Raw genomic sequence first — 288,358 nt, 5'->3', positions numbered from 1 at the left:
CTCCTATTAGTAATTTAACAAATGCAGAAATTAATACATTATGGTAACATAGCAGCGACAAACATCAGAAAACACGAAGTTAATGAAGGAAATAAACATATACAAAACGGTGCTTACAATAATTGAAGTTCAAAACACAAGCAAGTGAAACCGACACAGCGTATGAATAAATAAATATGTAGTAACCGACACGTTATGGAAACATAGGAAGGACACATATCAAAGAGCACAGGGTTATCTAACAGATAACTAGAAACAAATATATGCTTACAATAAGCAAAGTGCAAAGGTTACATAGACTATGCGACAAAACTTTAATACGCCTAAAAAAGGAGAAAAAAAGAAGACAAAAGGAGATATAGATTAAAATATAAATAAAAGCTATCGATACATTAGGCAAATGCAGAATCATTGAAAACTGGAAGATAAATTTGCACACAATATATACTTATAGTAATGAATCAGTAGCCAGTAGTGTCGTTAGTAAATATTTCTTCGTATCTCTCCTGAATGTTAATGTTGTGCGGCAGCCTTTAGTATTGGTTGGTAGTTTGTTCCAGTATTTAATGGCCGTAAAAAGCGAAGTAAACATTCCATAATTAGTGTTCATTCGAGGGAGCAAAACATTGTTGTTAGAGGAAAATCTCGTATTGTTAGTGTTGGCTAGTCTGTTAGTGATGGTCCTATGTAACACTCGCTTAACGTACTTTAGCGTTGTGTTACCCTCTCGAAACTACCGCATCTCATGGCAGCCGTTTTACAGCGAAGCTGTATTTATGTCTCTATATGGGAAGGGACACGTAGGTGGACCGGGTTAAAACAATATCATGAGAACATAATTATCTCGCAGCAAAGGTGTGGCGCGACAGTGGCTGCGCCGATAGTGACGTCCTTTCTCTCTCGCAGCAGAGCGCACGCACAGCAGTCTCTCTCCGACTTCGCAATAGGTTCAAAAATGTGTTCCTTTTGTTAAGTAAATGAAATGTTCGGGCCCGGTGTGTCAGTTGGTGACTACAGTGCATAAATGAGTCGTAAACACTATGATTAAGGCATTATAATGCAGAAATTCGTAACATAATTAACAAAGACTTTGATGAACCCGCTGAATTAACAGAATGAAGCGCTCTTCGCACTTCTCTATGATGGTGTTTATATGAAGCACAATGCGTAGAATTTCAAGTAAACAATGTGATAAACCCAAGCCAAACGTGCGTAACCTCATTAAGAAACATAAAGACGTAACCAATAATTGAGAAAGAGTTCAATAAACCGTCGTAATTAACCCAGCGATAAACACCGGGGCCGCACATTCCAGCTTCGCTCGTTTACCATCTGTACGGGGTGCATGGGCGGTAATTGTTTTGTTCCACGTGCCTGGTAAAGAATAGTTCACCCCTTACCGTCGACAATAGGCGGCCCTTAATAAGACAGAGTTTTTTTCGCTTTGTTTGTGCGTGAAATATAGAAAAGTTCCGCTTGTCAGGTGTGCGATCTGAGAAAACAAACGGTAATAAGTCTTCCGCAGGTGGACAATGGGCGGCAGGCCAGCGACAATGTTGGGTGGGCGTCTGGCTTTCTTGTTGTTGTTTTTTTCTCGTCATTTCTTTTTTTCTTTCGTACTATTGCCAAAAAAATATAACAAGGTGAGTTAGGTAAGTGAAAGAGAATTCTGTTGGATGCTGTGCACCTGCGAAGGAACACAGAGTGAAACTCGAGTGAAAGAAACGGAATAAGAAAAAAAGGAACAAGGTTGCGGTAGAAGGCCCGCATCGACGTTCAAAGACAGAAAGAAAAGCTCTGCGCTGTCGCCATCTGCGTCGCAGTCGTGTCACCGAGAGCCCGGAAACAAGAGCAAGCGTTGTTTTTCTCCTGTTAAAGCGGTGCTAGACGATGGCTAACGTCCAGGCTACGTTTCTCTTTCAATCTTTCTTTCTTTCTTTCTTTCTTTCTTTCTTTCTTTCTTTCTTTCTTTCTTTCTTTCTTTCTTTCTTTCTTTCTTTCTTTCTTACTTTCTTTCTTTCTTTCTTTCTTTCTTTCTTTCTTTCGTGGAAGGAGCCGTCAAAGAAATATGTCTCCGCTGCCGAGTTTGAAGGCCAGTCAGCGCATTGTCGTCCAACAAAATTGACGCAGCAGAGTCCCGGCTACGTGACAAGCTGGCCGTCGGATGGCCGAAATGTGCCCACCGATGTCGTGGTCACTGACTGCACTCTCGATCGACCCTCTTTCGATGGCGAAGAGACAGGCGTTAGTGACAGCCAATTCCGGTGGTGCGGCATCGGAGCCTTTGTTTTCCTCTTTTCTTTTTTTCATGCACGGAGCATAGATGATATGCCCACTGGCTGCGTCAAATGCTTCAGCGCGTGCCCGAAGCGTAGCTGGAGGTCAATGCACCGCATCAGCCGGTCATCACCTTTGACAGGCGCGCACACCCTTTTGTATGGACAAGATTACTCTTACGTGTATTGCGTGTATATAGTATCTCATTGTACCATAACATAATCACCCGCCACCTACCTTTCCCTGTATTTCCCACTTCCCCTTTCCCCAGTGAGGAGTAGCAGGCTAAAGACACGCTCTCCTGGCCGACCTCTCCCCCTTTCTCTTCATTAAAATCTACTCCTTCTCCTCCTCCTGTCTGGCCGCGCTGCGAGATGACGCTCCCCTTGTACTGCGATATTTTGGTTTCTGTTTTGGTTCTCTTCTATTTGAAAGTGCGAATACAGAGGGTAAAATACTGCACTTATAGCGCGCGCCCATCATCGCATCACGCCGAACCCGGATGTGCGCGCCTGTCAGTAGCGCGCACTGTACCTTCAGTTATGTTTCCGACACGCGCATGCGCTGTTCGCGCTTCGTTTGACGCCGATGTTTAGTTGTCGCGTTCAATGAAGCCCAACAGGGATCTGTGGAGCGGACGTAACTGTTATGCTCTACAAAACATGGTTTAAAATATGAGCCTGTTTACAGCAGTTATTCAACTGCTTCACGAGAGCTTCGCTTCACGCAGATTCCAACATGTCCGTTGGATCTGCATAATTTTAATTATCGAGTGTGCGTAAACGTACGTAGGCGCTTGTCAGAGGTTCCTGTTACTCTTGGCCGCGAAGTATGACGGGAGAGAGAGAAGCGCGCGGAGTCTGAAACTATACAATACAGAGAAATATTGGTAAGCAAGAAAAAAAAAAGAGAGACGACAAAGAAGCGATAACAAAAGACGGTGGCGACGCCTTCTTGACGTTCCCACGCAAACTCGCCGTGGTAACGTGTCTTTAGTTTTCTTTGGTTTCCTTTTTGTCTTTCTTTCATAATTAACAATATTCAAAGTGTGTTTTCTTTCGCAGATTACTCAAGTGTGATCTTCCGCTTTCGTGTGCTTTGGGCTTTGACGATGTGTCACGTGTTTCGTGTGTTACAATTCGAAAGTATGTGAGGACTCAATTTTTTGCAGGCTCTTGTAATTATCAGGAAATTAGACCAGTAGATGTAGACTACGTCACGTGGCGTGGTCTACGTCTTTATCGCGCCTGCCGGCGGCACGATGTACGAATGTGTGTGGCAGAAAATAAAAGAAACGAAAATGGAAACCAGGAAAAGAAATAACATTTAAAAAAAGAAAATACGAAAATCACACAAAAGTGAAAAGTAAGTAAAAGTATTCAGGACGTGAGACGCCGAAGTGACTAAACGCACTCGGTAAACCAAAAACATCAACGTTCTGTCATTGAACCGTTCGCACGGAACTGGAGAAACGCAATTGTCTTCACAAAAGGTGGGCAGCCTATATATACACGAAAGATAAGCACAAGGATCCTCGGTAATTGCTATACTAGACAAGCTACGGTGGCCGTGAAGCGTGCTGCACGCTCAGAGAGCAGATTTATCGGCGAGAAAGAGAGCGACGAAGACGTGCCAACGACGCCCATGTTTGCATACGTTTGCGCGCCGCTGACCAGGCGTGGCCCCTCACATTCGCATAGGACGGGCCACGCGGAAATGCGAATGAATAATGGACACGTACGCCGGAGAATGTAGTTCTATGCGTATAGACACGACACACGCTACGTATGCCTACTATATACGACTCCGTGCCGACATATGTTGACGCAGCTCTGCAAATACACGCGCAACGCAAGGTCAACAGTGCCGCAAGATATGTTCCGAAGGCTCAGCGCGCCGGCGTCTTCCTACAGGAAGCCGCCGTAAATTCGTATATGCTTTTTTTTTTGTCGCGTCCGTTTTGCGCTTTGTAAGATGCCTTTACAGACGCTAAACTTTGTGACTGTTTGGCGATCTGCGAGGCTGTCCTTTTTTCGCGTGTTATGGCTAAGCTGACCCACCGCGGTGACTTATAGCGGCTTTGGTGTGCTGCGCTGCGAAGCACGAGGTTGCGGGATCGAATCCGGGCCGCGGCCGCCGTATTTCGATGGTTGGCGAAATGCAAAAACAACCGTGTCTCGTGCATCGGGCGGCCCGTCAAAGGTCCCCTGGCGGTCAAAATTAACCCGGTGTCCCTCACTATACGGCATGCCCCATAATCAAAACGTGAGTTTGGCACGTAAGAACACCCCATAATTCATAGCCAAGGTGTTCAGGGGCGACGGCCGTTTTCGTGCTGCAGAGAAGACCGGTTTACGGCGACGTGCTCAGTATGTTAATCAAAGAACGTTCAGAATCCCTAATTTTCGCTTTGAAAGGTAATTGTAAAAATTACAGGAAAACGAAAGTGGCCTTACACGTGAAGTTCATTTGAATCCGCAGCAACTTATTTGCGCAGCTCTTTTTAACGAGTCATCCGTAAAACGAGTCATCGGTAATGTCTAAGTTGTTTCAAAAGTATGGACACCTCACAAGTTGGTATGGTTGCATTCTTGAAAAACAGTGCCATTAAAGAGGGCAGGGTTCTGCGACAGCGTCGGTGCATTCTTAAAAACTGAGTAGTTAAACAAATGGCGAGCGCCACAAACTCGACAAAAACGAGCGTCGTTGTAAAATTTCTTACGCTCGTCCCAAGTTTACCTGCGCACTTTTCAGGAATGCACCTGTACGGTAACTAACGATGTGTGTGCTCTGCTATGTGCTCTCTCTCTCATCTCCATCTTTCATGCCCCCGCATCCCGCTCCGCTGAGTAGGGCAGCAAATCGGTGGAGCTAAACTGGTTAACATCCCTGCCTTTCCTTCTCCACTTTTTCTTTCCTTCCTGTACAGTGCTGCAGTGCCATAAGTGTTACATGCGATTTCGTCGCACTCGCGGGGAGAGAGAAAGACAGAGCAGGGATAGCAAAGGAGAGGAAAAGCAACCAGACGAGCGTGCTGTTTGCTACCCTTCCCGCGGTGCAAGCGAAATGGCGACAATAGCAAGACGAAAAAAGGGTTCAGTGCCGATGTACTAGTAAATGGCAGGGAAGAGAATTACGCATTACGACGCACATCGTTCAAATTCCGGATCCGTGAGATACACCACATTCTACATTGCAAAGTGGTTTTTGCAATGTAGAATGTGGTGTATCTCACGGATCCGGAATTTGAACGATGTGCGTCGTAATGCGTAATTCTCTTCTCTGCCATTTACTAGTACATCGGCACTGATTAACTCGGCACTGGTTAACCTCCCTGCCTTCCTTTCATTTGCATCTCTCTCTCTCTCTCTCTCTCTCATGAGCTCACTCGACTGACGCCCTGCCTATTTAACTCGAGAATTATATATATATATATATATATATATATATATATATATATATATATATATATATATATATATATATATATATATATATATATATATATATATAATGAATGAGAAGAAAGGGGGTTAACCGAGGGGCCCGATTTTATTAGTCATATCATGAAAAGCCAACAAACACTGACACCAAGGACAACATAGGGTAAAATACTAGTGCTTAAATAAATGAAATAAGGAAACGATAAATTAACGGACATTAAAGTGGATGAGAAAACAACTTGCCGCAGGTGGGAACCGAACCCACAACCTTCGCATTTCGCGTGCGATGCTCTACCAATTGAGCTACCGCGGCGCTGTCGTCTGTTGCTTAGGCGCTATTGCTCAGTGGCTATGGTGTTGGGCTGCGAAGCACGAGGTCGCGGGATCGAATCGCGGCCACGGAGGCCACATTTCCATGAGGGCGAAATACGAAAACACCCGTGCACTTAGATTTAGGTGCCCGTTAAAGAACCCCAGGTGGCCAAAATTTTCGAAGTCCACAACTACAGCATGCCTCATAATCAGAAAGTGGTTTCCGCACGTAAAACTCCATAATTTAATTTATAAGTGGCTACAATGTGCCCAAGAAGCTTACAAGAAGAAGATGTAAATGATATTGAATGAAAATTTGTGACAGATGATGCGGTACTTTTCTTAAGTATTGGCACAATCCGCGCAACTCTCCAATCCGAAGGATCCCTGTTGGTTGATAGATTCGCACGGAAAATTACGACAAGAAATTTGGGTATTATTTCACTATGACGCCGCAAGAACATATTTGGAAGCCCGTCAGGACCAGGAGACACTTTTGTTTTAAGAGAGAGAGGGAGAGAGAAAAGAAAAACTTGAAAGACAGGGAGGTCAACCAGAAGAGCATCCGCTTTGCTTCCCTACACTGGGAGGGGGGAAAGGGAAATAAAAAGAGGAAAAAAGGGAGAGAATAAGCAACAACATGGATAACACGCCAGCAGAAGATAGAATGCTTGCTTCGGGACGACATGATGGAGCTGTTTGCCGTATTTGGGAGTTGGATTTCGAAAGAAACACTGTAGAAATATGTATTAAAAATGTTCAGCAATGCTTGCTTTATCGGTGACAAGAACTTCATTGTGCTTAATTTGATCGATAGGCTTGTTTTTCCGGGACAAGTTCTCCAAAGCTTCTGCGGAGCGTTTTGAATAAAGCTCGGCACGTGTGTTCAAAGTAATGACGTTTTGATTGGCTCACAGCTTGACGCAGTGCAAGTTGTGCAGCTGCGACAGCGTGTCGGCAGACACGTGATCGTTTTAATCGCTTTAGTTTTCCTTTTAGATGCAAGACCTTACGCGTGATCCAGGGATTTCCTTTGTGCATTTTCTTTATTCTATGGGGAATAAAATGTTTTTTTGCGGTACGTGCACATTCCTTTAGACTTATTCCATAGTATGTACACATCATTTCCTTTAAAATCGCTCACGCATAGGTCAAAGTAATCAAGCACACTTTCGTCCCTGGCATGCGAAAAGTCTTTTACGCAGACAGGCTTTGTAGGTGGATGTTGGGATTTTGGATACTGCATGAAAAATACACCATATTGTGATCGGAGAGCCCGTCTTCCAACGAGACACGAAAATGTTTAATAGATTGGGTGATAAACACCAGGTCAAGTATGGAAGCACAAGTACCCTGGACACGCGTGGGTTTTGTAACTACCTGTTGTAGGTTATGTTGTAACATAACATCAAAAAATGTAATGCGTGCCAGTGGCAGAACCAGAAACAAGACAATTGCAATTCAATCCAATCCAGGCAGGTTGAAATCACCAGCAAGAATTATTTTATGGTTAACCTACTTAGACATGTGATCAGCCAAGTCGAGCAAAAAACATTCGTGCTGAATCAGGTGGTCGGTAAACCGCAAATAAAAGCAAAGACCGGCCCCAGCAGGTCAGTTTTAAAGACACGCTCTCGTGATCATTTAGACGCGGTAAAACAAAAGCTTGGATTCCCTGCTTCACCAACACAGCTACACCGCCATCTCTTGATAGTCTGTCCATAAGGTCTGTCGCAGCGAAACACGTTATACGGTGGAAGAAAAACATCTTCATTTATTTAATCTTTGAGCCAAGTTTCGGTGATTACCACAATATGCGGGTTATAATCCAAGATTAGAGCTTCAAGTTGGTCGCTTTTATTTGCTGTACTACGGGCATTGAGGTTCAGTAGGCGTAGCTTCTTATCGCTGGAAGCCTGACATCACTCACTGCCTAGACTCGACTGACGTCGGCACAGTTGGACCCTGGTACACGTGGCTTCATCCCAAGCATAAATTTCACTGTCCACTTTCAGCTTATAGTTCATCAGCATTATTTTCTTTCCATATTTTTTCCCGCGTTCGGCACTAGCCCATAGAAACTTTCTCTTGCGGAGTGTCTCGCGTGAATAATCATTTTGAACCGATAAGTCAGTTCCTTTAAGTTTGTAAGCGTTTTTCATAATTTCCTGTTTTTCATTGTAGTTTTGGAAGAATATTATAACTGGTCTTTGCTTTCGAGGTTTTCCAATCCGGTGAGTTCTTCCAATCGATTCGCACGTGCTGCTAAGCTTTTCAGTAAATGTATCGAGCCGCTCATTGTTTTATTCCCAACACAGTTTATATATATATATATATATATATATATATATATATAAACTCGCAACTCACGGACAGGTTTAATATACCAGTGGAACGACGTGAGCTTCGCGTTTCTAGGTCCTCTTGTGTGTTTCTTCATTTTTTCGTGCTAGCGTGTTTGATTCGTCCAGAAGGCTGGGATCCAGATGGCACCAGAAGAAAAAGAAAAAGAGACTGCAGCCGCAACCCTAAGTCTCGAACATAGAAGTGGCGTCTGAACTACTGCCACACTACACATATTAACTTCCGCGTGTATACACAGGTTACTTCGCACTTGTTTCGTTCGGGCCACTATTAATCATATTTATCTTTCTCAGTGCGCATTCAAGAGCGCAATCATATTTCTCAGTGCGCATTCTTTTTTTATTCGTCTGTTCCGTCTGCTACTGCACTGGGCTTTAAGATTAAAATTGGACTCATAACGTCTAGAAAGTGCACAGTGGCTTATGAGGGCCGCGGAATGGTGGAGGGCTTCGCCGAATGATTTATACCGCGCAGTCTTAATTTTATGCGCCTCCACGGCACGCTACACGTCCGTTTCTGCATTCCGTCCCCGTCCGGAAGCGAGTGGGCATCGCACCCGATACCTCGCGCGCCGCAGTGTAACGCCACACCCATTGATCCAGCGCGGCGGGTGTTTGCTTTGCTCGGTTAGCGTTTTTTTTTTTTTTTGTCTAACGTGTTCGCCGGTATACTTAGCCTCCATCCTCCTTTATTTATTCATATACTCTTTACTTTGTCTTCTGCTTATCTGTATTTTATCTAACATCTGATAACCTCCCTGCTTCCATCTACTTCGGCAAACACTTCGGCAAATCGAGGCAAGCCGCGAGTCGTGATCAGCTCGATACTGAAACGCAATATGAACGAACTGTAGCTGCCACGTTTTTTTTTTTTCTTTCTTTTCCTGGTCTCCGCGGCAAAGTTCGAGTTTGAGCGGTATCGCCGCTGGGTGCAACCACTGGAAACCGATCGACGAAGTCCGCGGTAAACAGCGGCTGCGGCGGGAAAAAGTCCACGCGGATGGGACGGCGGCGAGTCCTTGTGTTGACAGTGAACGCCTCCATGCGCAGTTTCGTGGGAGAAGCAAGAACGGACAGCGCGTGGATGTGCGTGAAAACGAGAAGAAAAAGAAAAGAAGATGTGCGTGCAGAAAGATACGTCAGGAACATCTTCGTGGAAGAGTCAACAAGAGGCCACTGTTGTGCAGGGGCTTGCATGCGCCGTATTTCTTCTCTCTCTTTGCTGAGGCGTCTCATTCCGGACATACCATCGTGCTGCAGTGGATTCCCGGCCATTGTGGAATAGCAGGAAACGAACAGGCTGACGCAGAAGCAAAACAGGCGCACACTGACGGAACTATTGTAAAAATTCATTTTTCCCGGTATGACATTAACGCCTTGCTCCATACCTCCCTTAAAACTTCTACGGCACAACATTGGGACAACCCCGAGTATCGACAAGAGCGCCTCCATAGACTTGACGCTGGATTACAATTCCGGCATCCACTTCGGTTGCGGAGAAGCCAGGAAACGCTCATTCATCGATTACGGCTGGGTGTGGCATACACCAACCGATACCTTCACAAGATTGGACAAACACGGGACCCTGAATGTAGCGTCTGTCACACTCTCGAGACAATAGCTCACGTACTTTGCGTGTGCCCTCAATATGCGGCCGAACGAAGAAAACTCAAATCTACAGTTGACAGCTTGGACTCCCGCACCTTTTCAGAAGAAAAGCTTTTGGGCGCGTGGAGGATTGTTGACTGTGCCCAACGTGCCATAAAAGCACTTTTGAACTTTTTAAGTGAGACTGGTTTAGACGATCGCCTCTAGAAGCTGTGAGACGTGTAGTCAGTGCGAAATGTGTTTGCGCAAAAACTTTTTGTGGCAAGATTACTTTTTGTATGGACAAGATTAGTCTTAGTGTATTGCGTCTCCAGTGCGCATCCGCATATTGGACAACGTGTATATAGTATCTCATTGTACCATATCATAATCATCCGCCACCTACCTTTCCCTGTATTTCCCACTTCCTCATTCCCCAGTGAGGAGTAGCAGGCTAGAGACACGCTCTCCAGGCCGACCTCTCCTCCTTTCTCTCCATTAAAATTTACTCCTCCTTCTCTCTCTCTCTTTATATTCATGGAGTGCGATAATCCTTCGGTCGCCATCGTAATATAAGGAGGCCCTGCGGGGGATTCTCGTCTTGTACCGAGGAAAACCAATAACATCCTTGATAAGCGCTAAACGGACGCAACTGTGATCACTAGTGCCGTATAACGTTTCCATTGGTGCCCTCTACAATGTGTCCCAGCTAACATCAGCCAAGATCTTAAAAACAAAATGTAGTATATACGATGATGCACGTACTGGTATTCTGCCAGAAGTGATGTCCCCCACTAGGAGGTTTGTTTTTCGCAATTGAACTGTGTATAATTAGATCAGAGTATTTAACTAGGGGTGTGCGAATATTCGAAATTTCGAATACGAATCGAATATTTTCTTTATTCAAAGCGTATTCGATTCGAGAAATGCATATTCGTAAATTCCCGAATATTCGAGGACGGCCGAATAATGCTCGAAACGGCGAATATTCGGACAGACAGTGAATAATTTAGCAATTAACGAATTATATGCTTGCTGCACATCCTCCTAAAAACATGTTTATTCACTGAGAGCTTCACATGATCTGCTCATTATCTGTATGCTCTGCATCAAGATGTCAAGTTGGGCCAGTTTGTTGGGATTCATAGTAAGGTTCGTTACAGCGCAACACAAAACAAGGACAAAAGAAGGTACAAAACGACGACACAGCGTTGCAGCACTGTGATCTTAAGTGCTGTAACGAACCTTACTATGAATGTGTACGCTCTGTTCCAGTCTATCTGCATCAGGCCCGTGAGACATGATCAGTTTCGATTTTTTTTACCAAGCTTTATTCCAGGGCTCTTTCATAACAATATATGATGTACTTTCGGGCTTTGTAAGTATGCGCAATAAAATATGCACCTAGAAAATGTTACCTGGACAAATGTTGTCACAGTGCATAGAGAGCCCTTACTTTCTGAACATGTTGAGCAGTCAATTTTCCTTCGCGATAATCTGTAACAAGCGCGTTTACCTGACAGAGCATTACCTGACATTACCTGAGTGCATTACCTATAATGAGTGCCTTTAACCTGAAGCAGCCTCGCAAAGTGCAATATTATTTTAAAAGGGTAATAAAGCTATTGTTACCTCGTTTTGCAATTTTTTAATACTACACTTATATTCGATATTCGATTCGATATTCGAAGACAGTTTTTCGCCTTATTCGTATTCGATTCGTATTCGAAAATTTCGATATTCACACACCCCTATATTTAACGAACTTCTTAATTACTAATCGAGGACGCAAATTTTGATGGAAAAGTATTGTGTTTTAAAACGCCCGACTCAGTTGTTCTCAGCGGGCTATGTCTGGCTTAATTAATCTCTTTTTTTTTCACGTTATAAAGAAAACGCGCTAAATATCCAAATAGCCGCGTCCGCGCGCTGCGACACCAGCGATCCGAAGCGCTACTCGAAAGAATTAACACTGCTCGACGCATTTGTATTTTTCCGCAATGCTGCTGAGCACTGCATTATGGTACGCCCACACTAGCGACAAAAACGCGCGCGACACGCCGCACGCGGCAAGCGACCGCGCGGCAGACGCGTGCTGGCAAGTCCACAGTCGCGTTTTGCGGCACGCGGCAGCGTCCCGTGGAGTCCCGCGTTGTCTCGTTCCATTCGATACTTCTCGCGACAACGCGCTCTCCGTTCTGCCCATTTCGCCATTTCGTCTTCCATCGGAAGTGTCTGTGTTTTTTTGCGCCACTGCCGGCCACGCTCAGGCATGTCGGATACGGACGAGGAGCTACTGGTGACTGTGAACACTATAATACTTGTTTGTTCTTGTGCGACGCCGACGTGCCAGACAGCGGACGAGAAAGTTTTGAGTGCGGTACAGGGACACTGAGGGCAAGGCGCGCACTCTGCTTCCCCACCTTCACAAATTACTCACCTGTCATGCCAAACTGCTGTCCATAATGTGCCAGCGGTTGGCGCGCAGCTCCTTGTCCGACGCTCGATTTATCATAGAGGTACGCATATCCGCGAACGGTTTCCAAAAACGCCTCCATTGCGAGGCGAATTCTTCGTCGACGCCTCAGTGGCGGTGTGGTAAGGCTTAACAAAAACAGCCCCCTTGACTGGAAATGGCCTCTGAGATTTTACGGCGCGCGTGTCACTGTTCAGTCTCAGAGCCCATAGATTATGATTCTTTGCTTATGCGACAGGTGGCGCCACAACAGCGCGGCTCGTAAAGCGGCTCGCTTCTGATTGGTGGACGTTTCGCGTCTGCCGCGAAAAATGGGTCTCGCACCCATTCGCGCGTTTGCCGCGCGTTGCTGCCGCTTTTCGTGAATCTTGCCGCGCGCGACAGCACCGCTCGCCGCGCGCGTTGTGTCGCGCACGTTTTTGTCGCTAGTGTGGACGTACCATTAGCTTCGCGCTTCACGCGACGCCAACGGCACGCTTTTTTTTTTTTTTGGTACGCCTCCGTATAGAATGCAGGTGTTGTCACGTTCAGACCCACTCGCCGTGGTGGTTCTGACGTGGCTATATGGCTTTGCGCTGCGAAGTCCAAGGGCGCGGGATGAAATGCCGGCCGCATTTCGATGGGGGCGAAATGCAAAAAGCGCCTGTGTCCCGTGCATTGGGCGCACGTCAAGGAACCCCGCGTGGTCAAAATTATACCGGAGCCCCCCGTCCCCCTTACGGCGTGCCTCATTATCGTGTCGTCGTTTTGGCACGTAAAACCTCCGAACGATTACTTTTTTATGTACGTTCCGGTGCCGCAGGGAGAGCCCACGATCTCGTGCTCTGCAGCGTGGGTCCGCAGTTATGTGATTATGTTAATAGTCATTATGTATACAGTCCTCGTCTGTCGCTATCAAGAGACCAGACTTGCGTTGACTTCTTCCTATTTTTTCGCAAGTTGGTTTCGTGCTCGGTCGTCATTTTAACGCGCAGTAGTTACACGAGTTTCTGCGTCCTTGCCTTAATTTCTAACAAACAACATTCGCGCTGACGTAAAAAAAGAAAACAATCGATTCAAATCGCCGCTCTACGCTGAGGACGTGGCAGCGTTAGAAGTTTCCAAACATTTCCATTCACGCACGTTGGTCCTCGGTTCGCCTAGTTTAGTCTCAAACGAAGGCGTCAATGCGTTTTAGGTTTCATTACAATCAGTGTCTAAAGCAAGAACACGCTGCGTTCGTCTGCAGGAGAACGTGCGAGCAGCTTCGTAGCGTGTGCTTGCTTGTGCGCGTGGTGCGTTCGCTGCCGGACGTCTTTCAGTGCCGGACGTTCGCAACCGGACGCATTTCTGGCTGTCTTTTTCTCGCGGTTCCTTCACAGAGTTGACTCGTAACGCCTTTATTTGTCAGTACGCGAACCTGAGGTAATGGATCCCTTTACTTGCACCGAATATACTACAGACGGAGCTAATTCGACCTTCTTCCGCGCAGCTAGCTCGCTCGTATTGCACTTAGTCTCCCTTCGTCTACATTACCACCGGCGGTTTCTTTTATTCCTTCTCCCTCCCGTGCCACGCGCCCTCTGTTGACGTCACCGAGTGAAATTCTACGGAATCGGGAATGAAGTAAGATCGCGTCGCAACCCTCTCGCCGACCACGCACCGTGGTCGACGTCTTCGTCCGTCAGGCGGTGCGCCGTTCGAAAAATACCGACGCACGTGAGGCGCTCGTCACGTTTTGCGCCGTGGCCCAGAGATTCCCACCTAGATCCCCATCGCCCTCCCCCATTCCCTCTTTCCACATTCTCCTTTCCCCTTAGCAACACCGAAAAAGAAAAAAAAAGAAAGACAGCGCGTGGGCAGTAAGGAAAGGGGTGGCAACGACGAAGGCGCCAACATATTACGTGTTCCCAACAAAAAAAGAAGAACAAAGAAAGGATAAGTAGGGAGCTCGTCTATGAATGGCGGCTTGCCTGCCAGTCGTCTAAGGGAAAGCAGTCGCGTTCCTGGCCCAAGTTGCGCAAGCCTCGCTGTCACCATTGCGCCAAAGAAAGGAGTCCGGCAAAGGAAAGCCCGTGAATGAGCAGCGCATAAAGAAACGCGATTTGTTCGCATGCATGTCTCGCGGCAGGTCGGCAATGCGTTTCCTCGCGGAGAAAATGAAAGCAAGCGTGACGCGATCACCTCCAGTTGCGCAACCGACGGGGTTGCGTTACAAAGGCGTCCGAAACTCTAATTCTTATACGAGGCCGTAATAACGTAATCTCGCAACTGCGAATATTTTAAGTGGATTACTCAGGTAGACCAGCACGGCAAACGCGGCTGGTTACGCGTGTTTTATAAGAACTTCTCATCGACTTTAACAAACGAAAGAAATTTTGCAGGCCGTGGTGGTTCAGTGGTTGTGACGTTGTTCTGCTCACCACGAGGTCACGGGTCACCACGAGGTCACGGGTCATACGAATGCGCTCGCGCACTCAGTATGTTTAGGTGCAAGTTAAAGAAACCCTGGTGGCCGAAGATATTTCGAGGCCCGTCAATACAGCCAGTGTATAAAAGCTAGTGCTTTAGGATCTCTAGGAAAGCTAAGACATCTTAATTTGATAGTGAAGTTGTCTAGAAAGGCCGGACCTGCCGTCACTGACACTGGTTACGAGGCCTAGCAAAATTTTTTCTGACGTTGTATGACGTAACATAGGTCTGAGCAACGAGTGACAGCATAGCGGACGATCGAGCGAGCCGAAGCCAGTGCCAGAATGTCGTTATGCCCTGCTATCATGTGATAGCCCTCTGTGTCATGACGTCACGGCACATACACCTTCTGAGCAATGAAATATATTGGAATAAATTATTCAGGGTGTTCTGTGGCTTGACAATTTTTAGGCTTGCCTTTCTTTAGGGTTTCGGGGTCCAAAGTATTTATTAAAAACACAAAATAAGAAGTCGAAAATATCGTGTAATCACTTCTTTAATATCCTTGGGAGGAACATTGTTTGGATTTGTGCCTGCTTGCGAACCAAGCTGATATTTGCGACTGAACATTCCCGGCCGAAAGCTATACTGTCTCATTAATTAAAGTTAAATTGAATTGAATTGAGTTTATTTCCATATTGAACTTTTTCAATATTTCTTCCATTTCACTAAAAAGTGAAAGTTAATTCACTTGACAGAGGTTCGGACCCCCTTTACAAGGCATACAGTAGGATAAACCAGTAATACTCCTAACATTTCAACCATAATGTGAGCACAAGAAGCGTTGTTAGCAGTGGAATTCTTTATATTAATTGTTTTTTTTTCTATGGGGAACAACTAGCAACCTTATTGAACTGAACAACAAGTTTAGGTGAAGTTCTTCAGAATAGCATACGTTGAACGCTTGTTAGCTGCGAACTGCAAACATTGCTTCGAAGAGCTAGCTTACATGGCCTTGTAAACAAAAATAATTTGGAGGAACCACTTTAAAGCGTATACGACTTTCTTTTGTATTGAGCAACAAAATAACGCAAATTTGAGTCGCCGCCGGAGTCACATTCTCTGCGTTTTCACGCCACTGCGCCAATCTTACGCGCATCCATCTCCTGCCCATCGTTCTCATCGGAGAAGCCCTGCCGCTGGCAGCGTTCGATCATCCACCAAGCATAAAGGGAAAGCTTTCTTCCCGGAAAAGTGCCGAGACCGATCAGCTGAATCTCACGGCGCCATGAAACGAGTTTCCTTAGCATCAAACGTGCTTTCAAACGCGTGACTGGCTAGACGAAGCACGTATTCCATTAGTTTTTGACCGTATCACTGTGCCTGTTCTGGGCTACATCTGTTGCCCCAGTCACGATCAAGCACCAGCGAGTCGGCATTAAAGCTCACGCGCATGTGAGCAGTAAACAGAGGGATCCAGGAGCACAAATTATGGACATAGGAACAAGCACTTGTACAGGCTTGAAAAGAAAAAAAAAGAAAACCCAGCTCTGAAATGCTGTCCTCTTTAGCGTGTCTCATCAAAATGTAATGATCTAAATTTTGGGGTTATAACTGCAAGCACCACAGTCTTTTCAAGAGGGACGCCTTAGTGGAGGGGCTTCGGATTTACTTTGACCATCTGGGGTTCTTTAAGGTGCACCTACATCTGAATGCACAGGCGCTTTCGCATTCCACCCCCATCGAAATGCGGCCGTCATTGTCTGGATCGAAACGACGATTTCGGAGTCAGCAGCGCAACTCCGTGTATCTGCTGGACTACCGAGGCGGATCGAGGTGTCTAATCACGCTAAACGCTAGGCGTATATTACAGGGGGACAGATTACGAGTGCCCATTTTAGATAATGTGAGCAGCGGCCCTTCCTCGTGCTCTTACTTTAAGTTCAGAAATTTGCAAAGACAGCCTGCTAAGACAGCCTGTTAAAATAATTAAATTGAGCATAGTAACGGCTTTAAGAATGTAAATATAAATATAAAGTTTGTAAAGTTGCCTTTCAGCAAAAGCAAAATGATACCTCTCACCGAGAATGGAATTTAAAAGTACATTCAATACTGCGGCTTTACGTGCACCAAAACTACGATCTGATTATGAGGCACGTCGTAGGGGGGACTCCGAATGAATTTAAGACACCTGGGGTTCTCTAATGTGCACCCACAGCAAGGTACCCATGGGCGTTTCTGCATTTCGCCCCCAATCGAAATGCAGCCGCCGCGGTCTGAATTTCTTCTCACGCGCACGAGCGGGAATGGAATCTACACTCGCGGACAATGTTCTGGGACAATGAAGGTACGGGGGCGGAGCTTCTGCACAAGTGTTACTGCGCCAAGTAGTCCGCCAGCGTTTGTCAGTGCATTTGGTTGCTCGGGACAAACGCTGGATCGACGCAGCTACCACGTGTGATGGTTTCGCGTTTGCCCAGACGCGGAAGGGAAAAGCCGCAAAATAAGCAAACGCTTACATTCAGAGGCGTGTTTTATCTTACTTAACTGTTGCTAATGGGGTGTTTATGTTTTCTCTTCCCCAGCTTAAAAAAAAACGTGCATGAAAACACGGGACTCTTTTCAGAAGCGCTCTCACTTGTGCGCACTTTGCCTCCGTAGCTTTCCCTTCATTGCCACAGAAAGTTGTCGCGAGACAACGCGCGCAAGAAACGTGGGTTGAGGGGCGGCGTCGCTTTGAAATTCCCGCACCGCCTAACTAAGACGACATACAGTATGGTTACGTTTCCGGTATGGTTACGTCTACAAATAACAGTGAAAACACATTTCATTGAATTCTACGAACCAGAGAATCAACGTAGAAAGTTTTAGCACTTCTCCTCCAGGGAACCTGCCAAATGCAAGAAAGTGTACTAAAATCTGTGACGTCACACTAGTACGTAGGCGATGCTGTTTCGGTGCGAAATTCTACAAAGCAAAGTTCTGACTTCCCTCTCCTTGCTATGGAAGTCAAACTTTTTTACTGCAAAAACATGAAAGCCCAAAAGTAAGAACTTACAAATGTAAATTGATTCAGTGTTTGGTGTTCATTTTTCATGTATGCAAGCAATGTCATTTTCCCCACACTATTTTCTCGATTCTGCAAATTGCAAAACCGAAACCCTCTGACTTGTCCTTTCTTTTTTTTTAATCTTACGAGCGCGACCTCAAGCGGGACAGAAAACGGAGACAGGCACCATATGCGAGCTCGCTGAGTTACATTCCAAATTTACAAAGTACAGGGCTATATACTAGACAAGAATGGTAGCACTCAGCGTTATTACACCACGTCACTCACATTCCGACTAAGAAACTCCATTTCCTTTCTTGTGATACGAACAGAAGCGGTGCCAGGGCATTTACCTCTTTTGTTGATGCTCAATACCTCGAAGACCAATCTGTTGGGTTCTGATATAAACTGTCAACGTAGACAACGTATATTACCAAAAAAGAAAAGTGGACTACACTTGCGTAATTGACAGTGATCGTCACATAGATTTCATGACTCTGCTGTAGCTTCCATTTCTTTTTTTTCTTACAGATGTGCGTGTTCTTTTGTGTTCCGTTTGATTTGTTACTGACAGCACGAATCAAGAACCCAGCAACGAAGTAGCATTGTGCTCCCAACCACGATCCACATAACATCCAATAAGTGAGTGGAACATATTTGGGTATATGCTTCCCTCGTTAAAAGTGAAACATGTGAGCAACGAATGCCCATGAGCGTTAATTGGCTCTTTCTTCGGTGGAACGTGTTGCTACTGCTGATATATAACACTCGATTTTGTTCCAGATAAGTGGCGCTAAGCAAGTGGAACTCCTGAATCTCGCCCAGGCGTTCCACTGGAGTGGTCTAAATTTCTGGGAACTTCCTTTAATCAGCCGTTATCAGTCGCGGTGTATCTCTCGAGAAAGGCGAGCAGGCGCCCAAACAACACGTCCGGGTTGTTCAATGCAACCAAGAAGTGCGCATGCGTGTAGTAGGGATCGTCGATGAAGTGGTCCATCGCGACGTGCGGCCCCAGTTCCCGGATGAGCTCCTGGACGTTCGGCGGGGTGATCACGTGGTCACCTCGGCTCCAGAAAATGCCCACGTCCGTTCGAACGTTGCCGAGGCGGTACTCGGCCGGTACCCGCTGCAAAGCAAGTGCCTGTCAATACCGGCTGGTGCTGGTACGTAAGGATGTATTAAACAGAAGAAAGTCATCAGTTTAGTGAGCTGCCCTTTAAATGCTACAGCGATGAGCGGGGCGTAGTCAATAAAAGCCACTATCTTCGACTCCCCCTCGTACGCTTTCGCTCGCACCTACGTCATATAGCGCGCGGCCACGATGTTATCGCACTTAGGATCTATACGGAACATCTCGCCTACGCCGACACCGGCGACGGTGGTGGAGATGCTCCTGGAGTGTCCATATAATTGAATAAATATATACGAGTACGAACGCCTGTCCACGTAACCTATCTTCTGTTAGACCAGGTTCACTTTGTAACGTTAAAGATGCAACACTCGACACCTTAAAGGCCACCTAGCTGCAACATAATTTGACTTAGGTGTTTTGGGTATTATTGAGTAGCATATAATATTAAAGAAGTTTTCGCAGTGCTGTAGCGCTTTTACTTGTGCAGTTATCTTAATAACAGTATTTCAAAACACACTTAAGCCGAAAATCCGTGCCCCAGGTGGTTAGTGAATATGACGCGTATTCAAAAGCATGGCTTCCGGGACTATCGGCGCACCGCAGGCACTTCCCAAACTTGGAGGCGAAAAGCTGGGCTTGTTCTCGACACTCTGGGATCGGTTACTGTCGGCGAGTGATAGTGATAGCGTATTGTTTTTTTCTTTTTAGTTCCGGTATCAAAAACGCACATTTGTGCTCTCTCTGCGCGAAGTAGTCACTCTTATTTCAAATCGGGAAATGTTGCACGAAGACCACTTCTTCCATTCTTATATTATCTGAAATTAGCCTTCTTACGAAGTCCAAAATTTCATGGCGGAGTGTCTTTAATCCACGAGCCTACCAAGTTGTATCACAACGTTTAGTGAAACTTAGGAGTTTGTGCATGCAGTGGTGTTCATTAGCCGCGTAGATTTTTCTTTTTAAATCTTTTTTTTTTCTTTTTTTTAGGGTACGCACCTGCGGCCAAGCGAACGTTTCCTCCGTGGTGTTTGAGCCGTCCACAAGTACATCTAATGATTCCAGGAGTACAGAAGAAGACAGATCTACCGGCCCCTGTTCTAAAACAGCTCAGCTTACTTCTTTTGCATGAAAAGTACAGGAACCATGTGCACATCTATACCGATGGATCGACTACGTCGTGCAGTTCTGGTGGTGCCGTGGTTATACCAACGCGAGGAATGACACTACGCTTCAAGACATCGCATGTCACGACCTCAACGGCGGCAGAACTAACGGCCCTGCGTCGAGCACTGGAATTCATCGAATGTGAAAGAGCTAGAAAATGGGCTGTGTTCTGTGATTCAAAACCGGCATTACAGTGCACGCAGTCAGCTCTCCGACACGGATGCCATGACCAATTGACATATGACATCGCGAAACTTTACCATCATGTCCAACAAAAGGGTCACGAGGTCGTTTTTCAATGGGTACCTGGCCATTGTGGAATCAGTGGCAATGATTGCGCCGATAACGCTGCTCGCACAGCACATCATGACGAGCACAGCGTTCCAATTCCGCTTTCGAGGACAGACGCCGCAATGCAGCTTCGACACCTGGCATGCAGTCTCACACTGACCGAGTGGAACTCGCCAAACTTGCGACTTACACGACTGCATCGACTAAACCCCTCCCTGCAACTCCGACCTCCACTCAGACTTCCTCGACGTGAAGCTACGCTTCTCTGTCGCCTTTGGCTAGGAGTTGCCTTCACAAAGGCATACTCTGCATTAATTGGAATGAGTGACAGCGCAGCATGCGAGGTCTGTGGCACCGAAGAAAACATCGACCACCTGCTGTGCCACTGTCCACGATACACCCCTGAGAGACAAGAACTTGCCAAAGCCTTTCAAAAACTGGACAATCGGCCGCTTTCTGTGCAGGTGCTGTTGGAACAGCGCCCCCATCGCCCGTCGGCCCATAAAGCGGTGAAGGCACTTTTGTGCTACTTAAGGACGACGGGCTTGTGCGACCATCTGTGACTATTAATGAAATTTCTGTAAGCCCACACACGTCAGCGAACTCACCGCAGTTTCCTTCTTTCCTTCCCTCCTCTCTTTCCCTGTTATCTTTGTTATCCCCTTTCCCATTCCCCCGGTGTAGGGTAGCAAACCGGACGTTATTCTGGTTAACCTCCCTGCCTTCTCCTTATCTCTTTCCTCCTCCTCCCTCTTTTTAAATCTCTATGTGAAAAGGAGTAGCCGGCGCCAGCTAAAGGCGACAACATTCCTAAGTACGACACAATAAAGAAAAATTTTAAAATCCTGTTAGAACACTGGCAAGCGTATTTCATCTGCTGCATATTTTAGCAATAAGTTTCACAACACTGAAGCATGCCGTCCCCTCCTCCTTTTGCCCCGCAAAGACAAACAAACGCGCATGAAATCACTGTGACAAGAATAAACCGAATGATTTTAGGAACGGTGCCTGTTTCGTAGAAAAGAGGGTATTTAGGGATTGCGACGAATGACGCGAATTATGACGAGGTTAGTAAAGCGGTAAAAAGACGCAGCGGGAGCTTCTTTGTTTGTTTTTCTAGTGGTGAATGCCCGTGTTCATTTCCCTTAATACACACGCAGACAGCAGACATGTGAGCCCCCCTCCCAACCCCTAGCTCAGAGAAAGACAAACATAGCACAGACACCCACAATCGGATTTCAATGTACCTCGGATATGTTCGAGGGAAGCCATATAATCTCGGCGGAGTGGCGAAATTTAGTAATGCATTATGAGAACATCACTCTGGTGCCGGCTCCGCGTTTTATACTTTTGTTTTGTTTTCAGAACCGAACGCAGCTTCAAGCGACAGGCGAGTTGCTTCATTTTACTTCGAAATGAAAACCATGAAGAAACTACAAAAAATATCGCGTCGTGCTCAATGGCGGGTCTTGAGCATTGCTCTTTGCTTCATATTTACATAGCGATGAAGAATGTGATAAAAAGTCGCTATGCTTTTAACACGCAAGAACTTTCTTTGACGTCAGGAGCTACTCCCGGTGTCAGGTATGGCAGGTGGCCGGCTAGGGGTCTTATTGAAGGCACGCAAACAAAAGGAGGAGTATGGAGGGAAGTGGAGTAAGTAACTGGCTAGTCATTCCATTACGGAGTAATCTGTATAGCACGTTCCTTTATGAAGCAGCTGGTATGGTATATTCCGAGAAAACGTTGTAATTCTGAGAATGGACCCGTGCATACTTTCTATATATTTCTTTCCGTTTTTATCCCCAAATTTCGGTCAGCGTTTCAATGAGTGCCTGTAGGAGTATAAAAAGGTCCATCATTTTGATTTATTCGTAGTGTTGCTTCAAAATCGTTGTGAGACCTGTGCATTTGCTTACTTCATGACATTAAATTGTACTGCGTTGCAACACCATGTAGCGTCCCTGTTGAAGACATCGCAATAAGGCGAACAGCCAGCCAGCAGCCAAATAAAAGAAGAGTGATGAAGGGAGGCGGGGGAGGGTGAAGGGGGGGAGCACGTAAACAATAGCACCGCATTATAAAGCTACCACTACATGGCTATAACTTTGAGCGTGGAGAAGAGAGAGGAAGTAAGAAACCACAAGCAGATGAGATAATGTATGTGATGACTCAATGAACCCGTTTTCATGAAAGATTTCGTTTTAATACACAGTGGAGATAAAGCAAAGGACCATTCACCAGTTTCACTCAGGAATGTAGTTCTAGGTTATATTTTGATGCCACTTTTGTCATACTTTATGCAAAGCAATTACAACACATGATTGATTGTCGAAGTGGCTTATATTCAGCGCGAGGACATCAAAACCGCCGCCTCGACATCGATTTTCTCGATAAAAAACAATCACTTTCCTCGAAGGTGGCTGCCGAGAAGAATGCGTTTCTGAACTCATATGGAATGAGCCATCTTGTCAAATGGCCACTTTTCTTGTATTTGTTGCTACCCGTCGTATTTGTTTTGACCCGAGACAGAGGGCCCGTCTTCGATCTAGCTTGGCTGCAGTGGCCGCATTTTGATGGGCGCGAAATGCAAAAACACTCGTGCACAGTTTGCACGTTAAAGAACTCCAGGTGGTCAAAACTAATCCGGTGTGCCCCACTACGGCGTTCTCGTAATCACATCATGGTTTCGACCCGTAAAACTTCGGAAGTTAACTTTTAGTTAATTTCTAAGGATAGTGTGCGTGCTAGAATGCGGAGTTGTCTCGCAGCGTCGGTCCTTGAGAGTGCAAAGGGGACGCAGTGGTCTTTTTTGTTTGACGTCCGAGCTGCCTTATCTGAGTCATCATTTCCAATGATAGCGCAATGACCTAGTGTTCATTGAAAGGAGATTTCATGGCCCTCGTCATACAAGCACTCGGTAAGCACTCGGGGAAGTTAAAGATATAAAGCTTTACTCATCTCTCTTGATCTCAAAGGTGCCTTCGACAGCGTTTGGCTATCCAAAAGTTTTACAGTTCCTCACAACTGGTCCCAAAACATTTGGCAGTTGTTAAAAAATTTCCTTAAACACTGTCATTTAGCGCTGTAGCGCTTGCGACGTGTAAGCCACACCCTCATTTGGAAGTCCTGAGGGCCCACTAATGAAGCCCCAACAGTGATATGCTATAATTAATAACACTTAAGTCTCCCTTTACCACCCGGTGAGTCAATACAGGTATTTACCGACCATAGTTCGCTGTCATTTTCGCGACCAACCGCTCGGATCAAGAAGCAAACACCCGCTAGGCACTCGTGTTATCTCCGGCTAAAACAAAATCGCTGCCGCGATATTTGAAAGCGACCGGATTGAGTCAGCGTCTGTGATCCGGACTGAGTGACCAACTGATATCTCCAGTGGACTTTCTCTTCTTTTAATCTTTCCGTCCCCCTGTCCCTTTCCCCTGTGTAGGGTAGCCAACCGGGCTCAGTCCTGGTTAACCTCCCTACCTTTCATTTATCATTTTCTCTCTCTCTCTCTCTCCGGCTGGGTGCGTCGTACAAAGGCATGATCAGCACAAAAAAATGCTTAATTCCTATACATCCCAGATAGTCATGTCAACAGTTCCACCCGAATTCGCAACCGCACTGTTGGTTTAAACGGCGTCACCCTGAAATGCAAACAAAAAATAAAAATCCTCGGCGTAATTTTTTTTATTGGTACCTTTACTCAACATCTGACTCCAAGGCCGCTCTCCAGTGCATCATGTCGCCATTTCGTCATGCACCGAATGAGCAATTAGTCACTGACATAAGACTTCTTCACCACCACGCAATAGAGCAAATAACACACCATACATAGTATGTTAGTGGATACCAGGCCATTCCGGTACCTATATACGGCAACAACCGTGTATATGAGGCCGCCCGATCTGCTCATGATAATAGTATAGCTACGAAGTGGGGACCACTGCGTAGCGTCCCCACTGCGTAGCTACAACATCATCGAGAACAGACGCAGCTACAGGGCTTCGTTAGCTCGCAAGTGAACTTGCACAGCGGAAATCGACGGAATTTACCAACGCTTGTCTCCATAACTAGGATCCGAGTGAACGGCTCCACCTTCCGTTTTTGCGCAAACCCTTACCTGGCCATACCCAGTCTATAAGCAATCACGGAGACTTGTCGACTTAATAAACTAATGCTATTTTAAATGCGTAAGCATTTCTGTGTTTACCAAACAAGAAAACTGTCCGTCCCTTCGTCCCGTAATTGGGTCGCTTTCGATATAGCGCCCTCAGCAGCAAGTGCATTCACCTCGGTGCTGCCTCTCCCTTCAACGCCAACGAAGCGGCGAGAACACAACGTTCACGGAGCCCTCAGCTCCCGCCTCACTCTGCCACTTTCGCAGATCGCTTTCGAGATACGGGCCCGCGCGTCTCTTTTCAACGCTAAGTAAGCGGCGAGAACACAGCGCGCGCAGCTATCAGCCCTCGGCACTCTTTTTCGGCATCGCATATCGCTTTCAAGGTACGGTCCGCGCGCTGGTGCCGTACGAAGCCGCCGCCAGGGTACGTTTGGTCAATGGTACGACGCGGATGGACAAGGCGCTAAACAGCGATAACGGCTTATAAATGATCGGAACGTCATCACCGCACCTAGCGCCGCCACCTGCAGTACTTTGCTTGCGTCATCAACGCTCCTCACGCCACCGTCTTCACCAGTTTGCGTCACCGCATCGCTGTCGTTTGTACTGGCCAGATCCAGTTTCGTAACATTGATAATGACACCGGGATGCGTGGAGATGAAGTGACACAATGCTTACGCATAATTAGACCACTCCTAGAGGAGTTTCTGTGTCATGTCCTGTTCCCTGTCACCTTTTTTTTTTCATATGTGTATTCCCCTCCCGGTGTAGGGTAGCAAACCGGACGTGAGTATGGTTCACTTCCCTGCAATTATCCTCTTTGACTCTTACCTGACCGTAGATGAGCATGTTCCTTCGAGGCCCATAGTCGAACTTCTGAGGTCTCGCAGAAGCCACCAGCTGGGTGAAAGAACTAAGAAAGTCACACGTCGTATGGCTTCATCCGCTCTCTGCTTCAAATGCGTTAACTGAGCTGTGACGCACTGTTGGCATTCACGCTTTCTTTGAATTTTCCCACATTTCTGCCTCTTACGCGTACCTGAGCAAAGTGAACGATGTTCTTGGTGGACGTACCTCCAGGCATGAAATGCAGGTAGACGGGAAGCCTTGTCTGCAAGGTGCAACATCATAATGATTATTAGGATGCGAAATGAAGCAGACACTACCAGCGGTGTGTGACAGACAGGCAGAGGCGAGGTCAGATGTTCCTGCTAGAGCTACAAGAAAGTCTGCTACGTCGCTTCACCGCACCCATTGCTTACGCATGGTTTCACTGTAATGTAGTGCGATGAAAAAAGCTGACAGACACTTGGCTGCAGGTGCGCTGCCTCCATTTATCGAGAAACTCTAAGCTCACATGTTCGAGGTTAGCAATGAAGTATTCAGCCAACAGTTCGCGAGTTCTGCCAACAAAACTCGCATTCTGATAAATACACAAAGTAATACAGCTACCTCTGTCTTCTACAACACTGCTGCGATCGAGGCTACCGTATTTATTCGAATATAGATTGAACTCTCTTATTATATATTTTTTAATTGTTACGCTAAATGAACTACCGACCTATATTCATGACCAAATCATTTCGACTTATATTCGTGATATCCTAGCTAACGAAGTTCCTCCATCGCGCCCGCCCAAAGGTCAGTCTAAAGATTATCCTGACTGGCTTAAAAAAGGCTGCATAACCTATGCACTCGATGGCATCGAGGACGACGTCGCTTGGCGTGCCAAGAACGCCTGCGAGGCATTCGAAGAAGACGGCTTATTCTCTGGCAGTTCCGACAAGGATGTAGCTTGGGGCGTCGACTAGCGAGCTTATGGTAAATAAGGATATGCCATGTTCCAAAGTTTGCCGTTTTTCTAATAAGATATCATCGACCTACATTCGAAATGCATTTCTTTTTTTCTCAGCGACTTCAATATATAAGGGTCGACCTATATTCGTGACCGATCTCTTTTCGAGTAAACGTTGTAGTTAGCGCTACAGTTGTGGTCGCTATTCAAGTTTTGTGTTTCAAAACATGGCGGTTGAGGCGTCTGGAAGCTCTGTCTCATCTCAACCAATTCGTTAGAACTCTAGTTGCTTTATGACCTTCCACCAGAGCAAGAATATAAGTTGTCAAGCCCCATCGACTCCACTGAAAAAGAGGGGCTTCTGGAACGAAATAATCAAAATAGAGCTCCTTTATTTGTTTCACATTATAATGGCGGAGACTCACGAGCGGTTATATACCCTGAGACCCGCAGCTAGAAATCTCGCTTAAACAATTTAAACGGATGCGGAACCTAGCAGTTTAGCTTATACTAATGAAATCTCTTTGCACTACTTGGGCGTCTTCTGCTAAACGTTGACTGCGGAAAACTTTGTTAGGTTAGGTTAGGTAAGGTTAGGAATACGCAGAATGCTTTGCCGGCTTTCTTTTAGCCTGCGTGGGGCAAACAGTCGAGCACGTCTTCATCACTTTGAAACTGATGTCACGCTTTTCCTAAATTCGGTTTAAGGAGGGCACAAGAGCTAAAAGCACAACACGCCTAACAAAGCCTAATTTCTTCAAAATCTGCTTATAAAAATACGACAGCTGTGTTAGTTGCTACTAGGCGGCTTGAAGTGAAAAAAAAAAGTTAAGCGATGGCATAGTCCACATTTCGATGCACCCTAAAAATAAATAGGTTGCACCGTCAAGAAAAAGAACACTTTTCTCGAAACCATGTTTTCAAAAGCAGCCATTTTTCTATCTTTTATTTTTGCTCTCCCAATCTCTTGTACGAGGACGAAAAACAAACATGCGACAGGCACTACACGCAACTAAAGAGCAAGTTCAATCAGAGCAGGCGCACTCAAAGTGTTGTGCACTTGTTTAAAGCTGCAAACCGTTGATATCCTCTTCTTGTATACGGGCATTCTGATTCGCACCGGGGTTTTTTTTTGTTGTTGTTGTAACATTCTCTTCCCTGCTGCTTCATTTTCTTGGCCATGTTTTGTTCTGCGCGCATGAGTACAGTAGGACGGGTTATTACGCCTTACAGGCTTTACAAACAGCATGAGGGAATCAAATTTAGGATACAAGGGGGTAGGGTGATCAAGGGCCAGGGGGGGGGGGGGTTGAGGCAGGAGTTTGCATGCTGAGCGAAGGGCAGTGGAAAGAGTAGGAATTGAGCGGACTGGTATTCCGGTATTAAATAAAGTTTGAGAAATTAAGACGGGGACCAGCAGGAGGGACACGTAGAAATGCTAACTTACAATTAAATGACATTGTTCCCAATAAGCACAATTACGCACTCATACACACAGCACTGCCCAAATTAACTTTAAAAGAAAAGACAGGGGACCATCACACTATGGTCCTTTGCAAATACAGGTGGCAGACACCAGGCTAGCAGCTACTTCAAAAGCCCTCCGGCGTTTGGCGTCTCATTCCTGCTCCATATCATATTGACCGCAAATAAAGACGGGGACATATGGAGAGAACACATAAACATCATTTTGCGGTCAATATGATATGCAGTAAATACCAACTAGGCCAAAGTGAAGTTCTTCATTCCTGCTCGTACCATGAAGGAGTGCGAGGTTGCGGATGCTGTGATGGTCGCCCCCCCCCTCTTTCTCTCTCGCTCAAGATTTTAGGCCGTCCCCCCGTTCGTGATCTTGTCGCATCGCCCAGTGACATTTAGTAGGAGGTTAGCGCTTCTACGCGTGCCTGTCCAGGGTCATGCCCGTCTTTTTTTGGCGGTTCACCTGCACGGCGTAAAAACACGCCCTCGCTCCTCGCACCTCGTTCATGTACTTGCTCCCGAGGTCGCCGGCTATGTCGCCGATCAGCGAGCAGACCGCTCGCGTGGGGAGCGCGCAGAACTTGCTGGCCCACGGCATGTAGAAGGCGCCCCGCGGCAGCACTTCCGCCAGGAACGCCTCGTGGCCGCTCGTCTGCGCAACGGGTCGCAGCGTTGGCCTTATTCGTCCACTGAAACAACATCAAGGCCTACGCGGCACTGCAGAGAGGACGGGGCACCTCTCATGCCTATCGTTTCGTACAAGCCAACAAAAATGAATGAATGAATGAATGAATGAATGAATGAATGAATGAATGAATGAATGAATGAATGAATGAATGAATGAATGAATGAATGAATGAATGAATGAGGTAATTATTCCATCAAACAAATCTTTGTTGTAAAATGTCAAACTAAGTTGACAGTGACGAAGAACGTTCGCGCGATGCTGAACGAAAACGACATTCGCGAGCCCAGGCACCACCGAACGAGCAACGGCGCCAGACTCGCAACGCAATACGGCGGCAGAGGTACCGGATGGGCCGAGTGAATGACTTCAAAAGTACGGCCGGATGCCCAGTTACGACATTTATGGATAAACATTTCGGATTCAGTTGCAGACTGTGCTACCATCTGTGGTTCGAGAATGACCTGACGAGGATCGGAAATGTGCGAGACCTGACTAACCGGGACCGTGCGCTACAGGTACTGTCCCGTTCGTTTCCAGATGTTCCGGGTGACGTAGCAGACTTCAAGGTGTGCGGGACGTGCATGGAACTTCCGCTCAAAGGTGTGGTGCTCCAGTACTCAATCACGAACGGATACGTGTACCCTCGGATTCCGGGGCATCTGCTGAAACTGAACGCTGTAGAGGAACGCTTGATTGCGCTGCGGATCCCGTCCATGTGCACCTGGCGTCTGCTCGTCACGACCGGTGACAGTAGGGAACCAAGGCGCAAGCCGGGAACGTGCCCATCGACGTTCAGCAGACCATGCAGAGTCTTCCGAGGCACATCGACGACGACATAGCCATCGAAGTGCATCTGAAGACGCGACTGCTCGCCAAGCCGACTTACAGAAAGGGTCTCGTGAAGAAGACGAACATCAAGATGTGACTCGGCTACCTGATGAAGAGTCCGCTATACAAGTACCATAAGATTCAGTCAATTAAAGAAATGACAACCATTCAACACTGTGAAGATGGAATGGCAGCGTAAGCACTTTGCTTTTCATTTGAGAGCTTTGAATGTCGTCGCCTTTCGCTGCCATTCCATCTTCACGGAGTGGAGTGGTTGTCACGGGGAATGGCCGAAAAAAAGTTTTTTCGGCACGTGTCCTCCTCGCAGCACATTCTGTTCGTGAGACAAGCTGACTTCGTGGCGTGGTGTGTAAGCTTGAAAGCTGTGTTATGGGTCTGTGAGTGCGAGTGTCAGTCAGCAACAGACACACTCAAGTAATCACGGCGTAGCTCTTCTTCGTCAACTTCTTCAATGTGCAACGGAAAAGTACAGGAACGCGTCTGCTTCACTAAAGCTGCTACAGAAGTTTCGTAGGCTTTGTTCTGACGCGCGTCAGCAGCACACACTTCCGGCAGCTCGTAGCAATGCAAGTTCAAAGTTCGCGCCTAACTGCTCCGGCGAGCTGATTGGAGGGGCAACAAGAGATGGCACACCAACATGGCTGCATTTCCGGCTTCAAAAACGTGACGTCAAGACCTCTCCTATTTTGTTCCTTTCCTCCATGGTGGAAGGGCACTGAGTTTTTTGTTATGTGCGTGTGTGTGTGTGTGTTTGAAATGTGTTTTATACCAGTCAATTAGACCGATCTTACTTTCACTATATGACTCGCGCATTCGGCAAGGACCACTTCGATTGGCACTACACTTGGTGTTTGTTTGCTCTGTACCCGGTGCCGGTCAATCGTCTCAGATTGAGTCTAGGAGCCAGCATACAGGGATGGCAATGGTACGACCATGATGGCGTGGTGAAGACATTACTTTCCGTACCACCCAGCTATCTGCCAAAAACTAATCGCCAAGGCGGCAGCCAGCTGCCAGCAGGCAGCAGCTATAGCAGCAGCAACAGTCAGAAAGTCGAGGGAAGAGGCAAAGGAGCGTTCTCTTTTAAACAGTTTCAAGCGCAAGCAGGCGCGTTTTTAATCTGATCTGCCTTGTTTTGTCAGAAGACAAGGAGTAAGCAGGGACCGGTTTCGGGGAGCCCAAAAAATCTGAGGATGAAAAAAAAAAAGCTTGTTGCATCGGCAATTTGGAATCCCCATCAAGCGTACCTTGTTGAGCTACTGGAAGCCGTCCAAAATCACGCTGCCCGGTTTATTGCATCCCAGTACGACTATCGGCTAACTGTTAGAAACATCTAATCATCCCTCCACATTCAATCATCAACACATCGCCGAAAAATCTCACGCTTATGCTTCTTTCAAAAGCTCTATTACAATTTCACGCATTTACGCGACACTCTTCTTTTGCCACCCAACCGTACTTCACATTTTCTCTCAAACACCCTCAGTACTCAACGTCTTCACGGCTCTACTAAATCCTTCAACAGCTCTTTCTTGCCGGTAGCTATTGCAGAATGGAATAGTTTACCGGACCGCGTAGTAATCGAACGTAACCCTACCAAGTTTCGAAACATACTAACGAACTTTGAGTATTGATGCTTAATGGATTTTACTTATTATTACTACATCACACTTTTTTGAGTGCATTGGTTATTACTTTTTGTGTCTGACATTTATTTGATTACACCTTCTTAACCCCTTCTGAATGTTATTGTTATTGTTTCTTACTTCAGTCATGAGTGTTTGTACGTTTATTTTTCTTATGTATGCTCCCCCCTTATGTATTACTCCAACAGTGGCCTTTAAGGGTCACGAAATGATGATGATGATGATGATGACGATGCTGCTGCTGCTGCTGCTGATGATGATGAATTATCTAGCTAAGAGTAAAAGAGCTAGTAGGAAAAAGGTAGGCATGCAAAAACACAAATTTACCGCACTAATATACTAAGATATAATAAAAGCACAAATATGCAATGAAAAAGAGGCTAAAGTTCAATAAGAGATTGATGGAAAATTGTTATTTATTATTCTTCCTTCATTTAGTTTTAGTGTATCACGCAGAAATATGAGACCTTGGCTTACCAAGTATTTCTCGGCGTACGGCGTGAACGCTGTCAATGCGACGATTTCCACGTGCGTCAGCTTGTTGAACGGCGCCAACCCGGCGAATGCCTTCACCTGCGCAACGGTCGATGTGACTGAGTTCAGATGCCACCTGGTCAGCGCATTCTTAAATTTCGCGCATCGATATTCTTATTATCGTAACTCGATCCTACATTCCTTTGATACATACCATTATAACAAGGCACTCGCCGGCTTTCATTCTTGCTGGCTGTGCGAAATAAGGCGGGTACATCTCGGAGGCAATGGATTCAAAGGCATAGGTGAGTAGATCCTGACACCAATGCACGATATGTGTTCTCTCAAGGGTTTTAAAGCGATAACATTGTAAGATGAAAAGAGATGGTGTCAAAATCTATCAACCAGCGACCGCTTACTCTGAGTAACAGAAAGAGATCTCGAAAGTGAACTTTTTGTGAACTGTTTGCGCCGGAAGCAATTGCGGAACCAGAAACACGTTGTACACCACCACCCATTTGACCTTCGGCGATGTAAGAAGGTATGTCCTCCACAGAGCACTCGCAGGGCTCAGAGTGGAGGAGCGGGGAAGACGGAGGAGGCGGGGGGCCTTCGAAGCGATGTGACATACAAAGGCACGTGACAGGCACATCGGCGGTAGTTGCATGGGTGTGCGTCAGGTGTGCTGGGCTATACTACTCTCCACCCAACTTTTCACTGCGTGGAGGTGGCTCTAACAGAAAGTGATGTCGATAAATAATCATCGAAATATAGGATAAGCCATAATGCTATCGCCTTAACGACGCAAGGTGTAGAACGAGGACATCCGAGTTTCTTTGTTACGCTTCTTGACATGCTATGACTAAATAAAAGTAACTAATTAAATTTAGGCGTTTTAGATGCAAGAACCGTGTTCTGATCATGAGGCACGCCGTAGTGGGAAGCTCCGAATTAGTTGACAGCCTGGTGTTCTTTTAACGCGCGCTCAATGCATGTTACACGGCCGTTTATGCATAGCTCCCCCTGCCGGAATCGAACCCGCGTCCTCAAGCTCAGTAGCGCAACGTCATGGCCAATGGGATACCGCAGCGGGCTTATGCGCTGCGAAGGTACGCGTTTGGCATAGAAGTGGAAGAACACTTTTAGGCTGATATTGGTGCGGGCCTCGGTTATACGGACTGCATTTGAGCACTTCCCCGCGACACAGAAAGGAGGCACGCAAGACTGCATTTTCACTCGCCTTTCGGTTGTACTCGGGCCTCTCGGAGAGCATGGTGAAGAGTACGAGCGTACCCTGCGAGACGCCCACGTAAGGAACATCCTGCCACCCCGTGGCGCGAAGCACGTAGTCAATCTGCGCCGGAAGGTCCAACACGGCGTGTTCGTGAAAGCTGCGCGCGAATTCACGTGAGAGCGTAAGGGAGCGAGCCGTTGAAATCCCTTAAAGGGAGTAAACGCATAATGGAGCGACCAGCTCCAGTTCTAACTGATATAATTGGGAAAAGGGCGTGTAATGAGTGAACGCACCCGATGAATACTCAAAGCGATACTAACTGCAGTTCGTTTAGCCGTCGCTTAAGGTTAAATAAATCTTAAGGCTGGCATTTTTTCATGTACTATAGCCAGTGCACCTGTGTGCCGCCAGTCTTTCTTCGTCTCTTGGATGGCGAGTTGCTCTCCCTTTTTTTATTGAAATAAAAAAGAGAGACGCAGTGACCTAATAATGGTGATGGCTACTCCTTTTGAATAGCGGAAACAACAATATGAAGATATATGTAAGAAAATGAAAAAGAGAAAACCACGTCATAGGGTCAAAAATCCACATCACACAGTCGTATACACCCATGAACATATAAATATAACAGGCAAATGTAGGTTGCACCACGCTTCATAGCGATCTTTTCGTTTTCTGTCTTATCAGATGAAGTTGTCGTATCTGCTTACCGAAAACAGGCAGATTGATGCTACCAAGGCAAGTGGGCCTCACGTCAGCTTTGTCGAACCAACGTTCGCTATTATTTGCGTCGTCCCCCCATTTACGCCGTTAGAAAAAGCTCACCCGGGTGACTTTGTTTCTTATCCGAAGATTTGTCCGTTACGCGCGGCGACACCACGCAATGCGTTCATAGCGTCATCAATTCTCTGACATTAGCATTCTTGGGCAAGTCTTTGCTGAGGCGTCCATGTCTCAGTCGAGAAGCATCAGCAATATTCGCAGCATATATTTTCGCCATAGCATCTTACTTTAATACAGTAATATTTTTGCTTTTGTTATACAAATATATATAAATACCTAATATTACGCAGGACGTGTTCTTGTCCCAATAACTGCAATTTCCTTTTTTTTCGCAACGCAAGATGATAAGCAAACACACCAACTGTCTGTGGGCGTAGTCTTGTTGTTTTGTCTGCTGCAATAATATGGGCGTTACTGACAGTGATATTGCACGCAACCTTGTTTCTGGCTATTTCCACATGTTCGCATACACAAGGGCTGCCTGTCATCAAGGCGCATTACGTCAAGCTCTTGCTAGACGGGAAAAAAAATATAAGGAAAAGTACGATTGCCAGGTTGCGACGACATTATGCAATCAGAGTGACTCACGAGAAGTTCCAGAACGCCTTCGAGCGGACCTTGAGGTTTACGTGCCCCTTGCCGTACGAGTTACCGCGGACGTTGCCGATCCAAACGTCGTACTGCTGGTCCGCGAGCACGAACCCTGCGTCGTAACGAGTTAGGGATGTGGTGCGCCAAGGTGAACTTTGAATGCAAGAGCATTTATTTGCCTAACTCAATTTGCTTTATTGAATCCGAGTTTCTGGCCTCTGCACGATGCTAGGGCCTGACGACAGCAGCCAGTGTTGCGACGCCATCTATCGATGGCGTCGCAACACTGGCTGTTGTCGAGTTATCGCGTGTCTCGCAGCACCGTCATTTCATAACGATGCTCCTTTAAGGTATCGGTGACAATGACGATTATGCTATGACGGTCACGGTAATGACTATGATGACAGTGTAGTTATGATTCTTCAGACTAGTACATATTCAAATTCTGTCGCATTGACACCGTCAGTCCTGGATATATGAATTCTACTGAAGAGAAGGAAAACAGCTCCGTAACTAATTCTGGATATAGAACAGGGCACTGTCCCATTGTTCTTTGCATCTGTAAATTCTAACGGCATTATTTAATGAGTGCCGTAGCTAAGGTGATTTCCAAATTTTGAGACGTCCCCGCAGCCCCTCTTGCTGCAGCTATTGGACAAAACCTTCCGTAGAACAAACAGCGCACAAGACACGACAACGGGAAGGTCGGAGTTCAACTGTTTGTCGTCCTTCGTTTCGCCCGCTTCCTAACGCTGTTCGGTCAAGCTTCAGAACGTTGTCACTTATGCACGAGGCATGTACATTGTATGCTGGGAATAACCCAGCTTCTTCTTTGACAGCGCCACACACAAAAGAGTCGTTGACAAATATATTTTTATCTCTTCGATTATTACATGGGCCTTTGAACGCTTCTCCGTCTCACTGACCCATGCACTCTTGAACGTACCTCCATTCGTCACTGTCCCTTGACTCGATAGTTATGACGATTAATTGTAGCTATGTAGCTATGCCATGTGCACCTGGCAGGCATGTGAAAATACCCTAGGGAATGAAACTACAAAAAAGCACAAGAAAGCGATCTATCCACCGCCTGTCTACAGATAGATAGATAGATAGATAGATAGATAGATAGATAGATAGATAGATAGATAGATAGATAGATAGATAGATAGATAGATAGATAGATAGATAGATAGATAGATAGATAGATAGATAGATAGATAGATAGATAGATAGATAGATAGATAGATAGATAGATGGAAAGTGAGAGAGAGAGAGGAGTAGTCAGGGGAAATCAAAGAGGTTAACCAGGCTGAGCGCAGTTGGCGACCCTGCACAAGGGAGGGGGGAAAGGGCCGGCAGGGACTGCACTGCGCCACTCATGCTAGCCGATAAATAGGGGGGAAACTCTGTCTCTCGACCGAAGTGGTAACCGTGCTGAAATAACACCCTAAGATGATTCCTGGGCTAATTTTTTGTAACCCCTGGGCTAAATTTTTGTAACGAAGACCTCAAGACCTCGCCAACAAAGAGCGTCTCTACAGTCATTGTATATATGGGAACGACTGCAGCGTGCGACCTTGTGCATTGAAGTTAATGGGTGTTTCTCAAGCAACTCCTGGTCGCAGGTATTGCCAAGGAGTATTTGCCAGGAATTGCCAAGGAGCTCAGTATTTTCTTTAGTCGAGGGCTGGTGTTGTGCTCTGCTCGTCTATGAAGAGCTTTGAGGCGAGGTACATTTGTGAACACAGGGTACAGATTAGAACCAGTAATATCGCTCCAGGCAGTTCCCAGGCCCTCCGTCGCCACAATAACGAGCCGTGATGCCTAAAACTGCAGTGTAACCGACTAACCTAGCCTTGTTGCTGAATTGTAAGGTTTGTTACAGCTCAACACAAGACAGGGACAAAAGGAAGGTATAAAATGACGACACGGCGCTGTGTCGTCGTTTATACCTTCCTTTTGTTCGTGTCTTGTGTTGTGCTGTAACGAACCTTACAATGAATCCTAACCAACTGGCCCAACTTGTCGTCTTGATGCAGTATATTTGTTGCTTAACTTGGGCGCATGTTATTCCTGAAGTGGAAGCAATAAGCGCATCAGCTTTGAAACCGACCTAACCATTGCTATACCGCAGGGAAATAACGAAGTGTGATATCTCTAGTGCATAAAATAGAAATGAACTGCCGCGGATATCTGCTTGTTTTGTTTGTCAAATATTTGTTGAATGCTCGTCTGTCCATTCGCCTCTGTCTGTCTGTCTGTCTGTCTGTCTGTCTGTCTGTCTGTCTGTCTGTCTGTCTGTCTGTCTGTCTGTCTGTCTGTCTGTCTGTCTGTCTGTCTGTCTGTCTGTCTGTCTGTCTGTCTGTCCGTCTGTCTGTCTGTCCGTCTGTCTGTCCGTCTGTCCGTCTGTCCGTCCGTCCGTCCGTCCGTCCGTCCGTCCGTCCGTCCGTCCGTCTGTCTGTCTGTCTGTCTGTCTGTCTGTCTGTCTGTCTGTCTGTCTGTCTGTCTGTCTGTCTGTCCCTCTGTCCGTCTGTCCGTCTGTCCGTCTGTCCGTCCGTCCGTCCGTCCGTCCGTCCGTCCGTCCGTCCGTCCGTCTGTCTGTCTGTCTGTCTGTCTGTCTGTCTGTCTGTCTGTCTGTCTGTCTGTCTGTCTGTCTGTCCCTCTGTCCGTCTGTCCGTCTGTCCGTCCGTCCGTCCGTCCGTCCGTCTGTCTGTCTGTCTGTCTGTCTGTCTGTCTGTCTGTCTGTCTGTCTGTCTGTCTGTCTGTCTGTCTGTCTGTCTGTCTGTCTGTCTGTCTGTCTGTCTGTCTGTCTGTCTGTCTGTCTGTCTGTCTGTCTGTCTGTCTGTCTGTCTGTCTGTCTGTCTGTCTGTCTGTCTGTCTGTCTGTCTGTCTGTCTGTCTGTCTGTCTGTCTGTCTGTCCGTCCGTCCGTCCGTCCGTCCGTCCGTCCGTCCGTCCGTCCGTCCGTCCGTCCGTCTGTCTGTCTGTCTGTCTGTCTGTCTGTCTGTCTGTCTGTCTGTCTGTCTGTCTGTCTGTCTGTCTGTCTGTCTGTCTGTCTGTCTGTCTGTCTGTCTGTCTGTCTGTCTGTCTGTCTGTCTGTCCGTCCGTCCGTCCGTCCGTCCGTCCGTCCGTCCGTCCGTCCGTCCGTCCGTCCGTCCGTCCGTCCGTCCGTCCGTCCGTCCGTCCGTCCGTCCGTCCGTCCGTCCGTCCGTCCGTCCGTCCGTCCGTCCGTCCGTCCGTCCGTCCGTCCGTCCGTCCGTCCGTCCGTCCGTCCGTCCGTCCGTCCGTCCGTCCGTCCGTCCGTCCGTCCGTCCGTCCGTCCGTCCGTCCGTCCGTCCGTCCGTCCGTCTGTCTGTCTGTCTGTCTGTCTGTCTGTCTGTCTGTCTGTCTGTCTGTCTGTCTGTCTGTCTGTCTGTCTGTCTGTCTGTCCGTCCGTCCGTCCGTCCGTCCGTCCGTCCGTCCGTCCGTCCGTCCGTCCGTCCGTCCGTCCGTCCGTCCGTCCGTCCGTCCGTCCGTCCGTCCGTCCGTCCGTCCGTCCGTCCGTCCGTCCGTCCGTCCGTCCGTCCGTCCGTCCGTCCGTCTGTCTGTCTGTCTGTCTGTCTGTCTGTCTGTCTGTCTGTCTGTCTGTCTGTCTGTCTGTCTGTCTGTCTGTCTGTCTGTCTGTCTGTCCGTCCGTCCGTCCGTCCGTCCGTCCGTCCGTCCGTCCGTCCGTCCGTCCGTCCGTCCGTCCGTCCGTCCGTCCGTCCGTCCGTCCGTCCGTCCGTCCGTCTGTCTGTCTGTCTGTCTGTCTGTCTGTCTGTCTGTCTGTCTGTCTGTCTGTCTGTCTGTCTGTCTGTCTGTCTGTCTGTCTGTCTGTCTGTCTGTCTGTCTGTCCGTCCGTCCGTCCGTCCGTCCGTCCGTCCGTCCGTCCGTCCGTCCGTCCGTCCGTCCGTCCGTCCGTCCGTCCGTCTGTCTGTCTGTCTGTCTGTCTGTCTGTCTGTCTGTCTGTCTGTCTGTCTGTCTGTCTGTCTGTCTGTCTGTCTGTCTGTCTGTCCGTCCGTCCGTCCGTCCGTCCGTCCGTCCGTCCGTCCGTCCGTCCGTCTGTCTGTCTGTCTGTCTGTCTGTCTGTCTGTCTGTCTGTCTGTCTGTCTGTCTGTCCGTCCGTCCGTCCGTCCGTCCGTCCGTCCGTCCGTCTGTCTGTCTGTCTGTCTGTCTGTCTGTCTGTCTGTCTGTCTGTCTGTCTGTCTGTCTGTCTGTCTCAGGAAAATAAAATTAACGAGCCAATTAAGTGTTATTGAGCTTACCGAGCGACTGGTGCGGAAAATCGAGCACGTAGTTCGAGGAATCTCCGAGCAGTCCGCTCATGAGCAGGATGGGCTGTCTCTTCGGTGGCCAACCGGTGGGCCTACCCATCCTCCCCCAGGGTATTCGGTGCATCTCGATAATGTAACCGTCCTCGGTGACCACACGGTGACGTTCAAATGGGTAGCCCTTGCGCGTCACGAGGGTCTCCTGCAGAAGGTGTTTACCGGCTTCCGCGTTACGGCATTTACATCGGGTTCAGGTTAACAGAGTTGTTTCGGCACCAGCAAAGAGCGCCTCTACAGTCATAGTATATAAAGAAGCGACTGCAGCGTGCGACCTAAAAGCCCGAACCTTTGGCAAGTGTTTGATCACACAGGAAAACAACTGGAAGCTACAGGATAAAACTGATTATGTGCGCCCAGCCTCACATACGTATGTTAATGAAATGTTCTTTTGCAGGCGATATTTCTTATACCATATCCACAGGGGGCGAGTAAGTATCACGAGCATCTACAAAATTAATAGCAGCGATTTGCCAAGAATGTGCCGCCCTGCTGGAACTTGGAAGTGCCTGTACGTAGTTCGTGAATTTCGCACGGAACAATTGAAACCTTTTAGTTATTGCAGTTACTTTTGAATCCGCTTTAATGTTTGCCATAATGTGTACTTCCATATGCCTGCTTTGTTTTAGGCTAGTATAATCCTTTGTGGCTGACCGCACAATTCTAATCTTTGAGCTGGGTTGCTTGAAGATCCAGATGAGAAGTGGAAATGAATGTTTGACTAATTAAGAAAAGTTCACTAAACAATCTTAACCGTACCTCTTGTAATTTACGAGTTGTAACCGGTATTTTCTCAAGGCGTATCCACTTGGAAGGAATTCTCAGATGGCGTCAATTTAAACATAAACACAGCAGAACTGTGCAATGAAATGTCTTGGCATTCCATTTCGTTTTGTGATCCAATGAATCAAACGGCCTTTTCTTTAATAAAGTAAGTGTAAAAACAATGCACTTCTGCCGCAAGTTCAATGGTGCATGTCTCGAAACCGGTACCATTCTCAGGATTCCTTCCAACTCGACATGCCCTGCAATGTCACCAGCAAGAATATGCAAATTGCAATATGTCGTAATGTAATTGCAATCGAACGCCTTTATAGCAAAGTGGCTGAGGCCTCCGAAATCAGCCCGTGTCCCACGCATTGGGTGCACGTTAGAGATCCCCTGGTGGTCAAAATTAACCCGGAATCCCTCACTACGGTCTGCCTCATAACGAAATCGTGGTTTTGGCACGTAAAGTCCCAGAATTCATTCATTCCTCCGAAATGATTCGCTATACATGTAACTTCATTGCAAACGTAACGTACCACACAGCTCACAATAAGACAGGGATAGGATTGTTCCTTCCTTACACAGGTTATTTCGTTGTAGAGACCTTAGTTATAGAGATGCTCGACTGCGCCTAAATTTTGTTTAGTGACCCTTTGTTAGTTATTCTGATAGGCAGTTTGATTTATTGTGAAAGTAATGCCTACCTCTTTAAGCAATTCAGTTCGAGGATTATAATTGTGCTCTCTGGCATGAATTATATTTAAAAGGTCTGTAGAGCATAAAACAAGCACCTGGTGTTGCATAGTTATTCCAGAATTACAATATTGTAAACATATTCACAAGATCTATTGAACTATGCCAGCAGGCTTTTGTTTGTTTATTTGCTTGTTTGTCTGTTTATTAAATTATGAGATCCTGGGAAATTGCTACCAGCGAATGGCTAACGTTGCCATGGTGTGTTACTTTATCGCCATGCAGCTGATTGAATAAACTGCAAGTTGCTTACAGATATGTGTGACGTAATTTTCATGAAACTGCCACGTCATGATGATTTTCTCGTGGCGATGACATTTAAGCTTTGTTGTGATGGTTGAGGAAACCAAGACGAGGTTCGCATAACTAGGCCCGACTAATCGGCAGACGCAAAGGCGACAACACTGATAACACTGATAACATTGCAAGGTTGCGACGCTGAACAGGAGAACAAAAAAAAACCTCAAACAGCGCAATGATTCAGCCCATTTAGCCTACACCAGTAAGAAAGCAAAAAAATACAATCTCTAAAAACAATAGTAATATGAAAATTTCATCTTCCTAATGACTGCAACACATTAACACAGGCTACGTCTTGTGCTTGCAGAAAAAAAAATCGGAGCTCATTAAGAGTTCCTGGGATACAGACGCGTCTAATAGCTTTACGAAATCTCGTTCTTCAATATGGCACAACATAGCGATAAGTACTTTTGGGTGAAGCCATAATAATAATGATGATAAAATGACGTTAGATGAAAGTTAGGTCCGCCAATCGATGTTTTACGAACGTGAGTGCGTCGTTCTTGGTGGTACAGTTATGCTTATCATCCTGTTACGAAGAAACAAAGCGGAAGGCAAATTAATAAAAGTATAACGAAAAAATAATATCAGAAAACTGGAAACACAGATCTTCATTACATGAGTGAAATTGGACTCAGTGTCCAAGTGCGCGTTGTCGCTTTTTTTTTTAAATAAATGATTACCACTTCATTCCTGCCGTTCCTTGAGTGCGTTCCGTTCTGTCGACGCAAGTCGGATTAGTATTTGAGTGTGAACAGCTGCACACGTGCCCACCTGGGTACAGCTGATTTATGGTGCGCTTTATGCGCAATCATTGTACTTTATTGAATAGCAGAAAGTTTTTTTTTTCTGAGGTGACGACGACGATTTGCTCAATCCTCATACGCGCATACTGTTTTCTGCTTAGTCTCCTTCCTTGTTCTGGGTTTGGTAAATACTAATATCTTACCATCACCATCACGACTAACCATCCACCACCCACCATCACAACTAACTACTACTACTAGTAACGCGTAAATTTAGGGGTTTCAAGCACAATAGAATACACAGACAAACATGCGTCGAAAGCAAGTCGACCAGTTCTGTATATTACTTTTAACACTGAAATCATCGCCACCAAGACTGCTACTAACTGCTGCGTAAAGCTTCTACGGCTGCTAATGCTGCTATGACTACTGCTACTACTGCTACAAGCACTACTACCAATGGTATTTAAAGCTGTCGAAGTATTACTGATACTAAGTCTTACACTCTCACTTTATTTTTTTAAGGGTCCTCCACGGAGTTATTGTCTTCTTTTGAAACCAGTACTACTATGTATTTATTATATATTTATTTATATATTTTTGTTGTCCATTCGATTACCCCCTTCAGGGGCTTAAATGGGGGGGGGGGGACATTTTCAGTGGGAATGTTTTCGATTAATATCTTGAATAATGCACGACTAAAGTTAGGAACGGGTTCGGCAGGAAGATGATGAAGAGTAGCAGCACTACCAATACTATTGCTGCATTTGCTAGAATAATTGTACAAGTAGTACTGTGATACTGCTACCGCTATTTTACTATTATTATTATTATTATTATTATTATTATTATTATTATTATTATTATTATTTTTATTATTATTACCGGCACCAACAGTAGTATTGTTAGAATAATGCTATCAAGTAATACTGATGCCAGTCACGCTAACTTGCAGCTACTTCTTACTGCTAGTTGTGCTACTACTGCTACCGGCAATAAATGCAACCGTCGCTGTGTCGCGGTGATATGTCCGAACGCGTTACCGCGACACTTACAATGTCCGTAATGTCGGGATCCCGACCGGTGTAGACCCGCGAGGTCTTCGGCGCCAGCCGGTCGACGCCTTCTCGGCCCTCGCCAAGGGCCAGAACCGAGGCCACGACTGCGGGGACGACGAACCGCGAAAGCCGGCTCGGCGCCATGACCCCCCGCGCGCACGCTCGCGGTTCCCGGACGACTCACGCCAGCCGGAGTGTCGGGGATGCGACGCCCCCGAGAAACCCGCGAGAACTTTCGCGCCGTTTCCAGCAGAGAGCACGTGGACGCTCAATTACACCCCGTCGCCGTCTCATGTGGTCACAGCCAGCGGCCCAGGGCCGGTGGTACGCCCGCCGTCGATGCCCCAAACAGGAGGGGGGGGGGGGGGGGGTTGCAAGCACAGCTGGAACGCGCGCGCGACGTGAAGCGCACTTCAAGGTTATCTGTCTTCCTGTATACGAAGCGGCGCGCCGATGGAACATGGGGTGAATGATTACTGGCCGCGGCTGCGCTGACATCGTTTCAGCCTGCTATAGGTTACACCGAGTGCCCCAGCTATAGAGCCTCTTCCAAAAGATTAAGTTGTTTTTCAGTAATAAAGCATATTTCATTATTTTTTTTCTTTAATCGACGGTGTTACAAATGGTGGCAACTTCGGTCGCCAGCTCTTGTACAACATTTAATTGGGTAACGGGTATACAAAAATAACATGAGGAATAGATCAAAGCAGGACACTACACAAACATATGCACGTACACGGGCACCTACACTACAGTCTAAATATCTATCCCAAATATTACGAGAGGGAACTGTGGCGTTATAGATACACTGGCTGCAAGCATGACGCTTCACTGCGGAAGTGAAGGGTACGTAATACTACATGGATTTCGGGCGGCTCTGCATTTCTTCCATTCCGCTTTCGACTGATTTCACTTTACGTTTAATGAACGTTCGAGAGTAACAAAGAAAAACGTAAATCAATGAAAAACTCTTTCACTGGGTGAATTATTACTATTACTAATTATCGAACCGACAGTACGTTGTTTCTTTCGTCCCTTTTCATTTGACTTTCCTTTATCATTTATAAACATTTCAACTAAATCACCAAACGATTTTCCTTATTCTTGGCTTCATATTCGTTCACTTCATATGACTCTGACCAGCAAAAATCGGGCCCCTCGGTTTTCGCCCGTTTTTCTCGTTGTTACTGTGCCATTTACGGGATTAACACGCATTCATATGCACCACAGAAGTGCTCTTGCGTTGGCTGCGCATCGGATTGAGGGCGCTGCGACCAGGACTCGAATCCGCGACCTCGTACAACATAAGGCTGCAGTTGTTAATCACTGGCACAGATTGTCGACAAAATGATTGGTATGTACGACCACTAGCTCCGAATCCTGCTTTCTTCTTATGCCGAGCGCCCGTAATGGCCCACGCAGTACAGCCTTATAATTTCGCCGCATATTATCCTGCGCAAGGCGACCAAATTCCATTCACTGATTGATCTACGCATTAGATCCAACTCCTCACTCGGCTGTAATTGGGTGCATTATATCGATGAGATTTGCGCCCTTCGTTCCTCGACTCAAGCTATGAGTCATGATGAACCCGTGCGGGCTCACGCGCATATTTGGGCTCTGAGATGAGTTTCCCGCAAAAAAAAGCCCTTAAAATAAATAACATCAGCATTGATCCAGTCGCACGAGACTGCTGGCCTTTGTTTAAAAATAAAGCAGCCATCTCAAGTGTGAATAAAGGGAAAATCAGACATCCACCCAGTATTTCATTCATTAATTTATTCATTACTTCTCTCCACTTTGCGGGTTTCCGCAGAACTACTACGTCAAATCTCAAGTGTGTGTAATTCACCGCTTAATGACACTCCATTGCGAAGAGACTGCACAGAGGCAATTCGCCGCTCTATCGTTGTAAACCTTCTAATATTAATCGGCACGGTCTTCAAATGCGACAGAAAATTATAACTGCTAGATTTCAGCATCGTATCAATTTTTCAATACGATAAACGCAGCGGTCGAGACGGCGATGGAGGAGGCTCGTCCGGGGCCTAGCGGATTGCGCGGTTGGCTTCGGAACTATGCACTACGGCCTCGGAGACTCGCACAGTGAGAAAAGAGGGCCGACGTGCGAAGCTGCGGAAGCAGGGGGTCTGACGGCGAGTGCTGCCTTCGCCTGCTGAGAGGATGCAACGTAATCGTGTTGGGCTTGTGTTGCACATTTATTTCCGCCGCCAAGGATTATGAGTGGCGGCGCTGGCTAACACTCCCAGGGTTTTGCTAGAAAACATGAATACGCAAGAAAATGGATGGGCAAACGGCGCCGCGGTGGCTCAATTTGTACAGCATCGCACGCGAAATGCGAGGGTTAGACGGTCGTTCCCCACCTGCGGCAAGTTGTTTGTTCATTCATTTGAATTTCCATTAATTTATCGTTTCTTTATTTCATTTATTAAGCACAAGTAATTTCCCCTATGTGGTCCTTGGTGTGTTTGTTTGTTGGCTTCTTATGATTAAGCTGGAAGTGAAAGTCGCTGCAAAATATTTGATAGTTTGCATTCTTCATTGGTATAGGTGAAATTAAAAGGCCTGTTTTTGATAGTAAAGCTCATGACGACATTGCTCAGGACGACTTTGCTACAGCGCTTTGTGGCGTCTACTCCGTCGGTCCCTGTCAGTTATTGTGCGCTGTGATCGAACACTCAGAACGACAGTCGTAAGTCGCATTAAGTCAATTAAGTCACAGTCAATTAAGTCACATTTTCCGAGTTTCGCTACCCCCCGCCCCTCTCCATTTCCAGAACCTAAAAAAGTACTCTTTAGGTTCCCCTTGGCCACGATAACCAGCGATGTTCGAATAAAGGACGCGATCGTCAACAGCGCAGCATATTACCACATCTTTTTTTTTTATTTGAATATACTGCAGGCCCTTCACGGCCCGTGCAGGAGTGGTACAGAGATGCAATGAAAAAAAAAATCACGATGACAAGTCAATACATTGAATGCAGTTAATAAAAGAGTCGATGTTATTGCAACACACAATATCGTTAGTTAACTTGTTCCACTGGGAAATGGCTGACGGAAAAAGGGAATGCTTGTGAACATTAACGTGACTTGGGGGAAGATAGATTGTTTTGGAGTGATTAAGTCTGGTTGAACGTTTTGGAGGATCTTGGAGGTAATGAGCACGTGCTATTTGGAAATGACCATGGTATAATTGATAGATGAATTTTAGTCGCGAAATTACTCTTCTCTGCGAGAGGGGTTTTAGGTTAGCCCTTGCTAGCAGACCCGAGACGCTGGATTGCCTTTTGTAGTCCGAATATACAAACCTAACTGCTAATTTTTGTATGCGTTCTATTTTGCTTATAAGGAATTTTTGATGAGGGCTCCAGATTAGATCAGCGTATTCTAGGCATGGTCTTATTAGTGTTTTGTACGCGTTTAGTTTGAGGTGTGGTGGTGCTGCGCGCAGTCTCCTTTTTAAAAAGGTCAGTTTGCCTATGGCTTTTTGACACATGGTCGAAATATGAGGCTCCCAGTTAAGGTTAGGCGTGAGTTTAATGCCTAGGTATTTTACCTGGTTGCTTTTGTTGATTGTTGACCTTCCGATCGAATATGAAAAGTTAAGCGGGAGTTTCTTATTTGTGAAAGACATGTAATGTGTTTTTGATGTGTTTAGTTTCATGCCCCAAGTGTTGCACCAAGAGTAAATTGTTTGAAGTGAATTATGAAGTTCTATTTGGTCTTCTTGGTTGTGTACGACTGTGTACACGACACAGTCATCAGCAAACAGGCGCATCTGAATTGAGTTTTTAACGCAGAACTGGATGTCGTTTATGTACATCAAGAACAAAAGTGGTGCCAGAACTGATCCTTGAGGTACTCCGGAGTAGACTTCGAGTGGTTGTGAAAGATTATTATCGATTGAAACGCTCTGTTTACGATTGGTTAGAAAACTGTTGATCCAGGATATTATTTTATTACTAATACCGAAAGCAGATAATTTTGTGATTAAATCATGGTGCGGAACTACGTCAAACGCTTTAGAAAAGTCTAAAAAAACTGCATCTAATTGGCCATTATTATTAAGTACGTTAGCTATGTCATGAGTTAACTCTGCTAGTTGGGTTATGGTTGACAGGCTTGTTCTGAAACCATGTTGTTGTTTATATAGGAGTTCGTTTGTTTCTAGGTGAGTTATTATGGCCTTAAATATTACGTGTTCCATTATTTTGCAGCATGAGCTTGTTAATGACACTGGGCGGTAGTTATTTAAATCTAAGTTCGAGCCCGATTTATGTATTGGAATTATTGCAGCCTTGCGCCAATCGTCTGGTAGCACTGATGTTTGAAGAGAAAGAGTGAATATTTTAAATAGATACTTTGATGTCCAACTTGCGTATCGACTTAAGAATGAGTTAGAAATTTGATCGGGGCCGGTAGATTTTTTAGGATCGAGTTTATGCAATAGAGACAGTATACCCTCTTCACTTAGTTATTTCTTCCATTGGTATTTTGACATCGTAAGGTGTTAAAGCTGCATTTGTAGCATGTTTCGTAAACACTGTCTGAAAGAAGTTATTCATCTCTTTAGCAATCTGTTCAGGGTCCTGAATAACATGATCCGAGATTTTGATTTGCGTTATTTTTTCTCGTTCATCTGACAAATATCGCCAGAATTTGTGAGGGTTATGCACCATAAACGAAGGTAATGTAGTGTTGAAGAAACGGGCTTTTGCTTCCGATATTTTTTGTTTGAATTTACCGATAAAATCGTCTGACGTGCACGTGATTCCCTTTTTCCGCCGTCGTTTTATTTTTCTTTTTAGTTGGATGATTTCACGTGTTATCCACGGGTATTCTCGGTTAACGCGTTTCTTTTTATTAGGAATGAAGGTGTTTTCGGAATAATTAACTATATTTTTAAAACGTGTCCAGAGTTCTTGTACATTTGTTAGTTCATTGAATGAATGAAACTGGAATTCTAGGAAACCTAGTACATCAGGATCATTTGCGCGTGTGTAATCCTTAAAGTATATAGGTTGTGGTTTTTTGTGTTTTCGCGTCGTTGAAATGGGACAGGTTAGAATGAGCGCTTTGTGGTCTGAAATGCCATTCTCGATGGACACGGAAGATCCTTCTAATGTATCACTTATAAGAATTAGGTCAAGTAAAGATGATGATGTTGAAGTGATACGGGTCTTATCAGTTACCAGTTGGCTCAGTGAAAATGTAAATGCCAAGTCTAGTAGTGATTCTGAACTTGAGACATCACGGCCGTCATGCGAGCGGTTGTTCCAGTCTATTCCGGGAAGGTTAAAATCCCCGGCAATAATAAGTTTTGATTTAGAATTAGCATGATTTGAGAGGTAATCATGAATCTGATCGATGAAGTCCGGAGCTGCATTTGGGGGCCGATAAACGCCCCCTATAGTTATGTTTTTGTTACAATATGTTATTTTGCACCATAAACTTTCATGGTCCGGAATACCATCAAGTTCTAAGGACTTTATATTATTTTTAATTGCTATCGCGACACCGCCGCCTCTTGATCCTCTGTTCTTACGGAACAGTTTGTACGAAGGAGGAATAACTTCAGAATCACGTACACCAGGGTTAAGCCACGTTTCTGTTATTACTAAAATGTGAGGTTGATGAGACAGGATTAGGTTTTCTAATTGATCAAATTTATTTACCACACTTCGGGCATTTAGGGAAACGATTCGTAGAGTTTTGGTACTGGGCTGTCATTTGGAAACTTTCTTGTTTTTAGAGGATTTCAGCGAAGTCGAAGTGGGAAGGGACTGTTTTGAAACACTTGCTTTCTGCGGTAATTCAGTCCTAATATTCTTCACTGGGTCCCAAGTGTACACTTTTTCATCGATTCTCAGTTTGTCGAATGTTAGCCTAACTTTTGCTCCGTTTGCCCTTTCATTTACCGCTGAATGCCACAAGTGCGTGCGCATTTCCCTTACTCTCTTAGAAAAATCTTCGGAAATGGCTAATGGTGTGCCTTTCAGTTTGTAGCAGCAAGATAAGATTTTGGTTTTTTCGGCGTAATCAAACAATCTAAGGATGATCGGGCGGTCTCGGTTACTTGTGCGGGTACCTATCCTGTGAGTCCTTTCAAGGGTTTTCACTTCAACGCCTAGCGTTTCTTTTAAAATGTTTTCTCTCACTATCTTTTCGAGTGAAGCTATATCTTCGTTAGGTTTTTCCGTTACGCCGTAAATAATCAAGTTGTTCCGTCGACTTCTATTTTCTAAATCGTCTAATTTCAATGCCAGATCTTGGATTTGATTTTTCGTGGTGTCATAATTATTTTCACATTCGGCCAACTTCTCTTCGAAATACTTCAGTCGTTCCATGTCGTTTTCAATCGCGGCAAGCCTAGTTTCCATGTTATCAACTGTTCGCTCAACCTTTTTCAAGTTAGTTACTAGTTCTTTTAACGTTTTGTTGGTTTTAGATTGTTCTTTCAGAATTTGTTTCAGAAGGTCGTTATTAGGACGAGTATCCGATTCTGAGTCTGACGTCGGACCGGGGTTAAGCTCGACATCGCCCGATGTTAGTAGCAATAGCTTAAATACATCATAGCACTCAACAATCAGTACAGCAAGGTAGTGTGGACTTGGAAGCACCGTCAGCGTTACATCATTGTCTCGTAAAGAGGGTACAGAGTAGTTACTGACCTGCACAACGAAAAGAGCAGGAATAAGCATGGTCGTCTGGTCGGTGCCACCAAGTCCACTGAAGCGGATGGGGTCATGGGTCGGGTTTATATGCTGCCGAGTGCCTGATAAGGTTGTTGTGACCGCATCCGTGACGTGGTCGCTGCGTAGTTGAAGGGCGTCGATCGTGATCGGAGTCTGCGCAGATTTGTTGTCCCGTGCTCTGTCACCCGAAGCCACTGGCATTGTTCCATTTGCGTGCATATGTGTGGCCTGCCCGGTGGTGAGGCCGCTTGGCCACAGCGCAATCTGCACAACGAAAAGAGCAGGAATAAGCATGGTCGTCTGGTCGGTGCCACCAAGTCCACCAAGTCGAGTAATGAATGATTGAAAGAAAGAAAGAATCAATGAAAAGTAGGAAGACAAAAATGCTTTTGAGTAAAATACATAACGTATCTTTGAAAGTGTGCTCACTCCAAACTTCACATTTTGTTTGATTCCGCTATTCATTGACAAAATTTGATATAATCAAGTTCTACACCAAAGTGACGGCAGGGAGTACTAACCTGGATATGACTATTACCCAGGGAGTGGCGTTGGTAGGACGTGAACATAAGAATGTTGTTTTTTATGGATTTATGTACAGTTGCATAAAATGGCCCAAGCGGTGCATGGTGTTTAATCACGAAAATATCCAGCTCCTAAAGATATGTGAATAGCGTAAGGCATGCAGTAACGAGCGCTTATGTATATTCGTGAGCAATATGAGAGAGAACACCAACTTGGATTTCAAGCAACGACGCCTTGTGATATGTGTACTCGCATCTGTCAGGTTAATATGTAACAACCGGCTTTCGCGTTGAACAGCTGCTCTCATAGAACACATTTATGAGACGGTTATGTAGTGTACTAGGGCCTCTAGAAGACAGTCCGAGTGTTCCGTTTCACGCTGTTTAAGGTTCGTTCACACACGCAAAATCACACGCCAAACCCACGCGCATGTCATAGACTCCAAACGTGCCTGGAATTCCAAACGTGTCTATAGACTACCTCGTTCTAACCTGAAAAAGTGGCATTAACACGAATTACGTGTCGTATTGTTCCTGCAGTTTTACTTTTTCTTGTCCGGCTAATTCGTTTTTACACATCTTGCAATATTCCTTAAGCGCTCGACTTTTTATTTTTTTATGCTCGTGCACTGAAACCGCTTTTTGGTCGCCCGTTTTTCCATGTTTAAGTATGATTTAATCAACAAGCAGCACACACAAGCAGGAGCTCACGCGCGCATGCTAAGATGACGTTCACATCTGCCACAGGCCAGCCTTGCTTGTATTTTGAAAGAATCGTTACCAGGCCGACGCTCGTTCTCCCAGCGTAATAACGATTTCGGCCCGTAGGCAAATAACGCGAAATTTCTTTTTTTCCCACGGAACCGTCCGCGAGAGGGAAATGTGCCTGTCCAACAAAATTTATCCTCGTGCATATGGAAACGTCGCGTGCGTGAATAAACGACTGTAGGGGCCGTAAAACTGTGCCTCAGACGCAACGGGCACACATTACTTCACCGAATATATATATATATATATATATATATATATATATATATATATATATATATATATATATATATATATATATATATATATATATATATTTTCTGAAGGCCTCGCTACACGGGTGGTGTGTCGGGAGGGAATAACGGGCGGGGAGGGAATGGTACGGCGAAGATCGTTAGGCGATTGAGCAACTCGTCTTCCGAACATTACGCCGCAGTTTGCTGAAAGTAGGGACGTATTGAACAAGACGCACAAAACGGGCGGTTGCGAAGAAAGAGAAAAACGGGAGAGAACGCGCTTCTCGTCTCGTGACGTCCATATAAATGGCCGGTTATTTGTTCCAGAGTATTACGAGCGCAGCTCGCCTTGCGCCTTCTGTGCGCTGCACTCCAGCCGGTCTTTGTTGCTACACTGTCTGAGCTACACTCCCCTTCACGCTGTTAAGTGTGCCAGCGAAGCTTCGCTGCTAACAAACACCTGCGTCTTTCTGTTACATACATAATTTAGCTGATTGTTCGTTCTTTCTTTATTCGTTCGTCCTTTATACGTTCGTCCTTTGGTACTCCACTTATTCATCATTTCCGTTCTTATTTTTCTCATCGACGTTCATTTGCACGTTCCTCTCCTTGCTTCATTCCCTCCATCTTATTTTGTTGGGGTGCAAGCTGAACGACAACGGAAAGGCACATCTCACGCACACAGCACTACATATGCCGTAGCAACAAGCCCCTGTAGCTATTCTCATCCATCTTTGAGCTCACTCGTATTTCTTGCACTTCTTGCAGTCGTCAATTTGCATACTGTCTAAAGTTTTCCCTCAACGAAAACCAGTCCGCCATCGTCGCGCGAAAGCAATCAAGTGGCAAAAACGAGCTGCACGTTTTTAACGGTAGCGAAGAAGAGGCGTGATAAATGACTGGTACATCCCCGGCGAGAATAAAAGTTCTCTAGAAGTGCGCGAAAACATATCGGGCTGAACAAAATTTGCGATGACGTTAATTCCAGCAACACCAACCAGAGAGCAAAACATTGCTCGAACAGCACTTTACTACGCGCGCGGATTCGTTTTTAATGTAGCTGTTCATCATTTTTCACCGTGAATCCTGGTACTCTCAAAGATTTCTGCGCTGAGTGCGAAACACTACACCGTGCACTAGCAATCTCGTTCCACGTGGGATCGGCCACCGTAGGTGGAAAACTTTAAAAAAATGTTCCACGTACAAAGGGAACTTGTGTGGAACAAACCTCCTTGCATGTTGGCTCTTCCCTCAGTAGAGCTATAGCGTCTTGTCTCTGCGGCTATGAATCGCTGTCAATCTCGTCACACGCCGTTCCGACGTAGGACGCTTTGGCCTTGCTCTATTAATCCCGAGGGAACGGGATCGAATCCCGGCCACAGCAGCCGCATGGCGTCATCTGGTGGTTTCACCACGTAAAGCCCCGCAAGACTATATATATATATATATATATATATATATATATATATATATATATATATATATATATATATATATATATATATATATATATATATATATATATATATATATATATATAAATGGCTCTCAATCAAGAGATTGCGTATGTCGGGAGTGAATACAGGAGTCTGAGGAGGAACAATACATCGACAGAGAGAGGAGGAGGAACTAAAGAGAAAAAAGAGAAAAGATGGCAACCATAAATGCGTCTGGTTGGCTAACCTACTCAGGGGGATGGGGGTAACAGGGAATATAAATATGAGATAGAGAGAAGAAGGGGAAAGGGATCGCGCACGCATGCGGAGGGCCTGAGCAAGTCAGAGGCATTCACGTAGGCCAGTAGCCCTCAAGAACGATAAAAGTGCCTTCACAGCTTCGTGGAGCGAAGGGGACGGTCTTCAAGTAGCACCTGCACGGACAACGGCCAATCGTCCAGTCGTCACAATGCGATAATGTTTGTCTTTCCGACTGACGCCGATGAAAGTGGCACAATAAATGTTCCATTTTCTTATCCACGCCGCAGACGTCGCATGCAGCACTGTCGGTCCTTCTAATTCAAGTAGTGTGCGCTTACGTCAAAGCGACTCCCAATCACAGGTGGTATAGAAGCGACGCCTCATGTGAGGGACGCCCGGGTTGAGGTCGGAGTTGGAGCGAAGGGTTCAGTCCGTGCAAGCAGGTGTGCCTTATGTTTGGGTTGTTCCACTTTTCTTAAAGAGAGCTTGTGTCCCAGGTGATGAAGCTGCTTGCAGCGTCTGTCCTGGTAAGAACGGGAACTCTGTGTTGTTCTTGATGTGACTCTCTAGTAGCTTTATCTGGTTGATCATTTCCATTGATCCCGCAATAGCCGGGTAGCCACTGGAAAATAATTTCGTGGCCTTTCTGTTTGATCCTGTGATGAAGTTTGACGGTTTCGTACGTTAGCTGTTCGTGAGCTCCACGTTTGAGAACTGACTGCATGCTGTGTAAAGCTGGTCTAGAGTCGGAAAACACGGCCCATGTACCAGGACACTCTGTGTCAATAAATTGAAGCGCACTGCGCAGAGCCGTGAGTTCTGCAGCCGTGGAAGTCGTGACATGCGAAGTCTTGGATCTCAGTGTTACTGCTCTTGTCGGTATTAGCACAGTAACCGCAGAACTGGTTGATGTGGTCGATCCGCCAATACAGATGTGTACTGGCGGATGTGTACTGGCGGATGTGTACTGGCTACTGTATTTCTCGTACAACATGAGTAAGCTCAATTGTTTTAGTACAGACGGTGGTAGATCTGACTTTTTCTGAAATGCTGGAATTTTCATGTGTGCTTGAGGGTGTCACAAACACCATGGAGAAGACACCGACCTGGCCACAGGTGTGTACCCCGATGTGCACGAGGCACGATATGCACTGACAGTTGTGCTAAATGACGTGCGGTGTCTTTCCTATGTGAGTTTGGCGAGGTGGTGGCAAGGGGTCCGGGCAGTGTGCCTGACATGTGCACGCATTGTCTCGACGACGATGTGCGTCGTGATTGAATAATCTTGAAACAACTGCAATAGCTTCAGTTGTACTGCGTGGTAATCCAAGACATATCGTCAGAGCTCGGGCCTGAATGCTCTGAAGTGTACGCAAATAATTTTTTAAGGTGTGAGAGAAAGTCGAGGAGGTTATCCAGAAGCAAATTTACCTTCTGCCACCCTGCACGTGGGGTTAGAAGGAAAATAGGAAAGGTTAGAAAATGGGGTTAGAAGGAAAGTAAAAGGAGAAGGAAGCGAAGACACAGACAGAAAGAAAAAGGAGTACTAAATGGTTCACTGAGTCACAACGCTTGAACAGCCTTCTGGCAAGATATAGAGTCATGTCTTCGTTGTAGGATTTTCTTTTCGGACAGAGTTCGGTCGTCGAACTTGTCCAGCACGAAAGTAAGTGAACATATCAGCGCACAGTACTGTGAATATTGGCACAAAATATAGATTTCACCACAGTGGCCAAAAGCTTTGGTGTCGGCCATCCTTATGAGGAAAGCGTAGGCATCGATGAACGCCCCATTGAACCATAGCCTGCATAAGAGGATCGCCTCGCTTCGGGTCTTTCCTTATCGTGCCTGGAGACTTAATTCGGGGTCCAGGGATTGCAGTCACGTAATCTTGAAGTTGGGCCCGTTCCAACCAGATAGTGTCTGTCGGCATGAAAATATGTGTTCTTGCAGCGTGCGTCATTGAAAGCGTCATTGATTAAAAGTGGGCTTCTCCTTGAGCTTCACACGAACAATACTTGACGATAATCTAGCGCTAGTGTTTGAGCAAGCCACCAGTGCAATGCTCCAGCCAGTATGGAAATGATGAGTTTCAGCTTGATGTTGCTTATATACCAAGTGTACGTGTCTTTGAGCAGTGAATGGTTTGAATTTCGCAAGTGCAGCGTGTTCCTAAAGCACCATGTATTAGTTCATTTTAGTTACTCAAATATCAATCAACGATCCTCTCCGACGAGTCGTCACAATCAACGAGTCTCCACAATTGTCAACCAAAAATTTACATTCTAATCACTACATGATTATTTCCTAAGGATTATTTAAATTACTAGCAGAAGAAGTTCTATTTTGAGCGTTAATTTTTCTAAGGTGCGCGTTATTTATTGCTTGCTTTTTCAGACATAACGCGGTGCGAGAAAAAGCAATATAAAGTTAGAGCTTTGCTGTCTGAACGTTTGGAAAAGATCTGCGCTTTCATTAGTTACGCTTCGTTTTCTGCTAAATAAGAAAAAAATAACTGATTATCTCTTTTATACACTTCTTTTTGGGAACAGTGCGAACTCAATATCTATCTCCTATCGTTAGAGTAACGCCTTAAGCTGAAGGGCCAAGTTTGTAATACATTACTTTCCATTTCGGAGATTGAACTGCAGCCTCAAAAGTTAGCCGTGCTTAATAATGACGCTTTCCCGGCTTCAGTCTTCTCAGTAGAATGTACAGTCAAGTTTGGAAATATTACTGAAAGCTTGGGAATTGGGAATGCGCGCAGCGTGAGATAATTCGTTGTCGCTTCCTGTTTCTATAATTTTTCGTTAATGAATGTTTATAATTTCACGTTATTCTTCTCTTCTCATATCGCAGAAAAGTTGTTGTTTTTTTCACGAGCTTTTGCTGGGCTGCCAAGAGAGAGAGAGAGAAAGGCAAAGGAAAGACAGGGAGGTTAACCAGAGATTATCTCCGGTTGGCTACCCTGTACCAATATTCTTTCGTACCTATATGCCGTAAGCTTTTGGCTTAGGGGGGATGCTTACCTTGTAAGTATGTAGTTTAATCTGTAAGATTATTTTCTCGCTAAACCTCTGTAAATGTTTCAAATCCTCGCTCACAAACTCTCCCTGTAAAAGTTAACATGCTTAATCTGGCAGACGTTGCATTAGTTAGACAGTTTTGACAGTGAGCTCAAATGTTTTCCGATGCCTGTCGCTTAACAGAGCCGCTTCTTTAAAGGTCGTTATCGGGGGGCCCAATATCGTTACGTCGTGTTTCACCGCCTCGTTATTATTTCCTGCGCTAATTATTCAGGTGCAAAAGCTTTTGTTTGGCGGTATTTTCATCCTGTCAAATTGGGAACAGACTGTGGCGATGATGGTGCAGGCCAGACATCATGTTGTTATTATCGATTTTAATATTGCTCGAAAAATTCTGTCAGGCGTTGAGGTTGTGTGCTTTTAACTGCTTCCTGTAATCTAGCAGTGACGCAGCTGTCCCTCATACTTATCCTGCAAGTATGTTCTTCAACCTGCCTCGCAAGCGTTTCATTGCTCGCAAAAGACATTCCACATGGGGGCACTTTTTATTCTTGTTACGTGTGTTTCGCTTGATAATTTTGTTGTTGTATATCATTTCTTCCTTTAATACAAGCGTCATTTTTTTTGAACAGGACTATCGCTAAAGAAAGGTACGTATAAAAATGGAAACGAACGCGCTAAAAAGACGTCAACACATACTCACTTATGAAAGAAAAACTAGCCCAGGAGTTAGACCTCGCTATATTGTTCACCTCCATATTCCCTCATTTCAGGGCTAGAAAGACCAGCCGCGACCACGGTGAGGTGACTAAATTTCGTTCTTTTATTGTGATTTAAACGAAACAAGAATTGGTGGCACATTCGCCGTTTAGAGATGATTGACGACTTTAATGCTATTAGACATATATTTCATGATCCCTGCGTAATTATTGATGATATGTTTTATGTAGGGATTATTATGAAGAGGCGGCACATATCCATTGACACGCAATGACTGAAACTGGCATCGAAGAGGTTCATTGAAGAGCACCACATAGCTAGAGTTACATGCCCAGTGACCTAAGTTGGTCCGATGCTTCCTTTGGAACCATGTTTCTCCAGCGTGGCAGCCCGTTGCTCTACCGACTTGACAGGGACTACCCACGGACCCAAGTTGGTGGGAGATAGATTAGATGCGGACATGCATAGATAAATAGAAAGCAACACGCAGCATTTTGGGTGAAGTTCCCAAGCACCGCTACTAGCATTAACAAAGGATAGGAGAGGGGGCGAGGTGTGGGGCACTGACACCTGCGGTAATTGGCATGGTTTCATGCTTCCAAGTGCAAAGTGTGAGCAAACGACATAAACGAACAAGCGAGGTAGAGAGGTGCCGTCTTTAATGATATGCTGAATATCTATACCATGTCGATGACGTTACATGCTGCTTCAGGCGTTGCGTGGAAGTTACGATAAGCACAGTTATCAGACAAACATACAAACGGCAGCACATACACCTACAGAAACGCACCCACCCGAACTGAGAAGAAAGTCCTCGTAAGATCCGCATTTTTCAGAGAGACCAGAAGTGCTTTCGTTGCACGCCGTTCGCAAGCAGTTTTTCGTCATGGGCCACGTATGTCCCCCCACTATTAATCTACAGAGTCAAGGCGCATATACAACGCATCCTTCAGAGATTGTCTGTCCAGTGAATATCGACGTAATCAAACAAAACACGCTGCAAGTCCTCAGCAACATTGCCCACTGAACACACGGACGACTTCCATAACTGAAGTTTGCAACACAGTAGCTGCTTGGGCTGGTTGGTGAAATCTTCCTTCCCCGAGGATAAGCCTTACACAGCGCACAATTCACACGGAAGGAACAAATACGTGCACATTTGCCTGTTTCCCCCTTTCGCCTCTTACTTTAAATTGCTGTGCTAGAAATAAATTTGAATTGTTGTTAGCAGCGCTCTGTCCTGTCGCCTTTTTTTTCTTCCTTACGAAGGAAGTTTGTATTTGAAGTAGTTGGTGCAACGCCACGTTGAGCGTGATGCTGTTAGAGCAATGCTTGCTCTTGTGTACTCAGGTCTGGAAAGATCAGCACGAAGACAGTGTTGGCAACTGAACACAGCAGCATTGTCGAGGCGCACTGAAAGGTGTGCACACGGCAGCGACGGAGAATACATCGATCAGGCACGACGCCGCGGAGTGTTGCTTCGGTAAACGAGCGAGTTCGGAGTGTCAAAGCGGACTGGCCGACGAGGTGTGCAGCAGACGACAAATTGAGACAAACCGTGCGGCAAATGTCTGCGGCCATTTCGCAATGACGCCTTGCTCTACCGCGCCGCGCGGGGCCCAGTGAAAAATTCCGCTGGTTAAAGTCGTAGGGCGTCGACATCCCCAGTGTTTTCTTTTCCCTTTTTTTTCTTTTTCTTTTAACACGCCTGCTGAGATAAAGCAGCCCGTTATTCGGTTCGCGCAGGGACTTGTGTCTCCTTACATGAGGCTCATTTACACTGAAATGGCATTTTATATTTCACTTCTCTCAAAAGTTCAGCGAAATATTTGTCCTAGATTAATGAAATTGTTACTGAAACTCATACTAAGTTTAGTGCTCGGTATTTGTTTTTTTTTACATGCGTCAATATGTACTAATTACGGCAGATCAGTTCTGCGGAATCTCGCAAGGTGGAGGAAGTATCATGAAAGGGAAAAATTGTCATCCACCTGAATGTAGCACGTAGCTAGAAAGGGAACCCATACGGGTTTTTCAGAAGGAACACTTCGCAATCGAGGAAAAATTCGTCCCGGTAATAGGGATAGTACGTCATACTTAGACGGGTGAAACTAAAGAAATATTGTTTGTATAAACCTCGTGCATAAAAGTAATGCTGCGATAAACATTAAAGGTTTCAGAAACTCCGTTTATATAAAGGTAAAGCGACGTCATGCTCATTTTGACAACCTTCGCTTGTTTGTCATAGGCAAACGGCAAGAGGTACGGAGGTAATATTCGCCATGAAAGGTTTTTAAGGTATGAATATATGAGCTGCATATTTTCGATGACTAGAAACATTTTTGGTTGGCGTATTTATGCGACAAAGTTTACAATATTGAACATCACACTCATTTTTGTCCCTCTGAGTGGTCATCGTGTGCGAGTCAGAACAGATAGGAAGATAAGGTTTGAAATTAAGATAATAAAACATTTAAAGATTTTATTAGCAAATTTTAACAACATGAAACAATCCTAACTGGCGTAATTAGGCCGCGGTTATGTATTGATTGAATGCCGCATGAGGACGAAGCCCAATCAGAAACAAAGGCACTGAGCGAACGAAAACAACTTCAACAAGTCAATTACTTATTGCAGTGAGCGCCTCAGGGCTGAAAAAGGTGAGTACTTCCGTAATTATTATTAATATTTACTGTGCGTGGCGTAGTTAGCGAATTAGTTATGAATTAAAATTCGACGGGGATAGCTTATTCAATTGTCACTTGCAAAATCTTTGTGGACGCTGAAGCATTCACGTTTAAGAGCGGTACACATCATCATCATCATCATCATCATCATCATCATCATCCTGGCTACGCCCACTGCAGGGCAAAGGCCTCTCCCATACAATCCAACAACCCCGGTCATGTACTAATTGTGGCCATGCCGTGCCTGCAAACGTCTTAATGTCATCCGCCCACCTAACTTTCTGCCGCCCCCTGCTACGCTTCCCTTGCCTTGGGATCCAGTCCGTAACCCTTAATTACGATAGCGGAACACAATAGCATTCAAAGATCCCTGACAGCTTCTCACGCTTCTCGGCAACTTCAGCTTACGTAACCGTAATGTTTAGCGGAAAACGCTGGCGGCAAATCCTATGCACGAAGGCGAGTTTTCTGGTAGAAAAGCGACCATATGGACATCGAGGCGATGGGACGACACTCTGGAGGGCCGTTGGTTTGCAATATTCTCGGGCCTGTAATGGGTGTCGCATCTTTTGCATTGTGCAGAATAATATTCAGGAATACCGCAAAAAGAAGGGAAACTAGCGTATTACAAGCCGACGTATGTATGTATGTATGTATGTATGTATGTATGTATGTATGTATGTATGTATGTATGTATGTATGTATGTATGTATGTATGTATGTATGTATGTATGTATGTATGTATGTATGTATGTATGTATGTATGTATGTATGTATGTATGTATGTATGTATGTATGTATGTATGTATGTATGTATGTATGTATGTATGTATGTATGTATGTATGTATGTATGTATGTATGTATGTATGTATGTATGTATGTGCGTGTGTGTGTGTGTGTGTGTGTGTGTGTGTTTGTGTGTGTGTGTGTTATGAAATTGCCAATGTGATTCACCAAGAGCCAACAGTGTCTTTCCAAAACCAGTGCGGTAACTTCGCGTAGAAAATTCCCTTTCATCTCTTTTATGCCTAAGTCAATATTACGACGATCCCTTTGTAAACGCTGAACAAAGATTATATAAAAACCTGTTTGACCACTGCCATCTTGTACAACTCATCGTTGACTTCCTGTAAATACTGTCTGTTAATGCCGTATGGTCCGACGTTGCGGTCAAATAAAATATGATTAGCGATTCCTGCATTCGAGCGGCTTGGGTATATTTCACGGTAAGAAAACAATTGCAATACACGAAGCTAACTGAGGCTGCCTTTCCTGTTTTCTTCCCCTTTCTTTTTTCTTGGTTACCTTCGTGTTCTGCATGCTTTCACTAATGCTTTGTGCGTTTCAGCCACATATACAAACCTAAATGTGTACATCTTGTGGAAAGCCATATCACTGCATAACTTATGCATTGTGTAAAGCGATTGAAAAAGCTGTTTCAAGGTTCGCTTACAATTACCTATGACGGGAACTTAGTGTGGCATTCTGAGACTGACAATCGAATTTTGCGAGGAAGAGATGCCGCTTACTCTCGCATGAAGAATTCATCACATGGACGGCTACAGCGGTTCGTTAATTACTTATGATAGAACCAGTGTACACAGCGTCAAGTTCACGAGGTTATCTTAAGGCGCCACAATTTATGGTCTGTCGCAAATTAATAATAGGCAGCACGCGTTTGGGATAATTAATAATTCAGTCTTAGGCAGAGAAATGCTCATTGAATTCCGATGGAGTTCTTGGATTATATGCCAGCTCTCGTTTTCAAACTAGTGCCTAGTTTTTGCCGTATGTGAACGCAATCTTAACTGGCGAAATGCAAATACTCTAGCATATATAGTTCATGCTGAAGATTCGCCAGTAGAATGCCAAGGAGGTCAATCACAATGACGGATGACCGCACTTTTCACGTGACTTAGTTTCCGAACGTGAATGGTTGCTGAAGCTGTGATGAAGAAATCCAGTCGATGGCAAGAATTATAGACCCTGTCGAGAATTTGGGGTGTGTTCTGGAGGACTGCCGTGTAGAAGACGCTCGCATCAGTCATGGTTGGTGCGCACAGGGATACGCGAACTCTTGAACAAGCCACTTCTTTTTTCTTCACTATTACGAGCCACTTGAAATAACTTATTGGTGTCGAGCTAAGGTTGTTTGCTTTTCGGAATTTGCTTCTCTAAATCTATTGCGCGTAGAAAATTGCGAAAGCAGATATTTAGCCCCTTTCTTGCCTAAACAATGCTCAAGAACAGAATGAGCATGAGTGACATTGCCAGAGAGGTTTTAAGATTCACTTCATCTTATTCACCCAGAATTATGTACCGAATATTTATATATTTATTTATTTACCTAGTTATTTATTTATTATACCCCAGAGTGATTACGGCAATATATAGGGGAGTAGTTACAAGCAAAACGGGTAAATTCAACAAACAGGAATTAATAAAGCAGGAATTTAAGGTATATATATATATATATATATATATATATATATATATATATATATATATATATATATATATATATATATATATATATATATATAGGGCCATAGGGCCTGTAAGGTTCTATAATATATATATGTATGGCAGGGCCTAAAGTAAGGGAGGCATTTTAAACAGTAAAGAAAAAACTGCGAAATTCCAACCAGAACAGTGCTATAAAAAATTGGCGTTGTAATATGTGCGTGTGTGCGTGTGTGTGTGTGTGTGTGTGTGTGTGTGTGTGTGTGTGTGTGTGTGTAACACACACAAATGGCACCGAGATACGCCAGGTGAGCTATGGCGTTCGTGCGTACAGGTTGAACAATGGGAAGAAAAAGGTTCCTAGTTATACAGTTTTAGCTATGAAGTTCTTGAATAATTGGTGATCTGCGATGGTGACCGTCGAGGCGGGAAGGTGACTCCACACGGTACGAACAACTGCATAAAAGCGTTGGATCTGCTTAATGTATGCCGACCTTATGAATATAATCTAGTCTGGGCGATCCATACGGAGGTCCATACGATCCATAACATCGGGCGATGAAATAACTTATGAAAAAGGCACAGACGGAACATTTTGCGACGTGATGACAAGGATGGTAATTTAGGGCTATATTTCATGGTTCTAATATATAGTTAAAAAGAATGAATCGAGTAGAGTTATTCTGAACCATTTCCAGTGAATGCGTTAGGCTTATTTGACCTGAATCCCACATTGATGCGGCATACTCAAGTTTGGGCTGTATTATACTTTTATAGACGAGTAATCTTAAGGAAGAAGGTGCTTTGGAATAGTAACCTAGCATTCGGTTAGCGTTACTTACTATATGGACGATGTGGGTATTCCAAGTGAGATCGGATGTGATGTGAAGATCAAGATACTTGTAAGTTGTTTCCAGATCTAAGGGATCGATATTAAGGGAGTACACAGGTAGTTATTTGGTAGTTCTCTATACACGCTATAATTTACACTTGTTAGCATTTAATTCCATTAACCATGCATTGCACCATGTAAAACGTTATTAAGGTCACATTGAAGCCTGGTGTCATCATAATCGTAAGTTATTTTGGCGTAAATTACACAGTCGTCAGCAAATAGGCCAATCTGAGACGAAACACAGGAAGGTAAGTTGCTAATATAAATGAGAAATAGGAGAGGTCCAAGCATGGAGTCCTGTAGTACGCCCGAATAAACTCGGTTCAGTTTCGAAGTCAATTCGTTAGCTGAAACGAACTGTGAGCCGTTAGTGCGAAAAATCTAAGGCCACAGAATTTTGGGATCAAGGTTTAGTTGGTGCACTTTGTAGATTAATAAGCTATGGCGCACTTTCTCGAACGTTCTTGCGAAGTCTACAAAAATTAAGTCTGCTACTGAAGAGTGGTCAAGTATTAGGTTCAGTTTATGCATGAACGATACTACTTGGGTGTCCCGTGAATGTGTTTTGCGGAAGCCGTGTTGAAACTCAGAAAAGATGAGTTTGCTTCTGAGAAGTTGACAGTGTCATAAAACATAATATGCTCGAAAATTTTTGTATGGCATACTGGTTAAAGAAATAGGCCGATAGTTATGGGGGAATCTTTAGTACCTGTTTTGTGGAGTTGAATCACCTTACCCACCTTCCAATCAGCAGGAGGGAACCTTTGTCAAGTGACTCTTGGAGATGTTTGTGAGAATAACAGAAAATTGTGCTCTAGCATTTTTTTAGAAACTTCCCATTAATTAAGTCACAGCCAGGAGCAGATGGGAGTTTCAGTGATGCGATTATGTTTTCTACGCCGACGGGTTCAACTATTAAAGGGTACGTTGCAGCGTAGTCGTAAAACAGTGCAGTTGGGCGCGTTTCATGAGCGCGTTTAGAAAAGTTGCGCCTGAAAACGTCATATTATATGGATGGGCAATCAGCAGGGAGAATGACATTATCAGTGTTATCAACAAGGGTTATGGTGTTGTCATGGTTTGGGTTAATAGTGCACCAGAATTTTTCGTATCATTAGTTGGCATGGATGGCAAGGCAAGCGCTGTTGTGTAGTCATAAGTACTTCGCTTGCAGGCTGCCCATCTTTCACTGTTTCCAGATGTTTTAACTGATGATCTCTACCACGTTTCTTTTTGTTAGAAAGCGCTTAACGTGTGTATTGAGCCAAAGAGCATTGTAACTATAGGAAAAAGTGTAGGCAGGGATACATTTTTCCTTTAATTCACTGATTTTAGCAATAAACGTATCCCAGTTCGATTGCACACTGTGTTTATTGAAATCAGTTAGGAAGTTGTCTAAGTACAGAGCTCATTGTTAATTGATTCAAAGTCAGCTTTCTTGTAGTCGTGAATAGTCTTGATCTTTCTTTCAGATTTTGGCCATGAAATGTTGATGTTGGAATGAATAATAGTATGATCGCTTAAGGATGGTAAGTAAGTAACGTTCGAAATACCAAACAGATAATTTTTTTGATGGATGAGAGGTAGTATAGCCAACATAAAGTAAACATAGAGCAAGGTATGCGAAACCTTTCTGTTTCGACAGCCTTCTTCATGTTTGATTCAGGTCAAACATCCCGCAGAAATACAAGTTTGAACAAGACAGCGCTGAACAAATAACCTGTTAGTGCGCACTCAATTATTACTCCATCATACCACTTCATCAATGTAGGGTGTAGTGAACTCTACATCCATGCGCATGACATTGTATGGCCCGAATACGCTAAGAGCATAAGATAGAAACAATATTGACGTCCTAAAATTAGTCGTGTTGTAATAGGAAAACTTGAGAATCGAATAACAAACGAGCGCCGGGTATGCAATGGAACATTGCTGCAGACAATCCGACACAACCAAAAGACGCCCGACGCTTACGCACATGTGATTTTTCGTTTGTTTGTTACTTCGTGCTTTTCTTTTTCGCGCGCACCTATGCATCAATGTACACCAATGTAAATATTTGATTGCTAATTAAATGCATAATGTTGTCACATTTCCCACTTTGATTGCGTTTGGTGTTTCCTGCACTTCCAAAAATGTCTTACCACTCGATGCTGCAATTGTCGCAATGGCCCTGAAAGCATCAGGAAATAAATAAATAAATAAATAAATAAATAAATAAATAAATAAATAAATAAATAAATAAATAAATAAATAAATAAATAAATACCGTGAACCACCAAAAAGACACACGACACTACAAGTGTGAAGCAATGCACCGCGAAATAATACTGGACAGCGTGTGCCGGGAGTTATAAAAAAAAAAGAGGACGGTCGATGAAACGAAGCACATATTGTGACACCTTCTTTCAATCTCTATATTGAAAAGTTTGGTATACCTTCACGCTTAATAGGTTTATTATCTAGCTTTATATATTTTCATTGCAGTTAATTTATATTTATATTCTCACTTATGCGGCCAATCCCCCTCCTGGGTATATTCCATGTTCAAAAGGACTCAACATCAAGATCAACACGAGAGGCATATTTGCTTAGTGTCGTCATCGTGAGCTGACGGGCACAGGTTGGCCCATAATAAATTATTTTACCAAGAAACGGCTGCCGTTACTATTGGTTACAGTATTGACTATTTTGTCATTTTTACAGCGACTTCACGCCCGTACACAGTTAGGTAGCATGCAAGCAGCGACGAACCTCAGCTTCACACATTTTCCGCGGGTGCTCTTCCAGGCGACCTCATATTATCAGACGTATTCTGCAAAGCATGGCGTGCACCACTATATTCGGTTGCCGAGGTAGCTCTACATTCTTGTGGAAGCCCCGAAAAACGCAGCAGACGCTGTAGTCTACGAAGCTCACGCCCATTACTTTATTTTATTTTATTTTATTTTATTTTCTTTACCATACTGCCAGTCTCTTACGAGACCAAAGCAGGAGGGCATTAGCACTGCAATGCAATGAACACTACGTAATTATATTTTGACAGGCGGCATAAAAAACAGTACACATTTTGAAACTGAAAATAACAAGTATAGTTACGTGCAAACTTACTCGCCATTGTGGGCCCAGAATGGGTCTATATGCGGAACATGCAATTCAACCAACGTCCATGGGTTGCGGGTGACCACGCCGACATCGAACTGGAAGCAAGGGCTATTGGAGCTGGCTTATTAATGCGAAAGCATTATATGTCCCATTGAGTGAAAATCCTTCGTAGCCGGCGTGACCGAAAGATGGGGCCAAAAATGGCCGACGGCGCAAAAAGTAAAAGCACCTAGAAAATGCTGGGATTGACGTCAAATTTCTCAGAGAGGTTCCTGTAGACAAACTAAATTAAGGGCTTTGAAAAGTAAATTTGGTATATTTCGAACTGGGAGCGAATCGAACCCAGGCCACCGGTTTTCGACATGAGCACGCTTCCCCGAAGCCACGGCCGCTGCACAGGATTCTGGCTAACTAAAGGTGTGTCTAGTCCGTTAGACCTACCTGATGTTCTTCAAAACTTCAAAGCTTTGTTCCTGTGTGTACATTAGAAGTAAACCAAAGCAATGACGGTGACAATGCACTGTTTGGCAACATACCCTGTTTAAAGTAACATATCTAGTTTAAGCAACTAAAAAAAAAACGAAAGATGAGTTTGCGCACTCACTATGAACGAGTGGTGCAAGTTCTAGGAGAGGCTCCCAGGAGAAAGACGGATTCGAAACAGGAAGAGGCGCTATTTTGGGAGCAGACGAAAGGAGACTGCGGGAAACCAATGTGGTGACATTCTCAAAAGCCAACGCATCTTAATTGGCGTTACGTTCGAATAAATCACTTGAAGGCGCCGATCTTGCGCTTGGTAATATTCGTAAGCATTTTACGCCTATATTCAATGAGACTTTCTACAACAACCGAATGTGACCGCACGTACTTACTAAAGGGGTTGACAACCGTTCTTTAAGGACTTGTATTTTTTTCTTTCCTTGGTTCCAAGGAAGCTCTATCGACTGAAATGACTATACGCACCGCAGTTAATTCTGAAAGTGTCCTTAAAATTATATAAGCTCATGACTTTCTGTGGCTACCCAGTGCATTCTATTGCGATCACAGTGAGAAGAACACTAGAGGCGCACTTAGGCCGTCGCGCTTTGCCTCTATGGCCAGCACATGTGCGGGCACGTACGGAGGTTTTAACGCCGGCAGAGACGTGGAGCGCGTTTGACTGCAAAAACGGCGAAGTGAGCTGAACGCACCGCCAGTGCTCCGCTCGTTTGGATCAAGACAGGCAGCTTTATGTCTTCCGCTGCTTGCGTTCCATCGCGGTCGTGCATGCGCGACGTACAAACTCGCATTTCTTTTTTTTTAAACCAGAAAGCACGAGGAACGACGGCATGGTATGTCAGCGCCATGGAATGGCGAGGAGTGGGGAAATTGGCTATAGTGCGTGCAAGTGCGAAAAGCAATCTCCCGGGGCTGGTCTTCTGTAAGCGTCCACCTCGTGGACATGGCCATTTCGTCTGCTGCTGAAATTCTGATTGCCTGGGCGGGGGCTCTCGTGAGGAGGAGACAGCCACCTCCAGCCAATCGGCATTCCAGCAGCAGACGAAAGCGACATGCACGCTAGGTGGACGCTTGCAGGAGACCCCACGCCGATTGAATGCATCCTGCTGCGCTCTTCGCAACAGGAGTGCACACGGTCTGTCTGTGATACCTGAGAGGCTAGAGCCGTGCACGACCACACAAAGCCAGGCCACGCCGCTACAGTAGCTGCAATCATCGCTTCTGGCTCTTTTCTCATGAGAGTACCTCCCACGGACTCGCAGATTTCCTTCCTTCTTTAAATATTTATTCCCTGGCGCGTGCGTTGGTTCCAATAAAAAAAAAGAAAGAAGGAAAGCGCGCGGCCTTGATCTACGTCTATTCTCGCGCCGACTTTTCGAAAGCAGGACTGCGCAGACAAACTCTGCCAGGGCGTGCGCCCTACTGAGGCAAACAGCGTTGCCTCCGTTATTCACACCGGGTAGTGCTTCGTGTGTTTGCCCATATTGTCGTGTACCGCGTAGCTTCTCGGGTTAATAAGGCGCTCACATAATAAGTTCGCACATTCTTGTATACTTTTGCTTGTACAAATATTCCCTTTCACAGTTTTTAGATGTCCAAATGACACATATAGCCTGAATTTGCGTTTATTCTGTTTGAAATAATGCTAATTGTTACGCCAAGTTACACGCTTTCTATCCAGACGCGTTGTCCAGCGACAGGTGCCCCTCGTGCGGGGACACGGCGACACTCGCACACGTGTTCTGGGAGTGTAGAGACGCTCCGCCCGACTCTACCTCGGACAAGTGGGAGAAGTCCCTCAGAAACTCACTACTCGCCGAACAGCAATGGGCCGTCCAGCAGGCCCGCGAAGCGGCCGCCAGGTATACTTCCCGTCGGTCCATACGTGGGAGAGGCCCGCTACGTGCTAAGCGCGTCCTGTAGGACCGCAATAAAGCTTTCCAGGCCAGTTGTTACGCAGGATAAACCCAGAACCATGTTGTAGAAAGAAAGAAAGAAAGAAAGAAAGAAAGAAAGAAAGAAAGAAAGAAAGAAAGAAAGAAAGAAAGAAAGAAAGAAAGAAAGAAAGAAAGAAAGAAAGAAAGAAAGAAAGAAAGAAATCATAGCTTATTGACTAGAAACTCATTGTTTCTGCGACGCTGCGGCTGAGTTGCGATTGATGTCCCGTGAGTGTACTTTGCCCCTGTGGGACTCAAATGTCTTCACCATGTGTCGGTTGCGTTCATTGTCTCCGGACATGGGGATGCACCTCCCGCCTGGATTACCACGACGTGAACAGACCATGCTCTACCGTCTGTGGCTAGGCGTTGCCTTTACAAACGCCTATGCTTTCCTCATAGGAATGGCCAACAGCCCCACGTGCGACACATGTAACATCGACGAGACTCTCGCACACATTATCTGTGTCTCCCCGCGATACAGTGCTGAGAGACAAGTGATGTGCAGTGTACTGGACCAGTTGGACAATCGTCCACTTTCAGAACTAAAAGCTTTACGCCAATGCTCCGAAAGGACATCCGCGTTGAAGGCCTTACACGCGCTAGTAAGGTTCTTGCGGTCTACGGGGCTTCACGACAGACTCTAAGAATGCCGCCCCCTACCGCTCTGTAGTGTATACGCGCTTTGTTCGTGCCTGTCTCCCTTTCTATCTCCCCCGTCTACTCTGTTTCTCTTTTTATCCCTCTTAACCCTTCCCCCTGCGCAGGGTAGCCAACCGGAACTACCTCTGGTTAACCTCCCTGCCTTTATCTGCATTATCTTCTCTCTCTCTCTCTCTCTCTCTCTCTCTCTCTCATTGTTTAGACACAGTCTATTCTTCATAATTTTTTTTCTGATACTTGTGTGTTGCAGTAAGATCAGAAAAAAAACTTTATTGTTCGTGTCTGTCTACGTCAGCTGGATTCCTGTGTAGTGGGCTTGATTTTGAGGGAAATTTGTGCGGAAGAGTGACCCAACCACTGGGCCGGTCCTTGCAGCGTACAGGTGACATTTACTTTACAGATTCTTCAAGGCGACCACGTCTTGCTGCTGGTCGTAAAAATTGGTGCCCGGCTTGAAAGAGCTGACCGCCATGTCCCCAGCTTGTGTGAAGATCATGACGTAGGTGACGACGGCTTCTACTACCTGAAAAGGGGGGAAGATGCGTTACTCACAATACCGCTATCAGACGACGTCACACTTAATCAATCTCTGTTACCCTCTGCCAATGATGATTGAAATGAACTTCCAGATAACATTACGAAGGAGCGGATGCCCGAGAAATTTAGAGAGCTATAGTTACTATTCATAACAAGTGGTAATATCCCTTATTCATTGTTTCCTGTATTATGCTGCACATTTTGTTTCCCTGTAACGTTACCTATTGTTTGCGTATTTTGTCGTAATCTTTCTCGGCTTTTTTTCCTGTGTCATTCTCACCCATTCACGAATGCCCCGCCGGGGGTCCTTAAGGATAGAATAAACGACGACGATAATAACTTATTTAAGAGGGCCGTTAAGTTCCCGAGCCATTACGGTGGAAAAAGATTGTTTCTATTTTTCCAGAACCATATGCTACAACCGGAAAATTTATGACCACTGGTTCACTCGGTTCTCGTTCATTTCACGTCTTCCGCCATCGCTGTAATTCAGGTGCGCCTGCGTCAGTCGAAGGGCGTAGATGGGTGCCTATAAGTTTTTTACAGTTTACATATTTTCTTACTGCATATCGATGAGAAAACGACAATCTGTGTGCTTACGAATACATATATCTAAAAAGATATACTGAGATACATTTTATTTCTGTGCCAAGCTAGGGTGACGGCAGCAGCCGAGGCTAGTGACTATTTTTCGGCAGTGCTGTCACGTGGACACTTCATCTCGGCAGCTTGCCCTTCAGTTGGAGAAATCGGTGACAGAACAGCTGCCAACATTTCCGACGTCATAAGAATAAATCACTCGCTCACGCCACAGAAAGTCGTGCACGAACTTGCATAGCAGCGCGATGAACGAAGGATATGTGTCCTCGTTTATTTTGCATTAATCGGAGCTTCACAGCGAGGGGTGACGAGGGAAATGTTGCGGTTTTTTAAGAACAGACTTGGACAAGCGGCTGTAGCCTGTACTGATGTTTATAGTGCGACAAGTGCTGCTGTGCTGTGCGGTGATAGTGCGGGGTGACAATGATTGACTGTGATTGTTATCTGTGCGCTCTCTATTCCTCTCTCTCTCTTTCGCTACTTTCCTCTCACTTTGCCTCCCCCTCCCTTCTATCCCCAGCATAGGGTAGCAAAACGGATCTTTCCCTCTGGTCAACCTCCCTGCTTTTCCTCTTTCTTCTCTCTCTTTCTTCTCTCTCTTTCTCTCTCTCTGCCATAATCGGGCTATTAAGAACTACGGCAGATCCAACGCATTTGTTGGAATTAACGTGAAACGTTTGTCCAAATGTCTCGAACGGACGCTATGCAGATATACACGTAATGCTATTCCAAGTATATACGCATAAATAACTGTTCCAGTTCTTGTCTCATCGGAGATTATTTTGTCATTTGACTTTGCGGTGGCAAGCACTCTGTACAGCGTATAACAACATAATAAATACATGCTGTAGGGCAAAACGGTACCCGCCGTGATGGCTTAGAGGCTTTGGCGTTGCTAAGCACGAGGTCAGGGGAACGAATCCTGGCCCCGGCGGCCGCATTTCAATGGGAGCTAAATACAAAAACGCCCTTGTCCCGTACATTGGGGGCACGTTAAAGGTCCCTAGCGGTTTAAAATTAATCCGGAGTACCCCATTACGGCGTGCCTCATAATGAAATCGTGGTTTTGGAATGTACAATTTTAGAATTCAATTCAAAGCAAGGCGGCCGGACGCGGAAATTCAGGCCACGTGGTAGTTTTATGGAAGGAGACACTACTTCGCAGTGTGGGACGAAATACACGCGCGTTCCAGTTACTTTCTTGCTTCGATGCATAAAAGAGCGTTTTTTTTTAATAGAAGTGGAACTACATTTAATTCTTTTGGCTAGTTTTATGGAGCACATCTTCCAAACTGGTGCCATTCTGGAAATTCATTACACATAGATACGCCTTGCAAACTCACTGGTTACAATTCGTAATTAGCAATACGTTCTGTAAAGTCATGAATGAAGAATTTTACTAGTGAGTTGATTAACTAATTCAATATGTGTTCCGATTTCTCATGCAAGTAATGCCCGCCTTTCTGAATAATCCAGCTGAAGAACTAGGACTGCGTTATCTGCAACAGACAATTTTTAAAAATTCCGGAAAACTTAAAAATGACAACGCCGTGTAGTAGGTGGATTATGAGGGATGCTCTAGTGGGGAAAAGAGGGGGGAGGGGGGGGGGCTCCGAAAAAATCCTGACCACACGGGGTTATTTAATATTCAGCGAAAGTGAGGAACCGAAGCTGCGACCTAAAATAACAATGCGGCACAGCACAGACACACACACAGTTTGTATAGCCTAACGCCATAAAAATGCCTTTTGCTGGGAGTTCAGGGCTCCTTATTTTTGTACCACACGTTGCAGCATCAGGAAATTTAACAAGAGGAACGGCGTTCCGAACTGCGCTACCACTGCGGAACCCGAGGCAACGCAGATGTGTCAAGAGTATGCGTACGGCCGAACACACTATTGATAAGCTGTGGTGGTTCGTGCACTTCACGCGTGAATAGTTGTTTAGCAGAAGAGTCACAGGTTGCAAGCTTGAGAGGAAGCTCAAGCTCGGGAGCGGCACCAACTTCGCTATCCAAATGCTCGTATAACGCAGAAATGTTTTTTTATGGGACAACCGCTTGACCCATTTGAGTGAAATTAACGCACTCGAAAATAGAAACAAATTTAAGTACCTTAGGAAGCAGAATTTGTTTGGACATATATATATATATATATATATATATATATATATATATATATATATATATATATATATACATACCATCGATTTAAAAATAATATTTCTGGAACTAGGTAAATTTAAACACTATTACCCATAACAACGTTGACAAGTTTAACGGATTCGTAGCTCTGCACACCAAATACACATATTGCGGTTGTGCAAATATAACTCATTGGAGCATCTCTAGTGCCCAAATTTGTTGAATGACTTTACAATTACCTTAAAAATGTGACATTGTTTACGAAGGCTTTGTAAAAGCTAGTCCTACCCCAAGATTAGCGGTATATATCAGACCGGTGTGTATTACGTCAATGTCGTCCATTTAAGATGTATAATTAAGCACTTTAATGAAACTGACATGTTGCTTTTTTTTAATGGTTAGTCACAGAGCTGTAAACTGGATACTTTGAGTGTTTATGAAATTTTACGCTTTTCAATAATCGTTTTGAGAAATATGATAACAGAAACTGCAAATCTGCTTATGATAGTTACAGTTATTACTTTTGTTTTAATGCTGCAGACATTCCTGAACATCGAGGCAATGGATAACGAGCAATACTGTTTCCCACTTCCTGTGCATTGGGAAAGAGACTCACGTGCATAAGTGTTCTCGCGTTGATGGCGAAGAATCCGCCTCCGCTGAGACACATGCTTCGAGGGTCGATGGTGTTGTAAATGAAGCGTATCTGCGGAGAGAACGCGCTCTCTTATTCACATTGCTCCCTCGGGGCAGTAAACGACACATCGAGGAACGAGCCAGCTTGCAATAAAACTTAACCTGCATGTACTCGATAACAAACTTAAACGTCAATGAAGGAAAACCTACAGGGAGCTGTTTTCGGAGTGGAAATACTGCACACGGTGTTAGTGCACCAAGTACCGCGTATACTACACTTTATCAGGGCCGCACTCATGTAAGCGATACATCCCTGACTTCGCAGCCGAAAATCGAAAAAAAAAGAAGAAAATTTGAAATAAATAATTCGGAGACGGACGAGAGCATCGCAGCTTGTTGGCATGCTCCTTGCTTTCATTTTTCGTTTCATTTCAGTGATTTAGTTCTTTGGATATCGTCGAATAGGAGCTCAAGGCTAAAAGATAAATTGTCTGACAAGGCCTCGACTCTCTTAACAGATGTAGACAAACATGGGTACATGCTCCCTTGATTCTCTTGAGTTCTTAGGGCGGGGTGTACACGGGCTTTGGACAGGGTTGAGGTACGTTTTGACGTCACAGTCATGTCTAACGACATCAAGGTCACTGAGTATTACTCTGTTCGTGAGTGTGCTACCGGACCGAGACTGAGCAGTGGTGACAGCGATGGTAGTGAACACCACACAAGGGCAGGAGCCACGGGGCGTGCTTGAGTGAACAAATATATGCGTTGTGAAAACATGAGAGTTAGCTCTTTTTGTACGCACAAAAAATAAGTCAAGGGCTTTTGCAGTAGGTAAAAGCAGACAAATAAGCCAAATTTAACACTGATGTACTGTGTCGTATTTTCCTGCTTTGTATAAGATGTTTATGTTTTCTCTTTCCCAGCTAAATTAACGCGGTTGTGAATTCAAGACCTTATTTTCAGAAACGCTCTAACTTGCGCGCGCTTTGTCTTCCCTTCCGATGTTTAACAAAAAAGAAGGTTTCGCGCGAGTGTGGAGAACAGCAAATGGTCTAAAATAAACAAATGAAGCACCACACATCCAGGAGTACAAGAAGATACATAAAAAGAAAGAAGCTGAGGAAACAAGACCTACTTTTCCAGGAATGAAATTTCTTGTTCAGTTACTTTTTCCTAATAGAATTAAATAAGAGTGAAAACCAACTTCGCAGTAATAAAAGAATGGGGAGTGTCGAAAGTGACGATCGTTTCTTCGTAACTGCTTCTACCTTTCTCTGTGCGTCCTGTCAGCAACCAACATGTATTTTAGCAAATACAAACTAGCTAAGAAGCGCTTCGATCTAATTTTTAGTTCATAATATTTTGTATATCATGTCCGGTAAATTGAACGCACATAATGCATCAAAAAAGCTGTCGAAGTTTTGTGCTATAATTCCTCTAAGGCCCATTATAACTTTTGTGTTACAGAAAATGGTTTGAATTGACTTGTGCGAAGACCGCGTGGGCAGAAACAAACTATTCAATGTATTTTCGTCAGGTGTAGTCGGAGTAGCTTGTTTTGTTAATGTGTTTGACATCGTTGATCGTAAGATTTATTGCTTTAGAACAACCTTCTTTTTTACATAACAAACTAATAACTACACAGTGTGAAAAGCTAAAAATGTTTCACTTGTTTCCGAGTGCATATCAAACTACGTTAGGGACATTTTCTCTGTAAATGTCTAACTTAATTACAGCAACTGCTTTGCGTGTCGGCAGTAAAGAGTACTTGCCACATTACCTTCGATACGTGTTCTGATGGCATGTCGACCGTGATGATGTCAGCCAAAGAAAGTTTGACGTTTTCTGTCTGTGTAAAAGAGAACAGGTTCGCAACTTACTGTTCGCATGTTGGTGAATGATTAACAATCCATTCATGCTTCTACGGAAAATGAGCTCTGCGAAGCTCTCCAGAATGAGAGTTCACTGTGCACATCAATCACTGTTTGAGTTCAATTTAAGTGTCACTCAAGTCTCTCTTGAGTAGACGTACCGTTCTAAAGATTAGTTATATAAGCGAAAATATACCTTTTTATTAATTACTTTTTCGTAATTCTATAGTCATTGACTACAATATAGTTTTCAGGTATTATATTTTGTGCTCTGGTCATTGCTTATTATTGAAATGTTTTGTTCCAGTTTCCTTCTCCAAGGCTCGCTCGGATTATTCATCGGACGCTTCAGTGCCGAATGCGTACTTTGTGGTACACTCAATTTCACTTACTTGTAGCTTTTTCGCACGTCTGCAAAGAAGAAGTTTATACACTTTAATATTTCATACCGCCTAGTGGAAGGTCAAATTCCGGCATGTTCAAGAAATGATAGACAAGTGTCCGAAGAATTCAACTAGCAGTTAAAACGATGTAGGAAGCCAACTAGTATTGTTATGATGGTATCAATGTTTTCTTTTTGTTTTAAGCTTATTATTTGCTTATCATTGAAGCATTGTTTTGCTTAACAAAGTTTAGGATATATATGTACGCCTTAGAATGACTGAAGTTAATGTTTACGTTGTTTTCATCTTCCATGCAATGTATCGGACAAATTGCCGGCAACTCCAACAAGGCTAGATCAGCCTGAACCCAACCTCCTCTTTTCTATATGTGTCTCGCTCTCTATCGCTGATCAGTTTGACGTGCCATAAGCTGTGCAGGAGATTCAGCAACATGTGCAAGCCTTACTGATGGGATTAGAAGCGTTTTAACTACGTATCAATCACTCGTATCAATAACAGGCAGTGCCAAAAAAAACGAATAAGTTATGTTGAATGCCGAGTGAGAGAATACCTCCTTCTCCAGAGCGTGGCTTACGTAAGCCAGGTCTGTCAAGCCGAAGGCGACGTTTAGAAGGTAGAACAGAATCAGCGCGCTGATTACTTGGCTAAAGCCAAGCTTGACGAGCATGTAGCCGCTTATGGAGAACACGCTGAAGGCCCTCAGGCAGTAGAATACGATGCAGGGGTTTAGAGCCATGTTGATCTCCTCTTTTAGGGTCTGTATGGTGGACATGTTCGTGCGAAGCTCTTCAACGTCCTTCAAGTGCAGTCCAGACTTTTGTTTCTGCGCCAAGATGTCAGCCTGTGACAAAGGAAAAAGGGAAGAGGACGTGCAGTGATTGGCATGAGGGCAATTCCACGCAACATATACTACATAAAAATGTACAGCAGCAGTGCTGCAGCAGTACACTCTTAATGCCGTTTCACATAAGCGTAATCGGAACATATTTGCAATAATGTTACAGCTACTAACTGGAACCTATGTGAAACAAACTTTCCCGAGCGTCGGCTCTCCCTTCTATTGAGCTTCTTACTACTGTTACTGTATTCTTACTGTGCTTTTCCTGCAGTAGTGTGTTACTATCGTTCCACATGTCTCATCAGATAAGTGGAACATCCTAATCCCATTCCACACATATTCCTCCAAATAAGCGGAACACATATACAGAAATGTACCACTTAGTAAAACTTAATTCGTCTGCAACGAGATCAAGAGTGCGGAATTGTAAACAGGGGCAGTGCACGGATTTGTCTACAATGGCACCGATTCTTTAGGAAAGTACGTAGCAGCTTTTCTTCTTCTTTCTTATGGTGCTTAGGAGATGTTGCCGCCTTTAATTAGCGCCGGCTACTCGTTGTCACATAGGGATATAAGAAAAAAAATCATAACAACAATTATTGAAATCATAACACAAATTCCAGTCAGATATGTACACTATTGTAACACTATAAGTGAAAGTCAAATCACAAACACAGCAACACAATGTCCAGCCACATATGTGCACTAAAGTAAACACGAAGTGCGGTCACATAACAACTAAAATTAGAATGCATAAGAAAGCACGGATTAAATGCATATGAAAGTACCTAAACCATGCATTGAATTGGCGAAAGTCTGGTAAAAAACCAAGAAATGCACAATCACAATTAAACATTCTGCTGAATAATTTCCTAGACTACTGTTCGCTTCTAGAAATCTTTGAAGGGTCAGTAACACTCGTCTTTGCAATGAGCATGTTGGCCAAGGACCTAAGCTTCCTGAAGCTTCCTGAAGCTGAAGGGGTCCAAATACAAACATCATCCGCATATATAGAGCAGTGTAGAGCAGGCTCAAATCTCCGCGGTAAATCCGCCATCACACAATTAAACAAACAGATTTAAGACATCGCCTTGTTGGACTCATTGAATAATATTATGAGAGGAACCTTTGCCTTCGCTTGTTTGAATAAAGATTGATCTGCCATTCAAGAAGTTGTACATCCACCGTAACGCCATTCCCAAGACTCCCAGCTCTAGCAAGCCACACAATATATGAGCATGGCCGACTGTGTCGAAGGCTCGTTTATTGTCTAAAAAACCGCTATTGTTACATCTCCCCTAGCTCGTTCGTGTTCAACATAAGTAACGATATTCAACATTACATCCATGGTGCATCGCCGCCTTCGAAATCCTGTCATGTGATCGGGAAGTGCTTTTGTTTGCTCACGCCACTATTGCAGCCTAGTGTCAATGATTTTCTCTATTATCGTGCATAAACAGACTCGCAGGGCGAAAAGATTAAAAAAAAAAGATGTTTTGCCAGGCTTCAATGTAGGTATCACACGTGCTGATTTCCGAGAGCCAGGGACAGACTCCTTTCAGCAAAAGTCATTGAGTGCCAATCAACCATTAGGCCCCATGTTTTGCAACATGCCGTGTGTAATGAAATCTGGACCTGTAGCAGTCTCTGTCTTACATGACGTAAGCGCACATGTTAACTCCATCATAGAGAATTCGTAGTCTAACTGTACACGCTGCGACTGGAAACCCGCAAGAACTTTTTGTTTTGCCATTTGAATTAAACATTGAAACTCATCGCCAGTAATAGATACGCTTGTTCTAGTTATAACTTTGCTGAATTCCTCAGAAGTCACTAATCATGAAGCATCCTTGGCTACTACGAGAGCACGAAATGGTTTTGTTTGAACAACAAGGCCACTTAATGCAGGAACAGTCATCCATACTCATGGAACTGGTGTCAAGGGAGACAACGTATCGCAAGATTCACGCCATCTTTTTTCCCCTAATTTTTGTAGATATCTCCGTATGACTGAGTGAATTTGCTGCGAATCGCTATGCACTTCTATATTTCTTCTCTGGCGATAAGCTCTTTCTGTTACCCTTCTTACAGCTCACAAATGTTCATATCCCCCATGAACTGATGTGCACTCATCAGGAATGGGCACTTGTTTCGTACACATTGTCATTGTTTCTTGTACCACTGATGTGAGTTTCTCTACGTCAGATCCACAATCCACTCGCATGGACAAATGCTGACGAAACAGCTGTCAATTTGTTATATCAACGTATCTTTAATTCGCAGTAATTTTTAATTGCGGATGTGATATAAGAATATTGTCCACCCAGAATCGATAACAAGATTATTAGAGCCCAATGTCAAGTCTATGCAAATGGCGTAGCGATATCCGCGCCTAAATGTAACAGATTCATCATTCAATACTCACATATTGCATCTTTCCGCTGCGCATTGAACGATATTACCACGGGCATCACGGTGATTGCTCCCCATGTAACGTTGTGTGCATTAAAGTCCCCACATACGTTGATGCTTGATCTTGTGATGCTAAAATATTTACCAAATTATCAGTCGTAATACGTCTCGATGCTTGCAGGCATATGATTACGACTGTTACACATATCTGAGCGAGATATACTTTGCAGGCTACATATTCAGGAAAATCTTAACTGCTTGATTGAATGAGGTGAGAGGGCAAATCTTTTCGAACGCAGAGCATTGTTCCACTGTTTCCAGCTGGACGAGCGGATATAGATACATTATGTAATTAGCAAGACGGAAGTCATCATGTACTCCAGCCTCTTGTATGTACAGCATAGGGAAGCTGTATTGTGCAACTAACTTGCGAAAATCAGCAGATTTGGATCCAAGGCTATTAGTGTTCCACTGAAATACTACCACATTTTCGTCACGACTATTCAGGATTACCATTCCGGTAGCACTGATGTGTACAGCTGGCTCATTAATGGCTCCACAGACAACTGTGTCTTTACCTCGCAGCTTCTTTTATTTCTGTTTATGGTTCGTTTATGTCGCGTGAGAACTTCGCGATGTTTCCTAGGAGCAGTTAAATGTTGGACGTTTAATTATTTCCTTCGTTTATGTATTTCTTTATTTCATACATAATACCTCAAATGTCTGAAGAATAGGACCGTTAATAAAAGTGTACAAACAGGGATTTTTGAGACATAATTAATGACGAGTGTAAGAGTGGCAAAATCGAATTGGATCGAGCGGTTAATATTTTTGTAATAATTTTCCCCATTATTATAAGACAATGTTGACACCTCAGCATTCGTTACATTAGCAACTCTCCCTCACTACACTGCCTGTTCTGAGGCACACGTAATCAAAAGCTTGAATAGAGCACTATTAACAAATGTGCAGAATTCTGTGGAGCGTGTATGGTTGTTATTTACCAGAATGAAGGTTTAAAAAGCAGTCTGTCAGACCTGCAGAATGTCTGCATACGTTCGAGAACAAAGCGGGAAAGGGCGTATATTGCAGTGATGGTAGAGCGAAGAACACTTCTTCACTAGTTGGAATGGTTGCTGCAGATTGATAAAAGACATTTTTTTGCGGCAAGTTAAAACACACAAAAGGAAGACACCTAGAAGATAACAAGGACGTGTTGTCTTTTATGTGTATTTCTCTTGTGTGTGTTTTAACTTGCGGCAAAAAAAAACATATCTCTTAGCAAGCACCAACTAGGCCAACAAGCAGTTCTGTTGCAACATGTTGCTGCAGATAGGGCAAGCGCACTTTAGTTCCAAAAGCAAACGCACTAGCTGCATTGATAAGTTTTGCGAAACAGTACTCGCTGCCGAATGTCAAATCTGAGCAAAGCTTGAGCGCGAATAATTGCGGTTTGTTTAAGGAAGTCTGGCTCCTTGAGCGGCGACACGCACTTCATGTAACATCCCGTACTTTGCATACACAATGACTATGGGAAATGCGCTTCGTTTTCGTTTCAGTCTCGTGTTATATCATGCACAGCTTGCAGTGAGTGAGTGAGTGATGAAACTTTGTTGTGAACGCCTGCAGAACGGTTAGCCTTCCCCTGTTAGGGAGGCGTTACCGTGACGCGGCCATGACGTCTTCGAGGCGTGTGGCGCCTCTACTTCGGCCGCGGCCGCACTACTCCCTTTGGTCGACCGCGCCTGCCGAGAAATATTCACATTTGCTGTCGTGATTGCCGGACCGAATGGAATAGGTAAATATGTGATTTGTTATTTCAAAGTTTCGAATATTCGCACACCCTTGGACATTGCATGAAGCGTGGCCACAAAAAGTGGCGTGTCAGATAAAGTTATTTGGCTTGACGGATGATCTTCCTCAATAGCAGTCTTGAAACGAGAAATTTCGGTATTAAAATCGTTATCGAAATGGTATTCCCTTTTCGAGTTGTCTGCATAAAAATGATCTTCGAGGTGTGGTGCATGCGAGGTATAATGGGCGCTTGGTAAATACACACCATTATGATATGCTAGGCGGGAAGATAGGTGCGTTGCAATGAGGGTCTGTTTACCTGGGCGCAGGGAATAAACGATTCTGTAAAGTAAACAAAGGCGAGCAGTTTTGCGATGTGAAGCGAGCCAGGGAAGATATAGCCTGGGTTTCAGAGCGGAGATACATGCGTGTAGGCTTAGTCAGGGAGAATGAGACTGGCAGCTAGGAACTGGATAGATTCGAGAGTATTATTGAGATTACCTTGGTAACTGCCATAAATACCAAAGGGATAGTCTAATTTCGATTAGACTATCTCTATTATCTTGACTTAGGGAGTTGCTTACGGCAAAATGTGGCGTAGAAAATATAAAACGAAACTGCGGGAATTGGCCAACTGATCAACATGGAAAGTATAATATGGAGCATGAAATATATGCACTCCTATACGCTTTTGGATGTTTTGGACAGCCTTAAATACAATTTTTCAAGGAAAAGGATGGGACTAAATTAATGCAACGACGATGAAATGACGTTTAGGGACATGTACTACTTGCTACAGCAGGAAGCTCAATAATATTTTAAATATTATGGACCCAAACTATCGCTCTTTGTAATTTTACATAACTTTAAGAGGATAAAGAAATTACGACAGTTGCTATCATGCTTTCCATTAAATCGAGATGAAATTCGGTAACCATGCGCACTTGCTAATTCTATTTGCACTGCATGTTGTATTGACGACGAAGAGCCAAAAAACTTTCAAACGTGTCGGTCAAGAATCAAACTCTTTATTTGGCATACTGATGGCCAGTGCTGTCTCTTCTTTTGTGCCATAGAAATCGCCAACATTAAATCAGTGGCAAAACACAAATTGCTGTAAACAGTGTTTCACTAATTTAGTAAATTGCCATAAATAATTTCTATGCCTACCTGTATGATGACGTAGTCTACGAGGACTTCGCAGACCGCTCTTGCTGTGGCCTTGTTGCCGTAGTCGCTGGCCATGTACAAGGCATTGGCTGTGACGCCGTATAACAACTCTAGAATCTGACTGGTCGCCATGTGACGGTAAGTGGCAATCAGCAGCCAACCGATGTGACCTGCGCTGTAGAGAACCACGCACGCGAAGGACAAAACGTGGCACGCGTAGGGCACGGGGCACGGCCTCTTCGCCCGATGGAACCCCGGCACGGACACGGATGCTTCGAACGCGCTGGCGTTGCGCAGGAACCTCAGGATGGTGCTCGACCTGACGGCCATCACGACGAACGCCACCAGGCTCTCCAAGCCGATGACGTTCCTCATCAACTCGAGAAGCGAGGTTGAGAGGGCGCCTCGAGAATCCGTGTCGCCGAAGGCTCCCGCCCACAGCTGCAGCATTCTGAACGAGAACAGGATGAAGGCGCACAGCAAGGAATACAGGCTGTAGACGGACTTCCAAGTGACCCGAGCTCGGTCGAGGTCACGAGGATCGAGGTTGGCGACGAAGAAGCAACCGGACACGCGCCACATGATCGCCACGCTGTACAGTCGCTCCGACATTCTCATCGCGGTAGGGGCGCGCGTGTGAAACAAACGCGAAACTCGGGCCATCTCTCCGGCTTTCCGTGTCAGTCGACGACCGCGTCTCTTGAAAAAAACGCTCGCCACCTTCAACCAAAGACGTGCTCGTCACCTTCTGCCGGACCTGCCTTGCGTAAATTCCGCAACGGAGCAGTAAAGCCGACGTGTCGACCAAGACTGCGCTAGGCGGCGCAACACTTCGTTTCGCGTCTCCAGTTTAGCATTCGGTGTAGGAACTAGGGAAGAACAAAAGTGGGCTGGCTTCAAGCGAGGCACTGGTTTTCTGTGATGGCACCCGTTTCTAGGCTGAGAGGGCCTAGCCTACGAGAGAATTTGCTGCTTCCATTCGGACGCATAGATTTCGCTGTTGACCACGCAGATGATTGCAGGAGACCGTAATATGAAACCGTAATAAAACCGTAATATGAAGCCAGCGTACCTTTTGACGAGTCCTACATTCTGGCACACTCATAAATTTGCACATGCGGAGATTTGATCACTGCACGGTATCTGCTTCGGCACGGTATCGGCTAACCCGGTAAAATATAGTGTGTACATAAAGTTTTCGAGACTACTCTAAAGCGGGAAAACTTCTTGCGTGTGCGTGGTGTGATCGAATACCGCGAACTTGCCTGTTGCTGATCCGCAAGGCCTAATCATAGGACAAGATCGCCAGCGATTTTTTTTCCAGTGTGGTCTGTGCAGTAATGTGTGCAATTTTCATCTACGTTCAATATTCCCCGCCACAGGCCACCATGACAGAATATGCCGCACATGGTATTATTCCCAGAAAACTTCGAATCACATAGATACACAACAAATAAGGACGAAAACATGAAGCACGTCTTCAATCGCGCACGTGATCAGTAGGGTTCTCCCACTTATTTCTCAGTTGTCATGATGGAGAAAAAAGGAGAAATAAGTACAGCTCATTTATGGATCTGTGATCCTAACCAAAGATTCTTGTTGCACTTCATCGAACATAACAATTTCTACACGTGTGCATATAACATGCATCCGCCCATTTTATGCCGCAGGGCAAACTTTCGAGCAACAAAAAACTACATTTTATTTGTTCCCTCGGTGGGAAAAAAGAAGTACAGCACACATTTCTGTTCCCTGTGCAACTCGTGCTCTTTTATTTCTTGAAGCATCGTGACAAAATAGCGTAAATGAGGACAAAAAATTTGCTTTACTTTAGGCTTCTTCTTCCTTCTTTATTTTTTGAATTTCGTGCTCACTCTTAAGCGGCGAAGAAAAACAAAATGACAACGTACCATTCTCAAGCGTAATCTAAAAGGAAGCTTGGTTAGTGTAGCTAGCTGTGCATGAGTATCGGTTATACACGTAGCTGATCCCAAGCGCCCAATAATGCATCAAAATATTAATATTGCGGAGGTAAAATAAAAGCAACAAGTTAACTTCGATCAGCCTTGCCGACGGTCTAGGACTACACTGGACCTCATGTTCATTACTCCGGCTTTTACAAAAGTGTCGTCTTTGGCAACGCGCACACAAAAAAACCTACAAGCTATAGAACGCGTACGGCCTCTTCAAGTTTATGGCTAGATACAAACGCGGTGCCTGTCCTAGTTTCAACGGGCTGTGCGTTCTTATTTCAGTGAACCGGCGTCCATGCCATGACAAAGGGGCGTTTATGTTGCGTTGGTCTTGCCAGTAGACGGCCGTTGATATCCTCTGTCGTAGCTGCCATTAGTCCTGCAAAACAAACACAGACAAAAAAATACACATGAAGTGCTTAGCACATCATACTCGTACAAAACTGGAGGAACACACTTTTTCTTGCAATGGGTATTTGCGAAGTGGTAAAAAAATCTTCATAGACACATGACCTATGGCTCAGTTTCATTGATATCCGACACAAGCATTTAGAGCGTATTTTTTTATAACAAACAGCGATGTTATAACGATGTTTTTTTATAATATCTACAAGTGTTCGTTAACATATTGCGTCCTGTAGATTAAAATTAACAAATGCAGTCTTTTGTTAAAGAGCTTTCCCAACGAAAAACTGATTTAGGCCATTTCATCTTCGACACACTGTACTAGACTGGAGTCCTCGAACTTAGTCGTTGAAACCACGATGCTAGGAGAGAAGTCCGCCTAGTACTTTCGGTTATCTTCTGCTGCTGCATCGGTCCTCATTTCTACTTTATCGCTGAGCCAACGGTGTGTGACCGGTATACAAATAGCAATAATCTCCTTCAATTCACAACATCCGCTGAAAGGTGGTTTCCCTTTTAAATTCATCTATAGCCATTTAAAAAACGAAACATGATGTTTTTTTTAGTTGCCTAATTAGCAGATCAAATCACCATTGTCGAATGATTTTACCGCGGATAGTGGTTGTGCAGCGTGAAACTGGGACAACTGTTATCGCTCGTTTGCCACGTTTCTACGCAGCCATGAGTGAGATGCGACACAACTGAGATACCCGAGCAGTTATAGACACCTGCGGTCCAACCGATGATAATACGGTTTCACACCAACAGTCCCAGCCATAACGTCCAGGTACTTTAACGCGAGCCCACAAATAATGCTCGCATTTTTAAACGTCCAATCATTAAGCAAAGTGCCCACACTGAAAACAATTAATAGCATTATAAAGCTCGTTTCATATGAGTTTGCGCGAATACAACAGCATGTATGAGCTGTATAGCAAGAATTATGCTCGGCTGTAGCAAAGAATCGTAGATCTCAAGCATTGCTCGACAAAATAAGAAGAAAGCGTGTGCAAGCCTCGTTAGAAAAAGTTCTAGGTATACTTTCGTGCTTTCTGAGAGTAGTGCAGTGCTCTTCTGGAGGTGACAGGGCAGTCGAACGCTCATAAATTCTGTTCGTTCTACTTCATTTAAAGAATTGAAAGAGTTGCAGCAATTTGGAATCTTTTTGTCTTCGCACAATGCAGTACGGACATTAGCACACGCCATAGTGTGCTCACCTTTGCGGGCTGTTGTTGTTTTGGGCGTCGGCCACTAGCTGACATGAAGGTCCTACTTGGGCTTGGGCGTCTCGGCAACAGGACTGTGCCGGATGCCAAAGGTGAACCGAGGTGAGCTGCTCTTGTTCATCCAGACCTGCAAGGACAGAGTCGTGTTTACACAGAAAGCAAAACGAGACGTATAAAGATAAGTCCGCCTGGTCTTTCATGTCCAGGAACACGGTTTTTTCTTTCCATATGGCGGAAATTTCCCGGCTCTCTGATCTCAGACAGAACATGGGTGCTGCCTGCGTCATTTCAGTGTAAACAAGCTCAACTACTTCCACACAAGAACTATCTCCTGACGGGCGGACGAAAGTTTAAGTAAACTTGACATAATTCTACCTACTCCGACAACAGTCTTGCAAACAATGGAACATTTATCTCATTAAAGAGATTTATATCCATGCAACGTGAGCTTCCGTTGCTGCGATAAAACAGCAGTGTGCCCAAAAAGTAGGACCGATTCTAGTCGTCACAACAAAGTATTTTCCGTTGCACACGCGCTGCCATTCCGCCAATGAAACTTTTTGTTTGGCTGCAAATCGGCGTAGAAAACGGAAAGGAACAAAGCACCCGCACTGTACAGAGATCTATGAAAAAAATTAGCCGAAAGTTTGATTTTAGTTAAACTTAAGAGGGAAACACAGGAAACACTCGAGTAACATGTAATCACCAGGCACTATCTTCAATGCAAACACGACAAGAAAAAGATGGCAGGGAGAGACATAACACTAATGGTAAGCTTAAATGACAGCATGTGCACGCAACGGTCAAGCAAACACCGAGAGACACCATCAGCTCACGCTAGCAAAAAAGGAAAGTTTTTCTCAGATAGAACAAGCGAAGGCCCATGTTGACACCACAATCACGTAAACTCATGACCTCGGCAGTCTTCTTAATTTCGCGAGTAGTTATACCGTTTCCCCGTGCGATTACACTGCTCTGATAAAATTCGGGTTCAAATTGCGTGCGTGCTTTGTCCCTTTTTTATCTTCTGCATTGATGGATGCGCAATCAAAACGTGCCATCGGATCGACGAAACTGCCCCCTTGTTGAACCACTCTGTGCTGTTCAACACGAAGTGAAAGGACAAATTCGATGTTTGGAATTACCCTCTCCGGTGAATGAGCGCCGGGCCCGGGTTTCTTGGTGTGGTCCGAGGGAATGTTGGTGCGGTAGCTGAGCGTGTAGGCGGGGGACTTGCTCTTGTACGTGTCAGTGTCCGGTACGTCGTACTTGCCGGGTGCTGCAAAGTGAGAACACCGCAGTCAGTCGACCTTATGCTGAGGCAGTGCGGCATGTTATGGGTACATCAAAGGATTCTGTAGGTTTGACTGCGGTTGCTATTTGTACCTGCTGCTGCGCCATGAAGATTGGTACGTAACGCGTTTCCGTCAAGGACAACGGAAGGAAACGAATCATACCGGCACGACGCTAACTCACAAATATTTTATATTCAAAACTCAATCGTGTCTAGTTTTCTACGTCCTGATATGCACCTGAAGTACTTACTTTGCCATGTATAAAACCCGTTATGAGTTTCCAAGCTAAAAAGGTTTTGAGGTAGAGCCCATGTGTGGATCGTTTGTTTATTCATATCGTCCTTCTCGCTAAAGCACTAGGGTACTGTGCAGTTCTGTATGCAAGTGTGTTTGAAATTTTCACACACTGACTGCATAGGTATTGAAGGATGTCTCTAAGTCAACGCATAACACTTACTCTGTCTTTCCTGAGAAACTGTAAATCTATATCTAACCCACAATAACCTTGGTTCTTCTAACCTACATTTTCTCTCATTTATTATGCTAAGAAAAGCCAGTTCGGCGTATTATGTCCTTTCAAACTTCGTCATTCTGCGTTAATGTTTTAGTTACTCAGGTGCCCCACAATTGCCTCACTTTTTCTAACCTACATTTTTTTATTTATTATGCTCAGAAAAGTCAGTTCGATGTATTATGCCTTTTTAAACTCTGTCATTCTGTGTTAATGTTGTAGTTACTCAGTTGTCCCACAATAGCCTTGCTTCTTCTTAGCTACATTTTTTTCTAGTTTGTTATGTTCAGAAAAGTCAGTTCGCTGTATTATGTCTCTTCAAACTCCGTCACTCTACGTTAATGTTGTATTTACTCAAGTGCAATTGTCGCTCACTCCATGAAACCATTCGTGGGTATCCTTGTGGAACTAAAAATAAGCCCCTACTGCACTCACCTTTTTGACAAAGCACCGTGACTCTCTGATGACTAAGAACTAATGCTCGTTTTTTAAAGACTCTTGTGATAGCTCTTTCCGATGTAACTGCAATGATATCCCTTACAATATAGCAGGTGCTTAAGGTTTTTTAGTCATGTATAGCGATACATTGTGGTACCCAGTCACGAGGCCAAATAAAACAGTTAGCTGCCGGTCATGAATTAAGCACACTCTTGTGAGTACCTTTACTTATCACTCGAATATGAGCCTGAGCAACGGCAATGACTACGTCTTGTCATGAAGACCGCACTTGTGAATGCATAGTAGATGCGGTACAGGCACGTCTTAACTAATTGTAATACACGTGTTTACTTAGTTTACGTGGCTTCGCGGATGTGCTAGTCTAATATTTACGAAAAATTAAGGCCACTTTGTGCCTACTGTGGATACCACAATAACAGTGGGTAATTATAGTGCCGTCTCTTCCACTAGAAAGTTGTCATCGGTGGATATAAATAAGCGCAAATTATAGAGGCTCAGTGCGAAGCCATTTTAAACGATCTGCCTCATCACACTTATTCGTTTAATCAGCGTGTCCATTGTAACTAGAGTAGCATAGCAGAAACAAGGATAAGAGAAAGCTGTTGTTTGAGTGAATGGAACATATATTGTTATTAGTGGAACCAAAGTTTACCAGGTACGCCGTCACCCCTGGAATCCTTCGGCCTGGTGCCAAACGTGTACGCAGGTGTCCTGACCAGGACAGAGTCCGCCTTTTCGGGTCTATAGGCACCCGGCGCTAGACGATGAAGGGCAGTGCAGTGTTAGGTGGCGAGGTTAGCACGGAAAATTGTTGAATTCCAAGCAGCTGCAGCTCGAGCAGGCGAATACAGAGCAAGAAACAAGACGGGACAGAGCGCTGACTATTACAACAGTTGTTTAGTCAGCACTTCGTCCTGTCTGATTCTTTTTGTTTTCGCCTCTTCGGGCTGAACGTATTTGCAATGCCGGCAAATTGCCCAAGGAACCGTGTTAAAAGTGTTCAGGAAGTGACCGAGGGATGGGCTCAGATCCCTTAACATGCTCCTAACTCATGAAATTCCTAAATCTAAGAAAGGTTATATAAGGAGAACGAGGAGGGCATGCATGTCGTTCCCAGTGTTCTCGCTATTCCAGTGGTTACCCACTACGTACGCCACTCTTTACGATAAGTGCTGTACGGTGCGAAAAAAAAATATGCAAATATGTTCGGGAAGTACTGTAAAGACAAAAAAGACAAGTAACACGGGAAGTGGGTTGTTTTTCCTTTTATGAACTTTCCTCCACCTTGCGGACTTCCGCACAACAGATTTGCAAGAAGTGAATCTCGGACAGGAACAGCGCAGCTGTTAGTATGACTACTTCCGCCGTCGTAGCTATGGATGAATGGATCGATGAAAAACTTTATTAGGGTCCTTTAGGGCGCGCACTAGCGCGCAGCGGGCCGCTCCCACGTCGTGGCTATGTACACAGACAATACTTGCAGCAACTCTGAGCAGATATGGTTTCTAGTGCACTGTTATGGCAGTAGCCTAACCTACGTTAAAGAAAGTTCGATGAATGCTTCTTATTACTAGGACTGTTAGCGTCAAAATACAAATTCGCGACAAGCTGTTATCCTCTCGGAGTTTAATGCGGGAACTAAGAAAGTCATTAGCACCTACTGTTTACACCTATGGTGGAGTAACTTAATGTCACATATTTCACTTCATTTAGGGAGTTTTTGTACACCGCAATAGAGTTCACTAATTCTAACTGAACACAATCAGAAGAAACAATGTCGGAGTACTGGAGAACGCCTGGAAGTGTATACAGCTATAGGGCCAGTGGTTGCTCCCTCCCGAGAAGATCAGCCGGAAATGTGTTGTCTTTAGAGTGTATAATATCCCGACATTATTTGTGACTGCCATAACCATCAGATCTTTCGTGGATACCTAGTGAAGTGCACAGCGACAAATTTAACTCTTGCTTTTTAAATACACGAATCGAAAAACTTTTAATGGGAGCACGCGGTCCTCATGGCTAATACATTTATTCTAGTCGAACAAGAGCGGACGTTCAAGGGAAGCCCGAGACTAGAGAGAATGTTTCGACATGAAAAAGAAAAGGCTCTTTACTGAAAATCCGAGCGCTTAGCTGGCGTACATTCTCCTACATGAAATGAAACGGAGAGAAAGAAAGGCCCTAAATGAAGTTGAGCAGGGCAGAAAAAGAAAGAAAGGTGCAGTTCTTGTGATCTTATTGACAGCGGCAGAGTAAGTGCTCTAGTCGATGAAAGCAGATAATCTCGTAAATCTTGATGGTTAATGCAAAGTATGTATATATAACATTCATGATGAGGTGAAATGCTTGGTTCACAGTTTGAAAAGCAAACTTATTGAGTCAAGACATGAAAACAAGTTCAGGAGATTGCGCTGTTAGTGTTCAGAAGGTCTCTTGTCAAAGCGTCAGCACACAGCCTGCGGCTTCTACGTGCACCGTACTTTTGATCACGTCAAGTCTCCGCCTTCTTCTGGAACCTTCGCGTTATGGATTTTTTTTTCGTTCCCAAGAACGTGTTCATTTAATCTGACATCTGAAACTTCTAAAAAGCAGATTGGCAAAATTGAGCTACGACCATGGTCCTACGACGTCTGCGGATATCTTCAAGTATTTCTGGACAACTTGTACATCTAAAACACATTTGACGAACAGCTCTCCCAGCTACTCGCATCTTAAACTCACGGCCTTCGCAGTGCTAACTGCGGCCGTCGTTGGTGGCAGACCCGATGCACTAATTGCCTTTCTTCAGGATACGATTTTCGGATCGTGATTTTATTTATTGCGAAGCTTTCTTGTCAGAAACCTCTGGGACTTTCTTTGTAAAATTATGCTATATATAGACACATGGGAACACTTTCTCTTCAACAAACAATATTAATTTCGAAAACAATCTATGCATCGCTCTATATTCCGGCACTGAATTGTAGAAATGTTCGAAGCGGTAGCCTTTGCTCACCGGCCGCCTCGGAAAACGTGCACTCAATCCAATACTCTCAGAATATACATAACGCAAAACCGTTAGTTAAGTAAGGTTAGCAACGCACGGCATATATTTTACTATGTTCTTATAACGCGCCGTTGGCAACTGCGCGGTAAGTCAACAAGATCGGAAAGCTTATTGTAGATAGACTCACTTCCCTAAAACTCGTGCCGTTTAATAAGTGGTTGTACATTTCGCAAGTTTTCCTAACGCTAACACCGAGTCACGCGTGAGTACGCCGTCGCAAAATGACGTCACAGCAAAAACAAGCGCAGCAAGGTCCTAACATCACGTCACGATGCAAGTGCGATGCATCACTTTTCATAACCATCAGCTCAAGGGCACCTGTAGAAACAGAGAGCACATAGCTGTTTTGCACACATGATACGTATTGGTTGAGCTAGCTGTCTGAAAGTAACTGTTCAAAACAACAGCGCAGGGCTATTAACTGAGCCAGAACAATTGAATGGTAACATTGCTATCATACCAAATAACGGATCGAATTTTGTGCCACATAGATGCGTCTGCCATTCACACATCCACATCAAATAAAGGTGTTTCGCACTACCAAGTAGTCAATATAATGTTTGGAACGGATATAAAGAGCTAGCGTATTAAATAGTTACATCACCTGTACTAACATCTCTAATAGCGAACACCGACAAGCTCAGGGCGCACGTATGCTGCGGGATTCGAACACGTTACCGGGAAAATCGTCAGGCTTCGCGTCCTTGGGCCTGGTGCCAAAGGTGTAGGCCGGCGTGACCGCGAGCACGGTGTCTGCTTTCTCTGGGCAGTAGGCACCCGGTGCTGAGGTCATGCGTACAGAAGCACATTAAGTTCCTTTTTGTTCTCTTCGCAGTGCTGGTTTACTCTTCTTCGCGTTGTGTATTGCATTGCGTCAATACAAAAGCCGGAGTAAGAAGTTCACTTAAAGCTAATGATAAGTACGTTATGGAAAGTCGCTAGGAAATCGCCTTTTCACTCAGATGAAACCAATGGCAAGTTCCCTAGTTATTTCGCACGCAATGCCATTGGCCCAACGTAAGATATCGATAAGATACACAGAACTAAAAGTTTAGTGAGTAAGTAGCTCGCTTATCATTGCGCAAGGTTCCAGCAATCCATGACACAGTTCTCCACTGTTCTGTCAATTGGATCTACTAAGTACATAACAAGAGCATTTGTTTTTCATATACAACAATTATTCTATGCAAGATAAAAAAAACAAATACTCTGATAGCGTAAATATTCATTTTCATGCTATTCGCCCGTTTCTTGGCACATTCAGGATCTTGCCATCAGCATGCAACAGCAATTGGGCGTGCCACCATCACCAAAAAAAGTGTACAGCGAGAACGGAGCGTCTAGTACTGCTACAAAGAAAGCGTTTATATTACCAGGCACATCGTCAGGCCTAAGGTCCTTATGCTTGATACCAAAGGTGTAAGATGGTGTCGTGGCTAGAACCGTGTCAGATTTCTCAGGACAGTAGGTGCCAGGAGCTGAGATAAAGAGAGAGAAGAAAGGGTAGGAAAAACAAAAGACCCTTCGTCAAGTTTCTTTGCCACGTGGTTCAGATACCGTGCTATCGTGAGCGAAGCGGGCACCAACGGACCAGTTCTTTCCGGAATACGCGCTTTAATTCTGCAGTGAAATCTCGACAACAGTGCCTCGTGAATTTGTTTCGCGCTTGTCGTTAAGGCAATACCAAACGCACAGGTGCCGCACCCTAGAAAGGATTCAGCTAGTCTTTGCAATGTGTCACGTGCTTTGCGATGACGCGAATGCTTCATGGGGTAGCACAGCTTGATACGAAGTGTGCTTAGTTGGTGTTGTTGAACGGTGGGGAAGTGCCACAGTGACTACGCAGAAGGCTGCAGATGCGACGCGCAAATGTAATTCACAATCGTAAGGTTCCGCGCTGTTAGCGTTCGCTGTCCTGCTGCCATGTTCGGAAACACTAGGGGTGGCATGAGAAATTGTTTCTCGTGATCTATGAGCGCGTTGACTTCGAGATTGGATCGTCCTTTATATTGGATAACGCGAAAGTTTCGTGCTACGAATATCTGCGAAATTACAACTATTGGTTCGCGTAATAATCAAAATCTCGCTGCAAAAAAATTTGACATTTGTTCTGTGTGATGGTGCACGCTTAGCTAACGAGCAGCTGAACCCAGCATAGCATCATGCAAAGTGAAAGCATAGTCAACAGATGCCCACAACCAGAAGTGATGTAAAAAGAGTGCAAGCTACACAAAATTTCATGTGATATGAAATCAGAGCACACACACGTAAGTAGAAGACCATACCTCGGTTAGTGTGGTTGCCAAGTATAACCTTGAGGGAATGTGCAAGAAAAGGGTTGTTACTCTCCGAAACAACGTTGCAAAATAGAAAGGTTGCGAAGTTCTCTTCGTAATTATGCATTTGCGCTTTTTTTTTCATTTTTGAGAGGAGTATGCATGCAGGGATAAATATAACGCGTTGCCTCAGTTGCTACGCCGTAAGTACTCTTATAAAAGTGACATTGCTTAAAAAGGATGCCACCAAGTCTTTACTGTTACATAAATTTTAATCCCGAGAACAGCAACATCATATAACGTATTAAAGTCTCCAAACTTTTTTTTCTCTTTCCTAGCAGAGTATTTCGGGCATCCAAAACATGAGTGATCATACATTGTCTCAGTGCGACTATCTTGCCACCCTCAGCCGTACAATGACTCACGGAGATGAAGATAGGAGCTTGACATTGGAGTGGATAGAAGCTTCGCAACGTTTCTATTCTGAGGAGGTTAAATGATGGGAGTGAAGCCAGTAGGAAGGCTTTTAACCTACCGGGAAAATTATCCCTTTTAGGATCCTTGTGTTTGACTCCGAAGGTGTAACTAGGCTCCAGTGATCTGACACACTGATCAGCTCTTTCGGGGTCGTAGGCACCCGGTGCTGTCAAAACACAAGGCCAGGTTGGTGTTAACAATTGAGCGATGGGTTTACACCTTCTGTCTTTAGAGGAACTCATCAATAGCTCATGGCTTACTTATAGTTAAACGTATACACGCTTCTTTTTCAATAGTCATGGAACATAAACAACAACATCGCGGTTATTCAAGAACCGTACACAGCGCCTTTGTGTGCCTGTGAAATGTTCCTCCCGTGCAACTGTTAAAATTTGCACCGTTCATCAGTAAATTATGTTGAATGCTATCAAAGTTTTCCGAGATGCTGTCAGCTAATACTCTGCCCATAAGTCTGAAATGTCACGCTTCAATTCAAAGTCGAAAGAACGCATTTTGTCAAGTACTACATCGAAGAGATCAGTAACTGTGCGCCCGTTGCTGGTCACATTGCTGTTTATTTTCCATTAAAGAGAAGGCGAACGCCACCATGCATATAATCCCACCTTCATTTTCACATGCATTCACAACAAAATGCATGAAATAAACATATCCTACTTCAACACTCAGTGTCTATATCGTGTAGCCAGCCATTTGCGCTGCGGAAACTTCACATGGAGCGAAATGAACTGCCGCGTTTGTCGCATGTCACTTTGCTAACGTACAGACGGACGCTCGCAATCGGTGAAGAAAATGGGCGAGATATCCGGTCTCGTTTCGTTGCAAAGGAGTCAGCCTTACAACGGAGAAGAATAAGAGAAGCTGGTCAGTGGGTGCACTGCGAAGGGGTTCAGGTGTGCTACCCGGTGCAAAAGTGGCGCAGAGCAGGGTGAACCAAGTGCAGCAGTGTAGACCCAGTGCAGATGCTTGTAAGGGACCCTCTGGGTAGCCGTTTTGCAAGTGTACAAACCAGGACTTGTGGTTCTGCAATGACAACAGTCGTCCTTGTGTCCGAAGGTGTAAGCTGGCGACATAGGTCTCACCAGAGGATCAGCTTTGTCTGGGCTATAGTCCCAGGGAGCTGCGCCCAACGCAGGAGTGAAAAAAGTAAGACACGACATCGACACATCCCATTCAACAGCAAAAAAAGCACATGAACCACTTCAGTTGTAGCTCTGTTTTATTGTTTGCAAGAAAATAACACATTTTCCGAGATTGCGAACAGGAAATGCATTACTGCAACATTTTTGGAGAATTTCTACACACAAATTGTATATGTGCGAGTAAAACTGAGACATGTAGGTTAAACTGTATATATAACTTTCTATATATGCCGCACATTACATATAACCTAATATTCAGACATCAATCATGAATTCTCATTTTAAAAGGATACTGCAGTCAATCGCTGCGTTAATTAGGTGTATGTATATCGATACTTTATTAAGTGTCCGCTGACGTAATGAACGCGACTTCCTGACGGGTAGGTTATTAACGCTGTTGCATAAAGAGCTGAGTGCTCAAATTATGACAAACACAAAGACAGAGGAATTGACAGAATGCTTTTATCGCATTCTACGGCCTGTAAATAGCAGCACTCAAAAGAAATACGAGCACAATTATCGGATACACTGACCAGGCGTTTCTTCTTTCTTCGGACACTTGAGCTTTCTTCGTATCGTAAAACTCGGCATGCGAGGGAAGCGTAGCTGTTCACCGATGCTCGGGTTGTAGTAACCCGGTCCTGTTGTCGGCAAAACAGAAAAAATAATTTTAACGCGCCAATGCTTCAGCTTGCTGACACCCGTACACGCGGACAAACAGTTTCGGAACCGTTCATCTTGTGCAGCCCTTTCGTCGGTGTATTTTATATTATTTGGGTTTACGCACACGTGCGTCATCTTTACTAGTAAGTAACGGTACCAATAAGTGTACATTACAGAGAAATGCTAAGTTACACCAAATTTATGCATTGCACATTACACTTCTATAGTTGCAAACAGGGACCATCAGTGACGTAAAAAACATGAAACAGAAGTCAGTGACGCCAATTTCTTCGACCTGCTTCCAGTGACGTCATAAATTTTGGCAGCGTCTGCTAGAAGCTAGCTTATAGTTTATCTTTTTCTTTAAATACACAGCATTCTCAGCCCTACGTGATATCGTTTGTTGAGTTCTTTTTGCCAAAAAGGAACTCAAACATGAAAAAAAATGATCAGATGACTGACGTCATCTCTGCCACCGCATAGCTGCGTAACTACAGGTGGGTAGTTTGGCCTCATAAGCAATTCTTTTCTGCTGAAGACCAACCAGCGAAAACTTCAAAAGTGCATCGAACCGCTTTATGCTAGCAGACTGCGCGGAAGGGTACTCTTTTTTTTAGTGTCACGTTAAGAAGCAATAGCTCGCGACGAAGAAGCAGCCTGATCCCACAGTCAAATGTAGTAGCAACTAGTAGAATAAATAAACGTTAGCGCGAGTAAGTGTACAATCATCTTCATCGTACAAAGAGTGTACCGGAACTCCTCACATTTGACACCACACTCCTATATAGCTTCCGTAAGGACGCATGGTACAGAAACAAGGCAATGGCGATGAGTTGAAATCCTTCAAACAGATTGCAATTTACAAGTGGTGCACGTAGGCCCCTCCGACGTCCACAGGTAACCGTACCAGGTGTTTCGTTCCGTAGTATCGCTGCGAAACCTTTCCTGAAGAGGAGGCTTGCAGCTGAGCGGAACATCACTCGGCTGTTGTCTTCTGCTTCAGCTGCAAATAGGGCAACAATTTAGACGACGTGTGGTCAACTGCACTACAGAAAATGTCGCAACTAACGCTAGACAGCAGTGACACACTGTAAATGACCGCTTCATTTTCCCGACGTTCAACGTGCAATACTGCTGGCGTAGGCCAATACACGTCTTTTAGCTGTATTTACGATAACTTGGTTTGAAATGGGTTGTTTTCAGACAAAGTTGCGCTTATAAATTCCCGTGTTCTTGTGCGTGACTTAGTGTGTGCGCGCACGTATATCTCAAGAAGAATGCGATGAACAACTGGCAACGTTTGGCCATGTGGATGGACACTAAATAAAACAAACTATGCACTTTGCCTATACAAGAAACCAAAATGATTAACTCTGCAATGCCGAAACACAGTTCCGCATCGAGAAAAATAAGAACCCGCTCCCCTGTATTTCTTCTAAACCCGCCGTGGTTGCTCAGTGGCTATGGTGTTAGGTTGCTGAGCACGAGGTCGCGGGATCGAATCCTGGCCACGGCGGCCGCATTTCGATGGGGGCGAAATGCAAAAGCACCCGTGTACTTAGATTTAGGTGCACGTTAAAGAACCCCAGGTGGTCAAAATTTCCGGAGTCCCCCACTACGGCGTGCCTCATAATCAGAAAGTGGCTTTGCACGTAAAACCCCATATATTATTATTATTATTATTGTATTTCTTCTATGGAGAGTCCATTTGCACAAGAAAAAAAAAGAGCAATTAACTGTCAGTTGGGCTATAACATAATTATACTTATACTTAATTATTTAGTATTCGCTTTTCTAGCTATCCGGATCTGAAAACTCTCTCAAGCGTATCGAAAATGGTACTGTATAGTGTGCGTTAAGACTGTGCGTTCCTAGATCAGAATTTTGAAGTACCAAGTCAGCGTAGCCTGCATGATATGTCTAGTATTATAGGCTTAATGATTCTTGATCGTTAAACTAATAAACTGCGGCTCAACAACGAAAGCCACAGGCCCACGTAGGAGGCCAGCCTTTCTTTGTTTGCCCACAGTTGATCACTTAAAGTGTCCATCTAGCTGTGAGTCCTTTGTCTTGTATGTTAGTTGAAGCTCTTGCCAAGCTTGGAAGGTTTTCAGTCACCATTTAGCAACGAACTCGGGCCCGATAGGCTATGCAAATGGATACGTACAAGGTGACTTGACAAACGAATAAATATTGACAGACGCAACGGAGCTACTAACCAGGAGAAACAGCTGTTTCCTGTGTCCAGGACTGATAAAGCTTTGCGAATAAAGACCCTGTTCCGGGTGGTTTCCAGAAGTCAAGTCCCTCTGGAAATCTCGGTGCCAATTTGATGCTTCCTTGAGCATGCCTCCATTCCCGGAAACTCTCCGGGGACACTTGAATTCTGGACGAGTCTGTGGTGTGAAGTCGGGTAATGTAAAAGTACAACGCAGATTGCACGTATTCTTTATGGCAATAAATATAGGATGCGAAAGTAAGCAACGAATGCAAGGATAAATTCCTGAAGAGTTATTAAAGTAATATACTGTTCACTTTCTTCTGAGCAGATAAACGCGAGAGTATGCCGTCTATACTGTCAATCATTGCACCGCTAAGTACATTGTGAAATTCACGAAGCATATTGGCAAAGTCATGTAGTTCTCACGAACCTAATTCAAGTTTCTGATGAACTGTATGCAAATTGCAGTGTAATTTCTTTTTTCACATAGCCGGGTGAAAGGCAACGTTTAAACGCACTGACCAGTAGGAGTTCGTACAAACGTCCTGTCCCGGGCTGACACACTGTCCATCGTTTCGTCGTCTTCGAACATACCACTTTCGTCGCTCGTTGTAAACGCAGCAGGTTCTAAATTGAAATTGCGAAAAAGAGCGCAGGTTAGACTCATGGCGGAGAGAGCACATCGTGGCGTACGTTTAAGAAATGCGAACGCCTTAACAAATCGGAGTTATAAAAAGGAGTGATATTTTTTTTCACCGCCATTACCGAGACTCTTCCCCAAGTATTCACCCGAGTACCGCTCCTTGCGAAAACTCGAAGAGGAAGATGCAGTTATATGAGTCTCGGACTTCGACACGTTGTCCTTTTCTGCGGGCGAAACCACGTGATGAGTGTCGAAGTACTCTCATCATAAGTGTATAATTACTGACAAGTTTCTGCGGCCTATGCCCGAGGCATGCACTGCACCTACCATCGATGTCGTCGATTCCGCTTTGTGCAATTCGAAGCGACCTACTCCGCCCTAATCGTCGCTCCGAAGGCCTAGCTCTTTTATCTGGCTCTTGTGCTGAGAAAAAAGAAATCGCGTAAATGGTTTTCAGCGGTCGCTGCGAAAGGCAGCGAGAGTTGAATATTCGAACTTCTACACTGCGTACCTTCGATGTCGTCTTTCCTTGCTCGTGCTACAATCAATGAGTGACTTCGCCTAGTCAGTTCGTCGGTGGACCTGGCTCGCTTATCTATATATGTGCAACAAAAAATAACACTGCATAAGTACTGGCAAAATAGGAAACACGGTGCTTCCAGAGGAAAGAATTGCGTACTCGGTGTTCAATACGCTGTGTATCGCATACCTGGTGCCTCGTCCACCTCTTTTCGGATGACTCGAAGTGACCGACTCCTTCGAGGTATAGTTCCCGCTTGACTAGCAGCGCCGACCCGTTCTTAAAGGTAACACAGTAACAGTTACAACGCGGAGATAATTAAGCGGCAATACCACTTTGACAAGTTCCCCCCCCCCCATACCTCGCTCTTCGTCTACTTTTCTTTCCACTACACGAGTGGTAGTCTTCTGCGTTGCGGGCGCCTTAGCCACTTTAGATGTCCGAGACATTTCTTCGGAAGAGAGATTGCAGAAAAAATATCAAGTCCAAATGCATGGCACGTAACGTTGAAAACGCGACGGTGCATCGTATACCTTCAGTGCCGTCCAGCTTTTTCCGGAGAGATCGAAGGAAGCCACTTTTCTTCGTCCCGACTCTCGAAGACGCTGCCTCTCTTTCGGCCGCTGCGTGGTGTTTCGACACTATTGAAACGGGCAATGTCGGCAAGCGCTTCGCTAACCTTTTGAGTCAATTTTTTTCTTCGTAGCGTCTTCTGGTTCGCTCCGGTCAGTCGTCATTTCGGAAACGACGATTTTCACCTGCGGTGGCTCTCCTGGGCAAATGCGATCGTATTACCACTTGTGATTTGTTCAAGGGAGACGGACGACCCCTACCTTCGACTACAGCTGCTTGTTTGCGAATGACCCTAAACGAACGGCGCTCCTTTACTGTTTCCTGCGAGCTTTTAGCGAGGGTTTCTGTGATAAAAAATTGAAATCCGCGTTTATAGAAAGTTTATTTATAGTTCTACAATCCAGAGACACGTACCATCAATGCCGAATTCGGATTGTCGAGTCAATCGAGACGATCTGCTTCGTGTCATAGTTTTCGGGGATACTGACGTCTCCTCTTTTGTTTTTTCTATTCGTAAAAAGTGTTATTAGGCACAAATCACTGCGAAATCACACCGCGAAGTACTTATATTGTTCCAAAGTTCATACCTTTCCCATTTTTGGCGCCAGTGTCCCTTTGCCGAGTTCCACTCAGCGAGCGACTTCGTTTGATCGTCTGCTCCGAACCTTTAATATCGCGCTCTGTTGAACAGAAATGCGCGTTCTTTTTAGTCACTGCGTCGAGAGAAAATTTCAAGTTTTTTAACTTTGTCTACACTATACCTCGCGTTTGCTCACGCGAAAAGACAGTATTTCCTAATATTAAAAAAATACCACGTACCACCAGCATCTGTCGTCCTCGCAATTCGGAATGAACTGCTTCTTATGCTCGCTGTTTCATGAAGCGATGCCACTGCTTAAGATATAAACAAAACGAAAGCTTTAGTGGTCGGTAGCGCATTGAATAACTGTATTTTATTAGCCACCTGACAAAATTGTTGGAACCGTCATGATCAGTTAATTTTCAACAAAATCGCTGCATTCCTCAGGAATCCTAAATTTTTTTCTGTCTCACCCCGTTTGTCTTCGAGGTCGTGAGACTTTGATCTTCTCGGGCTTCTTGATTTACTTCTTGGTGGCAATCCGAATAGAGCAGGATTGCCTTTGTCGGGATCGTAGGTACCCGGTGCTAAAATAACAAAAAAACATAAGAATGAGTTCTAAAGGGTGCTGAGATTTCTCGCACAGTTCTAACCTGGAAACGTTACGTTGTCGGGTAGCCGTTCCTTGAGTCTCGAACGAATGGTGAAGCGTGGTGACTTTGGATAAATTAGTTCGTTCGCTTTATCGGGGTCGTACTCTCCTGGTGCTGCCAAACGACAAGAACAGGTGTTACACCTCTTAAAGAAAAATGTTACTCGCACTTATATGCATTTCTATTTAGCAACGCAGAGTGGCAGAAACTGTCTGTCGCCCTGTGTGACATGTTTTGCTAACAAAACGCACGACGACCAAGAAGACGCGTGATACGGGACAATCGTTATATGTAACGCTTGATACCTTTCTACTAGAGTTCAGTTTTTGTACTCCAGTAACGTTATGTTTCGTGTCTTGTAAGCTGTTAATAAATGACAGGGTCATACCTGACTCGGTTTTTAGCCTACCTGGAAAGTAGTGCCTTTCCGGTGAACCTTCAGGCAGCCGTTCGCCGAAACTGAATTGTGGCATTGAACTATAGACAATCCTAGCTGACTGAGAGTCATCGTAACTGCATGGCGCTAGATGGAAGCAGTGGTTGCGTGTCGTCAGTGCAACGAGCGTCTGAGACAAAACAGTGCCAGTATGGAGCTCACTAACCTGGGAAACCGTAGCTGTATGGCTTGGAAGGTCTTAGCCTGAAGCCGAATGTGAATTTTGGGGACCTCGCCTTCACGAAGCTTACGCCTTTGCCAGGGCTGTAGTCCGACGGTGCTAAACAGCAGGACAAAGATAAGTAAGAGTTCTCACCTTCGTCCTGAGGTGCACACTTCAATGGCGTAAAGATTCCCCCGTAAGTATACCCGAAGTCTCGCGTTCCATATAGCCACACGCTGCATAATAACATTTTGCTAGTTGGACATTGTTAAATAATTAGGAACAGCTTTTTCTGTCTTACGGTGCGTATTGAAAAAATCTATTTTTCCGTAATTTTTTTCGGTGCTAAACATGATAAATTCGTTGCTATTATGAAGTTGAGTTTACGTGCACGTTGTGATGAGCTTTATTTCAATGTGCCACATGCAGATGAATAGGCCACCATGCTTAGCATGTCGCACTGCATGGAAGAGCCAACGCTACGCAGTCTGAATTTTTTTCAGTATCCACTGAGGAACCTCCATTGCGACGACGTTCTACAAAATTATGTGACACGTACAGGATGCCACAGTGGTTGCTTTTAGTTGTTGAGGATGAAATGTTGACGTAGCATTATTCCAGAGCAGTTACGTTGAGCGTTGGGGGTCAGTGACGTTCACCTGAAATTTTCGCTACGGACAATTTAGCGCTATGTTGCCTATATGTGATGCTCTGCAAAACCTTAATACGTACATTTTACGACACTGCAAGAAGAAAACTTAGATTACATAATAAACAATAGATATTAAAGCTGAACGAACCAGGAAAGTCGATGTTGTCCGGGGGCTTGTCCTTCAATTTCATTCCTAGGCTAAATTTAGGAGACCCAGGATAAAGCGTGCCTTCGCTTCTTGAAATGTTGTAGTCTCCAGGGGCTGTTCAAGGGTGAAGCGACAATTTCCATCAGTCGCGGTTCGTGCCAGCAGCAAGAGGTGTCAGAACCCTACCTGGGAAGCTTATATAATCTGGCGCTGGGTGAGGAAGCTTAAAACCTATCGTATACCGGGGCGTGGAGCCATAAACAACTGTGTTCCCTTTTGAAATGTCGTAGTCGCAAGGAGCTAGCATAAGGAACACGCTGATTTGACAGCGCTTTCCTGAAGGGCCTAAGAACGTTTTTGTGATCTCGATACGCTCACGCAGCTTTTCAAGTCTCAGTGAAACCATTTTCTCACAGTTCGCCAAGGTTTACCAGTAGCCTACCCCTTAGCTCGTAATTAGAGCACCACTGCAAGAACAAAAAAAAACTTGGTTTATATAAATACTGTTTAAAAGAGTCGTTGTGCATAGCACCAACTTTGTCAATGGTTCAAATAACGAGAGCAAAATATTTTCGAGCTAAAACTCGTGCTTCTTCCAGAAAGACGCGACACTGCACGAGGAAAATATTTCGACGAGGAAATCCTTCCAATCTTTCCATGTTTTCCTGGAGTGCTCGAAATGAATGTACATTAATTTTGGTGCACTACTTAACATTGCTCCACAAATTCATTTCCTGATGACAGCAATTGAGTGTCGCTTACTAACCAGGAAATTCCAATGAATCTGGAGGCATTTCTTTCAATCTGATGCCGAAGATGTGTTCAGGGGAATGGCTTCGCACCATCCGGTCAGCCTTTTCAACGCAGTACTCGGCAGGACCTGGGGACACAGCAGCAGACTTCAGCACTGCATTTCAGACTGGCTTATTGCGCCTACTGACCAGGATAATCAAAGGAGTCCGGCCTTCTTTCTTTTAATTTCACGCCGATGCTGTGCTCAGGAGAGTGGCTGCGCACAATTCCGTCCGCTCGGTCGACGTTGTATTTTGCAGGACCTAACAAGGCAGCGTCAAATTCAATGAGAATTCTAGTTCAAGAAAACCTAATAAATTTAACTGACCAGGATAATCCAAAGAGTCGGGTCTTCTTTCTTTTAACTTGGCACCGATTTTATACTCTGGAGAGTGGCTTCGTGCAACTCTATCGGCTCTTTCTATGTTGTACTCTCCAGGACCTAAATACACAACAACAGTCAGTGAATGTCCTGCTTCACTATAGCCAAGTTTGAAAAATGAACTGACCAGGGTAGTCCAATGAATCCGGTCTCATCTCCTTTAACTTGACACCAATTTTATACTCTGGAGAGTGACTGCGTGCCACCCGATTAGCTCTTTCTATGTTGTACTCTCCAGGACCTAAAGACAGAGCAATAGAGTCAGCGAATGCCCTGCTTCACTATAGTCAAGTTTGTAAGATGGACTGACCGGGATAATCCAATGAATCCAGTCTCCTCTCCTTTAACTTGGTCCCGATTTTATACTCTGGAGAGTGGCTGCGTGTAACTCTATCGGCTCTTTCTATGTTGTACTCTCCAGGACCTAAAGGCACAACAACAGAGACAGTGACTGCCCTGCTTCACTATAGCCTTGTGATATGAACTGACCAGGGTAATCCAATGAGTCCGGTGTCCTCTCTTTTAACTTGGCACCGATTTTATACTCTGGAGAGTGGCTTCGTGCCACTCTATCGGCTCTTTCTACGTTGTACTCTCCAGGACCTAAAGGCACAACAACAGAGACAGTGAATGCCCTGCTTCGCTATAGCCTTGTGATATGGACTGACCAGGGTAATCCAATGAGTCCGGTGTCCTCTCTTTTAACTTGGCACCAATTTTATACTCTGGAGAGTGGCTTCGTGCCACTCTATCGGCTCTTTCTACGTTGTACTCTCCAGGACCTAAAGGCACAACAACAGAGACAGTGAATGCCCTGCTTCGCTATAGCCTTGTGATATGGACTGACCAGGGTAATCCAATGAATCCGGTGTCTTCTCCTTTAACTTGGCGCCGATTTTATATTCTGGAGAGTGGCTTCGTGCAACTCTATCGGCTCTTTCTATGTTGTACTCTCCAGGACCTAAAGGGACAACAACAGAGACAGTGAATGCCCTGCTTCACTATAGTCTTGTAAGATGGACTGACCAGGGTAATCCAACGAGTCCAGTCTCCTCTCTTTTAACTTGGCACCGATTTTATACTCTGGAGAGTGGCTTCGTGCAACTCTATCGGCTCTTTCTATGTTGTACTCTCCAGGACCTAAATACACAACAACAGAGTCAGTGAATGCCCTGCTTCACTATAGCCTTGTGATATGGACTGACCAGGGTAGTCCAATGAATCCGGTCTCATCTCCTTTAACTTGACACCAATTTTATACTCTGGGGAGTGGCTGCGTGCCACTCGATCAGCTCTTTCTATGTTGTACTCTCCAGGACCTAAAGACAGAGCAATAGAGTCAGTGAATGCCCTGCTTCACTATAGTCAAGTTTGTAAGATAGACTGACCAGGATAATCCAATGAATCCAGTCTCCTCTCCTTTAACTTGGTCCCGATTTTATACTCTGGAGGGTGGCTGCGTGCAACTCTATCACCTCTTTCTATGTTGTACTCTCCAGGACCTAAAGGCACAGCAACAGAGACAGTGAATGCCCTGCTTCAATATAGCCTTGTGATATGGACTGACCAGGGTAATCCAATGAATCCCGTGTCCTCTCCTTTAACTTGGCGCCGATTTTATATTCTGGAGAGTGGCTTCGTACAACTCTATCGGCTCTTTCTATGTTGTACTCTCCAGGACCTAAATACACAACAACAGAGTCAGTGAATGCCCTGCTTCACTATAGCCTTGTGATATGGACTGACCAGGGTAGTCCAATGAATCCGGTCTCATCTCCTTTAACTTAACACCAATTTTATACTCTGGGGAGTGGCTGCGTGCCACTCGATCAGCTCTTTCTATGTTGTACTCTCCAGGACCTAAAGACAGAGCAATAGAGTCAGTGAATGCCCTGCTTCACTATAGTCAAGTTTGTAAGATAGACTGACCAGGATAATCCAATGAATCCAGTCTCCTCTCCTTTAACTTGGTCCCGATTTTATACTCTGGAGGGTGGCTGCGTGCAACTCTATCACCTCTTTCTATGTTGTACTCTCCAGGACCTAAAGGCACAGCAACAGAGACAGTGAATGCCCTGCTTCAATATAGCCTTGTGATATGGACTGACCAGGGTAATCCAATGAATCCCGTGTCCTCTCCTTTAACTTGGCGCCGATTTTATATTCTGGAGAGTGGCTTCGTACAACTCTATCGGCTCTTTCTATGTTGTACTCTCCAGGACCTAAAGGCACAACAACAGAAACAGTGAATGCCCTGCTTCACTATAGCCTTGTAGGATGGTCTGACCAGGGTAATCCAGAGAATCCAGCCTCCTCTCTTTTAACTTGGCACCGATTTTATACTCTGGAGAGTGGCTGCGTGCAACTCTATCGGCTCTTTCTATGTTGGACTATCCAGGACCTAAATACACAGCAACAGAGTCAGTGAATATCCGGCTTCACTATAGCCAAGTTTGTAAGATGAACTGACCAGGGTAATCCAATGAATCCGGCTTTCTTTCGCCTAACCTGACGCCGAATGTATGCTCAGGAAAATGAGTGCCGTCAACTAGGTCTGCCTTTTCGATGTTGTATTCTCCAGGACCTGAGGAAACAGCAATACATTCGGTGAGAGTCGTGTTTCCCTACAGGCAAGTGATACCAACTGACCAGGGTACTCGAAATATTCTGGCCTTCTTTCTCATAATTTAATGCCAATCTGGTGCACAGGAAAGCGAGTACGCAAGACCCAGTCCGCGTTTTCGACGTTGTACACTCCTGGACCTATAGAGAGAGCAACATATTCTTTTAATGAGGTCTTTCATGAGGTTCTAGTTCGACTAACCAGGATAATCGAATGAGTCTGGTTCCCTTTCTTTCAATCTGATGCCGATCCTGTGCTCAAGAGAGTGACTGTAGACAACATAATCTGCTTTTTCAGCGTTGTACGCTCCTGAACCTGAAGAGGAAACAGAAAAGTCGTTGAACGTACTCCGGCACATTAACCAAATGAACTCCACTAACCAGGATAAACTAATGAATCCGCCTTTTTTTTTCTCTTAACTTGGTGCTGATGCTGTATTGCGAAGGCCTTTCACGGGTCCCAAGATTGGCCTTCCCGATCTGCTAATGCCCGGGACCTAAAATTAACAATCATGAGCTTCTTTTAACACCAGCAGAGATGGTTACGCGCCACTAACCTAGGAATTCCAATGAATCCTGCGGTTTATCCTTCAGTTGAACGCCTAGCTGATTCTAGACTGATCTAATCTGTACCACTTCATCCGCCTTATCCACATCATATTGACCTGGTCTTATGGCTATGATTCGGGTGTCAGCGTCGATAAATAAAGTAATAATGCAAAGAAACACAAGTATGGCCAAACTTTACATCAGAGCACGAGCTGCCGCTACCAATTAGCAGGAAAGCCTGTCAGTTTTGGTACCCTGTGCTTATACGTGATGTCTTTCAAATGCTGCGGCGGGTGCCTTGTAAAGCTCTCCGCCTTTTTCACACCGTATTTTCCCGGACTTGAACGCATCACTCGAATGCCGTGTCATTAGCAAAGTAGTAAAACAAAATCTACCATACGTGTACAGTAGAGTCTGTCTTACGCAAAAAACTTACGGCGTGGACATGGCTAGTCCTGCAGTTCTGGCAGTTTATTCTTCAGCTTGATCCCTATTAAGTATCTTGATACCTATTTTGTAAAGCGGTGTTCTATACGTCTTATTCAGCCCACTGAGCCCCGATTGTAGTATCCTGTACCTGCGAAAGTTGCTCCTAGTCTTAGCGTCAATGTAAAGAAAAAAAATAGCTTATAGGAAACGTGCAGGAAATTCAAAACAGCCAATGCGACAGACCAGGATAGTTTTCCTATTTCGGCCGTTTGTCTTTTAGCTTGAAAGCAGTGCGGTACTGTGGAGAGCGGCTTCTTGCAACACGGTCTGCCTTATCTACATTGTATTCCGCGGGGCCTAAGAAAGTCGTCGAGTGTCAACACCAGTCGGTAAAGGTAGGGCATGAAGGGCTGCAAGAAATAAGCTATTAACCCGTCAACTACCCAGCCCGAGCTGAACTCGCCCAAGTTGTTTTTGCCGACATCGCTAAGGAAGAACAGTAATTGGTCAGGCTCCTTCTTCTCTCGTCTGAGACCAGCCACTCTCGGCGTGCGTGTAAGCTAGAGTTTCGGGATTTGAGCGCGTTCGTCGAAGTCATCGGTTCCTTTCGTTATCATCTGCTCAGGTAACTGCGCTCGAACCTAGCACATGGGCTTTATGGATGAACCTTACACATACTCCTCTTTTTCAGAGCATACGTCTTTCATTGATAATTTGGGTGGATATAAGAGATAAATTGAACATTTAACATATACCTTAAGACACTGAATATAATATGCAAGAATTTGTAGGAATAGAAGAAATTGGTTAGTATTGTATAAGCTTTTGCAAGAAATCTTCGGAGTTAAATGGAAAGCTTACTTTCACCAACAAGCGTACCCTTCAATCTTATAGTGTAGTTTTATTTAAATTTGAGTAAACAGAGTGGGCCAGCGAGCGCCTTTTAGTAAAAGGATCTCTCCTAAGTTGGATATTCTATCTGATTATAACGTTATCTTATCAGAAATTTAATGCAGAGGAGTAATACAGCGGCAGTATGAAATGCTGTCTTGACGTTTATGATAGAATATGACAGACCTAATACTCGACTGATTCCGGTGCTCTGTCCTTCAGTTTGACTTCAATGCGATGCTGAGGTGAGGAGGTTCTTGTGACACGATCGGCTTTATCGACGTTGAATTCTCCTGGCCTAGTCATATCGGCTTGCATTTAGCATAGCATGACAGTAACGACTCAGCACATCGATAAGCGAAAGTGAAGGAATATGGTTTTATCGTTGAAGGAAAAGGGTCTTATGCAAACGCAACTAACCGGGGAAATCGTGTGATTCCGGTGACCTGTCCTTTAGCTTGATTCCGATTCGGTGCTGGGGGGATCGACTTCTTGTGACGTCATTTGCTGTATCCACGTTGTATTCCCCTGGGCCTAGACATGTGGACTTGTGTTTAGCACGGTATGACAGTAACGAATGAGTACACCGCGGCATATGAAAATGAAGAAATAGAAGTTTTATGGTCGAAGGAAAATGGTTCTTATGCAAATGCAACTAACCGGGGAAATCGTGTGATTCCGGTGACCTGTCCTTTAGCTTGATTCCGATTCGGTGCTGGGGGGATCGGCTTCTTGTGACGTCATTTGCTCTAGCCACGTTGTATTCACCGGGACCTAAGAACGTCGGTATTTAATATAAAAACTAGAGCCTAATAATTTTAATTTCACAGAGAATTCTTTTAGTAAGGAAAAAAACAAGAGATGTACCAACACACCAGGATACTGCACAGATTCTGGTGGCCTATCCTTTAGCTTGAGGCCAATGTGGGGCTCTGGCGGGCGATTTCTCGTAACGGGGTCTGCTCTGTCCACGTTGTATTCTCCCGGACCTATATTTTTTATTTTGTTTGCATTATTCATCTGCTATCAGGCTTCAATAGAGGCCGACAGCGAAATTAAGGCAAATTTCATTATTGTAATCGGGACCAACCAGGATAATGCAGATATTCCGGTGACTTTTCTTTCAGCTTCGCGCCAATTCTGTGTTGCGGAGAACGAGTTCTTGTCGCCTGGTCTGCTCTTTCCACATCGTATTTCCCTGGGCCTAGAAATAAAATCCCACTGTAGCCGGGGTCAGCAGCAACAAGAGACTATACATGAAACAATAATAAGCAGAGCAAGTTCTAAATAATTAAACGCGACCAACCCGGATATCCCAGAGACTCCGGTGGCTTGAGTTTAAGCTTGACTCCAATCTTGTGTTGTGGTGAGCGACTTCTAGTCATGTGGTCCGCTTTGTCCACAAAGTATTTTCCTGGCCCTGAAAACGCAGTCGTGAGTGAATTTTTATCGCTACTGTGCGGTGATGAAAAGTAATAAGAATCGAGCAAACATTGGTGCTCTAAATAGAACTAAGTAACTTAGGCACTGACCCGGATAATCAAGAGATTCCAGGGGCCTGTCTTTAAGTTTCACGCCTATGTGGTGTTGCGGTGAGCGACTTCTCGTCACGTGATCAGCTCTCTCGACATTGTATTCACCAGGTCCTGGGAGCGTGATTTCAATTTAGCGATGATGAACATGGGTGTTCCATAGCAAGAAATGTACTTTAATTCTCGCAATTCATTAAAAGCAACTGACCTGGATAGTCTAGAGACTCTGGTGGCTTGTCTATTATTTTGACGCCGATTCTGTGCTGTGGTGACCGACTTCTTGTCACATTGTCCGCTCTGTCCACATTGTATTCCCCTGGACCTAAGGATGTCGCCATACTTCAGTAATAAGTGGCAAGAAGGTAGTCAATTAAAAGTACGAAATAATGAATGGATGCAAAGTAATTGAAAGTGACCGACCGGGGAAGTCAAGCGACTCGGGTGACCTTTCTTTTAACTTGCAGGCAATCTGGTGTTGCGGGGAGCGGCTTCTCGTCACGTGGTCTGCTTTGTCGGCATCGTATTCGCCAGGCCCTAAGGATAGCATTCCACCTTTTTCTAACAATGATCCTAAAGAATACCGCGCACATTTCTTTACAGAATTTGGTAATCGTCACTGACCAGGATATTGCAGAGAATCTGGGGACTTGTCTCTTATCTTGATTCCAAAGCAGTGTTGCGGTGAACGGCTTCTAGTCACATGGTCTGCTCGGTCGGCATTGTATTCGCCCGGACCTAAAGCGATTGTTTACCTATTGTCAATAACGAACGTGAATGGCAACACAAATGTAAAAACAACGCACGTTCGTTCAAACAGCTATTAAATGTAACTGACCCGGGTATTTCAGAGACTCCGGAGGCTTGTCTTTTAACTTGGCGCCAATGCAGTGTTGTGGCGACCGACTCCTTGTCACGTGATCCGCTTTGTCAACATCGTATTCACCGGGGCCTGAGGGCGTTATTCAATTCAGAGACGTAATGAACATTAGCAGACCAAAAAATAAAGTTTTGGTGGTGCACAGCGTCTCTCAACCATGGTGTTTCGACTGACCCGGGTAGTGCAGAGATTCCGGCGGCCTGTCTGCTATTTTGACAGCGATTCTGTGCTGTGGAGAGCGGCTTCTGGTCACCTGGTCAGCCCTTTCTGAGTGGTACTCGCTTGGCCCTACAAAACGGACGTCAGAACTTGCACGACATAAGACACGCGAATAACGCGAATTGGTGTCGATGGTATACTAACCGGGGTAGTCAAAGTGTTCGGGCGGCTTTTCTTTTAACTTTGACCCTATGTGGTACTCTGGCGACCTAGTGCGCACCACCCGGTCTGCTTTGTCCGGATTGTACTCTCCTGGACCTGAAAATGGCATACGTGCTTGCATACAACGCTTCTGTGGAGATAACTTGCATGTGGTACGTTTGAATGCTATTGGAAGATTGAATGATTCATTGTATTTTCACTTTGACATGTCAGCGGCACGAAGATCATGCGGTCTAGTTATATCGCTTTAAACTTTGTACTATGTGGCTCAATATTTCTTATTTGGTTGATAAGCACACAAGAAACGGCAACGTAAAGTGGTTGTACATTGCGTTTTTAAATTCCAATCCAGCTATATCATCATTGAACAAAGTGTGACGTGCGTTTCATGTGCATAACAAAAATCGGCAGTTGCCCTTATATCAGTGGGCTTCGTCACGCTTGTTCGTCAGCAAATGTAATACTCGGCAGAACTGGTTGGAATTCGGTGTGACGCTGCTTGAAAATTAGCTTTATTCCCCTACTTGATTCGTTAGCAAAACATGCGCCTTCACACGACCAAGACGAATCAAACACCCTGAGGTGATGACGCACCTGGGAACTTGAGTGAATCCGGGGGCTTATCTTTGATCTTAAGCCCGAAGCTGTACTGCGGGGCCCGATAAGCCGCCGTAATCTTTCCTTTGCTTAAGTCGTAGTCCGTTGGGCCTGCGAGCGTTCGCGTTGTGCACACTGCCAAAAGGCCAAAAGTACCAAAATACTAATCTACAAACCGGGAAAGTCGATCGACTCCACAGCTTCGCGTTCGAGCCTCTCGGCCAGGCTGAACTGTGGGGCTCGTGAGAAGACTGCCGAGTCTGCCTTGGAGGCGCCGTAGTCTCCTGGAGCTGAACATGTACGCTTTGCGTCACTGAAAATGGCCGTTGCGAGCGCGGGGACGAAGAATGCGCATTGAACGAACCGGGAAACTCAGCGCTGTCTGGTGGCCTTTCCATCAGTCTGTGCGCCATCGTGCGCTCTTGCGATCTGGTGTACACAGCACCATCAGCTCGCGTTATGTCGTAAGCCCCAGGCGCTGCGTGGTCGGCACGTGTGGAAGATAAGACCCCCGAGTCCTTGACAAAACTTCAATAACCGTTTAGCTGTCACACACCATGAAACTTCTAAAGGGCTGTTGCTTTTGTTTTCGTGTGTGATGCATAATTAATACCAGCGAGTTATAGCAAAAATTACGGGTAGGAACACTGGCACTGTTGTCTTTTTCAGCTGCAAGTATGCCGGTTCAGCCATCATTTAATGATGGGCAGTAAATGGATATAAACTTTTTCGTTCTAGCATCAAACGGCCTTTCGGATTTGAAAATTGGTCATTCGCAATAAATTATTGCGGTATGATGCAGCAATTAGCAGTAAGTTTGCCTGTAAGCAGAAGCCTACCGCATTGAAGAGTTTAGGAAAATATTATTGCTTCCTTAAGAAGGCAAAGCATAATGGACAATGCCTCAAGAACTTCGAAAGTCACGAAAATCACGAAGATTAGACAAACCCATGTACCACGCATCATTCCAATGGTGTACCTGAACATCCGTAGCACCGGTTTCCTCTAGTGATATTAAGGAAACTTAAAGTTTCATGGCCATCTTACAGTCCCGAAAGTGTGCTCATGTTTGGCCCAAATTTCTAACTCAATTGGGCAATTATCTCCTTTTTCATGCCTTTCGCGGCAGGCAGGGCTCATTGCCACAGAATGAACACAGCTACTTCGTTTCTTGTTTCTGTCTTATCTTGTTTTTCTGGCTTACTGCAAATCGATTCTCCTTAGCTATAATTCAATGTTAGTTATGCCACTAAGACTGCAATTCATTTTTTTCTTTTCTACAGTATAACACCTATGTGCAACGTCTAGAAAAGCAGAGAACTAAACGAAAGCAGCCTTTTATGCACGTTTCAGACACGTTATTTAGCTCACTTCATGCAAGTGCTTCCGTGCGGATCAACGAATTTCAAAATTACCGAGGTGCAGGAGTGCGCAGTGCGTAGTACCAAAGGTGCCGAAGTCAATCGGTGACAAAATTTCTCACGAACCAGGGAAGTCTTCTGTTTTCGATTCCTTCAAGCGCCTGCCGAAAGAATACTCCGGTGGTCTGGTGCGAGAGCTGTCGTACACCTTTCTACTTTCGTACGATCCAGGACCTGGCAGGAGAAATTCACCAGGACGAGTTTTCTAAGGCATGTAAAAAGTGCATCTTCATGAGCATGCCTTAGTTCCCTCCCAACATTCTCAAAAAATACCTAGCTTGAGATTTTTGTACAGGTCCGCAAATTCAAGTCCTTGCTTTAGCTCCTTCAGATTGCAGGTAAAGGCAAACGCTGGTGACTTCACAAAAGTGATACTCTCTGCCTTTGATGTTTCGTAATCTCCAGGTGCTAAAAAATTGGAACTTTACATAAATTCTTCACTGACGCTCATTTTAAGTCATGTAGCAAGCGTCCTCAGACACGCACTAACCGGGGTATTGAAAAATTTCTCGATCACGAAGCATCCCCCTTCGGCGTATCGAGTAGCTCGGTGATTTCGGATACACGGTACGGTTAACTTTTTCTGGTCTGTATTCACAAGGAGCTGGAATACAGCAACACAGGCCCGCCATGCTTCCTCATTCCTTAGAAAACTGTCCTTAACATTTTCAGTTTCTCATTACTTTTTTCTGGTCTGGCCACCAGTCAGTTTCTGGCCACCAGTCAAACAAAAATAATTATTTTCAGCAGGTTTGTTCTCGAATGCACATGTCAATTGTGGCTGAAAGCAGCCCATATGAGGCGCCTCACTGCGCATACACGAAGCAGTAGAAAAAAAATTACGTCTACAATTCTTACTGTCAGTTTTCTATCAGCGTGGGAAGCTTCGGAAGCTAGCAACTTGAGGGGTATAAGCAACCCGAGTTTATTATTATGCGTTGATCTTACACATCGGAAAGTTCCTACTCATTAGCTCCTTGCGTGTTCCGCTAATTTGGCCTTAGTTTGCGCCCTTTAGCGAAATTATTCTCAAGGCACCTCTTGCGCCATCCCAAAAAAGTTTCTGGCTGCTTGCTTGACGTTTTTCTTTTTGTTTACTATGAATTTCGATGTGTGCTTAGTGGAAACATGCCAGCACAGCTGATTGTAAACCATGTAAAGTTTCTCAGTATGAAGGCTAGCCCAAACGTACCAAATCCCCAGACTTTCGACCAACTAAATTACTTTTTTTTTCATTTCATGTGTATTTCTCAATGCAAGCACTGACCTGGCAGTTCTTCGGGACTAGGCCCGCGGAGTCGTCGGCGCATGGAGAAGCTCGGCGATTTCGGGTAGACCACCGAGTCTCCCTTGTCGATGTCGTAAACACCTGGAGCTGCAATCGTGTAGCCACCGATTGCGACGCTGTTTTAGGACGCTAAATTTCAGAAGTGCACCTGACTGCATCATTGTGCGTGAAAACATCATTCATGTGCCCCGCTGGGTTACGCATATAGCCCTGTTTGAGCAAAGAGAAGATCCAACTAGTTGTGCACTGTCTGCCTCTCTTCCGGCGAATCAAGTTGGCGATTTGTTGATAATGCAAATGCCATAGCAAATTATCTAGATTTCAACTATATTGTACAATGTGCCTATCTATCGTCGTTCAACGCACTCTATTTTTTTCCTGGTGTACTGCCGTATCAAGAGTCCTTTCAGCTATAACTCGCCGGTTCGATTGTTACCGGTTCTGGTAACATAAATATCTCATTTTACGAACTGTCTCCGAAACCCGCATGTCAGTATAATTGAAGGAGAGTTCTGTGGCATTACGTCCGCACGATAACTTCATTACACTGCGCGAGGCTTAGCTGAGCAACCTTAAGTTAAATGATTATGAGCAGCCGCAACTTCACTGTGAGCGAACACGTGTTATCATTAAATTAGAGCATTAATAAACTGAGCTCTTCGTGCACTCGCATTTTATAGCTTTTTTTTCACATTATGATGTATTGGAGTTGATGCTGCATAATCAAGAGGGGAAAAGTCTCTCTTACGTGAAGCAGAGAAATGTGGTTGCTTTAAAAACGCGCAGTTATTCTTGAAGGGGGCAAGATGCGAAATATATTTAAAAGATGAAGCACGTGTGAACTTTACATACCACAGTTATGTGAACATAGCTGCGAGTAGTTTGCTTCAGTGACTTTTTCTTAAACAAATGCAGTCAACAACAATGGCGACATGCTTCTGTCAGTGCAGTACGCGACGTGACAAGCGACAAATGGTGACATGCCAAGCTTGTGAAAAATGACACCAGTGTGCACGTTTGTCTTTCATGTTGTCGCTTGTGGTAGTGATGAGTGCAAAACCTTTTTCTTTTCTTTTTTTTTGATTCACGCAGGTTTCGATCGTTGCGTTTTTTTCTTCTAGTGTTTGTTTCCTCGCAAAGGTGAAAGTGCTACGAGGCGTCACGATAGCAGGGTGCAGTGTGCAAAGAGCGAAGACCTTACAGTTCGTTGGCGTGGAGGGATCAGAACAATACGACATTTGTTTACCAGGCTCTTCGTTGGGAAGAAGCAGATGCCTAAGTTATTCGCGAACGCTGCAGGTGTGGCATCAGGACGCTGTTGATGACGAATTCAATCAGCGTTAGTATGTGTCACACTAACCACGAGCGGCATATTAAAGTTTCACGATAGAAGATTTCTGATGACAGGCGTAGTCGCAAGGCAGGGTCCAATGAGTACAAATGGAAATTGGTGGATTCAGGCGAATTAAAGTGTCGAAGTATGATGCAATAAATGAGCCAAAGCGCTAATGTCCTTCTTGAAGGCAACTGAGCTATACGATTGTGACCGTACGTGAGTGAGCATCCGCCACCCGCGTATGTACACACACTGACTCTCATTCCCCCTACTTATATTTCTCCCTTTCTCTGCGTGTAGGGTAGCCAAACGGGCGCCACCATGGTCAAAAACCTCCCTGTATTTCTTTCTTTAACTTTATCTCTGCGTTTTTACCTCTCTTCTGTGCTTGGTTTCTCGTGGAAGTAAAAAATTTACACCGATGATTACGGTACACCCTAATGCGAAATCTGAGAGCAGCTCCATAGTGTTTTGATTTCGCAATATAATGGCTAGTGCGGCATGTTGCAAACGGAGCCAAGTGTGGCGCAACTGCTTAGCTAATCGGTAGAACATGCGTGGATAACGCGTGGGCGCGATTCACAGCAGCCGCTGCAGACAGAATTTCGCTCATGCAGCGCTTTGTTTCTATGCAGACGACGCGCGCTAGTCTGGAGCCATCTCGTGCCCATCGTCGCCGCACAGCCCGTCTTGCGCGGCACTACGCTTTTGTTACGCTTTCGCCATACCCTCCTTCTCCGCTTTCTGCCTCATAGTTCCGCTTCACCCTCCTCAGGAACGGGCGCCTAGAGCTGCGCTGAAAAACAAAATTCCGGGAGGACCAATCTCACGATGACTGTTGATGTTATTGCAATTAGCGTTCGTACAATATATCGACAGACTGTACTGCCCACCGCCAAATCGCATCTCGCGTCATGTATGAGCCGTGTACCGCCGCCTATAGCTCCTCCCTCGCGCTTCTCTCTGAACACGCTACGCCATCTAGCGGCGGGTGCACGAAGTCTCCCTCCATTTGAGTGGCCCCCGAGATTGCGCCGGTCGCTCGCCGGTGTGTGCTAACACTGCGAAATAATAGGGACGTTTAGCGTGTCCGGTATCCGGGAAAGCGCGGGCGGTATTCCGGTTTAGCGGGGGCGTAAAGGTGAGCGGCCCGATCCGTCTCTAATGCCTCGCTGCCCACGAGCATACGCCGCGCAGCGCGGAAGCGTCAGGCTAGCTGTTTGAGGAACCGGTGTGACGTGGGTGCGAATCCAACCAGCACCGCCAAAACTTTAAGGCATCTATTTTTGTTGAAGAGAGAGTGGCCTAAAGAGGCTAGATAGGCGAACACAAAGTGGTCAAAGCAGGCTTGAAACATAAATTGCATTAACAGTGAAGCAACACTTCCTTGATAACGGGATGCGCGGTGCAACAAGCAGCGAGTGCAGAATTCAGTGGTGCCGGGGCTGGAAAGACCAGACGAATGCATCATTTGCCGTGTGTCAAGTTCTTCGTAGGGAAGGAAGAGATTTCGAAGTGCCTTCGCGTGGGCCACGGATGTTCCCTTCTCGAGTGTTTACGTTGTCCTAAAAGTAAAAAAAAAAGTGCAGCAATATTTCGGTACGTGGCGGGGTGCGTGGTGCAACAAGCGGCCAGCTGGTGCAGGGTTGGGTGGCGGGCAAGGCGCAAGACGCGCATGCGCCGTGTGTTTACCAGGGTTGTCGTTGGGTCGGAAGAGGCTCTTAAGTTTGAGGCCGAAGGAGTAGCGGGGCGCTCGCCTGTTGCGGTGCACGAGCAGCGGGCGGCGTTGAGTTTCTTCTTGGCTTGGGCGGTCGGCCTCTGAAACAGCGCCGCGCGCGCGTCAATCAAGCGCCGCTCTCGCAGCCATTCCCGCACCACGTTTCGGGTCTCGTTCGCGCCCGCCGAGTCGCCACGAAAGAAAGTTGGGTACCTCGCTCAACCAACGCATACTGCTATCAACTATGCTTTCTCAAAGACTGATGTCACATCTATACGAAAACATATCGAAATAAGAGAACACGCAATACAAAAAATTATCAGTTCACTACGGCAATAGATGAGACGTGCGTCTCAAATATATTGCTGGCAAAGTGCTCATTTCGCTAGCAAAGGAAGGTATATCGCACAAGTAACATAGCAGCAGTGAAGGTGATAATGTTATGCAACAAAGTTACAGCCAGCAATTCTTAACGACTAATTCGAATAGTTACGCCGTCATATGGTTACTGCACGAAATGAAAGGGGTTTATCTTGTAGGTCTGAAGGATATATATAGCACTATAGGCAACGCGAGCATCGTTCCCTTCTTCAAATCGTTCCATACAATCATCATTCAGCCTCAGGCACATATACGCACGTACGTAATGTACGCACTTTAATTTCTTTCTCTCACTAAACGAGCAAGTCAAGGAATCTACTAAGTGGTCGTATAGCAACTCTTGCCCGTCTTAATAAACAACCGATGGCAAAATAAAGATGAACGAATGTCCACGTCGATTCTTATTGATAATTTTATTCTAATTGAAAGGAACTCTGGCTCAGTCCACCGTTGTGTCGTGTAAAAAGTTCTTCAAATGAAAAATAACTAACTCAGCACCTAGTTCATATATATACATATATATATATATATATATATATATATATATATATATATATATATATATATATATATATATATATATATATATATATATATATATATATATATACATATACATATATGTATATATATATCCAAAGTTACAGAACGCATGGCAAAACACCACACACATACAAGAAAGAAAACAGCAGATATGCGTTATTCACAACTGTTTATTCCATTTTGGCGTCATAAAATACATAACAAAGGTACGCGCATTCCCAGCTGCGGAAATCAGAAAGTGACAGCAATGACCAATCACACAAGTGCACACACAAAATAAATGGCCGTGTTGTGTAATACGCTCTTCTAGAAAGCGTCTCTGCGTCGCTTACAAGTTGCGGAAGGGTCACTGCCGAAACCTGCCCTGATCTCATCGATGAGGTTCGATGAGTCGGCTCGTATGGTATGCCCCTGCCTGTAGGGATCACGAAATTACTGGCAGGTCGGAACGATTCGACAATTCTCATTTTCCAATCGTCTTTGAGCTTCGTCACTGACGCGTTCGAAGCCGCGAAGCTAGTGTCACGGAGATCGGCCACTTCGCAGGACGCACGATGCAAAGTGAATAGAATCAGAGGGAGAATATCAACTATAAACTAAACGGAACACGCATGATTGGCTCGCTACATATATAACGTCGGCAATATGGCCGCATGCTCAGTCGAATACTGCCAGCGTCGAGACAACAAAAACGTTTACGCAGGTCAGCTGACTTGCGTAAAACTTGCGTATGGATGCCCGTTTGTTTTCATTGGCGCGCTATGCATTCCGCGTCGGCCCGCAAGGTTTGCGCGCCATCTATCAGGAAGACAGAAAGCGCGGGAAGCCGAGCGCGCGAAAAAGGCACGTGTTCGGTTGTCCGCAAGCGGGTTTTTCCCGGTCATCACAGGTGGCGCTGCGACTGCCAGGCTTTTAATATGTTTCGCATCGCAGTCACCTGGTCAATGCATACCGCTGTCCACAAAGATTTTCGTAGGCCTGGATTCACGATTAATAAAAGCCATTTTCTTTTTTTGCGGGAAAAATAACCTTAGCGGAAGGGATAAGTATAATGACCTACCCGAACGAACATCGCGCTGTACTCCTAAATTCCAGGTACAGCGACAGAAAACGGAACAAATTCTGTGCTCCGAAAACTCGTGTGGTCGGCTGTATGTGGATGAGTCAGAAGGTCACAAGTGTTTTGACTTGATGCAGCACTGACTCAGCACTCAAGGAATGTCAGTACTCGAAAAATAATAAATAAATAAGTGTAGCGTAAGAGGCAAACAGAGTATATTCAGAAGAACACAGAAAAACAGTTGAAGCTTGCAAACCGCAGGTGCCTTTACCAAGGTTCACTACGATGGCTCCACAGAACTATACTCTGAAGCTAAACATTTCGACAGAATTGCCTGTCTGGTTGGGAAATTGATTAGAACTTGAGACTGACTCCAACCAAATAACTGAATTTTATTAGCCCGACGTTTCGGAGCCCATTCGGCTCCTTCTTCAGGGGGTTGTTCTTCGGGGGGTGGCGGTGTGCCTCTTTTAAAGCGTCTTTTTTGAAGAAAGGGGGGGGGGGGGACACGGGAGGTGGGGAGACACTCCACAGACGGAAAGGTGGGGGGGAACAAAAGGAAAGGGGGGTTTGTGTTGTTGACCGCTTCCAAGGAGCTGCGATGACCGGTGCTGGGTGGAGTGCTCACGAGGGTGCCCTTGATGGGCCGCGGGGGGGGGGGGGGGGAGGTTACAGGGTCGCGCCGACGTTCTGTGTTGGTGAAACGAGCGGGAGTCTATCTGGCTGTGCGTCCTTTTCTTTTCGTCATGTCGCCAAGGCCATGGACATAGACCGAGGGTAGGTTGCCCTTCACACGGTTTATGTTATTCTCCGTATTCTGAATGTGCCATGACTCCAGTAGTAGTCTCTTTCGCCAGTTCGTTTCTGTTTGAAGGATTTCAGTTTCCTTGAAAGCAATTTTGTGGTCGGCGACTTCAGAGTGTTCCGCGACGGCGCTGCGAATACGGTTGAATGTCCTGACGTCGTTCTCGTGTTGTCTGATCCTTTCTTTTAGATTTTTGGTTTCCCCGATGTACGACGCCGGACAGTCAGCACAACTGATTTTGTAGACGACGCCTTGAGCTTTTTCTTTTGGTGGACGATCTTTTGGTTTAGGGAGGAGGATATTGAAAGTGTTTATTGGTTTGTGCGCCACTTTGAGGCCTTCTTTTTTTAATATTCGGCTGAGCGCTTCGCTGGTACCTCTGATGTACGGGATGGACACTCGCTTCTGGGGTTGGGGAGAAGTAAACGGCTGAAGGTCCCGCATTTTGTTTCTTCTTTTTTGTTGTCTGGTTGTCTTTCGAATGAAGTCATCTGTGTAGCCATTCCTCTTAAGTTCGTTGAGAACCGTTCTCTTTTCTTTCTTTAGATCCGATTCCGATGAGGAATGAGTTTCGGCTCGTTTGAATAAAGAATTTACAACAGACGCCTTGTGGTTTGCCGGATGGTCGGATTGGAAATGAAGATAGCGGCCTGTGTGGGTTGGTTTTCGGTAGACTGAAAATTTTAGAATGCCGTCTTTTCGTGTAACTTGTACATCTAAGAATGGGAGTGATCCGTTCTGTTCGCGCTCATATGTGAACTGTATATCCGGGTCTATGGAGTTTAAGTGTTTCTGCAAGTTTTCGACTTGGCTCGTCTTCACGATGCAAAAACAATCATCCACGTACCTGAGGAAGACTTTTGGTTTCGGGAAAAAAGTATTTAAAGCTCTCTCCTCGATGCTCTCCATAGTCAAGTTAGCCATGGCAACGGAAATTGAGGCCCCCATAGGAGTTCCTTTGACCTGTTTGTAGTAGCTGCCTCGGAAGGTGAAATAGGTATTGGACAGGCACAGTTCGAGAAGGCGGCAGATCTCGTCTACACTCAAAGGGGTTCTCTCACTGAGCGTATCGTCACGTTCCAGTGCATCTCTAGTTGCGGAAACAGCCAACTTAATGGGTACTCTTGTGAACAGAGAGATTACATCAAAAGAGACCAGACATTCATCATCTTCGATACGGATTTTTGATGTGAGTTTGATGAAATTCTCGGAGTCGCGCACGTGCGATGCTGTCCTTCCGGTGAGTGGTGATATGATCTGATGCAAGTAAGTGGATAGTGATCGTAGTGGGGAACACGAAAAGTCTACGATTGGTCGTAAGGGGATTCCGGGTTTATGGAGTTTTGGCAAGCCGTAGAAAGCTGGGGCGGATCCGTTCCTACAGATTAATTTTAGGTAGAGATTTCGAGAATTTGGGTGGCTGCGGAATATTTCAATCAGCGTCTTGTTCAGCAACGACTGAGTTCTCGTAGTGGGGTCCTTCTTTAGTCTCTCGTAATCTTGGCTGTCAAGTAGGGCGGACGCCTTATCCTCGTAGTCCTTTATGTTCAAAACAACGGTTGAGTTCCCCTTGTCCGCCGGTAGGATCACAATGTTGGTATCTTCTTTCAGCGTTCTCATTGCTTTTATTTCGTCGGAAGTTAAGTTGCGTTCTCTTCTGCGGTTGTTATTGGACCTTATTATGCCGATTGCTTTCAGTCTGACCTGTTCCCGCACTTTGGGGTCTAGTTGCTAGATGCCGATCTCAAGGGCGGCGATCATCTTGGGGAGGGGTGGGTTATCTGTCGTAACATTGAATTTTTGACCTTTTGCCAGGATTGAAGTTTCTTCGCTTGTGAGCTTTCTCGATGATAAATTGGTTACTGTGTGCTTGTTTAACACTCCTGTTTTCTCGTTTTCGTTGATTAGGGAAGAGAATTTCTTCTTCTGCGTTTGACTGTGTTTCATTTCCTCTGAGGACGCTACGGCCTTTGCAAACGATTCAATTGATGAAAAGAGATGGGGTACCTTGTGTTCAAGTTGTCTTCTGGCGAAGAACGCGTCGACTTCTTTCTTCCGGATCAACATGTGGCACTCATGTATCCGTGCTGTCACCAATCTTTGCTGGGCCTTGTCGATGATGTCCCGGCCTTCTGGTGTGTTGATTGGTTGGCGTAGCTGGAGACTTCGTGGCACGACGTTCTTGTCTTTGCATTTCCGGGTGAAGTCTAGGTGTGTCTTGAAGGTGGATATTCCTTTCACTGCTTTTATATAGTTCTTTGCAAGTTGCACTGCCTCTAGCCCGAAGTCTGCACGTAAAGACTTGAAGCTAAACATTTCGACAGAATTGCCTGTCTGGTTGGGAAATTGATTAGAACTTGAGACTGACTCCAACCAAATAACTGAATTTTATTAGCCCGACGTTTCGGAGCCCATTCGGCTCCTTCTTCAGGGGGTTGTTCTTCGGGGGGTGGCGGTGTGCCTCTTTTAAAGCGTCTTTTTTGAAGAAAGGAGGGGGGGGGGAACACGGGAGGTGGGGAGACACTCCACAGACGGAAAGGTGGGGGGGAACAAAAGGAAAGGGGGGTTTGTGTTGTTGACCGCTTCCAAGGAGCTGCGATGACCGGTGCTGGGTGGAGTGCTCACGAGGGTGCCCTTGATGGGCCGCGGGGGGGGGGAGGTTACAGGGTCGCGCCGACGTTCTGTGTTGGTGAAACGAGCGGGAGTCTATCTGGCTGTGCGTCCTTTTCTTCTTTTCGTCATGTCGCCAAGGCCATGGACATAGACCGAGGGTAGGTTGCCCTTCACACGGTTTATGTTATTCTCCGTATTCTGAATGTGCCATGACTCCAGTAGTAGTCTCTTTCGCCAGTTCGTTTCTGTTTGAAGGATTTCAGTTTCCTTGAAAGCAATTTTGTGGTCGGCGACTTCAGAGTGTTCCGCGACGGCGCTGCGAATACGGTTGAATGTCCTGACGTCGTTCTCGTGTTGTCTGATCCTTTCTTTTAGATTTTTGGTTTCCCCGATGTACGACGCCGGACAGTCAGCACAACTGATTTTGTAGACGACGCCTTGAGCTTTTTCTTTTGGTGGACGATCTTTTGGTTTAGGGAGGAGGATATTGAAAGTGTTTATTGGTTTGTGCGCCACTGTGAGGCCTTCTTTTTTTAATATTCGGCTGAGCGCTTCGCTGGTACCTCTGATGTACGGGATGGACACTCGCTTCTGGGGTTGGGGAGAAGTAAACGGCTGAAGGTCCCGCATTTTGTTTCTTCTTTTTTGTTGTCTGGTTGTCTTTCGAATGAAGTCATCTGTGTAGCCATTCCTCTTAAGTTCGTTGAGAACCGTTCTCTTTTCTTTCTTTAGATCCGATTCCGATGAGGAATGAGTTTCGGCTCGTTTGAATAAAGAATTTACAACAGACGCCTTGTGGTTTGCCGGATGGTCGGATTGGAAATGAAGATAGCGGCCTGTGTGGGTTGGTTTTCGGTAGACTGAAAATTTTAGAATGCCGTCTTTTCGTGTAACTTGTACATCTAAGAATGGGAGTGATCCGTTCTGTTCGCGCTCATATGTGAACTGTATATCCGGGTCTATGGAGTTTAAGTGTTTCTGCAAGTTTTCGACTTGGCTCGTCTTCACGATGCAAAAACAATCATCCACGTACCTGAGGAAGACTTTTGGTTTCGGGAAAAAAGTATTTAAAGCTCTCTCCTCGATGCTCTCCATAGTCAAGTTAGCCATGGCAACGGAAATTGAGGCCCCCATAGGAGTTCCTTTGACCTGTTTGTAGTAGCTGCCTCGGAAGGTGAAATAGGTATTGGACAGGCACAGTTCGAGAAGGCGGCAGATCTCGTCTACACTCAAAGGGGTTCTCTCACTGAGCGTATCGTCACGTTCCAGTGCATCTCTAGTTGCGGAAACAGCCAACTTAATGGGTACTCTTGTGAACAGAGAGATTACATCAAAAGAGACCAGACATTCATCATCTTCGATACGGATTTTTGATGTGAGTTTGATGAAATTCTCGGAGTCGCGCACGTGCGATGCTGTCCTTCCGGTGAGTGGTGATATGATCTGATGCAAGTAAGTGGATAGTGATCGTAGTGGGGAACACGAAAAGTCTGTCGAAACACGATTCTGTCGAAATGTTTAGCTTCAAGTCTTTACGTGCAGACTTCGGGCTAGAGGCAGTGCAACTTGCAAAGAACTATATAAAAGCAGTGAAAGGAATATCCACCTTCAAGACACACCTAGACTTCACCCGGAAATGCAAAGACAAGAACGTCGTGCCACGAAGTCTCCAGCTACGCCAACCAATCAACACACCAGAAGGCCGGGACATCATCGACAAGGCCCAGCAAAGATTGGTGACAGCACGGATACATGAGTGCCACATGTTGATCCGGAAGAAAGAAGTCGACGCGTTCTTCGCCAGAAGACAACTTGAACACAAGGTACCCCATCTCTTTTCATCAATTGAATCGTTTGCAAAGGCCGTAGCGTCCTCAGAGGAAATGAAACACAGTCAAACGCAGAAGAAGAAATTCTCTTCCCTAATCAACGAAAACGAGAAAACAGGAGTGTTAAACAAGCACACAGTAACCAATTTATCATCGAGAAAGCTCACAAGCGAAGAAACTTCAATCCTGGCAAAAGGTCAAAAATTCAATGTTACGACAGATAACCCACCCCTCCCCAAGATGATCGCCGCCCTTGAGAGCGGCATCCAGCAACTAGACCCCAAAGTGCGGGAACAGGTCAGACTGAAAGCAATCGGCATAATAAGGTCCAATAACAACCGCAGAAGAGAACGCAACTTAACTTCCGACGAAATAAAAGCAATAAGAACGCTGAAAGAAGATACCAACATTGTGATCCTACCGGCGGACAAGGGGAACTCAACCGTTGTTTTGAACATAAAGGACTACGAGGATAAGGCGTCCGCCCTACTTGACAGCCAAGATTACGAGAGACTAAAGAAGGACCCCACTACGAGAACTCAGTCGTTGCTGAACAAGACGCTGATTGAAATATTCCGCAGCCACCCAAATTCTCGAAATCTCTACCTAAAATTAATCTGTAGGAACGGATCCGCCCCAGCTTTCTACGGCTTGCCAAAACTCCATAAACCCGGAATCCCCTTACGACCAATCGTAGACTTTTCGTGTTCCCCACTACGATCACTATCCACTTACTTGCATCAGATCATATCACCACTCACCGGAAGGACAGCATCGCACGTGCGCGACTCCGAGAATTTCATCAAACTCACATCAAAAATCCGTATCGAAGATGATGAATGTCTGGTCTCTTTTGATGTAATCTCTCTGTTCACAAGAGTACCCATTAAGTTGGCTGTTTCCGCAACTAGAGATGCACTGGAACGTGACGATACGCTCAGTGAGAGAACCCCTTTGAGTGTAGACGAGATCTGCCGCCTTCTCGAACTGTGCCTGTCCAATACCTATTTCACCTTCCGAGGCAGCTACTACAAACAGGTCAAAGGAACTCCTATGGGGGCCTCAATTTCCGTTGCCATGGCTAACTTGACTATGGAGAGCATCGAGGAGAGAGCTTTAAATACTTTTTTCCCGAAACCAAAAGTCTTCCTCAGGTACGTGGATGATTGTTTTTGCATCGTGAAGACGAGCCAAGTCGAAAACTTGCAGAAACACTTAAACTCCATAGACCCGGATATACAGTTCACATATGAGCGCGAACAGAACGGATCACTCCCATTCTTAGATGTACAAGTTACACGAAAAGACGGCATTCTAAAATTTTCAGTCTACCGAAAACCAACCCACACAGGCCGCTATCTTCATTTCCAATCCGACCATCCGGCAAACCACAAGGCGTCTGTTGTAAATTCTTTATTCAAACGAGCCGAAACTCATTCCTCATCGGAATCGGATCTAAAGAAAGAAAAGAGAACGGTTCTCAACGAACTTAAGAGGAATGGCTACACAGATGACTTCATTCGAAAGACAACCAGACAACAAAAAAGAAGAAACAAAATGCGGGACCTTCAGCCGTTTACTTCTCCCCAACCCCAGAAGCGAGTGTCCATCCCGTACATCAGAGGTACCAGCGAAGCGCTCAGCCGAATATTAAAAAAAGAAGGCCTCACAGTGGCGCACAAACCAATAAACACTTTCAATATCCTCCTCCCTAAACCAAAAGATCGTCCACCAAAAGAAAAAGCTCAAGGCGTCGTCTACAAAATCAGTTGTGCTGACTGTCCGGCGTCGTACATCGGGGAAACCAAAAATCTAAAAGAAAGGATCAGACAACACGAGAACGACGTCAGGACATTCAACCGTATTCGCAGCGCCGTCGCGGAACACTCTGAAGTCGCCGACCACAAAATTGCTTTCAAGGAAACTGAAATCCTTCAAACAGAAACGAACTGGCGAAAGAGACTACTACTGGAGTCATGGCACATTCAGAATACGGAGAATAACATAAACCGTGTGAAGGGCAACCTACCCTCGGTCTATGTCCATGGCCTTGGCGACATGACGAAAAGAAGAAAAGGACGCACAGCCAGATAGACTCCCGCTCGTTTCACCAACACAGAACGTCGGCGCGACCCTGTAACCTCCCCCCCCCCCCCCCCCGCGGCCCATCAAGGGCACCCTCGTGAGCACTCCACCCAGCACCGGTCATCGCAGCTCCTTGGAAGCGGTCAACAACACAAACCCCCCTTTCCTTTTGTTCCCCCCCACCTTTCCGTCTGTGGAGTGTCTCCCCACCTCCCGTGTTCCCCCCCCCCTCCTTTCTTCAAAAAAGACGCTTTAAAAGAGGCACACCGCCACCCCCCGAAGAACAACCCCCTGAAGAAGGAGCCGAATGGGCTCCGAAACGTCGGGCTAATATTAATTCAGTTATTTGGTTGGAGTCAGTCTCAAGTTCTAGAACTATACTCTACGTTGTATTTTTTTGTGGCGAATGCAGCGTTGAATAATTAATTCTGGTAGTCATCAAAACACTTACCTCGTCAACTCTTACGCAGGAAAACGCATAGTTGTCGACTGGATTAGCGTCGAAATAAACAAGTTCATGACAAAGCGCAACTGAATGTGCAGATTTCGAGCACGTTTGTTAATCGGGTCGGAATCACTCGCTGGGGCTCTACCCCAGAAACCAAAGAAAACGAGTATATGTGCAGCAGTGACCAGCAACAGGCTCACACTAACAGGGAGCTAGCTCCGCAAAGGAAACGCAGGTTTGAGTGAAATGTCAATCAATTCCCTCCTTCCGGCTTGAGGCGTAGGTCTGAAATTAAACACGCAGTATTCGGGGCGGCGTACGCCCATCATAGAGAAATAGTTGATAACCGCAGTAAATAGGTGGCATAATAAGCGGCAACTTGGTTTCTACACTACAGGGATGGACCACCTCAATGCCATGCTTGGGACTGAACTGATACGTGAACGATTCTCACCTTCGAACATTCGAGTGAAGAGAACATCCCAGTTCCTTTATAAACATTTCTCTCCACCACGCACACAACCAGAAAACGCATGCTCGCACACACCAACACACACGCATGCACGCAAGCACACAAACACAAGTATAACACATGCACCACCGTTTCAGTGCAGGAACGCGCCACAGGTCTGAGCAGCACACGTGCATTGTAGCAACTCACCCAGGATCTGTTACCAACTCACCCAGGATCTGTTACCAACTCGCCCAGGATTTGTGGCCTGCAACCGTTTGGCAAAGACGGTATCTACCACTGTATAGCATATCCACTCGAAGTGTTCGTGCAAGTGCACCAAAGGTTGCACTGGCTCCCCGTGCCACAGCGCGCGCACGCTCTCGTAGCAGCAGTGTATGGCGACAACAGCGACGCGACCGCGACGCGAGTCGTGCGCTCACCGGGTACGTCGGCGGGCTTCGGGTCCCTGATCTTGGCGCCGAAGGTGTACATGGGCGAGGCGCTGAGCACGCACTGCTCGGCCTTCTCCGGGTTGTAGGCCCCCGGCGCCGGCGTCTTGAAGCCCACGGGCTCGCGGAGTTTGGGCGCCATGGTGGGCGCCGACACGGTCTCCTTGCCCTTCTCGGAGAGGCCCGCGATGTTGTACGTGCCGGGACCCGGGACGAAGAGGTCGCGCTTCTCCTCCGGCCTGCGATCACACGCGATCGCTGAGCACGTGAAAGTAGTGTGTGCACAGGGACAGTGGGAACTCTTTGCTTAAAGTTGCGCTAGTCGAAACTTCGACATCTCGGACATTTCTATAGTGCTTCGGGGGAACAAGAAACACGGTAGAAACACAGAGAAAAGACGACAGGACAACAGTCGGCGTCCTTCCCGACCTGTTGCCTTTTCTCTGTGCTATTCTGTGTTGTTTCTTTTCCACTTGAAGCCCTGGTACTGTCTCTCCCAGTGTCCTTCCTTTTCCGTCGACTTTTGTTTGTTCTATGGTGTCTCTTGAAACGCTGAAAATGCTTTACGGGTGAGTAGGAAAACAGCACAAGCGTCATCGTGAGGCTTGTTGACGCGACATGCCATCGCAATTGACACTTTCCTACACTTCCAGCGACACTTGTTGATTCTTGACGCGACAAGTGTCTTGAAAAGTTCCCTCGCGAAGAAAGCCTACACAAAGTGCCGGCTTTTAGAACTATACCTATGCCCGCTACAGCTAAAATGTAAAGAAATTTTTGAGTAAGTAACCTCGTAAAGCTTTCAGGTTGAGGGCGTTGCACTTATCAGGCGAGCCTTGTGATGTATGGTGCAACTCCTCTGTGTAAGATGCCCCTTTTTCCAGCACAGGGTAGCCAGTGATACTTACACACCTCCCAGCCTTTTGCTCTCTTTTTCTTCTTCGTGCTTCTCTGCGTAAATCTGATTTTACGGCTAAAATAGTTTTGCTCATTTCCAATCCTTATTTCATGGTGTTAAATGTCACCGCGCTCTGTTCAGTATTATCAAAAATGATAAGTTAACGTGGCCTAATGAACAAAACGAGTGAGAATCCCTTCGTAAAGGCGTTATTTTAATTCTACAAGTGAATTCAGGCGAGTCTTACAGCCATGCAGCATGTTAAAGCATCCTACTCTATGATATCGATGGCATTTCATTCCCTTTTAATAGTTGTAGTTTCACAAAAAATAAGTCTACTATATGTTGTCCGTTTCTCTCTTCCTGTGTTTCTCTCTGCACGCCTAACTTTATATCGTGAATGCCTATTAACTAGCTCAACTGTTCCTATGCGTATGTCGATTTAAGTCTAGCAATCGCTCAGCATGCTTTGGAGAAATCTCGTGAGTGTGAAGTTATAGTTACACGTCTGTTAGTTGGCAATACATTCTGTTTAGGCAACCATTATCTCCTCGAAGTACTTGGGACAGAAGAAATAAATTAAGCGGCCGTGATGTGGCAGAACTCATCATGGATGCTTTCCTGGTGTAGGTGTGGAAACGGTGTTACTTTCTTTTAGATTCTAATGAGAATTTGAAGAATATACCTTAAAACAATGAATACAATACCGCATGACTTCATATTCCATCAGAAAAAAAATAGTTTACACAAAGGCGAAAAATCTTTAAAAAAAAGACATCTATATCCTCTGAAACGCATAATGGAGAATGATTCCTGAAAGGACAATAACGTTCTCATCCATCCGAGAGTACCATGAAGCTTCGTGTCAGTTGCTTATTATGTTATACTCTTGGGTGGATCACAATGTTTCAATTTCACTGTTTGATTGGCTATTAGATGGTCATAACACTGCCACATCCCTTCGTCACTTCCTAGTAGGTTGTGACCTAATGCAGGGTTCTTGAATGACGAGCCGTCGTGAATATGTAATTTCGATTCGTGTACGTTCATATGTGCTTTTTTCTAAATGTATGGTTTTGCCACAAGGCATAATACTGTAGTTGTCTTTATTTTTTATAATTTACATGATGTAATAAGATAGGTTGCCCCTTTTATGTAGTCCAAGGTACTCCCCCGTCGCTTGGCAAAGAAAAATATTCTCGCAAATTTTCTAACGAAATGTGGCACAAATGTATCGCAAAAAAATCCTTCAGTTAGCATCAACAGAAAGTTCTGCACAAATGCTTAGAAATCCACAAAGATATATGCAGTATCCCATCGCCAGCAAACGGCGACAATAAGTGCTGTGTTTATTTATACCTCAATAAAATAACGCGTATGCAAACACAGTTGCTTCGAGTTGTCCTAGAACACGCACAAAAAAAAGTTCACAGTTCCACAGACGAGTGCGCAGACCGCAAGTACACGCATACATAACCGGTTATGTAAATGCGGGGGCACAAGCAACAGCAACTGACGAGCATCCACTGGAGACGCGGTGGCGGAGCACTTCCCCGAGGTGTTCAGGTGCTGTGCCCCAGGCCCAAGGTACGAAATGGGTGAAGACCGCCCCAGCCCGAAGTCTCTGGAGAGAGACTTCCTGCGCCCAAGTTTGATTACGAGGAAGGCAGCAGGCACACTGGGGATTGGAGCAACATCAGCCCCGTCATAGGAGAGCCTTCCGGGTTATAAAATGTGGAGCGAGAGTCGGAAAGAAGGGAAGTGGTAACGCGAAAGTTACAGTAACCTTTTCTGTTTTTGTTGGCGGAATGCACTGCCAACTTCTCACACGTAATATCCTTAGAAACGTGATTTATACTGCGTTTTGTGAAAGGTACTATTAACGCCAACTATTAAAGCTCTCGAAGGTGAAAATGCTGTGCACTTATAGTACAACAGTAGGGTATGCGACCTGGTTGTCTCTAGTTCCAAACAAGATGCCGACGCTTGTCCACATCCCCATTTTTGCGTTGTATGTCTGGTTTCACGCGGTTTAACAGGATATACTACCGCTACAGATTTGCTGGTTAACGGCGCTGTTCTCTACGCAATGACGCAATGAAATAACAAGCGTTATATTAAATATCTTCACTGTAACAAATACACGCCTTCAAACGCATCATTCCTATAATAAAGCAAATAGCTTTCTGGATGTCTTCAGTAATTTGCCGACATTGGTAATAATTGATTCCTGCAGAATTTTTCTTTCGTTTTGTTTCTTCCGTGCAGTGAACGAAGAAATGTGCTGGCGATGTACGCTGTTATTAGACGTTCGCGTGTTGCATATATATCGCTCTCTGACTATGCCTGTGCTATAACAAACCACATATATCCCAAGCCTATAGCCTGCATACGTATAGCCTAAGTAATGTGAAGTTTTGTTCGACCGATTAATTTCACTTCTGCTTTGTGTCCTTTTCCTTCGCCTTGACATTTCTTAATTCAACTTGAATTGATTTTTCATGTTTCAAATAACTAGGTCATTCGCTGGCTTACTTTTTCAGAATTTTAGTCATTCTGTAAACAGCAAAAAATAAATAAGTTCATATACAGAGGTCTCACACCACTTGACTGAATACTTAACAAGGCTTCGCGTTCCTACAAATAGCGGTCACACAGCACCTCGCCGCGTTGTCTGATGCAAAAACTCTCACTGTGTGCACCACTGCACCGGATTCGCTATGCTGCGGCCAGAGTGCACTGATGCGGTTGCCATACTTGGCTCCTTCTTCATCAAGTGCACATGAACAGTCAGCATCAGCATGCTTCCTTAATTCCACGTTTGTTTCCGTGAGAGCGTGTATAGAAATTCACCCAACGGTACGGGAGTGCAGATACGGCTATATACACCATTTGACTTGCATTAAATACAAAAGAAAATCATTCAATTACAGATGGGTGTCGCAAAGTTATACCAGCATCCGAAGTGAGCGACTTACTTGGTTCCAAAGGTGAAGGACGGAGCCTTTTGACCTTTCGTGACATTGGTGCTTGCCCTGTCCCCTGCAAAGTTTAGGGAACAGTGTTGAGAAGAACTCGATCGACGGAATATCCTATGTACTGTACGAACGGGCTAGAGCATACGCGACGTCGCTATGATAGTAGAGAGTTTTAGTTTAGGGGACGCAAGCGGCTTGCGTACGCAAGAACTAGGGACGACGATACTGCGCATGCGCAGACGCTGACGTAGGAGTCTGCGCATGCGCAGTACCGTCGCCCCTAGTTCTTGCGTACGCAAGCCGTTTGCGTGCCCTAAACTAAACTCTCTAATGTCACATCATAAGTTGCGTATTCACATGGGAGCACGGCGCTGTGGGGAGCCCTTTATTGCGTTAGCCAATTATATGGACTCTCGGGGGCATTTCCGCCGTCGGCGCCGGCGTCACCGTGATGTTACGTATAACGGTCGAAGTGCGATAACACCGTGGCCGCGCGCCGTGTTCTGTTAGAGGTGAGAGTGAAAGCGTGCGAGGATGAGCCGACGATGGGTGGCTCAATATCGCGCTCGCGCAAGGAAGGAAGGCGGGGAGGAACCGCGTCGTCTAGCGCCGCGCGCGAGGCACCGGAGGCGTTCTACTCCGGCGGCGTCTGTGTATGGCGCAGCTGAGTGCGGCCGCACGGACTCCATCTTGAAAGCGACCTGCGATGAGTACCGAGCCTATAGGTGGGCCGATGGTTGATAGCTTCGTGTGCGCTGTGTTCTGCCAAAACATTGTTTTGTGCTCAAATGTGTTGCTGTTATGTACCGACTGTTACAATGTTCCAGTATCACGGGATACCAGTAAGTATCAATAAAAGATACATATAAGAATTGCAAGGTTCGTGCGCTAATGAAGCAGTGTTATTCTGCTCACTGTTCAAGCCTGTGGCCCCACTTTCAGTTTGATAAGAACAATTTAAACCTTTGGGCTGACATCGTAATGAAGGCCGTGGTCAGTTTTATTTATTTATTTATTTATTTATTTATTTATTTATTTATTTATTTATTTATTCCTATATTTGTTATTTCTTTTAACCTACTGGTGACTGACGAGGAGAAATCATCAGTAACAACTAAAATGGGGTCTAGGTGGCAACGCGCGCCCTCTTCGGGGACAGAATAAAAGCATGCAACGGCATTGGGACAAGTATTGTATTTTAAACATGTCTGCGAAAGTATTGGATTATGCAATGTCTGACTTGACTTAATGTATTGGGTTTGATATTGGATTTGACATAACCAATTCAAAAGTAACGTTCCCAGTGCGAAAATATCTCCATATACTTGAGGCATTCTGCAAAGAGGCCCTCATTGAGGAGGGTTAAACATGGCAATAGAAGGTCAGAAGACGATGATAAATATTTGTCATAACGAAGTAGTACAAATTGAACTGATTATCTGTGTACTAGCTCAATCTTAGCAAGATCAATGGTCGGAAATACAGCCCTAACGTTGTCGTATATTGAAGATGGAGAAATTATAGTAACGAAATGATACGTCAACTGATACCCCATTACTTGAATAGCATTACGAAATTGTAGCTATTTTATATACGTGTAGCATCTTACATTTAAATCCATTGTAATGTTATTGCATCGTAGGTCACGAAAGTTTAGGGGAGAGGGCCGATTTCGCAACGAATGGGAATTTCTGCTCTTGTGAGGCATGGGGCTTCTGATGGAGCACTTTGTAAGTAGCAAAGACTACTCCTTACTGAAACTTTGAATTCGAGGCCCAGGGTTCGCAAAAATGCTGTTTATCTTTTTTTCTCTCAAATTTCGTGTTTGGCCGACAGTAAGTGTTAATCATGCCGAAAGTTTACAAACAACATTGTCTAAATTTTTCTTCCTTTCTTTTACGTCATGTATTAGGACTGTGCTTTACGCTTTCATTGTATATAGGCTGTTCTTGCCTTGTGCTTGTTTTACTGTACCCTGCCGCCATGTCATGTTGCGGACCATTCCGAGCCCATCAGTGGCTTTTTTTATGTGCAGCCTGAACGTCAACGTGTCTTTTGTTCAAGCGTGTTTTGTTTGTTTGTTGTGTTCAAGTGAAGTTCAAGTTCAAGGTGTCTCACCTATGGTTGACGGGATGGTGAAGGCCCCCGGACCGGGTGTCTTGAAGTCCGACGATATGGGGCCCCGTCTCTTGGTCGGACTCCATGGTCGCTGCTGGACGTAGTAGCCCGACACATATTCGCTCTGCGAACGATGAAAAACAAATAAAGCGCGAAATCTTAGGATCACAATTTCTAACTGTTGTTCGCGCGTTTGCTTCGATAGAGAGCCATTTAAACAACGTTACGAGTCCCTATTTGGCAAAGTACTACGTATCTGAGCCTATCGCGGGGTCGCTTTCTCCTGCGTAACTTAAAGCAAACGAAGAAAAGCACAAATCCTGAGGACACTCTGAAACCCCGAAGTTAGAAGCAGCGTCCATATTCACGAAAATCCCTTACGCTAGAATTGCATCTCCGATCACACTGTTTTTGTAGTTCTTTATCTACGTGCCTTCACTGTGATAATCCCGCGCGATCGTTTTATGTATCCCCCACCCCGCCTTCTTTTTGCATGCGAGTTGCGACGTCTGCGATGTGTGCGACAGTTGTTTTATATTTTACGATCTACCGCTAATATTATATAATGTACCATGTTTCATTCTGTTATTGTTCCTTTTTTATATTATGTAGCCCACTCCCCTCGACAATGCCTCGGCGCTTGAGGGTGTGTCAAATGAATGAATGAATGAATGAATCAATCAATCAATCAATGAATGAATGAATGAATGAATGAATGAATGAATGAATGAATGAATGAATGAATGAATGAATGAATGAATGAATGACAGTAAAATTCTTGCCAATCTTGGTGCTGGACTTGTTATCAACAAAGTCGCACATGTGTAAGGCGAAGAAAGGTCCCGAGGATGCAAGCGAGAGTCCGTCCTTCTTTCTTTCGAGCAGTACGCGGACGCAAGAGGACGTCGGTTAGAGGAACGGACATCTCCCATAGTTCCGATGGGCACAGATGCAAGGCGCAGAAGCTTCATTTATCATTATTTTTTCTTGACAAGCGCCGTAAATAACTCGAGACCGCTTACTATGCTTCGAAGCTCTCGATCGCTAAGCGACGACCGCTGTCTCGCAAGGGTTCGCCGGGTTTCGTTTCTCCAATTTGTTAACCACCCGTCACATTGTGTACCGTAAGCGTCTGCGTTAGCGCTCGCGTCAATGGTGTCGCTACGCGCTGCTGATCGCGAGGTCGAAGTTTCCATTTCCGGCCGCGCTGGCCGCACTCCGATTCGAACGAAATCCAAAGATTTCCACATGCGTATAGCTTTACGTGCACACTTTAAAGAAGCCTCCGCCCTCTTTCTCTTTTTATCCCGCTTCACGCTTCCCCCGTGCAGGGTGGCCAACCGGAACTGCTTCTGGTTAACCTCCCTGCCTTTCTATGCCTCCTTTTCTTTCTCTCTCCCTCACTCTCTTTCTCTTAGAGAAGCCCGTTCGTCAACGTTAACCCTGAACCCTCCACAACGACGTCTCCCACAGCTCAATCAAGGTTCGCTTTGCGAGGTTAGACCCCCGTATGTCCCTCCAATCCTGTCACTTTCTCTGTTGCGTCGTCAATAACCGTGACGCAACAGATTCGCGTCGCGCGCGCGTTACCACTTTCGTCAGGGCCAGGGGGGGGGAGGCGAGCGCGTCGTTGCCCCGTCGGCGTACTAGAGCGCGACCGCGCAGCGTCGCGCGTAACGGGGACGCGACGACGTCCTTGCTGCGTCGCGAACCGTCAACGCCGCGCACTCGTCGCGTCGGCCTTCACGCTCTGCCGTCGACGGAGCGTCCCGCATTGGAGTCGAACAAAAGAGGACGCGCGCGGAAGCCGCAGCGACCGCTCGCGCCTGCTACACGGGCGCGCGTGTTCAGAGCCGTCTGACGCCGGACAGAGAAGGGTTCTACACTTATAAAAACAATCACTGAGATATTGTTGTGTTTATATTGACTTTATGTTGCCTTCTATGGAATGTCTGTTGAACCTCAATTGAACATGACGCATTATTTTTGTCAGGGATACAGGGCGGGTGACCTTAGCTGTGGGGGAAAGCCATTGCCGTGTCTCGCGATTCTCACCCGCGACTCTTTCTCTCTCTCTCTTTGTGGGCCAAACACGAGCGGCGGATTCGAGCGAGTTTCCATCGCTCGCGTGCCGGACACCCGGAAAGGAAAAACAAGAAGAAAAAATAAAGTGCGACGGTTCCATTGAGATTTCACTCGTGTGAATGAAGCATTAACCGGAAATATATAATACGACTGAGCGAGGAATAAGGGATTGGCAGGAACGACCAGCAGGAACGGTGGTTGTTATGCTTTTCTTTTTCTTTGTGTGTGTCTGGTTTGGTAACTATATGGCGAAGCCCTTTCGTTCTCTCTCAATAATAACGGTAGGCGAACAGGAATCAATGCTACGTCAGAGCCGCCTCTCAAAAGACACAGTTACGAAATTGAGGCTGCCCTTTTCACCATACGTATACCACGCGTGCCGATCCCATCGATACACATATTAAGTTTCTTCGTCGGGTCTTCGCCTTCTCGATTGATTGATCATTTGATTGATTGATTGATTGATTGATTGATTGATTGATTGATTGATTGATTGATTGATTGATTGATTGATTGATTGATTGATTGATTGATTGATTGATTGATTGATTGAAATTGTGGCGGCGCTCGTTCGTTTTACTGCGCCTTTCCTCCTCCTGTTTCTGGCAGGCGGATCCAGCCTTTTCCAGAGGCACTCTCCAGCCTGTATTGAGACGTTTCGTTTTATAATGCTTATAATGCTTGTTATGTTATAATAATGCTAATAAAAAGACGAATTCGTTCAGTTGAATCCTTCGTTCTTCATAAACTAACTAACCCCTTTCAATATCCTTCTTCCATTTCTATACTGATTTTATCTTTGAAGCCACGTCAAACTAGGCAACCATTACTCCAATACAGCTTCTTGCGCGTGACTCCTTTATTTGTCACTTTCGGGACTATTTCACTTTAAGGCGACGTTAAAAACAAGGGTCCTGTCTGGCGCGTGGGGCTGAAAAGTAAGAGCAGTCGTCGCCTCCCGAGTTAGAGCGTTAAGATCGTTAGTACGCCAGTTGCGCAACATCCCGTCTAGTAAAGCCGGCATGCAGAGAAAACAGCAGGAAGCCACCAGTCAGTGCTCTGTTTATGCCCTAATGCAGCGTATTTCTACAACAAGCGGCGGCCCTGTTGTTGGCCGAGTGTCCTTCGTGGCCGGTTTGCAACACGTGGCTAACTTCTCAAGACGTAACCTAACGCGTCCGAAAAAAACAACTCGCCCCAACTGGCAGACGGTCGCACAGACCACATTACGGCACAGCATGGGGTGCGAGAATTGAGACACGTTCAAGGTTTCCAGCCAAACAGTAGCAGAGAGAGCGAGGAGAAGAAATAAAAGAGAACTTCGAAAACACGAAAGCGAGCTTATCTTGTACGTAAGAAGAAATATATGTGTAGAAGTTTGTAGGGGTAGCTTGCCAAGAAGAAGAAGAGGCAACTTTATTTTAAAAAATGGTCCGGCAGTTTTTGTTGTGCCAAAAACACAAACAAAAAAAAACGAAACGCGCAAGAATAGTACGTGCGTAGGTTTCGCTAACGCTTGTAGCCTCGTGTTATATCGAATGCGATTTAAAGAAAACAGAAAGTTAAAAAGCCAAGTTTTGCACATTCAAGTCCTTGGCATCAAGGTGCCTGGTCGCATGGCTTGCCTGGGAAAGCGGTTCATTAATTCATTGTATTATGGACTTTTTCTTTCCTTCTTCCTCTTTATTTTTTTTTTGCCTTTGCATTCTTCGTCAATTACATGCATAGCAAATACGCATCTTTTTTTCTTTTTCATACTTTTTTTCTGACCTATCTTTTTCTGCGGCCAAGCGGTGAGGTGTGTTCGAAGTGTTCAGTCTATGGCATGCATCGTTGCATGCCTAATCAGCCGAACTATTACGCAAATTACGGATCTTTAGAATTCTGCCTGAGGATCGCGTACTTTGCCGTTTCTGTTGCTAATACTACCGAAAATCTCTCCTATACCTTCGTTTTATTTTCAAAAAAGGAATAACGATCACGTTTCCCATTAATACTACGGCGCACAAGTTCTTGAATGAGAGGCTGACTTCATTTTTCTTTCCTATCCGCCCAGTATCGCATTTCTGTTAGTAATGTGGAAAAACGCCTCGCGTCGCTCCGTTTGCGTGCGTTTGGGGGTTGCTGGCCGAAGGGCGCAAGAACACGTTGCAATGTCCGTCGACATCAGGCATTGCTTGAAGCCGCCAGTAAGTCGGGTTAATAATCGGAGACCTTGGCACAGTAACAGTGCGATTTAAAGACCGCTACATACAAAGCTTGACTGCCAAAAGCTGAAGTCGTCGGTATATTGATCGCATTCTCACGCATTGGCTAAAGACCTCGAGCCTTTCATTGAAAGACCTCCGACAGATTTGGCTAAGCAGTTGTATTGTAAGCGAGACGGTTTTACATCTGAATCGACCTGTCGGACAAAGGCAACCGGTTCCGAGCAAGGTGCGCGGAAATCATGTACTTGCAAAATATACTTTCGTAAAGACGTTTCACCAACTCGGCACAAGCTTCGACGTTAGCACTTAGCGTGTTTGCATTCGACATCCTTCCATTCACGGTTTCCGTGCGTGCATTGAACTTGCAGATCGGCCGAGCTATGCTGCTTGATTCAGTCTTTACACGTGGAGTTAAACTAGCGCGAGCGCCGGCTGCTGTCAGAAGCGCACGACAGCCTTGGCAGTCTTCTAAAATATTGTCGCACCTTTTTAGGTGCGCTTTTGTTTCGCGATGATGATCACAGACGGTCTGGTGCGCTCGTATTTCCTCTGTCACTGTGTTCCGAATGATAAGTTGCCACTGAAGCCAAATTGACGGCATCTTACGTTGCGCATTAGTGAAAGCAAATCCTCGTTAAATCGTGGAGTTTGATGTCCCGAAAGTGGGCACAGTTGGTGACTAGGAACGCCCTATTTGAGGGTTCCGGGTTAATTATTACCACCTGAGGTTTCTTGACGTTCACCCAAAACGTGGCACACGAGCCCTGTTTCATTCCACCCCAATCGGATTGGAGCCGCCGGTATTCGAACCCACGACCTCCTACTCGGCAGTACAACGCGAGAGAGAGAGAGAGAGAAGGAGATTCTTGATGATGGGAAGGAAAGGTTGGGGTAAATTGCAGCGCAGTAACTGTCTCTCAGCAGAGGACACCTCAACCGCGCTGCACAGGGGGTAGGGAATGAAAGTAGGGGGAGAGAAAGAGCACCAGAAACAGCAGCACGATAGAAACTGTGCCGCCGCCGCGGCGGGTGAGGGCGAGTGCCACGTTCGAAGCCAGCGCCACCGGCGGACACACACGCATTAATGAAGTGCGCCATTGTCTCGCGCCGCGATTTCAAAGGCATAAAAGCACGTGCTCGGAAAGCATATCGCGCCAGCGGCCTCTCGCATATGTCGCCGGATTCGCGGAGAATTGGCCGCCCAGATGGCGACGGGCGAGCAGAGGCTTCGACGCCCACGGAAGACCTCAAACCCAGCACTGACGGCGGTGAAAGAGGGAGAGAGTGAAAGAAACGCTCGCGGCGTCGGAAGGGCCGAAGGCGTCGGACGGGCAGCAGGTGCGTACTCGGAGGGAGAAGGTCAGAGCCGCCAATGTGGGTCAATGTGAAAAGCTTTCATGTCAATCTTTTTTTTTTCTGCCGTTTGTTGTGTCTGTTGAGGGCTCGGGGACGTCTCTAACTACCTTATGCAGATTGGGGCAGCGTGATCAGCGTGGCCCTTCCTCTAATAGGTCCGGATTTAGAGGGACAAACTAAGAGAAACATTCTTTGCAGGTAAAACTCTTGCTTGGGCTAGTTGGTTCATGCTTGAAGTAGTAAAGGCAAGGCGCAGAAGACCAGGACTCAGGCGCCGGTCCTGTCGTTTGTGTTCTTCTTCCTGAGTCCTGGTCTTCTGCGCCTTGCCTTTACTACTTCATTCTTTGCAGATTGCCCACTCGCTTCCTCTTGTATTGAAATGATCTCAATATCTGCAATTTTTCGGCTGCGTGAGAATGAATTGTGAATGTGTTGTTTCTCAGAAGAAGAAATAAATATGTGTATTCAGTTGTTTCACTGAGGCCAATAAGTAATCTACGAACGCTTTTGGGCAATCATGTACTGATGTTTTTTGTGCAACTCTGCTAATGTGACGCTTGCAAGTAACTTACTTTAACTCTGACGAGTCGGTGCAGTAAACTTACAGAAACGATATATGGAGTTTTGAGCTGTACTAGTAGCTAACCTTCGAAATGTGTTCCTAAATCCTGCAGTGGATATTGAATGTAATCCTGCTAACAGATGGCGCTTGCAATTGCATTGCTGCAGTTGCAAGTACACATGAGCTTAAGAGGAAAAAACGAAATCAGGAAAGAAACAATTTATGACAACTCAAGAGGAAGTTCATTACTTTTCGAAGCGAGATCAGGATGCCTTAGAACACACACTTATAAAGCGAGATATAAGAAGGAAGAAGAAGCATGTGCTTGCTGCGGTAAAGCTAGGAAAACGATGGAGCATGTTTTATTAGAATCTGAAGACGTCTGCCCAGCAGCCGATTTAGTAACCACTGGCCTCCTTGAAGCCCTTGGGTTCAGCAAGAGCAGGGGGCAAGTAAAGGTCTGCGCAGTAAAGATCAGTAAGAGACGATCGGAAGATTGGTCGAAGAAAAGTAGGCAAACAGCAAACAACGGAGCCGTAGAAAAACAAAGTTCCCAATGGAGGTTCAGAAACTTTGGTTATGGGAATTCATCGTGTTTTTTTTTTCCTTTTCTCTTTTTCTTTTTTAACATAGGTAGGACATTGAGCAATACAATAACAAGAGCTTGGTGGCGCAACCCACCACCCCGTTCCAAAGGGGACGCTCATAACATCCATCCATCCATCCTGCGGCTCTGATTGCTTGATACAATAAAGTTATCTATAACGTTAGAGCGAAGGAAGGTCTGAGGTTATTTTTGTTATTTCTTTATTTTAAATGCAGGAAACTGAAAAATTAAGCCTCCTTAAAACGAGCATTTTCAAGAATCCAATCATACTTACTGAGGTAAGCCTAATGAAGTCATAAAAAAAGAAACAATGAAAAAATAAAAGTGGAGACACAAACAGAAATCTCAACAGCCACTAATGAAAGTCAGTTAATTTGGCATCTTCAATGGAATTATCATATTGTGCGCCTTGCTAATGAGAGCTTTGTGTATTTCTATGAAAATTAACGTTTCTTAATAACAGAAGAATCGGATCGCTTTTCCTCGCAACGCACGTTTCATGTTTGTGGTGTGGCCGATTCCGCTAAAGGGGAGGTCAACCTGAAGATTTATTTTTCCTTCGTAAGAATACAGTGACCCTCCACGTCTTAGTACACACACACACACACACACACATCTTCATGCACGAACGTATTCGAAGTCGTCGTCACCTTGTACGGAACAATCCGTTGGCGTCGCGCCATCGAAGGAAACGCCCCCCTAGCGGCAGAAAGGGGAAGCATCGTCACGAGACGATAATGCCATGCAGAAAGGCGTGAGTGTGGATCGCGAAGAATCACGTTTAATCGTGGCCCGACGGGGACAGAGTGCGTGTACGCCGGAAGGAAAGAGAGTGAGGGTGCACCGACGAGAGGTCCACTCTATGGGAAACCACGAACTCTCGTTGGGAACCGCTCGGCGACCTTGATGACCCCATGCGGCGACCACAGTCGCCACAGCTATTCGTGGTAGGTGCGACAGGCGAGGGGTCAGCCACTCATTTGGAACGGGTTATGGCGTCGCTATTTAAGTGTGCCGATTATCAACGCGTTACACGTCTGGGCGAAACAGTTGGTTTCGCCGCAACCACCCGTGCGTGTCGCCAATGAACATCCCGGAACAGATAGGCCGTAAAAAAAGAAAAACGAAGCGCATTTTGGACCGCTGTTCGCGAGGGGAATAGAACAGCGGAAATATGTCGAGTTCCCTGCCGTGAAAACATAAGGACCGACGATTTCGGCCAACGTTATAAATAACCCAGATATATCTTATATCCAACACAGAGGTGCTCTGGATTAGGTACTCTGGGAGCATAATCACGTCAATGCATAAAGTTATCTCTCTCGAGCACGTATTAAAGTGTAGCGTGCAAATGTGCAACATTTTGTCAACACAAAACTGGATTTTACTGCAGGTGTCCTGGTACAGAGGCAAACAGTCTCGGAGCACCTTCGACACGGACCAGGAACCACGGGGGCGATCCTCGACACTGTAGAGCCCCCATCAAAAGCGCGAAGTGAAATGAGCTTGAGCTTCGAGGAGCGTTCAGCAGCGGTAATATAGAGTGTTAACCTTTCTTGCATTTCTGTGTCAGACGTGTGGTAATACGGTAACCCTCTGCCTCACATCTGCGATCTTTCGCGTAACGGAAAAAAATGTTATCATGCTCCGGATTACTATTCTGCGATACGCTAAGACGGCGAGGCCGACACTTTCTAACAGTAGAGGATGTCAGCATACGGCTTTACCGGCTCTACCGGAAGCACCAGCGTCTCCGCTGTCTGCCACCTTTGAAACTGCTACCTTATCCACGCATGACGCATGTACACGAGAAAAGATTGCGGATGCAGACGAGTGTAGTTGTAGGAACACATTATAAAGCTGCAATAGCAGGCACGCTCTTGGGACGGGTTTAAGCAATGTTGCGAGAATACGACACTATATTGCGCGTGTAACTCTACTTCTACCTTACCCCTCCCCCCACCCCTTGACACACACACACACACATTCCTTCTAGCGCTCTTGTTGTGGAAATTTCATGCCCCAATGTTTATAATTGTGTCTTGTGTCCTTGATGGTGGAATTTTATTTGGTTTGTCACCGCATGTTGGTAGATTTAGCATCTGAGTGCCGCCGTTCTATGAAGCACGTTTGTACTTATTTTCTGGGTGCCAGATGTGGTCAAGCTATATTTCTGTAACTTTTTGCCTCAACTACATTCCCCGACTTAATGAGATGAATAGCGAGATTCATTCATTCAAAACAAAGCCGCGTAACTTGTTAGAACGAAAGGTCGGAAAAGGGAGTGCGATCATCTTTGACCTGTGAGATAACACAGGGCTGGTACAGGCGGACGTCAGAAAATAATGGCACAATGTACCGTGAGCAAATTCAATCACGCGTTAATTTTAAAAACGCGCTGACTTCAAAGCACCATTTGAATAACAGGAACAGAGACGCAGTTCTACATCGTAAAGTTCGATTACCAAAGCGCGACTATCGCGCCTTGTCCGGTATATGCCTTTGTATCTGCCTGTGCTATTTCGTGTTGGCCGTTGAATTCGGCGCGTTTTCAAAATAAGCATTAACCAACTAGCCTGATTTGTTGCTGTGCCGACGCATCACATGTGTTTCGCTTTCCAGCCAGTTCGAGCAGGAGAGGTACTCTGTAAGAGTCCACCCAGTGAACATGTCCATTTCGTCTGCTGCTGCTGCAGTGCTGATTGGCTATGGCGCCTTCTGCTGCGGACGCGCAGCGCAGCGCAGCCAATTAGAACTTCAATAGCAGACGAAATGGGCATGTCCACTTAGTGGACTCTTGCAGAATACTTCCCCAGAGATGCGCCTCCTTTGGCTCGGTCCGTTCCGCTCGTGAAGCAGACGTAAATGTCGCAGAAGGCACTCCGCGCGAGCACTCTTTGCGTATCCGGGAAAAAGGCTCGTCATGCCCAGCCTGGTCGTGCGGGGCAATTCAGGGCCTCCGTTTATCTATTTCTTCTTCGACGACGCGCCTGCGAGTGTGCCGTCCCGCCCTGCACGCGTGGTAGCGCGGTGAAGCCTGTTCGAGTTGCAGACAGCTTCCGTCTCCAATGACGTAACACTGTGTGCCCGTACCAACGCGCAAATATCTCGGAAAGATTACGAAAGGGCTTGCGCCTAAGAAAGTGCGTGTGGGGGGAAGGGAAAGGAGGAGGTAGAGGAGAACTAACAGAGACGTTGCGCTTCCCCTTCGAGGAAAAGGGCCCACGTGCTCAAGCTTGCTGTACGCAATTGAACGAAGCACCGCGCACACATACCATTCACGAATGAAGCTGCGCCTATGACCATGAAATTTGCTGTGATTTAAAATTGGCTGATGCGGTCGCGTATAGTGTTAAGGACTGTATCACAGGCGCTTATGAAGTTTGTCCTGTTTAAACGAAGAAAAATAAGTAAAAGAAAAATAAGAAAAATAAGAAAAAGAAAAAATTGGTAAGTCTATTTTAGCTCGAACGAGTGCGTACATTCACAGCCGTTGGTGCTGATCGAAGACGTTGTTTTCGAAGTCGGGCAAACTAAAGCGATTCCGGGTACTCAGACTTACAAAGAAAGAAAGAAAGAAAGAAAGAAAGAAAGAAAGAAAGAAAGAAAGAAAGAAAGAAAGAAAGAAAGAAAGAAAGAAAGAAAGAAAGAAAGAAAGAAAGAAAGAAAGAAAGAAAGAAAGAAACTTTCCTTGCCTAATAATCATGTGTTCGGTGTACGTAAGCAACGTTCCCGTTTTTCGTATAAATTGTCAAAGTTTTCTTACGAGTTTTCGTGCAAGTTTAGTATGAGTTGTCTGTTAAATAACTACTAATTACGGGAGAAATTAAACTAATTGCGTTAATCAAATTTCTGGTTGTCAACTTAACGGCGCGCGCTGATATCGGAACGTTGAAGGGAATCTTCACAAAAGGCTAGTTCCGTGCTTCCACATCTCAAGTTGACCATGCATAGCGAAATAACTAGCGTGAACGTAATCGTTCAGTTTATCCAATCACGTACGCGGCACCGCGAGACGCGTCCCTCGGTGAATGAAAGCGTCGTCGCACTTCCTTCTTTCCACGATCTGATGTCGATTGGCACTGCGCGAAAAAAGAAAGAAAAGAAGCGGTCCGTTTCACCCCTGTTTCTGAAGAGCCTATGCATTCAATCGTGGGGTGAGAGAGAAAGAGTGTATGTGACGATGAGCGCCTCTTCCTCTGCACAATCACGCTGTCGCTCTTCACCTCGTGATTGGATGCATAGTCACTTCAGAAGCAGGGGTGAGACAGACCGCTTTCTTTTGTTTTTCTTTTTTTTCACACATGCCTTAGTTGCTGGACTTTATTTTGAATGATCGGGACAGCCGACCATTCGGTGGGGCATTTTCCCTACGGCCTCTCTGCTTAATAAAAAACAGCATATCGTAGTCTTCGCGTCCCTAAACGTTACCAACGGGCATCGTGCGAACAATGAGATCACGAAGGAGCGCGCGCACACTTTCAACGAGCTGACGAATGCCTCCAAGGCGGCGCGTCAGCTGTACCCCGCACCGCATAAATCCCTTAGCAATCGACAAGCAACCCTTTGGCGCCGATTACAAACTCACACTCTCTTATCTCCTCTGACTCTTCCTCACTATCACCCACTTTTCCTCACATCAGCCTGTAATCTCTGTCCCGAACCTCGCGCTTCTGCTCTCCACCTCCTCTCTCATTGCCCGGCGGATCCTCCCCCGCGGGGCCTCGAGCGCCTGAAGACCTGGGAGGACTGGGAGACCCTGCTGCGCTCTGGAGACCCGGTCGTGCAGACCATGGCTACTGGTCGGGCTGCCAGCGTTACGGAGCGAAGCAACATAAACGCTTGAGTGCAGTCGGGTCGTGCGGGGGCACAGGAGCCTGCGTGCTCCAAACTCCTCAGTCTTACAATAAAGTTTTTATGATGATGATGATGTTGAGATGACGATAATCGGAATACTTGCATTCGAGTATTTTGATTTATTCACACCCGCAGGGTTTTCGTAAAACGGCAGCACACGTAGGAAACTACAAATAGCCTGCATGCAGAGACCTCGTGCCCCCTCAGGTCAGCTCGCGCACGCTTCAGCGCGAACTCACCGACTCGCCTTTATTTCATTTCATTTTTTTTTCCTTTTATCATCTCCGCCTCCACAGTCCTGGAGGCCGTGGGCGTTGTGCAAAGAACGCGGACGTCTCTCTGCACAATCGCTGCACGGGTCTCGAGGAGTCTCGAACACTCGCCGCCCTACGTGAGGCCGTTCTCTGTCGTCATCTCCCGCCGCGTTTTGAGGTCTCGAAGTTTCCATCTGGTGGGCGACCGATGTCCGGAGTGGGACAGCCTGTTATACACTGGCGGCCTTAATAAAGGGAAAATCAGACACCCACCCAAAGGTAGCTGGGTGCTACAAAGGAAACCCATACGGTTTCCTCGATAGAAAAGCTTCGCAGTTGAAGAAAAAATTCGTCCCGGTCCGGAACGAATTGCGGCCTCACCTTATGAGCTAAGGTCTCATAAGAGAAGCGCTTCCTTTGAGGAGTTACCTCGAAGGCGCCCACCCCCTCCCGCCTAACTGCTCATGCACATTCGGTGGAAGGTAATTTAGGTAATGGTTTAGCGGTAACAACGTAACGGCAAGACTATGTAAAAATAGCGTTTTAGCACCGTCATAGCGATGTTCATTAAGATATTCATGAAGCAAATTCTTATTCCGTGTCTCATCATACGCACAGTCATAGATTACGTATTCAATAAAACAGTCGATTGATTGATTGATTGATTGATTGATTGATTGATTGATTGATTGATTGATTGATTGATTGATTGATTGATTGATTGATTGATTGATTGATTGATTGATTGATTGATTGATTGATTGATTCCCAGTAATGCAAAGCGTAATCTGCTGACAGGCACCATACTTGACAATGTTCGACGTAAAACATTTGAGGGGGGGGAGGGGGCTTTTCGTCGCCTTGCTCGTCGATTGAGTGCCTAGTAGGGCGGCGTTTATATGTTGCTACATGGTCCTGGTAAAAAAAGATGGACTAAAGCTAGAGCTACACCTCAGACCTACAGACACACATATAACACAATACCATGTGGAACGCAACGCAAAATACCCGCTGTGGTTGCTCAGTGGCTATGGTGTTAGGCTGCTGAGCACGAGGTCGCGGGATCGAATCCCGGCCGCGGCGGCTGCATTTCGATGGGAGCGAAAACACCTGTGTACTTAGATTTAGGTGCACGTTAAAGATCACCAGGTAGTCGAAATTTCCGGAGTCATCCACGACGGCGTGCCTCATAATCACAAAGTGGTTTTGGCACGTTAAACCACGTAATTGTTTTTTAACGCAACGCAAGCACACTACACAATGCGACATGTGCCATTGTGCTCAAGCTTAATGTATCGTAGTATAGAAAAACAGCGCCAAACGCGATTTCCCCATGCTCAAATAGACTGGACAGCACGCGCCAGACGCAAGCACTTTGCAATCGCTCACACGATTGTCTTGCGTTTTAATCGACTAGAGTGGGAGGGACGTGGTTGGCACGGGTGGTCTAAACTTAAGAAGCACAAAAAAAATAAGAAGAAGCAGGTAAGACTAGTTTGGCGCAATAACTTTCAAGGACGTAGCTTTCCATTGACTCTTCCTCGTTTCTTTTTTTTTTCGTTGAGGGACGCTTGACTTTTCCTCATTATTGTTCATTAGTCGTGACAAATTGCCTGTCAGCACGACGCATCGGCAAAGTAACATACAATAAAACCGCTTATCGGCGCAACGCAAAAGAGAGTGCGGCTTGATCGTATAAATACAAGAAAAAGAAACAAGGAAATGCACTTGAACTATGGGGTTTTACTTGCCAAAACCACTTTCTGATTATGCGGCACGCCGTAGTGGAGGACTCCGGAAATTTCGACCACCTGGGGTTCCTTAACGTGCACCTAAATCTAAGTACACGGGTGTTTTCGCCTCCAGCGAAATACGGCCGCCGTGGCCGGGATTCGATCCCGCGACCTCGTGCTCAGCAGCCTAACAACATAGCCACTGAGCAACCACGGCGGGTAAGGAAATATATTTGTCTCAGCTGCTACAGGGTTATCACAAGTGACTTGGTGCAAAATAAATGTTTCCACATTATTCGTCGGCTTATAGCGCAACACATTAGTTTACATCCATGCTGTTTTACGATTCTTAACTTCAATTGTGCAACATGCACCAGTGATATTACAAGCTCGGCCGCGAAGCCATTCCGCAGTTTCCCGGGTAATGTGGCTTCCGTTTCATACAAGGCAAATGTGGCCGCTATATGGCCACATTGCATTTTTTTAGCACAGTAAGTAAGAAGGATTATATAGATACAACAATATCATAACGTACTGCATCTGATGCACCAACACACCAAATAAACGAAAGTTTTCATAAAAAGGATCAGTTTGGATTACAAATATTAACATCAAGTTATAACGATAAATATTACTCAACGAAGACATAATAAAATGTGACTGCACCTAAACAAAACGTTCTAAGGATGTAAAATGGAAGCATAAATGCGCAAGAAGGGAAACAGTAAAGCAACACGAAATAAAAACAAACATGTGTAAAGGAATAACACCAGGCCCCTCTGCTCTCAAATAAGCGACATGTTCATATATGATTCAATTAAATTTAGCTCTTAGAAGCTGAAGCTAAACTTTATTGACGGAAAAAGCTTAGTTAAACAAACAGAAAACGCTATGGTCCCATTATTACACACCGAAGACATAAGATATTAGAAGGAAACCATTTTACCAGGATAAAACAGGGCGAGAAGAGCAAATCATCATCATGGGGAAATACGTATCCCACACACTTATCTCCACTACAGCATACCCAAAATCAAGCAATTCGCATCATTACACGTAGCAGCTACACATCGGAAGCATCTCCATTGCTCACCAGCGCCAACTCGGCAAATATTACTTTGGGAGGCAAGGAGAGAGGGGCGGGGAAGTAGGAGGAGCGCAATATTGTTTAGAAGAGCAATCTAGATGAGAGTGAGTTGGTTCGTTTTCATGTTCGGTGTGCCCGTAGATGTCGAGAGCCGAAGCGTGCTCTGGCCTCGGGCACGTGGGCTCACGACAATCCGAGTCGATTTTGACAAATGACGAGCGCGTAAGACAAAAAAGGGGCGCCCGGTAAGCGTTCCCTAAATCTCTCGGGCATCCGCGTGAGAACGCACGGAGCTCGTGAGCGTTTAAGGCTTCAAGGACGTTTGCCCTCTCCCCGCACACCGCAATTTCCTGGCCAGCAGATTGCGTGCACCGTATTATAAGCTATGGATAGACCGCACGGCTGTTTCATTTTTTTCGCACAGGGGGGTGTCAGTTTTGTAACAGGCGTCGTTTCTATCTTCTCTCATATCGCACGATTTTATCGAGTCAGAGTCATAAAGAAGGAAAAAAGAGCAACGTTTATTTTTTTTTAACTTACGCGCGATAGCTAGGTTTTGGCAGAGTAACCCCTATTTGCTGCCGACTCAATGCCGAGACAGCAATCAAGGTTGCGTCGTCGTAGTCGTCTCAAGATCCCCGCTGGAGTCTGCTCACTTCCTTACGGTTGCTGATTTGCTCGTACGCCAACGCACTGAGCAGCGGGCTTCACATCGAGGTGAGCCGTGTCGAAAGGTGCAATTCTAAGAACTACCGATCGTCTGTTTGCGTCGAAGAAGGATTCATTCTCACTACGCCGGCATGGAAGCCCTCCTTCCCTCCGAGGTCGACCAGTTCGTCTATTTGTTCCGCTTAGTGTGCGGTCTCGCACTCGACTTCGACGGCGACTCCTTTGAAGGAGTCATATGTGAGTCCAACACAAAGAGAAGCATTGCCGCATATGGCTGTTGCAGGCATAGGCACCTTACTGAAGTACTATATATAGCGCCAAACAGACGACACAAGAAGAAGAGACACGGACGAGCACTCGTTCGTGTCTCTTCTTCTTGTGTCGTCTGTTTGGCGCTATAGTAGTTCAGTAATATGCACCAACTAGCCCAACAAAAAGTTCTGCTGGAATAGGCACCTTGTTATTCTTGCTACCGGTCGTAACCTCCGCGATTTGGTGGAGCACGTGCACAAAGATGTCGGAGGTCATGCACTCGCCTAGTAAGCTTCTTCTAGTGGCACGCTGAGACGTACGTGCAATTACTGACAGGAAGGTACCGGTACACCAATGCAGGGGAAAATTATTTCTCCATGAGAGGAATTTTTGCGCGTGTTCTTTCCTAAATGTAAAAAAGCGCAGTGAACCCTTGCCTGACGCTTCATCGCTCCACAGTGCACGAGACACTTGGGACGCCATAACAAGATAAAATATAAAGAGACAAAGAAGAAAAAAAGGAAAGGGAGAAAGGAAAGGAAGAAAGAAGGAAAGAAAAAGAAAGGAAGATAAAAAAGAAAGGAAGGAAAAAAATATACATTCAGTAAGTATTGCCTTTCGCGGTCTATGATCTGCAGATGCTAAACAACACCGCAACTTATACGGAAACACGCTTATTCTGCTGTAGATGAGGCGCGTTTAACGCACTGAACATACCATAAAAGGAGTTGTCACATATCCAAAAATAAAGCTGTAGAAGAAGGCGGGTACGGGCCAACAGATGGCGTCAATCGTGACTCGGCGTAAAGTGAGTGAAAAATAAAGGGCAGAGGGCACGAGCGAAGCTTAATCGAATCTCAGCAAGGTCAGCTATAACGATTAAGTTTCGGCGTTACTAAGTACCGCGCGTGCCTCGACACATCGTCCAGTCTTGCTTTATGAATTCAACTCACGTGCTTCTCTACAGTCGCGTTCAACGTAAACATATTTCACATATAGAAGAGGCTGACCGACGCGCAAAGTCAAGTTCGGCACCTCTCAGTGCGGGAACGCAATCGCTATTCTGTACTTTATTATACACAATACGCCATTATCTCTGTCTCTCTTTCTCTCTCTCTTTTTTCCCCGCCTTCGGCAGTCACAGTGGCTACGGAGTTCTGCTGCTCTGTACGAAGGCGCCGGTTCGATTCCCACCAGTGACGGCCACTCTCCGATGAAAGCGGTGTGCACAAGCTCTCCTGTACTCAGACTGACATACACGATGAAGGATCCCGGCCTGTCGAAATTAATCCGGGGCCCTCAATTACGGCTCTCACGTTATATACAACGCCTGTTATGTTCGATTCAGTTCCTTCGTTATTATTCTTTTAGACGGCATAAGATAGAAGCCACAGAAAGCTACTGGAGTGACTATAGCTTGACGATGAGGCTGCTAGCGCAATATGACGTCACAGGACAGCTAGCTAAAGAAAGAAAAGAAAAAGGTATCGCAATACGCGCTATAGACGTTTTTGAGATTTTAATATATATCGGACTCAATAATGGGCGCCAATTATGCCTAACAAACAATTATACCTAACTTTGAAGTGTTTTGTACGTGACGCAATACGGTAATGCATAAAAAAATCTGCAATAATAGGACAGGAAGAGAGAGAGAGACAACGAAGGCAGGGATGTTAACCAGTCAAGAGTCTGTTTGACTACCCTACGCTGGGGGAAGACAGAGAATGGAGAGAGAGCGTATACATAGAACAGGAAAATTTCAATCGTTGTTAGGCGTTAAACCATATCAATAAAACTTTCAGCTACCTTCCACTATCAATATGTACCTAAGTCTACAACCACCGGTTTCATGGCACCCGAATTCGTCGCGCCTGTGCGTGGAGACTTCTTTATAATGGAACCCAGTAATAATCAGTTACAACAACTCGACCATCGACATAAACGATAAGCTAACCCACTCAATCCAACTCAATACCAAGCAATGCATCTTTACCAAATTCAGTGAAGTACACAAATGGAGAGAACTTGCATGTTTGAAGATGCCCGACGTCACGTTATACTACACAGAGATTCTGCCTTCTGCGCAACGCAAGTTTATCAATATATGGGGGAATGCGGCATGCCAACAAGTTCACAAAGCGCGATCAGATAATTGCTGGCTATCTGGTAATAACACGATGATGACTATTGGGTTTTTATGGTGCAAGGGCCAGAGAAGGCGCAGGTAGTAACACACTGACAGATGACAGATAACACATTAACAGCACTCCAAATGACAACAGCATACTAATAGATAAAGGTTTGCTGATATGCAGGTAATAAAGAAGAAGTTGCAGCGGGCCAACAAACTTATTTATATGTATAGTTATACAACGTTAGCTATAAGGAAAGACGAATATAACGTAACGAAAGATTAACATGATTACTATAATAGTAACACGTACGAAAATTGGTTCTATATATGCAAGATTAACTAGGGAAATTTTAAAGAGCTCATGGTTTAAAATTGAAATTGTGGCGACATTCTTGTGAATGTGATTCGACTCCGCAGATGTGCGCGGAAGAAATGAAAGTGAAAAGGAAATGGTTCTCAAAAAAGGTATGCCGATTTTGTTACGCCGATTTCGTTAGCATGATCTAATATGTATTGCAGTGATCGATGCAGTTAGTTGTTCAAGTCAGGGTGATGAAAGATTCCACGAAAAAAAAAAAACAGACGAAGTTGTTTACCACGTGATTAGAGAGAAGGTGAGTTCAAACTTTATTTCTTTGCGGTTATGCTTGCAGTTCTGCTATAGCTATACAGGCTAAAACGGACTGCGTTATTCTCACAGATAACAGCATATACTAACAGATAATGGCCGAAACATGGAGACACGGTATAGAGAGTACCACTGTGAACTCCGATAAACTCTCCCTAAGGAAAAAAAAAGTTCGTCGCTGCTTTCTCAAGCTTTAGGCGCCACCGCACCAACCACGGGCCGACAAGGAATTTATCGGCACAGAGACCACCTTGCTGTACATAGTATACGAACAGAACCGACCTACACTACAGCACGAAGTTTTTAAGGCAGGGCATGATACTCCTCCGTCTTGCGTGGAATGGAACGGAATGGGTGACACGAAGAACTCTATCCTGCAAGTGCTTATGTGTTGAAAGCAAGAGGCTGCTTGACAGCATGGGAAGTAAAGAGGGCTTCTTCACGAGCGTTCAAAACGGTTAGTTTGCCACGAAGGACAGCGGATATTGCGCAAGCGGACGTCGGGAATTCCGTTCACATTTCTGCCAGAGACTGAGGTGGAGAGCGACGCAGATTAGTGACACGGAAAGCGGAGCAGTGGCAGGCTGTGTGTAACCCCGCCTGCAGCAACATCACCACGAGCGCCAACCCCACCACGAACTACCACCACAGGAGGTGCAAACAACAGAGCAAACAACGAGGGATCGACCAGTGCAACCGTTCTTTCGATCCGCTCGTTTAGCAATCGTTACTTCCCCGTCGTAATTTCGCCCCAAACATCATATATATTCTGTCATTATTTCTTTCCTCCTTGTTTCGTTGTTGTTGTTTCTTCAAGTTCAACTGCACCATCCGTACCTACGTGATGGTTCAGCATTTTGCAGCTTCCTTCGCCACGGCGTTGCGAGAAGAACAAATATCTTGATTTCTTCGAGATATCGGACTTCGTTAAGCGCGGAGATTGTCCTGTAGTCGACGTGATCGATCGTTTGGCCCAGTTATACGTCGCACTGACGCTCCGCCCCCCAGACGCCGCATTTCAATTGCTCCGAACCGTATCCGCGAGCTGCCACGCTTCGATGACGTCACTCCACGCGTCTCAATTGAGGGCGACAGATGGCGTGTCGGATTAATGTTAAAGCAAGCTGCCACGCCGGCGCCTGTTCGACAGTGTCTCCAGCAAGTGTCAGGGAGTGATTGAGGAACCTTAATCCTTTCGTGCCCACGCATCCCACGCACGGGTTTCGAGGAGAATGACAGAGTGTTTCAGCGTAGATGGCCCACATTGCGAGCTAGACAGACAATTACACTTGAAAAACACCGTCGACACTAATCACCGCTGACTATAGTACAGTGCCAACTACTCCTGTAATTCTTCAGAAAGGGTCCCGGGCCATACGATAAATAAGTATATAGACGTAGAAAGAGAAATGAATGAACTGTTTGTCCATCAGCTTAGAGCTTTGCGCGTGTACTTCCGAGCCTCAACAACAACGCGAGCCTTCCTCATCTGTAATACTTGATTTCGGGAACGATGAAAAGCGAGTCGAATTGATCGCAGAGCCCCGTGCCTACAGCTATAGCGTGGTCAGTGTGTACGGTGTCTCGGGTGCGCTCAGGTGGAGAGGGTGTACACAGCTAGTCACTTAGACGCCATAAGCTTCGCCTTCCACGCGATCCGCTCGCACCGTGGGCTTGTAGGGCAACGGGTAATCTGCATGGAAGCGTGGGTCTGCGACTCCGCCGCGCCTTCCGACAAGGACGGCTGGGTCGCTCGCGTATCCGCGAACAGCCGACCGTACTCGTGCGTCGGCGTCGGGACTAGGTCGCACGTGGCGTCGACTGCTGCTTGCCTTGTCAGTTTTTATTTTCAGTTCTCGCATTTGCCACGCATTATTCTCAAACTAAGGCAGGAAGGTGGGTTGGCCCCGCGAGGGTGCTGTGGCCACGTATCTCCGGACGCCTGCAGTCGCGTGGGCAGCCAAGGTAGGCCCTTTTCGCTATCGTGTGACGACGACGCCAAGTGGCGGTGTGCGTGTGTGTGTGTGTGTGTGCAAAGTCTGTCGGTCCGGCCGACAACTCCGCTTGGAGTGTTATCTGAGGAGAGCCAATTGCACGGAACCGTGGGTCTACCTCAATGGCCACGGTGGTACGTACGGGGCTGGCGTTCTTGCTTTCAGGGTCGAATTATGGGTAGAAAACGGAACGTGTGACAGAACGAAAAGTGAACGCCAGTGGGAAGACGAGTACTGCGTGACTCATGCGGTTAACAGAATGCGAAGCGCAACGCTGAATTTGTTTATGCTGGGGAAGTGCTCTTTCGAGACACGGCGAAACTCCGCGCTGCAAAGCAATGTGCCCGCGACCGGGCCGGTGGGCTAGATAGACCTGCCGGTTCCGACGTGGGACTAGCCGGGTGCGCGACGAGTTCGCGTCCTCGCCGGACCTGCGATAAGATTCCTTCACTCACTCAGTTACCATACGCCGTATACGGAGATCGTCAGATGCACGCGCAGAACACCGCCGGTAATAGCACGTGCCTGCACGCTCGGTAATTGCGCGTGCTCCGGCCGCATGGCCGTGGTGCAAAACCACGAGTATAGCCTTTTCAACAATCCTTCATTCTCGTTCGCACAACCCGGTGTCACGCTTTGCGCGCTTCCTAAAGATACCTCAGCAGTCGAAACCTCAGCAGTCATGCAGGCATTACAGAATCATGGTGTAGACGAGCCGTATGTAAAAATACTGAAAAATATCGATAGCGGCTCCACAGCCACCGTACTCCTCCATAAATAAAGCAACAAAATCCCAATAAAGAAAGGCGTCAGACAGGGAGATACGATCTCTCCAATGCTTTTCACAGCGTGCTTACAAGAGGTATTAAGAGACCTGGATTGGGAAGAAATGGGGATAAGAGTTAATGGAGAATACCTTAATAACTTGCGATTCGCTGATGATATTGTCTTGCTTAGTAACTCAGGGGAACAATTGCAATGCATGCTCACTGACCTGGATAGGCAAAGCAGAAGGGTCGGTGTAAAAATTAATCTGCAGAAAACTAAAGTAATGTTTAACAGTCTCGGAAGAGAACAGCAGCTTACGATAGGTAGCGAGGCACTGGAAGTGGTAAGGGAATACATCTACTTAGGGCAGGTAGTGACCGCAGATCCGGATCATGAGACGGAAATAATCAGAAGAATAAGAATGGGCTGCGGTGCGTTCGGCAGGCATTCTGAGATCATGAACAGCAGGCTGCCATTATACCTCAAGAGAAAAATGTATAACAGCTGTGTCTTTCCAGTACTCACGTACGGGGCAGAAACCTGAAGGCTTACGAAAAGGGTTCTACTTAAATTGAGGACGACGCAACGAGCTATGGAAAGAAGAATGATAGGTGTAACGTTAAGGGATAAGAAAAGAGCAGGTTTGGTGAGGGAAGAAACGTGAGGTAATCACATCTTAGAAGAAATCAAGGAAAAAGAAATGGGCATAGGCAGGACATGTAATGAGGAGGGAATATGACCGATGGTCATTAAGAGTTACGGACTGGATTTCAAGAGAAGGGAAGCGTAGCAGGGGGTGGCAGAAAGTTAGGCGGGCGGATGAGATTAAGTTTGCAGGGACAACATGTTCACAATTAGCGCATGAGCGGCGTAGTTGGAGAAGTATGGAGAGGCATTTTCCCTGCAGTGGGCGTAACCAGGATGATGATGATGAAAGATACAACACTGTGTGGACAATTGCGCTACAAGGGCAACAGTTCTCCCAGATTATGCGAGTGTGCAGAGTCCTGTTGCCTTGATTTGTTTAGAATAATATGATTCCTCGAAAAATTGGGCAACTAGAGCTTGATAAAGTCTCAAGAATTCCTGAATTTGCGCGCTCGAAGATCAGACAAGTGCACTGACTAACGATGCTTCCTAAGGTCTAAGGTATATACGAACGATCGCAGCGCGACAGTTTCTTTTATAGTAATTTTAGTAGAATGCGATGTTTTTAAGGCTCACCCTTGGGGAGCTACTTCGAGCGAAAGGGTTGTATAGATAACAATAGCGGAGAAAATTCATACATCTGCGTGACGTCAACGATTTCAAACTATTTTCGCGCATTCCCGTGTCGCTGCCTTTTTCGCGGCAAAATCTGTGAAATCTTGGTGAGTGGAAGGAACCAGCGATGATAGGAGCGTAGGAAATTGGACTGGACAAGCGCCGGACTTACAAATGAAATTTACGAATACTGATTGATTGATTGATTGATTGATTGATTGATTGATTGATTGATTGATTGATTGATTGATTGATTGATTGATTGATTGATTGATTGATTGATTGATTGATTGATTGATTGAACGAAAGAGCGCCATAACGGCTGAGCCATAGCGAACGGCATTGTTCAAACCTTATGGAGGGAATTCCTTGTAATTTTTGTATGCTCACAGCATCCATCTTCTCTTTCGAAAGCGCAGTCTATATTTATGTTAAACTGCTCGAGGCGTTAGTCCTCCAATTACTAAGGATAACAAACCTGCTCAAATGGCTGTAGCCTTAATTGGTGCTCACTGTGCATCTTTGCTGCGATTGTGTACGGTGATCGTGAACGGCTGTGATCGTGTGTATCTGCGCTCTATGACTGTCTTCTATAATTTTCTCGTACATTTGTATCTGCCCTCTTACGCAGTGTATAGGGTAGCAAACCAGATTTACATTTCTGGTTTACCTCCCTGCTTTTCTCTTTTTCTTCCATCTTTCTCTCTCTCAATCTATTTCCTCTCTCTGTGGAGGCGTTACCGCCTTGAGCTATTCAATAAACGTAGCCACCTGATCTGTCGTTGTAAGTGACTCGATGCCAGGCGCTGCGCCAGTCGCGCAACAAATTGACTCGTCCCAACTTCACGCGACTCGCGACCGATAAGGAAGAAGCGACGCCGCAGAGTTGGGCCAAACAACGTCGCGCCGCCCATCAATTACGACACTCCGTACCTCTGAGAAAAAAAAAAGAAAAAAAAAAGAAGCTAAACGTAAAGAAAAGGACACGAAGATTGGGCGTATGCTCCAATCTGACGCTTCCGTATAATGACTGCCTAGTTTCACACTGTTGCGTAAGACGGCGCCGATTGAATATGGCGTGCCTAGTGAGAGGCGGCGGCGTGGGTAAAGCAAAACACAAACGAGAAAACTAAGGAGATACGAATCAAGCGCCCCCTGGATGGCGCGGCGTTCTGTACCCTTCCCGAAGGTGTGTGTGTGTGCGATCCCGCGTCCTTTAACGCACGTTCCGCAAATCTCCGTGAGTAGCCTCCTTCTCTCCTTTGTGCATTACGTACTCTCTCTCTCTCTTCTCCATGTAGCAAAAGTGGGCGGAAGAAAAAAAAGCGCAAGTCGATGCCAACACGAGCGCAGCAGCTTTGGGGAGATCTGAGATGACTATTACGAAACCGATCCGCATATTCGGAGAACGTGCAGGTCTAGGAGAGAGAGGGGTGCCGCGAGATCTGTGGTTATTCGCTTTTACTTCCTGTTGGTTTCGTTCGTCTCGTGAAACGATAAAGAGAGAGAGAGAGAGAGATGCAGACAGAAACCTTGTTTCTCTTCATGGGACCGTTTCATTTTCGGTCACGACCCGGAAGTATACACTCTCTCGGGTGTAACCATCTCACGCGCCTCTCGAAAGAAAAGAGAGTTGTTGTTGCGCTTGTGTGCGTTGTCTTGTTCTTCAAATGCAAATGACCTACGCGTGGCCGCACCCACGCACAATTCGACGCGAACACCTGTGCCCGTTCGAAATTGCGGCTTCATTGGCTTTCGAGCCGTGACGCCGGAAGAACTCGCGAGCAGAAGAAAACGTTATACTACAATTATCCTGCTACGTAATGCCCTCTTCGTGATGCATGTATTCTGAATGAAATAACTAAGGAAACAAATAAAACGAACTCGGCGACGAATGGTTGTTGCCACATTCGGTGCAAAAAACAGCATCTTAATTGCCTAGCGACAATGGAGGGGAACCCAGCTGCGTAACTATATACCTAATGTCAAGTAATGAAAATAGAACGGGAATACTAAGACAGGTAATTGCGTAACTATTCAAAACCGGATGAGTGTGTCCGAGAACGCTGAATTATAATCATATTAGATCAAGACGATTCGTCGTGAATAATGCTCGGACTCGGTGCTGAAATCATTGAGCATGATTTGTTAGCATATCGATGTATTCATCCTGAAATGAACGAAGGTGTCCCTGCTCTAGTCCTCGGCCTTTAAGGACAGAAGAGGAAACGCATATGGATTTGCGATGGCGACCGTGGTAAGAGATGGCTAGAATAATAGTTTAGCTTAGTGTAATATAATAAAGGCACAGCAGAAATGTATAAAGATCCAACTTGGTAGTACCTTATGCGATAGACCATATATGTGGGTGGGTTTTGTTGAACTTAATGTAAAAGCATTACGAATGTTAAACCCTTAATTATGTTATAGACATATAAATTCTGGGCTTTCACGGGAAATACACATGCTAGCAGGCAAGCGCTCAAACGTGCATGTTAACGCCCTGCCTCGGAAGTGCATATACTCGTCACTTTTTTTTATTATTGATACCATATAAGGAGAAGTTGACGCACAATTTAAGGCTCCGGCCACTCCTCAGCTCTTGAATAGGTCTAGCTTACGACATACAGGGTTCAAGATGACATATCAAATAACCTTTTCGTATACAAGCACCAGGACTCGTCAAGCAACGTTTTTACAGTAACACTGACATAATAAACACGTGGTACATACAACATACAAGTTAAATGACTCCACATTTCTATATTACCTTAAGTGCACGTATCCTCTCCAGCATGTTAGCGCTGCCACGAAGAGGAAGAGTTATACCATCTACTCTTGAACTGTCTTAAGGAGATTACGTGTATATAATGTCAAGCATACGAACGGCATTTACTTTACTCGCATAGCACATTACTGTACACAGACGGCGCCTCGAACACGAACTCTGTTTACTTGACTCGCATCGGCCTCTTTCATGGGCCAGGGCGCTGGGTTCGTGGCCTTCTAAAGCAACCCATCGCGAGGCAGCGAGCGCACCTTAAACGGTTCTTTGAGGACACCGGCATAGGTGGTCAACACTAACTGCATGGAACCGTGTGTGGCTTAGTTATCGGCGTCCCATTCGTTAAATCCCATCGGTCTACCTTTGACATCTACGGACTAGCAACTTTCCGTAAAAGTCCTACATTTCCTTCTGTTTAATTTGCGTACTGGAAGAATCAGTGCACTTTTGTGTTAATGTCACCAAGTGAAAAAGAGTAACCCTGGCCAGCAGTATACTGCGACAAGGACTCCTGTACTTACTTTGGTCTAAAAAAAAGAAAGAAAAAGGAACTGGCGCCGTCACCTGCGAAAGATAACACCTTCGCGTATGCCTTTCGCCCCCCCCCCCCCCAGACCTCGTCATCGTGAAAGTGCGAGCACCCATGACGCGGGCGTGAGACCTTCGGGGCGGTTCCCGCGACGGCACTGCCTGCACGGCCTCGTCCGCTCTGCACGGCGCCGAATGGTCCTCGCATGGAGATCGTGTGCGTGCTCAGAAGGGCGGGAGGAGCCCGCTGTTTTCCGCAGCAGACATCGCGCTAATGACGCACACTTCTGAAACGCTTTCGCACGCGACCTGCGACCAGCTGTGTGGTCTATTTCTCATCACCACCCCTCCACCCCCCTCTCATTTTCTCTCGTTCGCCGTGCAGCGACAAGAGACCCTCGCTGACACCGAAGTAACTCCGAGATGCCCAAACACGTGGAGTGTGTCTTTTGGCGCGTCAATCTGACGTCACTTTTACTGTCGCCTTCAGCGACGCCGCCAGGAAACTCAACCTCCCGGTTCCGTCGTGGGAGACACCCACTCCATGAGAGCCCAAAGATCTCGTGGCCTGCAGGACCTGAATAAAGTTGATTTCCTTCCTTCCTTCTTTCCTTCAGCGGATCGCTGATGAGCCACTGCTACACACCATTGATTCCTATTTAGAAACAGAATACATACATACATACATACATACATACATACATACATACATACATACATACATACATACATACATACATACATACATACATACATACATACATACATACATACATACATACATACATACATACATACATACATACATACATACATACATACATACATACATACATACATACATACATACATACATACATACATACATACATACATACATACATACATACATACATACATACATACATACATACATACATACATACATACATACATACATACATACATACATACATACATACATACATACATACATACATACATACATACATACATACATACATAGTGAGTTACAGCTAAATGCGAGACAAATGCGTTAGGGTTACGTCGCGCCTCTTCGAGGTCCGGGAACTATGATTTAAGCCGCGTTCACCCCATTGCAAAGTCTTGTTCAGACGTTCAGTCGACACGCGTCCTGCCTTTCTTCGAGGAGCGAGGTGTGACTGACGGCTGTCTGGAGCAGACCACCATCAGTTGCACTATTTATAGATATATTCGAAAAGAAGGTTCAGTAGGCCTGGTGCGTATTCAGGGAAAGAAGTCACGCGTATACGGAAACGGAACTTTGACTTTCTAATGTTCTTGCCGTCAGTCAGGAAGGCCGTGCCATGGGGCCGGAACGTAAGGTATTAAAGTGGCGTTTTCGCACGTGTAACCACTTCTTCCCCTATATATATATATATATATATATATATATATATATATAAATTCTGATGAACTGTTCAAGAAATGGAGCGATTCCAAGCGATTCAGTGACTCCAAGGATGCTCTTCATTGTTTGGTTTCTGCCTTACGCCGCGGACCCCACGAACAACTAGTTCTAGAAATCAAACTGCTGCTTCACCACCTAGTCGAGCAAGGACACGACATCACGTTACAGTGGATTCCAAGCCACTGTGGCATAATGGGCGATTAACATGCCAATGAAGCAGCATGATCTGCACATGAGGAGGGCTTGCAAGACTCCATACTATTGTCAAGAACAGACGCAGCAGTGGAAATTCGTGCGCTTGCAAATGAGGCCATAAGATCTTTATGGAACACACCAAGCTCGAAGCACACACGTCTACACTGGCTGGACCCGTCCTTTCGACTTCCAACCCCATCTGGACACTCTCAACTTGAGACAACAGTACTTTGCCGACTGTGGCTTGGTGTCCCTTGCACAGATCTTTCGCCTTCCGAGTCGGTGTGGGCGAGAGCGCGGCTTGCAGTCACTGCGGCGGCGAGGAGACTACAGAACACGTACTTTGCCACTGTCCTCGATACAGCGCGCACCAGCTGTCGCTTGCGGCCGTATTGGCACGCCTTGACGACAGGCCACTTTCAGAACAGACAGTCTTGGAAGGCCGACATAAACTGTCGTCTCACCGAAAGTAGGTCAAGGCTTTGTGCCCCTTTTTACGTGGCAGTGGCCTATTAGAAAGAGTAGAATGATCCACCCTTTCTTTTCACGCCTCTCTTTCTGTCCCCGCTCTTCTTTCCGTCTTTACTTCTCCTTTCCCTTCCCCTAGTGCAGGGTAGCAAACCGGAGGCTTTAGATCTGGGTAAATTCCCTGCCTTTCTCTCATTTGCATCTCTCTCTCTCAAGTTATCTATCAAATTATCTTTTCATGAATTATCTTTTCGTCCACTATCATTTCCCATCAGAATTTATTTTCCTTGCAGGTAACACAGAAACATAATATAACTTAGACACATAATATGTAAACGAAATGAAGTTCCCATGTGGGTGATTGACAGGGTTAATCTTACAACTGTATGGTTCGCCGTGATAGTGAATGCGGTCATCGCAGACTGCGCCCAACCTCGTGCATAGTACGAAATGCATCTTTAGTGTAGGGCACTGTGTATCGATACGAGGACGTCTATCAGTTAATGCGTGTTTGAAGTGGAAGCGAAAGGTTGCGTTGAACGAACAAAGAGGCTACATCTCCTCTCAACAAGCCTCTGTTCTCGCATTAAGGACCGACAAAATGGCGCAATCCCCTGTGAATAATGACCCAAGCCAGCTGGTCTTTGCTGCGCGTAATTCGTACGCAAACTTCACGCAACGCAACCACGACCCTCTGCTGCCAAGCGAGGAGCGTTGACAAAGAGCTAGACTGCGGGGCGTCCGGGTCAGGTTATTGTTACTAGGACGTTCACTATCGCGTTCCTTTCAGCCGCTAACGCACGCTGGTTGGAAAGCAAACGCAACCAGCGAACGACCGACGCGCGAAAGCGCATCGTTGTGATGGGACAACAAAAGCAAGGTGTGTCACTTGGCCACCGTATTCGGTGAACGAAAGGAAGACACGTGAGAGGTCGCGGATCTCGGAAGCAGCGGAGCGCAGCCGACCGTGTACTTTCACCATCGTGCAAGGGAGCCGACCGCGTATTTTCGTCATCGCACCAGCGTGACGCCTTATCACGATTCACCTTGTAATCCCGTCTCTCTACCGTACGGTCCGGGCCTGCTCAATGTGAACGGCAGGGAAAACAAGCTGCGAAATTGAGCGGGCAGGCGATATTCTATTGAGGCTAAGAAAGAAGTCTTCGAGGTGGACATAGTGCTTTGAACAGGTAATCCTCGGTTTGCTAGAGTGACAGAACCGAATGCCGATGGAAGGAAGATGCAGTGCAGGATAGTGAAGGGTTGGTTATGAGATCATAAAACGGTCATACGTATCTAGGTTTGATTCGATTGACACAGGACTGTACATTGTCTATCTACGAACGATGACGAGGACTTAGGGCAGAATCATCGCTATATAAAAGCTTGTTTCTTAGAGACCTTAAGGCGCAGTGAAACATTGCAGCTTACGAGCACATTCTTGCACTTCTCATTTTCAAAATTTGCGCTGTCAAACATTTCTTAGACTGCGCATTAAAGCGACGTTATGACGCGGGACTTAATTTTGTCCTGTTTCCACAATCTCTTTTCTTTTTTTTTTCGCCGTCTTTACGACGTTTTCACCACGTCATATCAGCCGCCACCAGTCTGCCCAATTATAAATCTTAAAGAAGTCCTTACTGGCAGCGCCTCACTGATTCATTCGTGCTTTCTTTAACGTCACAACAACGACGCTAGTGCTACGAAAGACGTCCTTGTGGAGGGCTCCGGAATAATTTCGATCCCTTGGCGTTGTTCAACGTGCACTTAAATTTAAGTGCACAAGCGTCTTCTTTTTTTTCTTCTTTCATTTTGTCACAATCGAAACGGAAACACAGCGAACCCGCGATTACATGCTCAGCAGTAGTATACGCCATCACCATTGAGCCACCATGGCGGCTGTGTAGCAAAGTGTTTCCTAAAGAAACTTACTAGAGCACACTGTGACGGAGTCAGGCTTCCCATCATGAAAGTTAGTTAGTACGTGGATTTGTCTAATCTTCGTAATTGGGTCTTCAAACGTTGTTGTGGCATTATTTATTGCAATTTATCATTCTAAACTTTCAGAGCGTCCTTTACAGTACTTCAAGCGCAGTGAGGCAATTAGCTTCTGCCCCATGTACGGGATCACTGCGAATTGTAGCATTCATAGCGCAATAAGGTTGTTAGAAATAATCAATTTTGCAAAGTTACAAACCTATTTGAAGCCAGAAAGACCAACGTCCAGGCAAATCCACGTACCAGCTAGCCATCGTTATCGTGCTGACCGAACCTCCATATACAGGGTGTTTCGGACTCAAATGTTTTCACCATGTGTTGCTTGGGTTCGTTGTCTCCGGACATACGGATGCACCTCCCGCCTGGGTTACCATGACGTGAACAGACCATGCTTTACCGTCTGGTACTAGGTGTTGCCTTTACGAACTCATATGCTTTCCTCGTTGAAATGGCCAACAGCCCCACGTGCGACACATGCAACATCGATGAGACGCTCGCACATATTATCTGTGTCTGCCCGCGATATAGTGCTCAGAGACAAGTGATGTGCAGAGTACTGGACCAGTTGGACAATCGTCCACTATCAGAAAGAAAAGCTTTAGGCCAATGCTCGGAAAGAAGATCCATGTTGAAGGCCTTATACTGCGCGTTATTAAGGTTCCTGCGGTCCACGGGGCTTCACGACAGACTCTAAGAATGCCGCCCCCTACCGCTCTGTAGTGTACGCGCTTTGTTCGTCCTTGTCTCTCTTTCTTCCTATCTCCTCCTTCCACTCTGGTTCTCTTTTTATCCCCCTTAACCCTTCGCCCTGCGCAGGGTAGCCAACCGGAACTACCTCTGCTTAACCTCCCTGCCTTTCTCTGCATTATTCTCTCTCTCTCTCTCTCTCAGCGAACACTTTCAAAGTTTTTTAAAGGCAGGCTGCGGCAGATAGCTCAATTCTATTTTATGAGCCGGTCTACTGGAGGCGGGGACACTAGCTGCACAAAAAATTGAAACGCAAAATCTAATAATTAACAACAACGGACTTCTTAACTTTTTAGCTAATTATCTTATGACCCACATTGCAATTTACAAATTCTAGCAGTGGACTTCGCAAGGCGGATCCACTTGGAACGAATACTCAGGACTACACCAGTTTCGAGATATAAATTGCCGAACATTGCGGAGAAGTGCATTGGCGTTCAGTTACTTGTGTGATTCATTGCATGAAACGACGCATTCTTAACAAATTAACTGGAACGCCAATGCATTTCTCCGCAAATTTTGGAAATTTACATCTCGAAACTGGTGTCATCTTGAAAATTCTTTCCAAATGGATTCGCTTTGCGAATTCCACGGCTATAATTTGTAAACTGCAATGTGGGTCATAAGATAATTAGCTTAAAAGGTAATTAGAGAATTCTTGTTAATACGTCGATTTTGCATCTCAATTTTTTGTGCAAGTAGTGTACGCCGCTTCGAGTCGATCAGCTCATGAACTAGAACGGTGACATCTGCCACAGGCAACTTCTAAAGATTTTTGAAAGTTCGCTGAAACACCCTGTATATACTTGCACCTCCCGTATAGATACTACAGCGCCAGAGTTCCCTCCGGCCACTTCTTTCTTTTTTTGGTGGGGGGGGGGGGGGGGTCGAACTATACGGCATACGTACACCGCCCGACTGCCGGCTTACCTGAACTCTGAAGCTGCAGTCGCGCACGAACCACTCGCACTCGTACATCCTTCCGCACACGGCCCAACTGCTGAAGCCGCTGCAAGGGCGGCGCGCCGCCTTTTATAAGGCGCGAGAAGAACCGCAGTCGGGGGTCCCCGGTCGGGGGCGAAGACTCCAATCAGCGACGCGAGCCACACTTGGCCCCTCACGGACGCGCGATACAAAACAAGGGCCCGGCGCGTCTTCAAGGAGCCCCGGATATCTGACGCCCGATGCGCAGCGAGCGCATGTTATACTGCAGCGGTGTACAGTCGAGGTGTCCCCGTCGTCACTGTCGTCGCCGCTGACGGGACGAGACGCCCCCGCGGGCGGATAGACGGAGCAGTGATGAGATGGCGCGGTAATGAGCACGCGGTCCCCATTGTCTTTGATCGGCGCCGAATCTGGGTCTTGGCCGACTGTGGTTGGCCTCACGTCTCCCCCCTCTCCTCCTTTCGCCTATTACCCGTCCCATGTAACGTCGCGGCTCCTGTGAGCAACTTCCCGTGTGCGGAAATTCTGTGCCATTATGTCTTTGACCCCTACATTTATCGTGTTCTTTCTAATATACATGTAGCTGCGGTGAACATTAATTGCGAGGATCGACAAGAGGCCTGAAGCTCAATGCGCGGCTGGAATTCCCTTGTCATTCCCGAACCTGTGTCACGAGGCCATTGCTCTGTCTCCATTGATCCCTATTGGTTTTGCCAGCTGCTTCTTTCGTGGACGAATTGCGCAGCAGTTCGTCCACGTGGATGCGGGACCAGGGTCCGTATATCGAATGGCGTTTTAATTGAGAGCTTCGCCAACATCTCCTTATATCATATCAATAATAAAAAAAAACATTGAGAGCTTGTCCTTATATGGTGCCTTTGGGGCGTGCTACCGTCGTAATAGCGATCGGCGTCGTAATAAGACGATCGCCTGCGCGTAGTGTAGACTTGCAAGCAGGTGTGAATTTGTCAGTCATTCGAGGGAAGTAGCGGCAGAAATTATTTTGTTCGTTTCTGCCAGCGCTCAAGTGCCTCAAGTGCCGGGGTCGGCGATCCAGGCCGCCCCATCTGGAATTGTCAGTGGCACTTACGCACAGGAATACAAGGATGGGACGTTTGTATTCCACCAAACAGCTGTCCAAGTAAAGCGACTGGAAGAGCCGAAAGAAGCTTAGACCTTTTTGCACAAGGGCGAACTTGCAAAGCTTTTTGTTTGTATAACTGCTGATTGTCACTGGCTTCGCCAATAAACTGTCAGACATTTGTTGGCCTTTGCTCTTCCGAACGCTTCTAGCGCAAGTCCTTTCTTCTGAATGCGGGCCCTGATTTAGCGTAGTCGTTTCGTGTTCCTCCAAACACGCTCCAGCCTGAAGGCACCGAGCGAAGCATAAATTCGGACTGGTGGCGCCGGCGGCGCCACGAATGCAATAGCACGTGACGCCGGGCCGGGCTCAGCAGGCGCTTCCGCCAGCTACGTTGATATAATATGTCCCGTCGTTTTTTCTTTCTTTCTTTCTTTCTTTCTTTCTTTCTTTCTTTCTTTCTTTCTTTCTTTCTTTCTTTCTTTCTTTCTTTCTTTCTTTCTATCTTCCTTTCTTTCTTTCTTTCTTTTTCGTTGCCGAAATAAAATACCAAGTGAAACCTAATCTGATCAAACGCACTGCGTTTTCGGGTGCACAAACAGTTACTGAAACATGACTGAAGCCGGTTAGGCTATTCACTTCAATCGTTTATCATCGCTGCCTCATATGATGGAGCGGAGGAAAGACTGGATATTCGCGGTCTGCAGGCTATACACTACGTACAGTGCTCGGCAATTGAAACGCGATACTCGAAGCGCATGGTTGCTGGCGCTTTTTGCGATGACTGTAAGCGCTGGTGACGCCGAACCGATGCATCGTGGTGTACAGTAAAAGCGAGAACCTTTGTGACGCATGGTGACTGCATTTGGTACCACGGCGATCACCCATATAGTGCTCACATGTGTGTGTGTGAAAACATTTATTGTAATGAGGTCCGCAGGCTCGACTTCTTAAACCAAGGCGTGCCGCTCCCACGTTGGCACTGTCAGGCCAAGCCTTTCAGCGACATCATGGGCCCTCTGGACGGCCCTTAGTTGGTCCTGAAACACAGGGCTTTGAATCCTTTTCTCCCGCTGTGTCCATTCTTCAACGAGGTTGGAGATGGCGCAAAAAAGAAAGGAAATGGTGGCAGCTATGTGCTCCCAATATTGCGTTTCAATCGCCGAGCATTGTACATTTCCGACACCGCTTTGCTATCGTGTAGTAGTTCTGGCATTGATAAAAGAGCCGTTCATACGCAAAAGCTTCGTGTCCCATGAAAATTGCCTGTCCTCGCCTCCGCAGCTGTAAAGGCTCTGGAGCTTGCGCTACGCGCAGGCGAACACTCAGATTCGTAGTCGCCCTTTTGCCGTCTTAGCGCATCACTCTTCTTTTCGGGGTACACTTTCCTTCCTCGGGCTTCCCAACTCTAGTTGCGTCCGGCACATGGCTGTTTACTGCGCATCGACGGCTAACGCAAACGCACCGGCGTTTTCGCACCTGCCTCCTGTTGTGCCATTACCACAAGCCCGGATCCCGAATCTGCAAGATGCAGAATCTATCCTGCGAGCGCCATAATTCTCCCTTCACAAGTCAAGATGCTGCGCCTTCGTGCGGGAGAAGCCTCGGCGGAGCAGCGTGTTTTGACGTGTCCGCGTGTGCCCGACGGCCCGGCGCCGCACCTCCCTTGCCTGGAGGTCACCGCGCGCGCGAACTTTGAACCGAGTGGCCAGCGCGGTCGCTGGTTGGACCCCTCGGACGACCGTCGTGTGCTGACTTTGTATTGGGCCGTTTGAGTGACAATGGGCCTCGGGGATTATAAAAGCCGTGACACGCCGCTCGAAAACAGGATCCGCCAACCCACCGGGAGAGAGTGTCGTTCCCGACTGGGGTGAGATGTGTCACGCGTTTTCGCCGGACGCCGTCGTGCGAGAACAGTCGCGTTTGTGTGAGCTCTCGGCCCCAGTGCCGATCCGTTCATGTCCTGTATGATAACCTGTATATAATGTATAAAGTCCCTTTTGTTATTCTCATCGACGCCAGGCTCGGAGTCTTCGCTACCAACGCTCTGTCACGAAACGGGTGACGAGCGCTACGGGACCACAAAGCCGTAATCGTGGTGCAGCGGTACAAGTTCGTATCACTGGTGGCACCGGTTGGATGTCGTAACACTGGATGGCAGCTACGGGATTGACCGGCATCAGCTACCTCGGCGCGGTGAGTGCCTGAAGTTTACCTCAAACACCAGACTTTCTCTGACACAGGTTATAGTAGCTCAGGGATTGACTTGGTGTTGCATTGTGTTTAACCTTGTGTGTTTCAAGCCTAGTAAGAGTGTTTTGAAAACCAGGGGATGCTGAGAGGGTAAACAGGGCAGTGTGTGAAATACTTGCATATGTCTTACTAGTAGTGTTATAGTAGCGTACGGCAGGTATATTCAAAAAGGGTAAACAGCAGGAGGACAGTGTGAACGATGGAGAAGTACAAGGTGAAGGAACTTCTCGAAATTTGTGAGGAGTTGGGCATTGAGTTGGGCTCAACCAAAAGAAAGAATGCGATCCTTGAGGTCATGAGGACTGGGGACGTAACGGCTGAGGAAGCCGCTGAGGCCTTGGCGGGTATCAATGAACGTCGGGAAAGGGGGGAGAAGGAACGTTGCGAGCAGGAAAGGAGAGAACAGCAACGTCGCGAGGAGGAAAAGGAGGAAAGGAGAGAACAGCAACGTCGCGAGGAGAAGGAACGTTGCGAGCAGGAAAGGAGAGAACAGCAACGTCGCGAGGAGGAAAAGGAGGAAAGGAGAGAACAGCAACGTCGCGAGGAGGAGGAAAGGAGAGAGATTCGTGAGCACGAGCTTAAAATGAAAGAGTTGGAGACCCGAAATAGCTCGCCAGCGCCTAGTCTCACTTCTAACGTTCCAAGAATACGCGATCAACTTCCACCCTTTGTCGTCGGAGAGGATATGGCCAAATACCTCGTGAAATTTGAGCACGTGTGCGAACGGAATAGCATTGAGCGATCCCTCTGGGCACAGAATCTGTTAGCGTTGCTTCCTGGGGAGGCATCAGACGTAATAACTTGCTTATCGAAAGAGGCGTTTGAGAGCTACAGTGATGTGAAGGAAGCGCTACTGCGGAAGTACAAATTGTCGCCCGAAGCTTTCCGGCAGAGGTTCCGGTATGCAAAAAAGGGTAAGGAGTCGAATGTTGACTTCGCGTTTCGTCTAAAAGCCGACTTGGTGGAATGGCTGAAGGGCGAAGAGGTTTACGACGACCGCGACAAAATTGTCGAATGCATCGCGTTGGAGCAGTTCTACCGTTGCATTGATGAGGATGTCCGGCTCTGGCTGCAAGATAGGCTAAAGGAGGTTAAGCTAAACAAGGCAGCAGAGTTAGCGGAAGAGTATTACACCCGCCGCAGCTTGCACAGCAAGGCGGTGCGCGTAGAAAAAGCTGATAGAAGAGATGTGTTTTCCGGGAAGTCCGACGAACGGAAGCAAATCACGCGTCGCGAGTTTCGGAAAGATGAGTCTCTTACCAAAGAAACTGTAAGGGAAGGACAGAATGCATCTCAGAATGCTAACGATGGTCCCAAGCAGCGAAACGATACGACGCGTTCTTTTGAAAAACGGAAGCCGTTAACTTGCTACAATTGCAAAAAGCAAGGGCACATCGCAGTGAGCTGCCCGGAGAAAATTGCTTTTGCGACAATACGGGAAACTAACAAAAACATACGACTATTGGAGCCATATATGCGGGAAATTAAGGTAAACGGCAAGAAGTGCCGAGCACTTCGAGACTCGGCAGCAACTATGGACGTTGTTCACCCGTCTTTCGTCTCCTCGAGTGATTTTACGGGAGAATGCGCTTGGATACGGCAAGTGGCCGAGGAGGAGAGTGTCTGTTTACCGATCGCAACGGTTACCATTGAAGGAGAGTTTGGGAAACTTAACACAGAAGCCGCTGTGTCTGCCGCCCTCCCGGAGCATTTTCCCTACCTCTTCTCAAATAGCTCGGAGCAGCTGCTGAAGGATCAGGGCAAATCATTCTTTGCCGACGTGGCGTACATGGCCCTCACGCGATCCAAAGCGCGCCAGCTGTCGAGGGAACTTGACTTTGAGTCGGTGAGCGAACAGCGGTGCGGCACACGGACTGATCAGGGTAACTTGAGTGGCGAGCAGGCACGGGAGAGGCAGAGCTCGGAGGCTGGCCTGGTCGAGCGTGTCCTGGAAGTGACTGGGAGTGACGCGTCCCGTGCTAGCCGCGATAAGGACACGACGCCGCAGTTAGGCGACGCAGGATCCCTACTCGCTCCGGTTTCCGCCAGCTGGCAGGAGCTGGCTGCAGTTGAAAGAGAAACTCTGATTCGCGAGCAAAAGGAAGATTGTTCAATAGCCGATCTGATGAAGAGCGTCAAACTGGGAGTGAAAAAAAAGAGGGTTTCATTTTACGAGGAATCTGGCTTATTGTACCGCCGCTACACAGATAAGCAGGGTCGCAAATATGAACAGCTTCTGATTCCTCGGAAATATCGCCGACAGTTACTGGAACTCGCGCACGAAAATGCGTGGGCAGGGCATCTTGGCTTGAAAAAGACCAAGGCTAGAATGGCTCAGGAGTTTTATTGGCCGTATTGTTGGAAGGATGTCGAACAATTCGTGCGCTCTTGCGACACCTGCCAGAGAATCGGCAAATCCACTGACAAGTGGAAGGCACCGATGAAGTTGGTGCCAGTCATATCCGAACCTTTTCGGCGACTAGTAATCGATATCGTAGGCCCTCTGCCAGAATCAACGAACGGTTGTAGGTATGTTCTGACCGCCCTGTGTGTCGCGACCAAGTTCCCCGAGGCAGTACCTCTTAAGGAGCTAAATTCCTCCCAGGTCGTGGACGCTCTGCTCTCAATGTTCGCACGCGTCGGGTTCCCTTCCGAGATTCAGTGCGACAATGGCAGCGTTTTTACCAGCTGCCTGACTTCTACTTTTTTGGAAAGATGCGGCATTAAAATAGTGCACAGTTCCATCTATCACCCGCAATCTAACCCAGTAGAGCGGATGCACTCGGTGCTGAAGCGAATATTGAGAGCCCTGTGCTTTGAGCGTCACTGTGACTGGGAGGCCTGCATTCCCGCCGCTATGTTCGCCTTGAGATCGGCTCCCCATGAGAGCACCGGCTTTAGCCCCGCGGAGCTTGTATATGGCCGGAGCCTAAGAACTCCGTTGCGCATGCTGCGAGAGTCTTGGGAAGGCAGTGACGACGACCCAAATGTAGTCTCGTACGTCCTCGACCTCCTCCAGAGGCTCGGGAAAACCAAAGATCTTGTAGAGAGCCACATGAAGGCGGCGAAAACCTTGTCAAAGGAATACTACGACAAGTCAGCAAAAAAACGCACCTTCGAAGAAGGTAGCCAAGTGATGTTGCTGCGACCGTCGAAAAAAAACAAGCTCGAGGTTCATTGGGAGGGGCCCGCAAAGGTTGTAACTAAGCTTTCCGATACCAACTACGACGTTAAATTAGGGAAACGGCCCAACAAAATTTACCACAGTAACTTGATGAAACCCTACATTCAGCGTCGCGCGATTATAAGCATGACGATAAATGCTGACGATGAGGAAGGGGCCGAAATCCTGACGACGGCTGATATGAAGGGATGTGGTATAGAGCTAATGGTGGAACAGCTGACGTTGGAAGCGCGTCTAAGTGCCGCCCAAAAGGAGGATTTAAAGGGAATCGTTTCAGAGTTTAGGGAGGTTTTTTCGAGCCGTCCCGGAAGAACGACGGTCCTAGAGCATGACATCGAGTTAACCTCTGATCAACCGATCCGCAGTAAACCGTACCGGTGTTCGCCCGTGCAGAAAAAAATCATGGCTGAGGAGATTCAGCGCATGCGTGACTTGGGGGTTATAGTACCAAGTGAGAGCGACTACACGTCGCCCTTGATACTAGTCCAGGCTCCAGGAAAAGATCCGAGGCCATGTGTCGATTATCGGCGTCTGAACGCGATAACCCGAGATCAGACATATCCTATACCGAACCTGGAAGAAAGGGTAGAGACAGTGTCGAAGGCAAATTATATCTCTACCCTGGATCTCGTGAGAGGCTATTGGCAAGTACCCCTTACGGAACGGGCTAGCCGCTATGCCGCCTTCGTTTCCCCGCTTGGAACATTCCGGCCACTCATGTTGAGCTTCGGCCTCAAAAACGCGCCGTATTGTTTCTCTAGCCTGATGGACAGAGTGCTGCATGGTTTAGGCGAGTTCGCATTGCCGTACCTCGATGATGTTGCCATATTTTCGGACACTTGGGAATCACATCTGGAGCACTTGCGAGTCGTGTTGAGCCGGTTGAAAGAGACAGGTCTTACTGTGAAACCAGCTAAATGTCACCTAGGTTGCGGTGAAGTGACTTATTTGGGCCATGTGGTGGGGCGCGGCCGGCGTAGACCGTCCGACATCAAAGTAGCTGCTATTTTGAACTATCCCCGGCCAACCACGAAGACGGATATACGGGCCTTTTTAGGTTTAGCTGGATATTACCAACACTATGTGAGAGACTACTCTGACCTTGCCAGCCCGCTAACCGACGCACTCCGGAAGTCGGAGCCCGTCAAGGTGACGTGGGACTCAAAGAAAGAAAATGCGTTCCAAATGCTGAAGCGAGCATTAAGCCATAAGCCCGTTCTGACGGCACCAGACTTTTCGAAAGGTTTCGTCATTCAATGCGACGCGAGTGATCGCGGCATGGGAGCGGTACTATGCCAGGAAGATGCTAGTGGTCATGAACGACCAATTTTGTATTTAAGTCGCAAACTAAGTTGTAGAGAAGAGGCATACAGCACCTCTGAGAAAGAGTGCGCCTGCGTTGTGTGGGCCGTTCAGAAGCTGGCTTGTTATGTCTCCGGTTCTAAGTTTGTTGTGGAAACAGACCATTGCCCTCTAACTTGGTTAAGTAGCATGTCCTCTAAAAGCGGCCGTTTGCTGAGATGGAGCATGACCCTACAGCAGCACAGCCTCGTTGTCCGTTATAAGAAGGGAAGGTTGAACGCGAACGCTGATGCTCTAAGTCGTGCATTCTAGGCCTCGCTTCTTTCAGTGGCCTACTCGTTCCTGCTCGTTGCTTACCTTCTTTTACTTCGCGACGACCTGTCCTGTTCACCGGGAGATCGGGGCAAAAATGAATGACCTCATTTGCTTCCTCAGTAGTATGTTTTCGGTCCAAAGCGATTTCAAGGGGACCATTCTATTTGTCATTATTATTGCTGATTATTAATTGTTTCTATTTTGTTATGTTGATGATTTGAAAACTGATTGTTTAAGCCTTGTGTGCTAGATCGTACACCTGCCTCTTGTTGCAGCGGGAGAAAAAAGGGGAAAACAATTTAGTTAGGCTGATTTGAATTATGGCCTTGTCTGGTGTTTGACGGGAGACAGAGGGCACTTGTTCGTGTTGGGTGTTGCCTTTTGCCGGTCGGTTTTGCAAGCTGCAGAACGACCAAGCGGGACCAGTGGCGAGAAGCAAGGTCTTAGGAACGACCCGAGCGGAGCTGGTCAAGGTGCCTTGGCGACGACGTGGTGAGCAGAGCTCCTGTCCTGGCGAGTCGGACCTGGGCACGTGAGGTTACCTGGCGTCCCGACACTGGACGTGAACTTGGACGAGCCTGACGAACGTGCGCGCCTGGCATCCGAGCCACGTGGAGGCAGCTCGTCTTCCCGGCGCCTTATCTGAGGGCGGGGATGCTGTTGTGCCATTACCACAAGCCCGGATCCCGAATCTGCAAGATGCAGAATCTATCCTGCGAGCGCCATAATTCTCCCTTCACAAGTCAAGATGCTGCGCCTTCGTGCGGGAGAAGCCTCGGCGGAGCAGCGTGTTTTGACGTGTCCGCGTGTGCCCGACGGCCCGGCGCCGCACCTCCCTTGCCTGGAGGTCACCGCGCGCGCGAACTTTGAACCGAGTGGCCAGCGCGGTCGCTGGTTGGACCCCTCGGACGACCGTCGTGTGCTGACTTTGTATTGGGCCGTTTGAGTGACAATGGGCCTCGGGGATTATAAAAGCCGTGACACGCCGCTCGAAAACAGGATCCGCCAACCCACCGGGAGAGAGTGTCGTTCCCGACTGGGGTGAGATGTGTCACGCGTTTTCGCCGGACGCCGTCGTGCGAGAACAGTCGCGTTTGTGTGAGCTCTCGGCCCCAGTGCCGATCCGTTCATGTCCTGTATGATAACCTGTATATAATGTATAAAGTCCCTTTTGTTATTCTCATCGACGCCAGGCTCGGAGTCTTCGCTACCAACGCTCTGTCACGAAACGGGTGACGAGCGCTACGGGACCACAAAGCCGTAATCGTGGTGCAGCGGTACAAGTTCGTATCACTGGTGGCACCGGTTGGATGTCGTAACACTGGTGGCACCGGTTAGAAGTTCGTAACACTCCATCGACGGCTCTCGTCGCGCTAAGTTCTGTGAAATGGACCATGACTGAAGATCGGGCTTGCTTCTGAGACATTAAGAATGACGAAGCATTGCAAAGATAAAATTACTTACAATGGACCAGAGAACGGGAACTTAAATTGTGGGGTTTTACGTGCCAAAACCACTTTCAGATTATGAGGCACGCCGTGGTGGAGGACTCCGGAACTTTCGACCACCTGGGATTCTTTAACGTGCACCTAAATCTAGGTACACGGGTGTTTTCGCATTTCGACCCCAGAACGGGAACTTGCCGACACGTGTGTGATCGGCGAAGCAGCTCAATAAACAAAAAAGCTAGACGTACGACTCCGTTTTTCTTTTTCTTTTTTTTTGTCCATAATTTGAGAGAGCAGCTCCTAGGCGCCCGTTCCTGCGTTGAGCGTCGGCGTAAGCGAGTGAACGAGCACAGCGAAGGATGAAAGAGCGAACGCGCAGCGGCGGATGAAAGACGGCGATAGAATAGCGCGCCGTCGTCTGTTCACCGATGACATGCGGAGAGCGCGTCCACCGATATCACATATGGAGACAAAGCGCTGCATTAGCGGAGGTCTGTCTGCAGCGACTGCTGTGAATCGCGCCCACGCGTCACCCACTTGCTGCCTCTCGCGATATCCCGATGAGCGAGCTACAGTCGGGCCACACTTCGCTCCATTTGCAATGCGCCGCACGAGACAGATTGTCCACGCTGCAGCCAATGTATCGCGAAATGAAAACACCTATATATTTCGCATTAGGGTGCATCGTGATCGTCGGTGAATTTTTTACTCCGGTAAGAAATGGTACAACCCGTGTCGAAACCGAAGGCGGTACGAAGTCTCGCAGCGTCTTCGTAGCATTCTGCTGTATACGTGGAAATGACAGGGGGAGGAGAGTCGACCCCGAAGCCGGGGGTGCAGTTTAACGCAACGTCCCAAAGCATTATCTGCCCCGAGGCGAGAATGGGACAAACTGACACGCTCCCGCTCGCGACGCAAGGAAGAAAGTCATTCAAGCACACACGACTGCTTCGTTATACGGGTCATTCCATCTTAGAGGCGTTCGTTGTAGAGGTGCTCGACTGTAGCTGGCGCCGGCATGAGAGAAGCATGCGCACGGTTCGACCCAACCAGGCATGCAGCAACTGGTATGGCCAGGTACATTGTCATTAATTCTGTGAAGCGGCCGAATGGAAGCTATAGTGCCCTCGAGTGCTTCGTTATACGGGTAATTCCGTTCTAGAGGCGTTCATTGTAGAGGTGCTCGACTGCAGCTGGCGTCGGCACGAGAGAAGCGCATAGAGAAGCGTGCGTACGGTTCGATCCTACAGTAACCGACACTACAAACACGGATGTGTCATTGGAGGCCAATAGTACACGAACAAGCCTACGTGTTATCGCTCATATCCACTGCAGTCGCTCTGGTAATCTTCGTAGTCTTCTGACGAATACTTCTTCATTGTATGATTAACGAGAAAATCAGAACAGGCTTCGTAAACCGCTTCAGTAGCAGCGAAAGCCTCTTAGCTCAATACTTCCCATGCAAAGCCCTTAAAGAGCACAAACGCCATGTTAAAGGTCATATTTGGCAAGAACGCGCTTTTTTTTAGAGCCTGTAAAAAACCACAACTTCGACGCCGACCCCAATTGGCAAGAAAAACTCGCATTACGTGAGCGTCCCCGTGTATAGGTGTCACGTTGTTGTCATACTTGCAGTGACCAAAGATGACGTCAAAAAAGGTTTATTGAAGAACAGCAGATTCCCGCTGGCCCCTAGGGCATATACCCCTGCAGTGGCATGCATCCAGGTTCCACATCCAACGTTTCAACAAGTCCGCTTGTCGAAACGTTCGCTCCAGCTTTTACCTTGTTCTTGTTTTGCTTGTCGTCTTGAATTTCCATCTCTCGCTTCCCCCTGTTCCTCCTGGATACCAATGGTACGTATTTTACGCATTTTTCGTACATCGTCGGTGATTATTGTTTGCTGTTCCCCTATTTACAAGATTATACCTATACGCGACGATGTTAACATGCACAGCAAAATAATATCTGGAATAAATATATTGGTGCTTCACGTCTTAGCTAACCCCGGTGCACTCCGCCACTGTTGGCCGAGTGCATCTGCATCGCAATTTACACTAATTTTCTGCTTTATATATTACATGGTGCCATGAATGTGGCCTGCCTCGTACAAGTGCGACCTTTCCCAAAAGCAGACACACGAAAATGCCGTTTTCCGGTACCTCAAGCCTCAAAACCCGCAGTGCGAATTCACTGGATGCACCGTGATCGCCTTCGTCCCATCGTCTGCTTCACATGCCAGTGCTCTAACTTCTATGGCAGGGTTTGGGTACGGGCTAGTTAGTAGTATTCCATTTTAGACATCACTTACAGCGCCTACATATAGGGAGAAGGACCGATTGAGGTCCCTCTGTCTGCGCACGCCCTGTAAGTGACGTTTACTCTAACTTCTTCCGTTCGCGGCGCTGTTCGCCAGCACTTCGTAGAGTTACTGTATATGCTACCTAAGGTAGCTGCCTTTGGTAGCGTATACAGTAACTCTAGCACTTCGTTCGCTGACGACGGCCGCCCGGTGCCTATAGAAAAGCCCTGCACTTGATCCACAGCTGTAGTCGTGTTGGCAGAGCAAGCAATGTATATACCATGGCTGGCCGGAGCAAATCGACGGCCAGTATGTAAGCCAGTTGCGTCTCGTGCTTGGCCACGTCCCGAACTGGGTCTTGGCCGCGGGTCTGCCCAAAGCAGCGAGCAAATAATTGGAAGCGGAGGGGGGAGAGCTTCCGTTGCGCACGGCTTTCCATCCATCGCCCAGCGGGCAACAACCTGCACGCCTGTGTGTGTGCAGCAACAGCGCAGCATGCATCCAGGTCGCGGGTTTCACGGGTCACCGCCGGGAAAGCGAGAGGAGAGGGCGGGAAAGGGTGAAGGGGGCCCCCGTGCCTATACATGAATTGATCGCGCATGGACGTGACTTGAAGTTCGCCGGCAGAAGGGGCTCGTATACGTATCACGTTCACTGCGTGCACGCCGAAGGCTGTGGGTGTGCGGCAGGTCCAGCTGGCCGGCGTGTTGCCGCGTTTTGCTTGGCATCGGGCGTTAAAACGGGCAGTGAAGGGGGGCTCACCGGTGGTCCCATTAGCGCGTTTGGGTGTTTGTTCGTGTCTAACAGGCCGCGGCGGTTAAGGGCACTACAGCCCAGTTTCGTGACGTCCGTCGCACGTATCGCAATCGCTTTTATTTTAATCACGTCTGACGTAATCGCGTCTTCACAGTTTCCGCGCAACAGAATTCCGTTTTCGGGTATATTCAAATTAAACTCCGACGCTATCATATCTGTAGGTTGTGTTCGGGTCGTACATTGCGATTTTTCTTCGCAGTTTACTTTAAGGAATTCAATTATTTCATTAACGCCTCTGCGCAACGCGGAGGGCCTGCGTGATTGTAGTTCGGAATGACTTTTCGCCTAGCGACGTCTGACGCCGACATCGGATATTTTGTGATACGGGGCCCTTAACGCTAGCGCGTTAAACGCGGTTTCCATCCAGGAATAGCTCTCGGACATGCTATTTATGTGAGCTTTAACTTCGTGTCGCCGTAGGCCATCATGATGCCGTCATCGCGCCGCTACTGTCATTGTGCCTATAGATCGTTGTCGGTGTCATCGTAGGTCTACTGCCACAGTAATCGTGCAGCCATCGTGTCGCCGTGGTCATTGTCGTCGTCTGCTATACCGTCATCGTTGTTGTGTCGCCATCGTCATTATCGTTCTTGTCGTCAGGTCAGCTCCTGCTTTAGGTGCATGACACTATAAAGCATATTCTCTATGTACCCTCACTTTATTTATTTATTTATTTATTTATTTATTTATTTATTTATTTATTTATTGTTGGTCTAAGTACATCGTACGGTTTATTTGTTTTGTTATTTTTATTATGCATTGCACCATTCGTGGACAGGAAGTGAAGTAGCCGTGAGCGTTCCCGTGTCCATCACTCGGAGTCAAATAAATACGCACTTACAATCAAACTATCTGTAAACTTTTTTGTGTGGCATTTCTGGAGTAAGTGAGCTGTTAAATAAAAAGGAGGAAATTGATTCACTATTCTAATTTATTTATCGAACGTAAGTTTCGTAACCTTTTACATGGTTGTTTCAAGTATCTATCTATCTATCTATCTATCTATCTATCTATCTATCTATCTATCTATCTATCTATCTATCTATCTATCTATCTATCTATCTATCTATCTATCTATCTATCCGTCCGTCCGTCCGTCCGTCCGTCCGTCCGTCCGTCCGTCCGTCCGTCTGTCCGTCTGTCCGTCCGTCCGTCCGTCTGTCCGTCCGTCCGTCCGTCCGTCCGTCCGTCCGTCCGTCCGTCCGTCCGTCCGTCTGTCCGTCTGTCCGTCTGTCTGTCTGTCTGTCTGTCTGTCTGTCTGTCTGTCTGTCTGTCTGTCTGTCTGTCTGTCTGTCTGTCTGTCTGTCTGTCTGTCTGTCCTTTGCATTTTTTTTGTTTTCTTATTCTGCGTCGACAGGCCCGATTGGGAAGAAATCACAGTTACCAGTGGATGTGCGCTGACGCCTTCAGAGGCGACAGCATAACTTATCGAACTATAGGAGCAAAAAAGGCAGCGAGAAATAGAGATTAGATACAGCCCGCTTTAGTGAGACGTGAGCGCCGTGTATTCTCAAACCCTCGAGCAAAGTTGCACCAACGGGCGCCTGTTATTGGTAACTCTATACTATAGACACGAGTGGGGGCGTCATAAGGCTACAGGCGAGGCCATGACCCACATACGCGAAGACACGTTCTCTCTTTACAGATTTCCGGCTTACGGGCGCCGTGCACGGTAAATAAAGAAGGAGAAGAAGAAGATGATGATGATGGATAAATGGATCAATGCATGCTACAATCGCTCCTAGCGTTGAAACGCGGCGGTGGGTTGCTCTACCAATCTCTTTTTCTTATTTTGCCTAACCTCCTATCTTATATTTAATGATGACGTCACAAAGTGGTAGAGACACCTCGCGACAATTTGTCGAACTACAATGCATTTGAATCATTTTTCGTCTTGCGTGTCTATTCAGTGGAAGGAAAGTCCTAAAAGGAATGCGCGTTAACGATCAGGTCGATACCAAAGCTTTACGCCAACAGTTAGGACAGAGTTAAGCGTAATATTCAATTCAGTAGTGGCTTCGTGTGTCCTCATGGTCAAATTCTGCGTCACAAGATGTCGCTGTCAGCGCTGCTGTGCATTACACCACTCTGGTGCTCCACCAAATGACAATACGTTTACGGACGAGTTGAAACTCTATTGTACCGTCGCGCTCATTCCCGGCTGTTGCACAATTAAGCAGACAAGACCTTCGGATTGACTACTGAACATGGCACGTCTTCTCCCATTACACCCCTCCGGGGGCCAGCATGCGGTGTGGGGTGAAAAGCGTCTTCTTTTTCAATCCGCGCTGGAAGGCACGCGAAGGCCGTGTTATACTGACGCACGTACACAACGAGGATATCGCACAAACGACACCCTTTGACGACTCAACTCTGCCCGGACGCAACGGGGAACCGGGCGTGTCCCGTTGCCTGTCATCCCGGCTTCAGCCAAGACAAGTCGCGGCTCTGTGTCGCGTCTCGTTTGCAAGACCGCGCCTCCTTTGTTTTGCGAGCGAGAGCGCGCGGACTCTTCCCCGTCGTTGCGCCGTGCGGTTCGAGAGTATTTACACACGTCTCGGATGAACAGCGGGCGTGCAGTATTACTCAAGGATGGAACGCCGTACGGTACACGTGTGACTGTGCATAAGCTCGGTCGGTTTCCTGCTTTTTGCCGCGAGAGCTACCGTGCGTTCCAAGGTCGCCGAACGCGGTCAACTAACTAGTTTTCGACTTAAAGCGACACTGCACAGAAACACTATAGAACAATTTAGGTTAATATAGCGTTCTTTCAGAATTTTACTTTCAAAAATTTCTCGTTAATAGGTTCATTATTAAATTAGCGAATGAAAGTCATGGCTTCATTTTTTTTTTAATTTCACGCCGGAGCTCCAGCACCGGAACGTCAAGGATGTCGAAGTGTGACGTCAGTGTGACGTCAGGGATTTCAAAGTATCTTTGTTCTCGTATTTTGGCCGTTTTCGCTCAATAAACATACTGAAACTTGCTAAGTTCAGACTATGGCTCCTTTAGAATGCAATATACGTAGTTTATCTTTGCCGATAAAGAATTAACTACAGTCGATCAGAATGGGAGCGAAATCCTCCCTACCACGTGCCCTGTGACGTCAAATTTCATGACATCGCGATGGCTGGTACGAGAACTATAATGTAGCCACCCGTTGTTTACTTCCTCTTTTCTCGCATACCAGGCATCTTCTCGTGGTAAGAGTCTTTTCTGGTATCTTAGACGGACGATTTCCTAAAACAGATCAAGTAGTTCTTTTAGCGTCACTAGCGACCGCGTTGGCACGCCTTGACGACAGGCCACTTTCAGAACAGTCAGTTTTGGAATGCCGACGTGAACTGTCGTCGCAACAAAAGTCGGTCAAGGCTTTGTTGACTTTTCTACGTGACAGTGGCCTATTAGAAAGACTATAATGACCTTATTTCATCCCTTCTCATATTTTTTTCTCACGCTTTTATTTTTGTCAGGCTCTTCTTTCCGTCTTTACTTCCCCTTTCCCTGCCCCTAGTGCAGGGTAGCAAACCGGAGGTTTTAAGTTTGGTTAACCTCCCTGCCTTTCTCTCATTTGCATCTCTCTCTCTCTCTTTAACAATTGCACATTTGTTGTTGTTGATTATTAAATGATGAGCAGTGTGAGAATGGTCAACTTAAGGGCCCCCCATGCATTAATTGCAAGGAATTCATGAAATGAACAATATAAAAAAAGGAAAAAGAGGCAAAGAAGGAAGGTAAGATAGCGGAGAATAGAGTATCACTTAATTACAACCTGTTCTTTCAAGAAGCTGTAAGTCTAACCCACTTCATATATTTCGCAACCAACAAAGATGAGTCAGATTCATTATCGATCAAATGGGGAAACGCTTGTACCATTACCTTCAGGGCAAAGTAGCCGAGACAAAGGTATATGCACTGGCACATCTGGTATTTGACTCTAACTTCGCCTTAGGAGTGAAAATTAGGCAAGTCAGCGAACATCCTATGAGTGGAGCGATAAACGAGGGCGGGGTACAAAGCCATCACTGTATTTGCATTCACATCTATAAGCAAAACAGATGTTGATGCCTCCGTGTCCGCACCTCACCAGCAGTTTAACTTCATTTAGAAAAAAAACGATGAGACCAGTCTACAATGATCTGTTCTTGGTGGGTATGACTGTGTGCACACATGATGTCGAATTTTTCAGATTTTTCAAAATTTAGAGTTTCTAATATAATCAGCACCGACGTTCAAGCTCCCGAAAAAGAAAAACAATGAAACTAACAAGGGTTCATTTTTCTCGCTTCCATCCTTCGACTGCCTTAACCATATATAATGCACAGCTCGAGCTCTTATACCCATCTGAGCGCAGTATCAATCTCGGGGCAGCGTTCCTGCTCAATACTCGTGGGACACCAATGCTAAAGGGCCATTAATCTGATTTTGTTATATATAGAGTCACGCTATACATCCACGCCGTGAAGACCGAAATGTTCGCTGCAGATTCCGCCCGTAGAAAGTGCACGCCTGAACAGGAGTCGTCCTGGGCTGACCCCGGGCAGTTAGTCCAACGAGTCCATGCGTCGCCCTGCACATCGTGTTCCGTCCACACCCATCGCAGATGTGGCGGCGGCGGTCGGCGAAACGTGAGCGACGCGGGGACGAATCACGACCCAAAGACGCGTCCCTCGTCCGCGGGGCGGCGTCACGATCGAAGGTCGGCCCGATCGAGGCAGCCAGCCGCACGTACCGCTGAACGGGCCTCTGAGCAAGCGCTCGTGGACATGCGTGTGCGTTGGTGCGTGCTTACGAGAGCTTGCGTATCTGTGTGTTTGTGCTGTTGGGTCCGTGGTCGTGACTGGGCGCCTACACGGTCGACGTCAAAGCGAGCGCCGTTATTCCGTGCCGGCCGGATGCCATACGTGCGCATAAGCGTTCCCTTTGAGGCTCGCCACGCGGTTTTGTGTGCGTCGTCCTCGGTTTTGACGATTTGTGGCCGGAAAGAATAGACAAAAAAAGAGGGAGGAGAATGGAACCAGACTGCATGTCCGCGTGCATAAGTTATTCCTTGTTCGTGTGCGGATGTCGCCTTGAGTCCTTGCTCCTTGTATGCAACGGTGGATAAAAGCTGCGCCGTGTGCAAGCTGTGTAGCAAGTTCACCTAGTCTCATCCATTAGTATAACTCTCCGTTACGGCTGTTGCGGTTCAAATTGGTTTTAACATATGACAACCATTCCACTCTGCAAGTGAAGATGGAATGGCAGCGAAATCTGACGACAGTCAAAGCTCTCAAACGAAAAGCAAAGTGCCTTCGCTGCCATTCCATCTTCACAGAGTGAGTGGAATGGTTGTCATTTCTTGCGTTGCGAGTCTGGCGTCGTTGCTCGTTTGGAGGTGCCCGGGCTCGCGATTGCCGTTTTCGTCCAACATCGCGGGAACGTTCTTCGTCGGTGGTCGTTCAGCGCCGGCGCCGTTTACATTCTCGTTGCTGTTCCCTCCGGCGCTCCTCGTACGCATGTTGCTCTTTGGGTGTATGAACTATATGTGTTCGCCCCATTGTTAACGCAACTGTTTTTAGCGCCGATAGCTCTCCTGCTTATGTACTGCGATAACCTTGACGTCACGCTGTTGTTCACGGCGAGCGTTCTAATCTGTTTCGCATTTTGACATCTGCGGCGCCGCACTGCACTCGTATGGGTTTATTAGAAATCGCTAATGCTCAGTGGCTATGGTGTTGGGCTGCTGAGCACGAGGTCGCGGGATCGAATCCCGGCCACGGCGGCCGCATTTCGATGGGGGCGAAATGCGAAAACACCCGTGTGCTTAGATTTAGGTGCACGTTAAAGAACCCCAGGTGGTCAAAATTTCCGGAGTCCTCCACTACGGCGTGCCTCATAATCAGAAAGTGGTTTTGGCACGTAAAACCCCAAATATTATTAGAAATCGCTAAGTCCGCTTCTGTTGCCGGACGCCGAAAAAACTACGGAAGGTTAGTCATATACGGCTTTACCTGTAGCAGTATTTTAGAAAGTATTTGAAGATAAAACATACCTACGTCTTATATATTCTACGTCTAGATCTTTCTTTAATATTTACGGTCGGCATTTGCTTTTGCCAATAAAATCGATTGTTCGATGACATCGCGTATGGGCGGGAGGAAGCGTGTTGAACGAAACAGCGAAAAACGGCGACCAACAAAGTGCAGGTTACAGAGTATTGAGACGCTTCGTGAACAAGGCTTCCGTGCGGAAGCCGACACGTCTTAAAAGTTTTTACCCTCTTTTTGGTCGGCGTTGTCGTTCTTTCTTTTGTGCAACATATTTTTGCCAATTCATGCATAGTTTTTTTGCGTTCGTCATATTGGCACATTCGAAAGGGAGAGAAGCTGCAGTAGCAGCAGTTGCAAAGGGAACGGGTGCATTAGGGTGCCTCAATGCGCGCGCCTGGTGATGCAGTCACTGGAGCGACGCCTAGCGGAGGTGGAGTGAACTTCAAGAATGCAAGATTGAAGCAAGGTAGAAGATTTAGTCGCGCCGTAGGTGCGTGCGGGGTACCAGTTCTACAACGACGCAAGGTTGGCATAACGCAACGATTACTTTGGCTTAAATCTATTCCTCTATTACCTCGCTCCTAGCTCCTAGCTGCCGATGACGTAGAAGCACCGCTCGCGCCAATGACGAAGCATGAAAAAGGAAAATGATTGTAATAGGATCGTCGCATCATTGCGGCCCAGGTCTCCTTCAAAAAGCGAGTGAAACAATTTGGTTGTCTTCCGTTCAAGAAAACATCACGTGCAGAGTGGTGCGATCAGATTACCATCAGTTTGCAGCCCTTAACAATAACAGCTAGGTTGGGGCTAGTCGATTGTACGTGGCGAATGATTGCAGCGTGCCACTGCGAAATAAGACACTCGGACATGAAGAACGTACGCGATTGATTGGTTTGGTTTTCCTCCTACGATGGCGCGTATGCAGTGCCGTCTTAGTCTCTTCTTTGTGCCCGAGTGCCTTATTTCACAGTGCCACGCTGCAATCACTCAGCCAAACTAATACGTCCCTTTATATAAGATTCTTATATAAAGAACGGCGCAAAACGCATTTCAGAATGCGTGACGAAACGCATCTGCGCTGTTAAAACAATTTTTTTTTTCTTCTAACTGAAAGCGGAGGCATCCACGGTTCGTGCCAGTCTGCGGACTGTTGTGGCAGAGGAAACGCTCGTAGAACAAACATGGCAGAGAGCGTTCCGAACAGGAAAAAACTTTTAAAGTACGGCTTGGTGGATGCGGCCGTGTTTAACGTACGGGTTGAAACAGGTTAGAAGTTTCGTCAGAAAGATGGTTGTGTCGAGTAGAAAAATGAGAAGCAGGCAATTAGAAGTCTGGGGATGCTTAGGCAACCGAGGCACAAGTTACTGACACATACCTCTGATGTGCGCGTCAGAAGAATGCAACTTCCTTACGGCTTCATCTCGGATGCAAATTCTAGGTTTCAGGCAGTTGAATCCAGTGGCATAACCAGAAAGGAGGCGGGGCAAAGGGTGTGGTGTCACAACCTGAGATAACACCCACCTGCCCACCATCTCCCTCACCCTCCTCTGTCAAGTGCTAACCATCTCTCTGCTACGCCCCTCCCCCCCAAAATATATATATAATAGAAAAAAATAGTACGGCACTGGATTCAACACTCTGGGAATGACAATTCCCATACTGCTGTCGTCCTGACAATTTGATCCGAGTGGATAGCGTTACAAACTAACGGGCTACAATTACGAAATTTCAATATGTGCCGTAAAGTACTTAGTCAAAGGCTTATTAGCGTAGTTTTGTTATATTAGTCGGTTGCGCATTTTCATTTCTCGTGGAAGTAACGTCCGCCTCTCAGAGTAAACCAGTTCAATGATTAAATTTTATGTGCGATAGAAGATATTAAAATATATGTGCAATATAAAAATAATAAATTTAAAGGAATAATAAAGAAAATGCGACAGTTTATAGGTCTTACTGGGCAGCGTCATTTCAACCAATACCAAGACACGTTAAGTCCCGACGTCAAAGAAAAAAAAAAGGAAAGAAATTGCTTGTACACCTATCTCCCTTTGCATAATAAATTTAGCAAGTCCAAGGTTTAGCAAAACGTGATACATGCCGTACTCGCATACTAAAAAGAAGTAGCATGCTCGAACGCCACCGTGGAGATTACGCGTAACGCTGTCATTGTTAAAGCGTCACGCTATCTGTTATCGCTTAGTTTTTTCAAGTGCTAGAGGTCGACTCTGATACTGCTGCTCTATCTCTCGGTGCCGCCGTTCATCGTAATCGCTGTGAAATACGCAACGCGTATGGAAACGTTGCTGCTACGGACATCTTCTAGTCCACGTGTTTCATTCCATAGCCACATGGCCTTTTATAACAATTTTTTTGTATATTCGTTTTTACATTCTTGTCGCACTTGGAACCTGGCACATCCTAGTATAACTCGACGCTTTCATGCATATATACTGTTGGAGAGAAACAGCACGGCATCGTGCACCATTCGCTTAAATATAAGTCTGCCCAGCTGCAGTTCAGCGACAATTTCGAGTGCATAGATACACCACAATCGGCAAACGCAGGTAGTAGTAAGTAAAAAAGAAGAAAGTGTTCGTATCTGTACGTCCTTCGTGCCCGAGATGAGCTGCATTGCAGGAATCGACGCGTCACGTCTTCGCGACGTGATGACATTCAGCACTCTCTCACGGTTTAATCGCCGCAGTATATTGTATATTAAATGTACGTTGCGCTGCTGACCTCGAAGTTACGGCGTCGGTTGCAGCCGCATTTCTACGGCGGAGAATTGCAAAAGCGCTCTCGTACTTGAATTTAGGTGCCCCGTGTGTTCAAATTTAATCCGCAGCCCCCCCCCCTGCCCCCCCCCCCCCCCCAGCCCCATAAGGCGTGCCTTATAATCAGAGGGTGGTTTTGCCACCTACCAGCCCAGAATTTGATTTGTTATCAATCTGTTTAAGCACATGAATGCAGGCGCAAATCAAACGAAGAGCCAATTCTTACAAATCCAACTAAATGTTTCCCTGAGTTTATGCTCCGGAACTATACAGTACGTAAAGCGCTGCCTAAGAGATGGAAAATTCGCGAAACCTAAAAAAAGAAAGCTATCTTAAGGCTTAAAACTCATATAGAGCCCCTAGAAAACCATGGGGACCCGTCAGGAACTCTCTGCTATCATTCCGGGCAGTTGGTTGTGCGAGAGTATTCCTGTTCTAGAACTTTCACTTTTGCAGACGACGGACAACGTGCGTTCCGTCTGAATGTTTTGAACGCCGCTGCGCATTCGAATTGCGGAAATTTCGTTGTTTCTTTTGCCCTCGAAGCTGTAAATGGCTTTATGTTGGAGCCAAACTTCAGATAGGAGCCGCGAAAGCTGAGCGAAAGTGACAGGTGTGACCTACTTCCTCGCACCGCGTACGCATACAGTATCCTTCCGCAACGATCCGTGAAAAGGAGGTCCTTTATTTAGGCTATAAATTGCTAAAAAGGGTCTGCTTTAGCGACCGATCTGGATGTTGCAGTTGATGCATGGAAAGTGCGTTGATTTCATCTCCAAGGTCATAGTGTTATGTAGAAATTTCGACCATTGCACGGTATTGCTTCCAATATCGCGCTTCGACACAGTATCCTTCCGCAGTGAAATTAGCTCATCATCTCTTGAGGCCGAGAGCGTCGTCTACTTTCTTTTAGACAAAGCCGGACATTCGGCACAGCTGCGTTAATCTACAGGTTTATTAACTTCCCTGGGGTCCAAAATTTCAATATCACGCAACGGTGCTCCGACCATTATATGCATAATATGTTGCGTGACATGTTGTCGAGAGGGGAAAAAATTGATGAAGCAGCGGAAGTCCGGTGCAAACTTTTGGTGTACCTCTTATAGACAGGGGGCTGATTCGTCTGTTAGCTCTTAAAATTTGGACGCGGGGGATAGCCGTAGTTTCGAGTATTTGTTCTAGAGGGGCGCGGTTGAGCAACTATGATACGTTAGTTGGCAAATCACTTGGACTCACCTTGACGACCATGGCGCCTCTTTGGGTCAAAAAAATCAAACCACGGGTTACACGGACTTGCTTCTGGACGAAAGCGAAAGGAACGCCGCTGCTGCCGCCTGCGTTTGTCTGAGCGCCCCGCGATAACGCAACCTCACCGAAGCCAAGGCAGAGACTGAAGAGCAGACGACGCGAACGAAGCGAAACAAAACGACGGGCGACACCGGTTTTGGGCTGGACGGACGGCGCGGGCGAGACCGCAGGGAGAGAGAGGTCTTTCCCCCTCGCCCAGGCGTGACCGCCTCATTGGCGCGACGCCAACGTGACGTCACGGCTACGCCTACGTTTTAATTGGGCGTGCGGGGGCAGCGTCCACTTTTCGTGCCGCTTGGATCTCGGTCCCCGTGTGGTGCCCGTTTGAATGTATGACCAGCAAGCCTTGCGCAAGTTAGAGCTACAGACTTTAGAGGCCGATTTCACACGGCTGATCGCTGCGAGTGGGAACCGAACATGATTGGTTGTCTCATTTATTTGTTTATTTTAGTTTGTATTACAATACTGGAAATCCTCGACTGAGGGCCACAGCAGGGAAGGCAAAACAAATTACCGAAGACCAAATAAAACATACACCAATGGATGGATGGAAACAACTTTATTTTGAATCCGGCAAATTTGACGACCCGGGCTCAGGTCTCACATGCTACGAAAAACTATCGGCGCATCAGTATGACGTAGTACATTCACGTAAGTGCGCATCCCTAGCATAGACTGAGCAACTAAATTCAACCTCCCTGCCTTTCATTTCTATTCTCTCTCTTTTTCACTCTTTATGAATGTTGAAATATCTTTAAACACAACAAGAGCGTCTGGAAGTTCCTTCCACACTTCAATAATGCCTGCTGGAACAATGAATAGCGATACGTGTCGCTGTGAGCCATGTACGGCAGATTAACAGAATCGACGTTGGCTTGTGGGTTTCTTTCATCTAAAGTTTGTAGGTACGTATTTATCCTCATCAGTATTAATTTAGTATTGAAATAATGGTTGACATTTTTTATTAGGTGAAAAAAACTAGAAGAATATAGAATATTAATTTCTTTATGGCCTGCTCCGTCTAAAGTAATTAGCCAAGCGGCCAATTGCTAGCAGTTTTGACTTTCGGCCAACAGGTTTACCAGTTCGGCTTTTGCTGGGCTGGCTCCTTACGCAGCATCGCTCGGTCCTTGTGAAAGCATCCTTCACTTGTTCAGCAGCTCGTCAAACAGGTCTACGAAGTGCGAGCTTTCCGTCAGATTGGCGCCGATATAACGTGTATGAGAGTAAACAGACTATGAGGTCAGATATAATATGCTGGTGAGTGCGCAATATGAAACGTATCGGAAGATTAGATATACGTTCTGCACCGTGGCCTTGTAAGCGACTTCAGAGGTGAGTCGTTCCTAGAGATGTGGCCGATATAACCCTCACTTCAGTATAAAACAGCGTAGTGCAGTGATAAGTGTACCTGTTCTGCGCTAATCAGGTGCCGGATTTACAATGACGTCTGTAGAAGTTAGAAGTACACGTGATTAGAATATACAGCGACTGATGGATGTAGCGTCGCCAACCGCAAGCATCGCATGCGTGTGATCGGCTCAATATTAATTTCTACATTGACAGGTTGACGGTAGCGTGCATGTATAGGCGAAGTGAAAACACATTCCTCGAGATAAGATCACGGTTATGAGAACAATTCAATGAAAGTCTGTCACATTTGTTATCGTGCTGATAAGCCTGATTGGTCAACAATGATAGCCGTTGAACACTGACATATTTCTTCTTTTCTTTCTGCCCTAATATTCCTCCTGCGCTCTAAATGAAGCATTACTGCGTTATTTCAACTCAGTCCCGCACGCAAGCTCCGAATATTAAGAGCAAGGGCTTTACTAACAAACTTGCGAGTAGATTAGACATGACAAAGCACTGACTATTTTCATTTGTTTTCCGTCTTTAGGTTGGAGGGGACTATTTGCAAAAATATTCTGCGCATGCGCGAGACAGGGGTAGCCAATGGAAGGCGTTATTTTAGACGGCGCGTCATTGTCTTATAAGAAACGGAAAGGATCGCCATAGATTGGCGCGAGAGAGATTTTCTTCCTTTCTTTTTTTTACTTGGAGACAGCAAAACCGACTGACCAGTGTTGAAGATATATAGGCCACGTTATCTAATGACACGCAACAGACTCAGCCCAACTCAGCTCGTCGAGAAGCGACCAAATATTACCGCTAGCGATAGAGGCTATGTGCCTCGTATTCCAACCGAATTTTGTAGTTCGGCCGCTGCGCGAAAGAGGGCGCACACAATTTTTCAGGTCGTCCGTTGGCAGTGTGCCCAATTAAACCTGACTAGCATCACACTCACAGTGCTAGCACATAAAAAAAAGAGAGAGAAAGTAGGCATAGGCGCAGTGACGTAGCGTGTCGTCACGGTTTTTCGTACCAGAACGAATGCAGTCGGGGTGACGTAGCGTCACGTCGCCCGCTTTGCTCTGCAGTGGCGCAGTATGGAGCTCGGAGCGGCATCCGACATGAAGCCTCGCAAGCGACCACCACATACCGAACATGTTATGGAACGAAAGCGTTGTCGTGCTGCAGCTAAACGTCATTAATACACGGCAAAGAAGGAGCGGCAGAACCACCACCCGCGGAAGAAACGTCTCAGGAACGAAATCGGCATTGAACTTTTGCATCTTCATAGTGTTCAGAAATGCTTCGCGTCGGCTAAGATGGTTTCCGCCATTATTTCGGACACTCCAAGCAAATTTTCGCCGTCGCGTTGAAGCTCTAAATATATTTATGAATATATAAACTACATCCTTATCGATGCCGTACATGCGGATTATATTGTTACACTAGTCAGTCCCTAAATTTGGTCATACTAGGTCTAACGTTCTTTATTCCTCAGAATATTTCCTCAGAATATTGAGAATGGCAGCCCGGAAACAAATTTCATGGTGAATAACATTCAAAGCGAATGGTTTTTATCTTAAATCTTCGAAGACTATTAAATATATTATTAAAGGTTCAAAGCAATATCAGAGCTCAAACCTGAAAGTGATGTAATTTTACTGGCGTGGCTCTTTACGGGCAGCGTAGTGGAGCTTGTGCGATGCCATTAAAAGCCCTACAACGGCGTGTTAAGGATTTTCGGCATACCTGCCTATATCGGACCCACGTATAGTTACAGCACACCGTCTAAAAAATTCAAGCGCAACTGTAAACCTTGCTATCCTTTGTCAGTGCTTCGCCTTTTGGGCAAAACTGCCCTTTTCTTTCTTAAGTATACCAATCTAGACGTCATATCACCTCTATGCTTTCGTTATCCATCAGTAGCGAACACTTGAGCAACACCTGTTCAGGCACAATTGCCCTCCAATCGGACATGTTAGCATATAGGACACGAGGGAAGCTCAACGAGTTTTATCAAGTTGCCTACAACGTTGGATATATATGTGCTGACAAAATTTGCAGATGAACCAGAGAAATCACGAAGGCTTTAAAGACATCGTAAGTTAACGTCGCCTGCAACAGTTGGCTTTATTGGAAACATTTGAGGGAATTGACAAATTGCCAGATTCTGTGGCTGCACAGTGACATGAGAAACATGCAACCCTTTCCGGCTGTGTATGCAAGAAGCATCGACTTTGGCGCGCGCGCTACATTCGCCCGATGCTATGAACAGAGCAGGGGCGTAGCCAGGGGGGGGGGGGGGCTTATGGGGCTTCAGCCCCCCCCCCCCCCCCCGAAATTTTTTCGTGTTGTCATGCACCGCCGACCAAAACAACTCCCGGCGCCGGAAATCACGCTCAATTTTGTCTAGAATGTCCTTAATTCACGCTCGAAAAGACATTTAAGCGCGAACATTGCGAAATCGGGCTGGATTTCGCAGCAACGTCCATGCATCGGGAGTCACATATCGTAACACAAGGAGCCCCACCGAGCACAAAATTTCAAGGGCGTTTTGATGGCGAGCGGGCTCGTCTCGGCATCTCGCGGAGGCCGCGGAATCTACGGAGCGCTTGGATTTCAGTTCAGAACTTTGTGGGTATAAAGTCCTCATAACATTTTGATGCGAAAGGTGCATTAACATTTCCGAAGTCGTGCTTTAGATTTTCAATTACGGAACTTTGTGGGTTTAATGCTGTTGTAAACATTTGACGCCAAAGGTGCATCGACTTTTCAAAAGTCGTACATCGGGCCATACAACGAGACACGCGAAATCAACATACTATCAGACAAGTTGACAAAGCGTGCAGTGAGGTCCGATGAGACAAAGCATTGTGGTGGTTCATTTGTGCCGTCAGGCCAGAGAAAAGAATATGAACATTTTTTTCCCACCTGCGCCAAAGCATCCATGTCAAGACACTAAATCCACCATCGTAACCAAGTTCTTATTTATTTTTCTACCTAGACTTTTATTCGCGAGGATACATTGAGCCCCTTTCTCTTCTTTTTTTTTCTTTTGTTCTCGTAACCCACGGGCTGCCAATCCAGCCAGCGCGCATGCGTTTTTCTCGTGCTGCATCGACAACCGCGCTACGCACTTGGATGCGCGTTCCCTTTCTCTGGCCGACTGCGTTTTCGCCTGGCAGAGTTTTGGACGCTTCCTGGCTAGCAGACGAGAAAAAGAAACTGCGGGGACGCGACGGATTGCAACGAGTTCGCTTGAGTGCAACCTCTTCGGAAAATTTTGGCTCACTGGTGTAGGATACCGAGCATTATGCGTATGGTTTTCTGTGGACCAAGCATCACACGTTTTCTACGATATTCCTTCGGTAGCCACACTAGGTGCCCAAAGTAGGCATTCGATTGTAGCCAACATGCGTTCCTTTGCGTTATTCCATTTCGCCGCCCCCCGCCCCACAAAAGAAAAAAAGGAAGACATTGTTGCGGCGCAGCGAATTGTCGCATGGGGAAAGTTCGATTTTGTTACTTCTTTTGCGGAAAGTAATGGGCCACGGGACGCTTCAGTTAATGGACACTCCAAAAGTTGAACAGCTTAATGTCATTAGGTTTTTGACAAATGAAGATGTTTCCCAAAAAGAAACTATTCGCCGTATGGCTGCCGTATACGTTGAACATTTCGTTTCATTGGCCACTGCGAAGCGTTGTAGCTAACTGTGCACAGAAGGGCATGAAAGTTACAAAGAAGATCCATAGCCGGGCCAAAGCCACCGTGCAATCACCCCCAACACAAATGAAAATGCCGTGGTTGCTCAGTGGCCATGGTGCTGGGCTGCTGAGCACGACGAGTTCGCGGGATCGAATCCCGGTCACGGTGGCTGCATGTCGATGGAGGCGAAATGCGAAAACACCGGTGTGCTTAGATTTAGGTGCACGTCAGAGAACCCCAGATGAGGGTGACGACTTTTTGTCTGCAATTGTGACCGGGGATGACTCATGGTGCCGCTAGTACTAGCCTGAAACACTACGGCAAAGCTTACAGTGGAAACATTTGCATTCACCACTCCCAAGGAAAACAAAGGCCGTCATTTATGCCGCAAAAGCGTTGACTTCTATTTAGATCGTTAGGGGCCACTATTAATCGTATTTTCTAAACCTGGAGAGACTCTAAATCGTTTCAGATATTGTGAAAGACTGGATCGGCTGCGTGTCGCAGTTAAGAACAAACGACGTGGAAAATCGAGCATTGGGGACATCTTGCTACACGACATTGCCCGTTCCCACGTCGCTGATGTGGTTAATACAAAACTGGCAAAGTTCAAGTGGGAAACGCTGCCACATCCCTCATGCAGCCCAGTCCTGTTGCCTTACGTCTTCCACATTTGGTAAAATTTGAAAAAAACTGCTCAAGGGAACCACATTCGTGTCGGAAGATGACGTGTAGTCATTTACAGATTTTTGAGGCGGCAACTCAAGGAGTTTTATGAGACGGGAATCACGCGACTCGTTAGTAGGACAAGTGTCTAAATACTCATGGTGACTACTTTTAAATAAAGTACCCCGTTTGTCATATATTTGTATTGGCTCACTTTCATTTGACTCGCCCTCGTATATTTTGCAGAACTCCTGCTTTTTATATGTACGCTCTGTTGCGACTATAATTTCCGAGCAATTACTCGCAATACACAACCGGTGACAGCTGCTCCTGCTCAATACATTCTAACAAAGGACAGCCTCATTGAGATTTTCCCCTGGTCGTTGCATATGTACGGTAATGTAAACAAGGTTGTTGAATGACAGATATATATATATATATATATATATATATATATATATATATATATATATATATATATATATATATATAAACGAGAAGAAAGGGGGTTAACCGAGGGACCCGATATTTATTAGTCATATAATGAGAAGCCAACAAACACTGACACCACGGACAACATAGGGAAATTGCATGTGCTTAATAAATGAAATAAAGTCATGATAAATTAATGGAAATTAAAGTGGATGAAAAAACAACTTGCCGCAGGTGGGAACCGAACCCACAACCTTCGCATGTCGCGTGCGATGCTCTACCAATTGAGCTACCGCGGCGGCGTTTCCCCACCCACTTTCTTGGGTATTTATGTGTACTAGTAGAACCCTGGGAGTGCTAGCCAGCGCCACCACTCACAGACCTTGGCGGCGGACGTGGAACGTCTTTTTTCATCCACTTTAATTTCCATTAATTTATCATTACTTTATTTCATTTATTAAGCACATGCAATTTCCCTATGTTGTCCTTGGTGTCAGTGTTTGTTGGCTTCTCATTATATATATATATATATATATATATATATATATATATATATATATATATATATATATATATATATATATATATATATATATCATCCCTTGACTAAATTATAAGGGGAGGCCGAGCTGCAAAGTGAGCTCCCCACGAACGAAATTTCTGGCTACGCCACTGGAACAGCGTACATGTGCGGATAGCCTGTGCGCAAGTATCTCATGCATTCCTTTCCGAACGCGATATGCCTGATCGCAGTATTAGCTTAGCTTGCTCGTTGTAAACTTGCAAGATCTCGCGTTGCAACTCGAATGCGCCGCTCAGTGCGTACGACACAGCGGAGCAGCGTGAATGTCCCGCTATACGTATATATTCTGCAGACTCGCCGGAAGCTGCTTGCATCGTATTTCGACGATATGTGCCGAGGAGGTTAATTAATATGCGTACTTGAGTGGAAGATACGGGTTTCACTGGGCTGTGGCAGAGGTCTACACGGATGTGTAGTTCTGTGACTTAAGATGGCCCATCGCACACTAGATGTATTTTTGCGTAAGTATAAGCTGAGAAGAAACATTTGAATGCGTAGCTCGATGTTAAGCGTTTCTTTCTAATAGATGTTACCCATAGCGCAAATGATAATACTTTTCAATAAAGTCATAAATATAGACCCTCACGAAAGTGACTGATCATTCATTCTCCTCTAGATTCCGGTTACAAATTTTGCGATGAAGCTGTGAACGTACTCACACACAAAAAAAGATCAATAGTCACAATCAGACAACTAACCAGGAAGTACGAAAATGTCATGGACTTCTTTAATTGCCTCCGCTTACGGGCAGCAAGCGGTTCACTCCGCTGCTTGGCAAGACTGAGACGCATGTTCGAACAGCGCGACACCTCACTGAAAAAGTCATGGACACCCACCTCGAAGATGAGGACTTGCTCGTGTCTTTCGACGTATGTTCTTTATTTACAAGAGTGTCAGTTGAACTTGTCGGGTCACCTTAATTGCGAGCTGTTGCTGAGGAACGACCTCACGTTGGAGGAACGTACCCTGTTGACATGACGGAGTTCTGCAGCCGCCTACGCTTCTTCCTGAAAAATGCGTATTTTACGTACAACCGTACCTTCCACCACGGCCACTGGATAAAAAAGAAACATTGTTTTTCTTCTATCCGGCGGCCGTGCTTGTACAAACCGGCACGAAACGGCGGTGGGTGCTTCCTTCTTTGCATATGCGGCGAACCTGACGATGGAGACTGTATTGAATCAAGGGCACTGAGTTCCTTCGAACCTCGGCCTAATGCCTTCTCGAGGTGCGCGGACGACTGCTTTTGCGGTCTGAAGGGCGGCGTTCAGCGGTTTCTTGCGCGTGTGAACAGTATGCATGAGCCTTCCACATTTTTTCACCACGCGCTATGCCTCTATTATTATTATTATTATTATTATTATTATTGTTATTATTATTATTATTATTATTATTGTTGTTGTTGTTGTTGTTGTTGTTGTTGTTGTTGTTGTTGTTGTTGTTGTTGTTGTTGTCGCAATAGCAATTATATGGACACTACAGGCGAATTTCCGCCGCCGCCATCATAGATAACATGTGGCCGCGTGCCATGCGCTCTAGGTGCGAGCGAAAGCTTGCGGGGGTGTTCTGTGCGCATCGCGAACGCACGGCCGGACTTTTCCTTCAAGAGGGAAGCGAGCCTTCCTTACTTTTATTGCTTTCTGTTTCACCGGCCCCCCGCGGACTCCGAGCTGCGCGCGAGAGAAAGGACCCGCTCCCTCCGTTCGGTTCCTGGAAGTGACCCATGCAGTGACGACGCTTCGGGGTGTCGGGTGATGTTTTCCGGGCCTGGGGGACGACGACGGGGATGGAAACCGCGGTTGGAAAAAGGCGGGACGGGCAGACTCGCCCCACCGGCCCTAGAGACAGGACTACTTTCTCACGGGTTGAAAACTGAACGTTTTGTGTATTTTTACCTTCCTTTTTTGACTTTCTTAGTGTAATTAAAGTTTGTTATAAATGTTTAACTGCGTTCGACCCGTTATCTAGCTGGACAGCGGATGCATTGATCCCGTCAAGTGCGATCCACGAGGCCAGTATAGTAAAAAAGTGAAGTAGACTGCCATCGGCCGCCAACTCAACATCCGCCGCAGTGGAATACGTCGCACGACAAGACCTTCTGTTTCACCATGACATCCGCCTTCTGCAAGGACACGGCAACGCCTAGAAGTTGAGCAGCTGACGGCACACATGGCAATGACAAGGTGGGCTCGTTTCAGATTTCATCGCGCACTTTAGCAGGCTTCACCACATACGTACGCTTTGAGTGAGATACGTCGTGAAGCCCGCACGCCAAAATGGATCAGGACAAGCTGACGCCTGAACGCCTAAAATTATGACAGGAGAGCATGAAGCGTTTACGGCAAACATTAGATCACAGAGAGCAACTACGCGTTTCCATGAATGCTAGAGAAACGTATACGAAACGAGCCGCGAAGGGCACTGCCGGAGAATAGACGCTGCCTGGAAGAAAGTGGAGACCGCTATTACGAAAGATTCATGTGCGAAAGAGGAAGACGTCAACAGTGCCGCAACGCAGCTTCGTGCAAGCTATGAGCGCCACGAGCACGTCCCCGCCAGACACGCTACCTTCCTCGCCAAAACGAGCAGGTCTGAAACCCAGCAGGAATTAGAGCTTCAGAAAGTGATCGACGCAGATCGCTATGTGACTGTAAGCGACAAGTTACGCGAGGCTACAGAATGAGAACGCGACCGCTTACAAGAGACAGCGTCGCAGTGCTCTCTATATCGGCCCACTCCAGCGTTTCTTCGGGGTCACGACGATCGGGCTCGTCAACAATCAGCCTAGCCGCCGTGCAGGCACGCGCGCAAGCTGAAGCCGTCCGGGCCAGAGCAGAGTTTTTTTTTTTTTTTATTGCGACAGCGTGCCTTCTGGCATAAAGAAATGTTTAAACATGTAAATACACTCCGGATTCGCGGAGGAAGTCAAGCAATGTCCGGTGGTGGGGCCCCAAGATCCAACTTTCTACGTCCGGTGGCCGACCTGGGGGTGGTCCACAGCGAAGCAGGTGTTTCTGGCGGAGGGCATGTAGAGAAGGGCAAGTCCAGAGGAGGTGCCCAGTGTCCACCTCGCAGACAGGAGCGGGACAGAAGGGGCAGGAATCGCTCATGGAGGCACGGTACTGTGCCGACCACGACCAGGTTATCGCAGGGGTGAGGGCGACACGGAGGCGTAACCTTCGTAACAAGACCTCTTCCCAGCGCGCTAGGCCGCCGGGGAGGTCGGTGCCACACGGTGGGAGAAGTGCTCGCGTGGCGCGCCGAAGGTGTTCTTTTTCTGCGAGGAGCTTTGTCTCCGGAGAGATGGGGGCCTGTTGAAGTGGACGCGAAGGTTTGTTGTGGCTCGCTGCATCCACTAAGGCTTGTGTGGGATGCGCATTGCGACGTATCCATTGTACACGTACTGTAACGGATAATTTTTCCACTGTGTCCTGAATCTCCTGTGCCAAAACGCCGGAATTCAGAACACGCCGCAGACAACGGATGGCAGCTGAGGAGTCGGTGAAGATATCAATGTGTCTCCTAGATGGCGGAAGCAGCGGACAGAGGATGGATACTGCGTCTCGGATTGCCAAGAGCTCCGCCTGTGTCGACGGCCAGGCAGGGGAGCAAGCATACGAGCAGGTTGCGATGTCTGACAATATTTCAGGACAAGCGATAGCCGTGGTGACGTGATCATCACTCACACTAGCGTCGACATACGCTACATGTCTGCACGAAGAGCTTGCACTCGTAGCTGATGGGCTATTTGCTATCATACTCGACTCTCTAAAGTGGCCAATGGATCGTGTGTGTATGCGAGTCAGAGGCCGATTGTCCGTAACTTGCTGATAAAGCCATGGTGGTCGTGGCGAGCAGGAATCGCACGGTATCACTGAACCGTCTGCCATATACTTCTCAAGAGCTGCAGCTTCAGGGATATTATTGCACTTTGCGGAACGAGCTTGGCGACGCTGGTAGACCAGTTCGTCTAGCGTATTTAATTGCGCTTCGGCCTGGAGTGCGTGAATGGGTGTAATTTGTGGGAGGCCCGTAATAACCCGCATTGCTGCTCGATTGATAGATTCCAAGCGGTCCCACTCTGCTCGTGTCATGTGGTGAAACTGGGCTTGGTATATCAATCTGGGCTGTAGCACAGTACGTATGAGGAGGCGGGCAATGGTGGTTGTGGCACCACCTGACTTTTGAGAAATCCTACGGATGAGGTGCAGCATTTGGGATGTCTTCTGACGTGCTGTGCGAATCCAGGGGCCGGTGGAGCCGGAATCGTACAAGTCCAGGCCGAGGACTCGGAGTGAGTTGACGATTGGAATTCTGTTTCCGTGCAAGAGAAGGACGATAGGGGTGGTGTTGAACGCACGGCGGCCGCGCGCATTCGCGACCGGAAGCAGAGCCGTCTTTTCAGGCGACAACGTAAGTCCCAGAAAAGAACACCATTGATCAGTAATCGTAAGAGCGAGCTGCAACCTTGTGGCTTGAATTTGGAGAGACGGGTGGACAGTCCAGACTGTGATGTCATCCGCATAAATGAGTGCGTGCAGGTCAGCAATGTCGCCCAATCGCCATACCAAGGGTAGGAGGCTAATGTTGAAAAGTATGGGGGCCAGCACTGACCCTTGCGGTACACCGCGATGTGGGCGAAAGGATCCCACATTCTCCTTGTTGATGCGTATGGCGAATTCACGAGATGTAAGAAAGGTGTGAATAAACTTGCATATGTGGGCGGGTAAGTGAATCCAGTGCAGCACTTCAACGAGGGCAGCGTGGCTGACGTGGTCGTATGCTTTGTGCACATCCATGCCGAGCACGGACCTCACTCGGGTCGATCGGCCACCAATCAAAACCATAGAGGACAAGTGACCTAGGCCGTCTTCTGCGCCAAGGTGGGGGCGGAAGCCAACTTGCGACGGGTGGTACCAGTGATGTACGTCTAGCCACCACTGGAGACGGTTAGCCACCATGCGTTCCAACAATTTCCATAATGTACACATAAGAGAAATTGGTCGAAGATTTGATATGTTGTCATGAGGTTTGCCGGGCTTTGGGATGGCGATTATAGCTGCTTGCAGCCAGTGCTCCGGTACTTCTCCTGACAGCCATGCAGCGTTTAACGAATTAAGAACATCTTCCAAAGTGGCTCCTTCTAGGTTTTTAAACGCTTCATAGGTCACGCCGTCAGGACCCGGGGCCGTCTTCAATTTGGCTTGGTCTATTGCAGCGAGAAATTCAGCCACCGTGAACGGAGACTGCATCCCAGCGATAGCGTGAGTTGATGGGAGTGCCCCTGCACTCGGCGGAAGCGTAAATGGGGCGGAGACCACAGGTGGCCGCGTATCATAACCGGGAAATAATGCCTGCGCCATGTCAAATGCAAAGGCGTCTGCGGTCTTGCCAGACGCGAGGCACGCGCTGGAACCTGGGTCAGGAGAGCGTCCACCAACTTCCATTGCTCGGAACGTTCTCCAAATTGAGGCGGCGCTGGTGGTTGGACCTAGCGAAGAACACCAGGCCAACCAGCGTTGACGTGAGAGGCGGCGTTCGTGGCGTCTAGCTGCAGCTGTCAGCTGACGGTGGCGGAGTTGAGCCTCCACGGAATCTGGGTGTCGGCTGGCTTGAACCTCCGCTTGGCGACGCTGTGCCCAAAGCTGCAGGAGTCGAAGATCTGGCGCCGGACGAGATTCCTCGACCCATGACGTTAAAGTGGCTGTTTTCATCATCATCATCATCATCATTTATTATTCCCTTAAGGGCCCCATTTGGGGTATTACATAAGGGGGAGGCAAAACAATAATACAAACATCGAATGAATAGTCATGCAGAAAGCAAAAAGACAAAGGCAACAACTGAAAAGACACTAGAAGAACAGGTTTTTGCATGATTAGCTGCAAATATGGGTGGTTAGTAACTCTCGAAATTTCGAAGGGTTTCGCTCTACAACAATGGATTCCGGGAGCGAGTTCCATTGTTCTATTGCAGAGGGAAGGAAGGATTTGTTAAAAGCGTTTGTAGAACCATGAAGGCGTTGGATACATAAAGAATTGAATAGACGATGTGATGAGCGAATGGGTGGAAATAAAAGTGAGGAACGAAGGTCAGGAAAGTTATAGTACAATTTATGGAATAGGCAGAGTTGCGAAATTATGCGTCTTAATGCTAAAAGGGGTAGACCAATGGATAACTTTAAGTTAGTAACGCTGATAGTGTTGTCATAATTCGATAAGATTGTAACATTGGGATGGGGTCGCATAGAGGGGCAAGAGCGTCCCTTGATAACGAAGCACGAAACGTGTCCCATTCGATCACCCTACATTGGCGACGGAGGCGGTCAGTTTTCTGAGGGGCTAAGCCGAGCCGAATGGGATGGTGATCACTCCCCCAGCAGTCCGGTTCCCGATGCCAGGTAACTGTCTGATGGCCCAACCACCAGGCCAGGTCCGGTGAATACGCTGGCATTCGTGGGTGGGTGCAACGTCGTGTAGGCATGGATACGTCATTAATGAGATTAAAGTTGTTCTGGGTGAGAGTATCAAGGAGGAGACGTCCACGTTCACTAGACACATAGTACCCCCACTCACGGTGAGGAGCATTGAAATCACCGACGATGAGAATAGGACAGCCAGGATGATGCCGACGAAGCCAGGTGATCCACCCTAGACGAAGACGGGGCGCCTGTCCCGAGTGAGGACGCACATAACACGACACAAGCACAACAGCACACTGAGAGAGTTGCACCTTTACAGCCACGACCTCTTGCCAGGCAGTGCACCATGTCACCATAGGTATAGCCGTCTGAACGAGGGAGGTACGAACATATATAGCTGCTTTGCCTGGTTTATCACCCGACAGGCACGCACGGCGATCTGGGATGGAAGGTGTTGCGTAGCTAGTAAACCCCGAGATTCGAGGAAGAGAGTTCTGCTCCTGCAGGAGGAACGCCCAAGCTCGAAGTGAGCCCAAGCGAATGCGTTCTCGGAGCTCGCCAACCTTGTTAGCGAGACCCCGACAGTTCCACTGAATCACATATGAAGGCGGGTTGGAGGCCATTGTGGTAGCCATCATAGTAAGTGCTCCGCAAGGGTAGCAGTTAGGGCCTGTAACTGTTGCACAACATAACGCAGAAGCGATGCCGGGTCGGAGGCGAGTTTAGGCGCAGGTTCACGCACAGACGCAATACCTGACGCCGGCACTGGTGAATGACATTTATGAGGCGTTTGTGCCGCCGATGACCTATTTGTTGTCGACGAAGTGTTCGCAGTGACAAGGCGGTTGCGGCGAGAGTTGAGTTTGGATAGTTCCGTTTGCAATTTTTCGATGTTGCGATCGATGTCACCCAATTCCTTTTGAAGTTCCTCCTGGGCCGTTGAAGACGCACGATGCCTGTGGCGAGTCCGGCTAGTAACATCGCTGTAAGTTGCCTGAGGAGTAGATACCCCCTTAGATGATGAGGGGTCGTCTTCCTCGATGGCTTCATCCTCTTCTGTTAGCGGAGCGAAGCGGTTGGGAGACACCAACAGGTCCTGGGTATGTGGAGTAGGGCGAAAAGTGCGAACGCCGCGTTTACTTTTCTGAGCCTTACGTTTCGTTGGGCAAGCGCGATCCGTTATTGAATGGTCATTGGATTTGCATAGACCACATCGGAATGCTTGGGAGGTGTTTGGCTCATTTGTCTGCACCGGAGCCGGGTTAGGGCACGATGCACGCATGTGGCCTTGTTGTAGGCACTGGTAACAGTATACTACGCTTGGGCGGTATGGACGAGGTCGAAGGACGCACCCATTGTAGATAAACCGTTTGGGTGGGGTAGCGGGTCCGGAAACTGTTATCAGGCATGTGCGACCACGTCCTAGGTAGCGGGCTAGCAGCACATGATGAGTGTCACAAGTCAAAGTATCACGTAGAGTTTCCGGCGGTTCGTCGGGATCGACCCCTGTTACCACGTAGCGAGAGATGTCCGTGCCAGAGAGCAGGTATGCTTGAACGGGCAAGACGCGTCCACTGGGAAGGGTGATTGCTGTCAATGTGCACAGGGCACACACTTTCTCTAAGGACGGCACCCACACCGACACCGTGTTGGAGGCCCGGTGATACGTGTAGCCTGAGAAGCCCGTCGCGGTGACGCAAGAAGCGAGCGTTTTCTGAAGGGTCGTCGTAGGGATGTCTTCTATGTTGTAGCCTTCCTTTGGACGGATGGCAACTTTGTACGATGCAGGGGGGCTGTTAGACAGGCGTTCCGGGAGAGCATCTGGATTCAACAGACACGGACGCTTCTGGACAGTAGCACCTGACGAGGCAAGCACTGGAGACGCGCCCGGTGATGCAGCGTTGCACAGAGACGCCTGTGTTCGCGGGTCCCCTACCTCGTCTTCCATCGACTCTTCGTTGGTGGCGGTAACCGACTCAGCAGCAGGAGTAGTCGCCATGATCTCCACAGCTAACTGCTGCCGCAGCTGCTCTTTCTTGCGCGGCGTTATTGCGCCTTGGCGGGAACGCTGTTCACGCGATGAGGCGGCTAGGCCTAAAGCGCTCTGACTCACTTTAGGCGACGCTGTCTTGCCCCCGGGAGCATCCCGGGGGCCGTCGATGGCTCGGTTCGGTGCCACAGGTGGACTGGCTGCGAGGAGCGGCCAGAGGTGGCGGAATTTCACAGTTCCAAAGGGAAAAAGCACTTCAAAAGCCGGAGCTGCAGGAACACACGTCCGACGAAATCAAGCGCTTGCAGCGCCCCCCCCCCCCCCCCAGAGCAGAGTTTGGTCGCAGAGAGGCCGCGATGCGTATTGAGAAGGCAAGGATTGAGACTGAATTTGAAGTTTTGCAGCATGAAGAAAAAAACTGGCTGTGGCTTAGCTAAGGTTAAGCCCAGGATGCGAAGCATACTAGCCTTTATTTTAACGCGACAGCGTTAAGGAGCTCGTGTCGCAGAAAAGCCGGTGTCGTCGGCGTCGGCTCAGGCGTGCGGCGCTTGCTCAGGCTGTTACCAACTCAAGACACTCGTCGTCTTCCCCCACAATTCAGTTTGGAGGCAAGTTTTAGATTAGGCGACGCAAGCGGCTTGCGTACGCAAGAACTAGGGGCGACAGCACTGCGCATGCGCAGACCCGTACGTCTCGATCTGCGCATGTGTCTGTGCATGCGCTGTGCTGTTGCCCCTAGTTCTTGCGTACGCAAGTGGCTTGCGTCTCCTAATCTAAAGCTCGTTGGGGCCCGCTAGCGCTTGGGACCACGGCTCTGCGCATGCGCAGTACCGTGGCCGCGAGCGCTAGCGGACCCCAACTCTTTCGTCCCCCTTATCTAAAACTATCTAATCAGTGTGCTGCATTCGAAGGCCAGCTGACCGAAGGTAACTGATGGTTTCGCGTGCACTGTGTTCTCGTGCGTCTAGTTAGCGTTGAACCGAGGGGCAGCACGAATGCGGGGGGGGGGGGGGGGGAGGAGGAATACACTCGCAGTTGCTGTCACTCTTCATCACTCCAGCGTTCTGACAGTGAGTGTCCGCGGTCGTTGAGTGACATGTGTTCGTCATTGCCTGTGAGCGCGTGACAACCTGCGAATGTACACAGCTGTTTAATGCAACCGATAAAACGAGTAACATTACTTCGTATAGCTGTCTAATAGTTTGCTATCGATATCAATGCTTAGCCTGTCCAGCGAAACTGTTACTTATTATTATTATGTCTATTGACATCTCCTTCGAAACGGGATGGCGACAAATAGCTAGTCACCTAACTTGCTTGAGCTAATTAGGAATTATATAAATACATAGCAGACTAGCATCTTTCTCTCTTCATTAAGACCTCCGTCTACATTGTACAGTTACCCAGATATACCTGCAACGACTCCGATTCTATCAGTCTCTGCCTTGCTTTTTTTGCCCCCAGTATAGTCTAAACGTATCTTGCGTATCTCCGCTGCTAGGCAGTTAGTGCTTCCATCGGCTTTGCACCCCCCGCGCTACTGGCAGGTGGACGTTGCCTGGGGGTCTTGCACAGCTGGGTGAATATCCCGAGTCGTTTCCATACATTTGAAGAGCGAACGAGTACAGCGTCAGAATTCCACCCACTGTAGGAAACTCTGCGCTTGACGCCACAGCGTCCTCGCAATCTCCGTTTCGCATGCGCGCGTGTGCATACGTACACGAGTACACGCGTCTGTACCACGTCGGGTGTCCCCACGCATTCTCTCCGTACAAGGAAGGCTCCCTCGGTCCGGCCTGAGTCAACGCGCCCCTCGGGGCGAGAGCTGAGAGACCTTGAACTTAGCGCCGCTTTCCACCTGTATACCGAAACGTCGCACTCTTCGTCGAAGCGCGTTAGCGGCTGGACAGTCAGCAATGTAGGCGAGCAGGGAGGGGGGTGCTGCTGTAGACGTTGGCACCGCTTGTCGTCGCAGTGAGACGCCTACGTTAGTATGCCGCATTTTCCACGATACAGTGAGCCCTCCTTCGGCAGCCCCGTTTCTAGGTGTTTTGGCGCCCCATGCGCGTGGTATATAGGCGAGTTATTGCGCCACTCTTCCAATCTGGTGCCATTTTCGGTGTGTCAAGTTGAAAATTTTACAGGTCACTTTGTAAGGTATTAACAATTTTAATGAAGAAGAAAAGAAGATTAGCACATACGTTTCTGGGTTTTCCCGTGAGCAATCAACCATAAAAAACGAAGCAATGAAAAATTCACAACAGCATCATACTATTCGTATCAAACGTTGATCAACGTTGCCTTTGCCCCACTATAGTTGAAGGTGCCGGTCTACCGGTACTTGTAGAAAGGACGCGCATGCCTATAGTTTCTTTTAAACAAAGTTATTCCTTTTTTAAAAATAAATTGATAGCTTGCTGACTCACGTGTGCCCTCTTGACTTCACGTGTCACCTCAACCACCTCTCTGATCTTTGTGCTGGAAAAGCACCGAAGCGTCATTTCTATGGGAGTGTGTGCATAGTAATTTTTGAGACTGAGTCGAATGCGGATTGAATAGCGCCAGAAGCAAATCGAATCGAACATCGAAACATTTTCTAATAGCGTTCGAATAAAGAAGAGACATGTGTAAAACGATGTTCACATTATACGATTCATAATGTTAGCAAGTCTGTGTCATCACATTACATGCTATGAAGTGATGCTATGAAGTGATGCTACGTTATGACGCACAAATGGAGCATTTGAGACACGTGAGTAGTTTGTTCGTATCCACAGGCTTCTTAAGAGAGTGCGATTGATTGCTGCGTAGCCGGTCAAGTCTTTCTTCCTGAGCCACGTAGCTTGTTCCACTACGCAAGTTCTCATGGTTTATGCCTAAATTATATACATGTCTGCGGGGATTACACTTATCGTACTTCTGCTACAACTGCACGTTTGATTGCTCAAAGCTGGCGTCTTTAAATATTCGTATTTACAAATGGTGACTATTGGATTCAGGTTCCGAATTGAATAGGGCGCTATTTGATTCGTGATTCCAACGTTTCGAATACTGGAACATGCCAAATCACTTTTTGCTGGCTAATGTGATGCGTAGCTTTCGATGCTTTGCACGGAGTTGGTGAGATAGTATAAAGGCTTGTCCCACTCCGAATTTCTGAAGGCAAGCAAGCAAGCCAGCAAACAAACGAAAAGAATACGCTTTGTTGCTTGCGTCCGTGGACAGGTCGCGCGTCGTGATAATCGTGATTCCAATGGAGCGCTTAAAACTTTGCAGTGTTTTATAGCTTTTATTTCGAGCATGGAATTTCAAATTTCAAGGGCGTGAACAGACAAAGAGAGAGAGAGAGAATGGTAAGTGAAATGTAGGGAGGTTACCAGGACTGATCCCAGTTAGCTGTACCCTGCATGGAAGTGAAGGGGAGTGAAAAAAAGAAGAGAAGAAGAGAAAGTCCAGCGTTGATGTCACCGATGCTGTTAAAATTATCTGCACTGCATCGGAGACGGCTGCGCAATTCGGGGTCCACCACAAATCGAGGCAGCGTTCTCGTGGCCTTCTGAAGCTGTGGTACGCGAGACCATGCATCGATCGTCCCAAGATCTTGTCCAACTAGAGAGGTCGTCCGGCTAGCTGGTTTAGAGCACTGTCGATGGCAATCCTTCCACCGACGGTGTTCTTCCAGTTTCTTCGCCGCCGCAGGTATATCGCATTTCCGGGCACGCGTACAGTCCGGAAAATATGGCGGAAATAACGTACCAATTCAGTTTTTCCAATTATATATTCCTTTTTTTGCGATTCGTCAATGGTCCAAGCAACGATCGCAACTATCGGCCAGTCGTGAGGGGTGGATGTCGAGAAAGCAACAGAATCGAGCGAAACGAATCGCTGCAGCACACTGGCGTGTATATTTCGGAAAACACGGTACCACGCGCTGCCCTTCCGTGCACTGCCGCCCATGTATACGCGCGCGTGTGTGTCGCAACAGCGCGGAGGTGCCGTATATTGCATTCGTGAACGTGGCTGTTCTCTCCACATTGGAGAGAGAGAGAGAGAGTTAAGGACTGGTGAAGTTAAGAACTAGTCCGTGTAGGGCACCGCGAGCTTCCCCCTCACACGAAAGCTGTCACGTTCGTTCTTCTCTGCCCCGCGCGTTGTTTTCAAATTGTACGCGCGAAGCCGGTCACGTGGGATGGAGTTCGAGTGAGGTGGACAGCGAATCGCCCACAAGTTACAAGAGCAATGTGCTTACTGCCTATTTCATTTGTGGACCGTGGAGGAAGGGAAGAACGAGGGAGAGGCGTAATCCGGTACAATTGAAGCCAGATAGAATTTGATTGATAGATAGAATTTAGATAGATAGATAGAATTTGATAGATAGATAGACAAATTTTGAGGATTGCATGGGTTTCGAAGTGCGCGCCATCAAGGTGGCGGTAAAGGCGCACTGTTATTCCATTTACTTTTTCAAGCGAAGCTTGTATTGCCTCGCTCGTGTCGGCGTCGGTGTTGCCGTGCGAAAAAACTCCAGCCGCACGAAAACGAAAGATACTTGGCGGGCTGCGGATTCGAGCCACCGACCTCAGGGTTGCGAGACCACCACGCTAACCGATTCAGCCACTGTCGGTTCATCATACGCGACCTCTAAAGCAGGGCTTTATATACATGGAGAAGTAGATGCCCAATCACAGGCGTCCTCTCCTTCCGGAGGAGGGAAAGGGTGTGATCGCGTGTTCGCTCTCCGTTGCGCCCGCCGTTTCCCGCCAGTTCAGGCCGGGCAGTTAGATGGGGAGGTTGCGTTCGGTTCGTTCTGCCGAAGAGCAGGCTGCGTTGAAGGAACAGCAGCGGAAGCGGTCCGCGCGTCGGGCGTTCGGCCGAAGAACAGGCGACGTTTGTTGAACGCCGCCCGGAACTCAGTCGCGAAAGGGTTCGTCGTCGACGTACCGACCTCGCCGTGAGGGAGCGCGAAGCCGAGGCGTTACCACAACGAAGAGCCACGGATCCCGAGCTTAGCCTGCAACCCTCTTCAGAGTACTGAAAGGGCGGTCAATTTTTTCACAATGGGCTCTTTTATGCATTGCAAGACAAAAGTAACTACAACCCTGATGTATCTCGTCGTGCACTTTGGCAATGAATATCTAGAAGATCCCATGCCATCCACAGAAATATTTTCAAGCGGGTATACCATGCAAATTCACCGACTGTAATTCGTAAGTTGCAATACATTCCGCTAAGCAATCATTTAAAAAGGTGAATTAGAGAGTTTGCGACAGTTAGTATCATGTGTTTTGATTTCTCGTGCAAATAATGTCCACCTGGACCGTGCATGGCATGCATGCGTTGAAGAACATCTGGTGGTCAGAATTACTCCGGTACCTTCAATTACGGCGTCCCTCCTATATTACCCTTCTGTGCCAGTTTCGGTACGCCAAACTCCAACCGTAATTTCATTTCTAGGGATCTAGCGCACCATAGGCGCGCTCGGCGCACGCTCTGTCTAAAAGACAACGGGCGCAACAGCAACATGCAGCGGCCGCCCTCGCACTCCACAATGAAGACGAGACCAGCCGTGGTTGCTTAGTGGCTATGGCGTTGGGCTGCTAAACACGAGGTCGCGGGATCGAATCCCGGCCACGGCGGCCGCATTTCGATGGGGGTGAAATGCGAAAACACCCGTGTACTTAGATTTAGGTGAAAGTTAAAGAACCTCAGGTAGTCCAAATTTCCGGATCCCTCTACTACGGCGTGCCTCATAATTAGATCGTGGTTCTTGCACGTAAAACCCCATTATTTAATTTAACAAAGACGATAAATGTACAATGAACGACCCATATATTGTATGTTTCACAGGAACTGATCTCTAGACTGTTCACAAGCATTTCGGGAGAACGCCTGCTTCTTGGCCAATCCCCCATAGTGGGTACGCGCCACTCTCGAGGCCACAAGACAAGACAAGACAACTGGTGGGACGACGACGAAGTGTTTCTACCATAGAACGCTTGTACCTTTGTCTCGCTTTGTTTATTTTCAAACTCTTGGAGCTGCCGCTCCCTTGTTGCGGCAATGGATGAAGAAGCCCTCGAAGACCTTCCTGGAGTCAAGCCATCACGCGGTGTCGCGTCCAGGAAACGTGGCAATGCGTCAAGTGACACGGACAGCGAGGCAACCGAGTTGTACTCGGACAGCGTCGACTCGTCGGACGACGATTTCACACTTGTCATGAGCCGAACCACAAAAAGAAGACTGCTACGGAGGTCATCGTCGCCAAGTGTCTCCACCGTGAAGACAACACCACAGCGCTGGCCGTACACCATGCTCTTCATGCCTGTGGACCCAGTGTCCAATCTGCGACTCCTAAACAGGCAGGTCCTTTCTGCTTTTCTTGAGGGAATCGCACCAAACGAGATCAAGGACGTGAGAATAAACTCACGGAAGAATGTCCTAGCAGTAGATGTTCTACACCGTAGTGCACTGCAAAGCCTACGGCACGTAACGGAGATCGACAAAGTACAAGTTCGATCCATGATACCTACAGGATGCAATGGCACTGTCGGCGTCATTTATGATGTCGATATTTCTATACCAACCGACGACTTCCCTATATTAATAAAGCCAACTACCGAAGGCACTCTTATCACGCACATCACAAGACTTGGCAACACACGATGCCTGAAGCTGTGGTTTGAGGGAGACAGCCTTCCCTCACACGTCAAAGTTGGCCACGTCCGCCATCCAGTCCGCCCATACGTACCGAAGCCCCTGCAGTGCTACAAATGCTGCAAGATGGGACACGTAAAAGGTGTCTGCAGGAATAACCTCGTGTGCCCACGGTGCGCTGAATCTCATTCAGCAGATGCCTGCCGCGCAACTGTGTTGAAGTGCCCTAACTGCCATGGTACTCATGACGCCTCATCCAATGATTGCCCGCGGGTGAGGAACGAGCGAGCAGTGCTCAAACGTATGGTACGGGACCATTCAACACACAGAGAGGCTGCCGCTACTATCAGGCGACGACGACATCGCCATCGAAGAGCATCACGAAGAGTAACATCGACTGAAAGATATACACCATCATCTTCCGGCAAAGCGGCTACCGTATCAACGCCGACTTCCACAAAACAGACACTGCGAAAACGAAGAAAGGGGCAAGACTCGCACCTTCTGAAGAATGGCCAACACTTCCACGAGCACAACCTGGATCCGAGTCACATCAAATTGCGCCGTCCTCAATGACCTCACGAACCGAGGATGCGACGACGACTGAGGATCGCCAAGTCATAGTGATGCTGAAGTCACTTATGGACGCCATGCGCATTCTTCTGAGCAGCATGAAAACCCCGTCGGCACAGAGCGCACTGCAGGTGCTGGACACCTTGAGTCCGGTGCTTGCGCCTCTAGGGTAAAACCACGGCCCGAAAATTGCCGTCGTTTCAAGAGGAGGTCAAGAATGCATCTGTCTTTCAGTGGAACGCCAGAGGGCTTAAGTCACGCATGTCCGACTTCAGGCAGTTTGTATTTACGCACCAATTCCCCATTATCGTGATTTGCGAGCCCAACCTGACAGCTCCCATCAGGCTGTCCGGATATGAGTGCTTTATGTCCTCTGCCCACGGAGAATGCAGCAAGGTCGTTGTGTTTATACGCCGTGACTTGACTTATGTACAGTGCTCACGGAATGAAACGCGTCAATTTAGGGCTAAGTAATGCGCATACTTTCGTTTCAACCGGCTGCAGTTCGTGTCACATCGACGTAATTCTGGCGCGTACACTGACATCAGAGTCCTCGTCACCTTTGGTGACCAAATTCCTAGCGACATGACAAGGTGCTCTCGCGTACTTTGCACATAAGTAGGGTTCTACTGAATGCTCCGTGTCCCATTTCATTCCGTGAGCACTGTACATCACACAGTGCCTCCTGACGAAGCAAATCAATACGTTTGCTTAACAGTGAAGAAGAAAAAGCTCACGTTCACAATTCTTGCAGCTTATTTATCTCCAACAAGCCGTCTAGATTGTGAGCGCTTACGGGGAATATTGACATCGACTCCACAGCCGTGGGTGCTCACTGGGGACTTTAACGCCCACCATTACCTATGGGGAAGCTCCAAAGTGAACTCTAGAGGCAGAACGTTGGTGTCCTTTGCCTATGAACTGGAATTTTGCCTGTCAAACGATGGAAGCCCTACTTATCTGCGTGGATCAGCGTATAGTAGCTGCTTGGACCTTACCTTCGTTTCACGTTCGCTTTCGAGAAGAGTGCACTGGTTTTCGGATTTAGAAACGCGGGGTAGTGACCACATCCCCACCTATTTGAAGATCGAAGGTTTGACTATCTCCAAGTCTTCCAGAACCGTCCAGTGCACCGATTGGCCTAAATACAAAACAATAATGGAAGACTTTTGTCGGGACGGCACCTCCTATGACCTACAGGGCGCGATAAAGGATGCCATACAGACAACCACGCATTTGCTTTCGAAGAGTTCTTCCCGCACCGATTTCGACATCGAACTAGCGAAACTTCGAGCGATTCGCCGTCGTGCGGAACGAAGATATAGACGCACGAAGTCCAATTATGATTTGAGATTGGCTAGACGAACACAAAAGAAAATACAGCGTCACATGAACAAGCTGGCTTCGCGACAATGGGTATCCTTTTGCGAGTCCGCGAAAACCTTTGTCGCTTATATGGAGGACTGTTCGTGGCCTTCGCACAACCGTTGGTCAGCGTCACCCGTTCAAATCTCTGGCACTCCATCTACAATGTAGAGATATTGATGTCGCTGAATCCTTCTGCAGAAAGATTGCTGGCGAAGCAAATTCCGATAGAACAGGTACGGGAACGCTCGACCATCCACCGTTCTCACGTGATCCCCGCATGGAATGCCCTTTTTCTATGGAAGAACTAGACGCTGCGCTGGCTTTGTGCAGGCGTTCTTCAGCGCCAGGACCTGACGGCATTACATACCGTGCCCTGTGTCAGCTAGGAGACCACGCTCGGAAGGCACTCTTGCTCCTGTACAACGACTCCTGGCAGACGGGTACGGTTCCGCAAGAATGGAAGTCAACTCGCCTCATTCCACTTCTGAAAGCTGGCAAGTCGCCCCTGGACATTTCCTCATACCGTCCGATAGCACTTGCCAGCTGTGTCGGAAAAACAATGGAAAGAATGATTTTAACACGTCTGGAATGGTACTTAGAGTACTATGAAATCTACCCAGATGCTATGTCCGGCTTCAGACGTGGCCGTTCGTCAACAGACAACGTTGTTGACTTGATAACATTTGTGCAACACCAAAAGGCCCGTAAGCGACTATCTGCTGCTCTGTTTCTAGACGTTAAAGGGGCTTATGATAATGTCACCCATGAAGCCATCCTTAGCACGTTAGAAGCCGTCGGACTTGGTGGTAAGATGTATATGTGGGTGTGCAGCTACTTACAGAGGAGACCATTCTATGTAGACACAGAAAATGGCCCGACATCCGAGCATTACAGCAGCCGAGGAGTCCCTCAAGGCGGAGTGCTTAGCCCGACTCTTTTCAATCTCACCCTCTGTGGATTAGTTGACAACCTGCCAAGCACCGTACGCCTTTCCATCTATGCGGACGACATCTGCATTTGGACATCAAGCGTGACACGACTTCAGCTTCGCGCTCGGCTTCAGAAGGCTGCCACAATGACATCTTGCTACCTTCGTGAACAAGGACTTGAAATTTCATGCGGAAAGTGCGCAATGGTGGCATTCACGAGGAAGCCAATGTCTGGTTACGGCGTATCTATTAACGGACAACTTATACCATACAGCAGAACTCACAGATTCTTGGGAGTCGTAATTGACAGAGACCTGTCTTGGACTCCGCATGTCAATTACGTAAAAAAGCGGCTGACTGCTATCTGTCACCTGTTCAGCTTCCTTGCAGGAAAAAGTTGGGGAGTATCTGTACACGCTATGTTACAGCTGTACATGGCGTTGTTCATTGGATTCCTGAGATACAGCCTGCCTGCAATATCCAACACCTGCAAGTCTAACCTGCGTGCGATACAGTGTATTCAAGCCAAAGCCCTTAAGATATGTCTTGGGTTACCACGCAGTGCATCAACTGCTGAAACCATTGCCCTTGCGCAGGACTACCCAATCACTACGCACATTACCGTTGAGACAATGCGCATGCATCTCAGGCATAATGCCAGGACCCCTTCGCACCACTTGGCGAGCCTCACAGCTGCAAGGCCCTGCTCGACATTTAGCGGCATTGTCAGTGCACATCGTGCGTCGTTTACGTCAGGGTACGCACCTGCGGCCAAGCCAGCGTTTCCTCCGTGGTGTTTGAGCCGTCCACAAGTACATCTAATGATTCCAGGACTACAGAAGAAGACAGATTTACCGGCCTCTGCTCTAAAACAGTTGACCTTACTTCTTTTGCATGAAAAGTACAGCAACCACGTGCACATCTATACCGATGGATCAACTACGTCATGCAGTTCCGGTGGTGCCGTGGTGGTACCAACGCGAGGAATGACACTGCGGTTCAAGACATCGCATGTCACGACCTCAACGGCGGCAGAACTAACGGCCCTGCGTCGAGCCCTGGAATTCATTGATTCGGAAAGACCCAGAAAATGGGCTGTGTTCTGTGATTCCAAACCGGCATTACAGTGCACGCAGTCAGTTCTCCGACACGGATGTCATGACCAATTGACATACGAAGTCGTGAAACTTCACCATGACGTCCAACAAAAAGGCCACGAAGTCGTTTTTCAGTGGGTGCCTGGCCACTGTGGAATCAGTGGCAATGATTGCGCCGATAACGCTGCTCGCACAGCTCATCAAGAAGAGCACAGCGTTCCGATTCCGCTTTCAAGGACTGACGCTGCAAGGCAGCTTCGACACCTGGCACGTAGCCTCACAGTGACCGAGTGGAACTCGCAAAACTTACGACTGACACGACTACATCGACTAAACCCCTCCCTGCAGCTCCGACCTCCACCCGGATTTCCTCGACGTGAAGCTACGCTTCTCTGTCGCCTTTGGTTAGGAGTGGCCTTCACAAAGGCATACTCTACATTAATTGGAGTGACTGACAGTGCAGCATGCGAGGTCTGTGGCTCCGAAGAAAACATCGACCACCTGCTGTGCCATTGTCCAAGATATGACCTAGAGAGACAAGAACTTGCCAAAGCTTTCCAAAAACTGGACAATCGGCCGCTTTCTGTGCAGGTGCTGCTGGAACACCGCCCCCATCGCCCGTCGGCCCATAAAGCAGTGAAGGCACTTTTGTGTTTCTTAAGGATGACGGGCTTGTGCGTCCATTTGTGACTACCAATGCAATTTCTGTAAGGCCACACACGTCATCGAACTCACTACAATTTCCTTCCCTCCTCTCTCTCCCTGTTATCTTTGTTTTCCCCCTTTCCCATTCCCCCTGTGTAGGGTAGCCAACCGGACGTGATTCTGGTTAACCTCCCTGCCTTCTTCTTATCTCTTTCCCTCCTCGGGAGAAACTGCGCACATCAGGAGTGGTCGTCGAATCACATCGGTAACAACCTATCTTACTGGGCCGAGTGCAAAGTCACGTGTTGGGGTCGACTTTCTGGTGAAAAAAAAAAAACGAAGGCGATGGTTTCACGGCGAGTTGGCTTGCGAATGCTGGCTGCGTACTGTTACGGTCTCTTCTCGTATAGTTTATTTCCTCGACCATGTTGTAGATATTGTCATGACGACGGTATCATTAAAAGAACATTGTGAGGCTTTCTGCACAGTATATTTTGCGTTTTTTTTATCCTGACAACTCTAATAGAAGATGTTGCGCGGCTACCGACTTATTTTTGCTCAGATTTTGCAGCAGTACTACATAACTTTTGGCCCGCGTAGTTCAGTGACGTTTGGCATCCGCTTGCTCGCTTCCTACAGACAGTGAAATCAGTCAACCCAAGTCTTTGAGCATGGCCTCCGAGATCAGACGGTTCGCGCCACTCACTCCCTGAAGCGCAGGTCCCCTCACCAGTATTTATGTAGAACATGCGCTCAATCGTATCATTCGCACTCGTCGAAAGTCACTCACGTTCCTACCGATGCTCACCGATACATTCACTCGCCTTCATATATATATATATATATATATATATATGTCGCTTCTGCGACACGTGCTGGCACCAATTCCCTCTCGCCTCAACTACCACTCACATACATAGCGCACGTTCACCTACAGTCGCCTTGCGCGTTGATACTTATGGCCAATTAATATCTCAGGCATCGACTCCCGTTTGTATTAACGTCCGTCCACTCGCATACCCTTCGTCATTCACGAACCGTCTACCTTACGTCTGTGAAATTAGTGTGGTTAGCGTACGGCGTGAATGACTATACTGACTCATGTTCAGAGGCCCTTTTCTGTTGCAGCATCTTACCCCGATCGAGATGTGAGATCATGAAATGGAAAATTGCCATCCACCCCAATGTAGCACGAAACTGCAATGTACAACCCAACGGGTTTCTCAGAAAGAAAGCGTCGCAGGTTAAGAAAAATTCATCCCGTTCCGCGATTCGAACACGGTACCAACGCTTTTACAGGGCCGGTCTCTCTGCCATCTCAGCTAACCAGGAGGCTAGCAGATCGCATTGCGAGGGAGAATTAATCGACAACTCGAAGCCCAGGGACACTGAATGTGGGAAATCACTTATGCGGAATCCCGCGAGGTGGAGGAAGTGTCATGAAACGGAAAATTGTAATTCGTCAGAATTTAGCACGACGCTGCTATGGAAGCCCATTGAACCTTCATGCTACATTTGGGCGGATGAGTGAGTGAGTGAGTGAATAAATTTTTATTGGGTCCAGCAAAACGCGATAAAATGCGCACCCGGCTAATCCCACGACGGGACTGACAGATCTAGTCTGCCGGCCGGATCGCGGATGCGCTGGACGGCCGGGATTTGGTCCTCAAAGACGGGACTTAGCAGGAGCGCCTCCCACTCTTCCTTGGTGAACTTTGGGCCCAGCGACCCGCATTCCCAGAGCATATCAGGCAAAGTAGCAACCTCACCACAGACAACGCAATAATAATTCCGATAAATCTCGGGATATATGTTGTTAAGGGACGCCGGATTTGGGTAGGAGTTCGTTTGCAAGAGTCTGAGCGTGACCGCCTGCGGCCTGCTTAGCTTAGAATGAAGCGGCGGGAAAACCCTTCTCTCTAAGTAAAATAATTTAGTAAGTTCATTGTGCGTGATAGGAGCGCCTCTGTGTCCGGGGAGAGAGTCGCCCGATCCAAGGGCAGCGCGGTCGGTAAAGCCACGCGCAGCCTCGTGGGCAGACTCGTTGAGATTCAGAGGAACCCCCTGACAATTTTCCCTTTCATGATCCTTTCTCCACCTTGCGGGATTCCGCAGAACCGATTTCACCTAGACAAAACACATTGATTTCACACACACACAAAAATCAAGAATCTTACTGAACAATCCGGACAAGGTATGCGGTCTAGTTGCGAAGTCTGAGCGGAAACAAAGCAGTGCTAAAATGCACAAGTGTGCGACGCTTGGACTAGTTGGTTCATCTACTTCACCGTGGCCTTCGACGGCAGAACAGAGCAGATAATGGAGGCAGACAAAAGGAACAAAAACATGCCGCAAAGCGCGACTAACAATTGAAGTATTTATTGTTATGAGACCAAAATACATTGAAATAACCGACAAACGCGTGAACGTGAGTGCATTATCGCGAGAACACGCCGGATCGCAAAACGAAACAGGAAAGATGCTTAACAGAGGAACAAAAAGAAAGCGACTAAATATGCCACGCACAAAATTTTTTGTTTGCTATCAAGGTATATGTGTGTGACAACTTTATTGTGATACTTATTTTCTAGTTTGTGCGAAGGATGGAAGGCTTAGGTTCGTCAAATGTGCCGTGTTCTCGAGACTACGCGATCTTACGTTCATGCGTTTCGTTGCTATTCCTGTTTATTTGCTCCCATTACAACAAACCCTTTACTTGTTAGTCAGCGCTTAGTGGTGCGTTCTCATTTTTTCTGTTTGTCTTCGTTTGCTGCGCTGTTTTCCTTCAAAACCAAGAGCTAAAACATGAGTGCTAAGCGTAAAACCTTGCTTGATAGAAGTTGATAGAGGGAAAACGAAGGAAACCTCTACCATGCCTCTACTATGCCTCTACTATAGTGCGTAGAATATACCTCTACAGTAGAGATTTGCTATATAGACACAACATAGAGTTACTATGAGACACAAGACCTAACGTGGCGCGATCTGTTTGCGAAATCTGCGCTACGTACTAGTTATCACGGTGCAGTGATCATGCAAACAAACCACTTCAGCACATTAAAATGTTGGTGACATACACACCTCTCACAAAACACGGTAAGTATTATGGGCGCTATGGTGCCTTTCAAACATTTACTGCGCAAATATTAGCGATAATAATCAGCGCTTGAATCTGGCACTTTTGACTAGAAGGCCGAAAGTGATGTCGCTGTCGCGTCTCAACCGATGCACGTTGAATATGATTACGCGTTCTGCCAGTAAATCTTAATTCCGATGTAAGATGTTGCCCTTTTTCACATTTATTCAGACTTAGCAACGACAGAAATGCCCTGAAAACTGTAGATCTTACCTATCTTACTTAGGCGACACTGCCTAAAAAGCCATTCCTGCCGGCCGGATACAGAAGTAGTTTTCGGCATCCAAGTCAATCTAGTGTGGAGCCTGTGACGAAGCCTGTAAAGTTTACGCGGTAGTTTCGTTTATTGTTCAACTTATTTGAGCAGCAAGGACCAAAGATGACAAGAATACGTAATATTTTCAAATTTCGCTTACTTCAAACTCTGTCTTTTGTTACAATAGTGCAATTTGTAAGCCAGCGCTGGTTCGTCTGGTTGGATCCGGTTTAATCTGGTTTCCAACAGGTGCTCATTAAAGGTATTAAAGGCCTACAGAGACGCCGTGGGACGCCATAGTAGTTTCTGCTTCGAGGTGAGTGGTAGATTTGAGCTCTTCGCTGTTATTTGCACGAGAGACCTAAGACACGAACGTGATTACGGTTAAGATAGCATCTATAGCCGCAATTCAGAGCGTATCTTTGTCTTCGCACCTAAAAAATTAAGTTTTTTTTTTTGGCAATGGTGACGCACCCGCGCTGTGAAGTTTGATTTGAGTCTTCGCTAATAAAGACTAGTGGTCTTCTCGTCATTTTTGCCTGTTGGCGGTCGAAGTGAAGGTACACAGAGTAAGAGACTGCGAACCAGATGCGGCGTTTAATTACACAATGATTTTGCTAGCTAACCCTCTTTCCTTCCAGTGCCTCCGCCTACGGGTCCGACAGTTCGTCAGTATCGACCACATACGCCACGTATCGTCTCGATCTATTCGGTCAGAATTTCTCACATATCAGCGCTCCGCAACCCTATCCGTACGAGAACTGAGTAAACTTGGATATTGTGTCATGTTCAGATTGCATGTGACATATCTGCAAAAGAAGAGACGAATTTCGCTCTTGTTGAGGCCTCTGCGGACGCAACAGAAGGGTCAGAGACCCTTTTGGTGCATTTTGCTGAGACAAAGTACCGCTGATTTTGCACGAAAGACTGAATTAAATCGCAATTTTTTCGCTCCAGTGAATAACATATATACACATGGCACACGATTGCGAATACTTAAATGTGCGCTAGACGCACCTGCGTTCAGGTTAGTGCACGCGACTTGAATGCCCTTCTGCAGCTGAGTACAGGTACTACGCTACCTAAAAACTGTAATTATGTGAATTCACCTTGAGTCTGAAACCAACTCACGCACATTTCATACGTGAATTATTGGCACTTTGAATATCTTTGTAAAAGCTTGCACGGTCATTTTGGAAGCCGGCATGCTTGTCGGGGTAGCTTTAAGTGTGTTTAATTTCGTGGCGTTACCCGCCGTGGTTGCTCAGTGGCTATGGTGTTGGGCTGCTGAGCACGAGGTCGCGGGATCGAATCCCGGCCACGGCGGCCGCATTTCGATGGGGGCGAAAACACCCGTGTACTTAGGTGCACGTTAAAGAACCCCAGGTGGTCAAAATTTTCGGAGTCCTCCATTACGGCGTGCCTCATAATCAGAAAGTGGTTTTTGGCACGTAAAACCCCATAATTTAATAATAATTTCGTGCCGTTATTGCTTCTTTGGTCGTGTTTTAAAAATCGATCATATAGTTTGAAAAGAAGTGCAGAGTCTGTTGACGTCGAAAGTGGACATACATCACCGATATTTTTTTTTTTAAATTTTTCTCCTGACAATTTGAAGCAAGCAGGAGTGAATGTTTGCATGCTTTCTAAGCACTGCCATCATTCCTTTGATGGCTTTTACCTTCCTTAGCTTCTTAATCTGGTGTAAATGGTACGATTACATTATCAAACACCTTTTTCATTTAATAAAATATTACATAATAGCATAAACATTCGTCTGACATGTGAAGTACATGTAATTATCCTAAAAATTGTTTCTCATCATATATCCAGCTCGATTTACCTCAGCTATGACAGTAGATAGAATAAATCAAATGGACAATAAAAAAAAATTGCGGCTGCATTGTTCACTTATGTCGCATACTAACAGTATACATCCTTTCATCATCATCAGCCTGTTTTATGCCCACTGCAGGACAAAGGCTCTCCCTGCAATCTCCAATTACCCCTGTACTGCGCCAACCCATTCCAACTAGCCCCAGCAAATTTCCTAATTTCGTCGCACCACCTAGTCTTCTGCTATCCTCTACTGCGTTTTCCTTCTCTTGGTACCCATTCTGTAATGGTTATCCATTCTCCAACGGTTATCTAACCAGCGCATTACACGACCTGCCCAGCTCCATTCCTTCCTCTTGATGTCACTTAGAATATCGTCTATACCCGTTTGATCTCTGATCCAAACTGCTCTCGTTCTGTCTCTTAACGTTATGCCTAGAAATCTTCGTTCCATCTCTCATTGCGTGGTCCTTAACTTGTTCTCAAGCTTCTTTGTCAGTCTCCAAGTCTTGACCCCATATGTCAGCACTGGTAAAATGAACTGATTGTACACCTTCCTTTTCAGTGATAATGGTAAGCTTCCAGTAAGGAGCTGGCAATGGCTGCCATATGCGATCCAACCCGTTCCTATTCTGTGAATTTCCTTCTCATGATCAGGGTTTCCTATGATTAATTGATCGAGGTAAACACACTCCTTCACAGACTCTAGAGGCTGACTGGTGATCCTGAACTCTAGTTCATTTGCCCGGCTATTTGTCATTATCTTTGTCTTCTGCATATTAATCTTCAACCCCACTCTTACACTCTTTGTTAAGGTCCTCAATCATTTGTTGTAACTTGTCTGCATTGTTGCTGAAAAGAACAATGTCATTGGCAAAGCGAAGGTTGCTGAGATATTTGCCGTTGATCTTTACTCCTGAACCTTCCCAATTTAATAGCTTGAATACTTCTTCTAAGCACGCAGTGAATAGCATTGGAGAGAACGTGTCCTCCTGTCAGCCCCCTTTCTTTATAGGTATCTTCCTGCTTTTCTTGTGTAGAATTAAGGTAGCTGTAGAACCTCTGTAGGTAATTTTCCAGGGTATATACGTAAGCGTTCTGTACCCCTTGATTACTTAATGCCTCTATGACTGCTGGTATCTCTACTGAATCAAATGCCTTTTCGTAATCTATCTAGGCTCGTAATCTAGGCTTATTGTACCCAGCGGATTTCTCGATAACCTGATTGATGACATGGATGCGATCCATTGTAGAGCGTCCCTTCCTGAAGCCAGCCTGTTTCCTTGGTTGAGTAAAGTGCAGTGTTGCCCTTATTCTATTGGAGATAATTTTTGTAAATATTTTATGTAATACTGGGCGTAAGCTAATAGGCCTATAATTTTTCACATCTTTAACGTCTCCCTTTTTGTGGTTTAGTATAATACCTTTTACACCAATCAGAAGCATGTTCCGAAAAACAGGCTCTGCTGTCACCTGGCAAAGACTCTGGGCATTTGTCATTAAACCAACAATTCAACCAATGTTAATAAACACCACAGTATCGGAGTACCCTGCGTTGCCATAAGAGCTGAGTAATAGCTAGGCTGCTCACTGGCACAGTTAAGTTGCGGGAGTAGTGATGAAACTTTGGTAAGTGTAGTTTCCAAGTTCTAATATGAGACATCAGGACATGCCGATGGTTTAATGGTAAGCAGGGTAAAGTGCAGGCAGGCAGCAGCAGAAAGCAGTTTTTCTTTGATATTTGTAGCTACAAGAGTGCTACTCTTACAGCTGAAATAAAATGTGCCTCGATTACTGTAGGGCAGCTGTTGCTATGACAATGAGCAGTAATCATAGCAATACACGTGATGATGAATATTTATTACAGTATACATTACGACAAGTGTGTCATATCGACATTCTTGTGTTAAAAGCATTGGCTTTCATTTTTACATTCTTTCTTGCTGGGGTGGACTGCGAGAATGCTTGTGCACTGTGCATTATATGCATGTTAAAGAAGCCCAGCTGATCAAAATATCCTGGAGTCCCGGTGCAGCATGCATAACAGGCCAACTTTTGTGATGGTATCACAAAATACCCCAGTTTCAGTGCTCCTTTATGTTTGTTCTATTGAATCAAACATTTTTGCAATTTTTCATTTGCGTACAGTTTCGGACAAAAGCGATTAAAAAAAAAATACTGTTGCTGAGCGATTTTTTTTGTGGCCCACTTTCTTTGACCCGTCCATTATACTGGTTTATGCCTGCATGGCAGTGACATAAGCTGATACGCGGGGTGTTCTTGCTTAATGATTCACAGAATCTTTAAATATCGCCTGTGGCATGTAGCACAAGTCTACTACGTACTTGAGGTGGACCGCTCTCAGTGGCAGACATTGTTTGCAAGAGAATTCAAAATGAATATTTGACAAATTAATAAATGTTCACTAACTTTTAAATTAATTGTGGCACATATTGCAATTTACTAATTGTAGCTGATGACTTTGGAAGTCGTATCCACTTGGAATGACTCCTGAGGATAGCACTTCTTTCGAGATATGCATTCCTCAAGTTTGTGATAAAATAATGCAGTGTTGGTGCAGTAATATTTTAAGCTTAAATGCATGAAAAGGTATTTTGTTAAAGAAGCAGAACAACAGGGCATTTTTACCTTAAGTTTGACAGTGCTTAACTCAGAACTTGTAATTTCAGAATTCGATCCTAATGGTTATGTCGTTTGGAAAAACTGTCTTCAATCGGTATATTGCAAAGTTGTGAAATATTGTTATAGTTCAGTCATGCACTTTGATTTTCATTGTATTCGGCTGCATTACTCTATGAGTAACGCAGCTCAATAAGCAGATTTGTACTAGTTGCCACAGGCAGGTTTTAAAAATACTGCTAACACCGAAAAAAAAAAAAAAGCACCTGGTATAAGAGCATCCTAATCTGTGACAGCTGTTGCGTGAATATTTCAATAAGTGCGCACTGGGCAGAGACAAAAAATGTACTTGTGTACTTCGCAAACATTTTTAGTTGTCTTCGGTGCAGATCATTGTTGCTGCGACTAGTATATAGAGCAGATTGCCAGTTCTCAGCACCTGTACTGTACAAAGTCTATGAGTGGTTAACAAATGGTCAGCATATTAAATTATCAAACAATCTTTACTATTTTTTACCAAATTCTAGTATTTTATTTCTTTCACTGTGGTCTTCTTTAAATTGTAAAGTTGGCAAGTGTGGGCATGCCTCATAATCAGTCTAATGTAATTTAAGTTTTTGCCTGCTGATGATGCTTTGCTTCTTGTGCCATTGTGCAATGTTTGCATAATGTCAGGTCTGCTGTACATCTTTCTGAACCTCTTTTATGTATTTCTAAATCAGTGTTCCTGAAGAACCACCTAGTTGACCTGGCATTTGCTGCGCAAAAGCACCGAACCATGAGCTTGGGTCCTGGCCAGCGGCGGAAAACGCCAACTGCGCGTGTCATGGGCTTCAACCTCACCCCAGAAGGGTATCGTGAGCAAAGTGACAGGGGAGAGCCAGGTGAGAGCGAACAGTTAAAGTTTAATTCAGCATTATTACTTTATTTCGTTACAAAATGTGTATAAAACACAAAGAGGTCCTAAAGTAAAAAATATGCAGATCCACCTCACATATTGAAATCTGTCTGAAGCGAAACTTTCATGAAGCGATTAATCACTGCTATAAGTTAGCCAATTTCATTCCTGCATCCTTGGCATTAAGGAAACTGCCGTGCACTTACGTACCCTCGCGCACTCTTGCTGCACAATGCGACACACGCGGTGATCATATCAAAGAGCTAGCTGGCGTTGGCACGATAGAAATATATGTGCGACTGGGGTTTGATAGCTTGTTCATCGAGTTGCTGTACTGGTAGACTGAGGTTCAATCCCACTGTCGGGCATATAATTCAATTTTATATCTTTCAAGGGTCATCTATTCAGCAAGACAGCAGCAGCAACCAGCAGCCTTGGTCAGGAAAGTCAGGGAGGATTCGCAAAAAAGCTCTGCTTTAATACTGTCAGTGGGGAGCTTTTGTTGAAATATGTGTAAAATGAAGAAGGTACATTTAGCAACAGAAATTTAAAACAGTGGAAAAATGCATGTGCTGTGAATTAACTGCATGAGCACGACAGTTTGATAACAGTACATTGTGTGAATAATGAATCCAGCTTTAAATGGCTTTTTCAGAACCAGTGGCTTGTTTACGAGTGAATTTCGCACGGAGCTGGCATTTTACCCTCTATTTAGCAGGATACTATGCTTGGATACAGTACTTACCTGTCTTCATGAGAATGTATCGTGAATACACATTGTTTGTGGCGACGGCAGACGAAATGTGAAGGTTATCCCAGCACTGGAATGATGGTGCCAGTTATGCTGGAACATGGTGCTTGCTGTGTTCTGCCATAATTGGTTGGCCCTAATTAACGTCACATAAGAAGTAATGTCTGCTTTTAAAAATATTTTTGTTCTTATTGTTACTGTCAACGCAGGTGCAGTACTTGGAAAACCAGGTTACTCGGCATTCCTAAAATCAATGCCCTCTGAGCTCCAAAAAGCTCGTGATGAGTTGCACGCCATTGAGATGGACTGGAAGTCAAAGGTGAAAGTCTAGCTTTTGGGTTGCATGTGGTAGAACCGTTGAGTAGACTTTTTTTCCAGTTTACCTTTCCAAATAAATACATGGCCAACAAATGTCGTCCATGTTAGTGTGCTTGATTTGCTTAATCTCTGGCAAAGCTTAAAGAGCTCCCTTTGTTTATATATTTGTTACCTACATTTTGCCCGAGGGCGTTATAGTGAGGGGCTATAACAACAACAATAACAACAACAACATTCTGTCTGCACGAAGTGCGACAGTGCTTTGCATTGAAGTGGTACAGATCCAAACGCATTGTTCATGGGACATAATGCACAGTCTGAATATTACAGACCACTGCAAAAGACAAACAAACGGAGAAAGGTACCATGCAAATGATTAAAAATGAAAGTTGCAGATAACCGATTCACAAAAAGCACTACACTATGTGCATAAAACACACTATAAGGTGCAGAAGTGTTCTGCTATGACAGTAACTGCAGATAGCGATTGAGACAACTAAACTGCCCTGAGTTCAAAGGCGAGCGAGTGAACTGTTTCTCTTTTGCCTTCGCTACCCTCTCCCCGCTTTTGTTCTTGCTGCTCATTGCTTGCTACTCTAGAGGGCATGTGGGCACTACATCTGTACCAAATCCCACGTTGGCACTCTGTTCATGTTTGAAAACATGAACTTCCACTTGTCAGCGCTCACCTCTTTTTATCTACACACTGTTGCTGCCGCACACGCAGTGCAAAATACACGAGATGAAATTGCGCGCAACAAGCAAGAGAGGTTATGAGGAACAGCTGGAGTGTGATGAGTCGGAGTTGTGCTAGCAGACATATCGGAACTGATGTCTCTTGTATATGAACCAATTGACAGATTTTGATCATGCATAACCCTCGTGGTATTGCAGTATGTGAAGAAAAGTGGTCTCCAATACCCTGGAGAGGAGTACACGACTGTTTTATGAATTATTAGAGGTGGTTTGGGGCTCCTTTAGTGCCACAAGAATGAACCATCAGGAACTAATCTAACTTGTTCAATGTTCTCTTTAACTTCAATCTTTGTGGTACTCACCATCCTAACACTTTCAAATGCAGAAAGTTGTAAAATAACATTTTCGTTTCACCCTTTGTGATTGACTGGTATGCCCCAGCACTGGAATGTCACTACTTTCATAATGTTTGAGTTCTTGATCTCACTTTGTGTCTTTGTCTTTCTTCCTTGTGTGCCATATCAGAAGGCTTGTGCACTGTTTTGGGGTACATCAATAAACAATTCAATATCATGAAAGCACTCTGCAGCTGTGTTGAATGTGATAACACCTGGACGGTAAAATTCAAGGTCGCATCACAGTGCTTTCATCGGAGCCCCTGTGCATGCCGAAACTATGTGGTTGCATGTACTGGAGTAGGTACTAAATTTAGAGTCGTACAAACTTTTCGTTTTAATGTGCGTCAACATCCCAAGTATATTTCCAGCATGCAAAATTGTCTTATGTGTGCAGAGTTGGTAGTGACCTTTTGTGAGTGGTGCATATCTAGATGTCTAGCTTCGATAACAGAAACACCATAGTTCATAATTGTTCTAGGAATAGGAGGTCGGAATTGAACTGATGTTTTTTGCTTCGTTTGTCTGAATTGTTTTGTCCTGAATTTTCAGACTCCGTATATGGACTGCTGTAAATCTCTATGTAGTTAGAAACACGTTTTTATCAGTATTTGGTAGTGGTAGGTGCTGACGTCTGTATTTTTATTTAACACTTTGTGATTCCTTCAGGTAACGGAGTTGACTTGCTACAAGGACTCATTGAAGGAGAAAGCATCTCGTGTGGAAAGTCTCACATGCGAGCTCATTCACGTGAAGAGCAGCATGGAAGAACACGAGCAACGTTGCAAGGCAGCTGAGATAAGGTATCTGGCGTAGCATATGTCGCCTTTGCCTTTTATTGCAATGGCACTTAAATGGACACTCAAAGCGGGCTCATGTCACCGATGCTGACACTGTTGTGCTGTCCTGTTATAGATGGTACATACGTGGGCTGCACATAGAGAGTTAAAAGGGGTCCAGTGACAGGCAGTGAATCTAGCTGCAGAAAGAGCTGCTGATGTGCTCGAAGAGCAATGTGGAAAAAGAGCATTTGAATCTTTTTTTTGCAAAAATATCTGAATGCTCTAACTTATGTACAAGTAACACTACTTTGATGCGATGGTTTAGCTCGCCAAGAAAGCCTTGGATTAGTGATTCTTTATTACGGTCCATTAAAAAAAAAGAGAATCTTCGTAAGAAACTTCTTCGTAAGAAACTTCGTAAGAACGTCCAGCCATTCAATAATGCGTTGCGATTGCGCTTCCACACATATTCAAATGTTCTAACAGCCACTCTAAAAGATGCCAAGCGTAATTACTACGAAAATAAAACAAGAAAAAATGGGAGTGATACCAGATGAAACTGGCAGGTTATTAAAGAATTCTTAAACATTAATACAACTAAAAATCGCAAATCATATGTGAACCACGATTCTGCTAACATTACTGACCCTCAAGACATAGCTAATGTCCTCAGTGACCATTTTAGTATTGCAGACGGTAGTCAGCCTGATTCAACGTTGCTTAGATTTCCGCGCTGTTCTCATTCCTTTTACCTATTCCCCACAACATCGCTAGAAGTATGCAACATTATCAATTCTCTTAAAACAACTGGTCCAGGCCTCGACTTGATACGCCCCTCTAGCATTAAGCTTGTGTCTAACGAAATCTCACCTGCGTTAGCACATATAGCAAACAGATTATTTATAGATGGCATCTTTCCTAATCGCCTCAAGATAGGTAAAATAATCCCAGTATTTAAAAGAAGGTAACCATAAGTGCATGAGTAATTAACATCCTATCTGCATTTTGTCTTTCTTTAGTAAGGTGATCAAAAAACTAATACCTAATTGCTTAACTGAATACTTATCCAAATTTAATCTTTTAACTCCTGATCAATTTGGTTTTCACGACAATTTTTCAACTGAACTAGCTCTTATTACTTTTACTGAGACGGTTAAATTAGCCATCGATCAAGGCCTCTTAATCAGTGCTCTCTTTATTGATTTCACTAAGGCGTTTGGTACAATTAACCATTGTATTCTTTTAGGTAAACTTGAATTGTATGGCATTTCTGGGCCGCCTTTACAATTAATTCGCAACTAATTGACCGACAATATATAGTCAAAGTTAATGGTGTCTTCTCCTCATCAAAAACTGTATATACGGGCGTCCCTCAGGGATCAATACTTGGGCCACTTTTATTTCTCATATTCATTAATGACTTGCCAAAAAGGTTAACACATGCTCACTGCCTTCTCTATGCTGATGACACCGCTATTTTTGCATCTGATAAAAATTTATTTGCATTGCAGGATAAACTTAATGCTGACCTAGCGTCTGTTCATTCATGGTGTGTAAAAAACAAGCTAACCATTAACCCATCTAAGACAACATTTATGGTATTGCATTTTTCAAAAACTTTGCATGTTGACTCTATTGTAGTATCTCTAAATAATAATGTATTTGCAAGATCTGCGTCTACTAAATTTCTTGTAGCTCTAGATGAGAACCTAAAGTTCCAGTGCCATATTCAATCACTTATTCAAAAAATCTCATTTGGTATTCACATCATCACAAAAACTCGCTCTTTTTTTCAGCAAACCATTCTCATGTCTTTATATTACGCGTATATACACAGTCATCTCTCATACTGCCTGTCTTCTTGTGGTAATACATATGCCACACATCTTCATCAACTAGAAGTTTTGCAAAAGCAGGCATTACGATTAATTGCATTCCATTCTCATACATCTCCCTCTGCTCCCATATTCCGTTCCCTATATGTTTTACCTTTACGCATGTTATTCAATCATAAGCTGTCACCACTGTTTCGTCTTATAGATACCGAGTTTAATATTCCAGGTTTTACTCGCTCTAGCCTCATCAATTATAGCAACACAAGATTTTCAGCTCAACTCATCTTCTCCTTCCAAAAGCAAGAACTAATTATGGGAAATTTACCCTCGCGTTTCCAGGCATTTCTGTTTGGAATTCAATACCATCTGATATGAAGTCATCTACATTATTATCATTCAAGCATAGCACGAAGGAGCATTTCACGAACACTTTATCTGACGCATAGTATAATTTAACGAACCTAAAATTAGATGTTGTTCTGCTTTACCATTATGCAATGTACTGTACAACTGAGTCACTGAATTTTGCCTATAATTGATACTTCTCGTTGTTAGCTTTGTGTGCCATTTATCCTCGTTTGAATTCTTGCAAGTTATATTTAAGATTTCTTCAATTATTTTTCTTCTTTTTAACTGTGTGATTATCCTTGCGATAGTTCTAATAGATTATTTTTCTCTCTTACCGTTTATTTCCGATGATGATGTAGAAATTGTATAATATATGACATGACTCACTGTTTGCCACAATCCTACTATCCCCTTTTCATGTCTTGTTAGGAGGTCCCCCCAACAGTTTTTACTTCGGGGCCTCTGAATGTGTACTTATACCCATCTTGTATTTCGTCAAATGATGAAGCCAAGTGGAAGAATCGTCGTGCTCTGCGCAGTCAGCTCTGCCGGAGCTAGGGCAGCGTTCTGAGAGAAGATGCACAAATGCTGACACAGGCCACAGAAGGTTTGATAAGATTATCCGGTGCATGAAGAGAAGACATAATAGGGCAAATTTAATGCAATCGCGCAGAAAATGCAAGGGTTTGTAGGCATAAAACTTGTCTTTGTGTTTTCTTTCTGTGTGAACGTCTTAATATCTGCTATCGATAAACATGAAGAAACTAGCCAAGTGAAGAGTCCTTTTAAAGAGTGGGCTGCACATTGTGAACTTATGATGCAATAGTTCTGTGGAAATCCCCAAGGTGGAAAGAAGTAAGGGAAAATGAGACAGCTTGTCCAATCGTAGCAATTGCTAAAAAGGAAACCCACACAGGTTCCTCAAAAGAAAAGCCTTGCAGTTGAAGAAAAATTCGTTCTGGTCTGAGTCTCAAACCCGGGACCACCGCCTTTCCGGGGCAGCCGCTCTACCATCTGAGCTAACCAGGCGGCTAGCAGATGGCAGGGCGAAGTCGAATTTTTCAGCAACTCGAAGCAAAGGCAAGAGTTTGATGTAATAGTTCCGTGGAGACCCGCAAGGTTTCCCGAGAACTATTATTTTCCCTTAATTAATTACTCCTCTCCACCTTACTTTCCTTGGGTTTGAAAATCGATCTTCTGGTGGTTTTCATGCAGTATTTGTATGCAGTGAAATCATGTAACCATGGCTTGTTTAAAAACAAGGGTGTGTCTGTCTTTATGAAAATTTCAGCTATAGTCGGATACAAGTTTAGAAGGCAGCAGCATTTGCCCCTCAAAGGTGGATGCACATGAGCCTGCAGCAACGAGTGTGTACTCTAGACTGACGTCTTGAGCTGAACGACTGGCGACCCTGCCATTGGAGAACATGGCAGCCCTCGCTTCGAACTGGGTCGAGTCTCGTCAACGGGACTCTTTTTTTAGTCGCGTAGTGAATCGGCTGCCACGCTTCAGGCATCTGGGTGGGGCCTCTCCTGTCTCCTTAAGTTGTGCCCGACTATAGAAGTTTGCATTTGTGTTCCCAGTCCTTCTTTGTTGCCTGTGTGTTTTTGCTTGTTTTACAATTATGCACCAAAACATTCAGGGCAACAGTAACCCCTACACATCCTCCAAAAATGTTATGTTGATAAAGAACTATTCACATGAAAGTGACACACATGATGTATTCACAAGAGGCACGGACCTAGAGACAGGGGAGCTTGAACCAGGCTGTGTTGTTTTGGGTGTTCCCTTTACTTCACTGTCACAGTATCAAATAAAGGTCCGTTGTTGATCCTTCAAGCATTATCAAATGCTCCTTCATCAACCAGTTTAGCCATGTGCTTCTGTCACGCTGGGAAACCAAAAAGTGTCAACTAACGGAAGTCCTTGATGAATTTGTCCGAATCGGTTGGCTTCAATGCACACTGCAAACACAGTAGGCCAACAAAAATATTGAGATATGTTTGAATTATCAGTGGTTTGACCAACACTGTGCCTGTCTTGAATATGTCGTGTAAATATTTTTCCTGTAAATAGTGCTTAATCGATGTAACAATGTGCTGTTGCGCACCATGATAGGCATGTTTGTAACAGAAAACCAGCAACACAGTCACTGCAAAAGTGATCGGATCATACATATATCTGTTTTCACATCTGTTTATGTTGTACACCCGTTCCAACATGGTCATGTGTATGTGCATGTGAATACATACAATATACCACAATTCTCTTGGCAACTGTGTTTTGTCAGCTTCAGGCTATTCAAACCTCCGATAACTCAACACAAAACAAAAGTTCCAGAAGTTTGAACTAACCTGAGCTGACAGTATCTGAACTTTTCTATGCAAAGGGGCTAATTTTTTTTATCCCTTACTCCCAGGGCTGAAAAACTGGAACTTGTGATAAAAAATAGCACTGTCGCTTTTCAAGAGGTGCTGAAAAAACTAACAAAGTGTGAGTATCGAAAGTTAATTGCACATTTTTTTAAATGTTGTTTTGTGTGATGTGATGCTAGGTGCCTGCTTTTTGTGTGAAAAAGAAAACATTTCTGCTAGAGTCTGAAGGGAATCCCTCTATGTCAGTTGCTATTTGGCTTGCATCTAAGCTGGGTAATGAGTGAACGTGGTAGACGTAACATTATAAAAGACGAAAGGTGTGCAGCATGGATTGGGGACAATACATGGGTAAACTATAATCTAGTTGAAACTGAGTCCCAAGTCGTGAAACCTTCCTTATGAAGGAAGCTTCTATTGTGGCTAGGCATTGTTATGTCAATTCTGAAAGCTTCCTCACCGAAATACCCTTAAAGGGACTCTAAAGTAAAACACTTAATCGGTCTTTACTTATTATATAGTATACTTACAAAACTCAATTTTCATAAATTTCCCGTTATTGCAAGACAAAATGAAGGTATTTAGAAAACAGTTGTTTTAGTGGCATTTTACGTTTGTTGCCAGGCCACGTAACACATTCGCCTCATCTGTGGCACTTTTTTACATAATTTACATAAACAAAATTGGAAGAAAGTGTCCACACATCTATGCTTTAATATATTAGTGTAATAAATATTTGGTGAGCTTTTTCTTTTATAAATAAAGGTGCTTGCATGAGTCTTAAGATGTGCGCCCTGAATCGAGATGGGTAAGTCCATTCCTTACCTTACGAGAGCACACCTTTTATGAGTACTGGCGAAATGAGCTTTCGTAATTAGCTAATTTCTCTCATTGGTACTCCATAGTGAGGAGGCACGAACAGCTCTTCACTTAAGTTTAAGAAATGGTTTAATAAAGAAAGGAAAGTCATAATTTGGCCCCATCAGAACTGGTGTTTGATGGTAGTACATGTAGCAGATAATTGGTGGTCTGTCGTTGTAATGCAAGGATGCCAAGGGACGGAACACAGTCAAGAGTAGCAGTGGCTTAGGTGGAGTTATGAGGTCAAGAATAAGAGAGTGGTAAACTGGGAAAGTTGGTATTCTTTATTTATTTAGACTTGCGGCACAAAAGACGAAGGCTGTAAGAAACAGAAATGACAGGACCAACAGCGGCATGGTCTTGTTGTTCTTGTGTCTTACAGAGTTCTTGTCCTTTGTTCTGTAAAATTATTGATTGCGAAATTTCTGTGGGGTAGATTTAGTTGGCATGAGACATGGGTACAGTCACCGACCGATAACTCGGGCACCGATAATCCGGACTTGCTCGGTAATATGGACAACTTTGTGGCACCGCCAGTGGCCCCATAGACTTAATGTGTAAAGAAGACCAATATTTTGGACAGCCACTAGCTCTACATTCGATTATCCATACTCTGTGGCTGTAGTGTACGCCAACTTGGTCGCCATTATCTTCTCTGGCAACCTCGACGAGACACCAAGTATTGCCTTGGAGATTGCACACTAAACGGTAATCTCTGAGGCGTCGCCTTGGTCACCTTGGTCGCAGCCCAGCTCTGTGCCTCTGAGATTTAACTGCAAATGCCAATCTTGGAGGCTTTGCCTGAATTGTAAGGTTGCATCAACATTGCGATCATCACATCCTTTTCCTATAAACCAATTGCAGTCACACAGGTCCTTTATTGAATGTGTGCCCAAGTAGTATGATAAAGACTACAGAGCTGGGCTGAGCAGAAAGGAGTCCTGGGAGAGTTCAAGATAGGTTTTCACACTGGGTGGCATATAGACCCTTTTTATGCTTACAAACAGGCTTCCCAGAAGACTTCCGGTTAAGCCCTCTGGAACAACACGTTGCAATAGCCTATAAATTTACAGAATCTTCCAGCTGGCATCAGTTTTGCTGTGAAGTTGGAATGTTCTACAAGTGAATTTTATTGTTCAGTGCAACAAAAGAAGCCCATACATGAGATCGACACATGCCGCACTTTCTTTATATCTGAACACATCAAGAATATGTGCCTACAGTAAACTATGTGCAAAATACTTCCGTTTTCTTGGCTGACTTGACTGTTAGAAATGCATGACCGGAAGTTTTCTGGGGTCGATCATGAATGCACTGCTGCCACAGGATGGACAAAAAAAAAAAAAGGTCTATAGAAGACAATCTGTTTGTAATAACCCAGTGCATAGAAATCGCTGAGCTGCCCAAAGCCCATTGTATGTGGCATTCCTGGATCTTAAGAAGGCATATGATAGCGTGCACACGCCCATCCTGTGGAGGATACTGCAGGAAATAGGCCTCAGTGTAGCAGATACACAGCTGCTTGAGGCTATGTATGCTGATTCAACGAAAAGGGTGGAATGGGGCGGTATAACAACAGATCCCATCGCCATCAAACAGGGACTTTGCCAGAGCTGTCTACTGCCCCACTCCTGTTTATGGTTTACCTGGTGAGTGTCGCCCAAAGGTTTAAGGCTTCGCAGTGCAGTTTCACACTGCAACGCATGGTATGGGGAGAGCAGGTGGTTCAGCAGATACCTGCATTGATGAATGCTGATGACATTGCTCTGCTAGTGGGCAGTGTGGAAGGCCTGCAGAGGCTACTTGGTGTATGCAGTGAGGTGATGAGTGATCTTGGCCTAAAATTTAACCAGGCAAAGTGTGGGGTGATGGCATGGAGTCTGGAGCAACCTGTCGTGGCAGAGTGGTTTCTGCAAGGCTGCAGTGTGCCCTTGACAAACGTGACGAAATACCTACGCATCTACCTTAGTGCGGGCCCAAACCACCACCTCCAGCACAAGAAGCAGATAAAGGCGAAGGCAGTTGGCTGAAGAGGGGTCTTGGGTAAACAGACTCTCTGGTCATTCAATAGGTAAAAAGGGGTGAGGGGCTTTTAGAAGATGGCGGCCGTTCTGGGACTCGCTTGTGGCAATGCTGTGCTGTGCTTGTCCTCTGGAACGAGGGAGTTCCTCGAGGGGCACCAACGTGATGCTGGCAGGTTGCCCTGGGTGTGCAGAAGTACATAGCGGTGGAGGCCATCCAGGGTGAACTGGGATGGTCTACTTTCGTAGCGAGAGGCTGCGGCCAAATTTCTATTTGAACTGAGGCTTTCTTGGTTACTGGAGGCCCATCTTGCCCGCCAGGCGTGGACACATGCCATCTATGCCGGTTGCTCCACCCATTGGAAGAAAATAACACGGAGCCTAGGTGACCGGTACAGCCTTCCGACTGTCAACCTGGCAGCACCGGGGTCGCACAGCGGGCACTCGGCTCTGAAGGTTCGTGATATGGTGCGGCTCGCCGAGACTGCGGAGTGGGTGCTAGTGGCCAGGAAAAAGACAACGCTGGAGCTATATATTACGAAGAAACAGTTTATCGAAAAAAAAGACTGTTATGATAACTCCTTAGGAAGCAGGCTACTGGCAGAGGTGCACTGTGGTGACCTCGAGACGCAGGCGTGGCGTGTGAGACTCACTGCCAATTTACAGACAGAATGTTTGCAATGCGGGATGGTAGAGGAAATGATCCAGCATGTAGTGGTGGGATGCACCAGTCTCCTACCTGACGCCATCGCGGACTCCCTACCGGAGGCACTCGGCTTCGGACGGGATTGTCACAGGTGGAAGTTACTCGAGACAATCAAACGCTACCTATAACATTGATGGCTTTCTAATATGATGTGCCGGCAGTGATCATATGTATCGACATTTGTTGCAGTGTAAAAAGCTTTTCTTTTCTTTTTTTTTATCTGGCTTGGCCATGCGGTACACCTTGTGGCCTACCAGTTTCGAAGGGCGTAATTGTAATCACTATCACCATTACGGCACCCCCACACATGGCCCGCTATTGCCAGTCTGTTATAGATGTGCTTGTTTGTTTAGTCTGCGTTCCAGACAGCGCTCTGCTGGCTCCAAGAAGTCTTTGTCATTAAGTTATATATAGGCAGCGTCAAAGGAAGGAAGGAAAACTTTATTTGGTCCTGCAGTGATAATTAACCACTAAGCGGGCCGCTCCCACGTCGGGACTGGAAGGCCAAGCCTCACGGCCACGTCGTGAGCCTGCTGGACAGCCCAGAATTGTTCATCCAGGTCCGGGCTGCGAAGTGCAGCCTCCCACCTGGACGCATCCTTCAAATGGCATCAAAAATTCCCTCGCAGTCCAAATGAGCCGGACTCCACAACTGAAGAGGCTGAATTGCCATCTACCACAATGAGCTCAAATGTGGTCATCATTGATGACCTGCTATTCCTACTGCCGTTAGATTTGAAAACTTTGCAGACGTCGACAGTGTGGTTTCGTTGTGTGCCGAACTGAACAGTGATAAAATAATTGAGCAAGTTCCCCCACCGTCAAACAGCGACTCTAACTCGGATGATGATGTGCCATGTGCTCCGGAGCCTTCCACATGATGGTCTGACTCAAGTCTTTGCAGTCCTTGCATCGGTGTACAGCGAGAAAAAACTGGTAGAAATACAGGTGGACTTGCTTGCATGTAAGTGGAAGTGCGTGCAGCAATGCATCGACCACTTGTTCCTTGCACAGGGGCCTTAATACATAAATGAAGCGACCTTTTTTGAACACACTAGTTTTTTCGGACATTCGATAGTTCGGGCTTATTTACACTCCCCGTGGAGTCTGAATTATCGGTCGTCGACTGTAATTACAGATCTTTGAGAGTGCCATTTGCACTGTCATAGACAGATAAACTATTTACGAGTGGTGGTAATGTCTCTTCTACTTTTTTTTTTCTATTATTGATGGCAAGACGAAAAAATGGAAGACAGACTGATGGAGGAGATAAGGCTGTTGGAAGACTGCGGCAATGTACGTATACCAACTTTGCTCTTTAAATTGTGTACTGGCCGCAACAGTGTTGCAATATCTGGCTGATATATTTTTAGTGCATAAGTGGCGCTGTTCACAACCTCATAAAGTGACAGACACTGAATCTAGGGAAAGCTTGGGGTAAAGTTGATTGTTACGTTTAATTGAAATGTTGAAATAACTGGGTAAAGGTTACTGAAAATGGACGACAAGATAACTTGCCCTAAGTGAGGACCGAAACCATATAGCCCGTGGTATGCATGCGGAGCTTTGCCAATTGAGCTACCGTAGCACCATCTATCTGGCCCTTTTCTTGGGCGTTTGTGTACGAGATTAGCCCTGGGAGTGTTAGACAGTGCTGCTCACAGCCAAGGTGGTGGACGTGGAACACCCTTTCAACCACAGGTGTCACGTAGCATGTGATCACAGGACCGTGCAACTGGTCAATGAACCCTTATGCTACCTCCTGGCAACGAGCCCGCCAAATTCATGGGCCTTGCCATGCAATGGGAGAGAAGAACAGGGAAAGCCAAAGAGCTCAAGTTTTGTTTGTCAATAAAATGTTGAGCCAGGGTTAGGATAACTTTTACAAGTGTATTCTATGCTACCTTTCACCAAACTTTATAGTAGAGGCGGTGTTCTTGTAGTGTGCACGCATTGGGAAGAACAGAGTATTGGTGAGTTGTTGTGGACATTTTTGTACTGCTTGATTGCAGAAGTTCCCAAATCTCCTGGCTGATGCTAAGAAGAAGATGAAGCAGGAGTTGTCTAAGAGTGAGTTACCGTTCAGATAAACGTTTCTGTTGCTCATGAAGCCTGAAGTAATAATCTGAAAAGTTGGGAGGCTGGCAAGAACATGTGCATCTTCTGTATTCTCAAATAGCAAGTGGGGTTTAAAGGGCGTTTTCATGCCACAGACATCTCTTATTCATCTTGCAGAGTCGATCCATTTAATCCATGTTGTAGTGTGAAATGGGACGAAGGACCAGACAACGATAATGCGCACAAGTGTGGCTGCGATCTGAGACACATAGATACAGAAAGGGAATGGAATTCTGATGGATAAAGATCTTTGTAATATCTCTGAACAAAATGCAAAAGAAGCAAAAGCCAACCAGAGCACACCTTATGTGATAAGCATTTTACGTAATCTTTGCACCGTGTTGTCCTCCTCTTATGCTTTGTCCTCTTCCATGCTGGAAAAAAAGAAAAGAGAAAAGAAAGAAAGAAAAAGAGGATGTCCTTCTGCTTGTCAAGTCCACTGTAGCCTGTGACAGGTGTAACTTCTTTCTGTGAGTTGGACACTGTCAGCTTGTCCTTGCAAATTTAAGAACTGTTCTGAACGAATGTTTGCAGACATGTGTGTGCAGGACATGGCCTGGAGTTGTGTGTCATCAGGCTCGAAAAGATTACAGTGTGTGTGATCTGAGAAGAAGCTCGATTCCTGCTGTGTGTCCATTCTGGATTACATATCGAAAGCCTGCGGTAGTATGTGTGACCAGCGCACTGGTCTGCTCCTTGATGGCCAGTGTGGCTGAACCACATGAAAAAGATAGCCTTTCTTATATAGTCTGCCTCTTGTACACTTCTGATGCTGAGAACACACTGCCACTTGAAGTTATGAAAAAATCAGTTGGCCGAGTGCTCATTGCTTGCCTGCACGTTTTGGTGAAGAGATTACCCTTAGTCATCTGACAGATGAAACACCACTGCGGCATTTTCCGTGAGAGAATCTGGGTGCATTCTCGCATGGGGTAATCACTGCTTCTGAAGTGTTGATGTTTCTGTCCCTTTGAGGGGATCGTGTATGTTTCGACAGTATAGTTTACTTGTGCTTTATTCCTCCCCTGTACTTTCAGACAAAATCTTCAAGAGGAAAGTGAATCACCTTACCATGGAACTTGAAAGCTGCAGAAAGAAGTTGGATGCAAAGGTATCATATCGTTAAGTCTTCTTTCTTCCAAACAAGATTCTTTCAACTCAATGTGAAGACCTGGTCAAACAGTGATCATTTGCTTGAAACCTAGCTGGGCATTGTTGATTTGAAACAGTTGACTGTTTTTGTAGTGGCACACTCTGAATTTATTTTCTTGATCAGGAATGATAAATACATCTGGTAGTCTGATGCAACATACCTCGGTAAATTTAAAACATAGATACAGTCAAACCCAGTTACTGTATATCGAACTTGGGTAAACTGAATTATTCTTGACATCAAACAATTTTAGAACACTGCAGAGCTTAACCGTCATGAAAATATATGTGTACAACAAACAAAAACAACCACAACATGTGATAGAACAAACTTAGGGCAATATGAAACACCTCAAGAAGTTGACTTTCCTGCACCAAGACTTTGGAAGTTTATTTTCTTGAGTGCGCATTGGGAGAGCATAAGACATTGATTAAATTGTTTGATGGTGTGTGGTGTTGCTGTGCTGCCCTGCTATTCTTGTTCACTCTCTGCCTTTGTTCGAACACTGCTATGAAACAGCAGAAGCTGCCATTCTCTGTGAAGCTGGAGATATCACCGATTGAGACAAAGGCAGATAAAAGAAGTCCGATGTCACCACAATATATAGCATCCCAAGAAGCAGTGCTGAGTATGGTACTGAGGAACAAGGCTGACCCTAGGGCTAAGGCGTTAAAGAGGCTTGCTGCACTTGGTGCTTGACGAGTATGCATGGTTGCACATGAAGGTTCTGAGATAGAATTTTACAGGTGGTTCCTTGATGTTAGGTTAAGCTAGATGGGATGGTAGCAACTAATGTTAAGTTTGTTGACGACGATGTTGAGACCATTGCAGAGCTCGCCAATGAAGACATTGTTGCCAATCTTGTTAGTGATCTCACTGGCGACGTTAATTGTGAGGGCTCGACTTGTTTCGACCTGCCAACCTGTGCCGTCACACTTCATGGCATGAGCATTGTTCGCTGCTTCTGCACGTCAATAGAAGGCTGCAGGCTGAGCTGTTCCAAGTCACTTGAAGTGTATGCTCAACAATGCTATCAAAATGAAAAAGAAAAGATGATTCGAGACTACCTTTAGCTCTAGTATTCCTTGAGTGAATCTATTTAGAAAGAAAAAAAAAAGGATTATATGTGATGTGTGTTGTATATGTTCTCAAATCCATAAAAAGTTGTATAGTATTAGGTCCCTTTTTTTTCACAGCTCAACATATGTAGTGGGTTTGAACATGAGCACCTCTTAGTGCTAAAGATGCTAGGGCTTACATGTTGGATGAAACTGACCATTACTTGTGGCAGTTTTTGTTTGAGTGATAAGATAGCAACACTACCATATGGTGAGCGAATTGATTAAATTGCTCAATGACATAAAACATTAGTGAAACTTCAATGTTGATGCTTTGTGTACATGCACTTGTTTAGTACTTAATCAAAACAAATAAGAGAGCAGGACTGTGTGCTAACTAAGGCATTCAAATTTCTGCAGTCGCAGCTGTATCAGGACACAGTGGATGCCAAGATTGCTCTAGAAGAACAGCTTGGTGAACTGCAGAACCATATTGAGGCTCTCAATGCCGACAACGGTGAGATTTCTTGCATTAAAAAAAAAAAGATGTCATATTATTTCAGAACCACAGGTTGCACGGAAACACTGCTTGAACTGTTAGCTTGTGAAGGTATCAGCCATGTCAGTAGAAAGTACATATTGTACATTGTATTGGAGAAAGCATGGAAAAGCAACAACACCAAGGTAAAGCACACTCATGTGATTATGTAGCATAATAGCTGGCAAAGTTCATCAATATAATTCACTTTTAAGGTCAGGTGACTGTTTAAGGTTTTAAGACTGACACTTTTAAGGTCAGCCTTACTTTAGAGCAGTTCTGATTTTCCTATTTAAATACATGGGAAATGCAGAAATTCTCTAAATAGGCTGAACCGATTCGGATGAAATTAGTTGCATTTAAAAGGACCCTGAAACAGATATTGAACTAATCATAGAATGGCTTCAGTATTAAAGGGCGTTCTTTCACAAATCTCATGCTGCCAAAGTATATTTTGAATCCTTCAAGTATAAACAAAGTTATTGCACTGATGCATGTCTCTCTCTCTCTCTCTATCTCTCTCTCTCTCCATCTCTGCTAGTGTGCTGGAAGCTACACATGGGGGGTGGCAAGGGGGCAAAGCTCCACCCTTAAGTTGAATATTGTGGCGCCGAGCGGGTTCGATGGGTATACAGTAGAATCTCGTCCATACGTTTTGGAAAAACTGCGAGAAAGAATGTACTGACTGGAAAAATGTACGTTCAGAAGTAACTAAAAGAAATTGACAGACTCAATTATGGTTGACTTCTATGTAATGCAAAGCGTCGCGCGGATAGTTGCGGCATGAGTTACCGACGCGCATCGAGTTGGTTGTGCTCTGGCAGCTCAAGTTTTGTTGTTTTCCTATGGCATGGTGTTTAAGAAGGTGACGAGAAACTGAAACAAAATCTAGCTGCTGGGTGACGCCTGTTGCCGCCAATGCGAAACATGATGCCTACATCACGCCGCCTGCAGCAGGAAACCGCAGCATGTTTGGGCCATCACCTACTAAAAGCATGCAGTACGCTTTCATTGAATGCCCCATGCGCTGTGAAACAGATAAGCGAAGATGCTTATTGCAATAGGGTTGGCAGCGATAGCTATGAATGTGGCATGCAATGAACTGGGAGGAGATTTTCTAGTACCGGAATAAGAAACTGAGTGCGTGCTGGCCATGGAGTTCCTTACAATATGAAACTCTATGGTGCCGGCATTTTCATATGAGACGGGCAGGTGACTATTGCAGGGAAGCTGATGTGGCAGGTGGCTACTGTTCTTGATTGAGTGCACTTGTGCCTTTTCTTGTTTACGTGGGACCTAGCGGCTGGAAAACGTATCGTATGATTGTAGTCTGCAGAAGGGAACAGGGGTACATGTGGGTTAACGCCGCTTAAAAGTGTGCAGTACACTTACACCAAGCGCTGTGAAACAGGTGAGGATCGATGCCTATAACAATAGGGCTGGCAGCGATAGCTGTGAATGCGACTTGCAATGACTCAGGAGATTTGCTGGTATAGGAATAAGAAACTGAGTGCGTGGTGTTTTTGCACGAGGTGGGCAGGCAAGTATTGCTGTGAAGCTGCCGCTGTGGGCGGATACTGTTCTTGGTCATGCGCACTCCACACATTTATTTACATGGGATCTAGCAGCTGGAAAACGTATTGCATGATCACAGTTCGACAAAGTATTGACCGTTGGTGCCAAAAGATTGTGTTTTCTAGAAACGTATGAACCAGTAAAATATAAGCATAACTCATTGGGTAATTTTTTTGTTCTTGATTGCAAACATTGACGCCAAGAAATCGTATGTAGTGGGATTGTATCAATGAGATTCTACTGTTGTTCAGAAAGACTAGAAGAGCTGGTTCAAGCATTCATAATTGCTACTGTATTAACGCTTGCCTAATGGTTGGTGCGCATCATTGTTTCATAAAAGTGGTAGTTTAAGCACATATATGTACTGTATTGTACTGACTTGTATTGTGCATCAGTAATGCAAATTTTGCACCCCTTGTTCATCTCTTGCAATGCAGCGAAGTGCCAGAGCAAGATGCAGTTTCTGGTACAAGAACACAGCAATGTCCTCTCACATCGAGAAAGCCTGGAGTGTCAGCTTAAGGAAGAGAAGGTTTGTATGTCACCTCAGCGTAAGCTGAAATAAGCTCAGAAATAAGCTTGTAGCTTTGTAGCTTTGTGCTGCATGCAGGTGCATGAAAGGAACAATTTTTCCTTTTCATGAATCTTCCTCCACATTGCGAGCTTCCGCAGAACTGCTTTGCCATATTCAGTATCCAATGGCTTCGAGTTGGGGATTAATTTGGCCTTGAACTGCTATCTGCTAGTAGAGTGACCACTCGAAAATGCTTTGTTCTTGGGTTTGATCTCCAGAACAGGACAAATTTTTCTTCAACTGCAAAGCTCTCTTTCTAACAAGCCCATATGGGTTTTCTTTGTAGCTGACTGCTACAGTGAGCATTCTTTTCTTTTCATCACCTCAGCATAGAGTGTGTCATAGCACATAACCTCAGAACTGCAACTTCACATGAATGCATAGATGTGCAGCTGGGAGCAAAAGTCTGGTATGCAAAAGTATTAGACTTCTCCTAGCATAGCCACACAATGTGGAACTGTCCCATTGCATTGCATTGGTCAAACAAGTGCTCCTAGGCTGTACCTCTTTATTTCAGCTTGCACGGCTAGGCTGCTAAGAATACACATTTTTTCACGACATCTCTGGGTTCAACATTTTTGCTTTTTACTGTAAACAGGTATTCCACAGTGTGCACTCATATATAAAAATATGTTTTGTGCATGATATGTACCACTATTAATACCGCAAGGTAGCCTAACCTAATTGTGAAATTCACTATATTCCTGAAATCTTCTTCCCTCGTGCTTCTTCTTTAATTTGGCAACTGCATGCGTCAGCAATGTTTCAAAGTTGTAACTCCACTGCAGATACAGTTTCAAATTTTTAACCATTCCTCATCAGAAGTGAATGTTTGACGGATGTAAGGTTGTCTGTGTACTTGTGTTTTAAAGCTTGCCGGCACAACACTAGTTCTGTGAAATCACTGGCGTTGTGGGCCATCTCTGTCGTGGACATCTGCACAGGCATAAACAGGCAAACACAAAAGACATAGACAGCACAGGTGTCCCCACTTCTGTCCTCCTTTTGTTTGCCTGTTTGTGCCTGTGCCTACATGAACCACAACACATGAAGTAGCCAAGCAACACTGTCCAATACCGTTGCGCTTATTTTCTTAGCACTTTATTTTTTCTTCCTTGGTAATAGTATGTGATTACTAAAAGGTGCAGACACCTGGTGTTGGCTACTACTTGTTTCACATAAAATAATGTGTTACAGATAAAAATATGTAATGAATAAAGAAGTGTTTACCTGTCACAAGCTCATATATGCATACAGAGCCCACAAGATGCAACCACACAAGTGTCACACAGTCTACTGTGTGGTTGAGGACAAAAGGAAAATTGAAGTGAAAAGGATTAGGCAGCACAATTCATGGTACACTTAATGATGCAGAATTCAATTTAAACAAAAACGGTTGCAGCTTCGCCCGGAAGGTGAAGTGTTGATTTCAATGGCAAATTAGTAGATAGCTGTAGAAAGTAAGGATGATAGTTTTATCGGCCGTATAAATGTGTAAACATTCACTTTCCAACTAAAACAAGCCAACATGAACGCACCTCACTAGTAGTAGTATCCCACCCCACCCCCGGTGCCTTGCACATGTTGGAAGACAGTGCGAAGACGACACGCTTCCTCCCTGCTTTCCTCCCTTGCATGTGCGAGATTGAGCCAGCATCGTTGGCTCACCCTGGCATGTACAGCATATGGCACACGGTGACACTGTTATCGCACTTGGACTTCATGCCAAACATCACGGCAACGGCGTAAATGTGCCAAGAGTGTCCGTATAATTGCTATCGCAATAAAACAAGTTCTGGCCCACACAGATTGTATTAAGTGTGCACCAACACTACCTGTTATTAAGAATCATGGCCACTAGATGTGCACATGAAGGCATTGCAGTAGACAGCACTGACACTTCGTTGTTTTTAATGTTTGATGTAGAGGCGTTTGGAAGTATAGTTGTTTATTCTGTTATGTGAGCTCAGTTCTGGCAACTGCAGTGCCACCACAGTCCACCACATCTCGGCTGGCCACCATTGCCTTGGCGTGGAAGCTTTTGCTACAGATGCAGTTGACTTCGCTTAATTCAACTCTTGTTGATTCAATCCTGACTGGAGGCCTTGGCTGATGCCTACAAATTTCTATGGGACCAACCTTTCGTTATTCTGATCTCTAAATTAGCCTTTGCTGGATAAGTTGAACTTTGCTTATAGTCACACATGCCCGACCTCTGCAGTGTTGACTTCAGTAGTGACAGCATCCGTCTCGGCAGTGCTTATGGTACTGAGAAGGCGTTGAAACGTGTGTCATCTCCTGTCAGAAACATTTATTTTTGGTTTAGAAAAACTTGTTGGGCAAGTTGGTGCATATTGGCAAACACTTTTATAAATGCGCGAACAAATGACCACGTAGAGAGAGCACACAAGGACAGGGGCCTGTCCTTGTGTGCTCTCTCTATGAGTCATTTGTTTGAGCATTTATAAAACTGTTTGTTTATTTTTTCTTATTTTTGGCCTGCCTTGAAAATATATTCAAGCAAAAATGGTAGCCCACAATGAATTATTACAGTATAGGCCCAATTCTAACGTGTCTTTTTTTTTTCTAAAAATTTGACCTAAAATTGCTTCGGTGGTGCTATCCGACATGAAAACAAAACACCTTTGTGGCTGTCACATGCTTTACCAGATAACACCAATGTATTGCGGTAAAGCGGGCTTCAAAAATTTAGTTTTTTTTCTGCATTTTGTTTAATTTGACCTGTCGGATAATTCGACCAATTTTGTTGGTTCTGTCGGGGGTCGAATTAATAGAAGTCGACAGTAGTATGTTATAGTAGATGACTAGAAAAATCGTGTACAAGCCTAGGTTACGCACATTTGCTCACATTTGTGGTGCCTGTGGTAATATGTAGTTGCTTCCTTGGAAGGTTGTGTTCATTGTAATATTGGTTGGCGTAGTTGTTCCTCTGAGTGCTGTTCTGTCTTGCTCTTTCCCAGGAAGAAAAGGCACTGCTGGATGCGTGCCTGCGAAAGCTGGCAGAAAGCCTGTGTGCCCAGCTGGACCTGAACAACATGTCAACACTGGCAGTCATCGAGGCCACAGGCAATGCACTGCAGCAACTAATACATGAGTGCAGCTCCCTGCATGACAAGTAATGACACTTCTCTTTTTCCTTAACAGCAGGATCTCATTTCCTGCGTGGGTTCACTAACACAAATGTTTTGCTTACTTTTTGCCCTGTCATTTCCTCATTTACAGTTGTTTGTCATCTTGGTTTTGAGGTCGTGCTAGATAATCTTTCCAGCTTTTCACAGCGTGGCCCGATTTTCTCTTGCCTTCAGCTCCTGTGTCCATTGCCTCCTTAGGTTCTTGTCACTTGTGAATTTTGTAACAAGACCATCTGAGCTTTGCCTTTTGAATGTCGGCTGTAATGCCGGCCATTTCGGCAGTGCTCAGATTGCCCAACTTTATCAAACCTGATTCCAAGATTTTCACTTCCCTGTGTACTTGGGATAACCCTGTGTAACATCGAAATTCAGAATTTAGTATACTTTTCTTGGCAAGTTGGCACCCTTTGTTCGTCTAACAACCTTGTAATCTACTGTGCTACATCGCTGTCGTGCATTGTGCTGGTCACTTCTGCGTACAGTTGACTCCCGTTAATTCGACCCTGACGGGACCAATGAAAGTGATCGAATTATCCAGCGGGTCGAATTAACCAAGATGCAAAAAAAAAAGACAAAATGCACTGCTGATTCATTTGGCAGTAGTTGCCGGATTCTGACATGCCCCAGAACCAAATGCATGCCCTATATTTACGTGTTCAAAGTAGAGAATGTAGCAATTACATTAAAGCTCCAAAACGGAGCTTTAATGCATCTAATCCATCTAAGCACACAATGTTTTAGCAAAAAATATTGTAGCACAGTGGTGGCTTGTTTCCTAAAATCAGCTTCACCGCATTATTATTAAAAGTTAGCTTTGCCGCAATACGGTTGTGTTATGTGGTAGGGCATACTAGCAATCTAAAGGCAGTATTGGTTTCTCGTTTGTTGCACCGCGCAGGCACTTATCGGCCCAATTTTATTTACAAAGAAATGTACATGTTAGAATTGAGTAAATACCGTAATCAGAAATTGTGAGCTACAGTTATTGCTTCAACATCTTCCCAGGACAGACCAAGAACAGGCATTTCTGATGAGTGATTGTCCTTACTGTGCTCACTGACCCCTAAGCTCTGCTGAGACAGGTACTGCCTCTAAAGGAGTTGCTATTGGGGTCACCAATCAGGGTCAGGGGTGTGTGTGCTGACTGGTCAAGCTCGAATAACCCGGCAAAGGTTAATTTTAGAATCGAAGCAATCAAAGTTTGGGCTGGCAAAACATGCATGGGCACCTGCCGGGACCTTCAGCCAGGATTGAATTAACTGGAGTCAAATTGATGGAAGTGTACTTGTAAAAGTCTTGACACGCATTTACTATGGTGCAGCTGTTTGCAAAGGCAGTAAGCATTTGCCACTAGAAAGTGCAGCATGCCATAACCACAATTTGCAGCCACGTAAACACTGACATGGCTGCAGATTCCTCATTTTAACAGAAACCTGATGGGCCATTTTCTCTCCTCCAGGGAAGTGCTCAATGACACCACTATGAGAACACTGATCGCTGAGAAAGGTATTGTCCAAGTCTGTTCCTTGGTCTTTCCATTAAAGCTGTTACATTTTCCATTCAACTTCCTAAATGGCGGCAAAAATGGATCTGAAACATTTACATTATGCTAATTTTCATAAGAGCTTTATAGCTCAAGGTTTTCACTTTAACCTGTTTATCATCTACTCAAACCACTAGCACTGCAAATGGTCACGTCTGGGAAAGAGTTCATTTTAGTTTTTGTAAACTGTTTGCTGTGTGCAGGCTCATGTTTTGCCGCTGTCATGTAATTGACCTCCTTGGTGTGTTCACAATATTGAATGCTGCTGCGTTATTCCAAGTGTTTTCAAGTAGTTTTTTTTCTGTAACTGTTGTGCACATCAGTGGCCATTAGCAATTCTGTGGATATGAACTTTAAAGGCTTCAATGGTGACTGAAATTGCCTGTGTGTGGGGATGTTTTTTTTTCTAGAAGCCAAGTGCAACAAAATTTTGGACTACATAGAAACCTAGTTTCATATAGTGCAGACATAAAACAGCCTCTGTAAAAAATCTTACGTTTGACCTACGAGTTGATGCGACACAAAAAGCTAGCAGAAATAAACAGTTTTGAGGCAGAAACTGAAGATAAAAATAATTATGCAGATTTGAAGAGAGAGATGGAGAAGTCATAAGAGAAAGGCAGGGAGGTTAACCAGGCTGTGCCCAGTAGGCTACCTATGCAGATTCAATCCATATGTTGGAGTATATGATAAGCGAAGCTTTCGTGTAGTGTTCAAATAAATGCTGCACAACTACCGGCAATATGTACAAGTGTTTGTTTCCATCTTCTGCATTGTGTAGTGTCATGCAGTGGTTTTGTTTATACACTGCAAAAGTTACAGCTTTTATATTCCTTGTGTTACACTGGTGCATATCCATTCTTGAGGATTAGCCAAAAATGGGCATGTACCCAGTGGCATGTACATAATAGCTAAATCGTACAAAATTAGTTAAATCAAACAAGCTGCTCTTCCATTGAGAAGTAGGTGTATCAGAGATGCCCATGAGCCTACATTATGTTGCCAATGTTTTTTTTTTTTTATTGTGTAGAACACAAGTCTGTTTACTTGCACCTATCTTGGTAGTAAGCATACAGGGCTTATATAAATTTCTTTGCTGGCGCTCGCATTTGGAGAACATATTAACATGAGATAGGCTGGTGCCTGCAGCCATCGGCCGCTTGAATGAGAACGACGAAATGCGCAGTGGTATGGGCACTCTCTGAGTGTTAACCGTTATAAAGAACACTGTTTTGCCAAGGCCTCACTTATTAACTTCGTGACACTGTAAGCTTCGTGCTATAAGTATCCACAAAATGTCGGCCGAGATAATGACGAATGCGAAATCCTGGGGAAGAGAGTGGTGTGTTCATTGAACTGCCTATCTGGTAAGGTTCGTGAAGTTATGTGCTCCATTGACCGAGGTCCTTTCTTCCAGACACTCTGATGGCTGAGAAACAGGCCTTAGGAGAGAAGCTCAAGGACTTTAACGAACTCCAGGTGGGGACTGTATTGCCTTAACGAGAACACACTCTTGCACTCTTTTTCATTAACTTTCTAAAGATAAGTATTGCTCAGCAGCTGTCGTTAATTTACATGTATCAAGATAGAGAAGTCATAATAGATTTCTCATCCAACTAATTTTCTGCTCACTGGGAGTGTGCAAAAAGTTCTTGTTTCGAAGACAAATATAGTGCTGGTAATGATTTTTAATTCAATAATTATTTCTCATCAAGTTCTTTCAATAGTTATCACAAAGTAGGGGCGTCTTGTGATCGCATAGCATTCTCTAAATCTATCCATCAGTCGAGGGTTCCAAACTGTTATTTGCAGTCATTGCACTCAAGAATTTAAATAGTCATAGGGGTCTAGCGATTTCCTTTCTTTTTTCTCTTTCCCAAATATATTTTTCAGTGTTTCAGTTTGATTCTTTGTCGGTTCTACAGGAAATGAAGCAGCATCTGGAGAATGAACTGAAGGTTCAGGCGGATGCCAAGAAAGAGATGATAAGAGATTTCCAAGAAAGCCAGCGCAAAACCTTGGACTACTTGGAGCAACTGGAACATGAAAATGCAGCGACTTTGTCTTCTTTGGACAAACTTTCATTAGAGTGAGTTCTTGTTCCAGTGTTCTTTCCCTTGGCTCTTATTTACTGTCAATGGCTGATAGCTGTTGCTGCTTAGCTTGTTCATCTTGTACACTTACAAAATTCGCTTCTTTTCCAGTGCGGTGGCAGATGCACTTGAACATCGATCAGACATCTGTGAGTGCTACTTTTTCGTTCCATGTCTTACAAAAATATTTATGTGCACTACTGTCAGACAGATGATGTTATGTTGTACCACTAACTTTTAAAAGCTGAAACCATTCACTAGAACAAAAGCTTTGTGTTTGGAGTATCTAGCACAGGCTTGAAAATTTGACATTGAACTTATGGCTGCCTCACTGAAAAAATTAATTTGCTCATATTACTTTTGAGGCTGTCAGTTGTTGCAGAGAGTAGTAAAACGTGTCTACACAAAGGAAATAGATACAGTTGCACCCCATGAAAACAAAAACCAGAGACAACAAAATTCTCACCTTAACAAAATATTTTTGTACCCTGGTGAATGAATTTTTGATAACAAAAACAGAAAAAGGCCAGAAGTGACTGCTGGTGGTGAAAAGACGTCATGGCCACCATTTTGTTTGTCAATCGCCTGCTTGAAATGGTGCGGCAACATCACTATCCAGCTCCACTGACATGTGACAACGCTTCCTGCGTACTGTATGCTCTGTGGCTGCGTGCTTGCTGATTCGCAGTGAGTAAGGAAAACTAGGTGCAGCAAAAACAAAGAGACTTGTTCATGATGCTTTAGGTGGTGGCTGCAGCGGGGCTTGTCACGTCTCTGGACAAATAAACAAACTCAAGTGCTCACTTCCAACTGATGGTTTATCAAAAAGGGCACACACAGTTAAACCTCAATACAGTGAAACCTAGTTACTACGAACACCACATTAACAGACTTTTCAGAATAACTAATCAGAAATACCCTGCTGGCTTCTTATATAGTAAAACCCCGTTAATTCTAATTTCACGAGACCGGAGAAAATGTTCGAATTAACCGAATGTCAAATTAACGAGGTTTCAACAATAACAAAAAAAATGCCTAAAACATCGACATACCTTTACTTCATGAAATAACTGTTTATTGTTGCTTGTTGCGCATGAGAAATTTGCGCGGAAAGCATAATTTTTCGGAGATCATGTAGGTGGTGCAGTCCGCGCAGACTGTCGGGAGAAATTGCACAGATGTCCTCCAAAACTTTAAGGCCGCCATCGGCCTCTTTAGCAGTGTAGCGCGGTACCTCACAAGCATCCATGATGGGTGCATTTTCGCTATCAGAGTCGGGCTCTTCATCGCCTAGTTCATCCAGTATTTCGTCGTCATTGAGGCGACCGACAATGGCAATGTCACTGTTGATCTGGATGTATTCGTCTAATGGGACATTCGGAGGCGCGGCAATGAAGCGAAGGGGACACGCATGATGTAAAAAAAAAGTACAAATGGAAAAAAGAAAAGCGCAAACAAAATTTAACACGCACACGCACAAAAAGTTCCGCCGTCCTCGCACATGCACCTGCCGCAAACCGATAAACACAATAAAAAGGACAACGAAAAAAAACTGCACAACTCCGCAACCACACAGCTGCACAAGCAAAAGACAACGTTGGAAATGGCGGACAGGAATACAAAGAAAAAAACATGTACGTATGTGTAGATTGGGGTTGCTAGTATAGACCGATAACTATCGTGCCGATAACCATAGCGATGCAGAGGTAGTGCCAAGCGTCAAAAGCGACTGCAAAGCCAGAAGTACGTCATTGCCGCCATGTTTCTTTAGATGTAGGTTTGTCTATTATAGCAATAAAATAAACATTGTGGCCTTGACGTATTTCCAGCCTTTCGGCTTCCCAGCACATGCAAATATGGCCTTTGAGATTGGCGCCCGCTAATCGGAGACGCCATCACTGGTAGTGTGATTTATATACCCGGTCCTATATGCCTCACGTGCTTCTGAGCTCCACGAACTGTCCTAATTAACCGAAGTATGACCTAATATGTCCGAATGGACGGGAGTTTCGTGCCATAGGGTTATGTATATGTTTGACGGAACCAGGCGGCGTGTCCCAATTAACCGAATTTCTTAATTAATGGGGGCCGAAATAACAAGGTTTTACTGTAGTTTTAGTGTAAAAATATTTCGGTACTATGTAACAATGTTTCAGTACTACGAACTTCAGCATACTGAACTTTTCAGAATAATGATCATTATTCAGTTACCCTGTGATGCTAATGCCTCAGTACTACAAACTAATATTCCGAAATCTGGGGAATTCTTAGACTTCCGTGTATCCTTCGCGGCAGCCACAACAGTAGGCTAGCAGGTGACAAGGCACGGAGAGTGGACAATACGACGCATGGGTTGGGAAAACCCGAGACCCCCCGGGAGAAAAGGAAGACGGATGAGCAGAGGTGACGACACATCAGGTTTTGCGAGCGCATGCTCCACCCAGAAATGTGTAGCCTAGCAATGGAGGCGCCTCTCTTCCTTCTTTCACCCTTCTTTCTGTGCATGCCTCTTTCTCTTGCGCTTCTTTCTGCGGTCGTACTAGCTACATGCACAGTGAAATGTAACCTCCGTACTTGCAGGGCTGCCACACGGTCGCACTTTGCACTTTCCAGATGCTGTTGGTTATGCGCACTTGTGCTTTGAGATAGTTCAGGGGAAGTACTCTGTAAGAGTCCATCTAGTGGACATGTCCATTTCGTCTGCTGTGGAAGTTCTGATTGGCTGGGCTGGGCTGCGGATGTGGCAGCGAGGCACCACAGCCAATTAGCACTTCAGCAGCAGACGAAATGGACGTGTCCACTAGGTGGACTCTTACAGAGTACCACCCCTGGTGCTTGCCTTGAGCGAGACAGTTGCAGTGTCCACAGCGAGAAATGTGAATAACAAACAAAAAGCAGGAAACAATGCACTTTGGAGGTGTCATAGAGCTACGTTTTTGTCGGTAGTTTTCTCGGCATCAGCGCCTGTTTTGCACACGGCGCTCTTATTGTATAGTGCTTTGGTGGCAGAATATATGAAGAATAGCAACAGCACGTGTCGAGAGCCAACATTGATATTTTTGTGGATAGCTCATATGGTGACAACTTATGAACTGATAGGTTGATGGGCTTTCACTGTAACAATACATATTTCAGAATAACGAACAATTTACCGCGGTCCCCTGCAGTTTGTTATGTTGAGATTTCACTGTGTAATGAAGTCGGTAAAATCGGCAATTTGCTTGATATTGAAATTTTGTTGAATTGAAATTTGACCTTTTATGCAAATAAGTACAGTTGCTGATGGATTTTTCTACGCGGAGGTGGCTGTGAATTTCTCTGAATTATTGGGCAATTGGAAAAAGCAAATTTTAATGAGAAAGAAATATTCATTTCGTTGAACTTGTGGATGGCAACAAATGATAAGGCTTCATGCCGTTTCGATGATATCTTGACATCGGTGGTACAAAGTGAAGCCAGCCACGACGTCAGCCACACTATCAGCCAACGTCGCCTCCGCGGCTGATAGTGTCACCCACAGTGGTGTCACGCTATCGTGAAAAGCACGGGCAGCGGGTAGCGAATGCTTCGTCTGCCTCTCGCTTTGACATCTTTCTGAAACTTGAGATTAGGCAACCTCCATTACTAAAGGTGCAGGAAGACAGCGTACATAGATGCCATGTCATCTCGACATGCCCAGTCTGCACACGTGGCTGATTACCTTTAAAACAGAGTGTGCAGGCTGCGTATGTGCCCAGCCATGCTGACAGCCATGGCCACACTAGAAAAGGAGACACGTGCCAGCCTGCTGCCCCACCTCCCTTGCACATGCTTGATCGCATTACCGTGGCCTCGCTTCCCTCCCCCCTCTTCCCTTGCTCGCACGGGAAAACGGTGCTTATCAAGCCGCAGTCCTTCTCTGCTCACCCTTGCATGCTTTCACTCTCACCCAAAGCATACAGTGTGCACATGGGGCGCACAATTTGAGAGGTGTGTTTGCAAATAGCCACTTGTAATTCACCCATTCGACCATCTACATCTGCAGAACTTTTGATTTATTGTATTGGTACTCCTCTGGTGTGGCAGGGAAATTTTTTATATCGAAGTCATGTATAAACACACTTTTTTGTATTGGGGTTCAAAATACATAATGTTCTATGGACAAAAAGCTTTCATTAAAAACTTTATGTTTAAGTTCCTTATGTTGAGGTTTAACTGTATATATCTAGGCACGAGGTTGAACACGTGATCGAGTATGCCTGGCTTTCTATTGTTGTCTATGGACCATGACATGCAGTTTACATTGGAATACATTGCATTTGATATTCTGCATTTGTTGAACCTTTTGGATGGCTGCTCATGCCTAGACTAAACACTTTGCCAGTTCGCCCTACAACACGTGCAAGTGTCATGAGTGCTGGAAACATGCAACAAGACTCTGTTGCCATTAGTTTGGCATGTAAAATAACTTAATGTTTGAGTGAATTTTTATAATTAAAGCCTCAAAGTGGCGCATTGTCACTGTCAAAAACTTGTTCTGTTGCCATGTTGTGTGGCAATGACAGTGGCAATGACAATAGTTCTGGTGGTAGGCTATTGATAACGCTGCGAATGCTGTTTCAGTTTCGTATGTGAAAGTAATGTGCAAGCACTTTGGTCCCGCTTTTTAGCAAGAAGGTGACCATTAATATCTGGTAAATATGATAATCATTCATTATGCAGCTGCTGTTTTTGCTTCAAAAACTGCTGAAGGCATTTTCACTGGGAGATCATGCATATTCAACAAGCTTACTGTCCCCTGGTACAATCAAGACAGAAGCTGCAGCCATTGGGCATTGATTGTGGTTAGAATTGGGGTCAGGCGTATGCATTCTGACCAGTCAGGTTTGTATAGCTGGTGAGGAATGATTTCAGGATAAAAATAATTTTTGTCTGATAGAAATGTATAGGTGCTGGCTAAGGCCCTTCAGTTGGGATAGAAAAAATGCATAATAAAAATAACTGGAGCAGATATAATGGGTGTCTACTGCAAAGAAAAGCAGGTCTGTTGCATTACATCTTCAAATGCAATCTTGAATGATTCAGGATTTGAGTTGAAGATGACCAAGATAGGCAGGTGATTGCACTCCTTCCTGTTCTTTGGAATCAAGGACCGACAGTACGGTGTGGTGGTTCAGTGCGAACGCTTCAAGTTGAAAGCGGTGGTCTACATGTGAGGATGCAAAGTGAGGCACTGAAAAGACGTACTGCTTTAAGCTTTCATTAAAGTAATAAATTTGACTAAAAATGCATTAGCGGCTACACTATGTAGAAAGAATGAGGTTTTTGTGGTATTTTACAGAACACTATCTTGCACCTAATAATTAAAATGTAGCATGCCTCTAAATACATACACAATAAGATGGGACAACTGAATACTACAAAGGTTATTGGGCATATGGGCTTGTTTAACAAGATATAACATTGATATTTGCAATATTCTGAGCACATAAAAACAAGAGCAGTTGCAGTGCTTCTACATGCTCCTTTGTTGTTCGCCCACTCTGAACAGCTGATGCAATGTTCCACTGGAGGCACATAAGCAACAGGGTGTCTGAGCTTGACGACGAATGTGTTCAGAAGGAGATGGAGCTGCAGCGACTGAATGGAATGTGTTCAAACAATGCCTTGACCATTGAGGCACTGCAGGTACGCTTACTTTGCAGGCTGAGTTAACACTCGTGAGGCCTGAGGCCACTCATATTCTTGTAGGTCTCTTTGACATGTTTCTTTAACATTGTCCTATGAAGTGCAGTTCATATAAGGTGAAGTACCAGGAGAGTCGTCTACTAGAATACGTCACAGGATGCTGTGCACTGATGGTTATAAGCATGCACTTCTTCAGAGCTGTTTACGTGGGGCCACTAGCAGTGTTGGGATACTTTCTAGGCTAAGCCAAATAAGAGACTGTACCCACAAGATGGGTAGATGAACGAGTTGTGGCATTTAAAATGAAAAAGCAAAAATGATAAAGCAGCATGATACCAAGAAGCATAACCTAGCTTCCTCAACTAAAAAAGATACGGCATGGCCTACAGGAAGCTGTCTGTTATGTTTGCAGCCTAGTGATAAGTGAAGTTTAGGACATTTGTAGGGCACACCTATTAAAATGTAAGCAGTAGGACAATGAGAGAAGTCATGAGGAGTATTTCCACAGAAGCAAGAGTGGCGCAAGTACATTGTCTGGCATTAAGGTATTGCAAAAGACATGAAATGAAGGCAGTTTATGTATTCATGGTTTCATTGCAAAGTGTAAAGCCATATGTTGTGGGCATAAACCTCCTGCTGATTTACAGTTGAAACTGATGCTTCAGTGCTGGCAGTGCTTGTTTGTTGTGTTTGTAATCCTGCTGCTCTCTGGGGATGTCAATCTTTTCCTGGTGTAAAAATTTTGTTCAATTCTCTACAGGCCGAGAATGAACGTCTCTATGAGGGCGTCACTAACTTTGAACAGCTTGCATTGGCAAATGCTGATGATCTAGCAGAAGCACAAAGTGAAATCGCATCACTCAAGTAAGTCTCAATGGTGACTGTGTCATGCCATTTACTGTCTTGTCACTTTTGGTAATGTCCTTGTGTGACTTGTAATTATTCATACCTAGCTTATCATTAGTGTCATCACCACTAGCTTTAGTGTCTCGTGTGACCTGCCAAAGTGCTGCAGATCTAGGAGCTACAAATTCGAGTCATGCGAACATGCATGATATGCGGGCATTAAGATGCTTTTCACTGTAGTCGGTTTGCATGTTTGGCAGTTGTCGTGATTCATATGTGCCCGAGAAGGAATACAAACAAAACTTTGTCTTTGTTCTATGTAGCTTGCTAAGGCCAGAGATAGTCTCACTGCTTATTGCTTAAATTTGATCTGGGACAACCTCTACTACCTGCAGCTATGCTGGGGCTTGTCAAAGTAATCTGCTCACATGCTCAGCTCTTGGCATGGCAGAAGGTATAACTGTGCTAACGGCATGCTTAAGCACAAGAGTGCACTCAAACTTTAACCCTGGCATGCTCGCACCCAAGCTTGTGCTAATGGCACCGCTGCATGCTCGGCTGTGCGCATGCCACCAGGGAGGCCCTAGCCGCAGCCAAGATGGAGGCTGTTCCAGTGGAAGAGCGTGAAAAAGCTGTCCTGCTGCTTCTCGAGAAGGAGACACAAATTTCCCAGATGGAAGAGAAGCTGCAGGTAGACATTGACCTACTTTTGACTTCACTTGCTTGCAGAGAGTATGATTGCATGGTGGCAAGGTGATGGCGTGACAAGATTTGAGATAGGAGACCGAAGTCCATTGTCCTGTTTTTCGGGCTTTGAATTTCCTACTTGCTTTGTGACCACAGTTCGGAAGGGAAAGGTTATCTTGGAACTACAGCCTCTGCATTTTTGAAGCTGCCGTGGTTGCTTCAGGCAATTTCTGAAAGTAGAGTAGTTGTACTATGCTGCCCGTCCATCTGTCAAAAGAAACACGGCCACTGCACGCATTACCCCGGCTGACTCCAGGGTGTCTATTCAACCTCCTGTTGGCATCTGCATTGCTCAAAAGTTCTGGTAGATAAGAGAGATTTTTGTTCTCAACGTCCAAATCCATGCATATTATTGGCATAGCCAGAATAAGTCATTTGTGCATCTCAGCCTGTGGTTTTGTTTCTTTTGAAGACTGGTGTATGCAGTCAGCAGTTGTTTCTAAACAGTCAAATAAAATAAGACAATTGTGTGCATTTCAGCTTGCGCTACCCTTGATAGAGTTTAAAAGTTAGCTGTCGCATAGTTGCTGTTACAGTATCTGAGCAACACAACCAATGTCAAAGAAGTGTAAGTGTTATTGGCAGAAGCTGGTGCTAAGTTTATTTCGCATGTGCATGTTCACGAGCAGCTGGGTAGTCCTTTGCGATGGACTGATGTATGCCCAGGCACGAAATGTTAAAGTTGATCTGTATTTCACTGTTTATGCTGCTTTAATGAAACCTCTATGAGGTAAGCTTGGTAGTATGCAGAATTTTGTATTGACATGCATTGACTGATCATTTCCATGCTTTGGCTGAAGGCTTGCACATTAGCACATTTGTTACTGTTGCTTCTGCAGCACTTTGCTTTGATAAGTACCATCACTGAACTGTCTGTGTCAAGTCCTGCATGCCACTGCAGATGTTTATGTGTGCTACTGCATGCTTTGGTATTGAACAACTTGAAATTGTGTTGACACCTGCTACCTTACTTTCTGAAAGCAGTCATTTGATCTTTTTAAATATTTTTGTATTGTACTTGGATTCATTAACATCTGTGATAATATACTCATTATAGAAGCTAAGATATCTTAATTTCTATGGGAAACCACTAGGAGATGGAAGGCGCACTGTCCAACCTCAAGCGGGAAAAGGAGGCAGCATGCGAGACTGCGCAGTTTATCAGGTCTGTCATGTATCATTTTCTCTTCACTGTATTGATTTATTGCATTGTTTTTTTCTTGATTTGTTTGTTTGTTTGTTCATTAATTTCCTGAGATCAAAGACAGCACATAAAACAAGATTAGAAAGCTGCAGAGAAGTGCTTGTCATTCTTTGAACATTCCGTCTCAGGTGCTGAAATCTGCCTCGCATGCTATGATAGTCAAAACCTCAGTACTATGTCCTTTTAGAAGTCATTCACTTGTTTGTTTCAGGGACCGTGCAGGCATTTTCGCTTAGCTTGGTTCACTTAGGGGAACTTCTATGCTTTTTATGTAACCGCAGTATTAAATGAATTTTGCCAGCATGCTGTGAACACCACTGAGATCGAGATCCATAGACATTGTAGCTGGGAAAATATGCTAGCGAGGAAATCGTGAGCAGGGGTCTGCTGTATTTAGCAGCATATGTATCCACAGCAGTTAGCTCTGGCATTCAGGAGGCACGTGATGCTCTTTACAGATCTTTGTTGTGAAGTACGTGGACTGTTTAGACTGAAGGACACTGAAGTTTTAAGTGATGTAGCCCCTTCTTGGCCGAATTGCTTTTTGGAAAAACACTAAACCTTTCTGAATTTTCTAGGGACTGATTCATAGGGAACAGTTCTCGTTATTGCAGTATTAGCAATTCATTTGTTGTTCTCTTTTATCTGTTGCTGTCAATTTTTTAATGTTATTGAACTGCAGAAAGCACAGCTACAGAAATAGTTTATGAAGCTTGGAATTTCTTGGTACAGAACTCAACCATGCTTTCATTGTCCTCCATACGAAACATCATTTCTGGTCTTTGTCTTTGTAATCATGCCGTCTTTGTAATCATGCTTAACCAACTAGCCCACCAACACATGCTCAGGTACTGCGAAGAAAGAAAATCTCGTAGGCGCTTGCGGCAAACTGTTTTTGATAAGCCACATCCATGCAAAAAAGGCCACCAGAGTCTCTAAATCTTCCTTGTAATCGTCAGTACTAAAGTCAAGCTCCGAGCATGTCTCACTAAAACTTTCCAGGTTTAATCACTTGCTTGCGGGGAAGAAATGCCCAAAAACACTGTGATTACGGCACTGAAAAAGGTGGCTGTTATTGCTGCAGCTACATTACGGTGAGCTGCCATTCTTGAAACCCAGGAAATCTAGACTATCGCTGCATTTCTACCAACCGCACTCTGGTACCATCTACTAGTAGCATAGTATTCACACCAAAATGATGCAATGACTGCCACTCGTCTGTGACACTCAGCAGATGAAAGGAAATCCTAGGATGCGTGAGACTCCTCACTGGCATATATCTCAGGGAATGGCTGGACGAATCACTCATCCTTGGCATGGAAAGGGTTAGGTACGACTAGACTTTAACTGTGTTTTCTGAATAGCTAGAGGGCAAAGTGGTAGTGAAAGAGGACATTTTTAAGCACATTGTTTGTAAATCATTTTATAACTGAAGTTTCTCACAGCCAACAAGAAGTAGTACTACGGGAACTGGGAATTCTTGTGTCAGAAATAGCAACGGGGGTTCCCTTTGTTGCAGTGATGCCAATGAGGACTTGAAGAATGCCATGCTGAGCCTCGCTGACGAGCTTACCCAGGAGCGAAAACAGAAAGAGGACAGAGTGAGCTTATTCTGTCTCAGTAACTCATGCAGTCTGTAGTTTCTCTTGTGTCATCTGAGAGGGGAACAGCAGTGGTGTGAACAGTGATGTCTAGAAAAAGATTTTGATCTATACATTCATGTACAGGCTATTACATGTAACTAGAACCAAACTTTAAGAATGGAATGGCACACATTAGATCATCAAGACCTATGTTATATTGTTGATCGTCATCTTGAGTTACTCTGACTATTTTTTGAAGTGTGATCAGTGAGTCAACTAGCAGGCGCTAAAAAACACCCAATGAAGTTGTTTTCTTGTGACATTATAACTTTAAGAGAAGCCCATGAAATACGTAGAACCTCGTTGATACATTCCCATTGTGTACATTTTCCCAGCACCAACGTTCTTAATTGAGAACACAAATAATGACCCAATAGGGTTATGCTCAATTTTTACTGGTTCATACGTTACCAGAAAACACAATTGCATGCCGGGTCATTGCATGCCACATTCACAGCTATCTACGCCAGACCTATTGTGGTAAACATCTTCACCTGTCTATTTTGCAGCGTGTGATGCATAGTGCCATTGGTAGCATACATACTGCACGCCTTTAGAAGGAGATAATCAAAATGCGCCGCTGTTCCCTGCTGCAGGCGTCGCGATTGGGGTACTACGTTTCGCATCGGTGGCATTCGGCGTTGCCCACCAGCTTGACTTCGTGTTGGTTTCCCGTCGCTCTCTTAAAACGCCACGGAATAGAAAAACAATTAAATGCGTCTCAAACTGTCAGAGCACCACCAGCTCGACACGCCTCAGTGTATCATGCCACAACGATCTACACGACGCTTCACATTACGTAGATGTCAACTACAGTTGAGTCTGTGTAATTTCTTTAGTTACATTGGATCGTATGTTTTCCCGGTTAGTATGTCTTTTCTTGTGTCTTTCGAAAATTATGAATGAGGGTCTGCTGTATACAAAAATGGCATAACTGTGCTCCCATACTTCTGGAGCCTGCAGCTGAAAGCCTGCAGCTATTAAATATTAGTATATTTAATATAGCAATTTTACAGCCTGCAGCTGCACCACTAAAAGAAAGAAAGCGAGTGGCTGCAGTAGCCAGTGTACATCAGCACCTTCAGTTCAAACATCAAAATCCGCCACTGTCCTAAATGATGAGATAGGCCAGCGCTGATCTCAAATGCAAACACTTGTTGGCATTTTTTGATGACTGCCATATGAGCTTTGTTCTTTCAGAACAAGAATGAGAGGGCTGCCATCCAGGCATGAAAAAATGTAGTTATGTTATCTTTGTAATACATTGCGGGCTTTCTTCAGAGCCCCCAAAAAAAGAGCCACGTAAAAAATAACCTTACTGGGCTTTTCTGAGCACACTTTACAAATTTTCAAATACGACATTGTCCTAATATGAGTATTTAAAATTTTGCATTAATAAAGTAAACTAATCACTCTTCAAAAACAGTCTGAGTAACTCAAGACAACCGCAAACAATATATAGATTAGGGGGGTAGGGCATATGTATAAGTGAACCATCGGTTATTCTTCACGAGAAAGAAATTAGGTATTTATATCAGTCCTGATAGTGTACACTTTCTTCATTACATCGTCGAAGCACACCATTTGTCCTGTGCATGTCTGGATTTTTGGAATTGAGTTCCTGTATATATGTGTGATCTAACTGAACAAAATATCAATTGTCAGTCAGCGCTGTGTTCTCGTGTTTTTATTCCTTTTGTCTGTGTTGCTTTTGTGCTTTTGCATACGTACAGCAAATATACTGTTAACTTCGTTTGTCTAAGGTGTTCCATTGTATATTTAAGGTTTGGTTCTATTTACCTGAATCACATGGTATAAGGTGAATCTGTATTGGCTCCATGGAAAGGAAGTATCACTGCTGAGAAAGAATTTCTTGGTGTCTCACTGTGCCATGAAATGATGTTGGGAATTAGGGGTAGCAGGCAGAAACTTATTTGAACATGCACTGTTACTTGATGTTTCATGGTATTCTCTGCTTTCTTTTTTCACAGTTCAGAAACCAAAACCATTATTGTTATTGATTCGTTGTGCTCTTATTAGTAAAGAAGATATGCACTGAAATATAAGCGCTGTCTTTTGGGACCACATTTAAGTAATTTTTTGGTAGTGAAGTCAAATTGCATTTTTAGGGTGTAAGCATTTGGTCTGAGTTAGAAATTCATTCATTCAGTTAATAATACCATAAAATGTTTTTTTTTTGTAAATTTCACTTTACAGGTTGATAATGATGCACAAACAGAGGAGACCGAAATGGTAATTTTTTGTTGACTTCTAAACTTTTTCTTCAGTTTTCACTTCTTGAGCTGAAATTTTATTTTTATTTTTGGATATATTTTAACGTTTTTATTGACAGCAAAAATTTCTGGGTTGTATCTCCCAAAGGTTGACTGTGACTTGCAGACTGATGACGTAGCTGAAGTAAACTTGCAGGCAAAGGTCAGTTTGCATTTGCAATTCAGTGGTTTCAGCATGGCTTTTGGTAGCATTTTTAGTGTGGTTAGGAGGGGGACCATTTTAAAGGTCATTTGTTCAGTAATTCCTCCTGAGCTTAAGTTTATGAGCACAGTTTCTAGCCACAACAGCTGCATTTCAATCCAACTGCAATGCAAATTTAAAGGTCTTGTTTTAAATGTAAGTACATGTACACATACAAGGCCACTGGTCATCGAAGGAATCTGTGGAGTCCTGTAATTAGCCATGTGGTAGCATTGGGAGGTGCAGTGCTCAATGCACTCGTAGAAACTTGTACAACGCAATCAGTTTTGTTCGCTTTATAAGTTTGGCAATACTAAACTGTGAACAGCTCATGAATGAGACCTTTAACTGCTCTCCTTAGCACCTCAATGTGAAATGTTCTGACTACGCCCTTTCGTAAGGTCTATTATGATCATCTATGAAATTCAACTGATCTCCTTCTCCCCCCCCCCCACCTTCCATGGCATTGCTAATTCGGGCGAAATTCATAAGACCACCATTTTACAATAAAATCACCTCATTATTATACTCTCACATACCTTGCACAGTCAGATTAGATATAAGAGTTAATATCACTATGGAATTGATAATGATAGTAACAAGATCATAACAAATGGGCGAATGCATTGTATAATTTTTTGTGGTATTTTTCTCTTCTACATTGAGGTTTGCTGTCAAAGGGAACACGCGAACGTAAAGTGTACAATTTTTTCCCCTGGCAAGCATTTAATTGTCTGGTATTGGAGCTGATCTTTCGTGGTTGGTGGCGCTGGAATTTTTCTACACACCTGTGCAGTACATTGGCATATCTTAAAGCTGGCACTTGAAAATAGAATACCAGCAAAATGAGAGCCATTTAATGGGGTGCTCCCTTTAATAATGTACAGTGCTGTACATGCATGCAGTTGCACTTTTGTTCAGTGTATCCACTTGTTTGTTCGTTTGTTTGTTTATACTGTCACCCACCTGAAAGGGTCATTACAGGAGTGGTAATACAGAGCATAAGAACATGCAATAACTTGATTTCACAGAAAACATAATTGTTCACAATCATAGACAATATTGTTGGCAATTGTAGTAAAGAAGCGCAACTTATAACCACTGCTCCACCGAATACATGGAGGATGTGCAACTGACAATGTTTTTGAATGCAGTCTGCCTTGACTAGTTCCCATTTTATCTGTGTTGTTCTTATCTGGGTTTACTGCTTTAAATATACAGGAGCGTGTAAACATCACATTCACAGATCATCTTTGTGCAGGTTGATTGTGAAGTGCAGACAGCCGACACAGGTGATGAGGAAATCCTGTCTAAGGTAAGCTACTAGTTATCACAACTGCCTTACTGTTTGCTTCACAAGTCTATCAAACTAGCCTTAGGGCTGCTCAGGTGTAAGAGCCAGGAATATAACTCTGTAGTTATCAACCAGAATAGCCATTGTTGCTGTTCTCTGCGCATCACGATCGCGCAACCGGACTTTTATTTCAAGAGGGAAGTGAGCCTTCCTTTCTTTTATTGCTTTCTGTTTCACTGACCCCCCTGCGGACTGCGAGCTTTGCATGAGAGAAAGGATCCGCTCCCCCCGTTCGGTTCCTGGAAGTAACCCAGTGATGACGCTTCGAGGTGTCGGGTCATGTTCCCTGGGCCTGGGGGACGACAACGGGGATGGAAACCGCGGTTCAAAAAATGTGGGACGGGCAGACTCATTCCACCAGGCCTAGAGACAGGACCACTTTCTTATGGGCTGAAAATGGGAACATTTTCTGTATCTTGTGATTTTGATTTTTTGACCTTCTTAGTGTAACTAAAGTTTGTTCTACATGTTTAACTGCGTCCGACCTCTTATTTAGCTGGACAGCAGACACTTTGAGCCCATCAAGTGCAATCCATGAGGCCAGTACAGTGGCAGTTTCCTAATTACAGTATAAAGCCAGAACATCTTGTCCATTTACAAGCAGTTTATTAGGCATGTTTGTTTTACTTGCCTCTCTTTCTTTTTTACCTTATGTTCGCATTTATCTAATATAATATATGATCTGTTACTGTAAGCTAGGTGCAATGTAAAAAAATATGGAAGAAGCCCGACTTTGCTGAATTTTTCTCTAGGGTATAATATCTGGTCAAAATTTTGCGCATAGTATTGGGGCGCATGTTGTAAATGGCTGCGCCATATGACTGAGTGTGTGTTCTTTAATTTCCAGCTTGCAGGTGCACAACTTGAACTAAACCGACTGAATCTGTCTTTACGCCGACTCAACTTTGAGAAAGAAGCTGTTGACAAGAGCCACAAGGTCAGTGGACCATGCCACTTTATTTCTTTTCTTCCTTTTAAAGTTTTGATTTGTTATTTTGATATTTCAAGAACATCAAGCATATGAAAGCTTGTGGTTACAAGCTTACATTGTATTATCAATATTGGTACAGTATGTACATTTCTCCTTAAGGGGGGATGCAGGGCTGAAAGCTCAGCTTTCAAGCTGACATATTAATTTAATGAAATTTGGCAGGAACCTGTCTTCTTGTCATTAGAACATGTACTGAAGGTGACTACCTCAGCTGAAATAGAAAAAAGTATTATGCCTATCCCATTGAGTGTGTCATCTCAAGGAAACTATAATTTTAAAAATTATAAAGTTAGGTAAAATTTTTTTTGGATAAATATCTTCTGTGTGCCCTTTATCACTGAATAGGGGCAGCTGCTTGCAATTTTATGCCATCTTCCATAGAAGCTACATCACTTGAGTACTAATCTGTTTTTGTTGTTACTGTGATACAGAAATCCGTACCTTTTTCCTCGATAGAAGCAATTTAGAAATTTGAGATGTCCATACTCTTATTCCTTACAAATTTTGAGCCTGAAAACAATCTTACGAACAGTTTTCACCTTTGCAGTTTTAAAGAGATAGTTAAAACATTTTGTGTGAATTGGTCGTGCAAACTCAGAAAAATGGTTTCAAAGATCTCAAAACATGGCAACACACAGACCACTGTCAAACAAAAAAAGAAATACGGCTCATTTCTTCTTTTCTGTTGTGCAGACGATAACCAGTTGAATTTGGCGTGGAGCCTTTACATGTGCTTAGAAATACAAAACAAAAATTGAAAAATGCTCATTTCTCAGAAAAATTCTGATTTTAGCTGTGCATCCACCCTTAATTCATTAGTATAGCGCTGTTGTCAAACCACATAAAAGAGAAAAATGGCTGTACTTATTTTCATGCTGTGAATCTAGACTCGATACAACACTTGGCCATTGCATTTGTTCAACTTTTGTTTAATGAGAATTATTCATTCTTAAAGTAAAAAAATTGCAGCAGATTGAACATACTTTTTGTGATCGAAGGTCAAGTAAATCTTGAGTCATTTAAATTAAACGCTATGCAAAAAATACATCAGTTATATTTGACTTGCCACATATGTAATTATTTCCACCTCTTGCTTAAATGTATACCTGCCAATATGTGAACATTAAAATTCTTAAATATTCTGCAGACATGGGGGGAGGAGGAGACCAAGTAAAGGCAAGCATTTTTATGTCATATGTAGTGTTCACACCAAAGAAAAAAAATATTAACACTGATTTTTAGTTGAAATATTGTACCAACTACATTGCACACAATTCAGAAATAAGATTTCTGGTGTTGTAATTCAAGAGAATATGATGTGGTCAGAACACATCCACTGTTTATCCACTGAAGTAGTGCTTTCTATAGGCATAATAAATAAATGTTGTTATGCATCACTCATTTGAGCAAAGTTGCTATTGTAGTACTCTCTTGTTCACTCTTATTTTCATTATTGTATACTAATATGAGGAATGATTACAGAAACTAACCTAATGATACTTTCCATACTCCAAAAAAGAACTGTACATGCTACTGAAACTTTGTCACTTTGTGAAAGCGCAATAAGTTTGTTTTTAAAATGTAGCCTGATGAATAGTCAGAAATGGTTAAAAAAAAATTTTGAGCAAAGATACTTAAATGTCAACACGTCCTACAATTTTTCAACATAGCCACTAAAATCTGACATGAGCAGAATTATGGCTTTCAAAATTGTTCACTTATCATACCTTGTACCTTTAATGCTGACCCATAAATCAATTTTCTAATTAGGGAACATTCAAATGACAACTTTTCTTCTTATCATTTAAATAGTTTGCTGTTAAAAGAGATGCAATTTCCAGTATCATAATATTTGACTTGTTTTCTTCTTCCGTGACCTTCTTATGATTTCTCTATATACAATTAATGTGTTGCTACTACCAATGACTGATTTTTTTAACTATTGTTTTGCATACTACATAACGATTTGCATTGTTGGAATGCATTTTAGCTTCGTACATGTGATTTTTGTATTTGTTATTATTACGTGCAACATAAAACGTGTTTGAATTCCACTTGGTGACTTTGTGAATATCATATAATTTATACATAATATTTTGTAAATCTCATGCTGCAACCGCTTATGCTTACTGAGGGGAGACTGGGCCTTTGTAAGGAGTTCGAAAACACCTTTAGTGCAATCTTCCTCAGTTTGCAGTGTATACTGTGAGCCGAAATGAAAAGTTGTTCTTGTTGCTGCATTTGGTGTAGGCAAAGACTGCTTCGCTTAAAAATAGTTTTGTGAAAAAGGGGGGGTGCAATGTCATCAGCATCCAAAACCAAGAGGCATTCCCAACAAATAACAGCATTAGGGAAGCCATCTTTGCCAGTAGGGATGAAATGGTTACTAGTAAAAGTGCTAGAAAGCCGTAGAGGGCCATTGGGAAGCAACTTTGAAGCTTATGGGTATACTGTAGGGGGTTTGCAGTTCATAAACTAGTACAAACCATTTCTTCTTAAGAAGAAGCTTTCGCTTGGAGCCAACTCCAGTTTCCCTATGGAAATGCATGTAGAATGCAGAAATGCTTTTATGTAACAACTGCTGGACCGATTTTAAGTTAAATTTGTTGCATTTGACGGAGGATGTTCAATTCTAGTGGCTCTAGGAAGCAGAATTCTGATTACTTAAGGCCTAGATTTTTGAACAATAATTTCTAAAAACTGGCAAGCTTCAGAAAAATACAAGCATAAAGTTTAGAAGTCTGTAAGTTTGCAGCAGAGCAAATATAGGAATTCTGTGAAGTGCATTCTTTAGAATGTGATATATGAATTTACACCTTATGGGTAATTGTTACAATGCCAACGAGGGTTTTGCAAAAGTTGTAATACTCACAAATTCGTGGTATTGTGAGCACTTGATTACTAGTACATCAAATTTGTTCACTTTAGAGCTATGTGAGGTGGAGTTTACAGAAACATATATTTTCCTGAAGCTGAATTACTGGTTTGTGAACTTGATAATGAATTCTTTAAAAAATTTTTGCAACTTTTAACAATTTTGGTAATAGAATTGACAGCCCGCATAAAGTATCTGCTTCCTACAATTAGTAGATCCAGTCCTTCCTTTTCTTCTTTTTTTTTTACCTCCCTCATCAAATTTGGTGCAGCGGTGTGGTCAAACAATTTTTCTCTGTTCTCATGTATTTAGGTAGGAGTTCTCAAGTTAAAGCATATTGTAAAAAAGAGCCGTGAGGTCAAAATAATCAGGGGCCCACTGATACAGTGCCTGTTAGCCTTTGCCTTGGGATGTGAATCAAGAGTCATGATTCATTGTATCAGAGTTCAGCTTGAAATATGTCGAAGAAGGTAGCTTTTGTTTCATTGATTGTGTTTGTTGACCAACACCAGCTATATCTTGTGATTTGAGTCTCGTAGCAGTGAGCCTACATTTCATTTGTGCCAATAAATGGTGCTTATTGCAGTTCTTTGACATATTCCAGGGTTGTGAAGGTATGAGAGCAAGGGAGCAACAAGCCCGCCTGGCCCTGGAAAGGAGGGTGGAAGAACTGGCGAACCAGGTACACTATTCGTCTCTGGTGGTTTCAACTTGAGCACTCGGTTGAGTCTGATGTTGGGTGGTCCAAGATAAGACTTGTTCATGTTCTCATTGGCCAAAGTACCAGCATATCTCAACAGGGTCTAATATTTGGTTGGTTGATCTTAACACATTGAATGAAACTGCACAAAGAGGAACGATGGTGAAAAAAAGAAAAAAATGAAAAAAAGTTAGCCAAGCATTAAACTTCGAAACTAAGAAGCTGTTAGTAGGAGACAGCACAGTCATCTGTACACAGTTTCATTGTTGGGCTTTTTTCTTTTGTTCCCCACCTGTGCTTGTAAGTACTCAGGCATGTGCGTATGTCTAACTGTGCCGTCTCCCAATAGAAGTCCCCGAGTAGCAAGTCGAGCATTTGTTTTTCATTTCTTTCCTTACAGTCCTTTCCTTCACTTCTTTCCTGAGCCTCCTTTTCAGTGTCTCCCAAGACAGGCTAGTGTATCTCGTTTCACATAATACATGGAAATGTATGCGTGACCTCAGTTTGCCAATTTTCCTTAGTATTCTCTGACAGCTTTTCAAGGTGAACAACATGATACTGTCAAACTTTCAGATGTCAAACTCGCAATAAAATGGGAATTAGTTCCATCCATATTCATAATAGACGTAGAGCAGCGCACGGCAGAAACCAAGAATAAGAAGGCACATATCCAGTGCTAATTTCAACTAAACATATTATTTGACCGCACATTTTATTATTATTTATTTATTTATTAATACTGTCAACCCACAATGGGTCATTACAGGAGTGGAACAAGTACAGAAAGAACATACAAAGTGCTTTGTTCATTGGCAGGTAGGGGAACATCATACATCAATGTTGATTTTCTAGGTGCAAGAATATTCTATCAGATGAAAACTCAGAGAAAACAGCAGTTACTAGGTATACAAGATCAAGAAAGTGTGTTGTGCACAAAGGCACTCAAAGTGGCATACAAAGGTGATGCATATAATGACATACAAAGAGTGTCCAGACCCTAGCAAAAGTAACATGCGGTATGGATCGGAACATTGCACTTCTATTACTGTCTTCATAGTTGAGCAAATATTCTAACGAACGAACACTTTCTGGAAAACGCACTATGGAGGTGTACTCATGAACAAATTATGGTCTCAGGGGACAAATTATGTCAAATATGTAGACTTAACTTTTTCCTGAAATTCGCCTATTGATGATAGTTTCACTATAGTGTCTGGTAGCCCGTTCCATTCATTGATAGCCCTAGGGAAAAAACTGAACTTAAAAAAATCAATAAAGACAGAGGAAGGGGAATGTACATACTGTGTCTGTGCCTAAAATAGGTGTCTGGTTGGATGATAAAGTAATCATTTTTATTTATGCTAACGAGATCACGAATGACAAGAAAGAGAAATTTTAGTCTTTCGAGGGAAATTATAGTTTCTAGAGAGGGTAGATTGGCAATTTTGTTAAGTTCAGAGGGGGAGTCATGCCGCCAATACTTATTATAAAAGAAAAACATGTTTTTTATAGAATGAAAGGGGATCAAAAATGAAACCAAGGAGGCAAACACGTAAAGATACAGTACAGAACGCTCATGTGTCATCACTGTAATCACATCGCACCTGGTCATCTCCAGGCGATGATTTTAGAAACCTCTTTTCTTTCTCCCGTAAGGCCACAGATGGCAAGCTCACACATCTTTCTTTTAGTTCGTTGATTTCACATGCTTCAGTTATCCGGCGTGTCATTCTGCCTTGGGCCCTATTTAAAATGGTCATGTTTTTGTGGACTGGGACCCAGCTGCAATCCAGGCAGTGGATTCCTAGATGGCCTGACACCACTTTTTCGATGTTGTTCTGCTATTCTTTTAAGTCTCTGGTTAAGGCACCAGCCTGTTTTATCTATGTACACATGCTTACATGACAATGGTATAATATATACAATGTCTTCAATGCAGTCCACATTTTTCACGATGCTTCATGGCGCAACCGGGCTACCCTTTCTTGTCCCCATTAACCTTTTTTGCGAAACCCTTGCAACCGTTCGGGAGCCGAAGAAAACCACGTCTACGCCAGACTTTCTCGCTATCCTTTACAAATAATGTGAAATGGTCTGCATGTGATTACTGTGATTTCACTCTATTAACTGAGGATAACATTTCAGTCTGTGACTTTGTGGTCCTTGTCTGTATATTGTGTGTGATTCACTCATTGTATGCTGACAAAATAATGAACTAAATCTTAGGGGCACCAGTTCTCTGTTGAGGCGTGTACTACAGGTGGTGTCTTTTACATAATGATGCAACATAGACTTTGATTATTGTATTGTTTATATACTAACTGAAGGCAGTATGCACTCATTGCAGTAATTGTGCGATGACAAAGAAGTACTTTTCTTTTTTGAGTCCAGTGGGAGAAACTGACCTGAATTGTTTCTGTGCAGGTAATCGCGAAAGACAATGAAGTGCACGAACAGCGAAAGGTAGGTTGTCTTAGCTGCTCACTACTGCCCAGAGTGGATGTCAGTGTTACAATGCCTCAGGCTCTGTAACTACTGACCGCGTGTTTAGAATGGCCTCAACGAATCAATAAGGACTTTTCTTCTCCACCCTCTACAGATGATCAACTCATTGCAAGCCTCTCTTGATTCACAAGAGAAAGAAGCTCAAAAGGTACGCATTCCTTTGTAGCTGCCACTTGGCGTCCTAACTCTGCAGTAAACATTGTATAAATATATTTGCAGCTTTCTAGAAGCGCTAACCAAGCATCTGCTGGACTGAAGACACAGGTAATCTAGCATGTTCACCATGTCTGATGTCTACACTACTAGTTCAGAGGTGCCCATGTTGGCATGTAGGCCATGGTCCATATGGACTTGTACAACATGCAGAAGTTTGCGCTCGCATAGTTAGTCACAGTATGGGGGCATTCCACCTTGCTTGTAAGTCTGCCATCATTCACAAACAGAAGCTGTTTAGTTTGTCAACATTGCATTCTTACGAGTTCTTGCAGGAAAGTAGACTGAATGGCACAAAAGCACTAGTTTGGACTAGTTGGCCAGCTGTACAGGTTACTGACACAGTACCGTGTGTTGTCATGCTAAGTATCTATTGTCTTTTGTGCTGTTCAGTTTTCTGGATGCCAGAAAAGTTGTTGCTTAGAAGCAAACAACATGTTTTTAGGTTGCAGCCCTGTGTAAAGCGGGTTTGCAGGTGTGCATTTGTGAAATGGGCATGTTCTTAGGCAGTGAAGCAATATCATTCCTACTTTTAATTTTGCCTGCTTCTAGAATGAGCGCATGAAGGCAGAAGTGTCGAAGCTGCAGCAGAAGGTTCAAGACCTGACCTGCGAGTTGAACACTGTGAAAGAGACAGAAGCGCTGAAACGGGAGCGCATTGAACAGCTCTACAAGCAGTCCAAGGAAGAGATCCAGTTTCTGAAGAAATCAAGTTGTGATGTGGCTCCAGGAACCCCGCTTCTCCAGGTATTGTTTCAATATAGTAGTGCATGCCTTGAACAAGTTAAACATACAGAGCTATTGGAGAAAATGAAGAGAAAGCTCAATAACTTTGGCAAAACTAAATTGTTGAGCAAGTTGACACTTGTGTTCATACAATAGAAAACAAACACGAAAGGAAAACTAAATATGACTTGATGAGTGCTCATTTACATCTATAATATATTTATACATAGTATGTTATTTTCTGAAAAGGACATCAATAATATGCATTACACCGACATGCAGACATGCACAGATGCATTGGTACTTTGAAATTCCTGGATCTAAAGGGCTCTCAAATTAACTTCTTTATAAATTAATAGATCTGCTACTGATACACATTGTACCATTGTTTGTTTGCTTTCATTTCTTTCTTCTTCTCTATTTCTTTTTTTTAATGCGAAGAATCTCAAGTATTTTGAGTGAGCTGTTCAAGTCTATTATGAGTAACCATTCGTCCAACTCTTCTTTATTTTCATATGCTTGTGTGCTGTTTTACTACAAGATGAACATGTTTTTAGCCATATTCAAAGGCATTTGTTATATTTACCAAGTCCGTGCCTGCAGCCACGCAAAGTAATGACTGTGATATGAAATTTAGCTTTGTACACCACTGCAATTAAGCAGCTATAACAAACTATGAATACATCCACTCATAAGCATATAAAATTAAGGTGGTCTCGCTAATTGTGCATAGTCAGTGAGAAAAAGAAGTTGAGGCTTTCTAAATGAGACATGTTGTGGGCCAGATGGTTGATTATACAGAATAAATTAAAGAGCATGAAAAAAAGACTAGCACAAGAAGAGAACTTGTCCGTGTCAGCTTTTGCGCTCTTATTTCGTTGAGGGCTTTTTTGTTAGACATTTAAGGGACATATCTTGAAATTGTGATAGACGTTTGTCTGATTGCTAGTGAACGGGATTTGTAGTGGGCATGACTCAGAGCTCCCACAGTCTAAGAAAAGTTTGCACCCTTTGGGTCATATCCTGTCCTCGAACAATAGTAGTTGTCTGCTGTCTTTCTTGCTTTTCCTTTCTTGAAAATTGTGCTCGCTGCTTTCCTGTCAAAAACGCTATGTCACGCTGATAGCGTGCATACCGTTTGAAACATGGAAGCACTAGACAGGCAGCATTGAAGAAAGGAAAAACAGACAATGTAGATGATGATTGTTGTTTGCGGTCAAGGAAGTCCCAAAGGGTACTAACTTTTCTTATCACATCTTCGGATGATCATTTTTGAGCATTCTAGAGCACTCCCAAAAGGCCGATCTTGTTTGGATGGTCAAAAAGGGGCTCTCCTGAAAGACTTAGATGGTCGTTTCTAATTGCCTTATTCCACATCAGAGCACTGAGAGGCGCTCCCACTATCACAATTGGAGCAGCCGAGAAATCTGGTCATTTTACATTCACAAGACCCTTCTCTTTCCTCTAGTTGCACTAGCGAAGGGGCTCTGTTTGTAGCAACAACAATTTTTATCAGCAGCGGCACTGCCCACGGTACCGGCAGTTTCCCACAGCTTTCGCTTCCTTTCTTCTCACTGCATCGAGAAGCAGCTGGCTGTTCGGTCAGCACAAGGTATCTCTGACTTAGATCCATAGCACTTCCGAAATCTGTCCGCTTGGATTCTGATCAGAGCGACCATCCGAATATGCCATTAGAGTGCATCGACAGTCCATGGGTGAAGGTGACACCCAGTGACGCTCGCTTTAACTGATGCCGAATCTTTTTTTAGGGCAAGAATCTTGTCATTGTCTTCATGCTGTGCTTCTTGCAGGCTATGACACCCATGACACCCGTGTTGCAGTCAAAACTAAAATCCGTGCCAACAGCTGCCTCTGAAGAAGCTGAACACGAACATGCAGACAAACATAAGACCATGTTCACTCCTGAGCCTACGAACACCCCAGTCAAGTCTAGCATTTCATGGACTGAGGCAAAGACTACAGTAGTGGCTGCACCGCTTTCTGTCGAAGAAGCAGCTGCTGACAATTCATCCGCTGATTCCGTGAGTTTTGCAGCAACACCTTGACTTTCCCTTGTGTGTGCATCCGTTCTTTGGACTTTTCTGCACAGCAGACAACTGCTGTAAACCTTCACCAGTACAGCCAATATGCAACAAATGTCACCTTCATATGACCAGTTTTACCTGTATCACCAGTGTGAGTTCGGTTTACAGTGGAGCAAACTCCAAGGCTTGGGCATGAATAGCTTATGAGTTTCATTTTATAGTTACAGTTATTTTTGCACGATGGTAGTACCACGCACACTACGAAGCAGTTGCACAAATTATCCATGGCATTTAGCAAGTTAGCAGCAAGGTAGGGTTCATTGCATTGGCTTTTCTTTGTGTTCTACCTTTGCTGGTCAGGCAGATGGCGGGAAATACGCTGAATGTCAGCCAGCTTGACAGTACCTTCCACTTTCACTCTACCGAGCTGAAGGTGAAGCCAATGCAATATTCCCACAGAAAATGACCGATTTTTTACTGCAGCTGTGATGAAAACTTATTGTCCTGTAACATAACATGCATAGGCAAACAAATTTAACAACAAATAGAAAAACTTCTTTAATTCAATTTATTTATTTGTGGAAGGCTACAGTGCAAGAACCGACGCAGACAAAGGAGGCACACAAAGTACACAGACACAGCGCTGACTTTGGACAAAAATGTTAGTTTTGTCGGTGCACGGCTACTTTTAAAGCAAACACTTGGCAAAAAAATAAACAAGATCATACATGCGCACAGAACTTGCTCCTATGGCTATGGCACCTTGGCATTTGAATCAAGGTAGGTGAGCTCTTTTTTGCACAAGGCTATCGAGGGGCAACTGACACAGTTATTTCCTGCACGTGCAATTGCGACAGCCTTGATAATTTCTCTAGTAAGGCTTGATTTTCTCCTAGATACAATCTTGCATTTGTCGAAGACAGGTTTGCAGCCACAGTTGCGACAGTGCACGCCTAGATAACCTTGAATAATGTTGTGGTGTTCCCAAAACCATTGTTAATGCATCGGCCGGTTTGCTCGATGTAGACCTTACCACATGAGATAGGTACCTCATATACGGCACACTGGGCACACTGTGTGAAGCGCTGTCCTGTGATTAGTTTCACACTGGGCCTTCTCTTGGAGGACAGTGCAAGTTTGCTTACTCAGTGACACCAGTTTTCTAGGCACACATAAAAAAAAAACATCAATAGCTGTTCTACAGCATGACCAACTGCGTAGAAAAAGCTCCGAGAGCATTTTGTCCATGTATTACAAAAAAAAAAAAATTGTATCCCTACAAAAAGTCAGGAAGGATGCAAAAAAGTTTGTGATTAGACTGGAACTGAGTGCTGTTTAAGGAAGATGGATGGTGCCAGCAAGGGTAGTCTACAATTGTTTTTCTCTGGCAAGACGCACAAGATTGATTGCCCTCTTCTCATCATTGTATCCAAAAAAAGTACATGGCCAAATGTGGTTGTGGATTCCTTAAAAGCAAACCTTAATAGATTAGAAATAAACTATTCTTTTTTAGTGCGTGGTTCAGATGACGTTTTACGTTACCTGACAAACCACATGAATCTTTTCAGTCAACATAAAGGACCTCTTTTATTCACTGCTCCCCAATTGGCTTTTGTCTTGCGTAGAAGAAGTAATTGACAAACGTGGAATTGTTGACTTTCAAAGTGGCGCAGGTATCAGTGCCAGTGTCTACCTATGCTACCTGGGACAAAGGAACTTACCTCCAGAAGGAGGATATCTGTACTGGTTTCTCGATAGTGCCTGTATTCAGCAACTCATTTTTAGCCAAATGTGATAGGAATCTTTACAGTTGCATGGTTTAAATGGTAATATATTTAGATACATTGACGTTCTTCTTGATGTTCCAAATAACAGTGAATTCACTGTAGTACTGGAACGTGTGCTTGATGTTTTTATAGATGTTTTAAGTCCCCTAACTTTGACGCATGACCTTTCTGCAGAAAATAACATTCAATATTTAGATCTGTGCCTTCATTTTTTGCCACAGCACGTGTGCTGGATGTTTGAGCCAAGGGCGAACAAGCCTCTACTTCCATTTGGGTCTGCACACTCTAAACTCGTGAAGAGAAGTTGTCTCTTGCTTTTCAAATGCCTTGAAGAAATTCTGTGTGCACAAGGTGGAAGAAAGCTTCTGGTCGCAGGTGTCCTGCCTCAGCGCAGCTGTACATGCCTTACGTTTGCAGGTTAGTAGGCTTGCGCGAATATTCAATATTCACTTCGATTTGAATTTTGTTATTAGGAAATTTCGAAGTATTCGGCTCAAACGAATAGCGGCAGGGAGAAGGTGTTTTTTGAAGTTTTGGTTTTGGATTCAGTAATACTTTTCCCAATCCAATTCAAACCAAGCCAGGAAAACAGAATTATACTCAGAACAAAGGCGTACAAAAACGCATCTCGTTGGCGTGGTGATGTGGTCGATTGCGTTTAGTGGACGACTCTGTCTCTGCCGCGGCGGCATTTGATCAATCCCAGCCGCCTCGGACCACTCCAGAGAGCACCATGGGGGACTTGTATGTGGCCAGCAATCCGATTTGGAACTTTTTTGTAAATATTACACCGGGAACAGAAGCTCGATGTCTTAAATGCAAGGCAGTCCTGAAGACCCCGACGAGTACGATGACCCTAGCAGGGCATTTAAGGAGACACCCGGACTTGCACACGGACTACCAAGAGAAACGGGATGCACGCGAAAGGCCATCCAAGCTCAAGGGGGCAAGCAAGGCAAGTGGTCAACAGCCATCCATAGCCGATAGTTTCAAGCCGAAAATGAAATTGTCAGCCCCTCAGCCCCAAAAGCCCAACAGATGACAAAAATGAGAGCTCGCTTCGTAGCTCGTGGTATGCACCCCTACAACATTGTCGAAGAACCGGGTTTCCTCGACATGATGATGTTCGCTACGCCGGATTATGCCATGCTGTCTCGGACATCGTTCTCAAGAACCATTATTCCGGACCTCTACGCATCAAGCAAAGAGAAGGTGAGAAAGAAGGTGAAAAAGAAGGTCGGGGACATTTTTGCAAGTGGAGTGGAATCGCTTTCAATCACAACTGATGGTTGGACATCGCGGTCAAATGACAGCTACATTTGTGTAACTTGTCAGGTCATGGACAGGGACTTCATGCAACATGTGCATGCATTGGCTTGCACGGAGATGACAGACCCTCACACTGCAGAAAACCGAGAGCTATTTATTGCAGGTGTCATCGAGGAGTGGGAACTTCCAGCCCACGATACTGTGCCAATCTTCGTCGTTACGGATAATGGAAGAAACTTTACTTCTGCAGTGGCGCGGTTGTCCTGGAGTGGTGTGCAGTGTTTCGGACAGGCCCTTCAGTTGTGTGTCAGTGATGCCAAAAGAGAAGTGTCAGGGTTTTTGCAGCTCTGTGCTTAGGCCAGAACGATTGTGGCTAGATACAAAAGGAGTGCCAAGGTCCGAGGACGGCTTCAGGAAATTCAGAGAAACATGCAGCTGGACCCTCTCGAGGTTATACAAGACGTCCCGACACGATGGAACAGTTAGCATGCCATGATGGCCAGGCACATGAAGCTCCGTATGGTCATCACTGTAGAACTTGAATCTGACGCAGTTCCAAACTTGTACGCAAGTGAGTGGAAGCTTATGAATGAAGCAGTGCAAGTCTTGAAGCCATTTAACCATACCACAACTGAACTGTCTGGTGACAGATACCCCACGCTGTCACAAGTCATTCCCCTGTTGCAGTGTACAGAGGTGGTTCTAGCTGAACATGTTACCGAAGGTGGTGAGGCAGCATTGCTTGCCTCAAGCCTTTTGCGTAGCATCAAGACGAGGTTCCCTGATATCAAGATGTCATGCCTTCCTACATTGGCAATGTTGGTCGATCCTAGATACAAAGATGTCTGTTATGCTGAACGACATGCCAAGCAATGGACGTTCACTCTACTCACAACGGCAGCAGAAGAGACTGTGCCAGTTGATCAACATGGTACAGCAACAAGTGAGAACAGCACCTGCTCCGCAGACCCATCAGGGGACTCTGTGTGGAGTGCATTTACACACTTAATTTCACATGTACATCACGAGTTAAGCCGTACAATCTCGGATGAGGTTGCTGGGTACTTGAAGGCCCCGCCCCCCTTCCTTCCCAGTCCGAAGGTGTGGTGGGAAAGCAAGGGCAGCCACCTTTGCCCAACCCTGGTTGCAGCTGCTGTAGGTATCTTTCGATACCAGCCACCCAGACAAGAAATGAAAGGCGTTTTTCAACTGCTGGAGACATTGTAAGCTGCAGAAGGCAGCACCTCAAACCCCAGCATGTGGAACAGCTAGTGCTTTTGCATGAAAATTTGTAGATTTTTGTAAATAATGAAGTTGTTTACTTTCCTCGAATAAATCCCAGACCTTAGCTCTCTGACGTTTTTTTTCTTTACTTGCTACTTTTCGAAGTATTCGCTTCAAAATTATTCTAGAAGAATTACTATTCGCTTTGAATTCACTTAAAACCAAAAAAAAGCACCATTCGCACAAGCCTACAGGTTAGTGTGGTCGTGCAAGGACACAGCTCACAGAAGGACAAAGTCGTGACACTGTAAAGAAGGCAGTTATTCCGTATTTTCATGGAATCTCGCACAACTTTAAGAAGGTTGGCCAGAGTGCAAATATTGATGTTTTTCCATGTCTAGAAAACTGGTGTCACTGAGCAAGAAAACTTGCTCTGTCTTCCAGAAGAAAACACAGTGTAAAACTAATCACAGAGCAGTGCTTCTCCCAGTATGCCCAGTGTGTCGTATATGAGGTACATTTCTCATCTGGTATAGGTTACATTGAGCAAACCAGCTGATGCATTCACAATCGGCTTAGGGAACACCACAACAATGTTAATAACACTATTCAAGGTTATCTAGGTCATTTTTGTTGAACGTCAGCGCTGTGTCTGTGTATTTTGTGTGCCTCCTTTGTCTCCATCGGTTCCCATGCTGTAGCCTTCCTTTATGTTCAACCAACAAGCCCAACTAGTTACTCTGCTCAACTTTATTTATTTGTGTATTGATTTTTTTTTACTACTTTTTCATTTACAACTGATGAAAGCTTCTTGAAGGGTAAGGCATATAAGTCTTGTACTGCTGTCATCTGGTGCTGTTTGATCATCTAGTCTTGAACTAATGCTCTCACTATTGTCTTTTTAGTCACCAATCTATTCTGTACAGCAGGTGTTCCTTAAAGATCAGCTGAAATTTCATTGTATAACTTTGTATGGACTTCATTGTACTAAATTTGTAATGTCTGAAACTCTTTTATGTGGTTGGCAGTGTGCTTCAGCAAAGTAATGCATATAAGGAGGGGTGAGATTTTTGAGCCATTGAGTAAAAGCAGCAATAACTTCTTAGCTAACCCCCTTGCTACCAATATACATTCAGATCTCAGTACAACGAAATCATATTCCACATGAAAATATACCTTCATTTACATTTGTTATAAGTGTACCCTCTAATATGTCAAGAAAAAAAATTATGACTGGATCAGAAGAAAGAGAAGTGTACGTGATGCCTCTGATGGGCCAGCAAACAGTCCCTTGTTGATTTTGATGGGACATCAGCAGCTTGCTGTGCTAATACATGGCACATAACTACGTCGCATTTTTGCATTAATATGCAACCATGCAATTGGGACATTGGCTTGCAGGCAGTGGGTCAGCCAAACCAAGCCCTTTGCCCTGAACACACATGCATGTCCAGAAAGTGCCATTTAAGAGCCCCTCTTGCTAGGTATTTAATATTTTTGCTACCAGAATGCATAATATGAGCTGCTGAGCATACGAACATTCGCTTCGCTGTTACGCTTTTTGTCTCGGGTCTTGCCTTTTCAGTTTCATTGAAGCGGTACAATACCCATTGCAATAACACACGATCTACAAAATTTAGGATTTACTTCTTTCTACCCATAGATTGATGCTGGATTAGTGCTCGTCTTGTTCAAGTATTGTCTTGTCAAGACTGTACTGCTTTGTTGCTGACTTTGACTTCTCTTCAGCTCTCAAAATTGGTGGATGAAATTGAGAGGACGTCATCCAAGGTCCGACTTCCGAAAGAGAGTGACACAGGGGGCAGCACCTACAAGGAAGAAAGCGCAAGCAAGCGCCCGGTAGCAACCAAGATGTCGCAGCAGCGATCCATGGCCGTGAGTGCTGTCGTTCAGCTTGTCCTGCTGTTACAATAGGCTCCCACTGAAGCATGATGAGGCCAGTGATTCTCAGAGCTACATATGTCAAGGGCAGTTTGAAAGTACTACTGAAGCTAGTATAGTAGACTTCCGTTAATTCAACTCTGTTTTATTCTATCTCCATCAAAAATCCTGGCCCAGTGCCCACGCATTTCTGTCAGGCCGAACATCCGTTACATTGATCTTAAAATTGGCCTTTGCCGGATAATTAGAACTTGACCAATTGGCATGCGCACACCTGCCTCCCATGGTGACTACAGTAGTGACCCCTTTACCGGCAGCATCTGTCTCTGCAGATGTTAGGTTACAGTGAATGCATTGAACACACGTCATCTGCTATCAAAAATGCCTATTTTCACTCTGCCCTGAGAAAATCTCCAAGCAGTGATGGTAGCGCAATATGTCTAGTTGTGATATTTGCCCGTTTTTAATGCACACCTTTATTTTTCCCCCCAAAAAAACTGATAATCACATTCGTGGCATTTGTCTGCTTTGCTGGAAAACAAGGCTGTCATGCGGAGAAGCCATATTTGGGAACCCGGTCGTCACTGTGCAACTCGTATAATAGACCATTGCCCATTTTCGTTGTTTAACAATCGGGTGCACGAGATTTTTACTATGTTTAGAAGCTTTGATGTTATCTCCATGTTAGTTTTTGTACACATGGAAAGTGGGCACGTGTTTCATTTGGGGGTGTGTGAGAATCGGGCAAATACTGCCAAATGAATCACCGGTTTGTTTTGACATTATTTCTGCATGTTGTTTCATTAAAGCCGCAGAGTAATTCCAATAATTTCAATCAGTTCGATCAATTAACTGAAGTCAATTGTATTCAGACGTCTCTTGTGCGGCTCTCTTTTCTAACACCCTCGGGGGATATTAATGAAATTAGGAGCACAGGCTCAGTCGGAGGAGTCTTGAAGATATATGCACTGCATTTTAAATATATTATTGATTGCTACTTTTAATTTTGAGGTGCTATGTTGGCGTGTACAGTTGCATGTGTAGCATCTGGAGGAGATAAGTCATCATCATCATTCGTCTATTTTATATTCACTGCAGGACAAAGGTCTTTCAGGGATCACCAATTACCCCATTGTAGTGTCACCTAACACCAGTCTCTACCTGCAAATTTTTAAAATTTTATCAAAACTCTTAATTTCTGCCATCCTCAGCTGTGCTTCCCTTCCCTTGGCACCCATATTGTAACTCTAGTAGACCATTGGTTATTATCTGCCCTACGTGTTGTGTGGCCTGCCCAACTCCTTTTTTTTCTTAATGACAACTAGAATATTGGCTACCCCCATTTGCTCTATAATCCACAAAGCTATCTTCCTGTCTCTTAAAACTTTGCCTAATATTTTTTGTTCCATCACTCATTGCATGCTCAAACTACCTTGGTAGCCTCTAAGTTTCTCCCCATATGTTAGTGCCAATAAAATGCAATGATTTTACACTTCTTTTTTTCGAGGATAGTGTTAATCTTCCAGTCATGAAACATAAGTGCTTGGCTCCAAATACTTTTTTATGCCTATGTTACTTCGTTGTAATGTCACTCTCCCGACTGCCTCTGCTTGAGAAGGTCAGTCATTCCACACGTCTTATGATAACAAAGGCACTCATAGTGTTGTTCAACAGCATCACTTGCAGTGTACAGTGACTGGCTAACCATTCCTGAGGCAAGCACTATGAAAAACTGAAGGAAAAAATGATAGTCACAGTACTGTCCTAAACCAGCAGGAAAAAATGCGACAAAAGGAACTTGTGGATAGACATATCATTTTGTTGCTCATATAATGTGTTGGGTCAACTAGCAGCTATTGCAGCAAAAACATTATCAAATAAAGTACCATTGCTACAGTGGAGGATTGGGCTAGATATTGCCTGAAACAAAGATGAAAATATCAAAACTGAGTTTAATTAAGAAAGGCATTTACAGTTCTTGGGGAGTGCTTCATATATTGTTTCCCATGATACTTGCACCCTCTGCCAAGGAACAATGACAAGTCACACACTGTGGTACTTGTGACAACTCGGCTCCCAAGCTCTCTTGATATCCCTGTGCACTGCGTATTACCAGTCATGGTATTCAGTTATGACACTTTTAAAATACAGTCGCCGACCATTTATTTGGACCTCACGGGGACTGCGGAAATGTCCGAATAAACAGGTGTCCGAAAAAGCAGATTAAGAAAAAAAAAAAGAAATCCTTTATTTCCACACACTTATTCGGGCTCGGCAGTAGGCTTGAAGAAATCGTGAATGCGCTGTAGCACGCTGTTCCATTTACATGCAATCAAATAAGCCTGAATCTCGGAGAGGGTTGTGCGGTCACTATAGGCGGCTGAAAGCACAGTCACTGCTTGTACATGCTCCGCATGCGACGGCAGTGTAGCACATGGTGCGTCATCTTCCGACTCGGGAGTCATCATCCAGTGGCGCAGCAGAAACCTAACGAATGATCCCGCCATTGTCGAGTTCTGCGCATGTCAGTACAGCAGTACCAGCACTTGTGAAACTGTCAAATGAGACGGTGTCCGGGATCGCAATGCAACCACTGCACAGGTCTCAGCAGAACATTTTTGGCGTCAGTAGGGAGCACATCAGAAGGCAACAAATTCTAAGCCTCCCGGCACCCGCTTGCCGGCATTCCCCAGCACAGTATGCGCTGCCACTGTCGGTGCCATTAGAGACTTGACACGATGTTTCTGCATGCCGCATTGCATCAGTGCAACCTCGACATAGCACACAAATGAAACATCACCACGCTGTCACGCCGACACCAGTCGCACAAACGAAAAACATGGCCTACTCACAGCGCCATGCACGAAGAAAGAAACAAATCAGCTGCTGGATTGTCTTGACATGGCTTACTAAGCTGAGACCGGAACTGCTGTAGCTATGAACCAAGCAGAAACAATGATGATGAGCGGGGATTTGCAGTCGGGTCACTTCGTGGGGCAGCAAGGAGGTTCCGTTCCAATTAAAAATGTCGTTCAGCAAGTCGAACCATGCGCCGGTCAGAGTCGGTACATGGTGCTCTCGATCAAGTTGCCTCAAGAAGTGTCCAAAAAATCAGACGAGAGGTTGCAAGGTGTCCGAACTTTGGGCAGTTGTTATACATTATGGTCTATGGAGAGAATGGCGGTGCTGCGAAGCAGACTGAATAATCGAGCATGTCTGTATTTTTGGAGTCCGAAAAATCAGTCGGCGACTGTAGTATGCATCATTTACAATGGTAGGTAGTAGTGTGATACTCCAGCAATGAAATTTTTTTCAGATTTCTGTCTGATCCAATGTGCCATTTACCATGTAAAGTATCTAAATGCTTTTCTTCTTTGTCATGTAACCACAGCCCCTCATGCTTGTAAAAGTAAAACGCTTGCTTGGGCTAGTTGGTTCGTGCTTGAATGAGTAAAGGCAAGACGCAAAATACAAGGACTGAAGCAGGACACAAACAACAGGACTGGCGCCACTCACAACTAAGTTTATTTCCGCAAAAAGCCTGCCTTATGTCGGTCAATCAAGCCAAATCACACATGAAATGTTAGAAGTACAATACAGCAATCCATCGACCACTCAGGAATTATATCTGATACAAAAGATCAAATGAGCAAACAAGAACCACACATTGTTGCAGAGACTGCACTAATTGCTGCCCTCAGTTCGACAAAACTAAATTTTTGAAGTTTGGAAAAGACAGGTTCAAGTGGGAGATTGTAGAAACCTATTTCATCAAGGAAGAGGGAAACAAATGTGTCAGCAGCCCGTCCATTGTGCTTAGTGACAAGGAGACTACATTTTTAGAAGGTTTCATTTAGGCCTCATGTCAGAGTGATTTCATTTAGGTTTTTCAGTCTGTCTTCCTTTCATTTATTTAGGTTTTGTTTTGTTGACGATTTTCTAGTGGCTCTTACAGGGTTTGTTGCCTTTCTTAGTTTTTTAGTTTATTTTTTTTTGTTTATGCAGACGCTGTTCTTTAGACCCTTTATCGTTCAACTGTTTTGTCCATTTCATTGCTTGTCACGTGGTTCATTTTTCGTGCAGTTACACATTCTATCAGTTGTTTAGGTGAGTGACTATTAGAGATTTTAGTTTTGACGCAGACGCTGTACTTACGTGCCCTTTCTTCATGTTTTTCCGTGTTATTCGTTGGTCATTATTACTATAGTCGTGCAGGTTTTATCACTGACTGGGCCTTAGGCGTTTGAATGGTGTTATGTTTTGGATAGTGAAGCGTAGACGGTATTTTTTATGTCTCATTTTTTGTCCCTGTTGGTTTGGTAAAGACTGTGCTCGATGAATTGCTTCCCGTGCTGCTCCACGTGTGGTTCTTGTTTACTCATTTGATCTTTTGTATCAGATATGATTCCTGAGTGGTCAATGGACTGCTGTATTGTACTTCTAACGTTTTGTGTGTAATTTGGCTTGATTGACCTACATAAGGCAGGCTTGTTGCGAAAATAAACTTAGTTGTGAGTGGCGCCAGTCCTGTTGTTTGTGTCCTTCTTCAATCCTTGTCTTATGCGCTTTGCCTTTACTCATTCTCATGCTTGTGTTTATCCTCCATAATTGTGCTGTGTACTCATACTGTTTTTAGGAATTGTTAGCTTGTATCCTGCTCAACTTTAGTGTGTGCCAAAAGCATTGTTTTCTTGAACGTACTACATTGTAAATAGATGTGCACATGCAGTATTGATCCAAATATGTTGTCTTTCTCCTCAGAAGCCCTTGACGAAAACGCCAAGAAGGAGCCCTCGTCAGCATGTGTCTGAGGTGTGTGCTCCAGACACTTGATGTAATTGAATGGCTACAGTCTAAAGTATCAGGGCCATTGAAACACTTCTTCGATACGTCAAGCAGTGCCGATAATTCATTAACATTAATGGTTGTCTGAGCCAAATTTTGCTGCTCTTATATAGCGCAGGAGGTTACTTATATAAAAGGAGAATAAAGCGAAAAATTATTCGAGCTGCATTAGCAAATTATCTTTCTGCAAAACCAAAAGTGTCACTCTTCCTGTGTGAGAAGAGGCTGTTTAAGCCAGAAAAGACACAGAAACAAAAGGCAAGTCGTCATACCGCCTTTGAAGTCCCCACACCAGCTTGCCATGACATCACGAATTTTGACAGCACCTGCTTGCACTTCGTTAATGTTTTATTTGTAAAGATGGGCTACATTGTATTCTAAAAGAGCCAAAGCTGAACTTAGCAAGTTTCTTGTACTTTAATGAGCCATAATGCTGCAAATACGAAAAAAAGCTTTGTAATCCATGATGCCACCCTGACATACTGATGCTGAGGTATGGGCATAAAATTCAAGAAATGGAACTTTGATCTTCGTTTTCTCTTATAATCAATGTATTATCATGAAATTAAATATCATAGAGCTTTCAAAGAACACTGACAGACTAAATGGACTTAGTGTTTCTTTTTAGTGTCCCTTTGAAGTAGTATGGATGCATAGTAGTACTTTTAAGGTTTTTCAAATCTCTACCAAAAGCTTGCTGCACATAAAAGGCGCATACTACTTGGCAACTACAGACAGTCATAAATTATCTTAATTTGATACTGAAGTCATCTAAAAATGCCACACCTGGCATCATCGACATCATTGTGACATCATGACACACAAACTAGCCGACTGTCGTTTAGCAGTATAGTTTTAGTACAGTGATGTTCCTCATAAGAATTGTTTCTAAATAAACAATAGTGCTTGCATGGGTTCTCTGGCTGCACTTGCTTGTGGAAGCTGCAGTAATGAAAAGAATGCAGCAAGCCAGTGTATCATGGCGTTATGATTCAACCGCATCCCGGGTGTCAAAACTTAAACTGGTTTTTGATACAAGCACTATAGTAACTTATTTAGGTCTCTCTGGCAATATCCAGTATATTTTCAAGCAATTAGGGGGTCTGGGTTTTTATTTATTGCAAAGGTACGATTACTTGGAAATGAGATGTTGGTACTCCTTTAAAGGAGTGCTTGGCCTTTAATGCCACATTGTTTTGTCTTTGTTTGTCATCATCTGGGGTGTTGCAGCAGACATTATGTTAATATGCTTGTGGTTGTTGTCTTAATAATGTTTTACCCTGTGGTTATGATGACATCACAGAAATCTGGGCGCAGCATGGCAAGCACAAAGGCATCGTCTGACAAGGTAAAGTTTGTGCAGAAATAGCTGAAGCATTGTTGTTTTTCAGGTTACAATGTTTCCTTGCTTATAGACCATTCTTGGAATGCACCAATGCTGGTGTACTTAAGTGCACATTAAAGAATCCCAGGTGGTCAAAATTGATCGGGAGTCCCCCACTATGGCATGCCTCATAATTATATTGTGGTTTTGCCACGGAAGATCCCAGAAATAAATTTTCTTTATAGTTTTGGTCTGCGGCCTGTTGTGCTGTTGTGCCATTGTGCCCTGTTGCTTTTGGCATTGCGTTCTATAAAAGTTGCCAAAGGCAGCTCTGGACCTGCAACCATATTGCTAGTATGGAAACGATGGTTAGTACATATACTTGTATTCAACTGATCTTCATGCTTGTGGCTTCAAACATTCTTGTGACATTATTTATCACACTTTACACTTTTTTAAATGCATAGTCACCATGAATTTTTGCACTTGTAGCGTAATATTTGTTAAAAATGATCAATTTGCGATCTCGCAAGGTGATTTGAAGACAAAAGGATGAAGTTTAGGCGACTCCATTTATATACTGACCATCATTCCTATGCTGGCTGAACTGCCATACCTGGAGCTGCCATTGACACTGGAGCCAGAATTCTTTCTATTGATTTTTGTGGGAAGCTCTGTAGCTTTTGAGGAGTGGCAGTGGCAATGCCAGAAGCATTTGGTGTTAAATTTATGAAACATCTTAACAACTATTCAATTTGCCACATACTGTTGCAAGTTCAGCAGAGCTGAAGCACAAGTGCCATCAAGTCAATAGCCACTGAAAAGTGCCCATGTGATGCAGGTCTAATCTTTTGGTAAAATTTTGATCCATTTCTGATTATTGTGGAGCTTCTTTATCCTTAAGACTTCCTTGAGTTTAAGAGATTGCCAGTTTAATAGTATGTTGTGCAGTGGTCTTTGATTTCTTTAAATTGCTTAGAGAGTTTAGCAACAGCATATTCAATTAGGTTTTATGCACTTCTGTTCAGGCGTGCCAGATGACCAAGAAAAGAGTTTGAATGTTGCAGGTGTTTGCATGCAGCTGATAACAGGCAATTTTAACAGGCTGATAAGGCCAATTTTTATAGTACGATTTAGCTTCGTAACGTTCGATCAGGGCTTTACATGCTGCTTTGCAAGGGACCTAGTCAATCTTTCGGTTCCCATGGCTTGTCCTACTCTCCTGTGGAGCACAGCCAAGGAAGTAAGTAGCCTGCACTCAATTTATCTGCCTGGAGTCAGTCCTGGTTAGTCAAGTTTGTACTGTGGTGAGTGATGATTCTGCTATGGTAGTTTTGTTTTTCGCATACGACAGGCTGGTAGGTAATCCTGAGAGTTTGCACTGCAGTTTCTGGCATCAGCCTTTACATGTGTTAGTACACAGTGTGTATAAACAGCTGCATATGTTTTGTGTAGGGTATGTGTTGGTACATATATATATATATAACAGCTGTGTATGGTAGTGCTGCTATCTAAGAGGATACTCGGGAATAAACGGCCTTACTCTGGCCTCCAAGTTTCAAGCAGAGATTCATCGTTAGAGTGGAGTTCACTTGAGCGCACTGATGTGCTTTGTGGAGCCAGAACCTTGTGGCTTGTAATTACACTATTCACTTTAATCACCTTCATTCACTTTATATTTCACCTTAATTCATGTTACTCCACCTTAAGTCACCTTGCTCTTACTTGTTCCAACTTTAATTCTGTATTACTGCTGACATCATACAAGACACTGATGACATCACTGAAGATGTTGATCTTTGTTAAAACTCATTCCAGACAACACCGGCTCTTCTGTCTTACAAGACATATAATGCTTTTGCATTAATTTTCCTCTCACTTTAAGCGTACTTTAAAGTACTTTGTAAAAGTGCCAAGAGTCTTAAGAATGTGGTGGTAACTGTACTTCATGTTATTGAATTTGGTAAACCACATTTACTGATTATCAAATACCATGGTGAACAGCACTGATGAAAAGACAAGAAAGATGGAACACAAGCGCTGTGTTCTGTCTTTGTGAATTCAGGCTTGTTTGTACGGTTTTAATGTTGCGCCAAGTTGTACGAAAAGTTTTTTATGTGTATGCAAAAGTTTCACACTTTGCTCTCTGACCCTGCCATTGTAAGTCATCTGATAGTGAACGGTTGTCAGAGGGGTACTTGCTTCGAGCAAGTTTACAAGCCCCTGAAGCAGGTGAAGCGGCAGGAGCTAAGTTGCTGAAAAGATTGCTGTGATCTGAAAACAATGGATTGCTTGTCGATCTCTGCTGTCTTTATATCATTTGAAGGTAAATCATGGTTAATAAAGTGCATATGTATCCCACAAAAGGTGTCTTCTGAAGGCAAACTTTAAAAAATGCATACTTTCCCTCCTCCTTCCATTTTTGTGTTAAGTCTGTGAGAGTCTTACAGATTTTAAAGTTCATACATTAACTGCTGTGCCATGGCATTGACACGCTAACCCAATTTCATGCTCGCATGATAAGTGAATCACGGTGGAAGCACAAACAATGCTTCTCTCTTACATGACTGATTTCGAAAAGCTGCATGCTTTCAAGAATTCCTTCATATTTTTCAGGTGTCCGCTGTTGCTGGTATGCAGAAGAAGCCAGTGCAGCCAAGCAAGAAAGCTGATGACACTTCACTTAAGTCTCGGGCTGACATCTCAACAAAGTCAGCTGTCACTGCACCGGCTGCCAAAAAGAGGAAGTTCTTTCAGCCGAAAGACAGTGACTGGGATGATTTGTTCAAGATCAGCTTGATCTGAGCGCTGGCTTGGCCCAGGGCAGGTTACAACTAGGCCACATTTCTCCTGTGCATGGGTCTGCACAGTTTATTTTTTTAAATTAATTTTTCATGAGAGGTCTGCACAGGGGATGCATTTTTTGTGTGTGGGCATACATACTATTTCATTGCTCATTGATATTTATCTCATATTACTAGCTATATTTTCTCTTAGCTTACAGTTGGTGTTTTAGCTGTTTGCCATTGTCAGAAGAAAACAGCTACATCATTAACTGTTTACATCAGGCACTCGGTGCAAGTGAGCATTGAGTGTGTGACATAATTTCTTTTTCGCCACATGCATATATATATTGATGTGTTCATTTTTTGTGTGCTATAGTTGACTTCATCATAGAGGCAAAGCAGGGCTGCTGTTCCTCAAGCTTGTTCATTTTCACGTTATACATTTCTAGCCTATGATGTAAGTTTTAATGTTTATATTTTATTCACATTCACCCCTTTTCAGCTAGCTTACAGTTGGAGTTAGTTTATCGCTTTTAGATTTGGTCCATAAATTGCAATAATATATTTCTTGTTTTATTCATTTGCTTTCTTATCAAAGCTCCAATAAAGATTTGTATTGGTACAGCAATCATAGTTGTGGTCGGCTCTTTATCAGTCAGCTGTCACGCTTGTGCATACTTCAACTGAGCTGTGAAAATTGTGGCAACACAAACAAGACACAGGCCGAAGTGCTGCAGTGTAGGAAAGTGCTGCCATTGAAACTCTTGTCAATCCAGGTTAGGAAGACACACAAATTTACACAAAGACACAAATGACACTTCTGGCACTTTTCAACTCTATCTGGGCTGCAGGATACCTTGCATCCCCATGGAAGGAAGCTATTGTTATTCCCATCTTGAAGCTGGGCAAAGACCCTTCCTTGGTGGCAATTAAGTTATTGCCCCATAGCTCTTACAAGTCGTCTGTGCAAGCTGTTTGAAAAAATGATTAATTATAGACATAGATTTCCTTGAACTGAACAATATGCTTGATCCCTATCAGTGTGGCTTCAGAGAAGGGCAGTCCACGACTGATCATCTTGTGACCATTGAAGGAAATATCCATGATGCATTTGTACATAAACAGTTATTATCGATATTCCTCGATATGGAGAAGGCGTATGACACAACGTGACGATACGGGATCTTTCGAGACTTGTTGGGAATGGGCATTCGTGGAAATATGTTAAACATACTAGAAAGCTATTTGTCCAAACGCACCTTCCGCGTGAAATTCGGCAATGTATTGTCACAACCTTTAATACAAGAAACTGGTGTACCCCGAGGAGGTGTGCTTAGCTGCATACTCTTTATCATGAAGATGAGCACGCTTCGTGCTTCATTATCGCCAGCCATTTTTTATTCTGTTTACGTAGATGACATACAAATAGGTTTGAAATCCTGCAGCCTTGCAGTGTGTGAGAGGCAAGTACAACAGGGCTTGAACAAAGTGTCCAAATTGGCAGACGAAAACGGATCTAAAGTGAACCCCAACAAAAGTTCTTGTGTGCTTTTCACAAGAAACAAAGGGCTCATTGCAGATCTCAGTATCGAAATGTATGGTCAGCAAATACCTGTGAACAAAAAGCACAAGTTCTTATGCATCATACTTGACTCTAAACTAACTTATTCCACACATAATGTATCTCAAGGTGAAATGCTTAAAAACAATGAACTTACAGAAAATTTTATCCCACACAACATGGGGCAGCGACAGGAAGTGTTTAATGAATCCTTACAAGAGCCTGATTCGATCATGATTGGACTATGGTGCCGTGATCTACCATTCTGCCACCCCGAGCACGCTAAAAATGCTAGATGCCGTCCACCATTTAGGGATCCGACTGGCCACTGGCGCTTTCAGAAGTCCCATTAAAAGTTTATATGTTGAATCAAATGAGTGGTCACTCTATCTGCAGAGAACATACGCCAGCCAAACTTATTTTCTGAAAGTTTACTCTAATCATCAACATCCGTGTTTTAATACCGTTAACGATATGGCATGTGCTACACTCTTCCGTAAGCGTCCCTCTGTAAGACAGTCCATTTCACTGCGTGTGAGGGAGCTTAGTGTTGAAATGAATGTCCCACTCCTCAACATAGCTTAATGCCTCCAGCTAAGCTGCTACCTCCTTGGAAGTGGCAGCTGATACTGGGATATATCTGAAATACAAGTTACAAAGCACGCTCCAGAGATTGAAATCCACATGCATTTCCTGGAACTCCAGTACAAGCACTCCTGCACGGAGTTCTACACAGATGCATCGAAGTCACACGACGAGGTGTCCTATGCAGCCGTCGGTCCATCCTTCCTGCAATTCGATGTACTGCATCCCAAAACAAGTATCTTTACGGCTGAGACCTACATACTATTGTCTGCTGTGAAGCGTATAAGGAAATAAAAAATCAAGTTATTTATACGGACTCCCCAAGTGTTGTGAAGGCCTTGATGTCATTCCGTAAGCACAAAGATTCAGTAATTAATGAACTATATTCCGTCTTGTGTAAAGCGTATATAGCTAACCAGCATGTGATTATATCCTGGGTGCCTGGCCATAGGGACATCGAGGGTGACATTCTAGCGGACCAGATGGCCATGTCAATTGCATCGCATGCTGTTAATCCTACCGCTGCAGTCCCTGTCACATATCTGAAGCCCTTCTTATGAAGGAAACTGCGAAACTGCTGGCGACGCTTGTGGGATGTGGAAACAAATAATAAGCT

The 288,358-nt window shown here is 45.2% G+C and overlaps 4 protein-coding genes, 1 long non-coding RNA gene and 1 other non-coding gene across 28 annotated transcripts; 2 read left to right on the top strand and 4 right to left on the bottom strand.

Annotated features, from left to right (window-relative positions):
* Window positions 1-5,960: 5,960 nt before the first annotated feature.
* TRNAS-CGA (transfer RNA serine (anticodon CGA)) lies at window positions 5,961-6,033 on the bottom strand. Its single transcript has one exon. It is a non-coding gene; the product is annotated as a tRNA-Ser (tRNA).
* A 12,698-nt stretch (window positions 6,034-18,731) lies between these two features.
* LOC135920387 (lipase 3-like) lies at window positions 18,732-49,064 on the bottom strand. 5 transcript variants are annotated; one of them, XM_065454641.2, is made up of 9 exons: window positions 48,815-49,064; window positions 38,435-38,642; window positions 34,148-34,262; window positions 32,783-32,933; window positions 31,546-31,641; window positions 28,349-28,537; window positions 25,651-25,722; window positions 25,443-25,511; window positions 18,732-19,024 (listed from the first exon to the last, which is right to left on the bottom strand). In XM_065454641.2, the coding sequence occupies exons 1-9, from the start codon at window positions 49,055-49,057 to the stop codon at window positions 18,767-18,769; spliced, it is 1,401 nt and encodes a 466-aa protein (XP_065310713.2). In that variant the 5' UTR covers window positions 49,058-49,064; the 3' UTR covers window positions 18,732-18,766. The 5 variants fall into 5 exon arrangements, with proteins under 5 accessions (XP_065310713.2, XP_070383653.1, XP_065310711.1 ...); XM_070527552.1 differs by having other exon boundaries at window positions 28,385-28,537; XM_065454639.1 differs by lacking the exon at window positions 48,815-49,064 and adding an exon at window positions 42,120-42,358.
* A 19,244-nt stretch (window positions 49,065-68,308) lies between these two features.
* On the bottom strand, window positions 68,309-82,088 carry LOC135920407 (uncharacterized). Of its 3 annotated transcripts, none has more exons than XM_065454677.1 (5): window positions 80,467-82,088; window positions 74,803-75,093; window positions 73,758-73,826; window positions 71,955-72,044; window positions 68,309-68,581 (listed from the first exon to the last, which is right to left on the bottom strand). In XM_065454677.1, the coding sequence occupies exons 1-5, from the start codon at window positions 81,127-81,129 to the stop codon at window positions 68,453-68,455; spliced, it is 1,242 nt and encodes a 413-aa protein (XP_065310749.1). In that variant the 5' UTR covers window positions 81,130-82,088; the 3' UTR covers window positions 68,309-68,452. The 3 variants fall into 3 exon arrangements, with proteins under 3 accessions (XP_065310749.1, XP_070383676.1, XP_070383678.1); XM_070527575.1 differs by having other exon boundaries at window positions 68,496-68,577; XM_070527577.1 differs by lacking the exon at window positions 68,309-68,581 and adding an exon at window positions 74,241-74,259 and having other exon boundaries at window positions 71,953-72,044.
* Window positions 82,089-82,208: 120 nt separating this feature from the next.
* Window positions 82,209-186,547, bottom strand: LOC135920405 (serine/arginine repetitive matrix protein 2-like). 17 transcript variants are annotated; one of them, XM_065454662.1, is made up of 63 exons: window positions 186,325-186,545; window positions 132,022-132,145; window positions 129,904-129,967; window positions 126,019-126,266; window positions 115,336-115,461; window positions 112,287-112,394; window positions 111,086-111,193; window positions 109,963-110,076; window positions 109,775-109,888; window positions 109,596-109,709; window positions 108,984-109,097; window positions 108,795-108,908; window positions 108,579-108,692; window positions 108,365-108,478; window positions 108,164-108,277; window positions 107,952-108,065; window positions 107,744-107,857; window positions 107,518-107,631; window positions 107,302-107,415; window positions 107,087-107,200; window positions 106,872-106,985; window positions 106,632-106,745; window positions 103,829-103,942; window positions 103,650-103,763; window positions 103,467-103,580; window positions 103,288-103,401; window positions 103,109-103,222; window positions 102,926-103,039; window positions 102,747-102,860; window positions 102,568-102,681; window positions 102,389-102,502; window positions 102,210-102,323; window positions 102,031-102,144; window positions 101,848-101,961; window positions 101,667-101,780; window positions 101,488-101,601; window positions 101,313-101,426; window positions 100,547-100,660; window positions 99,750-99,863; window positions 99,148-99,261; window positions 98,968-99,081; window positions 98,734-98,808; window positions 98,502-98,627; window positions 98,329-98,421; window positions 98,175-98,258; window positions 98,021-98,113; window positions 97,875-97,964; window positions 97,703-97,792; window positions 97,531-97,620; window positions 97,333-97,416; window positions 97,149-97,244; window positions 96,944-97,045; window positions 96,701-96,805; window positions 96,177-96,353; window positions 94,865-94,960; window positions 93,828-93,935; window positions 93,162-93,272; window positions 90,755-90,859; window positions 90,060-90,164; window positions 86,988-87,092; window positions 85,216-85,349; window positions 84,062-84,197; window positions 82,209-82,818 (listed from the first exon to the last, which is right to left on the bottom strand). In XM_065454662.1, the coding sequence occupies exons 1-62, from the start codon at window positions 186,334-186,336 to the stop codon at window positions 84,114-84,116; spliced, it is 6,819 nt and encodes a 2,272-aa protein (XP_065310734.1). In that variant the 5' UTR covers window positions 186,337-186,545; the 3' UTR covers window positions 82,209-82,818; window positions 84,062-84,113. The 17 variants fall into 17 exon arrangements, with proteins under 17 accessions (XP_065310734.1, XP_065310737.1, XP_065310736.1 ...); XM_065454665.1 differs by having other exon boundaries at window positions 98,502-98,594; XM_065454664.1 differs by having other exon boundaries at window positions 98,734-98,805.
* Window positions 137,526-143,613, top strand: LOC135920409 (uncharacterized). Its single transcript, XR_010570251.1, has 3 exons — window positions 137,526-137,654; window positions 140,235-140,374; window positions 143,485-143,613. It is a non-coding gene; the product is annotated as an uncharacterized lncRNA (long non-coding RNA).
* A 30,298-nt stretch (window positions 186,548-216,845) lies between the features above and the next one.
* LOC135920378 (uncharacterized) lies at window positions 216,846-286,224 on the top strand. Its single transcript, XM_065454630.1, has 34 exons — window positions 216,846-216,917; window positions 221,404-221,565; window positions 222,540-222,649; window positions 224,409-224,542; window positions 229,124-229,197; window positions 233,902-233,960; window positions 234,677-234,734; window positions 235,820-235,893; window positions 237,414-237,510; window positions 239,544-239,638; window positions 242,662-242,816; window positions 244,292-244,338; window positions 245,793-245,854; window positions 246,301-246,464; window positions 246,580-246,617; window positions 251,999-252,135; window positions 252,896-252,999; window positions 253,558-253,672; window positions 254,823-254,893; window positions 256,452-256,533; window positions 258,793-258,828; window positions 258,958-259,011; window positions 260,312-260,365; window positions 261,252-261,341; window positions 264,875-264,952; window positions 267,395-267,433; window positions 267,570-267,623; window positions 267,695-267,739; window positions 268,241-268,435; window positions 270,226-270,456; window positions 276,489-276,635; window positions 281,403-281,453; window positions 282,790-282,834; window positions 285,427-286,224. Exons 2-34 carry the CDS (start codon window positions 221,460-221,462, stop codon window positions 285,613-285,615), a joined length of 3,090 nt encoding a protein of 1,029 aa, XP_065310702.1. The 5' UTR covers window positions 216,846-216,917; window positions 221,404-221,459; the 3' UTR covers window positions 285,616-286,224.
* The last annotated feature ends 2,134 nt before the right edge of the window (window positions 286,225-288,358 follow it).

This window comes from Dermacentor albipictus, chromosome 10, assembly GCF_038994185.2.
Source record: "Dermacentor albipictus isolate Rhodes 1998 colony chromosome 10, USDA_Dalb.pri_finalv2, whole genome shotgun sequence".
Classification (NCBI taxonomy): Eukaryota; Metazoa; Arthropoda; class Arachnida; order Ixodida; family Ixodidae; genus Dermacentor; species Dermacentor albipictus.
Note: the sequence above shows the minus strand (reverse complement) of the source record. Positions and strands in the feature narration are given on the sequence as shown.

What these genes read in the sequence shown, in the direction of transcription:
- LOC135920387 (XM_065454641.2), bottom strand. Translation starts at nt 49,057, where the DNA reads ATGCACGCAAATGGAACAATGCCAGTGGCTTCGGGTGACAGAGCACGG. An exon ending in AAGGCGTTCTGGAACTTCTC is followed by an intron (nt 32,934 to 34,147) that starts GTGAGTCACTCT and finishes ATTCGCGCGCAG; the next exon opens with CTTTCACGAACACGCCGTGT. An exon ending in CGTGTTTTTACGCCGTGCAG is followed by an intron (nt 25,723 to 28,348) that starts GTGAACCGCCAA and finishes TGCACCTTGCAG; the next exon opens with ACAAGGCTTCCCGTCTACCT.
- LOC135920407 (XM_065454677.1), bottom strand. Translation starts at nt 81,129, where the DNA reads ATGGCCCGAGTTTCGCGTTTGTTTCACACGCGCGCCCCTACCGCGATG. An exon ending in TAGACTACGTCATCATACAG is followed by an intron (nt 75,094 to 80,466) that starts GTAGGCATAGAA and finishes CCTTTGTCACAG; the next exon opens with GCTGACATCTTGGCGCAGAA. An exon ending in GCCACGCTCTGGAGAAGGAG is followed by an intron (nt 73,827 to 74,802) that starts GTATTCTCTCAC and finishes TCTTTTACACAG; the next exon opens with ACAGAAAACGTCAAACTTTC.
- LOC135920405 (XM_065454662.1), bottom strand. An exon ending in GAAGCCCGCCGACGTACCCG is followed by an intron (nt 115,462 to 126,018) that starts GTGAGCGCACGA and finishes GCGCTGTTTCAG; the next exon opens with AGGCCGACCGCCCAAGCCAA. An exon ending in GGACTCGTTGGATTACCCTG is followed by an intron (nt 102,682 to 102,746) that starts GTCAGTCCATCT and finishes TTGTCCCTTTAG; the next exon opens with GTCCTGGAGAGTACAACATA.
- LOC135920378 (XM_065454630.1), top strand. Translation starts at nt 221,460, where the DNA reads ATGAGCTTGGGTCCTGGCCAGCGGCGGAAAACGCCAACTGCGCGTGTC. An exon ending in AGATGGACTGGAAGTCAAAG is followed by an intron (nt 222,650 to 224,408) that starts GTGAAAGTCTAG and finishes TGATTCCTTCAG; the next exon opens with GTAACGGAGTTGACTTGCTA. An exon ending in AAGAGAAAGAAGCTCAAAAG is followed by an intron (nt 267,624 to 267,694) that starts GTACGCATTCCT and finishes ATATATTTGCAG; the next exon opens with CTTTCTAGAAGCGCTAACCA.